Source organism: Ranitomeya imitator, chromosome 1, assembly GCF_032444005.1.
Source record: "Ranitomeya imitator isolate aRanImi1 chromosome 1, aRanImi1.pri, whole genome shotgun sequence".
NCBI classification, from domain to species: Eukaryota; Metazoa; Chordata; class Amphibia; order Anura; family Dendrobatidae; genus Ranitomeya; species Ranitomeya imitator.
This window is the reverse complement of record NC_091282.1, coordinates 259637612-259925969: the sequence shown is the minus strand read 5'-3', so window position 1 is coordinate 259925969 and position 288358 is coordinate 259637612. Positions and strand designations below refer to the sequence as shown.

General features: G+C 44.3%; 1 protein-coding gene across 3 annotated transcripts; it reads left to right on the top strand.

Annotated features, from left to right (window-relative positions):
• Nucleotides 1-85355: 85355 nt before the first annotated feature.
• Nucleotides 85356-237017, top strand: SCARB1 (scavenger receptor class B member 1). 3 transcript variants are annotated; one of them, XM_069756024.1, is made up of 13 exons: nucleotides 85356-85801; nucleotides 180128-180288; nucleotides 182466-182607; nucleotides 182928-183131; nucleotides 186858-186953; nucleotides 187209-187324; nucleotides 188885-189051; nucleotides 189718-189836; nucleotides 206749-206822; nucleotides 217592-217643; nucleotides 217735-217881; nucleotides 227572-227694; nucleotides 234962-237017. In XM_069756024.1, exons 1-12 carry the CDS (start codon nucleotides 85685-85687, stop codon nucleotides 227692-227694), a joined length of 1518 nt encoding a protein of 505 aa, XP_069612125.1. In that variant the 5' UTR covers nucleotides 85356-85684; the 3' UTR covers nucleotides 234962-237017. The 3 variants fall into 3 exon arrangements, with proteins under 3 accessions (XP_069612125.1, XP_069612126.1, XP_069612124.1); XM_069756025.1 differs by having other exon boundaries at nucleotides 227572-227705; XM_069756023.1 differs by lacking the exon at nucleotides 227572-227694.
• The last annotated feature ends 51341 nt before the right edge of the window (nucleotides 237018-288358 follow it).

Genomic DNA, 288358 nt, shown 5'->3' with positions numbered 1-288358 from the left:
CATTTGTACCATCTGGAGGAGCAGAAGGAGGAAAACAATTTCCAGCCTTGTATCCCAATCTTGGTGGGGTAGGAGGATGGGTATGTTCACACTGTGGACAACAAAATCCAGATTGGAGAAATGATTGCCTAGTCTGTGGTACACCTAGACATGGCGCTGTACTTGCCCCTGTTAGGGTAGTACCAAGACCCTTTAGGGAACCTGGTGCTGACGGGGTAATGGGAACTAGATATCACCAGACCCGACAGTATTTTCCTTGGTCCCCTGCTGAAGGTATGTCCCTCCTGCATAATGCGCCTGATCCCACTCAATATCCCATCCGATTTGCACAATAGATACAACAAATCATGCAGACTCATGCTGGGGTCTGGGCGGACGGGGAAGAATTATGTAGAATGAAAATGTCCCCCGGACTTTTTCAGGAATTATTGACACACCTACAGCCCAATAGACCAGTGGCAGAAGGGGGTGCCTTACAGACAGAAGCATCAGGTACCCAGTTCACAGAGGCATTAATAATTTTCATGAGAGAAAAACAGAGGGAAAGGGGATCTACGGGTGTGATTATGCAGAAATTTGGGCAAAGTATTGAAGAATATAGTCAAGAATTAGAAAATAGCTTTAGGGATGAAGGATTGGATTTGACTGATGCTTCAGTAAGGAGACTTTTTACAAAACAATTAATAGAGGGGCTAGATCTGAAAATCAGAGAAAAATTTAAATCCTCTACTCCAGATTGGAGAACAATTGAACAACCAAATATTGTGAAACAACGATGTTTAGGAATAGTCATGGATATGAGAGAGAATCGTAAGCCTGTTAGAATAGCACAAGCTAATACAGGAGGAAGAGTGAAACACAACTTTCCTTGCCACTACTGTAAAAAGCCAGGTCATTTCCAAAGAGAGTGCAGGAAGAAGTTGGCAGATATAAAGTCAGGCAAATTTGTTCCCAGAAATAACCCTCCCCAAACGGACAACCAGCAGAAATCTACCATCATAGATGGTCCCATACCAGATTCAGATTGACTCGATGTGTTACAAACTTCCCTACCAGCTAGAAGACCTATGATACAGGTGAATGTGGGGGGGAGAGAGATTCCATTTTTGATAGATACAGGTGCAACTTCCTCAATTTTGAATCAAGATTTTCTTCCGAATCCGGAAGATATTTCAGAACAAACAACTTTTGCTGAGGGTTATGATGGGGTAATTCGAACACTGCCATATACTGTGCCCCTAGAGGTCTCATTAGGACCTAAATGTTTTGCATCCAGATTTTTGTATGCCAGAGGTGCCCCAACATGTTTGTTAGGAACTGATGTCCTAAAGAAATTAGAAGCTAACATCAATTTTAGGGAAGATGGCACAGTTATACTGACTATCCCTGATGATGCAGAAACATTAGAACAATATGTTAGAATTCAGGCTTTTGAGGATTATGCTGAAGAAAAAGAGTACACCACAGATCTAGACCTCTCAATGGTCCCAGAAACACTGTGGGCACAGGGTGACACCGATGTGGGACTATTGCATATCTCTCCTGTAAAACTATCTGTGCAACCAGGAACTGTTCTCCCACAGCTCAGACAATACCCTGTGAGTGCCCAGCAGGAACTAGCGATTACAAAACAGATAGAGGGATATAAAGAGAAAGGAGTTTTGGTAGAGATACAATCACCTGCTAAAACTCCTCTGTATCCAGTCAAAAAGAGAACTCTTGATAAGAGTTCTATGCCCAAATATCGTATGGTACATGATTTAAGAGAAATAAACAAAGTTCTAGATCCAATCACCCCAGTTGTACCCAATCCTCATACGTTACTATCACAGATACCAGCCAGTTCTCAAGAATCCAACCAGAGGAGCAGCACTTTTAGACCTAATACTATCTAATAGACCTGACAGAATAACAAATCTGCAGGTGGTTGGGCATTTAGGAAATAGCGACCACAATATTGTGCAGTTTCACCTGTCTTTCACTAGGGGGACTTGTCAGGGAGTCACAAAAACATTGAACTTTAGGAAGGCAAAGTTTGAACAGCTTAGAGATGCCCTTAATCTGGTAGACTGGGACAATATCCTCAGAAATGAGAATACAGATAATAAATGGGAAATGTTTAAGAACATCCTAAATAGGCAGTGTAAGCGGTTTATACCTTGTGGGAATAAAAGGACTAGAAATAGGAAAAACCCAATGTGGCTAAACAAAGAAGTAAGACAGGCAATTAACAGTAAAAAGAAAGCATTTGCACTACTAAAGCAGGATGGCACCATTGAAGCTCTAAAAAACTATAGGGAGAAAAATACTTTATCTAAAAAACTAATTAAAGCTGCCAAAAAGGAAACAGAGAAGCACATTGCTAAGGAGAGTAAAACTAATCCCAAACTGTTCTTCAACTATATCAATAGTAAAAGAATAAAAACTGAAAATGTAGGCCCCTTAAAAAATAGTGAGGAAAGAATGGTTGTAGATGACGAGGAAAAAGCTAACATATTAAACACCTTCTTCTCCACGGTATTCACGGTGGAAAATGAAATGCTAGGTGAAATCCCAAGAAACAATGAAAACCCTATATTAAGGGTCACCAATCTAACCCAAGAAGAGGTGCGAAACCGGCTAAATAAGATTAAAATAGATAAATCTCCGGGTCCGGATGGCATACACCCACGAGTACTAAGAGAACTAAGTAATGTAATAGATAAACCATTATTTCTTATTTTTAGGGACTCTATAGCGACAGGGTCTGTTCCGCAGGACTGGCGCATAGCAAATGTGGTGCCAATATTCAAAAAGGGCTCTAAAAGTGAACCTGGAAATTATAGGCCAGTAAGTCTAACCTCTATTGTTGGTAAAATATTTGAAGGGTTTCTGAGGGATGTTATTCTGGATTATCTCAATGAGAATAACTGTTTAACTCCATATCAGCATGGGTTTATGAGAAATCGCTCCTGTCAAACCAATCTAATCAGTTTTTATGAAGAGGTAAGCTATAGGCTGGACCACGGTGAGTCATTGGACGTGGTATATCTCGATTTTTCCAAAGCGTTTGATACCGTGCCGCACAAGAGGTTGGTACACAAAATGAGAATGCTTGGTCTGGGGGAAAATGTGTGTAAATGGGTTAGTAACTGGCTTAGTGATAGAAAGCAGAGGGTGGTTATAAATGGTATAGTCTCTAACTGGGTCGCTGTGACCAGTGGGGTACCGCAGGGGTCAGTATTGGGACCTGTTCTCTTCAACATATTCATTAATGATCTGGTAGAAGGTTTACACAGTAAAATATCGATATTTGCAGATGATACAAAACTATGTAAAGCAGTTAATACAAGAGAAGATAGTATTCTGCTACAGATGGATCTGGATAAGTTGGAAACTTGGGCTGAAAGGTGGCAGATGAGGTTTAACAATGATAAATGTAAGGTTATACACATGGGAAGAGGGAATCAATATCACCATTACACACTGAACGGGAAACCACTGGGTAAATCTGACAGGGAGAAGGACTTGGGGATCCTAGTTAATGATAAACTTACCTGGAGCAGCCAGTGCCAGGCAGCAGCTGCCAAGGCAAACAGGATCATGGGGTGCATTAAAAGAGGTCTGGATACACATGATGAGAGCATTATACTGCCTCTGTACAAATCCCTAGTTAGACCGCACATGGAGTACTGTGTCCAGTTTTGGGCACCGGTGCTCAGGAAGGATATAATGGAACTAGAGAGAGTACAAAGGAGGGCAACAAAATTAATAAAGGGGATGGGAGAACTACAATACCCAGATAGATTAGCGAAATTAGGATTATTTAGTCTAGAAAAAAGACGACTGAGGGGCGATCTAATAACCATGTATAAGTATATAAGGGGACAATACAAATATCTCGCTGAGGATCTGTTTATACCAAGGAAGGTGACGGGCACAAGGGGGCATTCTTTGCGTCTGGAGGAGAGAAGGTTTTTCCACCAACATAGAAGAGGATTCTTTACTGTTAGGGCAGTGAGAATCTGGAATTGCTTGCCTGAGGAGGTGGTGATGGCGAACTCAGTCGAGGGGTTCAAGAGAGGCCTGGATGTCTTCCTGGAGCAGAACAATACTGTATCATACAATTATTAGGTTCTGTAAAAGGACGTAGATCTGGGTATTTATTATGATGGAATATAGGCTGAACTGGATGGACAAATGTCTTTTTTCGGCCTTACTAACTATGTTACTATGTTACTATGTTACTGTAATAGATCTTTCAAATGCATTTTTCTCGGTTCCTTTACACCAAGATAGTTGGCATTTGTTTGCATTTACATTTAAGGGCAAACAGTTGGCGTGGACACGCCTTCCACAGGGAATGATACACTCCCCTACTCTTTATTCAAATGCCCTACAAACAGTCCTTCAGAGGTTTGAACCCGAACCACAGGTAGTAATTTTGCAGTATGTGGATGACCTACTACTTTGCTGCCCAGATCTAGAAACTGCAGAAAGGTCCACTGTGAGTTTACTATGTTTTTTAGAAAAAGAAGGGTGTAAAGTGAATAGACAAAAGCTACAAGTTTGTCAGACCAAAGTGGTCTTTCTAGGTCATTGCATTTCTCAAGGTAAAAAGCATCTTACACCACAAAGAACTGAAGCAATAAGACAGATGAATGAGCCTAGAAATCATAAACAGCTACGAGCATTTTTAGGAATAGTGTCTCATTGTAGACAATGGATTATACATGCCAGTCAACTAATGCAACCACTGTATGACTGTGTAAAAAGTGAACCTTATTTGTTGACAAAAGAAGGTCAGATTTCGTTCCAACAATTAAAAGATGCCCTTGTTTCAGCTCCAGCGTTAGGGCTACCAGACTACACCAAACCGTTTCAGCTTATGGCTGCAGAAGTTGATTCCCATGCTACAGGAGTTCTTACCCAGAAGCATGCAGGGAAACAAAGACCAATTGCATATCTTTCAGCAAGGTTAGATCCCGTAGCTAGAGCAGCGCCAACCTGTGTACGTGTAGTTGTTGCTGTCTCACTATTGTTGGACAAAGCATCAGAAATTGTTCTAGAGTATCCACTCACAGTTCAAACTACACATGATGTTTATGGGATATTAAACCAGGTCCAACCAAAACACATTTCCATGGCCAGACATTTGCGGCTTCAGTGTTCTTTGTTGCTCCCCTCTACTATCACATTTGCTAGGCTTCAGACTCTCAATATAGCTACACTGCTACCTCTCGAGTCTGAAGGGGGGAATAAGGACACTGATCCACACGCAAATTTTTTCCCTACAGACACACATGATTGTACAGAGCTCATTTTACAAGAAACGGTAGGCTTACCCAATGTATCCGAAACACCACTTCAAAATCCAGATTTAGAGCTGTTTATAGATGGTAGTAGGTTTGCAGATGACACAGGTAACTTCCATACAGGGTATGCAGTTGTGTCAGAATCTGAAACTCTCAAAGCAGAACCACTTCCACCGAAACAGTCTGCACAAGAAGCAGAACTAACAGCATTGATTGAAGCTCTTAAAATAGCTGAGAACCAGACAGCTAATATATACACTGATTCTAGGTATGCACATGGTATTGTGTTTGATTTTGGAGTAATCTGGAGAGCTAGAGGTTACATGACAGCGTCAGGACAACCTGTAAAACATGCTTCTCTGATCAAACAGATCTTAGAGGCTGCACAAGAAACAAAAGAAGTAGCAGTAATCAAGGTAGCTGCACATGTGAGACTCGACACTAGGGAATCTAGGGGAAATGATAGGGCTGATAAAGCAGCCAAAGCAGCAGCTGTCAAACCCTTACAACAGGTTCATACTGTAAACCCCACAGAAAATACTGAAGATAGACTGAGACAAGCACAGGAAGATGCAGGAGAAGAGGAGAGGGACAGGTGGAAAAAGGAAGGGGCAGAAGAACAAGCGGGAATTTGGAAGAAAGATGGACTAATATGTCTACCTAGAGCCTGGTATCCGATTGTAGTTGGTGGACTGCACCACCCTACTCATGTGTCTGCAAATGCAATGACACTACTGGCAAAGCAAGTCTGGTTGGCTCCAGGTTTTGGCAACTATGCAAGAGACTATTGTGCTGCATGCGCTATATGCCTGGCACATAATCCCGGACAGACAACAAAGACCCCTATGAAGCACCACGTCCGACCTCTCTACCCGTTTCAGCGATTACAAATAGACTTTATCCAGCTGCCAAAAAGTAATGGGTAGGAGTATGTGTTGGTATGTGTGGACATGTTCTCGGGGTGGCCAGAGGCCTATCCAGTTCGGAAGGCTTCAGCTAAAAACACTGCTGTAAAGCTAGTTGCCGAACTGATACCCCGTTACGGTCTCCCTGAAGTGATCGAGTCAGATAGGGGTACTCATTTCACTGGAGAAATATTTCAAAATGTACTGAAAATGTTGGGTGTTGAAAGTCAGTTACACACTCCGTACCATCCTCAAAGTTCTGGTAAGGTGGAACGCATGAATGGAACTTTAAAATTAAAAATACAGAAAGCCATGGCTGAAACAGGAAAGCCTTGGACAGAATGCCTTCCACTGGCCCTTTACTCAATACGCAATACCCCAAGGGGTAAGACTAAACTGTCTCCATATGAAATTTTGTTTGGCAGGACTGCCAATTTAGGATGTTATTTTCCACAGCAACTTGTGTTAAATATTGAGTCATTGACTTCTTATGTGCAAAATCTTCAGAAACAATTAACTAAGGTGCATGCACAAGTTTTTGCTTCCCTTCCAGATCCTGACAACACAGAAGGAAGTCACAAGTTGGAACCAGGTGATCAAGTCTATGTAAAAAGACACACCAGAAAGGCTCTAGAACCAAGGTTTGACGGACCCTTCCAAGTCCTGTTGACAACACCTACATCAGTCAAGCTTGAAGGAAAGGCATCATGGATACATGCAAGCCATTGCAAGAAAAGCAGTATAAACTCATGATATTGATGTTAATAATGATAACCTCAACGGAGGCGTGGGATAGACTGAATTCTCTAGCCCCTTTGAACAATAGATTCGTACAACATCATAGAAAATTAGTGCATGACTTGTTAAACAATACACAAACCCTGACAGATTGTTGGATCTGTACCCATTCGCCGGTATCAGCCACAAGTATACCTTTTCTAGCAGTTCCCGTATTAGCAGAAGAAATATTCGCTTGGCCTAATTGTTCAGACAACCTGGCCAACAACCAAATTGGTAATGCTAGGCTGTGGAATACTACAATCGCCATACCAATTGTGGGATGGGTAGAATTTCCTTGGTGGCAGGGTAATCTCTCAGGGAGTAACACACATCTACAATATTTAGCATTTAGGGGAGGAAAATGGGTACCTAGAAATAAGACTGGATTAACTAATTTAGGACAGGTCCCCACAGAAAATCTACAGCTTAGTTTCAGTACAACCGTCCCCCCCTCTGATGCTTTCAAACCTGTAGTATTGGAAAGATACATACATAATAGAAAATGGAAACATTCTAAATTGTTCCCCCAAGGTGATGCAAACAGTTGTACAAGTAAGCTGGGGAACCTGGTTTGTAATGAATCCAATGAGTATATCAAAGGAATGCCTGTATGTGGGAATCCCGCAGCCGGGTACTGTAGCCCCTTGGGACAAAAACCCTCTTGGTGTATGCTTCAGAATGTATCTAGATTTGTGGACTTGGCTCACAGATTGGTATTGCAGCACTCAGCTCTATGGGATCTGCCTGAAGGTACATTTTGGATATGCGGAGAAGGAGCATATAAATGGCTTCCCGTAGGTATAAAGGGTACTTGTACATTAGGACGCCTAACCCCGGCTACATTCATAATTTCAAATAAACAAGTGAATATGCAAGCCGTGCCCAAGCACACACTGTATAAAAGAGCTGCAGATAACTCACCACGTCCCTCGGGGAGGCCACATATAGTACAAATGGGAATTCCTAACAAAATTGCTAGTACCATTTTTATTTATCCTATGTTAACACAGATGTGGGATAAATTAGTTAGAGCCACGGATTATCTAGATGATCAGATCTGGGATATATTGGATATACTAAACACTAGTATAGCTGTACAGAATCAGCTTATAATAGTCACTAACCAACATACCCTGGTATTGGATTACCTAACTGCCTCACAAGGGGGTATGTGTCAAATCATCGGACCCACCTGCTGTCATTATATAGACCCGAATAGTACTATGAGTATGACATTTAAATTAAAGGACGTACAACGACTCAGAGATCAGTATGACAAAGACAATGACCAGAATAAGGATAGCTGGTGGTCAGATACCTTTTCTTTTCTTAACCCAGCCAACTGGTTCAGAGGAATCGGTGGGTGGATTGCTGGGATTATGCAGAGCATAATACATATAGTTATGATTATTGTAGTCATATACGTACTATTCCAGATTGTGCTCAAGAGTATCTCAGTATGCACAGATAAACTTTGTGTAATAGATGCAAGAGTATAAAGTTTTTTTCCTTCTTCTCTTATGTTATCCTTTGCTAATACTGATTATTGCGCTTATTTTGCTATCCCTTTGTAATATCTGTACTTATTGCAAAACAAAGAAAAGGTTGTGAGAGTTAAACGGAAGAATTAATACTAGATTTGATTCTCTTATTGAATACAAGCATGTACATGTGTAATACCAAATAAAGGCTTTGTCTTTGGCCCTGTGGTAATAAAATAAATAAAAGAAAATGTCAAAGGGGGGAATTGTGGAGATCAGACTGAACTAAAGGAATCCATCTTGTCTTCTTCCTGAGAAATCTCGCTTACAACAAGATACATTTCTGCTGACTTGACATTTCCTTTTATGGAAGTAATCATGTGTGCATTCCTTCTTTCAATAGCAGCCTTTCATTCACCTTCCAGATGATGTAACTTTCTACTGATAAAGACTGGTATAGATTGTTTATGTAAGAGATAGTGAAATATGAGCGCTTGTGCGCATGTCTGTAAAAGAATAATTCTTTTCTATATAAAGGAAGGGCAAAGCCCAGAGAGAGAGATGTGCTCCTGGGCTTCCCCTGTATATGATCACACAATACCTTGTTTGCGTGTCATTTACTCAGGATCCCTACCTCTAGTAAGCCAGGGACTGAGAAGGACTTAACACAGCTATCAGCACAAAGTTCTCTCTGCAGCAGCCTCAGCTCACACACACAGTTCAGGCTCCACCCCTGCCATCTGCACAGTCCAGTCCATTCATACAGTCTATTGCAGGGGAGAAGCAGAACATTCCATCACGCCAGACAAGGGGATGCAGTCTCTTAAAGTAACAGCGTGTTCCTTATTGTTCATAACAGCACCACCCTCCTACACTTGCTCAGATGAAAAGAGTTAATACAAGAACTAAACACATTGTTGTGAAGTATCACTTCTTGAGAGATCCCTAGGAACAAGGAATCCTAAATTTAGAGCACTGCCCAACTGAAGATATGACAGCAGATATTTTCATGAAGGCATTGAATGCTGAAGGACTTCAGAGACTGATTAAGAAATTAGGCTTAACTGAATAAGTCCTCAGTGATGAGAAAGGGTGTTGGCAGATATGCAACAGATACAGACTTATCTGTGTGCAGGAGGAGTTTACATTTTTCTGACAGTAGATGGCGACGTTGTTACTGAAATATGCTTACTTGAATGTAATGCATATATTTGTTGTCTCTCTGGTAAAAGGTTCTTCAGACTTCCTTTTATGCTGTATTAAGAAGCTGATGCATTTACCTCTTGTTCTTTGAAGATAAAAGTTGAATTACTGAAAATTCTAATGATAAAAAGGGGAAACACTGGCGCTACAGGCAGTTGCTGGTGAAGAGACAATTGCTTACTGTAGAATGCTGCTGGTGAATACAACAGGTTCTGTGTGGACCTGTTAGATAAGTAGTATAGATACTTGGTTAAAAAAAAATATATATAGCATTCACCTGCGCTGTCTACATTACATAAGCAAAAAATAAATGTGTGTAGTAAAGTGGATATAAGTTCAAAAAGCACTTACTCATTAGAGCATCATTGATGATTAGGTAGATTTTTTGATAAACCCTTATAGGTGCTGGTAGAACCTTTTTAAAGGATAAGAGAGAGAAAAAAAGCAGATCCTTTTATGTTAATCAAATTCATAAATATAGTAGAATAGTGAGATATAGAATTTCTACTCACTTAGGTACTGAATGGCAATATGCGGTTGGGGACCGTGATTCTTTTGTGTCCACAATTATTACTGGTGTCGTGATGGCTAAAAGTGCTTTTTCCAAGGCTGAATGGTTCCTCCTGCTTAGAAGGATATACACCCTTTTACAAGTGTGATTCTAAATGTCTGTGATCCAGTTCTCACAACGTTAAGTGTACTTACTACCGATAACGTGAAGCAAGGTTTCGTTGGTGGTGAGTATGTAAGTTGCCGTCAGGTTACTTTAAATAGAGACAGCTACCCGTGCATAAAAAATGAGTGGTAATCTTCCTCCAGTGAGACAGTTAATAGTACTGATATATCATGGCTTTTGCATGCATATGTAATTGGGCTGTACTCACTGTCTCGCTGGTATAGAGAGGAATCTGTGTTGCCGCTGTACCACCGCCGTAGCAGGACGGTTTGTTAGGACGATAGATGCGGCAAGAGCCACAAGACCGCGAAACCTCGCGTGCCCCGGCAGGCAGCAACGCTGAGGTAGCGGTCAGAGAGGTGGGCGGAGCTACAGGTGACGTCACCAAGCTACGAGGCCAGAGAGAGCGGGTGTGCTAGAGTAGCTAACCAACCAATGCATTTCAAGGGCTCTAGCCCTCTTCGTCAAGGTTATTACTGCTCCCAAGTTTGTCTGCTCTTATGTAGCAGAGTGCCCTCCCCACCTGTGTATAATTATTGGCGGCACTTGTTCAATTAAAGAATCGCACCTGCATAAAATAATTGGTTTGCACCTTTAAAGTAAAGTTGCTGGTGTGTGTTTATGTGCTTGAATATGGATCTTAATGGAATTGCCTACTAATTGAAGCTTAGATACATAATAATCTAAAACTTGAAATTGCTAAAAGGTCAATACTTTATTACTTTTAAATAGATAAACGCTTGAAAAATATTAAAATAGGGTTCTGTGTCTCAACCAGGCCAACTAAATGCAGCCGAGAGACAAAAAAAAAAGGATATACCAAATTAGTATAAATAGACAAATAAAATGCACAAACATTAAAAGATACATAAAATATGTTTTCAAAAGTTAGATCCCTCTGATACTTGTTAGACGTCTGTCTCTATATGTAGTTACCAAATTATGGTGTTAACATGGGATGCTCACCTGTTGACTAGATTATACTTTGCTGTATTGAAAGCTATTACAGTTAGTATCCTGAGGGATGGAATTTAGTTTGATATCGTGTCTAAAAAAATGCTTGGAAAAAGCACTTTTAGCCATCACGACACCAGTAATAACTGTGGACACAAAAGAATCATGGTCCCCAACCGCATATTGCCATTCAGTACCTAAGTGAGTAGAAATTCTATATCTCACTATCTACTATATAGTTGTCTAAGGGTCACTTCCGTCTGTCTGTCTTTCTGTCTGTCTGTCACGGATATTCATTGGTCGCGGCCTCTGTCGGTCATGGAAATCCAAGTTGCTGATTGGTCGTGGCAAAACGCCCACAACCATTGCCACGACCAATCTGCGACAGGCACAGTCCGGCAGCAAAATGGCCGCTCCTTCCTCCCCGCAGTCAGTGCCTGCTCAATACTCCCCTCCAGTCAGCCCTCACACAGGGTTAATGGCAGCGTTAATGGACGGCATTATGCTGCGGTGTAACGCACTCCATTAACGCTGCTATTAACCCTGTGTGAGGGCCTACTGGAGGGGAGTATGGAGCAGGCACTGACCAACTTTTTACTATTGATGCTGTGTATGCAGCATCAATAGTAAAAAGATCAAATGTTACAAATAATAATAATAATAAAAAAGGTTATTCTCACTCTCCAACGTGGCGCTGTCCTTGGCAGTGCAAGCGGCAGGTTCCGGTGCCAAGGAAGCTATGCGAGAAGGACCTGCCATGACGTCATGGTCATGTGACCACGACGTCGTCACAGGTCCTGCGCTCATACCAACCCTGGGACCGGAAGCTGCCGCACACAAGCGCCAGGACTTCAAGAAGCCTTCGGAAGGTGAGTATGTTTATTTTTTATTTTAAGTCTTTTTTAACCACGCAAATAGTGCCCACATTGCTATATACTACGTGGGCTGTGTTACATACTGCGTGGGCAATGTTATATACTGCGTGGGCTACGTTATATACTACATTTCTGCTATATACTACATGGCTGCTATATACTATGTGGGCAGTGTTATATACTATGTGGGCAATGTTATATACTGTGTGGGCTGCGTTATATACTACATGGCTACTATATACTACGTGGGCAGTGTTATATACTGTGTAGGCTGCGTTTTATACTACGTGGCCAGTGTTATATACTATGTGGGCAATGTTATATAGTGCGTGGGCTATGTTATATACTGTTTGGGCTGTGTTATATACTGCGTGGCCACTGTTATATACTGCGTGGCATGTATTAACGCATCGGGTATTCAAGAATATGTCGTGGCCTGTGCTAAATACTATGTGGCTGCTATATACATACATATTCTAGAATACCCGATGCGTTAGAATTGGGCCACCATTTAGTTCTACTATATTTATGAATTTGATTAACATAAAAGCATCTGCTTTTTTTTTTCTTCTCTCTTATCCTTTAAAAAGATTTTACCAGCATCTATAAGGGTTAATCAAAAAATCTACCTCATCATCATCAATGATGATCTAATGAGTAAGTGCTTTTTGAACTTATATCCACTTTACTACACACATTTATTTTTTGCTTATGTAATGTAGACAGCGCAGGTGAATGCCATATATATAAAATTTGAATTACCCCATATAATCTACTCTCACAAGTTTCTTCTGCTACCAGAACAGCTGATTCTCGGCTGTTTTAAGCTGCCATACGCAGCATGCTGCAAATTTTTCCTCACCCCAGTTCCAGGTGAGGAAAAACTCGCAGATGAACACTGCCTTATTGAATAACATTGTTGGGAGTGAAATTGTGAATGCAGCTTTAGGAGTCTGGTCTGGTGTCTGAAAATTTCAAAGGCCAGTCTGGGATCTGATAATTTAGTATATGACACAAATTAGAATTACTGTATATTTACAAAGAAATGTTCATGATCTTCTATATGTGATCAATTAAAAGAGCAGAAAAATTCTCCTGAGCCTTGGAGTTTTCTTGCCTGACTTTCCATACAGCTCATCAAGTATAATCTGGTAATCCTGTATAAATTCTTATTGCAGGATATTAGAGTCTTATCGCTGTTTTTCTATTCACCTTAATCTCTTCTCCATTCAGCATCAGATAAATGTCGCTGATACTTTATAGTTCCCAACTGATAATGCTGAAAACACAAAGTCCATTGCATACAGTATATTCCATTCAATGTTGCACGGAACATAATTATATTAACATGACCATACATGAAGAAATATCCACTAATATTGCTAAAATGGGTAGATTTGAATAATGTAGTAATAATCAATCCAGTTCTGACAGATCGGCAGCCACATAACAGTATTTGTTGTGTGGCAGGAGTGGATATTAAACGATTAAAAACTTTAAAATTTGAACCTCTTTTCTATTTTGGTTTAGGGCTCGTTCAGACAAATGTATTATGCGGATGTGTGCTGTCCATGTGCTCCACAGAGAGAACAAACAGACCCTTTATAGTTAATATGTCAGTGCACCAATGGTCTGCATGGAAAAAAAAAGTACACAGCATTGCACACGGAGCCAGTCACGTATGCAGTTGGCGTCCTTGAATGGCACAAGTTTTATTGCAGCTGTCTGAGCCCAGATTTAGAATTAGTGGCCTGATTGTTTAGTTTCTGGGGCACTTGGATATTTTAGATCAGTCAAGTACTTATAGTATTGTGCTTATAGTATCTGTAAGGTCAGGCCCCCAATTTGACACGGATTATAAACCCCTCTCCCTACTATTATATTTGTATGAGAAAACTGATTTAGAATACTACAGTAGATAATGTCACCTCAACAGTGGGAAAAATATGTATTTGATACACTGGCGAATTTGCAAATTTTCCCGCCTATAAAGAATGAAGAGGTCTGTAATTTTTATTGTAGGTACATGTCAACTCTGAGAGACAAGATCTAAAAAAAAAACCAGAAAATTACATTGTGTGATTTTTATATAATTAAATTGCATTTTATTGCATGAAAAAAATATTTGATCACCTACCAATCAGCAAGAATTATGGGTCTCACAGACCTGTTAGTTTTTCTTTAATAAGCCCTCCTACTCTGCACTCATTACCCATATTATTTACACCTGTTTAAATTCGTTATCTGTTTAAAGGGACACTGTCACCTGAATTTGGAGGGAACAATCTTCAGCCATGGAGGCGGGGTTTTTGTGTTTTTGATTCACCCTTTCCTTACCCGCTGGCTGCATGCTGGCTGCAATATTGGATTGAAGTTCATTCTCTGTCCTCCGTAGTAGCCGCGACATCATTCGCAGGTCCTTAATTCCTAGAATTAGGAGTTTTGTGAATGAGAATGACGTCGCGGCTTCTGATTGGTCGCGTGCCGGTCACATGGGCGGCACGCGACCAATCAGAAGCCGCGACGTCATTCGCAGGTCCTAAAGGCGCTCATTTTAAACAAAGAAGCTGGCCGGTTACCAGCGTGATGTCCAGGGGCCGCCGGAGAGGTGAGCATATCAATATTTTTTATTTTAATTCTTTATTTTACACATCCCTATTGATCTGATACCGATACCCGATACCACAAAAGTATCGGATCTCGGTATCGGAATTCCGATACCGCAAGTATCGGCCGATACCCGATACTTGCGGTATCGGAATGCTCAACACTAGTTGTGACTTCAGAGCTTCCAGGTCCGACTACCCCACCTGTGGTATGCACAGAGAGGAAGTATCGACAAGCTTAGAAAGATTACAATCCATTGAGGTACAAGATCAGGTGACCAGAGGGTCACAACATGGCTTCTCTGCACATCTTCATGGAGCCAGGCGACCGGAAGATCCCATTCTTGGCTTTCACAAAGGTATCGATGGGGTCCAGGCAACCGGCGGGTCCAAATCTTGACTACCCCAAATTTATCCATGGTTTGGGGATGATCAAAGGAGCAGATCTGAATTATTCCAGCTGGGGCCGTAGAATGACAAATCTATGCCCCCTTGATGGAGCCATGATGCCTTGGCTGCTGTCCTGTATGGAGTCTCTGTTCAATGATTGTTCAGTGACCCTGCATGACTGTCTTGCAAAGTTAGCAGACAAGAAGTTAAGGAGCTGATATGCAAAACATTAGCCATTGTAATCTACAAGAAGTCAACAGTTTCAGATTCTTGACTAACAAGAAAGAAACACATAAATTCAAAAGTCAACATATAGATAACAGTCTATTCCTCATGGTTTGCTGAAAATAGACGTCTGGTTAATTATGATAAAATGCTGTGTTGTCAGAAATTTCCTTGCCTCAGTAAGAGGACTGAAGTTGGGTCCTGGCTGGGTCTTCCAACATAATGACCTGAAACACACAGCCAAGGCAAATAAGGAGTGGCTCCATAAGAAGCATTTCAAGGTCCTGGAGTGGCCTACCAGACTCCAGACCTGAACCCAACAGAAAATCTTTAGAGGAAGCGAAAACTCAACGTTGCCCATCGACAGCCCCAAAACCTGAGCAATTGGAAGAAGATCTATATGGAGGAGTGGGCCAAAATCTCTGCTGCAGTGTGTGCAAGAACTACAGAATACGTCTGACCTCTTCAATTGCAAACAAAGGTTTCTGTACTGAATATTAAGTTTTGTTTTTCTATTACATCAAATCCTTATTTCATAGAATGAAATGCAAATTAACGATATAAAAATTATTCTTGCAAATTCAGCAGTGTATCAAATATTTATTTTCCCCACTGCATACCATTCAGTATTAACACAATGGTCCAGATTCATGAAAGCTGTGCACTAAAGTAAGATGTGCTAAATCCATTGAAGGGAATCTGTCACCAACATTTTACCACATAATCTGAGAGTATCATAATGTAGAGAAAGAACAGGAGCAGACACGCCTCCTCCCTGTGTGCAATGCACAAATCTAATGCCCTGCAATGCAAAAGCATTGTAGAGTATTAGATCAGTGATCGGAGCAGGGAAAGTTGATGTCCTATACTGGGACAAGGTTAAAAAAAAAGAGTTTTAAAAAACTGTAAAAATATTTAAAAAAATAATCACAAAATAAATAACAAAAAAAGAAAAAATATTAACCCAATAAATACATATATTCAGGGGATGGCTGGCACTTTTCAGTCTGGGGGTCAATCACAAGACAGTGGCCTTCAAGTTGCGGTGCCCTACCTTTGGCTTGCATATCTCTGTCCACTGCATTAATACAGAAGAGATAACAGGTCTTAAAAACAGGATGGTACATAGATATGGGAACAGTATGGAGCTTACTGCAAAGATATGGTAGCAGAACCAAGTTTGCTACCTACATAAATAGTGCAACCGAATCAAGCTGATAAACATAGCAACTGAATTGACTACATATACATGAGAACGGTACCAATATTACTTCATAGATATAGGGCAGTGAGAATCTGGAATTGCTTGCCTGAGGAGTTGGTGATGGCGAACTCAGGGGTTCAAGAGAGGCCTGGATGTCTTCCTGGAGCAGAACAATATTGTAACATACAATTATTAGGTTCTGTAGAAGGACGTAAATCTGGGGATTTATTATGATGGAATATAGGCTGAACTGGATGGACAAATGTCTTTTTTCGGCCTTACTAACTATGTTACTATGTTACTATGCAGGAACTTAAAGGAGCTTACTAAAAAGATATGGGAGCAGAACCAAGCTTACTTCAGAGATATGGGAGCAGAACTGAGCTTACTACAGAGCTATGAGGGTATGTGCACACGTCAGGATTTTCTAGCAGAAATTTCCTGACAAAAAACGGACATTTCTGCCAGAAATCCACATGCGTTTTTTTTTAGTTTTTGACGCGTTTTTTGCGCGTTTTTTCCCAATGCATAGAATAGCGGGAAAAACACAAAAAAACGCAAAATTAATGAACATGCTGCTTTTTTTACCGCGATGCATTTTTTTCCCGGAAAAAAAACAGATCATGTGCACAAAAATTGCAGAATGCATTCTAAATGATAGGATGCATATGTCTGCGGTTTCTAATGCGGTTTTATCTCGCTTTTATCGCGAAAAAACCTGAACGTGTGCACATACCCTGAGTGTAGAACCAAGCCTACTACAGAGATATGGTGTCACGGCCACTCCTTCCGCTCATTCTTACCCGCTGCAGCGCACGCCTCCTGCAGGCGCGCGTCCTCTCCTTCATTCTTCTCCGCTCCCTGGTTCTTGTCAGGTGCGCGTGCCCACACCAGCACCTCTTCTTTCTGATTTACAGGCACTCTATATCTCCTCTCTGTGATCCTGGAGGACCGTGACCCGGAAGTTCTCCAGCACTCCATATATATACAGTAAGGCGATTCCTTCCTCTGCTCCTTGCTTGTCTGTCATTTGTGCTTTTGTGACTCAGGTTCACCTTTGTCTTTGCACTGCCTGTTTTGAGTCTCCACTCTGTCCAGCCAGTTCAGCTTCTCTGTCTCTCCCAGGCTTCCTTGTCTCCTCGTCCAGTCCAGTCCAGTCCTCCCAGTGTCCTCTCCGTACTCTGTTAGTCTGGTGTCTCTGTCCTGTCCTGCTTCCTTTGTGTCTTCCCCTTCGCAGTGCTGTACCCAGCTCTTACCTAACTGTACTTCATCTTACCCCGCTCTGTCCATCCTACGCCTAGCTTCTCTATTTTGTACCTCCTACTACCTGTCTCCGGGTTCCAGCTTCTGCGGCAATAGTCTCCCTTGGGTCTGCCCCTAACGCTCCCTGTATAGGGGGTGGTCTACCTGGTCAGCTCACCCTTGGGAGGTTCGTTGTCGTGGATCTGCGGGTCCACCCCAGATATTCCAATAGGACTGCACTCGGATGACATCTGAGTGCAGTTTGATTCTCACATATGGGAGCAAAACTGAGCAACCTACAGAGATAAGGGAGCAGAACCGAGCTTACCACAGAGCTATGGGAGAACAATCAAGCTCACTACAGAGGCAAGGAAGCAGAACCGAGTTTACTACAGAGATAAGGGAGGAGAACCGAGCTTACTACAGAGATAAAGGAGCAGAGCAGAGCTTACTACAGAGATAAGAGAGCAGAACCAAGCTTACTACAATGATAAGGGAGCAGAACAGTGCTTACGAGGCCCGTTACATAGATACAGAACAAAGCGTCCTACATAGACTTCGGAATAGAACCAAGCTTACTACTTACATATGGTACCAGAATCTAGATTACTACATCGATACATTACCAGAACCAAGCTTGCTGCTTAGATATGGTACCATACTCCATATATACAGTAAAATGGCTATATATAATATGAGGCTTTACATTTTCCTATATATACACTATGATGGTGCCAACAGCTCTCCACAAACAGTATGATGTCTGCAAAACCCCTATATATAATATGATGGTCCCCTACAGCTCTCCATTTGTGATATGTACCCCACAGCTTCCTAGTATGATATAGTATACAACCCCCTTATGATAGACTCCACAGGTCCTCATATACTGTATATATAGTATGAATGTCCCCATGCTCTCTCTCTCTCTATCTCAATATACAGTTAGGTCCATATATATTTGGACAACGACAACATTTTTCTAATTTTGGTTATAGACATTACCACAATGAATTTTAAACAAAACAATTCAGATGCAGTTGAAGTTCAGACTTTCAGCTTTCATTTGAGGGTATCCACATTAAAATTGGATGAAGGTTTTAGGAGTTTCAGCTCCTTAACATGTGCCACCCTGTTTTTTAAAGGGACCAAAAGTAATTGGACAGATTCAATAATTTTAAATAAAATGTTCATTTCTAGTACTTGGTTGAAAACCCTTTGTTGGCAATGACTGCCTGAAGTCTTGAACTCATTGACCTCACCAGACGCTGTGTTTCCTCCTTTTTGATGCTCTGCCAGGCCTTCACTGCGGTGGTTTTCAGTTGCTGTTTGTTTGTGGGCCTTTCTGTCTGAAGTTTAATCTTTAACAAGTGAAATGCTGCTCAATTGGGTTGAGATCAGGTGACTGACTTGGCCATTCAAGAATATTCCACTTCTTTGCTTTAATAAACTCCTGGGTTGCTTTGGCTTTATGTTTTGGGTCATTGTCCATCTGTAGTTTGAAACGACGAACAATCCATTTTGCTGCATTTGGCTGGATCTGAGCACACAGTATGGCTCTGAATACCTCAGAATTCATTCGGCTGCTTCTGTCGTGTGTCACATCATCAATAAACACTAGTGACCCAGTGCCACTGGCAGCCATGCATGCCCAAGCCATCACACTGCTTCCGCCGTGTTTTACAGATGATGTGGTATGCTTTGGATCATGAGCTGTACCACGCCTTCGCCATACTTTTCTCTTTCCATCACTCTTGTAGAGGTTGATCTTGGTTTCATCTGTCCAAAGAATGATCTTTCAGAACTGTGCTGGCTTTTTTAGATGGTTTTTAGCAAAGTCCAGTCTAACCTTTTTATTCTTGATGCTTATGAGTGGCTTGCACCGTGCAGTGAATCCTCTGTATTTACTTTCATGCAGTCTTCTCTTTATGGTAGATTTGGATATTGATACGCCTACCTCCTGGAGAGTGTTCTTCACTTGGTTGGCTGTTGTGAAGGGGTTTCTCTTCACCATGGAGATTTTTCTGCGATCATCCACCACTGTTGTCTTCCGTGGGCGCCAAGGTCTTTTTGCATTGATGAGTTCACCAGTGCTTTCTTTCTTTCTCAGGATGCACCAAACTGTAGATTTTGCCACTCCAAATATTGTAGCAGTTTCTCGGATGGGTTTTTTCTGTTTTCGCAGTTTAAGGATGGCTTGTTTCACCTGCATGAAAAGCTCCTTTGACCGCATGTTTACTTCACAGCAAAACCTTCCAAATGAAAGCACCACACCTCAAATCAACTCCAGACCTTTTATTTGCTTAATTGAGAATGACATAACGAAGGGATTGCCCACACCTGTCCATGAAATAGCCTTGGAGTCTATTGTCCAATTACTTTTGGTCCCTTTAAAAACAGGGTGGCACATGTTAAGGAGCTGAAACTCCTAAACCCTTCATCCAATTTTAATGTGGATACCCTCAAATGAAAGCTGAAAGTCTGAACTTCAACTGCATCTGAATTGTTTTGTTTAAAATTCATTGTGGTAATGTCTATAACCAAAATTAGAAAAATGTTGTCTCTGTCCAAATATATATGGACCTAACTGTATATATATACTAGATGGTGGCCCGATTCTAATGCATTGGGTATTCTAGAATATGCATGGCCATGTAGTAGATTGCCCAGCCACATAGTATATTGCCCAGTCACGTAGTATATTGCCCAGTCACATAGTATATTGGCCAGTCACGTAGTATGCACCATATCCCTGTTACATACTCACCTTCCGGAGCGGATCGAAGCGACTGGTTACCGATGCTACTCGCGCGCTCCGGTCTGAAGAGTGCATTGCGGTCTCGCAAGATCATGATGTAGTGGTCTCCCGAGACCGCACGTCATCATCTCGTGAGACCGCAATGCATGGAGTGGTCACCGGGGCGTCGTGAGGAGCATCGGTAACCGGCCGCTTCGATCCGGGGGCTCCGGAAGGTGAGTATGTAACTATTTTTTATTTTTTTTTATTATTTCTAACATTAGATCTTTTTACTATTCATGCTGCATAGGCAGCATGAATAGTAAAAAGTTAGTGCAGCGCCCCAGAGACCTGGTCGTTGCAGTAGTGTCGCTCTGCCAATAAGGGGAGTGATGGTACGTCTGATGGCACTAAAGGAGTTCATCTGACCAGGTATCACCAGCACACATTACACTTCACACTCCGGCCACTAGGGGGAGTAAAAGGTTTTATTTATTAGGCCACTCCTCACACTGGTAAAACTGGGGGTTGGATAGGAAGTTAGATCAGAAGCTGACTGGGTTTTGTCCAGGCAACATCCTGTGGCAGGGGGTGTTGTGGGGGAAGATTCAGGGGGGTCCCTGTCAGGCGTGGGAACCTGGCAGGTACCTAGCGACAAGAACAGAACGAAAGGAACCGCGCCTGCACTACCTTGCGGTGGTATCCTCAGAAAGGACACGAAGCGAAGGATATTGTGGACAGTGAGAAACGAGATCAAGCACAAAGGAGAGCCAGTAGGAGTCATGCCCGGAGAACGGCAACATCCTACTGAGGCGCGTAGCCGGTGCCCGGAACACCGAGGAAGTAACTGACTTTATGCCTTACTTCAAATAACGCAGGACAGTTAATTATAGGTTGGCTGTCTACCTTACATCACCTAAGCAGACATAGGGTGCAACGCATGGAGAGGAGCATCTCTAGGGTCCCGGAAGAGCTCCGAGCCTACCCGTCAAATGGGTGCGTCCTAGCCATAATAAACCTGGGGGACAGAGAATAGAAAGAACTAGAAAGAACTGGAACGAACGAGAATAGAAGTTGTGAGGACTATCCCGAATGCTCAGCAGGGAAGCACTACAACACACAGGCGCTAGTGGTAGGCAACGATTTCCACCTGCAAAGGGAACTCTGGATGTGCCTTCGGACCGGCCGGTCTCAGACAGCCCTGTTAACTGTGCTCTGGATTGAGGATCCTGAAGTCACCAGTAAAGAGGTAAAGAGACTGCAACCCTGTGTCCTCGTTATTGTCTGCACCTCACACATCACCATCCACCTTACTGGGAAGCCCTGGGGACAGGGCCCTGTGGGAAGGTTTACCATCTAGCTGCCATCACATCACCCCAGTGGGCCCCAAGCAGCGTCGGTCACCCTGACCGAATACCACAGGTGGCGTCACAAAACCTTGACAGACTCGTATCACCTTTTATTGGACGCCCCTTGGCAGGGTCAAGGACTGGGTCCAGCCACCGTGACATCCCTAGAACTGAGCCAGCAGAGGACCGGTACCGAGTGACCCGCGGCCCTCCGTCTGGGGGCGCTCCAACTTGGCGTGACAAACAGGATAGTACTTAGGCCTGGGGAATTGGGTCATGTGTGCCTTGGAACTGTGTTAGAATTGTGCTTGAACTGTGATTTGTTGCAAAGACTGTACATTGCTGATTGCTGCAAAGATCACACAACAAAAGATCAGCCACATACTGAAGCAGCGTGACATAGGGGTGATTTAACTGGCAGGGTAAAGGAAAATGGCCCATATTTTTTGCAAACTGATAGGGACTGTTTTGGGCCCCTTGTGGCATAACTGTCCACGTCAATTGTCGTCCCTGATAAATGAATGCAAACAGAAACTGGCAAACTAGGCTATGGTTTATAATTGGTATAAAGACCTTGAGTGTTCTAACTCGAGCCAGGGAGGGGACTCGGGATTGTATCGCTAGATAAGACTTTGAGGCACCTGTTAATACATTTTTTATGCCAAAAAGACACGACCATATATGTAGTTTCCGTTTTTTCCTGTATCTTTATGGGTTAAGTTTTTCCTGCAGTTAAGAACTGTGAGCGTGTTCTTATGCTGATTGGTGGAAGTAGAATTTGCTAATATGATAAAACTGCAACACAATAAACGGGGGCCCAGAGATTTGCTCGATCCCCCACACAGAGGCACGCGTCTCCGTCTGGTCATTTTCAGTTGCCGGCAACGCCCTGTAGATTAATTTGGAAATCACTGAGTCAACCGTGAAGGATCAATTTAGATCCTCCCTCAACATCGCCGATCACCATGCCAGGCGAAGTCTATGTGGAGCGCACAGTGTGCTGCTGGGTGAACCCGGGATCCGACTTCATGGGGTTCCCCGGGGTGAAGACACAGGGAGGGGAGATGGTGGAGGCCCTCAGCTGGGAAGAATACCAGGCCCAGCTAGACCGACAGTGGGAGAAGGAGAGGGAGTACCAGGCCCAGCGAGAGGCCCACTACCAGCGGGACCTCGCGGTGAAGGACTGGGCCCGCAAAGATCGTACCACCCACCAGGCCCCGCGCAGGCAGGGCACCGTCGTCGACTTCAAGCTCCATGGGGGATGGGGCTTTATTAAAGAGCCGGACCTGTATGCGGAGGTCTTTGTGAACCAGAGAGATGTGGAGTCCCATCTCAGATAGGGCCACCCGGACCGGGATCTCTACCCGGGGGACGAGGTCACCTACACCCGGCACTTTGGAGAAAGGGGGTGGTTCGCCCTGAACGTCCACAAGCGGCGAGGCCCCGTGACATACCCGACTAAAGCGTCGGAGAAGCCGTCCCCCGTAGCAAAGGCGCCCACTTGTGACCGGTCTACCACTATCACCAAGACTACGGTGGTTACCCCGTCGTGCACCATCGTCAAGAACACCACATGCACCGTGGATACCACTACCACAATGGTAGCTAAAGGATCGGCCTCAGTGGTGGCTAGTACCCAGGCCGTTTCGGGGTCCAGAACTGTAGCCACCCAGACCCCTGCCTGGAGCGAAGGAGCTCCTGGGACCACACCTGGTGGCCGCAGATATCCGGGTGGATGGCCCCGCCCACTGCTGCCTGCGGAGCTACAACCACCAAAATCGAAATAAACCTCAAAGACCTGAACTTGTATATAGTTATTTAACTGTTTGTCTTCCTGCTATTTTACTACTTGAACCCGTAGGGGTTAGAGAGTCCTCCTGAGAACCATAGAAAGATAGTTGATTGCAACAATGACAGTAGGCCCAGCCAAGGAGCTAGGCGGTCCTGCATTTGTGAAGTTAGAAAAATAAAGAAAAGTTGAGTTTGCATTAAAGTACTTTATAGTAAGCCTTTATTGGGTTCAGCCTAAACGCCCTTAAAGGAAAAGTTAAATTATTGTTCAGAATTTGCACTTAGTAGAATACCCAGCAGGGTACCAGAAGTTATTTATAGTCAGAGTGTAATTTAAAATATTTAACCTTGTTTCTGTTTGTAACGTTCAAGTGTCCTCACCTCCCGTAAAGGGAAGCATTGTTATATTTATTTGTTTCAAGCATTCCAAAATTTTGTATGTCTTTTGCTAACATGTATTGTTGTTCTTCTTCCCAGTCCAGGAGTACTGGATTTAACCGGGGGGGGAGTGCAGCGCCCCAGAGACCTGGTCGTTGCAGTAGTGTCGCCCTGCCACTAAGGGGAGTGATGGTACGTCTGATGGCACTAAAGGAGTTCATCTGACCAGGTATCACCAGCACAGGTTCTGTCCTATGGTCCCTGCTCTTTTCCACCTAGGAAGGCTCATAGAATCTCACGGCTTTCAGTATCACCTCTATGCTAATGACACACAGATCTACCACTCTGGGCCCGATTTCACCTCCCTACTAGAGAACCAGAATCCCACAATGTATGTCCGCTATTTCATCCTTCTCTGCTAGAGTCTTAAAACATAATATAGACAAAACAGAATTCAAAATCTTTCCATATCTCACTCAACCACCTCCATTAAAGTAAATGGCTGCTCACTCTCCCCAGTCCTACAAGCTCACTGCCTTGGGGTAATCATTGACTCTGATCTCTCTCGATCAAGCCACATGTCCAAGCCCTTTCCACTTCCTGATGACTTCAACTCAAAAATATTTCCAGGATCTGTACATTACTCAACCAAGAATCTGCAAAAACCCTAGTTCATGAACTCACCATCTCCCGCCTTGAATACTGCAACTTCCTGTTTTGTGGCCTCCCTTCCAGCACTTCTCAAATCCATTCTAAACTCGGCTGCCTGACTAATCCACTTATCCCACAGTTATTCCTCGGCCTCTCCCCTCTGTCAATCCCTTCACTGGTTATCCATTAGCCAGAGACCCCAGTTCCAAACCTTAACCATGGCATACCTAGCATCCCGGTACTTACTTGCACACAACCTCCGTGTCACAATGTGACCGCAGCAGTGTGACACGACCTAACAATTAGTCAGTCACCAGACAGAAAGACACACAAGGGAACACAAGGGAAACTTTAATGGGAAGAGAGTGGCCAAGTGCCAGAATAGGCGCATCTTCCAGATGTGCCTTTTCTGGGGTGGCTGGGGGCAGATGTTTTTAGCCGGGGGGGGGGACCAATAATCATGGACCCTCTCCAGGCAATTAATATCTGCCCTCAGTCACTGGCTTTACTACTCTGGCGGAGAAAATTGTGCGGGAGCCCACGCCAATTTTTTCCGCTATTTAACCCTTTAATTTAATAGCTAGAACGGCCAAATTTTGCATATGTATGTAAACCATGTCTCATATCATGTCGGGTTTAGGAAGGAGATAGCAAAAGCCGGCAATTGAATTACCGGCTTTAAAGCTATCTAGCACTGTATGAAATATTAATATATATACATATATGTGTCTACTGACATATATATATATATATATATATATATATATATATAGACAGTATATATGTTTTTGTTTTTTTTTACACATGGATCCCTTGTATAGCTGTATGTCGGTTTTGCAAGCCTGCGAGAAAAACACGCAGTACGGATGCCATACGGATTACATACGGAGGATGCCATGCGCAAAATACGCTGACACACCCTGCCTACGGAGGAGCTACGGACCACTATTTTGGGGACTTTTCAGCGTATTACGGCCGTAATATACGGACCGTATTGTCTTACGCTGAGTGTGACTCCAGCCTAAGAGTTCTGGTCCTATAGACCAGTTAGATGCTCCAAATCAACTTGTTACCTGCATTAAAGACAGCTGTCTTACATAGTCACTTTTATAAAAGACTCCTGTCCACAGACTCAATTAATCGGTCAGACTATAACCTCTACAACATGGGAAAGACCAAAGAGCTTTATAAGGATATCAGAGACAAGATCATAGACCTGCACAAAGCTGGAATGGGCTACAAAACCATACGGAAGACACTGGGGGAGAAGGAGACAACTGTTGGTGCAATAGTAAGAAAATGGAAGAAATAAAAAATGACTGTCAATTGACATCAGTCTGGGGCACCATGCAAAATCTCACCTCGTGGGGTATCCGTGATCATGATGAAGGTGAAAGATCAGCCTAAAACTTCATGGGGGGACTTGTTAATCATCTCAAGGCAGCTGTGGCCGCAGTCACCAAGAAAACCATTGCTAACACATTACACTGTAAAGGTTTAAAATCCTGCAGTGCCCGCAAGATCCCCCTGCTCAAGAAGGCACATGTGCAGGCCTGTCTGAAGTTTGCCAATGAACACCTGGATGATTCTGTGAGTGATTGGGAGAAGGTGCTGTGGTCAGATGAGAAAAAAAATGAGGTCTTTGGCATTAACTCAACTCTCCGTGTTTGGAGGAAGAGAAATGCTGCCTATGGCCCAAAAAACAAAGTCCCCACTGTCAAGCATGGAGGTGGAAACATTATGTTTTGAGGGTGTTTCTCTGCTAAGGACACAGGACTACTTCACTGCATCAATGGGAATATGGATGGAGCCATGTACCGTAAAATCCTGAGTGACAACCTCCTTCCGTTCGCCAGGACATTAAAAATGGGTCGTGGCCAGGTTTTCTAGCAAGAGAATGACCCAAAACATACAGTCAAGGCAACAAAAGAGTGGCTCAAAAAGAAGCACATTAAGGTCATGGAGAGGCCTAGCCAGTCTCCAGACCTTAATCCCATAGAAAACTTATGGAGGGAGTTGAAGCTCCGAGTTGCCAAGCGACAGCCTTAAAATATTAATGATTTAGATATGACTTGCAAAGAGGAGTGGACCAAAATTCCTCCTGACATGTGCGCAAAACTCATCATCAACTACAAAAAAACGTCTGACTGCTGTGCTTTCCAACAAGGGTTTTGCCACCAAGTATTAAGTCTTGTTTGCCAGAGGAATCAAATACTTATTTCTCACTGCAAAAAGCAAATTAATTTATATAATTTATACAATGTGATTTCTGGATTTTATTTTTGACATTCTACAGTATCTCCTAATGTTAAAATTAACGTACCTTTAAAATTATAGACTGTTCATGTCTTTGCCAGTGAGCAAACTTACAAAATCAGCAAGGGATCAAATACTTATTTCCCCCAATGTATAGTATGATGCCTCCAGTTCTACCCAAATATATAGTATGATGGCCCCAGTTCTCCCCATATATATAGCTTGATGGTTCTGATCCCCACATCTACATATGGTATGATGGCTCCAGTTACCCCACATACATAGTAGGACTCCAGTTCCCCCCTATATAGAGTATGATGGCCCCAGTTCCCTCAAATATATAGCATGATGGCTCCAGTTCCCCCATATATATAGTATGATGGCCCCAGTTCCCCCATATATATAGTATGATGGCTCCAGTTCCCCCATATACAGTCATGGCCAAAAGTATTAACACCCCTGCAATTCTGTCAGATAATACTCAGTTTCTTCCTGAAAATGATTGCAATCACAAATTCTTTGGTATTATTATCTTCATTTAATTTGCCTTAAATGAAAAAAACACAAAAGAGAGTGAAGCAAAAAGCAAAACATTGATCATTTCAAACAAAACTCCAAAAACGGGCCAGACAAAAGTATTGGCACCCTCAGCCTAATACTTGGTTGCACAACCTTTAGCCAAAATAACTGCGACCAACCGCTTCCGGTAACCATCAATGAGTTTCTTACAATGCTCTGCTGGAATTTTAGACCATTCTTCTTTGGCAAACTGCTCCAGGTCCCTGATATTTGAAGAGTGCCTTCTCCAATCTGCCATTTTTAGATCTCTCCACAGGTGTTCTATGGGATTCAGGTCTGGACTCATTGCTGGCCACCTTAGAAGTCTTCAGTGCTTTCTCTCAAACCATTTTCTAGTGCTTTTTGAAGTGTGTTTTGGGTCATTGTCCTGCTGGAAGACCCATGACCTCTGAGGGAGACCCAGCTTTCTCACACTGGGCCCTACATTATGCTGCAAAATTTGTTGGTAGTCTTCAGACTTCATAATGCCATGCACACGGTCAAGCAGTCCAGTGCCAGAGGCAGCAAAGCAACCCCAAAACATCAGGGAACCTCCGCCATGTTTGACTGTAGGGACTGTGTTCTTTTCTTTGAATGCCTCTTTTTTTCTCCTGTAAACTCTATGTTGATGCCTTTGCCCAAAAAGCTCTACTTTTGTTTCATCTGACCAGAGAACATTCTTCCAAAACGTTTTAGGCTTTTTCAGGTTAGTTTTGGCAAACTCCAGCCTGGCTTTTTTATGTCTCGGGGTAAGAAGTGGGGTCTTGCTGGGTCTCCTACCATACAGTCCCTTTTCATTCAGGCGCCGACGGATAGTACGGGTTGACACTGTTGTACCCTCGGACTGCAGGGCAGCTTGAACTTGTTTGGATGTTAGTCTAGTTTCTTTATCCAACATCCGCATAATCTTGCGTTGAAATCTCTTGTCAATTTTTCTTTTCCGTCCACATCTAGGGAGGTTAGCCACAGTGCCATGGGCTTTAAACTTCTTGATGACACTGCGCACGGTAGACACAGGAACATTCAGGTCTTTGGAGATGGACTTGTAGCCTTGAGATTGCTCATGCTTCCTCACAATTTGGTTTCTCAAGTCCTCAGACAGTTCTTTGTTCTTCTTTCTTTTCTCCATGCTCAATGTGGTACACACAAGGACACAGGACAGAGGTTGAGTCAACTTTAATCCATGTCAACTGGCTGCAAGTGTGATTTAGTTATTGCCAACACCTGTTAGGTGCCACAGGTAAGTTACAGGTGCTTTTAATTACACAAATTAGGGAAGCATCACATGATTTTTCGAAAGGTGCCAATACTTTTGTCCACCCCCTTTTTTATGTTTGGTGTGGAATTATATCCAATTTGGCTTTAGGACAATTATTTTTGTTTTTTTTTCATTTAAGACAAATTAAATGAAGATAATAATACCAAAGATTTTGTGATTGCAATCATTTTCAGGAAGAAACTGAGTATTATCTGACACAATTGCAGGGGTGTTAATACTTTTGGCCATGACTGTATATAGTATGATGGCCCCAGTTCCCTCATATATATAGTATGATGGCCCCAGTTCCCCCATATACAAATAGTATGATGGCTCCAGTTCCCCACATATATATTATAATGGCCACAGCCCCCCCCCACATATATATAACATGATGGCCCCAGTCCTCCCCATATATATATTTATATAGCATGATTGGTCCTGTCCTCCCAATATATATAGTATGATGGCCTTAGTTCTCCACACATACATATAGTATGATGGTTCCAGGTTCCCCATACATATAGTATGATGGACCCACTTCTATCCATATATATAGTATGATGGCCCCAGTTCTCCCTATATATATAGAATGATGGCCCCAGTTTTTCCCATATATATAGTATCATGTCCCCAGTTCCCAATCTAATAGAATCCAAGCTGCTTGAGGTCTAGTGTGAAGTTTCCACAATCAGTGAGGCTTGGGGAGCCATGTCACCTGCTGGTGTAGGAGCACTATTTTTTTTATCAAAGCCAAAGTCAGTGCAACCGTTTACCAGGAAATTTTAGAGCACCTCATGTTTTCCTCTGCCAACAAGTTTTTTGGAGATGTATATTTCATTCTCCAGCAGGACTTATCACCTGTCAACACTTCCAAAAGTACCGATACTTAGTTTAAAACAACGGTATCACTGTGCTTGATTGGCCAGCAAACTCGCCTGACCTTAACCTCATAGAGATGGGGTATTGTCAAGAGAATTCTCAGACCCAACAATGCAGAAGAGCTGAAGGCTTCTATCAAAGCCATCTGGGCTTCCATAACACCATAGCAGTGCCACAGGCTGATCGCCTCCATGCCACGCCGCATTGATGCAGTGGTTGATGCAAAAGAAGCCCCGACAAGTATTGAGTGCATTTACTGAGCATACATTTCAGTAGGCCAACATTTTGGATTTTAAAATGATTTTTCAAGCTGGTGTTATAAAGTACTGTTGTCATGCCGTTCTGTCTGTATCTGGTTTTTGGTGTGACAATGCATGTCTTTGCTTTAACCCTTTGCTCCTTTCCCCCTAATTGAGCTGGGATACTGTTGGCTATTACCTGTATGGAGCCTGCTTAGTTCTCTGCTCTGCTATGTAGCCGTACATGGGTGGTTAGGTCTTTGCTCTGCTGCAAGACCATCCGCATGTGCAGTCCCCGGTTGCCGCTGTGGAAGCTGTCTGCGGGTTGTGAGGTATTTGCAGCTGGTGCATGACTTTCCACGTTTGTCTGGGCGTGCAGCCACTGCCAGGTGCCCTGAGCCACAGTTCCTGCACTGATTGTGCTGTAATGGTTTCTGTTTGTGCTAAGGGCGTGCGCGGCCACACCTCCCCTGCTTTTATCGGGGTTAGTGTGTGTACATGAAATGCTGTGCCCAGCAAATTGCTGAGGGGCAGCTCCTATATATAAAGCTCCCCTGCCCTATGGGCGGGGCCTGAGCCACTCACAAAGTTCCTGAACTTTGCTATGTGTGTTTTGTGTTCCTGCACTTCTACTGTCTATGTTTTGGTATCAAAGTCCTTGCCTTGTTTCCTGTTATGTCCTATTCTGGCGCCTGTCCTGGAGGCGGTATATCCAGGCCTGAATCTTTGATCCTGAACCTGTCCTGTACCTGACCCTGTCCTGTCTGCATTGTGTCTGCTGTGTTATGTTCCTGGAATCTCTCTGAGCCTGAAGCCTCGCACCCAGTGACTTTGAGTCTCTTGTAACCGGTGTTTCTGCTGAGCATCTACTACTCTGTGCTCTGACTACCATGTGGTGCTAGCTCCTGGCAGGCCCAGCAATCCTGCGGTTCTAGCACCATCCGGCTTGAGTTCCTTCCTAGGTCCGATGCCCGGAGCCTGACAGCAATAGCTAGGAACCTGATGACCGCTGCTGCCTGGTCCCGTGCCATCCGTGTTCCAGCCAATGACCAGGACTGCCACGCCAGTGTCCCAGATGTCCAGCCTAAGTCCTGTCTGTGTCCTAATGTCATGCCTGCATCCTGTTGACCTCGTGTACCCTGATGTCTTGACGTCCTCGTGTACCCTGATGACCTGATGTCCTCGAGTACCTTGATGTTTTGCCTGCGTCCTGATGACATTGTGTACCCTGATGTCCTGCCAGTGTCCTGATTTCTCGATGTCCCGCCTATGTGTGCCTCGGTGATCCGTTGGTGCCTTGGGGTCCACTGGATGGTACCCTTCTGAGAGGTGTGGAATCGGGAGCTTGGCATAGTCATGTTTGGTTTATGTACTGTGTGACTTTACTTTGGTAAACTTTACTTTCTCTGTACCTTAAGTTGTGCGGTGAAATCAAGTCCTACGTGTCTTTTCCTTGTCCATATGCTCAGCTGCCACAGAACCCCGGGCTCTACCCTCCCCTAGTTTGGGTAGGCCCGGGTCCCCTCTGCAGTATAAAGGGTCCATATTGTGTCCCCGGGGGACGCGCGCCCCACGCAATCGTGGTCAGTCGGCGTGGGGGCGTCTATGGGCTGGGCCGCATCAGCGTGACAACGGTATTCTAATTTTGGGTTTTCATTGACTGTAAGCCATAATCATCAAAATTAACCACTTGAAATAGATCACTCTGTTTGTAATGACTCACTCAGAAGGTATAGTGAGTAACATAGGAGTTTAGTAGTGAGTGAAAAGTATTTAACATCAATTACAATATAACAGAAGTTATGGCTCCAATGGCAGATGGTATAACAATTCTATTGCAGGGTAGAGTAGCACACAAGTGTTGGAGCCTGGTAAAGGTGTTCCAACTCACCCAATGCAGGGGAAAGTAGAGAATAAGAGGGTTAGCCACTGTATATCCTGTAGTCAGTGTATATAATGATTTCTATAGATAAAAAGTACATGAAAAGCATTATAGAAAACAAACAATAGAATAAAAACATTGAAGCTCTGCAAAATAGAGATGGAAGTAGGAATAGGATTGCAGAAGTACCGTTAATTGGTTAAAGGAAGGAAGAGAAACTCAAACACTCATTCAGGCCTTTTGGGGTCAAAATGCCAAGAATAACAATCCATTTAGACTTGCGCTGATACTCATTGGGTGTCTGAAAGTGCCAGGGGATGTTTTTTTTTTAACTCAGATACAGTTATATAAAAATGTTTGGGCACCCATATTAATCTTAAGCATAATGTTTTATAAAAATAGTTTTTTTTTGCAACAGCTATTTCAGTTTCATATATCTAATAACTGTTGGACACAGTAATGTTTCTGCCTTCAAATGAAGTGTATTGTACTAACAGAAAATGTGCAATCTGCATTCAAACAAAATTTGACAGGTGCATAAGTATGGGCACCCCACCAGAAAAGTTGCATTAATATTTAGTAGATCCTCCTTTTGCAAAAATAGCAGCCTCTAGTCGCTTCCTGTAGCTTTTAATGAGTTTCTGGATCCTGGATGAAGGTATTTTTGACCATTACTCTTTACAAAACAATTCCAGTTCAGTTAAGTTTGATGGTCGCCGAGCATGGACAGCCCTCTTCAAATAATCCCACAGATGTTCAATGATATTCAGGTTTGGGGACTGGGATGGCCATTCCAGAACAGTGTAATTGTTCCTCTGCATGAATGCCTGAGTAGATTTGGAGCTGTGTTTTGGATCATTGTCTTGCTAACATAGTAACATAGTAACATAGTTAGTAAGGCCGAAAAAAGACATTTGTCCATCCAGTTCAGCCTATATTCCATCATAATAAATCCCCAGATTTACGTCCTTCTACAGAACCTAATAATTGTATGATACAATATTGTTCTGCTCCAGGAAGACATCCAGGCCTCTCTTGAACCCCTCGACTGAGTTCGCCATCACCACCTCCTCAGGCAAGCAATTCCAGATTCTCACTGCCCTAACAGTAAAGAATCCTCTTCTATGTTGGTGGAAAAACCTTCTCTCCTCCAGACGCAAAGAATGCCTCCTTGTGCCCGTCACCTTCCTTGGTATAAACAAATCCTCAGCGAGATATTTGTATTGTCCCCTTATATACTTATACATGGTTATTAGATCGCCCCTCAGTCGTCTTTTTTCTAGACTAAATAATCCTAATTTCGCTAATCTATCTAGGTATTGTAGTTCTCCCATCCCCTTTATTAATTTTGTTGCCCTCCTTTGTACTCTCTCTAGTTCCATTATATCCTTCCTGAGCACCGATGCCCAAAACTGGACACAGTACTCCATGTGCGGTCTAACTAGGGATTTGTACAGAGGCAGTATAATGCTCTCATCATGTGTATCCAGACCTCTTTTAATGCACCCCATGATCCTGTTTGCCTTGGCAGCTGCTGCCTGGCACTGTCTGCTCCAGGTAAGTTTATCATTAACTAGGATCCCCAAGTCCTTCTCCCTGTCAGATTTACCCAGTGGTTTCCCGTTCAGTGTGTAATGGTGATATTGATTCCTTCTTCCCATGTGTATAATCTTTACATTTATCATTGTTAAACCTCATCTGCCACCTTTCAGCCCAAGTTTCCAACCTATCCAGATCCATCTGTAGCAGAATACTATCTTCTCTTGTATTAACTGCTTTACATAGTTTTGTATCATCTGCAAATATCGATATTTTACTGTGTAAACCTTCTACCAGATCATTAATGAATATGTTGAAGAGAACAGGTCCCAATACCGACCCCTGCGGTACCCCACTGGTCACAGCGACCCAGTTAGAGACTATACCATTTATAACCACCCTCTGCTTTCTATCACTAAGCCAGTTACTAACCCATTTACACACATTTTCCCCCAGACCAAGCATTCTCATTTTGTGTACCAACCTCTTGTGCGGCACGGTATCAAACGCTTTGGAAAAATCGAGATATACCACGTCCAATGACTCACCGTTGTCCAGCCTATAGCTTACCTCTTCATAAAAACTGATTAGATTGGTTTGACAGGAGCGATTTCTCATAAACCCATGCTGATATGGAGTTAAACAGTTATTCTCATTGAGATAATCCAGAATAACATCCCTCAGAAACCCTTCAAATATTTTACCAACAATAGAGGTTAGACTTACTGGCCTATAATTTCCGGGTTCACTTTTAGAGTCCTTTTTGAATATTGGCACATTTGCTATGCGCCAGTCCTGCGGAACAGACCCCGTCGCTATAGAGTCCCTAAAAATAAGAAATAATGGTTTATCTATTACATTACTTAGTTCTCTTAGTACTCGTGGGTGTATGCCATCCGGACCCGGAGATTTATCTATTTTGATCTTATTTAGCCGGTTTCGCACCTCTTCTTGGGTTAGATTGGTGACCCTTAATATAGGGTTTTCATTGTTTCTTGGGATTTCACCTAGCATTTCATTTTCCGCCGTGAATACCGTGGAGAAGAAGGTGTTTATGTTAGCTTTTTCCTCGTCATCTACAACCATTCTTTCCTCACTATTTTTTAAGGGGCCTACATTTTCAGTTTTTATTCTTTTACTATTGATATAGTTAAAGAACAGTTTGGGATTAGTTTTACTCTCCTTAGCAATGTGCTTCTCTGTTTCCTTTTTGGCAGCTTTAATTAGTTTTTTAGATAAAGTATTTTTCTCCCTATAGATTTTTAGAGCTTCAATGGTGCCATCCTGCTTTAGTAGTGCAAATGCTTTCTTTTTACTGTTAATTGCCTGTCTTACTTCTTTGTTTAGCCACATTGGGTTTTTCCTATTTCTAGTCCTTTTATTCCCACAAGGTGTAAACCGCTTACAGTGCCTATTTAGGATGTTCTTAAACATTTTCCATTTAATATCTGTATTCTTATTTCTGAGGATATTGTCCCAGTCTACCAGATTAAGGGCATCTGTAAGCTGGTCAAACTTTGCCTTCCTAAAGTTCAGTGTTTTTGTGACTCCCTGACAAGTCCCCCTAGTGAAAGACAGGTGAAACTGTACAATATTGTGGTCGCTATTTCCTAGATGCCCGACCACCTGCAGATATGTTATTCAGTCAGGTCTATTAGATAGTATTAGGTCTAAAAGTGCTGTTCCCCTGGTTGGATTCTGCACCAATTGTGAAAGATAATTTTTCTTGGTTATTAGCAGAAACCTGTTGCCTTTATGGGTTTCACAGGTTTCTGTTTCCCAGTTAATATCCGGGTAGTTAAAGTCCCCCATAACCAGGACCTCATTATGGGTTGCAGCTTCATCTATCTGCTTTAGAAGTAGACTTTCCATGATTTCTGTTATATTTGGGGGTTTGTAACAGACCCCAATGAGAATTTTGTTACCATTTTTCACTCCATGAATTTCAACCCATATGGACTCGACATCCTCATTCCCTTCGCTAATATCCTCCCTTAAAGTGGACTTTAGACAAGACATAGAGACAAACCCCTCCTCCTCTCCGATTTTTACGATCCTTTCTAAACAGACTGTAACCCTGTAAGTTAACTGCCCAGTCATAGCTTTCATCTAACCATGTCTCGGTTATTCCCATTATGTCAAAGTTACCTGTAGATATTTCTGCTTCTAGTTCTTCCATCTTGTTTGTCAGGCTTCTGGCGTTTGCGAGCATGCAGTTTAGAGGATTTTGTTTTGTTCCAATCTCCTCGCTGTGGATTGTTTTAGAAATGTTCTTACCTCCCTTCTGAGTATGTTTTCCTGGGTCTTCTTTGTTCGAGTCTAATGTTTTTCTTCCCGTCCTCTCTTCTTCTAGTTTAACGCCCTCCTGATGAGTGTAGCAAGTCTTCTGGCGAATGTGTGTTTCCCAGGTTTGTTGAGGTGTAGTCCGTCTCTGGCGAGGAGTCCATCGTACAAGTAATTCACACCGTGGTCCAGGAATCCGAATCCTTGTTGTCTGCACCATCGTCTTAGCCAGTTGTTCACATCAAGGATCCTGTTCCATCTCCTGGTGCCATGCCCGTCTACTGGAAGGATAGAAGAAAAAACTACCTGTGCATCCAGTTCCTTTACTTTCTTCCCCAACTCTTCAAAGTCCTTGCAGATTGTCGGTAGGTCCTTCCTTGCCGTGTCATTGGTGCCAACATGTATCAGAAGAAATGGGTGGACGTCCTTGGAGCTGAAGAGCTTTGGTATCCTATCGGTCACATCCTTGATCATCGCACCTGGAAGGCAGCATACTTCTCTTGCGGTTATGTCCGGTCTGCAGATGGCTGCTTCTGTGCCTCTCAGTAGTGAGTCTCCCACCACCACCACTCTTTGTTGCTTCTTGGCTGTACTTTTTGCTGTCACTTGTTGCTGTGTGCCCTTTTCTTTTTTGCTTGCTGGTATTGCTTCATCCTTAGGTGTGCCATCTTCATCCTCTACAAAGATTTGATATCGGTTCTTCAGTTGTGTGGTTGGTGATTTCTCCATGGTCTTCTTGCTTCTTTTGGTCACATGCTTCCACTCATCTGCTTTTGGAGGTTCTCTGATACTTTTTTCACCTTCTGTGACCATTAGAGATGCTTCTGTTCTGTCTAGGAAGTCTTCATTCTCTTTGATGAGTTTCAAAGTTGCTATTCTTTCTTCCAGACCCCGCAACTTTTCTTCTCTTCTTGCTGAAAGATTCATCCCCTGTGTAACTTCAACTTTGTCACTAATTCATGAACATTATTGTCAAGAATCTGCTGATGCTGAGAGGAATCCATGCATCCCTCAAATTTATCAAGATTCCCGATGCCGGCATTGGCCACACAGCCCCAAAGCATGATGGAACCTCCACCAAATTTTACTGTGGGTAGCAAGTGTTTTTCTTGGAATGCTGTGTTTTTTTGGCCGCCATGCATAACACCTTTTTGTATGACCAAACAACTCAATCTTGGTTTCATCAGTCTACAGGACCTTCTTCTAAAAATAAATTGGCTTCTCCAAATGTGCTTTTGCATACCTCAGCCGACTCTTGTTTGTGGCGTGCTTGCAGAAACTGCTTCTTTCGCAGCACTCTCCCATACAGCTTCTCCTTGTGCAAAGTGCGTTGTATAGTTGACCGATGCACAGTGACACCATCTGCAGCAAGTTGATGCTGCAGCTCTCTGGAGGTGGTCTGAGGATTGTCCTTGACTGATCTCACCATTCTTCTTCTCTGCCTTTATGATGTTTTTCTTGGCCTGCCACTTCTGGCCTTAACAAGAACTGTACCTGTGTTCTTCCATTTCCTTACTATGTTCCTCACAGTGGAAATTGACAGGTTAAATCTCGGAGACAGCTTTTTGTATCCTTCCCCTGAACAACTATGTTGAATAATCTTTGGTTTTAGATCATTAGACAGTTGTTTTGTGGAGCCCATGATACCACTCTTCAGAGGAGATTCAAACAGGAGAACAACTTGCAAGCGGCCACTTTAAGTAGCTTTTCTCATGATTGCATACACCTGGCTATGAAGTTCAAAGCTCAATGATGTTAGAAAACCAAAAAAAGTGCTTTAGTAAGTCAGTAAAAAGTAGGTAGTAGTATTTAAAACAAGAAAATGATAAGGGTGCCCATACTTATGCACCTGTCAAATTTTGTTTGAATGCAGAGTGCACATTTTCTGTTAATACAATAAACCTCATTTCAAGGCAGAAACATTACTGTGTCCAACAGTTATTAGATATATGAAACTGAAATAGCTGTAGCAAAACAAAAATTTTTTATAAAACATTATGCTTAAGATTAATAGAGGTGCCCAAACTTTTTCATATAACTGTAAGTCTGCCACTATCTTGGCAGCGCCAAAATCCCATACGTGCTCACGAACACGCACCCTATGTTCTCTTGATGTAAGGGGGGCAGCTACAAGTGGCAAAATAGATAATATTTGTTCTGCCACAAGAAATACGATGTCTGCTCTGATACTCTTTATGGCCATCTGCAGGGTGAAATGTGGAGCTGCGAAGGCTATTGGCACACACAAGAGAGTGGCTGCACGGAAAACATGTGAGGGTTGGTCCCCTTGACCCAAACATATTATTTTTGGCTGGTACATAATGGCTTTTAAACAGAAGGTCTTTCAGATCCTTTGACCTCCTGGAGGTTATTAGTAGAAAGGCACCCTGTGAAGGTCCCAGGGAGGGCTCCATATGTAGAATTGTCGAGTGTTTAGACTTGATATACCGCATGCCTGTGTACTCATGGTTGTACGTCGAAATAAAGCAAATTTCTCTATTGTCCAAAGTAGGGGATTTCTTTTGGTATTTATTTACTCATTTATATAGCACCATAAATTCCACAGTGCTTTCCAAACATTATTGGCACTGTCCACATTGGGGCTCACAATCTAGAATCCCTATCAGTATGTCTTTGGAATGTGGGAGGAAACTGGAGTACCCGGAGGAAACCCATGCAAACACAGGAAGAACATAAAAATTCCTTGCAGATGTTGTCCTTGGTGGGATTTCAACCCATGTACAGTATAAGAGGCTATCATGTGAAGCATGGCATGCCCTATCACAGCCATGCTTAACACATCTCTGACTATAGCCAGGTTGAGCGAAACTGTTTTTAAATTCAGAAGTATAGTGCTCAAAACCTGAATTGATCGAGCAGATGCACCTCATTCTTGGGAACTGTCTCATCAGGACTGCCCTAATGGTGGCTTAACTGTGATTTGAATCAGCGTGTATCAACGCATTAACTGATGTTGGCTTCCTGTAGACATCACTCTGTATGGACAGATTGTCATCTATCCCCAGAGTGATGTCCAGGTCATTTTGTTTTAATTATTTAAATAAGTAACTTTAAAAAACGGTATGGGTCCGCCCATTTTAACCCCTTCATGACCCAGCCTATTTTGACCTTAAAGACATTGCCGTTTTTTGCAATTCTGACCAGTGTCCCTTTATGAGGTAATAACTCAGGAACGCTTCAACGGATCCTAGCGGTTCTGAGATTGTTTTTTCGTGACATATTGGGCTTCATGTTAGTGGTAAATTTAGGTCAATAAATTCTGCGTTTATTTGTGATAAAAACGGAAATTTGGCGAAAATTTTGAAAATTTCGCAATTTTCACATTTTGAATTTTTATTCTGTTAAACCAGAGAGATATGTGACACAAAATAGTTAATAAATAACATTTCCCACATGTTTACTTTACATCAGCACAATTTTGGAAACAAAATTTTTTTTTGTTAGGAAGTTATAAGGGTTAAAATTTGACCAGCGATTTGTCATTTTTACAACGAAATTTACAAAACCATTTTTTTTAGGGACCACCTCACATTTGAAGTCAGTTTGAGGGGTCTATATGGCTGAAAATACCCAAAAGTGACACCATTCTAAAAACTGCACCCCTCAAGGTACTCAAAACCACATTCAAGAAGTTTATTAACCCTTCAGGTGCTTCACAGCAGCAGAAGCAACATGGAAGGAAAAAATGAACATTTAACTTTTTAGTCACAAAAATTATCTTTTAGCAACAATTTTTTTATTTTCCCAATGGTAAAAGGAGAAACTGAACCACGAAAGTTGTTGTCCAATTTGTCCTGAGTACGCTGATACCTCATATGTGGGGGTAAACCACTGTTTGGGCGCACGGCAGGGCTTGGAAGGGAAGGAGCGCCATTTGACTTTTTGAATCAAAAATTGGCTCCACTCTTTAGCGGACACCATGTCACGTTTGGAGAGCCCCCGTGTGCCTAAAAATTGGAGCTCCCCCACAAGTGACACCATTTTGGAAACTAGACATCCCAAGGAACTTATTTAGATGCATAGTGAGCACTTTGAACCCCCAGGTGCTTCACAAATTGATCCGTAAAAATGAAAAAGTACTTTTTTTTCACAAAAAAATCCTTTTGCCTCAATTTTTTCATTTTCACATGGGCAACAGGATAAAACGGATCCTAAAATGTGTTGGGCAATTTCTCCTGAGTACACCAATACCTCACATGTGGGGGAAAACCACTGTTTGGGCACATGGTAAGGCTCGGAAGGGAAGGAGCGCCATTTGACTTTTTGAATGAAAAATTATTTCCATCGTTAGCGGACACCATGTCGCGTTTGGATAGCTCCTGTGTGCCTAAACATTGGCGCTCCCCCACAAGTGACCCCATTTTGGAAACTAGACCCCCCAAGGAACTTATTTAGATGCCTAGTGAGCACTTTAAACCCTCAGGTGCTTCACAAATTGATCTGTAAAAATGAAAAAGTACTTTTTTTTCACAAAAAACTTATTTTCGCCTCAATTTTTTCATTTTCACATGGGCAGTAGGATAAAATGGATCATAAAATTTGTTGGGCAATTTCTCCCGAGTACGTCGATACCTCATATGTGGGGGTAAACCACTGTTTGGGCACTCGGCAGGGCTCGGAAGGGAAGGCGCGCCATTTGACTTTTTGAATGGAAAATTAGCTCCAATTGTTAGCGGACACCATGTCGCGTTTGGAGAGCCCCTGTGTGCCTAAACATTGGAGCTCCCCCACAAGTGACCCCATTTTGGAAACTAGACCCCCCAAGGAACTTATCTAGATGCATATTGAGCACTTTAAACCCCCAGGTGCTTCACAGAAGTTTATAACGCAGAGCCATGAAAATAAAAAATAATTTTTCTTTCCTCAAAAATGATTTTTTTAGCCTGGAATTTCCTATTTTGCCAAGGATAATAGGAGAAATTGGACCCCAAAAGTTGTTGTCCAGTTTCTCCTGAGTACGCTGATACCCCATATGTGGGGGTAAATCACTGTTTGGGCACATGCCGGGGCTCGGAAGTGAAGTAGTGACGTTTTGAAATGCAGACTTTGATGGAATGCTCTGTGGGCGTCACGTTGCGTTTGCAGAGCCCCTGATGTGGCTTAACAGTAGAAACCCCCCACAAGTGACCCCATTTTGGAAACTAGACCCCCAAAGGAACTTATCTAGATGTGTGGTGAGCACTTTGAACCCCCAAATGCTTCATAGAAGTTTATAATGCAGAGCCGTGAAAATAATAAATACGTTTTCTTTCCTCAAAAATAATTATTTAGCCCAGAATTTTTTATTTTCCCAAGGGTTACAGAAGAAATTGGACCCCAAAAGTTGTTGTCCAGTTTCTCCTGAGTACGCTGATACCCCATATATGGGGGTAAACCACTGTTTGGGCACATGCCGAGGCTCGGAAGTGAAGTAGTGACGTTTGGAAAAGCAGACTTTGATGGAATGCTCTGTGGGCATCACGTTGCGTTTGCAGAGCCCCTGATGTGGCTTAACAGTAGAAACCCCCCACAAGTGACCCCATTTTGGAAACTAGACCCCGAAAGGAACTTATCTAGATGTGTGGTGAGCACTTTGAACCCCCAAGCGCTTCATAGAAGTTTATAATGCAGAGCCGTGAAAATAATAAATACGTTTTCTTTCCTCAAAAATAATTATTTAGCCCAGAATTTTTTAATTTTCCCAAGGGTAACACGAGAAATTTGATCCCAATATTTGTTGTCCAGTTTCTCCTGAGTACGGTGATACCCCATATGTGGGGGTAAACTACTGTTTGGGCACATGCCGGGGTTTGGAATTGAAGTAGTGACGTTTTGAAATGCAGACTTTGATGGAATGCTCTGCGGGCGTCACGTTGCGTTTGCAGAGCCCCTGATGTGCCTAAACAGTAGAAACCCCCCACAAGTGACCCCATTTTGGAAACTAGACCCCGAAAGGAACTTATCTAGATGTGTGGTGAGCACTTTGAACCCCCAAGTGCTTCATAGAAGTTTATAATGCAGAGCCGTGAAAATAATAAATACGTTTTCTTTCTCCAAAAATAATTATTTAGCCCAGAATTTTTTATTTTCCAAGGGTTACAGGAGAAATTGGACCCCAAAAGTTGTTGTCCAGTTTCTCCTGAGTACGCTGATACCCCATGAGTGGGGGTAAACCACTGTTTGGGCACACGTCGGGGCTCAGAAGGGAAGTAGTGACTTTTGAAATGCAGACTTTGATGGAATGGTCTACGGGTGTCACGTTGCGTTTGCAGAGCCCCTGGTGTGCCTAAACAGTAGAAACCCCCAGAAATGACACCATTTTAGAAACTAGACCCCCCAAGGAACTTATCTAGATATGTGTTGAGCACTTTGAACCCCCAAGTGCTTCACAGACGTTTACAACGCAGAGCCGTGAAAATAAAAAATAATTGTTCTTTCCTCAAAAATTATGTTTTAGCAAGCATTTTTTTAGATTCACAAGGGTAACAGGAGAAATTGGACCCCAGTAATTGTTGCGCAGTTTGTCTTGAGTATGCTGGTACCCCATATGTGGGGGTAAACCACTGTTTGAGCACACTTCAGGGCTCGGAAGTGAGGGAGCACCATTTGACTTTATGAATACGAGATTGGCTGGAATCAATGGTGGCGCCATGTTGCGTTTGGAGACCCCTGATGTGCCTAAACAGTGGTAACCCCTCAATTCTACCTCCAACACTAACCCCAACACACCCCTAACCCTAATCCCAACTGTAGCCATAACCCTAATCACAACCCTAATTCCAACACACCCCTAACCCCAATACACCCCTAACCCTAACCACAACCCTAATTCCAACCCTAACCCTAAGGCTATGTGCCAACGTTGCGGATTCGTGTGAGATATTTCCGCACCATTTTTGAAAAATCCGCGGGTAAAAGGCACTGCGTTTTACCTGCGGATTTTCAGCGGATTTCCAGTGTTTTTTGTGCGGATTTCACCTGCGGATTCATATTGAGGAACAGGTGTAAAACGCTGCGGAATCTGCACAAAGAATTGACATGCTGCGGAAAATACAACGCAGCGTTCCCGCGCGGTATTTTCCGCACCATGGGCACAGCGGATTTGGCTTTCCATATGTTTACATGGTACTGTAAACCTGATGGAACACTGCTGCGAATCCGCAGCCAAATCTGCACCGTGTGCACATAGCCTAATTCTAAAGGTATGTGGACACGCTGCGGAAAACGCTGCGGATCCGCAGCAGTTTCCCATGAGTTTACAGTTCAATGTAAACCTATGGGAAACAAAAATCGCTGTACACATGCTGCGGAAAAACTGCACGGAAACGCAGCGGTTTACATTCCGCAGCATGTCACTTCTTTGAGCGGATTCCGCAGCGGTTTTACAACTGCTCCAATATAAAATCGCAGTTGTAAAACCGCAGTGAAATGCGCAGAAAAAAACGCGGTAAATCCGCCATAAATCCGCAGCGGTTTAGCACTGCAGATTTATCAAATCCGCAGCGGAAAAATCCGCAGAGGACCAGAATACGTGTGCACATACCGAAACCCTAACCCTACCCCTAACCCTACCCCTAACCCTACCCCTAACCCTAGCCCTAACCCTAGCCCTAACCCTAACCCTAACCCTACCCCTAACCCTAACCCTATTCTAACATTAGTGGAAAAAAAAATTTATTTATTTTTTATTGTCCCTACCTATGGGGGTGACAAAGGGGGGGGGTCATTTATTATTTTTTTTATTTTGATCACTGAGATAGATTATATCTCAGTGATCAAAATGCACTTTGGAATGAATCTGCCGGCCGGCAGATTCGGCGGGCGCACTGCGCATGCGCCCGCCATTTTGGAAGATGGCGGCGCCCAGGGAGAAGACGGACGGGACCCCGGCTGGATCGGTAAGTATGATGGGGTGGGGGGGGACCACGGGGGGGGGATCGGAGCACGGGGGGGGGAATCGGAGCGCGGGAGGGGTGGAACGGAGCACGGGGGGCGTGGAACGGAGCACGGGGGGGCTGGAATGGAGCACGGGGGGGTGGAACGGAGCACCGGGGGGGTGGATCGGAGTGCAGGGGGGGTGATTGGAGCACGGGGTGGTGATTGGAGCACGGGGGGAGCGGACAAGAGCACGGGGGGGAGCGGAGCACAGGACGGAGGGGAGCCGGAGCAGTGTACCGGCCAGATCGGGGGGCTGGGGGGGCGATCGGTGGGGTGGGGGCACATTAGTATTTCCAGCCATGGCCGATGATATTTCAGCATCGGCCATGGCTGGATTGTAATATTTCACCCGTTATAATAGGTGAAATATTACAAATCGCTCTGATTGGCAGTTTCACTTTCAACAGCCAATCAGAGCGATCGTAGCCACGAGGGGGTGAAGCCACCCCCCCTGGGCTAAACTACCACTCCCCCTGTCCCTGCAGATCGGGTGAAATGGGAGTTAACCCTTTCACCCGATCTGCAGGGACGCGATCTTTCCATGAACATAGGCGTCATGGGTCGGATTGGCACCGACTTTCATGATGCCTACGTGGCGTCATGGGTCGGGAAGGGGTTAATAACCTGCCAAGTTAAAGCAGAGGGGGCTCGGGGATGGTATTCTAAGGAGCCATGGATATTGCTCCCCCTGTCTAAAAATAGCAGCCCACAGCTGCTCAGAAAAGGTGCATCTATTATATGCGCCAATTCTGGCGCTTTGCCCGGCTCTTCCCACTTGCCTTGAGGTGGTAAGTTGGGTTAATATTTGTGGGATTGAGGTCAGCTGTTTTATGTCTACTGACATCAAGCCCGCAGGTCAGTATTGCTAACCCCATAGTCAGAATGTAAATAAACACACAGACAGAATAAAGTCCTTTATTTGAAATAAAAATATACACCATTTTACTTTTTTATTTAAAAATAAAAAACAGTTATATTCACCTTACACACATTCAATTGAAGCCCTTGTCCCCTGTAAAAACATTAAAAAAATGAACAACAAAAATACTCACCTAACTGTTATGATCTGGTGGTTTAGGAGCAACATGGGACGAGCTCTGAAGGAGGTGGTACCTGTACTGACCGCAGTCCCTAAGCTCAACACAACACTAGAAGTAGCCTTGGGATGCTCCTGTCACTCCCTAGGCACCTCGTCACAGCCTAAGAACTAACTACCCCTAAAGATAGAAACAGGAAAACTATCTTGCCTCAGAGAAAATCCCCAAAGGATAGATAGCCCCCCACAAGTAATGACTGTGAGTGGAGAGGGAAAAGACATACACAGAATGAAACCAGGATGTAGCACAGGAGGCCAGTCTAGCTAGATAGATTGGACAGGATAGAATACTGTGCGGTCAGTATTAAAAACTACAAAAATCCACACAGAGTTTACAAAAATCTCCACACCTGACTAAAGGTGTGGAGGGTACATCTGCTTCCCAGAGCTTCCAGCTTAACTGAATTAATCCATACTGACAAGCTGGACAAAACATAGAATGCACAGAACGAATAAGTCCACAACATGTGGACAGAAAAGAGCAAAGCAAGGACTTATCTTTGCTGAACTGGTCAGGATATCAGGGAAATCCAAGAGAGATGTGAATCCAACCAGGAACCATTGACAAGTGGCACTGGCTGAAGGGAAAAGCCAGGCATAAATAGCCGAGCAGAAAGACAATCAGTGGAAGCAGCTGCAGACTGCTAAATCCAAGGAGCAGCCATACCACTTAAAACCACCGGAGGGAGCCCAAGAGCAGAACTCACAAAAGTGCCACTTACAACCAACGGAGGGAGCCCAAGAGCGGAATTCACAACACCTAACACCCATTCCATTGAAGACCTGGTCTCCTGTAAAAAAAATAATAATAAAAAGCAACTATATCCCTCACCTGTCTTACGTTCTGTCCCACTCCGTAATTCAAGTTTGCGATAAGTGTTATTCAACCTGGACGGTGCCAAGATCTGACCATCCAGGCTGAAGACAACGGGAGAATGACTACAGTGAAATGCAGTGAACTCACTAAGCTCAGCGCTACAACATGAGACTTTTTCTCACAGTGATACCGGTGATCTCACCGAGTTCACTGCAGCTCAATGGGCCCACCTCACAGCGACGTGACCTGGGAATGCAGCTTCAGTGACCTGCGGTAACCTCAATGACATTAGTGCCAGTCACTGACGCTTTGCTTGCAACAGTTCATTTGCCTGTGGTCTTCAGCCTGGACCGTCACATCTTGACACTGTCCAGGTTGAAAACCACTTATCGCAGACATGGATTACCATGTGGGACTGTATTTCGGATATGTGAGGGATATGGTCATCTCTCATGAAGTCCTATTTGGCTCAAACAACGACGGATGGTGCGATCTGACACAGATGTTCCTTGAGCTTGAAGTTCACCTTTAATCTGTTTAAAAGTTTTCTGGGCTCTTTTGTTACCATTCGTATTATCCGTCCAAGGAGGTTGGCTACAGTCCCATGGATCTTAAATTTCTGAATATTATGTGCAACTGTAGTCACAGGAACATCAAGCTGTTTGGAGATGGTCTTAAAACTTTTACCTTTAACATGTTTGTCTATAATTTTCTTTCTAATCTCCTGAGACAACTCCTTCACTTCCTCTGGTCCATGTTGAGTGTGATACACACCATGTCACCAACACAGCACAGTCAGTATATGTAGCCCTATATACAGGCGCACTCACTGATTCCAAGATTGTAGACACCTGTGATGCTAGTTAGTGGACACACCTTGATTTAACATGTCCCTTTTGTCACAATATTTTCAGGGGTACCATCATTTCTGTCCAGGCCATTTTCATAAGTTTTATTTTTTTTTTAATTCTATGGAAGCATGGCTGAAAAGCAATGTCTGACTACACTGGCGGGTGCAGCTGGCTCTGCTGCCGTTGAGGTGAGCACTGGCGGGTGCAACTGGCTCTGCTGAAGCTAAGGTGAGCACTGGCGGGCAGGGCTGACACTAGGAATTTTGGTGCCCCATACTGACATTTTTGGGGTCCCCTTGAGACTTTGCCCAGGCTCCACCCTAGCTCCGCCTCCACCCCTCGAACCTTCCACAGTCCCACCGCCCTCTCTTGGAAATACTCCACTTCTGTACCACGTTCTCACCAATCACACATTAACAGTTCCCATCACTAGATCACATACATAGCCAGCAGCTTTAGTAGACTCTTTTGGCTGGTCTCTACTCTTCTGTAACTTATTAAACATTTGTTGAAATATCCAATACAATTTAGATATATTTTTATTAATTTTTCAATTTTTAAAATGACCAATAATATTATTATTACTATTATTTATTTATATGGCTCCATTGTGCTGTACATGAGAAAGGGGTTGCGTACAGAGTTATATCGTTTACAGTAAACAAATTTACAATGACATACTGGTACAGAGGGGAGAGAACTAATGATGAGCGAGTATACTCGTGGTTCGGGATTTCCCGAGCACGCTCGGGTGACCTCCGAGTATTTGTTAGTGCTCTGAGATTTAGTTTTCATCACCGCAGCTAAATGATTTACAGCTAATTGCCAGCCAGAGTACATGTGGGGGTTGCCTGGTTGCTAGGGAATCCTCACATGTAATCAAGCTGGCTTTTAGATGTAAATCATTTAGCTGAGGTGATGAAAACTAAATCTCCGAACACTAACACTAACAAATGCTCGGAGGTCACCCGAGCGTGCTTGGAAAATCTCGAGCGAGGAGTACACTCGCTCATCACTAGAGAGGACCCCGTCCTTGTGGAATTACATTCTATGGGATAATGGGGAAGAGACAGAAGGTCAGGGGTGCGGCAGCTCTGGAGGTGGTGAGGCGGCAGCTCTAGTGGTGGTGAGGCAGCAGCTCGGGTGGTGGTGAGGCGGCAGCTCTGGTGTTGGTGAGGTGGTGGAATGGTTATTGCAGGCTGTAGGCTTTTCTCAAGAGATGGGTTTTCAGGTTCCATCTGAAGGATCCGAGGGTGGTGGATAATTGGACGTGTTGAAGCGTGGAATTTCAGAGGATGGGGGATATTCCAGAGAAATCTTGGAGGCGGTTGTGTGAGGAACAAATAAGTGTGGAGGAGAGTAGGAGGTCTTGGGAGGATCACATGCAAGGGACAAATACTACCACACCATGACCAAATCACATATGACTACCACATGTTGACCAATAATACCACATACAAGTAACAAATACCATTACGCCATGACCGTATCACATATTGCCACACCACATAATGACCGAATACTACAATACTGATCACTATAAAAAAAAAAACGATACTAATATCACCATAAGTGCCATTATACACAGGAGATCTGTACTTAGAATACAGTGTTCATGTACAGATAATACTGTGATCACCAGTGACATTATACACAGGAGCTCTGTATATAGTGTCAGTGTACAAGCAATTCAGTGATCACCAGCGACATTATACACAGGAGCTCTGTATATAGTGTTAGCGTACAGGTAATAAAGTAATCATAACACACATAATATAGTGGTCGGAAGCCGCAAGATGAATGGAAGAAAGGTATTTCTGCGCTCTCTTCCACTTAAGGGGGAGGAGGTTCTGGGCATTTTGGCTGATCTCCCCTTGGCAAGTTTCCTGGTCCTGACATACCTGTATTACAAAACTTTTGCAGAGGAGCTTTCCCCTCACATGGTTAATCTCTTTAACTCTTTCCTGGAGGGTTCCCCCATGTCAGATACTATGGCTCATTCCTACTTGGTCCTTATTCCAAAAACTGGGAAAGATCCTCTGGACTGTTCGAACTATCATCCAGTAGCGTTGGTGAATTCTGATTTTAAGGTTTTCACTTGCTTGTTGGCTAATAGACTGAACTATATCAAAGCAAAAAACACTGTCTAGATCAGTGGCAAAACTTCCAATATTATTAGAAAACATCAAAAATAGAGCGAGGAAGCAAAAAGCCATAAAATTACATAATTTTTATTGAAACAAATATTTAAAAACATGGGGATACGGATATGCAAAAACCACCAAAACATAGGTAATGGATTAATAATAGACTAATAAAAAGTAGAAAGGTTGTCTTTGAGTGTTATTATTAGCAAAGAGGCATTGAGGATCCGTTATGTAAAAGGTAAAGAGGAGCCAAATCCAAAACCTAGCAATAAGCGAATTTTTAAGCCCAAGGAAAGAGTGAAAAATGTTGTATATGCCTATGTGCCTCTAACATATGCCATAATTGAACATTTTTGCCTGAAAGTGCATGTATTTATAAATTTATAAGTAGGTACCACAAAAAAAAATGGCAAAAGGATTCTCACGAGCAGGTTTGTAAACTTTGCCTTTAAGAGGGTTGTTAGCTCTGAAAAAATTCAAGTGAATAAAGCCAAGTGGACTGGTAACATGTGGTAAATCAGGCAATGTATTGCCCAGATCATTAAAATATGAATATCAGACTTAAGGAAACATGTTAAAGCATTACCTTTAAGAGGTGCGGCACCCTGACGCGCGTTTTGCGTGTAGCTTCGTTTCAGGGAACAAATTACTGTCCCTGATACTGAGTCTAGATGCTTTAAAGGCATTTGACCTTCTTAACTGGTCCTTCATGTTCGAGACTTTACAGGCCTTTGGCTTTTCTGGCCTTTTTTTGGCAGCTATAAGGCTGGAGTCACACACAACGTATAAAAATAAGGTACAGAAATCTTCCCTGAACAGTGATCTGTATGTCATCCGTTGGCAAGGTGTTGCTGCGTACTTTTGCGTATGTAAACCTCCATATGGCATCCCTATGGCATCCGTACGGTGAGATTTTCTTGCCGGCTTGCAAAATGGACATATTGTATAATGGATCCATAGGCTCAAATATTCATGAAAACATATATACAGTCTCTCTCTCTCTATATATATATACTGTATATATTGTAGCGTGGCTAAAGGTTGTATAGTCGACGGGAGATATGTGTCACATAGGTGGCTTGTCGCTGTAACATAACCCTGCCTATCTATGTGTGTTTCAGGACCTGTGGTGATGTCAAACTCACCTGACTGGCCATGTGATAGGTCCTGGGTGTGGTTACACCTATTTAAAGGAGGTGTGTTTAGCACATGGAGTGAGTGTTTTGGGTGTGTCTACCAGTGTGGACAGACTTCCATGTGTCCAGGCTGGACACTACAGAGTGGTCTGTGGCTTCAGATAGAGCCTGAGTGCTGGACATTGCACAGCCTGTGTGCCTTCAGGCCTGAGAGAGCAGAGCTCTTCTATGGGCATTAATGCTGTGTCGGCCAGATGTATAGACTGTTTATCTTTTTGTTGCTGCGTTGGTGGTTTATGGAGCAAAAAAACCCATATGGACATTGAAGAGAATGTGCCTCCTGTTTCCTCCTACGCATCTGAGTGAGTACAATCCTTAATATACATATTTATATTTCATACTAAGTAATTCATTTTATGATTTTTATGATGTAAGTTGTGCTGCTGTGATACCATAATTTCCCACGGGATCAATAAAGTGTATCGTATCGTATCATATACAGAGCTAGATAGCAGAAAAGCCGGTAATTCAATTGGCGGCTTTTGCTATCTCTTTATCAAACCCGACAGGATATGAGACATGGTTTACATACAGTAAACCATTTCATATCCCTTATATTTTTACATGTTCCTCACTAATAATGTTAGTAGTGTGTGCGTGTGCAAAGTTTGGGAGCTCTAGGTGTTAAAATAAAGGGTTAAATCACGGAAAAAAACTGGCATGGGCTCCCGCACAATTTTCTCAGCGAGTGGGAAAGCCAGAGTCTGAGGGCAGATATTAATAGCCTAGAGAGGGACCATGGTTATTGACCCCCTCCTTGGCTAAAAACATCTGCCCCCCAGCCACCCCAGAAAAGACGCATCTGTAAGATGCGCCTATTCCGGCACTTAGCCACTCTCTTCCCACTGCCCTGTAGCATTGGCATATGGGGTAGTAAGGGGTTAATGTCACTTTGCTAATGTAAGGTGACATTAAGCCTGGTTAATAATGGAGAGATGTCAATAAGACATCTATCCATTATTAATCCAATAGTAATAAAGGGTTAAATAAACATACACACATTATGAATAAAGTATTTTAGTGAAATAAATGCACATGGGGTTTTAATATCTTTATTGTACTCTCAATCCAACTGACGACCCTCGATCTTCTGAAAAAAAATGGAAAAATAAAAAAACACCACCATCCCATACCTGTCCACCGCACAGTCATGTCCCACAATGTAACTCCATCTGAAGGGGTTAAATAATTTTATAACCAGGAGCCTGCTAATGCAGCTGCCCCTGGCTGTAAAATCTGGGGAATGATTGGAATGCAGCTTCGTTGACTTGCGGTGCTGCGCCCCCTGCTGGCATAAACTCATATGAACTCTAGTGTGAGAAAATATTCAGAAAAATTCCCACGCTAGAGTACATATGAGTTTATGCCATCAGGGGGCGCATCACTGCAAGCTTACGAAGCTACATTCCCCTGCATTCCATTCATTCCCCAGTCTTTACAGCCAGGGGCAGCTGCATTAACAGGCTCCTGGTTGTAAAATTATATAACCACGTCAGATGGATTTACAGCGTGGGACATGACTGTACGGCGGACAGGTGTGGGATATTGTTGCTTTTTTATTTTCCCTTTTTTTAGATTACAAGGGTCGTCAGTTGGATTGAGAGTACAATAAAGATGTTAAAACCCCATGTGTTTATTTATTTCATTAAAATACTTTATTCATAACACAGGTCTGAGACTAAAAAGTTGTTTGATTATTTTCATCTAATTTCCATGTATTTTTGTGTGCTGAAAGCGAAAAAAAAATTGAAAAAAATCCTGGATTTTAGTATATTTTTCTCAATTTTTAGTATTTTTTTTTATCTTAGGGTTTTGAAAGTCAAAATTACTATTAATTAATTCACATCAATGCATTGAAGATATACAAGACCCTGACTACAAAAAAATCGTCGGACGAATGCTGAAAGCATTTCAAGCCTTAGGTTTCCTGATGAGTTTGAAAGTGCATTTCCTCCATTCCCACCATGACAACTTTCCTGAAAATTTGGGAGCTGTGAGTGAAGAGCAAGGAGAACGATTCCACCAGGACATTAAAGAGATGGAAAGAAGATACCAGGGAAGATGAAGCATCACAATGATGGCAGACTACTGTTGGACACTTCAGAGAGACATTCCAGATGCTACTCAGAAGCGTAAATGTACCAAGAGAAGCCTCACAGGGAAGAAGAATCGATTTTAGGGTGTGTTAGTGAGCTCATTGCAGTTAAAAAATGATTTTCATGAAACATTTGTAATAAAAAATTATTTTTTTTAGTCTATTTTCATTTGTTTTGCGGTATTGTCTTATTTAACATAGGTACTTAAATTGTCAGAAAACGTAATGTCCTATGACAAAACGGAGGTCATTTTCGGATTCAGCGCACTTAAAAACATAAAGATTATGTGGAATAACCAGAACGGCTCTTGAAAAATTTTTTGATTGCAGACCTGTGTAATGTGTGTGTGTGTGTGTGTGTTTTAACCCTTTATTACTATTGGATTAATAATGGATAGGTGTCTTATTGACATCTCTCCATTATTAACCAGGCTTAATGTCATCTTACATTAGCAAGGTGACATTAACCCTTTATTACCCCATATCCCACAGCTGTTTGGGAGTGGGAAGAGAGTGGCTAAGTGCCAGAATAGGCGCATCTTACAGATGTGCCTCTTCTGGGGTGGCTGGGGGAAGATGTTTTTAGCCAGGGGGGCCAATAACCATGTTCCCTCTCTAGGCTATTAATATCTGCCCTCAGTCACTGGCTTTCCCACTCTGGCGGAGAAAATTGCGCGGGAGCCCATGCCAGTTTTTCCGTGATTTAACTCTTTATTTTAACACCTAGAGCTCCCAAATTTTACACACAGACACTTCTAACATTATTAGTAAGGAATAAGTAAAAATATTAGGGATATGAAATGGTTTACTGTACATAAACCATGTCTCATATCCTGTTGGGTTTGATAAGGAGATGGCAAAAGCCGGCAATTGAATTACCGGCTTTTAACCCCTTTCTGACATGTCACATACTATCCCGTTGAGGTGGGGAGGGCCCGTATGCCCACCGACGGGATAGTACGTCATAGTGATCGGCCGCGCTCACGACTATCGCAGCTGACATCCGGCACTATGTGCCAGGAGCGGTCACAGCACATTAATCCCTGGCACACTGCAATCAAACATGTTCACAGCATTCCGGGGGCATAGGGAAGCATCGCGCAGGGAGGGGGCTCCCTGCGGGCTTCCCTGAGACCCTCGGTACAAGGCGATGCGCTCACCTTGTACCGAGCGTCTCCTCCCTGCAGGCCCCGGATCCAAAATGGCCGCGGGGCTGCATCCGGGTCCTGCAGAGGTGGCTTACCAGGGTCTGCTCAGAGCAAGCGCTGGTAAGCCAGCAGCCCTGCATGTCAGATCACTGATCTGACACAGTGCTCTGCAAAGTGTCAGATCAGCGATCTGACCTTACAACATGATGCCCCCTCCTGGGGCAATGTTATAAAGTAAAAAAAAAAAAATTTAAATGTGTACAAAAAAATATATATATATTGTTCCCATAAATACATTTCTTTATCTAATTAAAAAAAATAAAAAAATAATAAAAGTACACATATTTAGTATCGCTGCGTCTGTAATGACCCGACCTATAAAACTGTCCCACTAGTTAACCCCTTCAGTGAACACCATAAAAAAAAATGAGACAAAAAACTACGCTTATTATCATACCACTGAACAAAAAGTGGAATAGCACGCGATAAAAAAGATGGATATAAATAACCATGGTACCACTGAACACATCAGCGAAAAAATAAAAAAGATATAGTCCTCAGAATAAAGCGATCCAAAAATAATAATTTTTTCTATAATATAGTTTTTATCGTATAAAAGCGCCAAAACATAAAAAAATTATATACATGAGGTATCGCTGTAATCGTACTGACCCGAAGAATAAAACTTTTACCAAACGCGGAACAGTATAAACGCCCCCCCTAAAGCAATTCATGAATAGCTGTTTTTTGGTCATACTGGCTCACAAAAATTGGAATAGAAAGCGATCAAAAATGTCACGTGCCCGAAAATGTTACCAATAAAAACTTCTACTCGTCCCGCAAAAAACAAGACCTCACATGACTCTGTGGACCAAAATATGGAAAAATTATAGCTCTCAAAATGTGGTAACACCAAAAAATATTTTTTGCAGTAAAAAGCGTCTTTTAGTGTGTGACGGCTGCCAGTCATAAAAATCTGCTAAAAAACCCGCTATAAAAGTAAATCAAACCCCCCTTCATCACCCCCTTAGTTAGGGAAAAATAAAAAAAACTACAAAAATGTATTTATTTCCATTTTTCCATTAGGGTTAGGGATAGGGATAGGGCTAGGTTTAGGGCTAGGGTTAGGGTTGGGGCTAGGGTTGGGGTTAGGGTTTGGATTACATTTACGGTTGGGATTAGGGATAGGGATCTCTGAGGGTTAGGGGTGTGGTTAGGGTTATGATTTGGATTAGGGTTAGGGGTGTGTTGGAGTTGGGCTTAGGGGTGTGGTGGGATTAAGGTTAGGGGTGTGTTTGGGTTAGGGTTTCAGTTAGAATTGGGGGGTTTCACTGTTTAGGCACATCAGGGCTCTCCAAACGCGACATGGCGTCCGATCTCAATTCCAGCCAATTCTGCGTTGAAAAAGTAAAACAGTGCTCCTTCCCTTCCGAGCTCACCCATGCGCGCCAAACAGGGGTTTACCCCAACATATGGGGTATCAGCGTACTCAGGACAAATTGGACAACAACTTCTGGGGTCCAATTTCTCTTGTTACCCTTGGGAAAATAAAAATTTGGGGGGCTAAAAAAACATTTTTGTAGGAAAAAAATGATTTTTATTTTCACGACTCTGCGTTATAAACTGTAGAGAAATACTTGGGGGTTCAAACTTCTCACAACACATCTAGATAAGTTCCTTGGGGGGTCTAGGTTCCAATATGGAGTCACTTGTGGGGGGTTTCTACTGTTTAGGTACATCAGGGGCTCTACAAATGCAACGTGACGCCTGCAGACCAATCCATCTAAGTTTGCATTCCAAATGGTGCTCCTTCCCTTCCGAGTTCTGCCATGCACCCAAACAGTGGTTTACCCCCACATATGGGGTATCAGCGTACTCAGGACAAATTGCACAACAACTTTCGGGGTACAATTTCTTCTGGTACCCTTAGGAAAATAAAAAATTGAGAGCAAAAAATTCATTTTTGTGAAAAAATAATATATTTTATTTTTACGGCTCTACATTATAAACTTCTGTGAAACACTTGGTGGGCCAAAGTGCTCACCACACATCTAGATAAGTTCCTTGGCGGGTCTACTTTCCAAAATGGTGTCACTTGTGGGAGGTTTCAATGTTTAGGTACATTAGTGTTTCTCCAAACGCAACATGGCTTCCCATCTCAATTCCAGTCAATTTTGCATTGAAAAGTCAAACGGCGCTCCTTCCCTTCCGAGTTATGCCATGCACCCAAACAGTGGTTTACCCCCACATATGGGGTATCAGCGTACTCAGGACAAATTGCACAACAAAGTTTGGGGTCCATTTTCTCCTGTTACCCTTGGTAAAATAAAACAAATAGGAGCTGAAGTAAATTTTTTGTGAAAAAAAATTAAATGTTCATTTTTTTTTTTTAATTATTCCAAAAATTCCTGTGAAGCACCAGAAGGGTTAATAAACTTCTTGAATGTGTTTTTTTTTTTTTAACCAATCAAATTTTTATTGTAGAAAAGCTTTACAATTATAACATAGAGAAAAACAGGGGAAGGGGGAAATACGAGGGGAATACCACCATTGATAATTTACAGAAGTGTGGTAACAATAGTAATACCTGAGATACGCATGAGTACATTATTATAAACAGCATTAAACATAAGGCAATACTTCTAACTTGAAGGCCTAGGCAGGAGAACGCTGGGTAATGACATCAGAGGAGAGGTAATCCAAGGATCCCACCAGGTGAGGACCTTATTCTTTTTGGAAAGGGAGCCAGCAGTGATCAGTTCATAGCTTAAGTGTAGGTTAACTCTCGCAATTAGTTCAGTTTTGGAGGGAACTATAAGGGATTTCCAATATTTTGTGATACAGTATCTCGCTGCAATAAGGATGTTAGAGATTATAGGTCGGAGGGGTTTGGGGAAGGACAAAAGCGAAATCCCTAAAATAGCTAATGGGCCAGTTAAGTCGAGAGGAAGATGGGTGACCTCCGATAAAGTGGATTCGACCTGACGCCAAAACACTTGAAGATGCGGACAATCCCACCAGACGTGAGCTAGGGAACCATTGGAGTTACAACCTTTCCAACACTGGGGGGAGGAAGAGAGGTAAAATTTGGCCAATTTGATAGGAGTAAGGTGCCACTGGAGGTGTATTTTTTTAATTTGTTCTAGGTGTCCAATACAAGAGGAGAATTTGGATGTGTGTATCATAGCAAAATGCCAGTCATCCGGGGAAGCTGAAAATGAAAGAGCAGTCTCCCAAGAGGACATAAAAGGGAGTTTATCCGCTATGTCGTGAGACAGAAGAGCTTTGTAAATAATTGAGATACCATGGGGCACCAGGGTATTTGGCCTGAAAAATCTTTGGATTGGAGTTTCTTCTGCCGGGATGGAGGTGAGCGCCCCGAATAGACTGGAGCTTTTCAAGAAGCTGCGCAGTTGAAAATACTGGAAGAAGCGCCTACCAGATAGGGAGTATCGGGTAGCTAGCTCCGGAAATGGGATCAAGCCATTGGAATCGTATAGCTCCCGGATCCAGAGAATCCCACACTCCCTCCAGGCAGATAAAGACAGACCATCAATAGCAGATTCAAGGGCATGGAGGGATAGATAATGGGACAGAATTGAGAGGTGAGTGGGACAAGATTCCAACCAAATTTTTGTAGCGGAGTGCATTGATTTAAGGAAGGAGCCACGAGGAATAGAACGGAGCAAACCGAGTTCCAGCAAATTTTTAAGGGACCGGCCAGGAGCAAAATTTGATTCAATGCTAAACCACCTAAGCGAAGAGCTTCCCTCCCACCAAATTTTGAGGGGTTCTAGGAGTGCGGCTTTATGGTACGATTGAATTTGGGGGGCTCCAAGACCCGCTAGCGAGTATGGGAGTGACATTAGTGAACGCTTAATTCTATGGGGTTTACCGTTCCAAATGAATCGATCAATCAGTGATTGGAATGTTGAGATATATTTAGATGGGATAATGAGGGGGAGACATCTGAAAAGGTAAATGAGTTTAGGAAGGATTAGCATTTTACAGGTTTGAATTCTAGCCATCCAAGACAAATGAGAGTTAGAAAGTTGGTCTATCTCTTTTTTAACCTCTGAGAGGGACGTGTCACAATTAACACGTACGATATTGTTGGTGTGCGTTATTTGAATACCTAAATAGGTAAACCCGAGGGGAAAAGGAAATTTAGATTGGATGTGCCGTTGGAGAGAAAGTGAGAGGAACAGAGGGAAGATTGTAGACTTGAATAAATTTAGCTTATAATATGAGGCCGCAGCGAATTGGGTAAGGATATTGGAGATCGCGTTAAGGGAGCCAAGGGGGGCAGAGCAGGTCAGGACCACGTCATCTGCATATAGACCGATTTTATGTTCATGGTCTCCCACCCTTATTCCCCGCACTTCCGGACATTGTCTCACAATAGCGGCGAGAGGTTCCATGATGAGAGCAAAGATGATGGGGGAGAGAGGACAGCCCTGACGAGTGCCATTAGAGATAGGAAAGGTTCTAGATTTAAAACCAGCTGATCGAACAGAGGCACAAGGATTAGAATAAAGGGCCATAATGGCTCTAATAATTTGGCCCGATAGACCGAATTTTTGAAGGGTAAGTTCAATATACCCCCAGTGCACTCTGTTGAACGCTTTTTCTGCGTCAAGGGATAAGAACACACAAGGAAGACTCCCCCTCTCCACCACATCCAGCAGATCAATCAAGCGCCTCGTGCCGTCTCTAGTCTGTCTTCCCGGAACAAACCCAACCTGGTCTGGGTGGACCAGGGAGGGAAGGATCGACATTAGCCTATTAGCCCATATCTTGGCGTAGATTTTGACGTCGCAATTTAAAAGAGCTATAGGGCGGAAATTCCCTGGAGAGGTCAAAGGTTTCCCCGGTTTAGGAAGGGTAGCAATAGAGGCTTCTAGGCCTTCGCTTTTGATTAAAAAGGCGTAGGAGGTAAGGGGACAGAGTTGGGAGGAATTGAGCGTAATAGGGAAGGGAGAAACCATCCGGACCAGGGGCCGAACGTTTCTTTGCCTCCTTAATGATTTGAACTATTTCAGAGGGCACAATCGGGGCATTAAGGAAGGATAGTTGATCTGAAGTAACTGAGGGAAGGTTTGCTTGGTCCAAAAAGGAGGCTATGGAGGACTGGGAAGGTTGAGGAATATTGGGATCTGATTTAAGATTATACAGAGAGGAGTAGTATGTTGCGAATTCCTCTGCTATATGGATAGGATTATAGATACGGGAACCATCTGTTCTCTGTATGTAATGTATCTTAGACTGAACCTCCTTCTTTTTAACACGCCTGGCTAGCAACGCACCCGCCCGATCACCCATTGAGTAGAATTTGGCATTAGATTTCCTGAGTGCATGTTCCGTTTTACTGAGAAGCAGTTGGCGGAGGTGAAGACGGGCCGTAGAGAGGTCTGAGAACAATTGTGGAGATGGTAGTAGCTTATGCTGGGCCTCTAGGAGGCCTATCTTATTCAGGGCCGCATGTAGACTTGCATTATATTTCCGTTTAGCAAGAGCAGCCATTGTAATAAAGTGGCCACGGATCACCGCCTTGTGAGCAAACCAGAGAGAGTCATCGCGTATTTCCGCAGAGTCATTTAAGGAGAAAAACTCCTTTAAGGATGCCTCTATTACTTGTGAATTTGATTGATCGTTTAGGAGAAGCTCATTGAGCCGCCACTGTGAGGGTGCTCTAATTGCCATGGAGTCACTCAGGGAGATCGAGACAGGCGCGTGGTCGGACCAAGTGATATTGCCTATTTCCGCAGAGATACATTGGGGAAGGGCTACATCGTCTACCAAAATGTAATCAATTCTGCTACTTGAATGTGGTTTTGAGCACCTTGAGGGGTGCAGTTTTTAGAATGGTGTCACACTTGGTTATTTTCTATCATATAGACCTCTCAAAATGACTTCAAATGTGATGTGGTCCCTAAAAAAGAATGGTGTAGTAAAATGAGAAATTGTTGGTCAACTTTTAACCCTTATAACTCCCTAACAAAAAAAAATGTTGGTTCCAAAATTGAGCTGATGTAAAGTAGACATGTGGGAAATGTTACTTATTAAGTATTTTTTGTGACATATCTCTGTGATTTAAGGGCTTAAAAATTGGAAAAGTGCAAAATTTTCAAAATTTTTGCCAAATTTCCATTTTTTTTTCACAAATAAATGCAGGTAATATCAAAGAAATGTTACCACTATCATGAAGTACAATATGTCTCGAGAAAGCAATGTCAGAATCGCTGGGATTCGTTGAAGCGTTCCAGAGTTATAACCTCATAAAGGGACAGTGGTCAGAATTGTAAAAATTGGCCTGGTCATTAACGTGCAAACCACCTTTGGGGGTAAAGGGGTTAAGCTATCTAGCTCTGTATGAAATATAAATATATATATATATATATATATATATATATATATATATATATATATATATATATATATATATATATATATATATATATATATATGCAAAAAAGTATTTAGTCAGTCAGCAATAGTGCAAGTTCCACCACTTAAAAAGATGAGAGGCGTCTGTAATTTACATCATAGGTAGACCTCAACTATGGGAGACATTGTCTGTTGGAGCCGAAATGTTGCATGGAGATGTGGGCTCAATAAACACCTGCATATTATCTCTTGAATATGGAGTGCTGCCTATTTTTGTGATCTATCTGGATGGGCATACAACCATTGGACGGGTTGTGTGGGCTGTGCACCCGAAGATAAGTATAGGATTTGTGCTGTTCCATTTTTTGTCTACTATATATATATATATATATATATATATATATATATATATATATATATATATATATATATATATATATATATATATATATAAAAAATCTACCTATACTATGTGTAGACATTTATTCTATTCTTTTCTAACCTGTCAGTGTAATTTTACTGTACACCGCCCTGAATTACCGGCTTTTCTTTAGAACACCGCTGCGTATTTCTCGCAAGTCACACACATGGTCCGTGTGTAATCTGTATTTTTCTCGCCCACATAGACTTTCATTGGCGGATTTTATGCGCAATACGCTGACAAACGCAGCATGCTGCGATTTTCTCAGCCCGTAAAATACGGCCGAGAAATATATGGCTCTTGGGAGCTGCCCCACAGAGAAACATTGGTACGTGTGAAATGCGTTGTTTTTGCGCCTCTCGCTCGTCCGTATTCCTCTCTAGTGTGACTCCAGCCTAAGAGTACTGTAGAGCACCCTTTCTGCCTCAATTAGCCTCCCTTTCCTCACCTCCTCTTCATTTAAAATATTCAGTGGGACCCGACAGGGTTGCCCTCTATCGCCCCAATTATACGTTTTATGCATCAAGCCGTTAGCAGCGATGATTAGGCAAAACCCGAATATCTCGGGGATAGTAGTTCGCGATAAGATGTTTAAGATTTCCTTATTTGCGGATGATGTCCTTTTAACCTTGACCAATCTTCATGCTGCGTTACCCAACCTGATGGATGTTCTTAAAAAATATGGCGATTTCTCGCGGTATTAATTGAACACTTCAAAAACAGAAGCTCTTCCATTGAACATTCCCCCAGATGTTCTAGATCATCTATAGTTTAATTTCAAATTCAGATGGAAAGTAGAGGATATTAAATATCTGGGGGTTAAACTGCCCTCCTCCTATGGTAACCTACAGTTAGGTCCATATATTTTTGGACAGAGACAACATTTTTCTAATTTTGGTTATAAACATTGCCACAATGAATTTTAAACAAAACAATTCAGATGCAGTTGAATTTCAGACTTTCAGCTTTCATTTGGGGGCATCCACATTAAAATTGGATGAAGGGTTTAGGAATTTCAGCTCTTTAACATGTACCACCCTGTTTTTAAATGGACCAAAAGTAATTGGACAGATTCAATAATTTTAAATAAAATGTTCATTTTTAGTACTTCGTTGAAAACCCTTTTTTGGCAATGACTGCCTGAAGTCTTGAACTCATGGACATCACCAGACGCTGTGTTTCCTCCTTTTTGATGCTCTGCCAGGCCTTCACTGTGGTGGTTTTCAGTTGCTGTTTGTTTGTGGGCATCTCTGTCTGAAGTTTAGTCTTTAACAAGTGAAATGCTTCTCAATTGGGTTGAGATCATGTGACTGACTTGGCCATTCAATATTATTCCACTTCTTTGCTTTAATAAACTCCTGGGTTGCTTTGGCATTATGTTTTGGGTCATTGGTCGTCGTTTCATGCTACAGATGGACAATCAGTTTGGCTGCATTTGGCTGGATCTGAGCACTCAGTATGGCTCTGAATACCTCAGAATTCATTTGGCTGCTTCTGTCCTGTGTCACATCATCAATAAACACTAGTGACCCAGTGCCACTGGCAGCCATGCATGCCCAAGCCATCACACTGCCTCCACCGTGTTTTACAGATGATGTGGTATGCTTTGGATCATGAGCTGTACCACGACTTCGCCATACTTTTCTCTTTCCATCATTCTGGTAGAGGTTGAGCTTGGTTTCATCTGTCCAAAGAATGTTCTTCCAGAACTGTGTTGGCTTTTTTAGATTTTTTTTTTATCAAAGTCCAGTCTAACCTTTTTATTCTTGATGCTTATGAGTGGCTTGCACCGTGCAGTGAACCCTCTGTATTTACTTTCATGCAGTCTTCTCTTTATGGTAGATTTGGATATTGATACGCCTACCTCCTGGAGAGTGTTGTTCACTTAGTTGGCTGTTGTGAAGGGGTTTCTCTTCACCATGGAGATTATTCTGCGATCATCCACCACTGTTGTCTTCTGTGGGCGCCCAGGTGTTTTTGCATTGATGAGTTCACCAGTGCTTTCTTTATTTCTCAGGATGTACCAAACTATAGATTTTGCCACTCCTAATATTGTAGCAATTTCTTGGATGGGTTTTTTCTGTTTTCTCAGCTTAGGGATGGCTTGTTTCTACCCGCATAGAGAGCTCCTTTGACCGCATGTTCACTTCACAGCAAAACCTTCCAAATACAAGCACCACACCTCAAATCAACTCCAGACCTTTTATCTGCTTAATTGAGAATGACATAACGAAGGGATTGCCCACACCTGTCCATGAAATAGAATTGGAGTCAATTGTCCAATTACTTTTGGTCCTTTTAAAAACAGGGTGGCACATGTTAAGGAGCTGAAACTCCTAAACCCTTCATCCATTTTTAATGTGGATACCCTCAAATTAAAGCTGAACTTCAACTGCATCTGAGTTGTTTTGTTTAAAATTCATTGTGGTAATGTCTATAACCAAAATTAGAAAAATGTTGTCTCTGTCCAAATATATATGGACCTAACTGTATATAGCTCACCGACACAGCAGAAAAAAAGGTAGATTCTCTGCATCACCTGATGTGAAAAACTCTGGTATATTAGTGCACAAAAAATGATAAAAATCTGTATGCAAACAGCCACATACTAGATTGAAAGTGGTTGTTTAATCGGTATTGCTGCACCTGTGTTACTGCCATCTTTATTGGGTCAACTGCACCCTAAGAGTGCATTTGTTTAGAGGCCTGGGCAGGTAAGCATCTCTGCCTTTTTTCTGGTGTTTTTGGAAAAATAACCTATATACAGTGCCTACAAGTAGTATTCAACCCCCTGCAGATTTAGCAGGTTTAATAAGATGCAAATAAGTTAGAGCCTTCAAACTTCAAACAAGAGCAGCATTTATTAACAGATGCATAAATCTTACAAACCAAAAAGTTTTGTTGCTCAGTTAAATTTTTATAAATTTTAAACATAAAAGTGTGGGTCAATTATTATTCAACCCCTAGGTTTAATATTTTGTGGAATAGCCTTTGTTTGCAATTACAGCTAATAATCGTCTTTTATAAGACCTGATCAGGCCGGCACAGGTCTCTGGAGTTATCTTGGCCCACTCCTCCATGCAGATCTTCTCCAAGTTAGCTAGCTTCTTTGGGTGTCTCATGTGGACTTTAATCTTGAGCTCCTTCCACAAGTTTTCAATTGGGTTAAGGTCAGGAGACTGACTAGGCCACTGCAACACCTTGATGTTTTGCCTCTTGAACCAGGCCTTGGTTTTCTTGGCTGTGTGCTTTGGGTCGTTGTCTTGTTGGAAGATGAAATGACGACCCATCTTAAGATCCTTGATGGAGGAGTGGAGGTTCTTGGCCAAAATCTCCAGGTAGGCCGTGCTATCCATCTTCCCATGGATGCGGACAAGATGGCCAGGCCCCTTGGCTGAGAAACAGCCCCACAGCATGATGCTGCCACCACCATGCTTGACTGTAGGGATGGTATTCTTGGGGTCGTATGCAGTGCCATCCAGTCTCCAAACGTCACGTGTGTGGTTGGCACCAAAGATCTCGATCTTGGTCTCATCAGACCAGAGAACCTTGAACCAGTCAGTCTCAGAGTCCTCCAAGTGATCATGAGCAAACTGTAGACGAGCCTTGACATGACGTTTTGAAAGTAAAGGTACCTTACGGGCTCGTCTGGAACGGAGACCATTGCGGTGGAGTACGTTACTTATGGTATTGACTGAAACCAATGTCCCCACTGCCATGAGATCTTCCCGGAGCTCCTTCCTTGTTGTCCTTGGGTTAGCCTTGACTCTTCGGACAAGCCTGGCCTCGGCACGGGAGGAAACTTTCAAAGGCTGTCCAGGCCGTGGAAGGCTAACAGTAGTTCCATAAGCCTTCCACTTCCGGATGATGCTCCCAACAGTGGAGACAGGTAGGCCCAACTCCTTGGAAAGGGTTTTGTACCCCTTGCCAGCCTTGTGACCCTCCACGATCTTGTCTCTGATGGCCTTGGAATGCTCCTTTGTCTTTCCCATGTTGACCATGTATGAGTGCTGTTCACAAGTTTGGGGAGGGTCTTAAATAGTCAGAAAAGGCTGGAAAAAGAGATAATTAATCCAAACATGTGAAGCTCATTGTTCTTTGTGCCTGAACTACTTCTTACTACTTTAGGGGAACCAAACAGAATTCTGGTGGGTTGAGGGGTTGAATAATAAATGACCCTCTGAAAAAACTTTTCCCAATTTAAAAAAAAAATAAACAAAGAAATAACATTCTTTTTTGCTGCAGTGCATTTCACACTTCCAGGCTGATCTACAGTCCAAATGTCACAATGCCAAGTTAATTCCAAATGTGTAAACCTGCTAAATCTGCAGGGGGTTGAATACTACTTGTAGGCACTGTAGCTCCAATTTTCCCCCACTCCTGAATGAGTTAAAGAGATTGTTAGAAATGGAAGCTGCTTCCGCTTTCATTGCTAGGTAGGATTTCTTCGATTAAGATGTGCCTCCTTCCTAAACTGCTCTGTTTTTTTTGGGGGTCATGCCAGTCAGGGTTCCTATGAGTGAGCTTAAAGGGACTCTGTCACCTGAATTTGGAGGGAACAATTTTCAGCCATAGAGGCGGGGTTTTCGGGTGTTTGATTCACCCTTTCCTTACCCGCTGGCTGAATGCTGGCTGCAATATTGGATTGAAGTTCATTCTCTGATGGATTGCCTTGTGCAGGCGTGTACTACAGAGGACAGAGAATGAACTTCAATCCAATATTGCAGCCAGCATGCAGCCAGTGGGTAAGGAAAGGGTGAATCAAACACCTGAAAACCCCACCCCTATGGCTGAAGATTGTTCCCTCCAAATTCAGGTGACAGAGTCCCTTTAAGTCTCTTCAGGCAGCCATGATGAGGTTCCTCTGGAGGGATGGTTGTCAGCGGATGTGACAGGAAGGATTAACGGTCCCAGATATTCCTGTGACAGGAAGGATTAACGGTCCCAGATATTACTAAATACTATTGGGCGGCTCACCTCCGTAGAATCCCTTCATGGCCCTCGTTTTGGGCATACAATAAATGGACTGAGACAGAGAAACTATGGCTGGTGCCAATCCATCCAAATTCCTTATTATGGGTTGAAAAGGAACGCAATGATCCCATAGCCCCTTTTGAGTCCTATTGGATTCACAAGGGAAGTCTGGCTCTCATGTATGAAGAAGTTTGGCTTGGCTTCTCAAAACTTGCCTATGATTTCTTTTAAATTTCAACCCCTGCTGCCAAGGTGTCTAGAACATGCAATGGCCCATCCTTGGTCCTCTGTGGGCCTGTTTAGATTTGCGGTTGTGGTGGACGTGGACACGCTTGGGCTTCTTTCCTTTGACAAGGTCAAATTTAGATTCTCCTAATAAAAAATTCTATCAGTACTTACAGATCAAATACTTTGCCTTCTCCCTTTTGGCTCTTCAGGAATCTCCCCGCCAATAGACTTCGAGAGGATTTGCAGGGGAAGGTTGTCGACTAAAGGTTTAATTTTGGATATTTATAAGATTATCTGTTCCCCCTCGAGATGGTCGTCAACCAAAACACCCCTATATGAGCAGATGGGAATCTATCCTGGGAAAAGAACTCTTGCCCCAAAATTGGCATACCATGTGGGAAAAAGCGGCTGAGTCATCTATTTGCACCCTTTATAAAGAGAACCAGTATAAGATTTTAATGTTCTGGCATCACACTCCTGATCTCCTACACAGACTGAATCCTGCAATCCCAGACGTGTGTTGGCATTGTAGCCTTGATGTGGGTAGGCTGTTTCTCATTTTCTGGACGTGTTCAAGGATTCAGAGTTTCTGGAGGGAGGTGGCTTTGTTGATATCTAAGGTGCTGTTTGCCGAGGTGGGATTAGATCCGACGATATATCTGCTAAATCTTACCCCTAAAGGGATGGGCAAAAGGTCAGCTAAACTGCTCTTACGCATTCTTACTGCGGCAAGATGTCTGATCGCTCTTAACTGGAAGGAGGTTGCCCCACCGCCCTTCCTCCATCTGCTACACAGAATTAATGATATTAGTAGGATGGAGTATATGACCGCGATCCTAAATGCAAGTGTGGAAAACTTTGACTTGGTCTGGGCTCCCTGGGACTACTTCTGGGCACAAAGATCAGATTAGATCAATTCTTGAACCTTGATTCTCCCCCCCCTTGGTATTTGCGCTCTTCCTTTCCCTTTCCTTTCCACTGGTGTGTGTCTTGTCTTTTTGGTTGTCCATAATAGGGTTACACGCTTGTTAAGGTACCGTCACACTGAACGATATCGCTAGCGATCCGTAACGTTGCAGCGTCCTGGATAGCGATATCGTTGAGTTTGACACGCAGCAGCGATCAGGATCCTGCTGTGACATCGTTGGTCGGAGCTAGTCCAGCAGTTTATTTCGTCGCTGGACCTCCCGCAGACTTCGCTGAATCGGCGTGTGTGACGCCGATTCAGCGATGTCTTCACTGGTAGCCAGGGTAAATATCAGGTTACTAAGCGCAGGGCCGCGCTTAGTAACCCGATGTTTACCCTGGTTACCAGCGTAAACGTAAAAAAAACAAACACTACATACTTACATTCCGTGTCTGTCTCCCGGCACTGTGCTTCTCTGCACTGGCTGTGAGCGCCGGCCAGCCGGAAAGAACAGCGGTGACGTCACCGCTCTGCTTTCCGGCTGGCCGGCGCCGACAGTGCAGAGGAAAGCATAGCGCCGGAGGACAGACACCGGAATGTAAGTATGTAGTGTTTGGTTTTTTTACGTTTACGCTGGTAACCAGGGTAAACATCGGGTTACTAAGCGCGGCCCTGCGCTTAGTAACCCGATGTTTACCCTGGTTACTAGGGGACTTCGGGATCGTTGGTCGCTGGAGAGCTGTCTGTGTGACAGCTCTCCAGTGACCAAACAGCGACGCTGCAGCGATCGACATCGTTGTCGGTATCGTTGCAGCGTCGCTTAGTGTGACGGTACCCTTAAATTGCTACAGGTCTTTCCAATAGATGTATTGAAGAGATATTGTTGTTCTCTCCATTCCCTTTGTTATGTATTGTAAAAGATGCTTTTGACTTTTCTATAATTGTCAATAATAATTGATAAAACGTTAATAAAAATGTACAGTTAAAAAAAAAAAGAAATGGGGTATGTGAACTTTTGATCAGGGTCAGTTGGATGTTTTGGGTGGTCATTATGATTTAAAAAGAGAAAGCACAGTAGTTAGACAAAGAATCTAGATATGTTTGGCATCTATGAGCTCGTAATGATCTGGAGAATCATAATGGCAGGTCAGTTTTAGCATTTAGTGAAAATAGCAAAAAAGCAAAATAAAAAAAAAAGTGTTGTATTGCACTTTTTTTGCAATTTCACCACACTCAGAATTTTTTTTCCCGTTTTTTCAGTACATTATATGTTAAAACTAACTGTCCTTAAAAGGTACAACTGTCCAGCAAAAAACAAGCCCTCACATGACTGTATTGACCAAAAAATAAAAAATATATGGCTCTGGGAAGAAGGGGAGCAAAAAAAATGAAGCAGCAAAAACAAAAATACCTACCTCATGAAGGGGTTAATATAATACATCTTTTGCAAGTATTTTTTTTAAATTTGGGGGCTACAATCAGTAACCTGGTGGGCACAGAGCACATCACCCATTCCTACTTTGAAATCATAGCAGTTTATATTTATATTTATTATTGGTTTTTAATCTTAAACTATACGTGCTTTGAGAATTTCACCCACCCGTGATTTTCCATTAGCATTCATTTGTATCCAGACCAATGTGCAATTTACTATAGGAATTAGTGTGACAGACTTTTTCATATATATTCAGATAATTATTTTCTGCTTTTTTTTTTTTTTTTTTTTTTTTTTTTTTCAAAGGACGAAGGTTTCAATGGAATGGGCGTAAGGTGAGTATAACTTTTTCTTTTCGTTTTAACTATAAAAGTAAAAAGATGTGCATTTTTATTTCAAATAAAGGACTTTATTCTGGCTGTGCATTTATTTACGGTATGATTATGGGGTTAGTAATGGATAGGTGTCATATACGTTTCCTGCAGCTGAGAGATGTGCCAAATTCATAACACATACCACTTAACCCCTTCATCCCTGAGCCTGTTTCCTCCTTCCTGACCAAGCCAAATTATAGCCAGTCTTACTTTATGTGGTAATAACTCTGGAATGCTTTAATGAATCCCAGTGTTTCTAAGATTATTTTTTCAGGACACATTGGACTTTATGTTAGTGATATATTTAGGTTAAATTTGTATGTTTGATATTTTGCATTACCCCTGTTTGTAATACCTTGTTAGTCTGGTTGGTGTACTACAGTTCACTACTACTCCCCTCTTCCCTGGGTTGGGGAAGGGTAAAGAGTGAGGGCAGATTCTGAAGCTAAGGCACGTACCCCAACACAAACCTAACCCTAGCCCCAACCCTAGCCCTAACCCTAGCCCCAACCCTAACCCAAGCCCAACCCTAGCCCCAACCCTAACCATAGCCCAACCCTCACCCTTGCCCAACCCTAACCCTTGCCCAACCCTAACCCTAGCCCAACCCTAACCCTAGCCCCAACCCTATCACTAGCCAAACCCTAACCCTTGCCCGACCCTAGCTCTAGCTCTAACCCTAGCCCCAACCCTAATGGAAAAATGGAAATAAATACATTTTTTTAATTTTATTATTCTTATCTAACTAAGGGGGTGATAAAGGGGTTTTATTTACTTTTTTTTTTAAATTTTGATCACTGTGATATGGTCTATCACAGTGATCAAAATGAACCAATAGGGAAAATTTCCTATTGTTGCTGGGTGCTGGCAGGCAGATTTTGGAAGAAGACGCCAACAGCCCAGGGAGAGGACTGGGCTCCTCTGATGTGCTAGATCATATCAGAAGAGAGATGTCACGCTGCAGCTATACAGGTTGATGAACGCTCCACTAGATGGCAGTAGAGTGGAGGGAAGACTGCAACACTTGCCAGAGCAGACCTGCAGCGAGGCCAACACCAAAGTCAAACAAGCCGCTTCAAAAACCAGGAGAGTAACGTAGTACAAAGGGGAAATCAACTTAGAGTCAGAGACGCGCCAGAGGGTCAATACCAGACGGAAGCAGAAGTACCAGAAGCAAAAGACAGAGACAGGTATGAGACAAAGCCGAGTCAAGTACCAGAGAGTCCAAATACAAAGGGAAAACACTGAGTCGGAACGAGGGAAGGGGCTGTAGGCAGAAGCTATAGCTGACACCACCTGCAAGATGCAACAAAGCTAAATAGCAAACCTGAACCCAGAATGAAGCAGAGCAAAGTTAACCCTTGACATGATCAGCCCGGGAAAAGGGCAGACAGGACTAAAACCCGGATCGGGTCATGACAAGAGAGAAATTAAATGGGAAATTGGAATTTTTTTTTGCAGTCGCTGCTATTCCGTTTTCTTTTGGGTAGCAAGTAATCATAGTGCTTTTCCAGACCCTTGGAGTTATCAGTAATATGGATGCCTCCTATATTTCCATTGACGGAAGACAGAGCTGACTTGCTTTTTTTATGTATCGAGTTGAAGCTTTTATTGGGAACATTTTACATAACATTTTGAATCACATTTATCTTGTGCTCTACACTGTGCACTTACATCACAAAAAAATATTGCTTGTGCATTGCTATATTCTGAGAGCTATAACTTTTTTACTTCTCTGCTGATGTAGCTGTATGGTGGCTTGATTTTTGCAGAACAAGATGATGTTTGTAGCTTACCATTTTTATTTACATTCGACTCTTCAATCATGTTTTATTCCACTTTTTGTTCGGTGGTATGATGAAAAAGCATAGGTTTTTGCCACGGTGTTCTGGGAATCAGGGTGAGGTGAGCATAAACTTCATTTTTTATATATATGAATGGACTGTGGAGCCATCATACTATACATATGGAGTAGAACTGGGGCCATCATATCATATACATTTGGGGACCGTCATACTATATATATGGGGAACTGGGGCCATTATACCATATATATGTGGGTACCATTATACTATATATATGGGGAAGACTGGGGCCATCATACTATATATGTGGGGGGAACTAGGGTCATCATACGATATCTATGGGGGAACTGGGGCCATCATACTATATATATGGAAAACTTGGGCCGTCATGCCCATTTAGCGATTGGTTTGCTCTCCGCACATTTTATGCTGGAGAAAACACTTATAGCTTTCACATCATGCAGGAAAGCAACCTTTGTGACACATATCTCCCTCATGTACGGCACCGGTGAACCTGTCACAGGGGGAACTGGATCCATCATACTACAGTATATGGAGGGAACTGGATATTTAGGGAACTGGGGCCATCATTCTGTATATATAGGGAAATCTTGGGCCATCATACTATATATATGGGGATAACTGGGGCCATCATACTATATTTATAGGGGAACTGGAGCCATCATACTATATGTATATGGGGGAACTTGGGCCATTATATTATATATATGCGGAGAGAACTTGGGTAATCATACTATATATATGCGGGGAACTGGAGCCATCATACTATATAGGTGGGGGGAACTGGGGCCATCATACCATATATATGTGGAGACCATCATACTATATATGGGGGGAATTGGGGCTATCATACTATATATATGGGGGGACTGGAGCCATCATGCTATATGGATTGAACTGGGGCCATCATGCTATATATATGGGGAGAACTGGGGCCATCATATTATATATATTGGCGAACTGGAGCCAGCATACTATATGTATATGGGGGGAACTGGGGCCATCATACTATATATATATGGGGAACAAGAGCCATCACACTATATGGATTGAACTGGGGCCATCATGCTATATATACGGAGAGACCTCAGGCATCATACTATATATATGGGGGAACTCTCGTAATCTTTCCTTCTTGGGCCTCACCGAAACATGGCTGACACCCTCTCCCCTGCTGCGCTATGTTATGGCGGCCTCCACTTCACCCACACTCCTCGTCCTGGCAACAGACATGGTGGAGGAGTGGGCCTTCTCCTTTCTTCTAACTGTACCTTTAACACTAGGACTACTGGTATAGTCATTTTAACTACTTACTTGCATTAGTTCTAGTCAGGGTTCACGAGTCCAGTAGTCCTAGTGTTAACCCAATTCCACCTCTACCCTCCCTTATCCTCCCCTCTTTTGAAGTCCAGTCTGTCCGCATCTACTCTCCCTCCAGCCTCCAAATGGCCGTCATATACTGACCTTCGGGCCCGACCACTGCCTTTATTGACCAATTCTCCACCTGGCTCCTTCACTTTCTGTCTGCTGACATTCCCACCATCATCATGGGTGACTTCAACATCCCCATTGACACCCACCAGTCAGCAGCCTCCATACTCCTGTACCTTACTTCATCTTTTGGACTTACTCAGTGGTCCTCCTCAGCCACCCACACGACAGACACACATTAGACCTGGTCTTCACCCGTTTCTGCTCCCTATCTAACTTCACAACCTCCCCTCTCCCTCTATCTGACCACCATCTACTCACTTTCTCATCACTGTCCTTCACACCTGTCACCCATGTCCAGCAACATGTGCACCCCCGCAGAAACCTCACACATCTAGACCCTCGCACACTCTGACTCTATTCAGCCACTGTCCTCCATAGCTTCACTCCACGACACAGACACTGCTGCTAGTTTCTACACTGCCACTCAGGCATCAGCCATCGACTCGGTCGCCCCTGTCATGCATAGCAGACTGTGACGAATCAGTAGACAACCCTGGCACAATAACATCACTAAAAAGTTTTGGCAAGTATCCAGAATTACAGAACGGCATTGGAAGAAAACATATTCGCAAGATGATTTCAATGCACTCAAACAAGCAACACTCACTTTCAAATCAGCTCTCACCTCTGCTAAACAGGCCTATTTCACATCCCTCGTATCTTCTTTATCCCACAACCCCAAACAGTTGTTCAACACCTTTAACTCCCTCCTCCACCCACCACTGTCCCCTCTGACTTCCTTAATCTCTGCTGAGGACTTTGCCACACGCTTCAAAAATAAGATAGACCAAACAAGGCAAGTCTTTGTTGTCCGACCACCACAACCCCTTGTATGCCAAACCAATGCCCTAACCCCATAACTTCCCTCTCCAAAATCACTGAAGGACAGCTTGCTCATCTTCTCTCCAAATCACACCTCACCACTTCTGCACTTGACCCCATCCCATCCCACCTACTCCCCAAGCTCACCACTACACTAATCCCACCCCTAACCCATCTCTTCAATCTATCACTAACTTCTGGGACCTTCCCCTCTGCTTTCAAACATGCCACAATCACACCTATCCTCAAAAAGCCTTCCCTTGACCTGAGCGCTATGTCCAGCTACCGCCCCATATCTTTGCTCCCATTTGCTTCCAAACTCCTTGAGCAGCACGTCCACGCTGAACTTTCCTCTCACTTTGCATCTAACTCTCTCTTCGACAGCTTACAATCTGGCTTCTGTCCCCACCATTCCACTGAGACTGCCCTGACCAAACTTATGAACGACTTAGGCCGGTGTCACACTTGCGAGTTTTACGGACGTAAGAGCGCAGAAACTACGTCCGTAAAACTCGCAAAAAATACGGCACAATTATTCTCTATGCCCCTGCTCCTATCTGCCGTATTAAACTGATCAGTATTATACGGCTTTCTACGGCCGTAGAAAATCGCAGCATGCTGCGTTTGTCACCGTATTGCGCAAATAAAACGTCAATGAAAGTCTATGGAAGCCCCAAAAATACGGATCACACACGGACCAGCAGTGTGACTTGCGAGGAATACGCAGCGCTGTTAGAGAGAAAAGCCGGCAATTCAGTGCGGTGTACAATAAAATCACACTGACAGCTTACAGTAGAATAGGTAGAATAAATGTCTACACATAGAATAGGTATATATATATATATATATATATATATATATATATATATATATATATATATATATATATATACAGTTAGGGACAGAAATATTTGGACAGTGACACAATTTTCGCGAGTTGGGCTCTGCATGCCACCACATTGGATTTGAAATGAAACCTCTACAACAGAATTCAAGTGCAGATTGTAACGTTTAATTTGAAGGGTTGAACAAAAATATCTGATAGAAAATGTAGGAATTGTACACATTTCTTTACAAACACTCCACATTTTAGGCGGTCAAAAGTAATTGGACAAATAAACATAACCCAAACAAAATATTTTTATTTTCAATATTTTGTTGCAAATCCTTTGGAGGCAATCACTGCCTTAAGTCTGGAACCCATGGACATCACCAAACGCTGGGTTTCCTCCTTCTTAATGCTTTGCCAGGCCTTTACAGCCGCAGCCTTCAGGTCTTGCTTGTTTGTGGGTCTTTCCGTCTTAAGTCTGGATTTGAGCAAGTGAAATGCATGCTCAATTGGGTTTAGATCTGGAGATTGACTTGGCCATTGCAGAATGTGCCACTTTTTGGCACTCATGAACTCCTGGGTAGCTTTGGCTGTATGCTTGGGGTCATTGTCCATCTGTACTATGAAGCGCCGTCCAATCAACTTTGCAGCATTTGGCTGAATCTGGGCTGAAAGTATATCCCGGTACACTTCAGAATTCATCCGGCTACTCTTGTCTGCTCTTATGTCATCAATAAACACAAGTGACCCAGTGCCATTGAAAGCCATGCATGCCCATGCCATCACGTTGCCTCCACCATGTTTTACAGAGGATGTGGTGTGCCTTGGATCATGTGCCGTTCCCTTTCTTCTCCAAACTTTTTTCTTCCCATCATTCTGGTACAGGTTGATCTTTGTCTCATCTGTCCATAGAATACTTTTCCAGAACTGAGCTGGCTTCTTGAGGTGTTTTTCTGCAAATTTAACTCTGGCCTGTCTATTTTTGGTATTGATGAATGGTTTGCATCTAGATGTGAACCCTTTGTATTTACTGTCATGGAGTCTTCTCTTTACTGTTGACTTAGAGACAGATACACCTACTTCACTGAAAGTGTTCTGGACTTCAGTTGATGTTGTGAACGGGTTCTTCTTCACCAAATTAAGTATGCGGCGATCATCCACCACTGTTGTCATCCGTGGACGCCCAGGCCTTTTTGAGTTCCCAAGCTCACCAGTCAATTCCTTTTTTCTCAGAATGTACCCAACTGTTGATTTTGCTACTCCAAGCATGTCTGCTATCTCTCTGATGGATTTTTTCTTTTTTTTCAGCCTCAGGATGTTCTGCTTCACCTCAATTGAGAGTTCCTTTGACCGCATGTTGTCTGCTCACAGCAACAGCTTCCAAATGCAAAACCATACACCTGGAATCCACCCCTGACCTTTTAACTACTTCATTGATTACAGGTTAACGAGGGAGACGCCTTCAGAGTTAATTGCAGCCCTTAGAGTCCATTGTCCAATTACTTTTGGTCCCTTGAAAAAGAGGACGCTATGCATTACAGAGCTATGATTCCTAAACCCTTTCTCCGATTTGGATGTGGAAACTATCATATTGCAGCTGGGAGTGTGCACTTTCAGCCCATATTATATATATAATTGTATTTCTGAACATGTTTTTGTAAACAGCTAAAATAACAAAACTTGTGTCACTGTCCAAATATTTCTGGCCCTAACTGTATGTCATTGAGAGACATATATGTATATATATTAATATTTCATCCAGCGCGATATAGCAGAAAGCCGGTAATTCAATTACCGGCTTTTGCTTTCTCCTTCCTAAAACCCGACATGATATGAGACCTGGTTTACATACAGTAAACCATCTCATATCCCCATTTTTTTGGCATATTCCACACTACTAATGTCAGTAGTGTGTATATGCAAAATTTGGCCGTTCTAGCTAGTAAATTAAAGGGTTAAATGGCGGAAAAAATTGGCGTGGGCTCCCGCACAATTTTCTCCGCCAGAATGGTAAAGCCAGTGACTGAGGGCAGATATTAATAGCCTGGAGAGGGTCCACGGTTATTGCCCCCCCCCCCCCCGGCTAAAAACATCTGCCCCCAGCCACCCCAGAAAAGGCACATCTGGAAGATGCACCTATTCTGGCACTTGGCCACTCTCTTCCCATTCCCGTGTAGCGGTGGGATATGGGGTAATGAAGTGTTAATGCCACCTTGCTATTGTAAGGTGACATTAAGCCAAATTAATAATGGAGAGGCGTCAATTATGACACCTATCCATTATTAATCCTAAACTAGTAAAGGGTTAAAAAAACCACACACACATTATTAAAAATTAATTTAATGAAAAAAACACAAAGGTTGTTGTATTAATTTATTCTACTCTCAATCCACTCACTGAAGACCCTCGATCTGTAAATTAAAAAAAAATAATAAACCAAGAATATACATACCTTCCGAGGATCTGTCAAGTCCAACGATGTAAATCCATCTGAAGGGGTTAAAATATTTTGCAGGCAGGAGTTCTGCTAATGCAACACTACTCCTGCCTGCAAAACCCCGGGGAAAGAAGGTAAAGTAGGTCAATGACCTATATTTACCTGCATTTGCGGTGAGGCGCCCTCTGCTGGCTGTTCCTAGATCGTGGGAACTTTCCTAGAAAGCTCCCTGGCTCGAGTTCATAAGAGGGCGCCCTCTGCTGGTTGTCCTCATATGAACTGGAGCCAGGGAGCTTTCTAGGAAAGTTCCCACGATCTAGGAACAGCCAGAAGAGGGCGTCTCACCGCAAATGCAGGTAAATATAGGTCAATGACCTACTTTACCTTCATTCGCTGGGTTTTGCAGGCAGGAGTAGCGTTGCATTAGCAGAACTCCTGCCTGCAAAATATTTTAACCCCTTCAGATGGATTTACATCGTTGGACGTGACAGATCCTCGGAAGGTATGTATATTCTTGGTTTATTTTTTTTAATTTACAGATCGAGGGTCTTCAGTGAGTGGATTGAGAGTAGAATAAATTAATACAACAACCTTTGTGTTTTTTTTCATTAAATTAATTTTTAATAATATGTGTGTGGTTTTTTTTTTAACCCTTTACTAGTTTAGGATTAATAATGGATAGGTGTCATAATTGATGCCTCTCCATTATTAATTTGGCTTAATGTCACCTTACAATAGCAAGGTGGCATTAACCCTTCATTACCCCATATCCCACCGCTACACGGGAATGGGAAGAGAGTGGCCAAGTGCCAGAATAGGCGCATCTTCCAGATGTGCCTTTTCTGGGGTGGCTGGGGACAGATGTTTTTAGCCAGGGGGGGGGGCAATAACCGTGGACCCTCTCCAGGCTATTAATATCTGCCCTCAGTCACTGGCTTTACCATTCTGGCGGAGAAAATTGTGCGGGAGCCCACGCCAATTTTTTCCGCCATTTAACCCTTTAATTTACTAGCTAGAACGGCCAAATTTTGCATATACACACTACTGACATTAGTAGTGTGGAATATGCAAAAAAAATGGGGATATGAGATGGTTTACTGTATGTAAACCATGTCTCATATCATGTCGGGTTTTAAAAAGGAGAAAGCAAAAGCTGGTAATTGAATTACCGGCTTTCTGCTATCTAGCGCTGGATGAAATATTAATATATATACATATATGTGTCTACTGACATACATATACATATATATATATATATATATGTAACAGTATATATGGTTTTTTTTTTTACACATGGATCCCTTGTATAGCCGTATGCCGGTTTTGCAAGCCTGCGATAAAAACACGCATTACGGCTGCCATACGGATTACATACGGAGGATGCCATGCGCAAAAAACGGTGACACACCCTGCCTACGGAGGAGCTACGGACCACTATTTTCGGGACTTTTCAGCATACTACGGCCGTAATATACGGACCGTATTTTCATACGCTGTGTGTGACGCCGGTCTGACTTACAGCCAAAGCTAACAGACAATTCTCTATACTCCTCCTTCTAGACCTGTCCTCTGCCTTCGACACAGTTGACCACTGCCTCCTAATACAGATCCTTTCTTCCTTTGGTGTCAAAGACCTCGCCCTATCTTGGATCTCCTCATACCTCACCAATCGCACATTTAGTGTTTCCTACTCCCATACTACCTCTTCATCTCACTCCCTCTCTGCTGGTGACCCTCAAGGCTCTGTCCTAGGACCTCTTCTCTTCTCAATCTATACCCTTGGCCTGGGACAACTCAAAGTCCTGTGGCTTCCAGTACCATCTATATGCCAATGACACTCAGATCTACCTCTCTGGCCCAGATGTCACCTCTCTGCTCTCCGGAATCCCAGAATGTCTATCAGCCATATCCTCCTTCTTCTCCTCTCGCTTCCTCAAACTCAATGTGGACAAAACCGAACTAATTATCTTTCCTCTATCTCGCACATCTTCCCTGCCTGATCTATCTATCACAATAAATGAAATCACACTTTCCCCCGTCACAGTAATCTGCTGCCTCGGAGTAACCCTTGACTCTGCCCAGTCCTTTAAACCGCACATCCAAGATCTCGCCACCTCCTGTCACCTCCAGCTCAAAAATATTTCCAGAATCCGTCCTTTCCTCAACCCTCACTCTACCAAAATGCTTGTGCATGTCCTAATCATCTCTCGCCTCGACTACTGCAACATTCTCCTTTGTGGTCTACCCTCTAACACTCTTGCACCCCTCCAGTCCGTCCTTAAAGGGAACCTGTCACTTGAATTTGGCGGGACTGGTTTTGGGTCATATGGGTGGAGTTTTCGGGTGTTTGATTCACCCTTTCCTTACCTGCTGGCTGCATGCTGGCTGCAATATTGGATTGAAGTTCATTCTCTGTCCTCCATAGTACACGCCTGCACAAGGCAAGATTGCTTTGCGCAGGCGTGTACTACGGAGGACAGAGAATGAACTTCAATCCAATATTGCAGCCAGCATGCAGCCAGCGGGTAAGGAAAGGGTGAATCAAACACCCGAAAACTCCGCCCATATGACCCAAAACCAGTCCCGCCAAATTCAGGTGACAGAGTCCCTTTAACTCTGCAGTCCGACTAATTAATCTCTCTCCTCGCTACACTCCTGCTTCCCCTCTTTGAAAATCCCTTAAGTGGCTCCCAATTTCCCAGTGTATCCAGTTTGAACTACTAATACTGACCTACAAAGCCATCCATAACCTTTCTCCTCCATATACTTCCATACTAATCTCTCAATATCTTCACTTACGTAATCTCCGGTCCTCCCAAGACCTCCTTCTCTCCTCCACACTTATTCGGTCCTCACCCGATCGCCTCCAAGACTTCTCCCGAATATTCCCCATCATCTGGAATTCTATGCCCCAACACGTCCGGTTATCCACCACATTTGGATCCTTCAAACGGAATCCATCTCTTCAAAGAAGCTTACAACTTGTAATGACCACACGACCACCTCAACACCATCGGAACTACCGCAACCCCCGACCTACTGTTTCCTTTCCCACAATCCTGTAGAATGTAAGCCCGCAAGGGCAGGGTCATCTCCCCTCTGTATCAGTCTGTCATTGTTAGTTTTGTTTACTGTAAGTGATATATGTATTTTGATGTAACCCCGTCTCATGTACAGCACCATGGAATTAATGGTGCTATATAAATAAATAAATAATAATAATAACTGGAGCTATCATACTATATATATCGGGGAACTTGGGCCATCATACTATATATATATGTGAGAATTGTCATCATACTATATATATGGGGGAAATGGGGCCATCATACTATATATACAGTATATGTGGGGAGGAGGGACTGGGGCCATCATACCATTGTGAGGGGTTGACTTACTCAGCTGCTTTGAAAGCTAAACACAGGAACGCTTCTTGTGGTAAAACAACTGCTGGTTTATTATGGAACAGTATAAACCTTAGCAGGGTTCAGCCAGTATATCTGAGGGGTTCGCCCGCTCAGACTACCTCAACCTGGAGCAACGTCTGGAGTCTCTCATCTCCACACCACAACACAGAGAAAAAAAGTGGCTGTACATTTAACATCCCAGCCACACCCTTGAAGTGGAGATATGGTGAGTAGGCAACCTTCCCATCCCTTACCTATTCACCTACAAACCCGTCCCATAACATGGCTGATTAACTCCTTCAACACACAGCATGCTGAAGACAAACTTATGGGTTTCCAGATCACAGAAGAAAGCAATCTTTGTGATACATATCTCCCCTCATATTCAAGATTCAAGATTCAAAGAAGCTTTATTGGCAGGACCAAATACACATCAGTTTTGCCAAAGCAAGTGTATAAAGGCAATAGGGACAGGGACTGTGGGGATGTTGGGTAGGAGCTGTAGGGAAGGTGGATGGGGGCAGATCCATTGTGGGGGTTATAGTCCATGGCATAGGGGAGGTGGATGGGGCAGATCCATTGTGGGGGCTATAGTCCATGGCATAGGGGAGGTGGATGGGGCAGATCCATTGTGGGGGCTATAGTTCATGGCATAGGGGAGGTGGATGGAGCAGATCCATTGTGGGGGCTATAGTCCATGGCATAGGGGAGGTGGATGGGGGCAGATCCAGGGTGGGGGCTATAGTCCATGGCATAGGGGAGGTGGATGGGGCAGATCCATTGCCCCATCCACCTTTGTGACCCTGTCACATATTCCCACCCTCTGCCCAAAGCCATGGGTTTTGGCACCTTCAGACACCAAACAGGGAACTCAAGAGAGAGCATCCGCGTTACCATGAAACTTTCCTGGCCTATGTTCTACGTGGAAACTGAAATCTTGAAGGGCTGAGAACCACCTAGTCACCCAGCATTCTTACACTTCTTTAAATTTAACCCCTTAATGACAGCCAATACGTCTTTTAACTGACCTGACATATAAGAGAATAGCCTCCCCATACAGGTAACAATCCAGCATCTGTCGGTTGTGCACTATAGCTGACAACTTTCTGCATCAGCCACGATAAGTGTTTGCACCGTCCAAATCTGTTTAACCCCTTAGATGTTGCTGTAAATAGTGACTACATCATGATATATGGTTAACAGAGCGTGGGCGCTTCCTCTTTATCCCTATTGGTGCCCTCAGATCATGATTGTGTGGTCCTGATGTTTTCCGTGGCAATTCATGACCAAATAGCGGCCTTAGAGTCTGACGGCTGTAGTAATCTGTTCAGAAGTTAGAGGCATTTAGGTGGTAAAAATACACATTTTCATTTCTGTCATACCACTTTGCATTAATTCTTGTATAGCACCTGAAGGGTTAATAAACTACCTGACAGCAGTTTTCGATATGTCAGGGGGTGCGGTTTTTAAAATGGTATCACGTTTGGCGGTTTCCCAATATATGGGACCCCTAAAGTCACTTCAAACATGGATAGATCCCTAAAAAAAATAAATTTTGTAAATTTCCGTGAAAAAATGAAAAATTGCTGCTACATTTTCAAACCTCCTAAAATGCTAACAATATAAAATAACATTTTACAAATGATGCTGATGTAAAGCCGACATGTGGGAAATGTTATTTATTAATGTTTTCCTGTGGTATGACCATCTGGATTAAAGGGATAATCATTCAAATTTTAAAAATTGCTAATTTTTTTTACATTTTTCTCATATTTTTTATATTTTTTATAAATAAACACAAAACATATTGACCTAAATTTACCATTATCACAAAGTATATTGTGTCACAAAAAAAACAGTCTCAAAATCACTGGGATTTGTTGAAGCGTTGCAGAGTTATTACCACATTATTATTATTATTATTATTCATTTTTATAGCGCAATTTATTCCATGGCGCTTTACATGTGAACGGGGCAAATATAGACAAGTACAATAAACATGAGTAAAACAAGGCACACACAAGTACAGGAGGAGAGAGGACCCTGCCCGCGAGGGCTCACAGTGACACTGGTCAGATTTCAAAAATTTGGCTCCGTCACACTTCTCATAGGGGCATGGTCTAACAATAGTTTGAATTTTCGGCCTAGCAGGTAATATTTCAGTGTATCCATGGCCCACTTTATGACTAAGCACTCCTTCTCAACAATAACATAGATTTTTCTCACAGGAAGACAGTTTTCGGCTCAGATACAGGATGGGATGCTGTTCTCCATTTATTTCCTGAGACTGCACAGCTCCCAACCCGACTTCTGAAGCATCCGTCTGGACCACAAATTCTTTGCTAAAGTCCGTGCGACCAGAACCGGATGCTTGACAGAGCCCGCTTAGGCTACTTTCACACTTGCGTTTTTAGCAATCCGTCGCAATACGTCGTTTTGGGCAAAAAACGGATCCTGCAAATGTGCCCGCAGGATCCATATTTTGCCCATAGACTTGTATTAGCGACGGATCGCGACGGATGGCCACACGTTGCATTCGTCGTGCAATGGATCTGTCATGTTTTGGCGGACCGTCGGCATGAAAAAACGTTCAAGTGAACGTTTTTTTGTCCATCGCATCCGCCATTTTCGACCGCGCATGCGCTGCCGAAACTCCGCCCCCTCCTCCCCGGACTTCAGAATGGGCAGCGGATGCGTTGAAAAACTGCATCCGCTGCCCACGTCGGGCACAAATTTCACAACGTGCGTCGGTACGTCGGCCCAACGCATAGCGACGGACCCGTACCGACACAAGTGTGAAAGTACCCTTAAGCTCCTGAAATGCCACCTCTGTGTCAGTAGTCCATTTCACCATCGTCAACTTGGTGACCTTAAGGAGATCTGTTAATGGTGCGGCAATTATGGCAAAATTTGGGATAAACAGCTGGTAATACCCCACAATTCCAAGAAACATCTTCACTTGCTTTTTTGAGAGCAGTTGAGGCCACTTCTAAATTGCCTCAATCTTATTTAACTGTGACTTGATTTCGCCTCTCCTGATGATGTAACCTAAGTACTTGGCCTCTTCTTCCCCTATGGCACACTTTTTTTGATTTACAGTGAACCCAGCTTTTCTTAATGCATCCAGGATCGCCTGTACCTTTGGTAGATGACTACTTCAGTCAAGGCTGAAGACGACAATGTCATCCAGGTAGGCTGCGGCATACTTCTTATGTGGAGCCAAGATCCGATCCATCACCCTCTGGAAGGTAGCTGAGGCCCCCTGCAGTCTGAAAGGCATTCTGGTGTACTGGAACCACCCATCAGGCGTCGAGAACTTCGTCTTCTCCTTGGCAATCTGGGACATGGGGATCTGCCAGTACCCCTTCGTCAGGTCAGGGTTGTGATGTACCTGGTGATCCCAAGTCGCTCAATGAGTTCATCTACGCAGGGCATCGGATACACATCAAAACTGGACACCTCAGTCAGCCTCTTGGGGATTACTCTATTCTTGATAACCAGCCATGATAAAGCTGACAGCCTAGGCTGGTCAGAGTAGCAGTCCCATCAGCAGACTCCTGTGAGTGGAGGTAAACTTTTTACCTTCAATCACAGCTACTGGCTCACACTGTCATCAGAGAGCGTGGGAGCTGCTGCGCACTAAGGCCACATGCACACGTTGCGGAAAGTGATGCGGATTTTTCCGGACTGATTTTGGTAAATCTGCAGGTAAACCGCACTGCGGATTACCTGCGGAATTACCGCGGATTTACCACTATTTTTTTGCGGATTCCACCTGCGGTTTTATACCTGCGGATTCCTATTATGGAGCAGATGTAAACCGCTGCGGAAGCCGCACAAAGAATTGATATGCTGCGGAATAAACAACGCTACGTTTCCGCGCGTTTTTCTCCGCAGCATGTGCACTGCGGATTTTGTTTTCCATAGGTTTGCATGGTACTGTAAACTCAGGGAAAACTGCTGTGAATCCGCTGTGGATTCGCAATAAAATCCGCAACGTGTGCACATACCCTGACAGGTTGTAATTGTCTTACTGCCTATCAGAGCCGCTGGTGCTTCATGCAGATGACAGTGTGGAAAAAACCTGATGTTCGAGGTGCCAAATCCAAACAGTAAGGCCGGTTTCACACGTCCAGATAATTCCGGTACTGGAGAAATCGGTACCGGAGTTATCCGTGTCCATGTGCTCACGTGGCATATCAGTGTGGCACACGTGCGGCAGCCGTGTGCCGCCCGTGTGCCGACTGAGGACTACACAGACTGTGCAGGAGACAGCACTACAGTTAAGCGCTGTCCCCTGCTTTTGGTGCTGAAGCCGGCATTCATTCCTTCTCCCCAGCAGCGTTCGCTGGAGAGAAGGAATGAAAAATCAAGGTTTTTTTTTTTCCTTAAAAATAAAGTTTGTGAGTCACCTCCCGCCTCCCATCCCCTGTGCGCCCCCCCGCTTGCCGAGAAATACTCACCCAGCTCCTGCGATGTATGCTCTCAGCGCCGGCTGCAGGTCCTGTGTAAGCGGTCACATGGTACCGCTCATTACAGTGATGAATATGCGCATATTCATCACTGTAATGAGCGGTACCATGTGACCGCTCACACAGGACCTGCTGCCGGCGCTGAGAGCATACATCGCAGGAGCTGGGTGACTATTTCTTGGCAAGCGGGGGGGCGCACAGGGGATGGGGGGCGGGAGGTGACTCACAAACTTTATTTTTAAGGAAAAAAACAAAAAAAAACCTTGATTTTTCATTCCTTCTCTCCAGCGAATGCTGCTGGGGAGAGGGAATGAATGCCGGCTTCAGCACCACACGCAGGGGACAGCGCTTACTGTAGCGCTGTCTCTCCTGTGGGCGGTACATGCACACGGAGGAGGGAGCACACTGTTCTCCGTGTGCACGTGTGCGGGACATATTGCGGTACGTGCTGCCGGAGAAAAGCGGACATGTCTCCATGTTTTGCACACAGACACATGGTCCATGACAACACGGAGACATGTGCATAGACCCATTCATTTGAATGAGTCTACGTGTGTCAGTGTCTCCGATACGTGGAAAACTGTCAGTACACCTACCGGAGACACTGACGTGTGAAAGAGGCCTAAAACGGACTTTCTGGAGAAGTCTGTGTTCAGGGTCCATGTGCGAACAGTAGGTGTTCGGTACGGACCCTGAACTTTACTGTTCGTGTTTGCCCATCTCTAGTCAGGAGCTGAGTCTAGCTGCTGTAATTGGAGCTAGGTCTGATTGCAGCAGTTTAAAATTTATGGCAGAATTTAGATGTCATGGTATCACAGGGTATCCAAGTACAGACCTTGATGCATGGACTAGTTGCGGAACTTCTCACCTGAATCTTTGAGGCTGCCAAGTTCAGGTCATTAGCCTACAGCCTGCAGTGATCCTGAAGTTACTGAACAGCCGCGCAACCTGCCCTACCCTCTCCTAGTGTTTCATCACCCATCCCCTGCAGACTGTGAGCCCTCGTGGGCACGGTCCTCCCTCCTTATGTACCCGTGTGCCTGTTATCTGCTCATGTTTAATGTATTTGTCTATATTTGCCTCGTATTCACATGTAAAGCGCCATGGAATAAATGGCGCTATAAAAATGTATAATAATAATAATAATTAGACCCATGGCTGGACTGTGCATCGCTATCCGTACTCACACTATAATACATGAATGTTTGAATTTGGCCTTAGATGCCATTGTCAATCACAACAGCATTTAAGAATTTGGAAATGGGGGAAGGGGTCCCTTCCGACGCCCATCGCCCTCTCCCCAATATGATTGTGAGGTGCGGATGGCACTGTTATGGCAGCTGTAGGGGCCTACTGAAGCCCCCCAACCACATTTCTGCCATGTAGCGTTCGTAGGTTCTAGTCCCCTAGTACAACCTACAAATTTGTAAGAGAAAATGAAGAGTTATGAAATTAAGTTATGTATCACTCTTAGCAGGTACGGACTGGGGATGAAATTCAGCCCTGCCATGTGAAATCACACAGGCCCATGTTGTCCCCGTCCCCAAGAACCAGATAGGATATATTACTAATATTACCCTGGATGCAGGAAAGGGAGATTTACTACAATACCAATATTTCTAATTATACCCACGGCATGCTGAGGTAAGTAATGGAGTGACTGGCTTTGTGCACTGTCTCAATGGTTAACAGTATGGGTGTCTTGAGAACATTGATTCTGTTAACAGCGTAGCACACAAGGCATCCCACAACCAGACCGGCCCTTCTGGCATTTGCCAGAATTGCCAAATGGCCAGTCCGGTCCTCTTAGCAACTGAGAAGGAAAAATCGAAAACAAAGTGGGACTTTGTCACCCAAGGGCCATATAAACCTGGCGCAGCGTTGCCACAAGCAGTATGCCCGTCGAACACATTGGGTGGCTCGGCCTGTCAGTAGGCCGGCAGCCATCTCGGCAGGCCGGCTCTCTCATATTAGGAGTGCTCGCTCGGCCGATTGCTCCTGTGTACGCCACGAGAGATAATGTCTGGTGGTAGCTGATCTTCGGGAGCACAAAATTGTTGTCATTCTGAAATTGGAGAACTACCCAGATAATTAGTTGTCTGAGCAGGTCTTCATACACATTAACTGTAGGTTAAATGGCCCAAACTCGTCGATAACCGACATTAGCCTAATGTGTACAGGGTATTAGTGTAATGATGGTTTTATCTTTTTTTTTAGAAAGAAAAATGACAAGAAAATAAACCCCTGAAACAACGTCAGTGAGGAGCGCAGAGCAGATTGCAGGGCTGTTCCTATAACAACCACTATGCGGCGCTGTTCTAGAGAGGCGTATTGGTAATAGCGGGAAAGCGAGGGCATCCCGCAGTGTGTAGGAGCAGAGCGGAGGCTCCGCCCCGTGCGCCGCCCTCACCTGTGTGTACACGCCTCTATCCTCCTCACAGACACGGCGTGGGCTCTTATGTCACCTAATTATTCTAGAGACGTGGAGGCGCTGTGCTCGGGAAGCTCACACTTCGGGTTTGTTTACTAGGGCAGGACCGCGGCTCCCGCCCCTCCTCCGGGTGGAGTCCTCCACACACCATGACAGGCTGGAGCATGGGGTGAGCTTGGGTAAGCGGACACAGGGCGGGCCCGCACCTGCCCCTCGGAATAAAACGGGCTGAGAGGATGTCTGCCGTGCCGGAGGAGCACGGACCGGGGACACGCAGAGCCGACACTTCTCGTCCACGGTGCGCCTGAGGAGCCATGGCTAGTCTGGGCAAGAAGTCCATCATTTTCGGGGTGGTCGGCCTGCTGCTGGTGGCGATCGGGGCAGTGCTGGTGTTTGTAGTCCCTGTTATCATGAAGCAACAAGTAGAGAAGGTATGTGAGGGGGACACGCTGGCGTGTGGGGGCCGCCGGGGGTCTCCTGGCATCCTCTGCAGCTGCTGACAGGATACACGTCCCCGGGCGGCTCACAATGGCGCTCCTGTGCAGTAGGGTAGAACTTGGTGCTCAATTCACTGTTACATTTGTACATGGGGATTTGGTGTTTTTCACTTTTTTTTTTCTTCCCCAGTCCCTATCTGCCAGTTTGTCACTGCTGTAAGGCTACTTTCACACATCAGGCACAATCTGGCGAATGTTGGAACAAAATGGATCCAGCGCAGATTGTGAAAAATTGAATGGAATCCGGTGCTGGAATCTGTCATTTTCTGGATCCAGCTTCCATTCTAGCAAACAGCCTGAAGCGCCGGATCCGGTGCTTCCGACTTTTCCGCCGGAGACAAAAAAACGTTGCTATGGACGTTTTTTCCAGAAACTGGAAATGGCAGATTTGCTATATCTGGTGAAAACCGGACGAAATTGCAAGTCTATGGGGAAAAACAAAACGGATCTGGTGGCAACATTTGCGTGATCCAGTTTTGTGAAAATTAGCCGGATTTAGCCTGACGGTCAAAACCGGATGTGTGAACGTAGCCTAAAACACTGAAAGGTTGCCAAATATGTGCACAAACTGCAGTTGCATAAAATTATTGTAAACTTAAGGCTATGTTCCCACTATCCAGAAGTAGCAGTGGAGTGCCCCTAGACGCAGGGCCGCGGGTTACTCGGTACCGGTCCTCTCTGTCTCGGTTCTACGGTTGTCACAGTGGCTGGACCCGGTCTGTGACCCTGCTAAGGGGCGTCCAATGAAAGGGGTGATGAAAGTCGGCTAAGGTTTTGTGACGCCACCTGTGGTATTCGGTCAGGGTGACCGACGCTGCTTGGGGTCCACTGGGGTGATGTGATGGCAGCTAGATGGTATACCTTCCCACAGGTGAAGTATGTCCCCAGGGCTTCCCAGTAGTGTAGGTGGCGATGGTGTGAGGTGCAGTCAATAACGAGGACACAGGGTTGCAGTCTCTTTACCTTTTACTGAATACTCCGGGATCCGCAATCCAGAGCACAGTTAAGGCTACGTTCACATTAGCGTTGCGCCGCCGTGCGTCGGCGACGCACGCTAAAACGCGCGCGTTTTGCGACGCGTGCGTCGTTTTCCGACGAAAATCGGACACACAGAAAATGCTACATGTAGCGTTTTCTTGCGTCCGACGCTAGCGTCGGAAACGACGCACGTGGCGAAAAACGCCACCAAAACGACGCACGCGTCCCCTATGTTAAACATAGGGGCGCGTCGCCGCTGCGTCGCCGCTGCGTCGCCGGCGCAACAGCGACGCACATTGGCGGAACGCCAATGTGAACGTAGCCTAACAGGGCTGGCTGAGACCGGCCGGTCCGAAGGCATCTCCAGATTTCCCTTTGCAGGTGGAAATCGTTGCCTACCACTAGCGCCTGTGTGTTGTAGTTCCTCCCTGCCGAGCATTCGGGATAGTCCTCACAACTTACCGTTTGACGGGAAGGCTCGGAGCTATTCTGGGACCCTAGAGATGCCCTTCTCCACGCTTGCCCCCTATGTCTGCTTAGTAGTGTTGAGCTATACCTTCCGATATGTATCGGCCGATATCTGAAAAATATCGGATATCACCGATACCAATACAAGTCAATGGGGCACAAATATCGGAAGGTATCCTGGATGGTTCCCAGGCTCGGAAGGAGAGAAAACTCTCCTTCAGGCCCTGGGATCCATATTCATGTAAAAAATAAAGAATAAAAAATATCGATATACTCACCCCTCCGGCGGACCCTGGACCTTAGCAGTGTAACCGGCAGCCTCTGTTCCTAAGAATGCAGGGTGAAGGACCTTCGATGACGTTGCGGCTTGTGATTGGTCACGTGACCGCTCATGTGACCGCTCACGCGACCAATCACAAGCCGCGACGTCATCGCAGGTCCTTCACTCGCTCATTCTTAGGAAGGGAGGCTGCCGGTTGCAGCGGTTACAACCAGGGCGCGTCCGAGGGTGAGTATATCAATATTTTTTATTCTTTATTTTACACATGAATTTTCATCCCGATTCCCGATATCGGAACTCGGTAGCGGATTACCGATACCGCAAATATCGGCCTATACCCGATACTTGCGGTATCGGAATGCTCAACACTACTGCTTAGGTGATATATGGTAGACAGCCAACCTATAATTAACTGTCCTGCGGTATTTGAAGTAAGGCTGCCGTCGCACTAGCAGTATTTGGTCAGTATTTTACATCAGTATTTCTCAGCCAAAACCAGGAGTGGGTGATAAATGCAGAAGTGGTGCATATGTTTCTATTATACTTTTCCTCTAATTGTTCCACTCCTGGTTTTGGCTTACAAATACTGATGTAAAATACTGACCAAATACTGATAGAGTGACAGCAGCCTTAGGCATAGTCAGTTACTTCCTCGGTGTTCCGGTCACCGGCTACGCGCCTCAGTAGGAAGTTGCCGTTCTCGGGGCATGACTCCTACTGGCTCTCCTTTATGCGTGATCTCATTTTTCACTTTCCACAATATCCTTCTCTTCGTGTCCTTTCTAAGGATACTGCCGCAAGGTAGTGCAGGCGCGGTTCCGTTGCGTTCTGTTCGTTCTGCTAGGCCCCTCTCAGGAACCCACCCCTGACAGGTCCTCCCCGGAGCTCTCCCAGCTTGTGTTCTGTTCTAACTTCCTATCCTACCCCTAGTTTTACCAGTGTGAGGAGTGGCCTAATACATAGTGCCTTTTGGTCCCCCTAGTGGCCGGAGTGTCAAGTGTAATGTGTGCTGTGATACCTGGTCAGATGAACTCCTTTAGTGCAATCAGACATAACATCACCCTCCTTAGCGGCAGAGCGACATTAGGGTATGTTCACACGTTCAGGATTTCCATCCTTTTTTTTTCCTGACTGTTTTTTAAAAAACTGCAGCTCTTGGCAGAAAACGCAGGTCCTTTTTTTGGTCCTTTTTTGGTCCGTTTTTGATGCGTTTTTTGATGCGTTTTTTTGATGCAGTTTTCTAGCCAGAGTCTGTGTGTTTTCTAGGAATTTTTTTAGCGTTAAAATGGCTGAAAATACCCTAACCCTACCCCTAACCCTACCCCTAACCCTAACCCTACCCCTAACCCTACCCCTAACCCTACCCCTACCCCTACCCCTAACCCTACCCCTACCCCTAACCCTACCCCTACCCCTAACCCTACCCCTACCCCTAACCCTACCCCTACCCCTAACCCTACCCCTAACCCTACCCCTAACCCTACCCCTACCCCTATTCTAACCTTAGTGAAAAAAAAAAAAAAATTCTTTATTTTTTTTATTGTCCCTACCTATGGGGGTGACAAAGGGGGGGGGGTGTCATTTACTATTTTTTTATTTTGATCACTGAGATAGGTTATATCTCAGTGATCAAAATGCACTTTGGAACGAATCTGCCGGCCGGCAGATTCGGCGGGCGCACTGCGCATGCGCCCGCCATTTTGCAAGATGGCGGCGCCCAGGGAGAAGACGGCCGGACGGACACCGGGACGCCGGGTGAGTATAAGGGGGGGAGATTAGGGCACGGGGGGGGCATCAGAGCACTGGGGGGGGGCATCGGAGCACTGGGGGGGGGCATCGGAGCACGGGGGGGCGGGATCGGAACACGGGGGGGGCAGCCACACTCTGCCCACGCACTTCCGCCCGCTCCCCGCACTTCCTGCTGCAGCGGTTCTGCACATCAAACCGCAGTAAAACCCGCAGATATATTTTTGATCTGCGGGTTTTACTGCGGTTTGGACCTCACAATGGAGGTCTATGGGTGCAGAACCGCTGCGGCTCCGGAAAAAGAATTGACATGCTCCTTCTTTTTTCCGGGAGCTATTCAGCGCGTCTTTTTTTTTACAATTTCCGGACCATGTGCACAGTGTGTCCTGTTTTCCATAGGGTACAGTGTACTGTACCCTGCATGGAAAACAGCTGCGGAACCGCAGCGGCAAAACCGCCGCGGTTCCGCGGTAAAAAACGCACTGTGTGAACATGGCCTCACTGCAACGACCAGGTCTCTGGGGCGCTGCAGCAGCACTTTGGATGCTGTGTGTTTTTGGTGCGTCCAAAACTGTGTTCTATGAATGCCGTTAGATCTGTGTTCACTGACCCATGTGGATTTACCACATCAATACATTCCACTGATTAAGGTTTTGTTGCGGACACTCTAGGATATTGATATGCTGTGGTCCTGAAAGATGCACTGCATCTCGGTGTATCGGCAGGTGCACATACATATGTTGCAAGCATGATTAGCAATTTCTGTGGGTTTGACGCTGCGTCAGACCTGCAGTGGCCAGATGTTACAGCATCGTGGATGGGATTTCTTGAAACCCCCACATACACTGACATACAGTGTGTTTTTCAGGATCGCAGCATATTAATATCTCTAGTGTCTCTGCAACAGAAATCTAATCAATGGAATGTATTGAATGCGGTAAATACCCCCCCCCCCCACGGTTCAGTGAACACATGAGGATTTACCTGCGTTCATGGAACACAGCAAAAATATGCTGTGTCCAAAGCGCTGCTACTTCCGGGTCATGGGAAAGTAGCCTTGGTGTTTTCATGCTGTGGTCCCAGCAAGGTCTGCCAAAGAAAGTAAGTGAAGCGTGGGCAAGATGAGGCTTGGCATTGCCTGCTTGTCTGATTCCTGACACAATGTGGCGTAGCTTCCTCCACCGCATCCCTATATTAAGACTGACATCTATAACGCCTATCTCAATGAACCGGTCCCTATCATTGTGGTTTTTTAGTTTGCCAGAGTGGGCAGGGTTGGGGTGTTTCCGGGTGTTTTGTCTGATTCATCCATTTGCAATCTGCCTCCCCAACTCATGAGTGATTTTATCTTTTCCGTGTGCCTAAAATTTTAAAGCAAATTTTACGACACTTCAGTAGAACATGTGATCGAAATGATGCATTTATTTTTTTTGCTTAAGATTTATGGTCTGCTTGCTAGACGTTGATTTGACACAAAGTGAATACCGCAATACAAAAACAAACTTATATAAATGGACACTCAGTTAAGTGGTTTAAAGGAAGAGTACGCTCTTGGGCCTTGTGGTCTGTGAATTTTCCTCTTACTTTGTACATTGATCAGTGAGTATAAATGCTTATTGCAGGATATCAGACACTTATCGCTGTTCTTCTATTACCATTAATGTGTTCACCATCAGATAAATGTTGCTGTGACTTTATAATTCCTGACTGATTATAGTGAAAAAAAAAAAACCAAAGTCCATCAAACTTCTGTACACCTAAAATATTCCGCACCATGCAGCACAGAACATAATGGCATCCAGACAGTAACATCAATCCACTGACCTGTCTTGTGGGTGGGGGTAAATGATGGGTTGGTAGATGGATGTGTGTGTATGATCACGCTTGTGACTCACACAGCAGGAAAACCTACATGGATAAAGTTCTAAGACTTTTGTCACTTCCACGTCTCCTTTGAGACTTGGTGGTCCAAATGTTTAAATTTGGTGTGTTCATCATGTATGTATTTATATTTTTTTTTGTGTAACACAAATCTAGCTTCGAGCACTGTCCCTGCCAGTGCTTTCCGGCTGGCCGGCGCTGACACAGGATGCAGGAAGAGTGCAGAAAAGCAGAGCGCCGGGGACAGACAGCTGAAGGTAAGTATGTAGTGTTTGTTTTTTTTAACGTTTACGCTGGTAACCAGGGTAAACATCGGGTTACTAAGCGCGGCCCTGTGCTTAGTAACCCGATGTTTACCCTGGTTACCAGTGAAGACATCCCTGGATCGGCGTCACACACGCCGATCCAGCGATGTCAGCGGGAGATCCAGCGACGAAATAAAGTGCTGGACTTTCCTCAGCGACCAACGATCTCCCAGCAGGGGCCTGATCGTTGGTCGCTGTCACACATAACGATTTCCTTAACGATATCGTTGCTACGTCACAAAAAGCAACGATATCGTTAACGATATCGTTATGTGTGACGGTACCTTTAATCCAGTGGACGCCGGGGGACGTGACAGACATCAGAATGTATGTACTGTTTTTTTTTTTTTTTTTTTTTTTACTTTTAGTAACCCGATATTTACCCTGGTTACAAGTGAACACATTGCTGGATCAGCGTAACACACGCCGATCCAGCGATGACAGCGGGTGATCAGCGACCAAAAAATGGTCCTGATCATTCCCCAACGATCTCCCAGCAGGGGCCTGATTGTTGGTTGCTGTCACACATAACGAGATTGTTAGCGGGATCGTTGCTACGTCACCAAAAGCATGACGTTGCAACGATATCGTTAACGATATCGTTGTGTGACTCCCCCTTTAGGCCTCATTCAGACGTACAAGAAACTGTCTGACCACAGACTATCCTCGGGTGAGTCTGTCAGGAGACCTGCGGCTAATCCATGGATTGTGTTCTGTGATTCAACCAATTTTCTTGGACATCTGGGCTATTTGAGCGCTGGCTGCTCTCAAGTATGGCTGGTGGCAAGCCGGAATTCGGTTTTGTTACCACCTCTTTGGGCCATCCACACCACCTAATTGGGTGGTCTTCTTGCTTACCCATATGGCTTGCTATAGGAACTTCTTCTTGCAGAGCTAGAAGCTGTACAGATAATGCTTGGATGGGTTGATGACCGTTCCTGTTTTTCTTCTTGAATATTTATGAAGAATAAAAAAAAAAAAACTTTTCTGCTATTCACTGTGAATGAACATTTGTCCCTACAGCCTGGTAGTGTTGATACAGATGGGACAGTCTTTTCTAGTATATTTACACCAACTGATTTTTGTAAATCTCTTCCCATCATTATCCGTTTAATAGACTGAACTTCAGATGTGCACTGACTGACCTGTAATGGATCATTCATTGTGCATAGGCTGCCATTTTTCTCGGTAGCATAGGTCCTGTTTACACAAGTCGTTGCATTGCTGAAAACTATTAACTTTTGTACAAACCAAAAGATCATTTCGCCCAACAGGGTAGTGATGGGCAGCCTTCAGACTGCACTGTTATTGTGATATGAGCATTTGTTTGAATGCTCGTTCACGGTAATCAGTGCAGTGTAAAAATGATCTTGACACCCAGTAGCCACTGTATTCTTACATCTCTAGGAAGAATAACCGGGATCGTACATGGCAAAGCTGTACTGCACAAATAATTTTGGGTCATAATATATCATTATGAAAGGGGGGGGGGAAGAGTAGTGTGACTAAAATAACTTTTATTAATGTATTGGCTAAATATTTATATAAAATAACGGTTTCACTTGCCCAGTAAATTGAGTATATATTGAATCACTGCTGCATACTGTGAGCCACTAAAGTCCTAAATGCAGTATACAGGGTATTAATATATTAGACTCTAGGCAACACCCGTCAGTTTATTAAATTGGTTAGTGGTATGGGGATGTTTATATCTACAGTCCTGCTCTACAGATGAGGGTAAGTAATATGAGGGTCAGTCAACACAAGTAAACTGTAGTAGTGGAGAGAGGGACTCCATATTTAGGGTACCGTCACACAGTGGCACTTTTGTCGGTACGATTCATGACGTTCCAGCGATATCCATACGATATCGCTGTGTCTGACACGCAGCAGCGATCAGGGATCCTGCTGAGAATCGTACGTCGTAGCAGATCGTTTGGAACATTCTGTCATCGCTGGATCGGTGTGTGTGACACCAATCTAGCGATGCGTTCGCTTGTAACCAGGGTAAACATCGGGTTACTAAGCGCAGGGCCGCGCTTAGTAACCCGATGTTTACCCTGGTTACCAACGTAAATGTAAAAAAAACCAAACAGTACCTACTTACATTCCGGTGTCCGTCAGGTCCCTTGCCGTCTGCTTCCCGCACTCACTGACTGCCGGCCGTAAAGTGAAAGCAGAGCACAGCGGTGACGTCACCGCTGTGCTGTGCTTTCCACTTTACGGCTGGCAGTCAGTGAGTGTGGTAAGCAGACGGCAAGGGACAGACACCGGAATGTAAGTATGTACTGTTTGTCTTTTTTTACGCTGGTAACCAGGGTAAACATCGGGTTACTAAGCGCAGTCCTGCGCTTAGTAACCCGATGTTTACCCCGGTTACCCGGGGACCTCGGCATCGTTGGTCGCTGGAGAGCTGTCTGTGTGACAGCTCTCCAGCGACCACACTACGACTTACCAACGATCAAGGCCAGGTCGTATCGCTGGTCGTGATCGTTGGTAAATCGTATAGTGTGACGGTACCCTTACTTGTGTGCCTGACACAGCAGGACACCTTATCCTTGGGGGCAGTCAGTGTTGGCAAGCAATCTATTAGCAGTGATAAGATCAGCCCTTGTGAGGGACTCCCTCTGCCTACCACACCTGACCCAGCAGAACACCTTAAGGTACCGTCACATTTAGCGACGCTGCATCGATCTAGACAACGATCCCGATCGCTGCAGCATCGCTGTGTGGTCGCTGGAGAGCTGTCACACAGACAGCTCTCCAGTCACCAACGATCCCGAAGTCCCCTGGTAACCAGGGTAAACATCGGGTTACTAAGTGCAGGGCCGAGCTTAGTAACCCGATGTTTACCCAGGTTACCAACGAAAACGTAAACAAAAAACACTACATACTTACATTCCGGTGTATGTCCCCTGGCGCTGTGCTTCTCTGCACTGACAGTGAGCGCCAGCCGGAAAGCACAGCGGTGACGTCACCGCTGTGCTCTGCTTTCCAGCCGGCGCTTACACAGTGCAGAGAAGCACAGAGCTGGGGGACAGACACGGAATGTAAGTATGTAGTGGTTTTTTTTTTTGTTTTTTTTTTACGCTGGTAACCAGGGTAAACATCGAGTTACTAAGCACGGCCCTGCGCTTAGTAACCCGATATTTACCCTGGTTACCAGTGAAGACATTGCTGAATCGGCATGTGATCGGCGTCACACACGCCGATTCAGCGATGTCTGCGGGATTCCAGCGACGAAATAAAGTTCTGGACTTTCTGCGCCGACCAACGATGGCACAGGAGGATCCTGATCGCTGCTGCCTGTCAAACTCAACGATATCGCTAGCCAGGACGCTGCAACGTCACGGATCGCTAGCGATATCGTTCAGTGTGACGGTACCTTATTCATTTGGAATACTGAAGCATTGTGTACACAACTAAGGCTAGGTTCACACTTGCGTTGTGCAGTCCGTTCAACAAATCCATTACTCTTATCTTGCCACTACATATACTGTCACTACTAGTGATGAGCGAGTATACTCGTTACTCGAAATTTCCTGAGCATGCTCGGGTGACCTCCGAGTATTTTTTTTTTTTTTTTTTTTTTTTTTGTGTGCTTGGAGATTTAGTTTTCATCGCCGCAGCTGAATGATTTACATGTGGGAATTCCATAGCAACCAGGCAACCCCCACATGTACTTATGCTGGCTAGTAGCTGTAAATCATTCAGCTGCGGTGATTAAAACTAAATCTCCGAGCAGTCATAAATACTCGGAGGTCACTCGAGAGCTGAGACCATTCTCCCTCCCCCACCACCCCATTAGATGCAGTTCCACTCCTGGACTAGTATCCTGTCAGGTGGATGTCATCACTTCCATGTTATCACCAGTGCGCTAGAAAAGAGGCGGAAGGGCTCCCTTGCAGCTGCACAGCAGTTTTGACGGCCATAGAGCTTCAAGAAGGCTCCCTGCGCAAAAAAAAGTGCCGTCAATGCATGATACTTTCATACCTTGGGGCCCGATTAACAGAAGCAGGGGCACCCCCTTCACTCACGAACTGGTTTCATCAACTGCATAGTTGTATAGACTATCCCTCATTAATACCTAGCACACAGCATATTTATTAATGCAAACGACCAAATATCGTATGATTAAGGATGCATGACTACATCAGTGCTAATGTAGACAGAGAACCCTGAATATCTGTTATCCCACACAGGGCCCAGGTAGGTACTGGACATTGATGGAAAGGTTGCATATTCTTTTAGGTATGTGCACACGTAGAATGGTCGTCTGCGGATTTTTCCGCAGTGGAATTGATAAATCTTCAGGGAAAAAGCGCTGCGTTTTTGCTGCAGATTTCTCACGGTTCTTCTGCGGATTTCACTGTGGTTTTACACCTGCAGTTTTCTATTGGAGCAGGTGCAAAACCGCTGCAGAATCCACAGAAAGAATTGACATGCTGCGGAATGTAAAAAGGACCTGCGTTTTCTGCCAAGAGCTGCAGTTTTTTAAAAAAACAGTCCTGAAAAAAAAAGGATGGAAATCCTGAACGTGTGAACATACCCTAAGGCTGGGTTCACACTGTGTTGTGTGAACCCGTTTAACGGACTACGTTACACCGTGTTATGCCGTGGTGTAACGTAGTCAGTTAACGCCGCCATTACTGGCAATGGCGAACGCATCGCTAAAGCACGCCCACAATGGGCGTGCGCTAGCGATGTACCGTCATTGAGTGACGGACCCGAGACGCGGGCTGCAGCGTTTCCAGGTCAGTCACTAGTAGCGCACTGCTAGCGCAGATGGAGCTAGCAGATGTTCCATGTCCATGTTATGAAAACATAAGTATGGGGTGTTGACATTCCACCTGACTGACCCTCTGATTTGTCAATTGCCGTAAGTCAGGAGCCCCTCATACATACAGATGGTTGGTCAGTAACACATAAATGTGCACATTAAACTACTGTGAATAGAAACCTGGAGGGGATTGTGCACCATTTACGCTAATATAAACTAGTAACTGATGTTCAGATCCATGAGAGAACTGAGGAGAACAAACAGAATTGATTATATAAACACTATTATCTAAGGCCACCATGCTTAGGTACAGGAGTGTGATATTGTATTATGAAAATGTGGGTGGTTGTACATCCTATTCCATCGTATGATATGGTAATGTATACAGATATTGCACACCCTTGGGTGATCACACCATAATGGTACGATGCAGCGTCACTGAGCTATTTACATAATCTGAGAATAAAACAGGTTTGTGATGGTGTAATAACTTTACACCTTGTCGTGATACATTACAAACTCTTGGGAAAATCTCAGACTAATACTTGGATATTAGCTTAATCACATAAGTCTTGTAGTAATAAAACCTTCTGAAATTGCTGTTAATGTCCAACCTGCAGTGGAGGCATGTACAGCAGTTTTGGTAGTTTTTAGGTAAGTCTGCCAATAATGAGGTCGAAATCCAAATCATCAGTGTGAAATTTTAGTCACTAAGGTGTGGTGATGCGTTTTGAGAGAAAACAAATGTAAAACCTCCTACTTCGTATGAGTAAGTCTCTTGTATGTCACGTATGTGAGATGCACCCTGTCGTGCATATATAGAAATGGAGGGTGAGGAAAAATTGTTATGGGTCTTTCTTCCATTGCTGTGACGGAGTGTTCCCATTACTTTAAAAGGTTAAATGCTCTTCGGTGTGTCAGCCTTTTTTTTTTTTTTTTTTGTCTTTTGTTAGAAATTGAGGACTCCTTTCTTGCTACTTCTGAAGGTTTGTGTGATGTGGGGGCTGGTTTCAATGGAAAAACTTTTCTAAAACATCCAAAGTGATGTCAAGGACCTTAAATAAGGTTAAAGGGAACCTGTCACCCTGAAAATCGCGGGTGAGGTAAGCCCACCGGCATCAGGGGCTTATCTACAGCATTCTGTAATGCTGTAGATAAGCCCCCGATGTTACCTGAAAAAGGAGAAAAAGACGTTAGATTATACTTGCCCAGGGGGGGTCCCGCTGCTGGTCAGGTCGGATGGGTGTCTCCGGTCCGCTGCGGCGCCTCCTATCTTCTATCCATGACATCCTCTTCTGATCTTCAGCCACGGCTCCGGCGCAGGCGTACTTTGCTCTGCCCTCTTGAGGGCAGAGGATAGTACTGCAGTGCGCAGGCGCCGGAAAGGTCAGAGGCCCGGCGCCTGCGCACTGCAGTACTTTGTCTGCCCTCAACAGGGCAGAGCAAAGTACGCCTGCGCCGGAGCCGTGGCTGAAGATCAGAAGAGGACGTCATGGAAAGAAGATAGGAGGCGCCGCAGCGGACCGGAGACGCCCATCCGACCTGACCAGCAGCGGGACCGCCCCTGGGTAAGTATAATCTAACGTCTTTTTCTCCTTTTTCAGGTAACATCGGGGGCTTATCTACAGCATTACAGAATGCTGTAGATAAGCCCCTGATGCCGGTGGGCTTACCTCACCCGCGATTTTCGGGGTGACAGGTGCCCTTTAAAGCAAGAAGAGTAATGGATAACTCTGAACTTTGCAGAAAAAAAAATGATGGCGCTACAGATAGGAATTTGGTAACATTCATACTTCTTGCAGGCCGACTACAGAAAATGTTCCAACTTGCCCTATCTGTTTGCAAAATTTGCCTTTGGCAAAGTAAAAAGTATTCCATTTCACCCTGTAAATGTGTGCATCTTGAACACATACAGCCTTGTATTCCATTGTCCTGGAAACTGAGGTCTGCAACCTCTGGTCCAGTTTGTTCACCATTCTATGTGCCAAAGTTTAAATAAACATCTGACCTAAATGCTTTTGACCTTGTTTTTCGAAACTTCCAAAAGGCATGTGATGTATGTTTTACAAGCTACTAATTAGTATAATGTGTCCTGTGAATCTGTTTTATCATATTGATAAATTGTGACTTTGTCAACTCTTGGTGTTCCTCTAGGCCTATATTTCCATGAGTGTTGCAGATATTGGGCCAGTTGCGTATGTGTGGTGTGCGTTGTTGTTGTGTGTTTTTTTTTTTTTTTTTTCTCTGCGTAATACAGCATTTTTATTTGCGCATGGGGAAAGGGTGCAAATAACCAATGAAGGCTAGTGGGAGCCTGCTAAATATTGAACGGTAGTAAGCCAGAGATGCACAATACTTTTGTATTCATTATCACTCAATTTTCATTGAATGAGGAATGTCACGCTGGAAGCTAAAATTCTCTTGCTGTTTCAGCAGGTACAGAATAGTTCAATTCAACCCTATCCCTCCAAGTGCTGAACATTTCTTACCTTTACTAGCCTTCAGCATTAAGATTTTAGTGTCTAGGGTATAATACTTCCTATCTCTCTCTTCCTGTATAGGTGCAAAAAATAATTTTTATTAAAATCAACTTTAAATAAACATACAGATGCACTATGAAATTCTAATCTGGATTCTGTAACTACCGTAATTGATAGTTTGGTGTTTGGCAGCTGTAAATTTCTGCTTCCATTTGCCAGTTTATAAGCTTAAATATCCGTTAAATGTGTTCACAATCACAAGTCCACTACAGTGACCTAGTTTGGGCTGGTTTATATTAGGCATTTAATTACAGAAATGGTCTGTTAATCATTTCACAGGTGTATACCATAATTTTATTACCGTAAATATTTTTCCAGTGGTAGAATTAATGGCTTGACGTTGTACTTGTCAAGATGGAGAAAGACCTGCCCACAGACCACCCCAAAGCATGCACCTGTTCCTCATCATAGACAGACTGTTTGTGGGCAGGTCTTCTTTTTTTTTTTTTTTTTTTTTCCTGGCTTAAAGCAGAAAGATAAGACTCTGCCTACAGTCCTGCTCCATAGCAGGAGAATGTCGTTAACTGAAAACTTCTTGTAAACACAGAGTACACAAGAACCACAAGACTGACTTCTTCATCCCAGGTATCATTTTAATCAATTTAGCACTGCCATACTGACCGTGTCTGTAATTTTACTTTGCAAAATCCTGCTCAGTTTGCTTTAACCCCTTAATGACCGCCAATACGTCTTTTTACTGACCTGAGATATGAGAATAGCATCCCCATACAGGTGACAGCTGTCAGCTGTGCACTATAGCTGACAATTTGCTGCATCAGCCACAATCAGTGTTGTCACCATCCATATCTGTTTAACCCTTTAAATGCTGCTGTCAATAGTGACTGCATCATGTAAATGGTTAACAGTGTGTGGGGGTTTCCTCTTTATCCCCCATCGGGGAGGCCAGACAAGGTGCGGGAGCGCCGCCAGTAATGTGATTTAAAGCATAGTGCCATATTTTTCTCATCTTGGGGACTATACAGCTCACTTTGCACACTACCCTGATAAGGGAAATGGCCTCATACAAACTGCATCGATCTCAATGACAAAAGAATTATCAACGACTTGTTGAATAAGACCTGGGACAGGTTGAAACGTCACTCAAATATAGTTGCTTTAGAATTTTTTCCTGCGCTTTACCTGTTTCTATCTTTTTTTTTTTTTTTTTTTTTCTGTTCCCACAAACTGTAAATATTATTTCCAGGTCATCACCTGACAGCACACTGCAGGACGTCCTTCTTATCCACCATGGGACAGGAAACACGAGAGGTTAAAAGGACCCTCCCCATACCACCCTTCAGTGTTTTTCCTGTCCCATTGTGGATAGGAACGGACGAGAGGACTGACCGTTCCGTGCAGGAGGTGTGGATCGGGGGGCTTTGCCTCACCCTTCCCACCATGAGGCACCCGCTGTCCGACACCTGCCTGAGGGTCCCCCTGCCTACCAGTGTAGCGCTGTTCCTGGTATGAGGATCGCTTCTCCCTGCCGGGGGCTCTCGATCCTTCTGTCGCGCCCCCTGGTGCATGTGATCCCGGCGTCAGCCTCTGATGACGGCGTTTCCATGCGGCCATCTGGGAAGCCAAACCACGCTGCACCGCGCTCAGTTTCCGGCCGCATGCCACTTCCGGTTTGCGTCCAAGGCGGGCGGCATCTCTGCAGCTGCAGGAAGTTCGGAGCGGTCAGCGGGCGCGAAAGAAGTAGCGCTGCACCAAGAAGAACAGAATAAAAAGGTATGTGCTTAGGCATTAGGCGATCTCCAGAGGAACATGGAGGACGCAGCTGGATCAGAGGGGCAGGAGACCATAGCGCCAGTAAGTGGGGAAGGAGCCCTGTATTATATGGATCCTAAAAATAAAAAAAATAAAAAGCACTATACTAGCGATTGCTATGTATTTCTTATAGGTGGCCTCCATGCTTGAGAAATCCTTAAAGAAGCACAGCAGGAATAAAGTGTCCCATCTGTGCGGTTAAGATGAAGGATACCTGGCAGAAACCTCTGTGTTAAGCATGCACCTGCAGGATCGTAGGAGAGGAGCAGGCTTCTCTTATGACAAATATGAGAGCCATTATAATGAGAGGTTCATGCTTCCGTATCAGGCCTGGTACTTCCTCAGGCCTCACTTCCAGAAAAATCTAGGAAAAGGCCGAGGGAAGAGTATTTGTCAGGAGACTCATCTTCCGTGTCAGATCTAGAGGAGGAGGAAGAAGAAGGTAGAGAACCTCTGGAGAAAGGGAGAAGATATTTATTTTCCCGCTGTGGACACGGGAGAACTGTTAGAGGCTGTACGGCATACAGATTGAGGAGCCTCAGCCATCCTGTGTTCAGGATGAGATGTTTGGTGGCTTACGCTCTCAGACCTCTAAGGTTTTTCCAGTAAATTCCCATATCCGATCCATGATTCTGGAGGAATGGGAGGAAGCGGAGAAAAGACTAACTATTCCTAAAGACTTCAGACTCCGCTTGCCGTTTGATCCAGACTAAGTTAAAGAATAGGTCGACATTCCTAAAATCCTAAAATACATACTGTTGGCTAAAGTGTCCAAAAGGACTGCAATCCCTTTTGAGTACTTTTCCAACCTAACAGAGCCCATGGATAGAAAGGCAGACGGCCTTTTAAAAAGGGCCTGGGAGAGTTAATCAGCAGTTATTGGAGCAAATTTAGCAGCGACATCGGTTTCTTGTTCCATGCACCTCAGGATCAATTAACAGCTAAGACGCCTAGGGAAACTATTCTGAAATCCCTGCCTCTGTTAAAATTGGCAACCACCTTTTTGGAAGATGCATCCGCAGAATCCGTTAGGTTCGCAGCTAGGGGAAAATCCCTATCTAATGTAGCCCGAAGAGCTATCTGGCTCAAGAGCTGGTCGGGAGATATGCATTCTAAGAATAAGCTGTGTTCGATACCCTTTTCCGGGGCAGGGTCTACGGACCGGTTCTCGATGATATCTTAGAGCGAGCCTCAGATGTAAAGAAAGGGTTCCCTGAAGAAAAGCCTAAAAAATTCCAGTCCTTTCATAGACCCCCGCTATAATCAAAAACCAGGGGTAAAGGGAAACTGGGTAGATGGAGTTACCAAAAAGTAGGGGATAGCAGACTTAAAATCAAAGACTCAAGCTACTCTGGTTCGGGTTCTGGCTACCGGAGAAAATGACGCCATCAGAGTGGGGGGTCGTCTAGCTGAATTCCTAGAGGTATGGCGGGAAATAACGACGAGTCCTTGTGCCTTACAGATCGTGTCCCAGGGATACAAAATAGTTTATATATTTCCCTCCCGAAAGGTTCCTAGTTTTCAGCTCCCATCTAAAATTGTCATCCCCCATGTGGTCAGATATACAGGACCTCCTAGAAATGGCGGCAATTGTTCCGGTACCCCCGCAGGAAGAGTACAGAAGTCATTACTCGAATATCTTCTCAATAATAAAACCATCTGGAGAATCGATAACAATAAGTCTAAGACACCTAAACAATTGGTGGTTATACAAAAGATTCAAAATGGAGTCAATTCGGTCAACCATCCCTCTGTTAGGAAGGGGTATGGTGATGTGCACTCTAGATCTAAAGAGTGCATATTACCATGTACCCATTTTTCTAAATCACTAGAAGTTTCTGCAGTTTGCGGTAAATATGGAAGGAAAAATCTACCATTTTCAATTTCTCTGTCTCCCCTTCGGCCTGACATCTGCTCCCAGAGTTTTTACAAAACTTATGGTAGAGGTGGTTGCCTATGTGAGAAATCAGGATATAATGGTAATTCCTTATTTAGACGACTTTTTAATAGCGGCAGACTCCGTAGGCCAGCTCGGGATCAACTGTCAATCCCTCCTTTCCACACTGGAGAGTCTAGGATGGATTATAAATTGGAAAAAAATCGGATCTGGTACCAAAGTCCAGAATAAAATTCTTAGGAGTCATGCTAGATTCAGAGTTAAGAATGTCCTACCTACCAGAAGACAGGCTAAGGCCATGTTCACACTATGCGGTTTTTACTGCGGAACCGCGGCGATTTTGCCACTGCGGGTCCGCAGCTGTTTTCCATGCAGGGTACAGTACAATGTTATCCTATGGAAAACAGAAACCGCAGTGCACATGATGCGGAAAAACCCGAAAAAAAAAAAAACGCGCAGAATTGCTGTGGAAAAAAAGGACCATGTCACTTCTTTGTGCAGAATCGCAGCGATTCTGCACCCATAGAAATGCATTGATCCGCTTACTTCCCGCATGGGGCTGTGCCCACCATGCGGGAAGTAATGCGGATAATGTGCCGGTTATACCCGGGGTGGAGGAGAGGAGACTCTCCTCCAGGCCCCGGGAACCATATTTGTATTAAAAAAAAAAAAATATATTAAAATAAAAAAATCATTATACTCAGCGCTGCACGCGGCCGTCCGGTCTCAGGTTTGCTATGCGACCAGGACCTTCGGTGACGTCGCGGTCACATGACCGTGACGTCACCGAAGGTCCTGGTCGCACAGCATCTTTGGAACCGGACCGCCGCCTGCAGCGCCGAGGAGATCGGGACGTCAGAGGGTGAGTATATCATCATGATTTTATTATTTTTAACATTACTATTGATGCTGCATATGCAGCATCAATAGTAGGGGTAAATCCCGCAGCGGAACCCGCAGGACAAACCGCGATAAATCTGCAGGGATAACCGTAGCGGGTTTGCCCTGCAGATTTATCAAATCCGCTGCGGGAGAACCCGCAGGATAAAAAGGAGCGTGTGAATGTGGCATAAAGGGCATAATAGAAAAAGTCCATCACTTTTCCAAAGGCCGGAATTCTATCAGAGATGGGATGAAAATCTTGGGATTAATGACGGCCTGCATCCCTTGCGTGCCCTGGAGCCAGTTTCATTCTCGGCAGCTTCAGCAGGGAGTTCTGATGAGCTGGAACAGAAAACAAAGCTCACTAAATCCGAGGCTGAATCTTTCTTTTTAGATCAAAAGATCCCTGAAATGGTGGACTCTCTCCAGGAACCTTCGGCTAGGGGGTACCATGGCTTCAAACCCCGAGTGTCAGTCACAACAGATGCAAGTCAGCAAGGTTGGGGAGGTCATTATTGAGGAAGATATTTCCAAGGTCGTTGGAAAAGGAAGGACAGCAAGAAATCATCGAACTACAGAGAGCTACATGCAGTTTGGAAGGTCTTAAAGGCTGCGCAACACCTACTGAGAAACAAACATGTAAAAGTCTTTTCAGACAATACAACAACTGTAGCCTTCCTTCGGCATCAAGGGGGCCCAAGACATATGGCATTGTAGGGTCTGGCGGAACAAATCTTCAAATGGGCAGAAAAGTCGGTACTGTCAATCTCTGCGCTGCATTTGGAGGGGTCCAAGAACCAGTTGGCGGATTTCCTCAGCGGGAAAAGGGTATCCCCTACAGAGTGGGAACTGAACAACGAGGTCTTCAAAAGTCTGTCACCGTTGGGGGAAGCCGATGGTGGATCTGTTTGCTGCCAAAAAAAAATGCAAAGGTCAAAACCTTTTACTCACTAAATCCCTGGGAAAGTCCAGCTGCGATCGATGCCTTCTCACAACCCTGGAACAACGGTCTTCTGTATGCATTTCCTCCTCTGGCAATGATTCCAAGAACACTCAGGAAAATCTGCGAGGCCAAGGCCAATGTCATTCTCATAGCTCCTCACTGGCCGAAACAGAGTTGGTTTACGTTGTTAAGAAGGCTATCAGTAGAGGAACCCCTCCTGTTACCAGAAAGAGGATCTTCTTCTCTAGGGTCCAGTTCTACACCAGAATCCTGGAGCTCTTCAATTGTCAGCTTGGATCCTGAACAGAAGGTCTTGAAGGTAAAAGGTCTTTCAGATGACGTCATCTCTACCCTCCAAGCCAGCAGAAAACCAGTGACATCAGCTATCTATACAAAAATATGGAAACTATTTTGTGGGTTTTGCGGGGAGATGACAGTTGATACTGACCATCCAAATATCCCAATGATCCTTGACTTCTGCAGTCAGGATTCCAAAAAGGCCTTAGACCTAGTACATTGAGTGTCCAAATAGCGGCCCTGAGTGTTTTTCGATTTTCCTCTATCTACCCACCCCTGGATTAATTGGTTCTCTAAACCGTTAATTAGGAGATCGGTCCCGCTGTGGGATCTTAATCTGGTCCTGAATTTTCTGTGAACAATCGTGGGACATAACGGGACATGGAGATTAACAAACTCTCCCTTAAAACCGCGTTTTTAGTAGCAAACACGTTGGCAAAAAGGTTGGGGGAACTACAGGCTCTATCAGTGCAGAACCCGTATTTACAAATCTTTGAGGATAAACTAGTGCTAAGACTCGATCCGGCTTTTCTCCCAAAAGCCGTCTCGGATACTAATATGAATCAGGAGATTGTCTTACCGTCATTTTGCCAGTTCCCTAAAAACCAAAAAGAGAGATTTTACCATAATCTGGACGTGAGAGACACGGTACTCAAGTACCTCGATTTATCTAGGTCCTGGAGACAGGATAACAACTTGTTCGTTTAGTTCAGGGGTCCGAATAAAGGGGAAAAAAGCGTCTAAAGCAGCTATTGCACAGTGGATTAAATCCACAATCAGTTTAGCTTATAAAGCTAGAGGGCAGAGTTCCCCGGTTAACCTTAAAGCCCATTCATCTAGGGCCATGGCCACGTCATGGGCAGAGAAAGAGGGGGGCTTTGGCAGCTCAAATCTGCAGGGCTGCATCATGGTCTAATCTTAGTACCTTTACTAAACCTTATAAGTTAGATGTGGTATCGCCTCAGTTAGCTTTTGGTAGAAAGGTACTTCAAGCAGTGGTCCCACCCTAAATACCATTCTCCTTTGGTATTTCTCCAGTGTGCTGTCAGGTGGTGACCTGGAAAACTGTAATTAGACCTACTGGTAATTGTATTTCCAGGAATCCATCCGGACAGCACTATTAGTTCCCTCCCTATTGTATGATCTTTATACTCATGTGATGTAACATTTGTATTATTTTGTTGGGATAAACCTTGTTTTTTGCATCCATCCAGATGTTACTTTGAAAAGCACTGAAGGGAGGTAGGGGGAGGGTCCTTTTAACCTCTCGTGTTTCCTGTCCTATGATGGATAAGAAGGACGTCCTCCAGTGTGCTGTCAGGATGGATTCCTGGAAATACAATTACCGGTAGGTCTAATTACCGTTTTTTTGGCATCATCACAAAAATAGTTTGCGGTGAATTTTCATCGAATGCACCCAAACAGTGGCTTTCCCCCACATATGGGGTACTGGTGTACTTGGGAGAAATTGCGCAACAAATTTTGTGGTCCATCTTTTCCTGATACCCTTGTAATAATAATAAAAAAAAGTTCCAAATTAAATTTTTTTTGGGGGGGGGGGGGGAAGTAAAATGTTCATTTTATTCCCCCACCCCCCCCTTCCCCACTTTCATGAAGCACCTAAAGGGTTAATATGCTTCTTGAATGTGGTTTTGTGGACTCCCTGTAGACATCGCTGAATCGGCGTGTGTGACGCCGATTCAGCGATGTCTTCGCTGGTAAACATCGGGTTACTAAGCGCAGGGCCGCTGTCTGTCCCCCGCTGTGCTTCTCTGCACTGTGTAAGCACAGCGGCCGGAAAGCAGAGCACAGCGGTGACGTCACCGCTGTGCTTCCCGGCCGCTGTGCTTACACAGGGCAGAGAAGCAGAACGCCGGGGGACAGACAGCGGAAGGTAAGTGTGTAGTGGTTTTTTTTTTTTTTTTAAACTTTTACGCTGGTAACCAGGGTAAACATCGGGTTACTAAGCTCGGCCCTGCGCTTAGTAACCCGATGTCTACCCTGGTTACCGGCATCGTTGGTCGCTGGAGAGCTGTCTGTGTGACAGCTCTCCAGCGACCAAACAGCGATGCTGCAGCGATCCGGATCGCTGCAGCGTCGCTTAATGTGAAGGTACCTTAACTCAGACTTGGGCGAACTCTGTACCTCGGGTTCGGAGGACATTTGGGAGAATGTGGATTCCACTTCCACCCCAAGTCAGATAATAAAAAAAATATTACTTTTCTTCCGAAAATATGGAATAACTGGTTAGTGTGTTCAGAAGCACCATGGGGGTTGAGGAGGAGGAAGTGAGATACTCCTTACAGGACAAAATGTTTGGGGGTCGGAAACCCAAAGATCTTAAAGGGTTTACCATACACGAGCATGTACAAAACCTTCCTTCACAATGGGGCTTCACTGAAAACTGTCTTGGCGTTCCGTCAGAGTTAAAAAAAAAAAAAAAAAAAAAAAATTTTTTCCAGTGGACAGAGATAGTTCCCTATGGGAAATCCCTAAAGTGGATGTGCAGGTGTCTAGGGCAGCCAAAAAAAGGCTCTTCCCTTTGAAGATTCTTCCCAGCTCAAAGATCCTATGGATCGGAAAATCGAGAGCTTGCTAAGGAAATCCTGTGACAGCTCCACCAAATTGCTCAAAACGAACGTGGCCTCAACGTGCGTCACCAGATCTCTATTCCTCTGGCTGCACCCATTGGAAGATCACCTTACTCAAGGTACTTCCAGAGAGGAAATACTTGACTCCCTTCCCCTCCACCAGAAGGCAACAGGGTTCCTGGCTGATGCTTCTGCTGAGTCTGTCCATGTAGCGGCAAGATCGTCTGTCCTCTCCACTTCATCTAGGAGAGCACTATCCCAAAGGTGGCAAGGGCAAAAACATTCTTGTTCCCCGCCACCAACAAACCCCGGACAAACAATGACTGCTCTCCTGTCGGGGGTCGACTCTTGCATTTCCTCGCCCTATGGCAATCCATCTCCACAAATCAGTGGGTTCTCCGTTCCATACCAGACGGTCTGAGGTTAGAATTCAAGAGTCCTCCCCCCTCATTGCCTGAGAATTACCTACCTGCAGCCTCCACATCTCCAAAAATCCCTGCTGTCAGATCTGCAGGGTCTTCTTCAAACCAAGGTAGGTTCTCAAGTACCACAACAGGAGATGGGCAGAGGCCACTATTCTCATCTGTTTTTGATAATGAAGCCTTCGGGAAAACACAGGGTTATCATAAATCTGAAACCCCTGAACCAAGTGGTCAGATACAGACGATTCAAAATTGAATCGATCAGGTCAGCAATTCTGCTCATTGGACGGAATTGGGTAATGGCTACAGTAGATCTGAAGGATGCATATTATCATATACCGATCCATCCGGACTACAGGAAGTTGCTCAGATTATCAGTTTCCCACGGTCAGCCATTTGTAGTTCAATGTCCTGCCCTTCGGCATCTTGTCAGCACTGCGGGTGTTTACCAAGATCATGGTGGAGGCAGTAATCTTCATCTGACGCCAGGGAGTGTGCATTATACCATATCTTAACAACTTTATTGTTGCACCATCTATCCCTCATCTGTACCTAGATGTGGCAAAAACGCTGGAGATCCTGAAGTCCCTAGGTTGAATCCCAAATTTGGGGAAAATCTGATCTTCATCCTTCCACAAGGAAGTTCCACAAGGAGAATTCTTTTGGATTCCGAGAAGAGAACATCCTTCTTACCCAGGGATCGTTGACTCTACCTCGTCCAGAAGATCTCCAGGTTCAGGGACCAGTGGTCACCAACCTTAAGAGATTCATTGCCCTGGGATCCCTGACTGCGTGCATCCAGGCTGTCTCCTGGGCTCAAGCCCATACACAAGTCCTGCAGTCTCGTGTACTCCTGTAGTCAAGAAGACCTCAAAATACACTTACCAAGAGAATTCCACCTCCCGGTCATTTAAAATCGGCTGTTGTGGTTGCTGGACTACTAATTTTTTTTATTTTTTTATTTCCCCCCCCCCCCCCCCCCTTATCTAAGTGTATATATCCTTGGAGCTTCAGCCTGGCATATGCCTTTCCAACAATACCAATGCTGGCGAGAACACTGCAGAAGATCCGGATAGATCGAGTCACCACGATCCTAATTGCTCCCATGTGGCCAGGAATAGGCTGGTACGGTGCCCTGCTGGACACTGCTCAGGAAGGTCCTTTGCTTCTGCCCCAGAAGGTCGACCTCCTTCAGCAGGGTCCCCTACTATATCCAGACCTAAGCAGATTGAACCTTGCGGCCTGGCTACTGAAGCCAAAATCTTAAAAGCTAAAGGGCTGACGGATGGAGTAATCCAAACCCTAGAGTAGAAAGCCAGTGAATTACGCTATCTATAGCAAAGTTTGGAAGAGATTCTCATCTTGGTGTTTTACCAAATACTCCTGATCCCTTCCATCCCAATATCGTGCAAATTTTAGACTTTCTACAAAAGGGGTTGGAGCTAGGGCTTACACCCAGTACACTGAAGGTACAGGTATCAGCTCTTTGTTCGTTGTTTTTTTGTTGTAACTGCAGAGGTCATAAAGCGGTTAACCAAGCCACCGCTTGGTTAACCGCTTTATGACCTCTGCAGTTAGAATTTGTCCTAGGCTTTGTAGTCAGGTTTCCCCTTGGGACTTGAATCTAGTCCTTAACAGTCTAACCCAAGATCCATTCGAACCTCTATTATCCATGAGCTTAAAGAATCAGACCCTCAAAACCATCTTTTTAGTTGCAATATATTACCGCCAGGTTCATAGGGGAATCACAGGCCCTGTCAGTACAGGCACCCTATCTGACTATCACTACAGACAGCATTATCCTTCGGTTATATCCCTCCTTTATGAAAGTCTGAGACTACTTTAGGCATAAAGTCAGGATATTGTCCTACCCTCATTCTGCCCAAATCCTTCCAACACGAAGGAAGGAATATTTCTCCTTCGCCTCATTGGGGGACACAGGACTGTGACTGTGGGTGTATGCTTCTGCCGCCAGGAGGCTGACACTAAGTAAATGTGAAAAAGTTAGCTCCTCCTCCATCGTATACACCCTGACACTGGCTACCAGAGACTCCAGTTTATGCTGAGTGTCTCAAGGAGGCACACCTCTGAGTCCTGTTCCTTTGGACTCCATTTTCAACGCTATGAATTGAAGGGGCGACGGAACCTTTTGAGGGTCCGATCTCCCCAAACCATCAACTGGCAAGCACGTGTGATTCCATATCCACGTATCCTTTCCCGCTTCGTGGGATTCTTCACCGGACTTGGCCCTGACCACCCTAAGGTATTGAGACCCTGGGCTGTACAGGTGCCCTTAGACGTCCATGTTTCCCCCCCCGGTTTTCTACACCCCGGCTCTGCTGCGGTGATAGATGGGGTGGCGGACGGTCCCTCTCCTTATCCTAGATAAGGGAAATAGGGCTCCTGCACCGTCTTTTCTTTTTTGCTTCCCCCCCCCCTCCTCGCTCTGCTGGCATCTAACTGGGGGGGCTCCTGACAGGGCGCTATAGGTTGTTTTGTCTTTACCTGATGCTGCTGGCATCTTGCGACGGCAGGGGCTCTCCAGTATTGGGGGGGGGGGGAGGGGGGTCCGTCGCCTGCACCGTGTCCGGTGGTTGTGCTGTAGCGCTGCTTTGCCGCCGACGCCATTTTTCTCTTTCGGCGGCCGTTTCTGCGGCGCTGTGGTGTGGTCTCTGTATGCGGCCGGCGCTGCGGCGCTATGGTGCGACTGGTGCTGCACTGTCATCTCCAGGTGCGCCAGGTCTCCAGAAAGCATGGAGACATCTTCCGGGCAGCACAGGGCCCGGGCTTCCGCCCAGCAGACCATGCCGTTAGGCTCCTCCCTTCCAGAGCGTCCACTTCCGATTCCGCCTTTCCTCTCTCAGGGGGAAAAAAAATTGAGGTCCCGGCTTTAGGCCTACTACAGGCCGCAGCGCCGTATGGTGGTCCCGCCCCCTGGTATCGGCTCAAGGGGCTCTGAAGAAGATAAAGGCAGCATCCTTTTGCTCCGCAGCGTGCGTCTGGATCTGTCACTACATTCTTGGACACAGGACTGGGGTAAATGCTTCTCCCTCCAGCTGGCTTAAGCAGTATTTTTTTTTTTTTGTCCCAGTCCCAGTCTCTGGCCCTGGGTATAGCGATTACGGATCACTATGTCTAGAAGAGTTAAGTCTCACACGGTTCTATTTACTGGTTGTGTAGATTGTCGTGCCCCATTCCCGCACGCCCAGAGTAATCGCCGCTGCGAGGCCTGTGACTCTGAACGCGCCCAGGAGCCCCCCCCCCTGCCAGCTCCCCAGCAATCCCTCCGGCTCCTGCCCCTCAGGATTCTGGGGCAGCTCCGCCGGAATGGGTCATGTCCTTGTCGCAGTCTATGGCGTCCCTTACTGAAGCAATCAAATCCCTTCAGACCCCGGCAGTTAGGGCCAGCAGTCCATCTGTCTCGGAGAGGGCCTCGGGGTCTCAGGAGCCTTCGGCCTGCAGTGGCCGCGCTCGCACTAGACAGACGTGTGGAAAGCGGATTCGCACTGCGTCACCCAGGCCCTCGGGTGCTTCCGCATCCTGGAGCTCTGTATCTCGTTCTCCTTCCCCTGCAGAGAGCGGGGAAGTTGAGACAGACTGAGTCTGAAGGGTCCCTTAATTTTGAGAGTCCTGGATTTCAGGAGTCGGTAGATAGCCTCATTGAGGCTGTCAATCAGTCCCTGGGGATAGAGGACGAGCTCGCCTCGTCCTCAGATCATAAGGTCTCATTTAAGCGGGCAAAACGGGCCCATAGGGTATTTTCCTCTCCGGAACTTGAGGACCTGATTCGCCGTAACCGGGAGCACCCGGACAAACGCTTTTCAGGGCCTGGGGCTCTGAAAGCTAGGTATCCCTTTGCTACTGAACTTTGTAGTAATTGGGCGGAAAATCCTGCTGTGGATCCTCCGATGTCCCGTTTAGCCTCTAACACATTGCTATCTCTCCCTAATGGCTCGGCAATTAAGGATCCTACGGATCGTCTTATTGAGAGCTTGGCTCGCTCCGTTTTCGAGGCTTCAAGTTCAGCGCTTTTCCCTTCTTTCGCGGCAACCTGGGTTACTAAGGCTATGATGTCTTGGTCAGAGTCTTTAACAAAGGCTCTTCAAGAAAGTGATTTGTCAGTAGACTTGGTGGAAATGTCATCTCAGATGGCTCTGGCTGGTAGTTATCTGATTAATGCGTCTTTAGATGCTGCAGATTGTGCCTCTGCAGCGGCGGCTAATGCTATTGCTATTAGAAGGGCTCTCTGGCTAAGATCATGGCGGGCTGACTCTACCTCTAAAAAATCGCTTACAACTCTACCGTATCAGGGTGGTCGCTTGTTCGGTGAAAAACTGGATCAGCTGATTTCGGATTCCACAGGAGGGAAGAGTAAGTTTCTTCCTCAGCTGAGGATCAGACAGCCTTTTTGCCGCCAATTTCAAGCTCGTTTCAGACCCTTTCGCAATGCTAGATGGGCTCAGCATAGAGTTCTGCTGCACAGGGTCGACCCAATCAGGACCGATACGTTCGGATCCCCTATTCGGCCAACCAGGGGGGAAGAATGCGTTCCCAGTCAACTAGATCCAGAGGATCTAGGACTCAAAGGTTTTCGGCCAAGTGACTGGAGGCCTCCTCGGGGTTCCTCCAACAGAATAGGCGGACGTCTACTTTTGTTTCACCAGGTCTGGCTTCAGGTAATCCACGACCGTTGGGTGGGGGAGCTCGTATCTTCAGGTTACAAGATGGAGCTGGTCCGTCTACCTCCTCCCCGGTTCTTCCCATCCCGTATTCCCAAGTCTGAGTCCCTCCGACAAGACCTGTACAACTCCATAGAGACCCTTCGTCTCAGCGGAGTAATTTCTCCTGTTCCAAGGGAGGAAAGGTTTCAGGGCTTTTATTCCAATCTTTTTGTAGTCCCCAAAAAGGACGGAACGGTAAGGCCTATTCTAGATCTAAAACTTTTAAACAGGTTTGTCCACATTCGTCACTTTTGGATGGAATCACTCAGGTCTGTCATCGCCTCACTAGAAAAGGGAGAGTTTTTGGCCTCGATAGACATTCAGGACGCCTATCTACATATTCCCATCTTTCCACCTCATCACAGATTTCTCCGGTTTGCCTTAAACGATCTGCACTTCCAGTTCACGGCTTTACCCTTCGGGCTGGCCTCCGCCCCCAGGGTGTTCACAAGTCATGGAAACTGTAGTGTCCATTCTGCACTCCCGGAGCATAGTTGTCTTGCCTTATCTAGACGATCTACTGATCAAAGGGGCGACTTTTCAATCTTGCAGGGAAAATGTCGGCATCACTCTGGACACCCTTTCTCGTCTAGGTTGGCTAATAAATTTAAGGAAGTCATCCCTTCAACCATCTCGGAGAATCTCATTTCTAGGCATGATCTTCGACACCTCTCAAGCCCTTTCAATTCTCCCCCAGGACAAGGTCCTCGCCCTTCGGCAGGAAGTGAGGAAGCTTCAACAACCGTACTCTCATACGATCCGGTCTTGCATGAGGGTGTTAGTAAAGATGGTTGCAACTATAGAGGCAGTTCCTTTTGCGCAGCTTCATCTTCGTCCTCTCCAACAAGCAATCCTAGCAGTGTGGAACAGAAATCCACTCTCCCTCAACCGCAGATTTCGGTTGTCTCTCCAGGTCAGGCAGTCCCTCTCTTGGTGGCTAAACGGCTCATCACTACTCAGGGGGAAGCCCTTTCCCCCAACCAATTGGCTAGTGGTCACAACAGATGCCAGTCTCCTGGGTTGGGGAGCAGTGTTCTTCCATCACACAGCTCAGGGGCTCTGGTCCCCTCAGGAATCAGCCCTCCCCATCAATCTCTTAGAGATTCGAGCAGTTCGGCTAGTCTTGCAACATTTCCACCATCTTCTGGCGGGTCGCCCTGTCCGAATTCAATCGGACAAGGCCACAGCTGTGGCCTACATAAATCACCGGGGGGGCACCTGCAGCAAGGCAGCCATGCAGGAAGTAAAACAGATTCTGTTCTGGGTGGAGAGAAATCACTCTGATTTCGGCAGTCCACATTCCGGGCGAAGAAAACTGGGCGGCAGATTTCCTAAGCCGTCAGGGTCTAGCTTCCGGGGAATGGTCTCTCCATCCCAAGGTATTTCTGCAGATATGCCATCATTGGAGGACTCCAGACGTGGATCTAATGGCGTCCAAGGGCAATGCCAAGGTACCCAGATTTGTCTCTCGGTACCGAGATCCTCAGGCTATCGCGGTAGATGCGCTAGTACTGTCTTGGAACCAATTTCACTTCCCTTATCTGTTCCCGCCTCTGGCTCTGCTCCCGAGAGTAATCAAGAAAATCAAGTCAGAGAGAGTACCGGCTATTCTGATCGCTCCGGATTGGCCACGTCGGACCTGGTATGCAGACCTGGTGCAGCTTCTCGCCGGGGTTCCATGGCGGCTCCCCGATCGGCCAGATCTTCTTTCGCAAGGGCCGATCTACCACCAGAGCTCAGGGGTCCTACGTTTGACGGCCTGGCCGTTGAATCTTGGGTTTTAACTCGGGCAGGGTTCTCCCAAGAGGTAGCTAATACCATGATCAGTGCGCGTAAGACTGTTTCGGCCAGAATCTACCATCACACTTGGAAAGTTTTCCTTTCTTGGTGTAGAGAGCGTGGGCTGCCTCCTCTGCGTTTTTCCGTCCCAAACATTCTAGCCTTTCTTCCAACAGGCCTGGATTCCGGGCTTGCGCCAAGTACTCTTAAAAGGCAGATCTCGGCCTTATCAGTCTCTTTTCAGCGCAGGATTGCTACTAATCAACAGGTCAAAACTTTTTTCCAGGGTGTCGCTCATAAGGTCCCTCCTTATAAGACTCCTTTGGATGCTTGGGACCTTAATTTGGTCTTAAGGGCTTTACAGGACTCTCCTTTCTTGGAAAGTTGTATTTTTAGTGGCCATAACCTCCATAAGGCGGGTATCAGAGCTGGGAGCCCTCTCCTGTCGTTCTCCCTTTCTTCGTTTTCATCAGGACAAGGTAGTGCTCAGACCAGCACCGTCTATTTTGCCGAAGGTGGTTTCCTCATTCCACATTAATGAGGATATTGTTCTACCCTCTTTTTGTCCTGCGCCTACACACCGTGTAGAAAAAGCTCTCCATATGTTGGATCTGGTGAGGGCACTGAGGAGGTACGTTTCCCGAACGACTCCTTTTCGCCAGACAGATGCTCTGTTTGTCCTTCCGGAAGGTCGCAGGAAGGGTTGTGCAGCTTCAAAATCCACCCTGGCCAGGTGGATACGGGCGACCATTCAGGAGGCCTATCGCACCAAGGGCATGATGGTTCCGGCTGGAATCAAGGCTCATTCCACTAGAGCAGTGGGGGCTTCCTGGGCCATTCGGCACCAGGCCTCAGCAGAACAGGTTTGCAGGGCTGCGACCTGGTCTAGTCTGCATACTTTTGTCAAACATTATAATGTCCACTCCCAGATCTCTGCGGATGCAAGTTTGGGTAGAAGGATTCTTCAAGCGGCGGTGGCGCACTTATAGAGAATCATTATCCGAATAATTATTACTGGTGAGTTAATTTCCCTCCCTGGGACTGCTTTAGGACATCCCACAGTCATGTGTCCCCCAATGAGGCGAAGGAGAAATAGGGATTTTTGTGTTACTCACCGTAAAATCCTTTTCTCCGAGACGCTCATTGGGGGACATAGCTCCCTCCCTGGTAGCCTGTTGGCTGCTTTGGCGGTATGTTTTTGTTAGTCAGTAGGATCTTTTCTAGACATAAGTTTTCTGTATTTATGCTGTTATATCATTTTTTGTGTTTTGTTCAACTACTGCTTTTGCACCAAACTGGAGTCTCTGGTAGCCAGTGTCAGGGTGTATACGATGGAGGAGGAGCTAACTTTTTTTTCACGTTTACTTAGTGTCAGCCTCCTGGCGGCAGAAGCATACACCCACAGTCCTGTGAGCGTCTCGGAGAAAAGGATTTTACGGTGAGTAACACAAAAATCCCTATTTCACACCCTTGACAACCACAGGGTGGTTCTCCATTACCTCCAACTAACTGAAGATTGGAGGATTGACCAAAACCTATTCGTTCAGTTCACGGGACAGAATAAAGGCAAGAAGGCAGCAAAGAATACAATTGCTAATTGGATCAAGCAAGCTATCTGGCATATTCATCGCAGAAATCCTTCTCCTCCTTTACTGAAGGCTCATTCTACTCATGCAGTTTCTACATCCTGGGCAGAGGGGGAACGCATCTTCTGAGCAGATATGCAGAGCTGCCACCTGGTCGTCTGTCCGCACGTTCACCAGACACTGCAGACTAAATTTCTCCAGTCACCTTCCACGACAGCAGTATTGGAAGATGTCTCCCCGCCCTAATAGGGGACAGGAAACAACAAAGGGGTTAAATACCCCTCCCCTTCCTGCAACCACCCATGTTTTTCCTGTCCCCTATGAGGCATGATGAGGTTCTCGGATAATGCTGCTGTGGCCAGCGATCGGAGCACTGTTACCTTCATTTGCCGGGCGGTCGGGGGCTCCGCTCTCCTCCTGTGACTGCTCCGATCTCCGCGTCCACCGTGCGACTTGGGACCCATCCCGCCCTTCCTGCGCCTCCTCGTGGGGCAAAGCAGGGTGGTGAAGTGCATCGGGGTCCTCCTGTAGCTTCTCGGCTCTCTCCTCACTGCTGCCGGAGGCCGCGTGCGCACACCGGAAGTGACACATCCGAACTTCCGGTTTCGTCTCCATGCGCTGGAGCTCACGCGCATCAGCCGGCGTCCTGATCCTGCGGCAGACATGACGGGCGATTACTGACATCACCCCCTATGGACCCTGGGGTGGAGGAGGAGCACTAAATTTGCTGGCGACCTTGATGCACATATATTCCTGGTCGGGGGAAGCCTCCAGGTAAGGCCTCTGTCCCTTTGTGACTGGTCACTGACTGACCCTATGGACGGCAACAAACCCTTGCTCTCTGCTTCTGCAGAGCCCAGCGTTCACCCTCCTACTGTAAGTAGAGGATAAGGTCCCTTGCTGTCCAGTTATTTATGAAGTGACTTAGTCCACCTTTCTCTCCTTTTGGGGAGACCAGGTCCCTGCCCCTAGGAAAATTAAGATGCCCAGCTGCAAGTGTGGTGTATGTGCGTCCAAGCTTCCCTCCGCTTATAAGAAAAAGCTTTGCCAACCATGCACGGATGAAGTGCTGCTTAGTGAACAGCCCTCCCTCCTGGACAGCATCAGAACCCTCATCAAACAGGAGGTCCAGTCCTCTATTGTGGCCCTACAGGCCCAGACACCACAGCACCCTCCTCCTAAGAAAAGGAAGATGGCTCCTATTGAATCTGACTCGGGCGAGATCCATACCTTGGGTTCAGAGGACATTTGGGAGAATTGGGGTTCTACTTCCACCCCCAAATCTGATAATAAAAAAAATAAATCATAATCCCGTATTTTTCGCTTTGTAAGACGCTCCGGATTATAAGAGGATTATAAAACGCACCCCAAATTTTGAGGAGGAAAAATAGGAAAAAACTTTTTTTTAATAAATTGGTGGGGCGTCTTATAATCCATGCGTCTTATTACTTACCAGGGGTTGTGGCTGTGGTGGATCAGGGTCCCAGGATCATTGCTGGAGGCAGGAGTGGAACATTGCTGCAGGCTGGGATGAGGGGGTCTGCAGGGGGCTCCTGTGCTGCAAGCTGGGATGAGGGGTCTGCAGGGGGCTCCTGTGCTGCAGGGCTGTCTCCGGTGCTGCGGGGGGCTCTGGCGACATTTTGTGAAAGGCCAGAGCCCCCGGCAGTTCGTCCATGCGTTCCTGTATGACTGACTCCGGGAAAATGGCCGCCGGAATCTCGAGAAATGAGATCTCAGCGCTGAAATCTCATCTCCCGAGATTCCGGCGGCCATTTTCCTGGAATTAGTCATACTGGAACGCATGGACAAACTGCCGGGGGGGGGGGGGGAGGCTCTGGCCTTTCACAAAATGTCGCCAGAGCCCCCGCAGCACCGGTGCCTCCAGCATCACCCGGGGCAGCAGCGGACAACAGCGGCGGCGGACACCCCCTCATCCCAGCCTGTAATGGTAAGCGGTATATCCGCTTTGTTAGATGCACCCACATTTCCCCCCCAAATATATGTATGTATGTATGTGTGTGTGTGTGTGTGTGTGTATATATATATATCTAATATATAAAGCTGAATGTGTGTATGTCCGGGATTGGCATCTGCACCGTCGCAGCTACAGCCACAAAATTTTGCACAGTCACACGTCTGGACCCCGAGAGTGTCATAGGCTATGTTGTGAGGTGAAATTTTAACCCTGCGCGTTCCAATTCACCAAACAATTTTGCCCCTATCTACATAATGGGGATAAAAGTGAAAGGAAAAGTGTTGGAGGCGTCGCAGCTACAGCTACAAAATTTTGCACAGTCACACGTCTGGACCCCCGAGAGCGTCATAGGCTATGTTGTGAGGTGAAATTTTAACCCCGCGCTTTCCAATTCACCAAACAATTTTGCTCCTATCTACACAATGCGAAAATTTGAAAGGAAAAGTGTAGGAGGCAAATTGACAGCGGCCAGATGTGAACAAGGGGGACTTAAAGAATGAGAGCGATGGCGCCAAAGAGTATATACCGTACAGTTGCTAAGGTGGGGCCCCGACATGGGATACTCACCACACACGGGGATATAAACACACACACAAAATGCGCCACACACTACCACATGCTTGAACACATATTACCCTCAGCACACATTTCACCACAAATACACCAACCTCGCCACATAAAAGTCGAAACACAAAAGTCGCCACTCAAAACTCGCCACGCGCAGAACTCGCCACATGCAAAAACTAGGCTCTTGCAAAACTCGCCACAAGTGCAAAACTCACCTCATGGAAAACTCGCCACACGCAAAACTTGCACACGCGGAAAAATTGCCACATGCACAAAAGTTGCAACACATGCAAAAGTTGCCTCACACAAAACTTGCACATACTCAAAAGGCACCACACATAAAACTCGCCACGCGCAAAACTCGCCATGCGCAAAACTTGCTGCACACAACTTGCTACACTAACCTGTCACATGCAACTCGACACACAAAAAGTTGCTACACGCATGTTGCCACACAACTCATCTCACAAAAGTCGCTACATGCATGTCGCCACACGCAACTCAACACACAACTTGACAAACTAAACTCGCCCTAAAACACACACAAGTCTGGTATTATCCTTCAAAAATAAAAATCTGATTAATAAGCAGACAAACTACAACAAATGTACCATATAGGAAATACGGCAGCTGTCAGTCACGTGACCTGTCTATTATGTGTATGTGTGAGCTAATATATACTGCCAGGGGCAGGGCTTCCTGTTGGCTGGGGATTTATCAGGCTGCCAATTTAGCTTACAAATACTGAGGTAAAAATACTGAGCAAATAACGTGTGAACGAGGTCTAATACAGGAGATGACACACAGGTATATACTATATACAGGAGGAGATGACACACAGGTATATATTATATACAGGAGGAGATGACATACAGGTATATACTATATACAGGAGGAGATGACACACAGGTATATATTATATACAGGAGGAGATGACATACAGGTATATGCTATATATAGGAGGAGATGACATACAGGTATATACTATATACAGGAGGAGATGACACAGGTATATACTATATACAGAGGAGATGACATACAGGTATATACTATATACAGGGGAGATGACACACAGCAGGTATATACTATATACAGGGGAGATGACATACAGGTATATACTATATACAGGAGATGACATACAGGTGTATACTATATATAAGGGAGATGACACGTATATACTGAGGTAAAAATGAGAGGTGTGAGGTGAAAATGAAAAGGTGTGAGTGCAAAATGAGGAGTGAGGGAAAATAGTGGAGTGATCGGAAAATGATAGATGTGAGGTCGAAATGACAAGTGTTAGGGGGGAATGAGAGGAGTGAGGGGGAAAATGAGAGGCGTGATGGGAAAATAAGAGAAGTGAGGTGCTATAACTAACCACAGATATTTACTATGCCCAGGCAACGCCGGGCTCTTCAGCTAGTGTATGTATATATATATATATATATATATATATATATATATAATATAATTTTTTTTTTTAAAACCTAGGAGCCTGAAGGGGTTCCCTCAGAGGCGTAGCTAGAGCTTTTGCCGCCCGGGGCTGTTCCCGAGCTTGGCGCGCCCCCCCCCCCCCCCCCCAGCAGGAATAAGACCTCAGATGGAGAAGTTAAATTGTTTCGCCGGTGAATGTTACCATCACATGATCGGGACTGCAAAAAAAAAAACAAGTTCTGCTTACCTGACCGCGCTCCTGCTCTTTCCACGCAGCTGAAACGTGCACTCGCCGGCGACTGACCATGATGTCAGACGCCGGCAACATGCATACTGGGACTGACATCAGCTGCCAGCCTCAGATTGGCTGGCGGCTGTTAACTATTGACGCGCGGGCCCGCACGCCAATAGCGTTAAACAGCTGCAGCACCGGCCCAGTGACCCACCCCCAGCTCCAGGTTTTTGAGGGCCCCGGGCAAAAGTCTCAGTGGGTCCCCCCTTTACCACATACCACGATTCATGATGCCCAGATACAGCAGAGAAATCTAGGTATAGTACAATGCCATAATTCACTTCTAACATGAGTGACAGCTATTGCAAATTCTACAGTGTATATATACAGGACAGGAGGAGAGGTACTGTGCAGTATATATATACAGGAGGAGTGGTACTGTGCAGTGTATATATACAGGACAGGAGGAGTGGTACTGTGCAGTGTATATATACAGGAGGAGTGGTACTGTGCAGTGTATATATACAGGAGGAGCGGTACTGTGCAGTGTATATATACAGGATAGGAGGAGTGGTACTGTGCAGTGTATATATACAGGATAGGAGGAGTGGTACTGTGCAGTGTATATATACAGGAGGAGTGGTACTGTGCAGTGTGTGTGTGTGTATATATGTATATGTATATATATATATATATATATATATATATATATATATATATATATATATATATATATATACATATATACAGGAGGAGTGGTACTGTGCAGTGTATATATACAGGACAGGAGGAGTGGTACTGTGCAGTGTATATATACAGGATAGGAGGAGTGGTACTGTGCAGTGTATATATATACAGGAGGAGTGGTACTGTGCAGTGTGTGTGTGTGTGTATATATATGTATGTGTATATATATATATATATATATATATATATATATATATATATATATATACACACACATATATACAGGAGGAGTGGTACTGTGCAGTGTATATATACAGGACAGGAGGAGTGGTACTGTGCAGTGTATATATACAGGACAGGAGGAGTGGTACTGTGCAGTGTATATATACAGGACAGGAGGAGTGGTACTGTGCAGTGTATATATACAGGACAGGAGGAGTGGTACTGTGCAGTGTATATATACAGGAGGAGTGGTACTGTGCAGTGTATATATACAGGAGGAGTGGTACTGTGCAGTGTGTGTGTGTGTATATATATGTATGTGTATATATATATATATATATATATATATATATATATATACACACATATACAGGAGGAGTGGTACTGTGCAGTGTATATATACAGGACAGGAGGAGTGGTACTGTGCAGTGTATATATACAGGACAGGAGGAGTGGTACTGTGCAGTGTATATATACAGGACAGGAGGAGTGGTACTGTGCAGTGTATATATACAGGACAGGAGGAGTGGTACTGTGCAGTGTATATATACAGGACAGGAGGAGTGGTACTGTGCAGTGTATATATACAGGACAGGAGGAGTGGTACTGTGCAGTGTATATATACAGGAGGAGTGGTACTGTGCAGTGTATATATACAGGAGGAGTGGTACTGTGCAGTGTATATATACAGGAGGAGTGGTACTGTGCAGTGTATATATACAGGAGGAGTGGTACTGTGCAGTGTATATATACAAGGAGTGGTACTGTGCAGTGTATATATACAGGAGGAGTGGTACTGTGCAGTGTATATATACAGGAGGAGTGGTACTGTGCAGTGTATATATACAGGAGGAGTGGTCCTGTGCAGTGTATATATACAGGGCAGTGGTACTGTGCAGTGTATATATACAGGGCAGTGGTACTGTGCAGTGTATATATACAGGGCAGTGGTACTGTGCAGTGTATATATACAGGGCAGTGGTACTGTGCAGTGTATATATACAGGGCAGTGGTACTGTGCAGTGTATATATACAGGGCAGTGGTACTGTGCAGTGTATATATACAGGGGAGTGATGGTACTGTGCAGTGTATATATTTCAGCAGCCGCCCAGGCCCCCAGCACCTGTCCTGTATATATATTATATATACTGTCATGCAGGCTGTACAGAAAGTATATACAGGACAGGTGCTGGGGGCCTGGGCGGCTGCTGAAGTATATATATATATATCAGCTGTGGCCGTCCCAGGTCACCCAGACTGTCAGAATACAAAGATACATCGCACTCACTCAGGGCGGCAAGGAAGGAGCTCCTCCAGAATCTGCCTGTCCTAATAAGTGTTCACTTCACAGCAGCCAGCGAGGGGCGGGCGGGAGAGCAGAGCAGGAGAATGTGCTCTCTCCGCCCACAAACAAAGTCACGCTGCATTCTTAACCCCGATGTGCCTGCACTGCCTGGCCCTGCACTGAATGAAAAGATGCTTGTGCCAGCACTGCTAGATGCCCGCCCCCCGCATTGTGCCGCCCGGGGCGGACCGCCCCCCCCCCCCCCCCGCACCCTCTCCTTCCTACGCCACTGGGTTCCCTATACATGAGAAAATTGAAAATCTTGTCCTTCATGAGTGGGGCCTACCTGAGAGGTTTGAGTGTCCCATCAGAATTAAAGAATAGTTTCCCTCTTGATGGGGACTGTTCTTTATGGGAAATGCCTAAAGTAGATGTCCAGGGTAACCAAAAAAAAAACGGCTCTACCCTTTTGGGGATTCCGCTCAGCTCAAAGATCCTATGGATCGACAAATTGAGAGCTTACTAAGGAAATCCTGGGACACCTCTACTAACCTACTGGAGACAAATGTGGCCTCTACATGTGTTGCCAGATCCCTATTTCTCTGGTTACGTACCTAGAAAATCACCTTTCTCAGGGGACATCAAGGGAGGAGATTCTAAATTCCCTACCACTCCTTCAGAAGGCAACAGGGTTCCTTGCGGATGCTTCTGCTGAATCTGTACGGGTAGCCGCAAGGTTAGGGGGAAGTCCCAACGTGGATCTGTTTGCCAACAGTCAGAACACAAAGTTGAGCACTTTGTTCTCCCTCAACCCCTCAAGCGAAGCACAGGGACTGGATGCCTTCTCCCATCCTTGGAAGTTTTCTCTGGCATACGCCATCCCACCAATTCCTGTGTTACCAAGAACGTTACAAAAGATCCAGGCAGACCGAGTCACGATTCTGGTAGCACCGATGTGGCCAGGAAGAAGCTGGCGCATTAACAGACATGTCTCTGGAAGGCCCGATACTTCTACCTCAGATAGTCGACCTTATTCAGCAGGGACTCCTGCTACACCCAGACTTACACAGACTGAAACTGGCGGCCTGGTTACTGAGGCTGAGATTCTGAGCCAGAGGTCTCTCGGATGATGTTATTCGAACCCTACAAAAAAGTAGGAAACCAATAATGCCATCTATAGCAAAGTTTTGAAAACATTTTCATCCTGGTGTTTCCCAAACAAACCTGATCCATTCCATCCCAATATCGCACAAATATTAGAATTTCTCCAGAAAGGGACTGGAGTTAGGACTCTCGCCTAGGACCCTAAAAGTTCAGGTTTTGGCATTGTTTTTTTTTTTTTTTTTTTGATCAGGATTTAGCAGGTCACCGTCGGGTTAGCCGTTTCATGAAATCTGCAACTAGTATTCGCCCTAGGCTCCATGTCCAGACCCTTCCTTGGGATTTGAACCTTGTGCTAAAAAGTCTGACTGGGGACCCCTTTGAGCCCTTATCAGCCATCAGCTTAAAAATCCTGACCCTCAAGACCAGTGGTCCCCAACTCCAGGCCTCGAGGGCCGCCAACAGTGCAGGTTTTCAGGATTTCCTTAGTATTGCACAGGGGTTGGAATCATCACCTGTGCAGATGATCACATTACCACCGATGCAATACTAAAGAAATCCTGAAAACCTGCACTGTTGGCGGCCCTCAAGGCCTGGAGTTGGAGACCCCTGCTCAAGACTGTCTTCCTAGTAGCAATCACTACCGCTAGGCGTATAGGAGAGCTACAGGCTGTCAGTACAGGAGCCATATTTAACCATAACCAGGGATACCATAATCCTGAACCCCTTCACCCCCAAGGGTGGTTTGCACGTTAATGACCGGGCCAATTTTTACAATTCTGACCACTGTCCCTTTATGAGGTTATAACTCTGGAACGCTTCAACGGATCCTGGTGATTCTGACACTGTGTTCTAGTGACATATTGTCCTTCATGCTAGTGGTAAAATTTCTTTGATAATGCCTGCGTTTTATTTGTGAAAAAAATGGAAATTTGGCGAAAATTTTGAAAATTTCGCAATTTTCCAACTTTGAATTTCTATGCAATTAAATCCGAGATATGTCAGAGAAAATACTTAAGTAACATTTCCCACATGTCTACTTTACATCAGCACAATTTTGGAACCAACTTTTTTTGTTTTGTTAGGGAGTTATAAGGGTTAAAAGTTGACCAGCAATTTCTCATTTTTACAACACCCTTTTTTTTTTTTTTTTTTTGGACCACATCTCATTTGAAGTCATTTTGAGGGGTCTATATGATAGAAAATACCCAAGAGTGACACCATTCTAAAAACTGCACCCCTCAAGGTGCTCAAAACCACATTCAAGAAGTTTATTAACCCTTCAGGTGTTTCACAGGAATTTTTGAAATGTTTAAATAAAAATGAACATTTAACTTTTTTACAAAAAATTTACTTCAGCTCCAATTTGTTTTATTTTACCAAGGGTAACAAGAGAAAATAGACCACAAAAGTTGTTGTAGAATTTGTCCTGAGTACGCCGATACCCCATATGTGGGGGTAAACCACTGTTTCGGCGCATGACAGAGCTTGTCAGCAAAGGAGCACCATTTGACTTATCAATGCAAAATTGACTGGAATTGAGATGGGATGCCATGTTGCGTTTGCAGACCCCCTGATGTGCCTAAACATTGAAACCCCCCACAAGTGTCACCATTTTGGAAAGTAGACCCCTTAAGGAACTTATCTAGAGGTGTGGGGACAATGGAAATAAATACATTTTCTTAATTTTTCCCTAACTAAGGGGGTGATGAAGGGGGGTTTGATTTACTTTTATAGCGTTTTTTTTTTAGCGGATTTTTATGATTGGCAGCAGTCACACACTGAAAGACGCTTTTTATTGCAAAAATTTTTTTGCGTTACCACATTTTGAGAGCTATAACTTTTCCATTTTTGAGTCCAGAGTCATGTGAGGTCTTGTTTTTTGCGGGACGAGTTGACGTTTTTATTGGTAACATGTTCGGGCATGTGAGATTTTTTTGATCGCTTTTTATTCCGATTTTTGTGACCAAAAACCAGCTATTCATGAATTTCTTTTGGGGAAAGCGTTTATACCGTTCCGCGTTTTGGTAAAATTGATAAAGCAGTTTTATTCTTCGGGTCAGAACGATTACTACGATTACTACGATCACAGCGATACCTCATTTATATCATTTTTTTTTTTTTTTTTATGTTTTGGCGCTTTTATACGATAAAAACTATTTTATAGAAAAAAATTTTTTTCATTGCTTTATTCTGAGGACTGTAACTTTTTTATTTTTTGCTGATGATGCTGTATGGCGGCTTGTTTTTTGCAGGACAAGATGATGTTTTCAGCGGTACCTTGGTTATTTATATCCATCTTTTTAATCGCGTGTTATTCCACTTTTTGTTTGGCAGTATGAGAATAAAGCGTTGTTTTTTTGCCTTGTGTTTTTTTTTTTTTTTTTACGGTGTTCACTGAAAAGGTTAACAAGTGATATAGTTTTATAGGTGGGGTCGTTACGGACTCGGCGATGCTAAATGTGTACTTTTATTTTTTTTTATTTAGATAAAGAAATGTATTTATAGGAACAATAAATATATATATATATATTTTTTTTTTTTTTACACTAGAACATTGCCCGGGGGGGATTGGGGGCGCATCTGTTATGAGAGGCAATTCAGAATCACAATGGACATGGAGGTCAGAGCACATACAGTGAACTGACAATAACCCAAAATAATAGAACGAGCTCTGAGACGTGGGAACTCTGCAGACCGCAATCCCTAAGCCTATCAAACCACACTAAAGGTAGCCGTGGAGCGCTCCTGACCAGAACCTAGGCGCCTCGTCACAGCCTGAGAAACTAGCTATTCCTGAAGATAGAAAAATAAGCCTTCCTTGCCTCAGAGAAATTCCCCAAAGGAAAAGGCAGCCCCCCACATATAATGACTGTGAGTAAGATGAAAACACAAACATAGAGATGAAACAGATTTAGCAAAGTGAGGCCCGACTAGCTGAACAGAACGAGGATAGGGAAGATAACTTTGCGGTCAGCACAAAAACCTATAAAAAACCACGCAGAGGGAACCAAAAAGACCCTCCGCACCGACTAACGGTACGGAGGTGGTCCCTCTGCGTCTCAGAGCTTCCAGCAGGCGAGAAAAACCAATAAAGCAAGCTGGACAGAAAAATGGCAACAAAATAACATAAGCAAAACTTAGCTTTGCAGAGCAGCAGGCCACAGGAATGATCCAGGGAAAAAACAAGAACCACACTGAAACATTTACAGGAAGCATAGATCAAAGCATCAGGTGGAGTTAAGTAGAGAAGAAGCTAACGAGCTCACCAGATCACCTGAAGGAGGAAACTCAGAAGCTGCAGTACCACTTTCCTCCACAAACGGAAGATCCCAGAGAGAATCAGCCGAAGTACCACTTGTGACCACAGGAGTAAACTCTGCCACAGAATTCACAACAGTACCCCCCCCTTGAGGAGGGGTCACCGAACCCTCACCAGAGCCCCCAGGCCGACCAGGATGAGCCACATGAAAGGCACGAACAAGATTGGGAGCATGGACATCAGAGGCAAAAACCCAGGAATTATCCTCCTGAGCATAACCCTTCCATTTAACCAGATACTGGAGTTTCCGTCTTGAAACACGAGAATCCAAAATCTTCTCCACAATATACTCCAATTCCCCCTCCACCAAAACCGGGGCAGGAGGCTCAACAGATGGAACCATAGGTGCCACGTATCTCCGCAACAATGACCTATGGAATACGTTATGTATGGAAAAAGAATCTGGAAGGGTCAGACGAAAAGACACAGGATTAAGAACTTCAGAAATCCTATACGGACCAATAAAACGAGGTTTAAACTTAGGAGAGGAAACCTTCATAGGAATATGACGAGAAGATAACCAAACCAGATCCCCAACACGAAGTCGGGGACCCACACGACGTCTGCGATTAGCGAAACGTTGAGCCTTCTCCTGGGACAAGGTCAAATTGTCCACTACCTGAGTCCAAATCTGCTGCAACCTGTCCACCACAGTATCCACACCAGGACAGTCCGAAGACTCAACCTGTCCAGAAGAGAAACGAGGATGGAACCCAGAATTGCAGAAAAACAGAATTCACAACACGCATCATGTTATAGTGTAAGATCGCTGATCTGACACTTTGCTGTGCACGGTGTCAGATCAGCGATCTGACATGCACAGCTTTAGGCTTCACAGTGCCTGTTCTGAGCAGGCACTGTGAAGCCACCTCCCTCCCTGCAGGACGCAGATGCCGTGGCCATCTTGGATCCGGGCCTGCGAGGAGGAGGTAAGAGACCCTCGCAGCAACGCGATCACATCGCGTTGCTGCGGGTGTCTCAGGGAAGCCCGCAGGGAGCCCCCTCCCTGCGCGATGCTTCCCTGTACCGCCGGCACACTGCGATCATGTTTGATCGCGATGTGTCGTGGAAGGTTCCTAGAAACCGAATTACCGTTTTACTGGGAAAACTTAATGACTCGCATAAGCCTAGGGTGGAAAATGCAGCAGCTATCGGTAAATGTAAAAAATAAATATAGATACTAATAAAAGTAAAATTGAGACATCAGTAGGTTGTGTTTTTGAATATCCATATTGATTCAGGAGCCCCATATAATGCTCCATACAAAATATGCCCCATAACGTTTATGATGGGCCCCATAAGATGCTTAAAATAAAAATATCCCCCATAAGATGCTTAATACAAAAATAGGCTCCATAGAATATTATGCCCCATATGCTGCTGCTAAAAAGAAAAAAAACAAACAAAAAAAAACCCACTGACCTCGTGTCTTTTTTGCAGGCGGGGACATCGGCACTTTCGATATTCACCTGTTCCTGTTCAACCGCCCCACGCGATTCCGTCTTCCGGCTTTCTGCAGTGACTGTTCAGGCAGAGGGCGCGCACTAAACACGTCATTTCGCCCTCTGACCTGAACGTCACAGCCAGAGGACGCGGAAGATAGAGCCCGTTGGTGGAACTGGGACAGGTGAATATCACAATGCTCATCCTGCCCCGTCATACTCACCCTCCCAGCACGGTCCCTGGCAGCTGCTCCGATGCGCCGGCAGCTTGTTCCGATGTTCAGTGGTGACTGGTACCGCTCATTAAAGTAATGAATATGCGCTCCACCCCTATGGGAGCGGTGATGCGTCCATATTCATTACTTTAATGAGCGGTACCATGTGATCGCTGAACACAGGAACAAGCTGCCGGAGAGACCATCGCATAGGAGAAGCTGCCAGGGTCCGCGCCTATGTGACAGCTGCACCCCCCCGGGACAATGACTCGAGTATAAGCTGAGGGGGGACACTTTCAGCTTGTACTAGTGTATACTGTATGTGTTTGCACTTGCACCTTGTGTAATAGTGTGTGTGTGTGTGATATCTGATTGAGGTGCTTTTTGTTTGGTACTGTAAAAAGCAGCTGACAATTGGCTTAAACAAAACAAGCGCCTAGTGTGAACTTGGCCTTATTGCAACAAAGTGACATATGTCAGATTTGAGAATGTGGCCTGGTCACTAAGGGGTTTATGATGCAACCCGTATTAATTTTCATCGCTGATGACTACGAATAACCTTACAAAAGAATTGAAGCACCACTTTCTTCAAACTAAATGTGTGAGCAAGGAATCTATTTTTATCCACATGCAGTGTATTTCCTGATACCTATTGAAGTGTCCAGCGAGTTCACATCGGTGCAGATCTTGATTTGTGGGTCTTTTAAGGCTGACATTAAAATGCCCATGCAGACTGCTGTGCCATGTGGGGTGTTCCCCCCCCCCCCCCCCCCTTTCCTTCCCTTTCCTTCTCTCCCCTACCCCTCCGAGGTGCTGATGAACACAAATGTATATGGTGCAAATAAAATCTTTAGCATAAGGCTGGTTTACAGCTTATCAAATCCATATCTGCTATGCTGGGCTATGCTCTTCCTTTTTTGATGTGTATCCTTAAATGTACCTTTATTAAAACTGTTAGTGTGTGTGTGTGTGTGTAATATATAATATAATATATATATATATATATATATATATATATATATATATATATATATATATATATATATATATATTCCTACTCCTACCACGTGGCTTTATTCTTTGTAAGAAGCTGTGAATGCAGGTTATTGTTCGATTTGACGCTAGGTCCCCTGTTCTTATCCATGGGTTTTTCTACAGGTAAATGGGGTCTGCCTAGGTCCATAAAATCGTGGGCTAGAGGATAGGCTAAAACATGGACTTGCTTTAGTACATAGACATAGACTTCAGACAGAGGGAGATGTATTGGTAGGCAGTAAGGATGGAGAAAATTTAGAACAATGCCCACTGAAGTTACGTTGTGACTGAGGCTGTGATCCAGATTTCCTTTGCACTTCCTCATAAATGTTAAGAAATCCAAGCAGTTTTCAAAAATCTATAAAAATGAAACATTTTAAAGTTCTATAACAAAACTTTAGCTAATCCCTCTATGCTCTGTCTGATACTTCTGTAACTGTCATTCTACTCCAAAGATGACCTGTTTTATGGACATAATCCCGCTTCAGCTAATTACTGTCTGCAATGGTGTTATCACAACAGTACTGCGAGTGATTGGAGCAGAAACTGAGCCTGTGGACTACTGTAGCTAGAGGGGACATGTCAATCTGGGAAGAGTCAGATCGAGAGTGGAGGGTAATTGTCAGGGTATTACTGCTAGTTCCTGTTAATTGAGCAGCCTTTTTGACTGGCTTAAAATTCATTGTCGTGTGTGTGTTTAGTTTGTAATATGCTCTTCCTGTCAGTTTCTGCACTATTGCCCAGATGCCACACTTGGGGATGTTACAGCTCTCTCCTGATTTTGATCTGATTCCCCTGACATTCAGGAGGAACAAAAAGTAGAAACAAGCAACAAAATGTGTAGTATATTGCAATACAGCACAGATTGTCCGACCCAGTAATCAAATTTCTTTTTAAGGCTACACTTCTACATCCGTAACTTATTATTTTTTTTTTTTATGAAGGTGCTAGACTAAGTTTTTCTCTGATCCATTGCAAAGAGTCAGGCAAATTAAAGGTCAAAGTTTGGCCCCTATTCATTTAAAAATGAAAATTTTACAGGAAGTCCCTCATGACAGCACGACAGGAGGGTGGTCCCGTATATCCTCTAGGGACAGGAAACGCACAAGAGGTCAAGTCTTTACCCCCTCCCCTCCTTTCGCCTCAACCCCAGTGTTTTTCCTGTCCCTAGCAGGATAGAGCGCACAAGAGGATTGAAGGAGCATGATACTTACTGGGGCTCAGTGGGATTGGAAGGGACTGGATCTCTTCCCTTCCTTCTGTCGAAGAGGCTCCATCGTTGATACCTCACTGGGCAGGGGGTCACTCAGCGTGTCGGTGGAGCAGGGGAGCTCCTGATTGTTGCTGATTCCTTCTCTGGAGGGTTCTCTGCTCCACGTCGCTGCCGGCCACTTGCTTTTAGTTGCATGGTGAACATGCGTTCCACCGGGGAATGTGTTTCCGTCCAGACACCTTTCGAGGATGCACACTTCCGGTTTCCAGGGACACTACCGATCGGGACGCCGCAGTGTGGGTTCCAATCAGAAACACATGAAAGCTATGGGGGTAATCTGGAGGCCATCTGGATAAGGTAAGACCCTTTAAAAAGGTACTCACAGAATGGGTGATGTGCAGTCTGAACCACAGAGGTTAATCCATCTCGCTCAGAAGCACCAGCCAAGTAGTCCTTGGCCAGTGTAAGTGCCCCCATAGCACTTGCTTTACCTCATGTTAGTAGTCACTTAGTAAAATGGGAAATGTTCCGTTTTGTGTTAGGATAAAGGGACCTCCTTAAGGTCCAACTCTTCTTCGCAGAAAATATGCGGAGATGCCAAACTTGCAACACTAAACTAGCAGATTCATATACAAAAAAATTATGTCCGAGTGTGTTGCAAAATTCCCAAGAGAGGAACAGGTGTCCTTCCTGACTGATAGGCGGACTATTATCAGGATAGAAGTCCAGACCACCGTAGCTAATCTTGTGCTGCCACAGCCAGATCTGAGCACCTCCCATCACAAGAGAGCCTGATGGGGAGATGGAGGAATCCTCAGAGTAAGGCCGGCTTCACACTTGCGAGTTTTACGGACGTAAGAGCGCAGAAACTACGTCCGTAAAACTCGCAAAGAATACGGCACAATTATTCTCTATGCCCCTGCTCCTATCTGCCGTATTTTACTGATCAGTATTATACGGCTTTCTACGGCCGTACAAAATCGCAGCATGCTGCGTTTGTCACCGTACTGCGCAAGAAATACGCCAATGAAAGCCTATGGAAGCGTGAAAAATACGGATTACACACGGACAAGCAGTGTGACTTGCGAGAAATACGCAGCGCTGTTAGAGAGAAAAGCCGGTAATTCAGTGCGGTGTACAGTAAAATCACACTGACAGCTTACAGTCCAATAGGTAGAATAAATGTGTACACATAGAATAGGTATATATATATATATATATATATATCAGTGAGACGCATATATGTATATATATTAATATTTATTCCAGCGCTATACAGCTTGAAAGCCGGTAATTCAATTACCGGCTTTTTCTTTCTCCTTCCTAAACCCGACATGATTTGAGACCTGGTTTACATACAGTAAACCATGTCTTCTCTCCATTTTTTTTGCAGATTCCACACTACTAATGTCAGTAGTGTGTATCTGCAAAATTTGGCCGTTCTAGCTCTTAAAATAAAGGGTTAAATGGCGGAAAAAATTGGCGTGGGCACCCGCGCAATTTTCTCTGCCAGAGTAGTAAAGCCAGTGACTGAGGGCAGATATTAATAGCCTGGAGAGGGTCCACGGTTATTGGCCCCCCCTGGCTAAAAACATCTGCCCCCAGCCACCCCAGAAAAGGCACATCTGTAAGATGCGCCTATTCTGGCACTTGGCCACTCTCTTCCCATTCCCGTGTAGCGGTGGGATATGGGGTAATGAAGGGTTAATGCCACCTTGCTATTGTAAGGTGACATTAAGCCTAATTAATAATGGAGAGGCGTCAATTATGACACCTGTCCATTATTAATCCAATTGTAGTAAAGGGTTAAATAAAACACAAACACATTATTTAAAATTATTTTAATGAAATAAAAACAATGGTTGTTGGAGTATTTTATTCTATGCCCAATCCAGTCACTGAAGACCCTCATTCTGTAAGTAAAAAAACATAATAAACCAACAATATACTTAGCCTCCGCAGATCTGTAACGTCCAATGATGTAAATCCTTCTGAAGGGGTTAAAACTTTTTGCAGCAAGGAGTTCCGCTAATGCAGGCTGCTCCTTGCTGCAAAACCCCGGGGAATGAGGCTAAAGGAGGAGCCCACGCCAATTTTTTCCGCCATTTAACCCTTTATTTTAAGAGCTAGAACGGCCAAATTTTGCAGATACACACTACTGACATTAGTAGTGTGGAATCTGCAAAAAAAATGGAGAGAAGACATGGTTTACTGTATGTAAACCATGTCTTAAATCATGTCGGGTTTTAGGAAGGAGAAAGAAAAAGCCGGTAATTGAATTACCGGCTTTCAAGCTGTATATCGCAGTACGGATGCCATACGGATTACATACGGAGGATGCCATGCGCAAAAAACGCTGACACACCCTGCCTACGGAGGAGCTACGGACCACTATTTTCGGGACTTTTCAGCGTATTACGGCCGTAATATACGGACCGTATTTTCATACGCTGAGTGTGAAGCCGGCCTAAGCATAACCTTACTTGTCCTACTCGGAGGAAGAGGCTCAAGTCGAGGAAGAGGGGTTTTTTTTTTTGTCCAGGGGCCATCCGAGGAGAGGAAAATATTTTATATATATATATATTTTTTTTTTTTTTCACATCTGAAAATAGATGACCTATTGAAAGCGGTGAGGGCAACCATGAAGATTGAAGAAACAGTACAGTTCAGGATGAGATGTTTGGCGGTCTCAGAACACAAAGGAATAGTGTTCCCAATCAACCAGCATATTAGAGCCATGATCCTGGAAGATACAGAGAAGCGCCTGGTCATCCCTCGAGACTTTAAAGCCAGTCTTCCTTTTTGATCCTTCAGAAATCGAATAAAGGGAGGAAATCCCTAAAGTGGACATTCCTATCGCCAGAATGGCAAAGATTGCTATGCCCTTTGAGGACTCTTCCTTCCTGCGGGACACCATGGACAGGAAGGCAGAGGGTCTGTTGAGAAAAAGCTGGGAGTCTACGGCAGCGATTATTAACACCAACCTAGCAGCCACATCGGTAGCTAGGTACATATGTGTCTGGATTGATGAACTGTACACCAGGGGTGTCAAACTGCATTCCTCGAGGGCCTCAGACCATGCGTGTTTTCAAGATTTCCTTTGCATTACACAAGGTGCTGGAATCATTCTGTGCAGGTGATTAAATTATCACCTGTGCAATACAAGGAAATCCTGAAAACATGACCTGTTTGCGGCCCTCGAGGAATGCAGTTTGACACCCCTGCTGTACACCCAGATAAAATCTAACACCCCTAGAGAGGTTATATCCGAATCTACCCCCATGTTAAAAATGGGGACACAGTTTATGGCAGACGCTTCAGAAGAGTCTAAGATTTGCAATTAGAAGTGACGTACTTTCTAACACGGCGTGGTGGGCCATATGGCTTAAAACGTGGTCGGGGAATAGCCAATCCAAAAGCAAGCTCTGCTCATCCTTTTCTCAGGAACACATGTCTTCGGTCCTGTACTAGATGACGTTTTAGAGAGGGTTGCTACTGACAAAAGGGGATTTCCGGAGGAAAACACCCGTGAGACTTTGTTCGTAGGCCCCGTCAGTCCTCTAGGCAGGACTATAAGGGAAAGACAGGCAGGTGGAGTTACCCCAAGGGAGGTAAAGGCAGTCGCCCAATCGTCCTCCACCGCACATAGGTCTTGACGCCTGGAAAGTAGGAAGGAGACTGCATTTTTTTTTTTTTCAAAGTTGAAGGGGGGGTGGGTGGAGCATAACCAGGCACAAATGGATCCTGCGAACCATAGGAGTAGGTTACAGGATAGATTTTGCCCATCTCCCTCCCTTTTGCATCACCAAACCCCAATCCCTTTCTGCCAAAGCAGGCTCTGGACAGATGTCAGAAACCTCTTAGAATTGGGGGTGGTCGAGCCAGTACCTGTTGTAGAAATAGGTCAGGGCCCCTACTCCCTGTTCTCCATAAAAAAGCCTTTGGGCAAATATCGCACCATCCTAAATCTAAAACCCCTGAATCAGTGGGTAAGATACAAAAGATTCAAAATAGAGACAATAAAATCTGCCATCCAACTGATAGGAAGAGACAACACCATGTGCACCTTAGATCTAAGAGATGCGTATTATGTGCTGATTCACCTAGACCACCGCCAATATCTGAGGTTTCCTTTTATACCATCACGGTTCAAACCATAACTTCCAGTTGACATGCCTCCCATTCGGCCTATCATCAGCCTCACGCAGCTGTACGAAAATGACGAGGTGGCAGCTTTTCTGAGGAAACAAGGGATTATAGTGGTACCCTACCTGGACGACATCCTGCTGGTAGCAAACTCGGCTATACACCTCAAACAGCTATCCTGCACTATCAAAGTTCTGGAGGACCTAGGGTGGCAAACTGAGGGAAAAACCCGATTTGCATCCAGGGACCCAGAAAGTGGTGTTAGGGGTCGTCCTCGATTCCCATCGCAGGATGTCCTACCTACCCCATGTGAAGCAGGCAGAGATCAGAAATTGGATCTGTGCGTTACAGAGGAAGAAGATAACCTCCATCAGATACGCCATGAGGATCCTAGGACTGATGACCTCCTGCATCCCAAGTGTTGGTCAGGCCCATTCAAGACTCCTTCAAAGTGCAGTCTTTGCATCCTAGAACAGGCATCACTTGGGCCTAAACAGGAAAATGGCGGTCCCCACTGGTCTAAAACGTTCCCTGTCATGGTGGACATCCAGGGACAATCTCGGAAGAGTAGTGTCTTGGATCCTCTCCCCCTGCATCAGAGTTACCACTGATGCAAGTTTAAGCAGATAGGGTGCAGAGGTTGAGGGTCATCTTCTACAGGGCACATGGGGCCCGGAAGACCAGAGAGCTAAAAGCTGTATGGGAGACTCTGCAACACTGTCAGAACACGGTTAGAGATCGTCCTGTTGGACAATATCACAGCAGTTTCCTTCCTGCCATGCCAGGAAGGTCCAAGAGGCCAATTCCTGCACACCTTAGCAGAAAATATTTTTCAGTGGGCGGAAAGAAACGTCTGGTCCACCTCCGCCATACACTTGAAAGGTTCCGAGAACATAACAGCAGATTTTCTCAGCAGGGAGAAACTTTGGGAACTGAACCCAGAAGTATTCGACCAGCTGACCCAGAGATGGGGGAACAACACATATAGACCTGTTTGCAACCCGGAAGAATGCGAAGGTGGCAAGATTCTTCTCCTTAACTCCAGCCGACAGCCCAGAAGGCATAAATGCAGTATCTGAGTTGGGAAGAAGGTCTTCTGTATGCATTTCCTTTTTCTCCTCATACTGAGAATACTGAGGAAAATACAAGATCAGGCGGTGATATCGGTAGCTCCCTTCAGCGATCTATTCCAAGATATGGAAGAGGTTCTGTTCTTACGTGAGGGAATCTACTAAGACCACAGCCCACCCAGACTTTCCCAGAATATTGGAATTTCTCCTAGAAGGATGTGAGATGGGCCTAAAGCCTAGCATGCTGAAGGTGCAGATCTCTGCCCTTAGTGCCTTCATGGACTTTCCTTTAGCAGACTTGGGTAGCAAGGTTTTCTCGTGCCATTACCAGATTAAGACCCACAGTCAGAGACTGTTCCTCCTTGGGACCTAAACTTTGTGTTTAAATACACTGTGCAGATCCTCCTAATGAGCCCCAAGAAGAATCCGGTATCCACTTCCTTTCTATGAAGACTGCAGTCCTGGTGGCAGTTACCTTGGCAAAACGTTGGGGTGAATTAGTCCCTGTCAGTCAGGGATCCCTACTTTACAGATCCTGGAGGATCGGTTAATATTTAGGCTTGACACATCCATTTTACCGAAGGTGGTGTCAGTCCAATTTGAGCCAAAAGAATATTCTTCCATCTTTTTGTCATCTTCCAAAAAATGAGGAGGAAAGGATTTTTAACACACTAGACATGAGAAGGGCAGTGATTGCCTATGTAGAGGTCACAGCTTCTTGGAGGAGGATTCGAATCTCTTCTTACAATATGCTGTGAAAAATAAGGGTAAAAGCCTCTAAATTAACTTTTGTCTAGGTGGATCACGTCTAATATAGCACTAGCATAGGAGTCGGAGAAAAAAGATCCCCCCCGCTTAAAATTAAAGCCCACTCCACAAGAGCAATTTGTTTCCTGAGCCGAAAGAGCAGGGGCTTCCATAGACCAGATTTGCAGGGCGGCAACTTGGTCCAATATAACAACCTTCTGTAAACATTGTAAGTTAGATGTGATGTCAACAATTGTCCTATGTACAAAAAGTCCTACAGGCAGTGGTCACACCCTAGAAAGCCAATTATTTGGTATTTCTCATGTCGTGATGTCATGAGGGACGTCCTGGGAAAATAAAAAAAATTATATTTCCAGGAGTCAATCATGACAGCACCATTACATTCCCTCCCCTGAACTTTGAAACTAATGTAAATTAACATTTTGTATGTAAGCGTTCAATAAAATAGAGTTGCATCCAACCTGGTGTAGACACTGGGGCTGAGAGGGGTGGGGGGGTGCTTTTAACCTTTTGTGTTTCCTGTCCCTAGAGGATATATGGGACTACCCTCCCTTCGTGTTGTCATGATGGACTCTTGGAAATATGATTACCGGTAGGTCTAATTTGTATTTTTCATGCAGAGGTGGCGTGTGTGAGCCTTCTGATTCATTAAAATACTCGGGCAAGGAGCAAAGTGGTATGTGCACAAATCTTACTTTTTATTTCCATTTGTCACAAATTTGAGCAGTGATTGCCATTCTTAGCCATGTCCAAGCTCCGACCACTTTGGCGGAGCTGGCTGAAAAAAAAAAAATGGTGTGGGGAAATATATATATATATATATATATATATATATATATATATATATATATATATATATATATATATATATATATATATATATATATATATATATATATATATATATATATACACATTTTTTTTCTCTAGTCACCTTCCATGACAGTATAGGAGGTTGTCTCCATTCCCTAATTGGGAACAGGCAGCATAATGAGGTGAAAGCACCTCCTACTCACCAGTGTCTTTCCTGTCCCCCATGGGGCATGGAGAGGTTTTCATATGCTGCATGGCCGGCGACACCAGTGTACCTGGTTTTTCCTGTTGGGCAGTGGTGGTCGTGGGCTCTGCCTTCCTCCTCCCTTGCTTCTCCCGTCCCTGCTCATGGTCGATTCGGGACTTCTTGGCACACCTGCGCCCTCGCCGGAGGGGGGGGGGGGGGGGGTAAAGCAGGCCAGTGATCCCCAGCTGTTGGCCTCTCTGAGCTCCCCAGATTTCCTCCTCGGCGCACGCGGTTCGGCGTACCGGAAGTGACGTCATCAAAGGCGCTCGTGTCACTGCCGGGCCTTGCATTCCACGCTGGAGCACATATACTTCCGGCGGTCTCCAGAATGGTGCATGGAGCACACAGATGCACGTGGAGGCCTGCTCTCGGACCCGAGAAGGAGGAGGGAAATAATTTTAAATCGAGCTGAGGGCAGAGTTTGGCTATATAAACCTGCTTGAAGACACCTCCAGGTAGGACTGATCGCCTCAGTATGGATGGTGCTTCCTGCCCTGCATCTGCAAAGCCTAGCGCTGCCTCAGCTCCCATAAGTCTGATGCAGGGTGGGTCCTAGGCTAGAGGCAGTGGTAGGGGGTCCACTACTTACACTACTCTCCCTCTCTTGCAGGGAGACAAGTCTGCCCATAATGTGCCATCTGCAGTTTGAAACTTCCTTCTATCTGTGCATAATTGACAAAGCTTCGTCTCCCAAATAAAGTGGTGAGAGCAGACCAACCCTCTCTCCTTGAAGAAATCCATACCCTGGTTAAACAAGAGGTTCGGTCCTCTTTAGCCACCTTTAACCCTCCCCCTCCGCCACCTCCAGTGCCAGGACCTTCTTCTAAAAAAAGGAAAATTCAGATAGAGGACTCCGGCTCGGAGTCTGAGCACTTATTCCTCATCTTTAGAAAGATGGGAAGAATCTGCATCCTCTAAATCTTTGGAGGTGATGAAATATATATAAATTTTTTTTGGGGGTATATAGAAGAGCTAGTGAGGGCTGTACTGGTACATAAAAAACATCCTGGATCTGATATCTCAGGAGTGGAAGCTTCAAGAGAAACGCCCCCCCCCCCCCACCTCAGAATTGAAGCATAGGTTTCCCTTAGAGTGACTCTCCTACATGGGATGTACCTAAGGCTAAGTTCAGACTTGCATTGTGCAGTCCGTTCAACACATCCGTTAAACGGACTGCACTAACGCAAGTGCCGATTTTGGCACTGCGCTAGTGCAGATGCTAGCTCCATCTGCGCTAGCAGTGCGCTAGCAGTGACTGACCCAGAAACTCTGCAGCTCGGGTCCGTCACTCAATGACGGCACATCACTAGCGTGGACATACAGGTGGCGAGAGTAGCGAAAAAACAAAATGCGCTCCCCTTTGAGGATTCTTTGCAGTTAAAAGATCCAATGGATAGGAAGATGGAGAGCTTGCTGAAGAAACCTTGGGAAACATCCATCTGTGTGGCTAGAGCCCTCTTCCGATGGATGGATGGATGGATGAGTTAGAAAACCATATATCCCAGGGTACCTCTAGAGGGGAGTTACTTGACTCTCTGCTTATTCTCCAAAAAGCCACTGCCTTTTTAGCTAATGCGTCTATGGAGTCAATTACAATTGCTGCCAGATCTTCGGTTCGATCTAACTTCGCCAGAAGAGCCCCCTGGCTCAAGATATGGAGTGGGGATGTTGCCTCAAAAGTTAAGTCATGCTCCATCCCCTTTAAAGGCGATTACGTCTTCGGGTCTGCTCTTGACAAAATTTTGGAGAGCCACAGATGGGGGGTGGGGGGAAAGGTGGTGGGGAAAGGCCCTTCCTGAACCAAAAGCACCCAGGAAGCAATTTTTTTTTCATTCCTCCCAGTCTCAAACCTCCCAGACAAAGGGAAAAAGAAAAACTGGGAGATGGAGTTATGATAAAGGCAAGGGAAAGAATATCCTCATTCCTCAACAACAGCAGCCCCAGTCCCCCCTCCCCGGTCTGAGTCATCTCCCTAACATCTCAGGGAGCCCAGACAATGATGGCAGGCCTCCAGGATCTCTTCAGATCAAATGCAATCTCCCCAGTACCTCCGGAGGAGTGGGATTCAGGCCACTACTCCCAACTCTTCCTGGTTGGAAAAAAACCTTCAGGGGAGGTACGGGTCATAATAAATCTAAAAGACCTCAATCATCACATTGTCTATCACAAATTCAAAATGGAATCAGTAAAATCAGCCATTTCCCTGATAGGTCCGCACTTCATGGCAACTATCGACTTGAAAGATGCGTACTTCCATGTGCCGATTCATCCTCGACATAGAAAAGATCTCAGATTTGCGATACAGCAGAATCGGCAGGTGCGACACATCAGTTCAACGTGCTCCCTTTCGGCACTTCTTCAACACCGAGAGTCTTTTTCCAGGATAATGGCAGAGGCGGTATCATATCGTATATCCGGAGACAAGGCATCTGCATCATACCTTACCTGGACGATCTGCTAGTCGTAGCCTCCTCCGCTCAGACTCTCGGATCATGTATCAACGATTCTCGATATTCTGCGTTCTCTGGTGGCTTCTAAATTTGAAAGTCCCAGCTTCAGCCCTCCTAAACAAGGAAATTTCTTGGGATTCTTTTAGACTCTGTGAAACAGACCTCTTTTCTCCCAAAGGATCATCACCTAGCTATAATGGCAAAAATCAAAAACTTCAGAAAACAAAGGTCCCCTACCCTCTGGAAAGCCATGTAAATCTGGGCCTCCATAGCGGCCTGTATTCAATCAGTATCCTGGGCGCAGGCCCACTCCAGAATCCTTCAGGTTCACATCCTCAAGAACTGGAATGGGAATCCCACCTCTGAACAAAAGGGTGCACACTCCGGGGTGTGTGAACCTCCCTGGTGTGGTTGTTAAAATTTTTTTTTTTTAACCTATCCTATATATTGGAAAACCCTCGAGTGATGCCATTTTAAAAACCGCACCCCTGGACATACTGAAAACTACTGTCAGGTAGTTTATTAACCTTTTTCAGGTGCTTTTCAGGAATTAATACAAAGTGGCATGATGGGAATGGAAAATTGTATTTTTACCACCTAAATGTCGCTAACTTCTGAACAGGCTGCTATAGCCCGGAGACTCTAAGGGTATGTGCACACGTCAGGATTTCTTGCAGAAATTTTCCTGACAAAAAACGGACATTTCTGCCAGAAATCCGCATGCGTTTTTACTGCGTTTTTGATGCGTTTTTTTGTGCGTTTTTTTCCCAAATGCATAGAATTGCAGGAAAAACGCAGAAAATCCGCAAAAATAATGAACATGCATTTTTTTCGTGGAAAAAAACTCATCCATGTGCACAAAACATGCAGAATGCATTCTAAATGATAGAATGCATAATGTATGCGTTTTTTAATGAGTTTTTATAGCGTTTTTAGCGCAAAAACCTGAACGTGTGCACATAGCCTTTGGCCGCTATTTGGTCGTGAATTGCCATGGCAAACATCAAGACCACACAATCATGATCTCAGGGTGCCGATGGGGATAAAGAGGGAGCCTCCACACTTTGTGAAACATTTGATTATAGTCCTTATTGACAGCAGTATCTAAGGGGTTAAACAGATATGGACCTGTGCCAACACTGATCGTGGCAGCTGCAGCAAGTTGTTAGCTGTAGTTTACAGCAGACAGCTGATGGATTGCCACCTATATGGGGATGCTATTCTCAGCTCAGGTTGGTAAAGACATATTGATGGTCATTAAGGGGGTAATATACTGGGTGGGACATTGACATGGACTTGTGGACTCCTGTTCTTATGATGCAACTTCTTGTCTTTATGGCGGTTCCCCTGATATACAGTACAGACCAAAAGTTTGGACACACCTTCTCATTTAAAGATTTTTCTGTATTTTCATGACTCTGAAAATTGTACATTCACACTAAAGGCATCAAAACTATGAATTAACACATGTGGAATTATATACTTGGCAAAAAAGTGTGAAACAACTGAAAATATGTCTTATATTCTAGGTTGTCCAAAGTAGCCACCTTTTGCTTTGATGACTGCTTTGCACATTCTTGGCATTCTCTTGATGAGCTTCAAGAGGTAGTCACCAGAAATGGTCTTCCAACAATCTTGAAGGAGTTCCCAGAGATGCTTAGCACGTGTTGGCCCTTTTGCCTTCACTCTGCGGTCCAGCCCACCCCAAACCATCAGGTCATCTGGCGTAGCACCCAATCACTCTCCTCCTTGGTCAAATAGCCCTTACACAGCCTGGAGGTGTATTTGTGGTCATTGCCATGTTGAAAAATAAATGATGGTCCAACTAAGTGCAAACCGGATGGAATAGCAAGCCTTTGCAAGATGCTGTGGTAGCCATGCTGGTTCAGTATGCCTTCAATTTTGAATAAATCCCCAACAGTGTCACCAGCAAAGCACCCCCACCCTATCACACCTCCATGCTTCCCAGTGGGAACCAGGCATGTAGAGTCCATCCGTTCACCTTTTCTGCGTCACACAAAGACACAGTGGTTGGAACCAAAGATCTCAAATTTGGACTCCTCAGACCAAAGCACAGATTTCCACAGGTCTATTGTCCATTCCTTGTATTCTTTAGCCCAAACAAGTCTCTTCTGTTTGTTGCCTGTCCTTATCATTGTTTTCCTAGCAGCTATTTTACCAAGAAGGCCTGCAGCACAAAAGTCTTCTCTTAACAGTTGTAGAGATGTATCTGCTGCTAGAACTCTGTGTGGCATTGACCTGGTCTCTAATCTGAGCTGCTGTTAACCTGCGATATCTGAGGCTGGTGACTTGGATAAACTTATCCTCAGAAGCAGAGGTGATTCTTGGTCTTCCTTTCCTGGGGCGGTCCTCATGTGAGCCAGGTTCTTTGGAGCGCTTGATGGTTTTTGCAACTGCATTTGGGGACACTTTCAAAGTTTTCCCAATTTTTTTGGACTGACTGACCTTCATTTCTTAAAGTAATGATGGCCACTCGTTTTTCTTTACTTAGCTGCTTTTTTCTTGCCATAATACAAATTCTAACAGTCTATTCAGTAGGACTATCAGCTGTGTATCCACCAGACTTCTGCTCAACACAACTGATGGTCCCAGCCCCATTTATAAGGCAAGAAATCCCACTTATTAAACCTGACAGGGCACACCTGTGAAGTGAAAACCATTTCCGGGGACTACCCCTTGAAGCTCATCAAGAGAATGCCAAGAGTGTGCAAAGCAAAAGGTGGCTATTTTGAAGAACCTAGAAAATGACATTTTCAGTTGTTTCACACACTTTTGTTAAGTATATAATTCCACATGTGTTAATTCATAGTTTTGATGCCTTCAGTGTGAATTTACAGTTTTCATAGTCATGGAAATACGGAAAAATCTTTAAATGAGAAGGTGTGTCCAAACTTTTGGTATGTACTGTATGTGATTGTTCTACTTTTGTGTACACTTTATTTACACCCCCATCCCCCCGTGCTGTATGACTGGAGTTAAGGTACCTTCACACCAAACGACGCTGCAGCGATCCAGACAACGATCGGATCGCTGCAGCGTCGCTGTTTGGTTGCTGGAGAGCTGTCACACAGACCGCTCTCCAGCGACCAACGATGCCGGTAACCAGGGTAAACATCGGGTTACTAAGCGCAGGGCCGCGCTTAGTAACCCGATGTTTACCCTGGTTACCATCGTTAAAGTAAAAAAAACAACCACTACATACTTGCCTACTGCTGTCTGTCCTCGGCGCTCTGCTTCTCTGCTCTGGCTGTGAGCGCCGGGCAGCCGGAAAGCAGAGCGGTGACGTCACCGCTCTGCTTTCCGGCCGCTGTGCTCACAGCCAGAGCAGGAGGAGTGCAGAGAAGCTGAGCGCCGGGGACAGACAGCGGTAGGTAAGTATGTAGCGTTTGTTTTTTTTTTTTACTTTTAGGATGGTAACCAGGGTAAACATCGGGTTACTAAGCGCAGCCCTGCGCTTAGTAACCCGATGTTTACCCTGGTTACCAGCGAAGACATCGCTGAATCGGTGTCACACACGCCGATTCAGCGATGTCAGCGGGAGAGCCAGCGACCAAAGAAAGGTCTGGCCTTCTAGCCCCGACCAACGACATCACAGCAGGATTCTGATCGCTTCTGCGTGTCAAACTAAACGATATCGCTAGCGAGGACGCTGCAACGTCACGGATTGCTAGCAATATCGTTTAGTGTGAAGGTACCTTTACACTGCAATTTCTGTAGACCTGTAATCCAGCTCATGTAGCCAAGAGATTTACACATGATTGTGTTTTATGAAAATAATGTACGATAGGTGTAACCATCCTTTGCATGATAGAACTGACCAAGTTGAAGTGTTACTACGGTAGTATCCAGGATGCCTCAAAGCTTGCTGGCACATTTGGTTACTTTCCAATGATTTATTACTGTATGGGCAGAATTTAAATAGGTCTTCGATTTACTCGTATTTGCAAACTTTTTTGACCCATCGACTATTGCAAAACTACATCCCTGGGAATTCCATAGTTGCATGTGGCTGTTCTAGCATTGAAAGTTGTAGTTTTCCAACAGCAGGACAGTCTGTTGATAATGTATAACTTATGTAATAAAACATAAATGCTCCCCTACCCAGGCTTTAGTACAATGTTTAGGAGTACTAGTCATCAGGCTATTATATTGGGTGCATCTCTTCAGAACACGGCCTTCACCTTGCCTCGGGTACAATGGTTTGGAAAGTCTGCTGGTGGTTTGTGTGGCATTACACCATATAGTGGGGTGTTTTGTGTTCTGGTGTGTTTTCCCCTCATCACATGTTTCAGCAGCATAAAGGTTGGCTCTTTTATTAAAAATGACTTTTCTTTTATCTATCCTTATCGCTACATTGTCTCTTAATGTGTTAGGAGTATGAGCTAGTGCAGATGCGTCCTTGTAAAGACTTCAGTTACCAGAAGATAAAGATTAACAACATCAAAGCGATATTTATATTCACTAGGTTGGAAACTGTAACATATGGCCAGAGGCTTTTGTAAAGGGCATGTACAGCCTAGTGATGGGGTGATTACAGATGTATGTGCACAGTGTTACTTGGAGACCGTTTTTAAGCTTGGCATTCGAGGATTATGTAGTGAGATCTATCAAATCTATATACAGGTGTACACGATATAGGTTTGACAGATGCTTACAGAAACCTCATTGGTAACAGTAACTTTTTTTTTTTTCTTGCATAAAGGTCGGTCAACACTGATCTTGGAGGGACCCTACTGATCATTAGAGGCTGATACCTCTTTAGTATATACTGACCTATAGGCTAAATCTAGCCTAAAGTGATGTTTTGGCCCAATCATTCACTCTATACACATGATGCGTTTTTGATGCGCTTTTTAAAAAAAAAAAAATTTCCTGTGCGGATCTGGCCCAAAAATGCTATGGCATCCTTATGCCAGCAAAGTCAATGAGAATCCTGAAGTGCTGTGCACATGATCAGTGTTTTTCCTTTCACGATTTGCAGTGTTTAATCTGCAGCATGTCAATTCTTGAATTGCCTGTTTTTTTTGTTTTTGTTTTTTTTTAAACAATACATTTTTATTGAAATTTGCAAATATGGTACAGGAAAAGAAGGAACAATATTTTGTCAAATACATTGCATCATAAAGGGGTAACTGTCCTTCAAATATGTTCCGGTAAACTGACAGTAAACTAACACAGTAACAATAAAAAAAACAAACAACCAGGTGGGGGTCGGGGGGAAGGTAAGAAATGGGAGACCCGAGGAGAGATTATGTTAGATCCTCTCCCAATTGGGTAAGCTAACCAGAAGCCTGAGGACTAGAGTTGGACAGCCGAGATACCGGAATAGCGAAGGGGGTATGGCTTGCATAGTCCGCCCATGGGAGCCAGATAAGTTCAAATCTGTCCACTTTGTCGGTAAGCATGGCGGATAGTTTTTCGTTTACCATGTACCACGATAGACGAGATTTAACTCCCGAGAGATCCAAGTTTGGTTTTTTTCCAAGCCGAAGCTATAGTTTGCTTAGCTGCTAAAAATATAAATGCAATAAGGGCTTGGGAATGTCTAGGCAAATTGGGGATACGCTTATTTAGTAGAGCTTCCCAGGGGTTTTTCTTAAGGTTGATATTCGTTATAGAGAGAATCAAGAAGTATACCCTGGTCCAAAACCTTCGTACAGTTGGGCATAGCCACCAGATATGAAGCATATCCCCCATGGAGCTGCATCCTCGAAAACAGTTTGGGGAGTAGTTAGCAACTGCCTTTGCCACCCTGGCAGGGGTCAGGTACCATCTGGTTAGTACTTTATAATTAGTTTCCAACATGAGGGTGTTTAGAATACCTCCAGTGGAGGAAGACCAGATCTGGGCCCACTCCGAGTCTGTCAGGGCTGAGCCAATATCGGACTCCCAGCGAGAGGTGTAGCCTAGGCACCGCCTGTGGGTTGGTGAATTAATATGTGAATAGAGGAGAGAAATGATGCCTGGAGCATGTGGGTTTTGGCGACCTCTCTGTTCAAAAGGGGTGAAGGAGTAAGGGGGGGTGGAATTTCTTAGCAGAGATGGAACAAAATTTTTAAGTTGCAAGTAACGAAATATTTCTCTAGGTGGGAGATGGTGTTTTTCGCTCAAAACAGAGAATGGGATTATCCCATCCACGTTGAAGAGATGGTGGACTCTTGTTATTCCTGCTGCCACCCATAGACGGAATTCCACGCCCGGGAGGAACTGGGTATTACCTCACAGGGGGGCCAAGGGCAGGAATGGTGATATTAAGTGTGAGGAATATTTTATTGAGTCCCAAACTCTAAGAGAATGAACCATGATAGGGTTATTGATTTCTTTACGCTGTGTAGGGAGAATCCAGAGTGTTGTATCAAGGGTAGTCGAGTGGAGTTCAGAGGCCTCTAGAGCTAGCCACAGGGGGGACTCAGAATAGGCATGGTACAACATCAGTTGACCCAGTTGGGCTGCTTGATAGTATTTTGAGAGGTTTGGGACCCCCAACCCACCCTTTAGGCGGTGACGATGAAGAGTGGTTCTATTAACCCTGGGGAGACCGCCCCTCCAAACAAGGGTATTAATCGCTCGCTGGGCTATCTTAAGATATTGAGTAGGAACCGAGACTGGCAGAACCCGAAAAAGGTAAAGTAGTTTAGGGAGGATAGTCATTTTTAATGCACGCACTCGGCCGAGCCAGGAAAGATGAAGTTTGCTTTATGACTGGAGCATTAATCTAATTTTACGGAGCATATGAGGGTAATTAGCTGCGTATAATGCATTGTACTCTGGAGTGAGTTTCACTCCCAAGTAGTCCAAGTGGGAGGTGGTCCACTGGAACGGGAAATCTTGTTTTAGTATTGCAATAGCGGTGGGAGGGAGCGTTATATTCATGGCATAGGATTTAGAGGGATTAAGTTGCAGACCTGAAATGTACTCAAAACTGTTAAGAGTTTGAAGCAGGGCTGGGAGGGATGACCGAGGAGACGTTAGGAGGAGCAGCATATCGTCAGCGAATAATAAACTTTTTTTTTTTTTTTTATGGGGAACTGATGCTATGGTAACTCCCTGGATGGATGAGTTGAGTCGAAGCTGTATCGCCAAAGGCTCTAAAGCTAAAAGGAATAATAAGGGTGATAAAAGACAGCCTTGGTGAGTGCCTCTATGACTTGGGAAGCGTGTGGAGGAGAAGCCGTTGTATCGTACATATGCTAAAGGGGAGCTATAGAGGGCATGAATCCATGTAAAGAAGTGATTAGGGAAACCCCATTTCCGCAAACAGGTATGACCACGAAATGGAGTCAAAGGCTTTTTTAATGTCAAGCGACAGTAACATGCTTGGTATATTGCGCTGTTTGCAGTGATGTAGCAAATGAGAAACCCTTCTCATATTATTGAAAGCTTGTCTTCTAGGGACAAAACCCACCTGATCTTTATGTATTAAGGTTCCCAGACCTGAATTTGGGTGTTGAGATAAAATTTTGGCTAATATTTTAAGATCTACGTTGATTAGGGATATTGGCCTATAATTGGACCATACTAACTGGTCAGAGTTAGGCTTTGGTATCATAGACACAGCTGCTATCAGTGATGCCTCTCCAGGTTTATTTCCGTCTCTCAAGGAATTAAAGTAATTGGTAAGATGGGGTATCAGGAGTGGGGCATATTTTTTTTTTTATAGTATAAGGCTGTAAATCCATCCGGGCCAGGCTTCTTATTGACTTTCAATTGTTGGATAGCCAACTCTATATCTTCAGAGGAAATAGGTTGGTTCAGTGATTCAATCAGATTTGGACCCAGAGCCGGGAGAGGAACCGAGTCTAAAAAAAAAAGCATCCAGCTCCTTTGAATTTACAGATGTAGTACCGCTATATAGTTGTTTTAATTTCTGTTGAAACAGTTTAGTAATTTTTTGCGGGTTGGACGTGATTCCTGTAGGAGTATGTAATCTTACTGGGGGGTGGGGTTGGGGTAAACATTTTAACCGTCGTGCTAAGTTAGCATTGTTTTTATTGTTAAGGGCATAGAACCGTTGCTGGGACCAGCGTATGGCTCGGTCTGCATCTTCAGATAAGCAAAGATCGAGCTCCGTTCGAGCGTGAGTAAGGTCTCTGTATGTATCTGGGGATGGCGAATTCTTCAACTGAGTCTCGAGCGCTGATACCCTGTCCTCCAACTCTGCCACTCTCGCACGTCTTTCTTTTTTCTTGCGGGAGGCCACTTGAATAGAAAGACCTCTCAGAACTGCCTCATGAGCTTCCCATAAGGAGATTGGAGAAGAAGCAGATTGAAGGTTTAAAGAAAAATATTCTTCGAGGTGGTTTTTTAATTTTTGAGGGATATCAGGGTAGGAGAGGAGTCGTTCAAGATCCAATTGTATGAGTGAGGTTTAAAATGTAGCGTGGAGCACATAAGTATGATTGGGGAGTGATCAGACCACGGGGTGGAAAGGATGGAAATATTAGAAACGTTGGGAATAAAGGATGGGTGGGCAAATATATGGTCTATTCTAGTATGGACTAAATGTCGTGGAGAAAAATACGTGTAGTCTCTATTCGAAGGGTGTAAGTCCCTCCACAGGTCTACCCAGTGATATTGGGAAAGAAGTTTATTAAGGGAGGTCGAGTCCGCTGACGGGGGTGACGATGGAGTAGCAGAGGATTGTACATTGATTGACCTATCCAGGTTGGGTTTGAGTGTACAGTTAGAATCGCCACAAAGTATCGTGGTTCCCTGGGCGTGTTCAGTGATTAATTCACACAACTGGGAGAAAATGGCGGTTTGATGGGTGTTAGGGGCATAACATGAGACAATAGTTATCAGTTTGTCCGAAATGAAGCCCGTAACTATTAAGTAACGGCCCTCTTTATCGGCGACTAAGGATTTAAAGACAAAGGGGACGGACCTCTTAAAACAGATGGCCACGCCTTTAGTTTTATTTGGGGCATTAGCGAAATAATATAACTGGTAAGAAGTGGATAGAAACTTCAGATAGGAGCTAGCCGAGAAGTGCGTTTCCTGAAGGTAGACCACATCGGCCCGTTGGGCCCTATAATAGCGAAAGGCCTTGGTACGTTTGTGTGGAGAGTTAAAGCCCCGTACATTGTGTGAAATGATCGTTAGAGGCATGGTAAAATGGTATAAGGATCGCTTATGGTACCAATCAATCGTGGCATGGGGCGGGAAGTGGAAGAGACCCTTTTGCTCAGGCGAGATGGACAGTATTTACTCGGGTGGTGGATGGGGGAGAAGAATTGGGTGATCGGGACAACACAAGTAGAGTGGGTCGGGCACAACTGGGACGTGAGGGAGACAGGGAAAATTACAACATAGGCTAAGCACAACATGCTGAGCAGCAGTGTATAGAGACACTGTAGGGACATAAGGACTAGTCAGGGACAACGCGTTTTAAAACATGACTAGTAATGTTAGGCAGATAGGAAAGGTAGGGTAGGTGGGGGAAAGCTAGTTATATGGAACTCAAATAGGGCTGAACAATACACTGGGTCATCATATAAACTGCACAGTAAGCTAGCCCCGTAAGGGTGGCTAATGAGAGAGAACATTCAGCCACAGTAAAGTACAGAAAACACTACTTGACATGTAGATGGTAACGATAACCTGAGGATAAAAGTAAAACAACGATGCAGAATAGGAGAGATGAACCTTATCGGGCACCCGTGGCCGAAAGATAACGTTTCGGATCTGTATTCCGAGAAGATGTCCCGTTAAGGCCATAAACACCAAAGAATCGTAGAGAAAAAAAACCCAAAAACTGAAAGACCATCAAAAAACCATTGAATAGAAAAAAACATTGATATGCATTAGTAATTCTGACACGAACGCTCTGTCAGCTATAAAATAATTAAGAGTAATGGGTTAGTAATGTTACCAAGGGACTTTAAGGCAGCATTCAAAATTGCCCAGTTGTGGGTTAGTGCTCGCGATAGAGCTATATAAATTGTAGGGTCTCAAGGGGGGCCCGATGAAGCTTGCTTTTCAGGTCATCTGTCTCCCGACCGCGACAATGACGAAGAAGGCAGTGAGGAGGGCGAAGGGGGATTCATAAGCTGCAGCTCGGTGAGGCAGCGGCTTGCGCCCTCTGGGGAAAGGACCGTGTGGACCCTCTCGCCATGGGTAAACATCAGCTTAAAGGGGAATCCCCAGCGATACTTAATATTTTTGGAACGTAGAACTTCTAAATATGGCTTCATTGCCTGCCTTTTCGCAATAGTAGTGGGGGCCAGGTCTGGAAACAGTTCGTAAGGGTGCCCCTGGAAGACCAGTGACGCTGATTTTCGCGCAGCGTGAAGGAGTTGATCTTTGGTTTTATAATAATAAAGCTTTAATATTATGTCTCTCGGAGGGCCATTGGGGTTTTTTCTGGTTAAGGCTCTGTGAATACGGTTCATCTCAAGGCGTTCAATAGAAATGCCGGGTAGGAGTTCTTGGAACAGAGCAGTGGCCGTAGACTGGAGGTCTGTAATGGATTCTGGCAGACCTCTAATTCTGATATTACCCCTGCGGGCTCAATTCTCGAAATCCTCTAGCCTGTTGTTGAGGGTATATATCTCTTCATGAAGCGACTCCATATCTTTTTCATGGGTAGCGAGACTGGCTAGAGTAGAGTCCATTTTATCTTCTAGGTCAGAGGTACGAGATTCCAGCTCCCTAATCTCTTTCGTTAAGTCTTTAGTCAGTTTATCGGACATTTTGGATAATTCCGTATTTAATATAGACTGAAATTGTGAGAGTAGGGCATTATGATCCGGAGTTGGAGTACTTAGGATCCTAGTGGTAGAGGCTGGAATTGAATCAGGCTCTGCTCCATCCATTATGAAGGAATTGGAAGATTCAGACTGGGAGTGTGGCCCCGGAGACAGTGTCCTCTAAACTAGTCAGCACCTGGAACCTATTGCTAGCGTACCTGGAGTTAGTTCTGCGCTGCTTAGTCATGGGAGCGGTGAGATTGGATAGAGGACCGCAGTATTATACGACCAGCTTAAAGAGAGAGTCAAGGGAAATGCATGCTGTACGTTGTCCCTTTCAGGGATTGGGGGGATGCTGGATTTATGCCATTAAATCAGCTTCAGTAAACTTCCAGGGCTGGGGCCCAACAGGCCTGATCTCATGGGATCAAAGCTGTAATAGTGACCAGAGAGCTTGCGGTTCTAGATTCACTGGGCCCGTGGAGGTATTTTATGTATAAAGGCAGTCTGCTGTTCTTGCTTCAATTTATTTTACAGAGACCCACAGCCAGACAGCCTAGCACCCAGGGCCCGTCGCAGTCTCTCTGGAGGGGCACGATCCCTCTGTCCTGCAAGTGAGCAGTCAATGGGAGGAGAGAGCAGCCGAGCTACAAGCCGGGTAGTCAGGTGGGGGAGCCTCAGCACCAGCGGCGCCGTACTCACCAGGGATGTGGCACCACCGAGTCGTCCCCCGCGGCCGTCCCGGAATCGCACTGCGAGGCGTGCCTGAAGACCATAGCCGGAGGTATGCCCCCTTCCCGGAACGCCGCCGCTGTGTATGTGGCTGCAGCTTCAGGCCGCACGCAGGATGCACAGCGCTCCTGCACCGTCAGGCGCTCCCACCACCACGCACAGCTTCCCGCCGTGGAGCTCTGCAGGAACTGGGCCTCCAAGGGTGCTGCAGATATGTGAGTGGCCCGCAGGGGGATGGTATCGGAGTCCCCGTTATGGCGGCGGATGCAGCTGATTACCTCCTCTCCCATTGTCTTCTTACCGGCAGCTGTGCCTGTAGCCGGGGACCGGCGCCGGAATGGAGGAGGGGGAGGGCGGGAAGTTCTCCGCCAGCGCGCCAAGCACCGCTCGTCCACCGTCAGTCTCTGCCCCCTCCTGTTGACCTTGGATCGCCGCCGACGGGTCCCAAGGGACTGGGGTAAACCTCGCCGCTGCAATGCGAATATAGCAGGGGACCGCCACAGGGATGGAGGACAGGGAAGGCGGGAAAGATGCCGTCCACGCGCCCGGGCACCGGTCTTCCCCCGGCGGACTCCCTCTCCTCCTGCTGGCACCAGATTGTCGGGGTCTTGAGGAGCGGGGGTAAGCCTCACCGAAGCCCCGCTGTGTGGGTTCTTCTATCCGGAGGTCCGTGAGAAGCGGGAGACCACACGCCGTCCGCGGGCCTCAGGCCTGTGTGTAGGCCTCCAGGGTTCCTGGCGTCTGCAACTCACAGGTGCCGCCAATATGGCAAAGATCAATGTCCAAGGCTTATGGGCAGTTGGATTAAGCCTTTTAATCTGAAAAATTGCGTCCCTGGATGGGCAGATTAGGCAGATTATATCTGCTATCAGTGGAGCTCAGGGAATATATGTCCTGCTCCTTCTGCAGCTAGCCACGCCCCCCCAATTGCCTGTGTTTTTTGACCCATTGGCTGCAGAGGGGGGAAAAAAGCATGCAAAAAATGCACTGGAATTTTCCGTAGCGTTTTTGCTGCCAAGAGATGCACAAACCTTGCAGAAATGTTTGCAAGAAATTTCCGTACTCAACGTGCGCACATAGCTTAAATATAAAGCCTCCTAATTCCTGCCATAGATGTATGTAGATCAGTAAACAAACGTACAGAAAATATTACCTTGTATACCGATGATCACACATCCATCTGCAGTCCAGATTTGCGTGCGTTTGGTCCTGCGAAGAAACAAAAATAATGGACCAGATTAAAGCATGCAATTAATTTTCTCATATTAGGCATGTGTCAATTTTTTTTTTTTTTGCAAGTCACATACAGTTGAGAAGCTTCCATAAATTAAATAGCTTAAAGTCAGCTTAAGAAGGGTTATTCTAAAAAATGTTTAGGTTGAGTTCCCCATCAAATGAAGTGCGCGCAACCATGCACTTACTAGTTTGCTTAAACCCACTAGCCTTCATATCTTAAAACCACAAATTATTGTGTGGACAAACAAAAAAAGAAACGCACTGTGCACTGTTCTTGCTTCTGAAAAGCCACGTAACTGTTCTGCTTGTTACATGTAACTTGACTAACTTCAGGACTGGATCAGAACCTTCTTGCACTCCTCCTGAGTGTTCCTTCAGAAGGGTAATTTTAGTAAGGCCTCTATACTAGAGAATGCGCTTGGACACCAGTGTCTGTATATACTTTATACACCTACACCACTTGTCGTAATTTGGCAGTGACTTTTGTTGCATCCACTAGCATCAAAGTAAACCATTGTAATTCTGTAATTCTTGGTGCACTCCATTAGGGTCATACATTTTTCACATGTGTATGTGTCACATCACTTGAAAAAAAAAATAAAAAAAAATAATTATATATATATATATATATATATATATATATATATATATATATATATATATATATATATATATATATATCTATATCTATATCTATATCTATATCTCAAATTTGTATTTCTTTATTTTTCTGTACTGTGTAGTGGTGCTTAAGCTGGTATAAAGTCTCCCCCACCCCCAGCTGCTGTGTTGCTAGGTGCTACTAATCGAAGTCCCTTGTTCTTATATTGAACCGTCAGTCTTCTGCCCTTCCAGAACCGCTCCTGTCCCACGCAGCTATTGTTTGACTTTAAGGCCATGTTCACACCATCCTTTTTTTAATGCGGAATCGCCGCGATTTTCCCGCTGCGGGTCCGCAGCTGTTTTCCATGCAGGGTACATTACAATGTACCCTATGGAAAACAGGAACTGCTGTGCCCACATTGCGGAAAATCGCGAAAAAAGCCGCGCTGAATAGCCGCGGTAAAAAAGAAGTACCATGTCACTTCTTTTTGCGGAACTGCAGCGGTTCTGCACCCATAGACCTCCATTGTGAGGTCAAACCCGCAGTAAAACCCGCAGATGAAAAAAATATCTGCGGGTTTTCTGCGGTTTGTGGTGCAGAACCGCTGCAGTGTGGCTGCCCCCCCCGTGCCCCAATCCCATCCCCCCCATGCTCCGATGCCACCCCCCCCGTGCTCCGACGCCCCCCCCGTGCCCTCATCTCCCCCCCCTCCCCCCCCTTATACTTACCTGGCCTCCCGGTGTCCGTCCGGCCGTCTTCTCCCTGGGCGCCGCCATCTTGCAAAATGGCGGGCGCATGCGCAGTGCGCCCGCCGAATCTGCCGGCCGGCAGATTCGTTCCAAAGTGCATTTTGATCACTGAGAGGTTATCTCAGTGATCAAAATAAAAAAAATAGTAAATGACCCCCCCCCCCCCTTGTCACCCCCATAGGTAGGGACAATAAAAAATTAAGAATTTTTTTTTTTTCCACTAAGGTTAGAATAGGGTTAGGGGTAGGGTTAGGGTATTTTCAGCCATTTTAACCCTAAAAAACTTCCTAGAAAACACAGACTCTGCATAGAAAACTGCATAAAAAAGCATTAAAAAACGCACCAAAAAAGCACCAAAAGAGCACCAAAAAAGGACCTGCGTTTTCTGCCAAGAGCTGCGGTTTCTAGTCCTGAAAAAAGAGGGAAATCAGGAACGTGTGAACATAGCCTAAGTTCTGACAACTTGGTTGTCAGAGGTAATGGTCACAAGCTCTTAATGCAGGTCTGAGAGCCTTGCTCTGGCTCCCATAGACTTCAATCGAGTTGTAACTTACAGATCACCTAGCAAACAATGAAATGATCTGGCAGGTACTAAAACTGGTAGAGACCGATCTAGCGATGCTGATAAAACATGACACTGGCTGGTAAGTGGAAGACCAAGTGCAGTGACCTTGCTTTAGTAGCCCCACTCCAGTACTGCAATATATATATAAAAAAAAAAAGACTCTGAAGTGGTGCTTTAAGAGGGACCTGTCACAAGGGGGAGGGAGGGGAAATATTAACCTTCATATATGAGGTGATAGCATTACTAACCTGCCCATACTTAGCCGGACGCTGCTGCGAGAAAATGAACTTTATTATTCCTTGGCAGTGTTCAGGCTTCAGTAATGGGGGACTGCACTCTCAGAGCGGTGCCTGAGCCCAGTGACACCCCCAATCCCGTGACTGAAACACAAACACTACTTGGGGAGAATAAAGCTCATTTTCTCTCCACAACGTTCAGCTAAGTGCGGGTGCCAGGCAGGTTAGTAACTCTATTAACCGTGTGTCCTGGTTCCCTTTAAAGGGACTCTGTCACCTGAATTTGGCGGGACTGGTTTTGGGTCATATGGGCGGAGTTTTTGGGTGTTTGATTCACCCTTTCTTTACCCGCTGGCTGCATGCTGGCTGCAATATTGGATTGAAGTTCATTCTCTGTCCTCCATAGTACACGCCTGTGCAAGGCAATCTTGCCTTGTGCAGGTGTGTACTATGGAGGACAGAGAATGAACTTCAATCCAATATTGCAGCCAGCATGCAGCCAGCGGGTAAGGAAAGGGTGAATCAAACACCCGAAAACTCCGCCCATATGACCCAAAACCAGTCCCGCCAAATTCAGGTGACAGGTTCCCTTTAAGTAAATCTCCCCAGTTTCCATAGTCTGACTTGAACTACTACCTTGCTATATCAGAGCCATCTAATGTAAAGTTGCAACATTACATTTTGCAACTGGATGAAATCTATCTTTTGTGGTTTGCGTAAACATCTGTTCTTGACAACTTAGAGTTCTTTCACACTTCAGTTGTGTGGCGTCAGTTAGGTCCGACATCGTGGCGGATCGACGGATCCGTCAAATTTGGTGGAAAAACGGTTCTAACGGATCCGTTTTTTTGACGGATCAGCTGCCCCGATCCGTTTTAAAAACGGATCCGTTAGAACCGTTGCGACCGTTTTTACATCCGTTGTAACCGTTTTTTGACGGATCCGTTTTTTAAAAGGGGAGGATTTCAATGTGATTGGCTACTGGATACTACTGCAAAACTATATATAGCGTGTATTTACACCACATCTTTGAAAGGTTGTAGAGAAAGTGGCAGAAATGGAAGGAGTCCTGGCGAACATTGCAAAGATCTATGCGGATTTTACTTTTGAGGCAAATCAGTTGGCAGTCAGCGTTCGAGAGAGGGAGGAACAAAGACTGCGCATCCTACGGCAGCGGCGGAAGAGAAGGCTGTGGATCCATCCCATCACAGCACAACGTATGACCCGTGGTGTTTATTCCACGCTTTACATGGAACTAAGGGAAAACCCTCAAAAGTTCTTCAATTATGTGAGGATGAGAGCTGAAAATTTCGAGTTTTTATTAGGCTATGTGGAAGACTGTATACGTAGACGAGACACCCAGATGCGATTCTCAATATCACCAGCAGAGCGTCTCATGGTGACTATTCGGTAAGTAATTTTTTTTTTTAAATGATTCTCATTCATCAGACTTATAACTGTAATGTTGTTTTTTGAATTTTTTTATTAATTATTGTCTTTTCGTTTTGTTAACAGATTCCTTGCAACTGGAGAGTCGTTCTCATCCCTCCATTTTCAGTATCGACTTGGGATATCCACCATCTCGGGGATCATCAGAGATACCTGCCGGGCATTGTGGGAGTGCCTACAAGTGGAATACATCCCAGAGCCATCACAGGAGAGGTGGCTGGAGATCGCCCAAAATTTTCATCAAATTTGCCAGTTTCCAAATTGTGTTGGAGCAGTTGATGGAAAGCACATACGGATCGTCAAACCTTCAGGCTCTGGATCACAGTTTTATAACTATAAGAAGTACTTCTCTATTGTGTTGATGGCCATAGCCGATGCACAATGCAAGTTCATCGCTGTTGATATCGGTGCGTATGGACGCGCAAATGATTCACAAATCTTTAAAAATTCACCAATGGGGCGCCGTTTATATGGAGAGACATTTGATTTTCCGCCCCCTAGACCTCTCCCTGGAACCACTAGTCCACCATTACCATTTGTGTTGGAGATGATGCCTTCCAGCTTTCCCCACACTTGCTGAAACCCTTTGGAAGTAGTGGACTGACCCAGAGGAAAAAAATTTACAATTACCGCTTAACCAGAGCACGAAGAGTAGTGGAATGTGCTTTTGGCATCTTAACTGCCAAATGGAGAGTCCTGCTAACTGCTATTAAACTGCAGACTGAAACTGTCGATGATGTGGTCAAAGCGTGCGTTGTCCTGCACAATTTTGTTTTATCAAAAGAACAAGTTTCCCTGGAGGATAATGTTTCTGAAAGCACCTTACGGGATTACCAAAACCCCACTTTTCGCAGTCCAGTAGCAGTCTCCAGAATGCGGGACAGTTTTGCAGACTACTTCATGTCTCCTGCAGGATCAGTTGACTGGCAGTATGAAATGGTGTAAAAAATTTTTTCTTTTTACACTTGTAAAAATACCATTTTTTGTTTGCTTACAAAATCTTTGTACTTTAATGCAGCATTGTATGTTTTGCAACGGTACCCTTTAAACACTGTTATTGTTACTATTGCCATAACCTTGGTGATTTAAAAACTTTACAAAAAAAAAAGAGAGAGACAATAAAATTGTTTTTAACCCCTTAATGACCGCCAATACGTCTTTTAACTGACCTGAGATATAAGAGAATAGTATCCCCATACAGATGACAATCTAGCATCTGTCGGTTGTACACTATAGCTGACAACTTTCTGTATCAGCCAGGATCAGTATTTGCACCATCTAAATCTGTTTAACCCCTTAGATGCTGCTGTCAATAGTGACTACATCATTATAAATGGTTAACAGAGTGTGGGGGCTTCTTCTTTGTCCCAATTGGTGCCCTCAGATCATGATTTTGTTGTCCTGATGTTTGCCATGGCAATTCATGACCAAATAGTGGCCTTAGAGTCTGATGGCTGTAGTAATCTGTTTAGAAGTTAGCAACATTTAGGTGGTAAAAATACACATTTTCATTTCTGTCATACCACTTTGCATTAATTCCTGTAAAGCACCTGAAGGGTTAATAAACTACCTGACAGCAGTTTTCAATATGTTTAGGGGTGCTGTTTTTAAAATGGTATCACGTTTGTGGGTTTCCCAATATATGGGACCCCTAAAGTCACTTCAAACATGGATAAGTCCCTAAAAAAATAAATTTTGTAAATTTCTTTGAAAAAATGAAAAATTGCTGCTACATTTTTAAACCTCCTAAAATGCTAACAAAATAAAATAACATTTTACAAATGGTCCTGATGTAAAGCCGACATGTGGGAAATGTTATTTATTAATGGTTTGCTGTTGTATGATTTTCTGGATTAAAGGGATAATCAGTCAAATTTAGAAAATTGCTAATTTTTTAACATTTTTCTCAAATTTTTGATATTTTTTATAAATAAACACAAAAAATGTTGAACTAAATTTACCATTATCATAAAGCATAATGTGTCACGAAAAAACAATCTCAAAATCACTGGTATTTGTTGAAGCGTTGCAGAGTTATTACCACATAAAGTGACACTGGTCAGATTTCAAAAATTTGGCTCGGTCACTAAGGGGTTAAACCAAAAAACTGTTTATTTACAGATTCTCATAGTTTGGGGTGGAGATAGTAGCGGAGGGGCTGACAGGGCGGACCACGTCGAGAGTGGGGGACAGGACATCACGGGGAGGAACAGAAGTAGAATGGGTGGTGAAAACATGAGGTTGTGTAGAGAGTTGAGGTGCTGATGTGGTGTGTGGGAGGTATGAAGGTGTTGGTGGGATTGGGAACGGAGAAGTTAAAGGGGAAGAATGGAAGGGGGACGGTAAAAACTGGGAAAGACTAAGGGGGGAAGGAACAAATGACGAAGGAGTAGAATGGACGGGAGGAGGACGGACAGGAGGAGGACGGACGGGAGGATAGACGGTGGATTGAGAGGGGAAAGGTGTTGACACATGAAGGGTAGGTGGAGGGGCATGGGACATCGCCTGCGCTAGAGCAGTGTGGCAGCCTTGCATCACATGCATCTGCAGGTCAGGAGTTAGATTTTCCATGTGCCTGAGGACCGACTGAAAAAAACAGTGCCTTGGTGACTGATTTGCATCTGATTGCATCCTATCAAGACGACTGCTGAGTTCAAGTATGCTTTTGTTAAGCATATTGTACCCAGCAGACGTTTGCTCACTCAAAAGCTTGATGGCACTGTGAAAGGATGCATTCAGCTGCAAAAAGTCAGGCGCATAGCTCCTTTCCTGACCTCTCTGGCGCTGCCGTCCTGACCACAACGTTGGTCTAGATGTTGCGGCAGTGGCAGAGGGGTGGGGTAAAGGGAACTCTAACTCATCACCTGCAGCTTCAAGTGACGAAGTCCGCCCTGCTGCTCCAGCGCTGGTGGATGAGGCTGAGGGATCAAACGAAAGGGAAGGTGCAGAAACAGAGGGGTTGACGTGGTCCCCGGTGGCGGACTCTTGAGGGATCGCTCCAGAGGGGTGCAACTCTGATGCAGGCTCCCGAGTGCTGCAGAAAGTGCTGTTAAAGAAGAAAAAAAAAATTAGTATCTGGATATTACAATTGCCCTTGCTGCAAAAAAAATTGAAGGTTACACATTTTTACAGTTTGACTGAAAATATGTGGTGTTGAATATTTACCTTCTGCTCAGCAGCGTCGACCGGAGGAACGACAGGGCTCTGGCATGTTTGTATCTGCTCCTGCGTCCTCTAGATCCACTCGGGGCCTGCATCTCCTTATTAAACTCCCTCTTGAAGCGATCCCTGAGTGACCGCCACCGCACGATAATCCTGTTACCTGGAAAGAAAAAGCAAAAATTGGTTACTATACACCACATTAAATCATGCCTAACATAAGGTTATGAAGTGTGAATACTTACGCGCTAGATCCTGGGCCCCAGCATCGAGTTCCTCCCAGTTATCCATAACAGCACTGCACACTTCCTACCATAGCCGTCGGGTGATTAACTGGTCAGCATGGCGGCGGTCCGACATGTTCCACAGCGGCTCCCGACTTTGTACTGCTTCGATGAGGGTGTTCACATCGATGCCCTCCTCTTCATCATCTTGTTCGGGAGCACGCTGTGAAGCCTAACAAAAAGATAAGAATAAAAAGGGAAAGATTACAACACATGAATTTTACATTTTACTAAACACCAAACCAAAAAGGAACTTACTCTTCGGCGACCGCCGCGATTATCATTCCGACGACTATGGGAGGTGCTTTGAGGAACTCTACGTCGAGCCCCGGATTGTGAAGACTAATTTAAAAAAAAAAATAAAATTAATAATGTTCTTTGATCGAGGCATATGTATTGTGTGCTGTGCTGAATGTTTGTGTTGGGTGTAGTGCATTGTATGTGAGGATCGGTCTGTTCAAAACTTACACTATGCGCTCCCGCTCCTTGTATTTCTCCACCCTGTCCGTCTCCTTCTGTTAGCCCCTCTGCTTCATATTCCTGTGAATACAGAATAAACACATAAAGGCTTAAAATACAATTGCCATTGTTGCACCAAAATAAAAAATTTATGAAGAAAAAAAATTAACACCTCAGTTTGCTGATGATGTGCTGGGGGGCTCTCAGAAGAAGACATTATGATCTTGCGTCTATCTTGGGTTGGTCGGTCCCTTGCTTGGGTCCTCTTGGTCCCTAGAATCTGTAAGCATAAAGGGAGTTCTAAGCTACTATACAAAAGGATAGATAGATAGATGCAGCTTTCAGGACTTTACACTTACATCTGTTTCCAAAACTTGGGGCTTGCGTATAGCTTGGGTCGGTCGGTCCCTTGCTTGGGTCCTCTTGGTCCCTAGAATCTGCAAGCATAAAGAGAGTTCTAAGCTACTATACAAAAGGATAGATGCAGCTGTAGGGACTTTACACTTACAACTTTAAAAAAAAAATGGGGAGCCTGCTTGTGTACGTCTTGGCTCAGTACCTACTACAGTACCTACAGTGCCAACTTATTTTTGATTTCCCCCACCACAAAAGAAAATTCTACCGTCAAACTTGATGCACAAGCTGCCAAACCCTCTACCTCCTGTTTCCCCACAAAAAAAACCCCCAAAAAATCCCTTTAAAACAACACCAAAACTACTTAGAACTTGATATGCGCAATGCGCATGCTGGTAAAACCCACCTAAACAAAGTTTAACCTTATAAAAAATGTTCCTCATTCGAAATTAAAATACCAATCCCCAAAATTGTTAATTATGATTACCCTACAGTTTGTATTTTCTAAAACCAGATAACATATTCTATAGCAAAGATTTGCATTACACATTTGTATATATAACCTTTACTGCATGTTTACCCAATATTACATTTATCTTGAAATGAGACTACTGACAGTTTTGTGAAATTTTTATTACTATATTTTTTTAAATTTTCTTTTTTTTAGGGTACAGTAGGAGCTACACTGCTCTTTATTTGAAATACAAGTATATTATGGAAAACAACAAAGATGCAGAACACATCACACATCATTTATACACACACACAAAACAAATTTTACACCACAGCTATTCAAAATACCAGCATAGTATGAAAAACATATAAACAGGGCAGGCAGGCACACGCACGCACGCACGCACGCACACACACACAGCCACCTTCTGTCTGTCCCTCGGCACTCTGCTTCTCTGCCCTGTGTAAGCACAGCGGCCGGAAAGCAGAGTGGTGACGTCACCGCTGTGCTCTGCTTTACGGCTGGCTGGCGCTCACAATGCAGAGAAGCACAGCATGGGGACAGACAGCGGAATTTACCTTTTTTTTTTTTACTTTTACACTGGTAACCAGGGTAAACATCGGGTTACTAAGCGCGGCTCTGCAGTTAGTAACCCGATGTTTACTCTGGTTACCGGCATCGTTGGTCGCTGGAGAGCTGTCTGTGTGACAGCTCTCCAGCAACCAAACAGCGACGCTGCAGCGATCCGGATCGTTGTCGGTATCGCTGCAGCGTGTGACGGTACCTTTAGTAAATACATCAAAAATCAACATTAACCAATATGGCATTGACAAATGCACATGCAACCAACAAGATGCACACAAACATACCTGCAAGCAGAGTCATAACGCAAGCATAACACATGAACAGGCGTAATATTGACGAAGGCATAATAAGGTGCAGGCACATGAACACATACATACAAAAGCACACAGCAGTACAAAAATACACACACACACGGCCATCAGTCCTCCAGCTGGAGCTTGATATATTCACAGTGGCAGGCCTCGGGGTGGATCTGGACTGTAGCAGGGCACTGGCTGTTGCAGGACGACGGCAGGCCTCAGGTTGGATTCAGGTTTTAAAAGCTCTTGCTGTACTCAGTACGTCACACACAAATGCGCACACACACACACACACACACACACACACACACACACACACACACACACACACACACACACACATGCACGCTGGATGTCAGTACTCACATGGCTGTCTCAGGCAGGGTCTGGCTGGCACGGCCTCTCTGGCTGGCTGGCAGGGCCTCTCTGGCTGGCTGGCAGGGCCTGGCTGGCAAGGTCTTGCTTGCAGGGTCTGGCAGTGTGTCTCTGGCTGGCAGGGCCTCTCTGGCTGGCAGGGCCTCTCTGGCTGGCAGGGCCTCTCTGGCTAGCTGGCAGGGCCTCTCTGGCTGGCTGGCAAGGTCTTGCTGGCAGGGTCTGGCTGGGTCTCTCTTGCATTGAAGGGTCTGTCTTGCTGGCTGGTACATTTGGGAATGACCTGTCCTCTTTATATAGTTTTTGGGTTGTCTGGGCAAAGTATCCACTTTTTGGAGCATGCTCAATCAAAAAAAGCGGATTGAGGCGACGGATCCGCCAAAAAGCGGATCGCGACGGATCCGTCGCCCATAGGCGCCCATTCTAAAAAAAGGCGGACACGACGGATCCGCCGCGGTCCGCCTTTTCGGCGGCGCCAAAAAACGTTACAAAGTCCGTCAATGTCTAGACAACGTCCGCCAAATATCGACGGATCCGTCGCATGGCGGATGGAACGGACGGCCATCCGCCACAATCCGTCTCTAATGCAAGTCAATGGGAAAATAGCGGATCCGCCAAAAAAAAATGGCGGATCCGCCATTTCACGAAAATGGCGGTTTTTGACTGACGCCGAAAGACTGAAGTGTGAAAGAGGCCTTACTTGCTGGTGTGGATAGAACACCACTCCCTCCCTCAAAATCCTTTTGTTTTCAAGAAGAGTTGGGTAATAATGCTTTACCATGCTGGATGTATCCAGACACAAACTGCCAAGGATTGAAAGAACTATTCGTTTGCCCGAATATTCCCCTTACATCTTAGATGGTAGTTATAGATCACAAACCACATTAATTTACACACATATATGCTTAGCTCGTGAAGGGGGGGGGAGAGCTGTTCTGAACAACTGAAAAAACTCTGGGGAATTCATAATGAGTGTTTAGGATAGTGTAGAAATGAACAAGTGATGCTTTGTCACAGGACCATACTGCATGTAAGAAGGTACCTTGTTCAACCTGTCTGCAGAGCCCTATATTGCGATCAGTATGCCAGGTATTCTCAGTTTAACAGCTATGTAGTCAGCTTTAATATGAAGACCTTTACTGGATCAAAATATTCTGAGCAAGATCTACTGAACTAAGATGGTCCTCCTGTTGTGTCCCAAGAGTGGGAACAACAATTAGGCTGTGTGCACACATTCTGGATTTTTTTATTTTTTTTCCCCGCTATAAAAATGCGATAAAACTGCGAAAAAACACTGAGATTGTTTTCATCCCGGCAGCTGAATGATTTACAGCTACTAGCCTGCTTGATTACATGTGGGGATTCCCTAGCAACCAGGCAACCCCCACATGTGCTCAGCCTGGCTAGTAGCTGTAAATCATTCAGCTGAGGCGATAAACTTAATCTCCGAACACTCACAAATACTCGGTCACCCGAGTGTGCTCGGGAAAACCTGAGCAACGAATACTCGCTCATCACTACTCTCTAAGAATTTTGAGGGCCGCCTCATGGCCCTATAAAAATAAGCTTTGTGACGGAGTCCCTCCTTCATAAATGAAACCGTGTCTGTACCACACACCACATGGCCAGCTAAGGTTGTAAAATGTTAAAATGACATTTCTCAGTGAATGCATTTGTGTTTGTTGAAAGCAATGCTAAAGTTAAAAAACGCATCCAAAACACTACATGTCAACATAGCCCGAGGTGTATATGTGTGTAATCTAAAGATAGATGGATATTTTTTTTCTCCTTTTGGGTTATTTATTTTGTCTTTATGCAAGATATTACCCTGGAAAGGATGTTCTTTAACATATTTACCAGGAAAATCCATTTTGGTTGTTTTTGTATGTTTTATTGAGACTGTAAAAGTGGCGTAAGACACAACATTGTTCACAGCAGTGACCTGGGAGTCAGAAATGCTTCCTGGGGGTCTTCCCCATTCTGTTCCCATGTCACTTGAGCACTGTTCCCATCATGGGTTTTTTTTTTTTTTTCTTCGCTATTTCTAGTCCCTCTGCAGACCACCGGAATAATGCTTGAGTTTCCCATAGACTTACATTGGGCTCGTTGCTCTGATCGAGCACCCGAGCATTCCAATTTGCTCGACCCAAGCAACAAGCACCCGAGCATTTTAGTGTTCGCCCATCACTAATGATGACAATCACGCCACTTTATCAATTGTTCTTTTACACATTGTATTTTTAGGCTCGAGATCAATTATTCACTTGTATTTAGCATCTTCATACTAAAAAAATCTTGATGTGAAAATGCTAATGACGAGCAATCCATTCATGCATGCTTCCAGACAATCAGGTGTTCACCTCATGAAATGCCTTACATAAATTCCCCATGTTATAAGGCTTTCATAATTCAAAGCACAGTACTTCTTTAGTGGTAATTTCTGCAGAACTATTTACCCCACTTAAAAAAAAAAAAGAAAAAAAAAAGGAACTTCTTGGTGAAGCAGATGACTGATTTTAAATCTGCATGCTAACAATACTTTGCTCTAAAAAAAAAAAAAAAAAAAATGAGCAAAAAACAATTTTGATCATAGAGGTCACAAAATACTGATGAGCCTGTGTGACTAGCCATTAAGGCTAGGGTCACATTGCGTTAGTGCAATCCGTTTAGCGCAAGCGCTAGCGGATTGCGCTAACGCAATGTTTTCTATGGGGCTGCGGTCGGGGTCGCGGTAACATCCCCGCTCTTGCAGATCCCCGATCTGCGAGAGCGGGGAACGGACCGCGGGCGCGCCTCGGACGCTGCTTGCAGCGTCCGAGGCGCGCCAGGAATCACCGGCGCGTCGCTAGCGCGTGCCGAACATGGCACGCGCTAGTGAAGCGCGTTCCCATTGCCTTCAATGGGCGCGTTAACGGACGCGTTGCACGGCGTTAATTTCGCCGTGCAACGCTGTCCGTTAAACGCGGTCCCATAACGCAATGGGAACCCAGCCATGCTAACTTCCTCTTCTAATGATTAAATCCTGGTTTCATAATGCTAGCAAAAGCAAAATGGCAAATGCATAAAGGGTTCAATTATTCAAAATATTTAAACAAAAAATCAATTAGAAATGTGACCAAGGCAATAGTGCATCAAAATCCAGAAACTTCCTGTCTGTTCAAATAGTTTTTTTTTTGTATATTAAGTATTGCACACCAGTGTTTGCCTGGGATCTGTCCCTGTGTTTGTTTTTAGATTTATCCCCTCCCCCCCACACACAACCCACAAGCTCCTCAGTTTGGTGCTATTCATCCTTTCAGATTTGGTGAACCTGTCACGACATGTTTAACCCCTTCCTGACCTCCACTGTACTATTACTGCAGAGGTCGGGTCCCCTGCTTTGATGTGGGCTCCGGCTCTGAGCCCACCTCAAAGCCGGGACATGTCAGCTGTTTTGAACAACTGACATGTGTCCGCAATAGCAGCGGGTGAAATCTCCATTCACCTGCCACTATTAACCAGTTAAATGCCGCTGTCAAATTCTGACAGCGGCATTTAACCGACGCTTCCGGCCGGAAATGATCGCATCGCCGTCCCCCGTCACGTGATCGGGGGTCAGCGATGTGTCAGGATGGTAACCATAGAGGTCCTTGAGACCTCTATGGTTACTGATGCCGGCCTGCTGTGAGCGCCACCCTGTGGTCGGCGTTCATAGCAAGCCTGCAATACAGCTACATAGCAGCGATCTGATGATGTAGCAGAGCCGATCCAGTCATGCCAGCTTCTAGCATCCCATGGAGGCTATTGAAGCATGGCAAAAGTGAAAAAAAAAAGTTTTTAAAATTAAAAAAATAAGTTTAAATCACCCCCCTTTCGCCCCATTCAAAAAACAATAAAAAAATCAAACCTATACATATTTGGTTTTGTCGCATTCAGAATCGCCCGATCTATCAATAAAGATTAACCTGATCGCTAAATGGCGTAGCGAGAAATCTCGAAACGCCAGAATTTTTTTTTTTTTGGGTCGCCGCGACATTGCATTAAAATGTAATAGTGAGAGATCAAAAGAACATATCTGCACAAAAGTGTTATCATTAAAAACGCCAGCTCGGCACACAAAATAAGCCCTCACCTGACCCCAGGTCACGAAAAATGGAGACACTACGGGTAACAGAAAATTGGGCAATTATTATTATTTTTTTTAAATCAAAGTTTGGAATTTTCTCTTACCACTTAAATAAAACGTAACCTAGACATGTTTGGTGTCTATGAACTTGTAATGACCTGGAGAATCAAAGTGGCAGGTCAGTTTTAGCATTTAGTGAACCTAGCAAAAAAGCCAAACAAAAATGTGTGGGATTGCACTTTTTTGCAACTTCACCGCACTTGGAATTTTTTTCCCGTTTTCTGGTACACGACATGCTAAAACCAATGATGTCGTTGAAAAGTGCAACTTGTCCTGCAAAAAACAAGTCCTCACATGGCTATATTGACAGAAAAATAAAAAAGTTATGGCTCTGGAAAGGAGGGGAGTGAAAAACGAGAACGCAAAACCAGAAAAGGGCAAGGTTGTGAAGGGGTTAAAGGCATGGCTATAGTAGTGCTATTTATACAGATTCAATAAATGTAGAAATCCGCTTCCTGGTTGCTCTTTAATCCGTATTGAAAGTTTTTGGCCACATATGGGTGGGACTGAGACTAGGGTCTTTGGTTTTCCCTCGCCAGTCCGCCTGCCTCTAGTCTGTGCCTGCCTCTTTAAAGTTTCTGCCACAGGTGCACATTCATTTTCTGGCAGTCTTTATTACAATGGCAGTGCATGCATAGGCTGGCAGTGCATGCATAGGCTGGCCTGACTATCTTCAGTAAAATGGTTGCAGCAGTTCAGCTATGACTAGCTGAGATCTCAGTCTGTGCAAATGCTGCTGCCATTTAACTGTAGTCTTCTGGCGGTCTTGTCTGCAGCAAGGACAATACTAACAAAGGACACACATACAAACATCAGAGACTGAGCCAAAGACCCTACCCACAGTCCCGCCCTTATGCACCAAAAGGTTTTTAAACTTCACTTTAGTGAAGATATCCAACTCCTGGTTGTTCTTTGATCCACATTTATCTATTGAATGGATATATATATATATATATATATATATATATATATATATATATATATATATATATATATATATATATATATATATATATATATATATATATATATATATATATAATATATATATAATCTATCCACTTCATTATGACCATGGTTTTTTGACATTCAAAATCTTGATGACCGGTTCTCTTTAAGCCTCTACAGCATCTTGTATCCCTTTGAGAGCATGCTTTTCCTAACCACATCAGTGGCGGAGTCGGGTCATTCTCATACACATGATATGGTTGACTAGTCCCACTAAAAATGGTTGGTTTAATCAACTCCTCTTTTGGTAAAGATTCCCCATGGTTGTTAATATTTTATGCCATTTATTACATGGCGCTTTACATGTGAAAAGGGGTATACATAATGAAAACAATAATCCTAATCAATACAACTCACGACTGGTACAGGAGGAGAGGACCCTGCCCGAGAGAGCTCACAATCTACAATTGCTGGGTGAGGATACAATAGGTGAGGCAGTGCTGGTCATGCAGCTGTTTGGTGGATCGGTGGTTACTGCAGGTTGTAGGCCTGGCGGAAGAGGTAGGTCTTCAGGTTCCTTTTGAAGGTTTTTGCTGTAGGCAAGAGTCTGGGTGGAGAGTACCAGAGGAGTGGGGATGCGCGGGAGAAATCTTGTATGCGATTGTGGGAAGAGGAAATAAGAGGAGAGTAGATAAGGAGATCTTGTGAGGATCGGAGGTTGCGTGCTGGTAGGTACCAGGAGGCGAGGTCACAGATGTATGGAGGAGACAGGGTTGTGGATGGCTTTGTATGCCATGTTTAGGGTTTTGAACTGGAGTTTCTGGGTAATGGGGAGCCAGTGAAGGGATTGACAGAGGAGAGGCTGGGAAATAGCAGCAGGGATAGGTGGAATAGTCAGGCAGCAGACTTTAGGATGGATTGGAGGGGCACGAAAGTGTAAGGCCGGGATCACACATACAAGAAATACGTCTGAGTCTCGCATTGTAATACCCGGCATTGCCGCCCTCACTCAGGAGCGGAGCGTGCGGCCGCATGTATTGCTATGCGGCCGCACGCGTCGCTCCTGAGTGACGGTGGCAATGCCGGGTATTACTATGCGAGACTCGGATTTTTTTTTTCGCATGTGTGATCCCGGCCTTAGAGGGGAGGCCACAGAGCAGGAGTTTGCAGTAGTCAAGGCGAGAGATGATGGCATGTGCTAGTTTTTGCAGATTCTAGGTTGAGGAATGTACAGATCGGAAAATATTTGTGAGTTGAAGTGGAAAGGGCTTGGAAACTGGTTTGAAGGAGAGCTCAGTCAAGGATTACCCTGAGGCAGTGAGCTTGTGGGACTGGGGAGAGTGAGCAGTCATTTACTGTAATGGATATGTTTGTTGGGAGAGTAGATGTTTTATAGGGGAATGATGATGAATTCTGTTTTGTCCATGTTAAGTTTTAGAAATCTAGCAGAGAAGGATGAAATAGCGGTCAGGCATTGTGTGGATGTTGGTTAATAGGGAGGTGATATCTATTCCAGAGAGGTAGAGCTGTGAGCATAGAGGCGATACTGCTCTGTGAGATTGTACAGGGTGGAGCGCGGTAATTTGCTGATTTGGGAATGAAATAAAAAAATTATGATCATTAGAAAAATTTATTTTATATTTTAATTATACTGAACAGTAATGGAATTTTTAAAATACATGGTTTTAAATAGTGTATCTGGCAAATGTCGACCTTCGCTATCCACACACTGCTGCATACGTTTTCTGAAGTTTTCATGAACTCTAACAAGCATGTCCACTGGTATTCTGCCAATTTCAGCTTCAATATTGTTCCTTAGGTCTTCCAAGGTGTTGGGACGGTTGATATACACCTTAGACTTCAGGTAACCCCAAAGGAAAAAATCGCATGGGGCTAAATCTGGTGAGCGTGCTGGCCAGTTCACATCTCCCCTCAAAGAGATAAGCCGTCCAGGAAACATTTGCCTCAAACAATTCATGGTAACCCTCGCTGTGTGTGCAGTGGCACCATCCTGTTGGAACCATGTATCCTCTAGTTCCATTGCCTCAAGAGCCGGCTGAAAATAATCCTGTATCATAGACAAGTACCGTTCGGAGTTCACAGTTATGGCACGACCATTATCCTGAAAAAAGTAAGGACCAATGATGCCTACTCGTGATATGGCGCACCACACAGTGACGCGGTCCGAATGCAGAGGTCTCTCGTGAACTTCTCTGGGGTTTGTTTCACTCCAGTAACGCATATTTTGTTTGTTTACACACCCACTGAGGTGAAAATGTGCCTCATCAGAAAAAAAACACAATTGCGTCACGGGGTATCGTTGCTAACATGTCTTCACAAGAGGTCCGCCGTGTCAAATAGTCCCATGCTGACAAATGTTGGACCACGCACATTTTATACGGGTGAAAATTCAGTTCATCATGAAGAATCCGGTGGAGAGAACGTCTTGAAATGCCAAGAGCAAATGATTGCTTCCGAGCAGAGCGTTTCGGAGATTGCAGTACTGCTGCTCTAACTCTCTCGATGTTTTGTGGTGTTGTAATCCTTCTCTCAGGTCCCCTTCATACACATGACACATTCCCTGCTGTTCTGAATGCATTCACCCAATTTACAATTGATTGCCATCCAGGAACACGTCCGCGTGGAGGAACAGCGAATTGTAAACGAAAAGCACGCTGCACTGCAATGATCGAGTGGGCATTTGAAAAATACGCTTCAACACAAAATGACCTCTCCTCACGTGTCCACTGCATGATGGCAACTGAAAGGCAGAGGAATACAAATCTCCCATCAGCCACTGTAAGCCACACCCACTCTCCCCTCTCTTCGACTGATAGTGCCGCCACAGCATGCAGTGCAAAAAAGCAAATTACCGCGCTCCACCCTGTATAAGCTGTCCTAGTCCGAAGGTGTAAATGGAGAAGAGCAGGGGCTCTAGGACTGAACCTTGTGTGACTCCGAGAGATAGGGGGTGAAGTGTGTGAGAGACTGAATGTCCGGTCTGTTAGGTATGACAAGATCCAAGATGGGGCCAAGTCTGTGATCCCAAGAGATGAGGGTTTGTAGTAATAGGGAGTGGTCCACTGTGTCAAAGGCAGAGGACAGGTCCAGAAGGACAGAGTACAGTCACTTGGCTTTGACAGTCAGCAGGTCATTGGTGACTTTAGTTAAGCAGTTTCAGTGGAGTGGTGCAGTCAGAAGCCAGATTGTAAGCGGTCAAAGAGGGAGCAGGACGAGGTGGGAGGACAGTTCAAAATGGGACATGTTGTCCCAGTTTTGAGGCATGGGGGAGAAGTGATATGGGCGATGGCTATATACAGAGGATGGGTCAAGAGAGGGCTTTTTGAGGATGGGTGTGATTGAGGCATGAGGGGAAAACACCAGTTATTGATTAGTTGAAGAGATGGGTTAGAGTTGGGATGAAGACTAGTGTAGTTTGGGATGATGTGGGATGGGATCGGGTCAGCTGCACAGGCGGTGAAATGTGATCTCGAGAGTAGGGCGGAAGTTTGATCTATTGTAATGATGGAGAAGCTGGTTTTGGAGGAGGAGGGCTGAGTAGTTAGGAAGAAGGGTTGTGGGGGTGGTAGGCCAAAGCTTTCTATCCCTAAAATAGAGGATAACTTGCTTATTGCTGGGCTCTGACTGCTCAGACCTCCAGAGATTGAGGCTCACAAATCCAAGTGTTTTCAGACCGTCCCCATAGACTATGAATGGAGCTGAAATGCACATTCAAGACTGGATTAGGCAGAACAAGGTTCCAGAGCCCCAATCCTAAAATTGCTTGTGGGTGAGGGAGTAAGGTAGTGAGAATTATTAACCACTAGCGATCAAGTATAAGGGATAACTTTATATTCTGGAAATAAATATTCAGCCAATTCTAAGCAAGAAAGCTAGAGCACATCCCACTTCTGTTGGGAGTGAACATATTGTCTAATAAACGCTACTAGGCACAAGGAAAGCTGTGCCACCCTCATGCTTCAGGTCCACTGGAGGAGTGTGGGTGTGTGACCCCTCCCGCCCTGGTTGTATCAGTTGTCTTTGACCTGAAAAATTCAGCATTCAGCTGTAATGTTTCAGGGTCTTGTTTGCTACTCTTGGCTGGTGCTCATACTTGTGCAATCTCTGCATGTTGACATTTCAAGAAAATGGTTAGAGGGGGAGGGTGACTTTTTTTATTTATTTTTTTTATTTTGTTTTTTTCCATGTCTTTTCTGACTGAATTGGTTTGCAGATTGATGTATTAATCCACCCAGAAGCCCGAACGAAAAATGTAACTGCAGCAAAATTTGCAAGTGGCACTACTGTGCTGTTCCTTGCAGATTTTGGTATGAAATTTCACATGGCATTGAAGAAAGCTTTGAAACGTCACATCATTGCAGCAGAAATGTAACCGACCTGCTTTCTACAGAAATTACATTTGACAGGATTCTGCTCTGTATTTGCATATTTTAAAACTTGCATTGCAAGTACTCCACATGTTAAGCATAATGTGAATGCATACTGTAAAGTGTACTTGGTGATTGGGGTTCTCTTACCTTGGCTTTAGTTAATGTGAAGTATTAAATGTATACATCTGGTTTGCGAGAAGGGGCAATGTTCCTACTCTTCACGAATCCTGGTAACAGGTGCTTTGACTTCATTCCTGGCAAATGTACTCTTGACAATTTGTAATTAAGAACCACCTCTCGTACACGATCTGTGGAATCACTTGATCTTCTAATCTGTATTGGAGGGCCTATGAGCTCTTGGGCAGTTTAAATTCACATGAATAATATATTTCTATAGCGCCAACATTCTGAAGCACTTTACATGCAATTCAGAGTGGACATGGCTGTTCTGAAAATACTCACCCGGCTCCCTCGTTGGCTGTCGCTGCTTCCTGTCCTGGCCGCATCATCTCCTGTATGCGGTCACGTGGGGCCGCCGATTACAATCATGAATATGCGGCTCCACCTCCCATAGGAGTGGAGCCGCATATTCATTACTGTAAATGAGCGGTCCCACGTGACCGCATACAGGAGAAGATGCAGCCAGGACAGGAAGCGGCGACCGCCAACGAGGGAGCCGGGTGAGTATTTTCAGAACAGGGGGGGGGGGGGGCGCACAGGAGGTGGGGACCTGGAGCTTTATTTTAAACAAGAAAAAACACTACAAAAAATGGATTATTCATATCTTCTGTACAGCAAACGCTGCAGCACAGAAAATATGAATGGGGCTTCAGCACGATGCCGGGGACAGCGCTAAACTTTAGCGCGGTCTCTGGCACGGTGCGTGTGGTACCCAGTGGGCACATGGGCGGCACACATGTGCCGCACTGATGTACCACAGAAACGCACGGATAATTCCGGTACCGATTTTTCCGGTACCGGAATTATCTGGACGTGTGAGACTGGCCTAAACCTCACAGTTCTTGTGCTGGGGATTCAAAGCTTTTCATTTTAGACGAGTATAGTTCTCCATATGCAGTGTCCTCTATATACAGTACAATGGGCCCCATATAATGCGCCATACATCTACGGTATTTTTTTTATTTTTTTATAATCAAATACTACTCCTGGTTCCTTGCCGGTTTTCTACCACACTTTTTCCTTCCACTCAATTTTCCATTAATATGCTTGGATACAGCACTCTGCGGTCACGTGGGGCCGCCGATTACAGTACTGAATATGCGGCTCCGCCCCTTTGGGAGGCGGAGCCGCATATTCATGACTGGATCTGCATTTTAAACACTAATCATATGTTCCCTGCAGCAAACGCTGCTGCAGGGAACATATGAATCGCGGCTTCAGCACCAGTGGGGGGGGACAGCGCTTAATGTAGCGCTGTCTCCTGCACGGCACACGGACAATGTCCGTGTGCGGTACGTGTTTTACACGGACCCATTGACTTTAATGGGTCCGTGTAATCCGTGCGCTCCCACGAACACTGACACTGACATGTCTCCGTGTTTGGCACACGGAGACACGGTCCGCAAAAAATCAATGACATCTGAAAAGATGCATTGATTTTTATGTGTCTACGTGTGTCAGTGGCTCCGGTGCGTGAGGAAACTGTCACCTCACGTACCGGAGCCACTGACGTGTGAAACTGGCCTAAGGGGCCTTTTTTAAACGCTTAGGAAGCCTTTGCAGGTGTTTTTTGTTAATTATTCTAATTTGCTAATCATCAACATTAAAGGGAACTTGTCACCACCAAAATGGAAGATGAGCTAATCCCACCAGCATCAGGGGCTTATCTACAGCATTTTGAAATTCTGTAGATAAGCCCCCGATGTATCCTGAAAGATAGGAATGAGGTTATATTCTACTCACCCAGGGGCGGTCCCAGTACGATGGGCTTTGCGGTCCGATCCGGGGCGTCACATCTTCTTACGATGACGTCCTCTTCTTGTTTTCACGCTTCGGCTCCGGCGCAGGCGTACTTTGTCTGCCCCGTTGAGGGCAGAGCAAAGTACTGCAGTGCGCAGGTGCCGGGAAAGTCAGAGAGGCCCAGCGCCTGCGCACTGCAGTACTTTGTCTGCCGTGTTGAGAGCAGAGCAAAGTACGCCTGCGCCGGAGCCGCAGCATGAATACAAGAGGACGTCCTCCTGAGAAGATGGGAGACCCTGGACTGCAACGCCCATCGTACCGGGACCACCCCTGGGTGAGTATAATCTAATCTCTTTTTGTAATACTTTAATTTTAAGAAGTACCTGTATTTAGGCATTTGTATAGCTTTAGGAAATGGCTATAGTAGGTTCTTTTTTACAAGAAAAATTTTAGGTTACGTTTTTCTACACTTCACATAAAGTAAAAAAGAAAGAAACGTGGCTGCTGAAATGCAAACTACCCCCACCCCTAAAATGTAATTGTCATTTAGGGGTTAAGGTTCCAGCTATGGCATGTGAGCTGAGGGCGCAGCGCTACTGCTGGGGAGTCTGGTCACAGAATACCATTAAATGACAACTGGCTTCTCTAATTGGTCCATATGACTGTGGCATGACACAGAAATGTATCTCTCGCCAATAACGTTTTGTGTACCCAGCAGATCAGCTGGTTGCTGGCACACTACTAATGAAAACTATAGTTCCATTGTCCATTTCTAAAGGGCAAAGTGCTGCTACACCTTTTCAGAATAAATCTTTGCCTTATTAGCTGTTAATAAATGTTTGAAAAACCAACACCTATATTCTTTACAATATTCCAATATTCGCTACAGAAGTGACTTGATGTCCTTACACAGTCTCTTCTCCAATGCAGTATTCATTCTACTGTAGTCTATACTGTTGCTAGGTATATATATATATATATATATATATATATATATATATATATATATATATATATATATATATAATTTATTTTCTATTCCCCTCTCCTTTAATCCCGTAACGACCGATACGCCTTTTTAAAGGTGGCAGTTAAGGGTACCTAAGCCACAGCGCCGCTTTTTAACGGCGCTGAGGAAAAAGGATATGGTGCCCCCCAGAGTTGGAATTTCTCTGCCTCTGGGCGGGGTTAGGAGGGGGTGGGGGGGTGGGTGGATCGACAGCACTGGTGGAGTGGAGTCACATGGGGTGTTTAGTGGTCTGGTCTGGCGATATGTCCCAGACTGGTGCGCAGGTTTGGCGGTGCGGGGGCTACGGTGACCTTTTTTTGACAGCCCGGAGCCCCGGCACATCCATTGCTGCAATGCAGTGGTCTCCGGGAAATCTCATCCCAGTCTGGTGCTGCAGGTTTGTTGGTACACAGTGGTGTGGGGGCTCTGGCAACCTTTTGTGAAAGCCCAATGCCCCTGCACTTCTATTGCCTCAATGCTGTGGCCTCTGGGAAAATGGCCACCGAAGGCGGCGCACGCCCAGATTGAGAACTCGGCTCAGATCTCAATCTATGCATGTGCTGCCTCCGGAGGCCATTTTCACGGAGGCCACAGAATTGAGGCGATATAAGGTCGGGGGCTTCGGGCTTTCACAAAGTGTCACTGGAGCCCCCCCGGACCGCTGATCCTGCCGCACCAGGCTGGGATGGGAACGAGATCATTGCCCTGCAGCGTCGGACCACCGGAAGAATCGCCAGACTCTGCTGCCACCACGCTAACTGTAAGTACATTCCGACTAGAAGACAAAAATTTTGGGGAAAAACGCTTAATAGTCCGAAAAAAATATTTGTAATATCTCTTGGGTTACTATAAGAGCAAACCAGCAGTGGAACATAAAGAGAAACTATAGGGTTATGTGCAACACTTAAATCACATGATATCTATAATATAACGCTGGGAGCGTCACTCTGTCCGAAGCCTTTATAGACTGCGCAAGCGCCGGCGCAGTCTGGGCCTCAGAGTGACGCTCCCAGGAGATCGCGGTATGCGTAAACACTGAACGCACACCGCAATCTCCAACAGAGAAGCAGGGACCGCCAGGAGGGTGAGTATCGGCTATATTCACCTGTCCTCCGTTCCACCGCTGCGCGCCGCCATCTTCCCGGTCCTCGGCCTGTGACGTTCAGTTCAGAGGGCGCGATGACGTGCTTAATGCGCGCCGGCGCCGCCCTCTGACTGACCAGTCACAGCCAGAGGACCCGGAAAATGGCGGCGCGCAGCGGTGGAACGGAGGACAAGTGAATATAGTAAGTGCTGGGGGGCCTGAGCTGGCGGCGATACCGGCACCTGACCCCCACAGCGCGCTGGTGTCCCCGCCTGCTCAGGCCCCCCAGCACTCGGCGCCCAGCGACGATAGGTGAGTATGTGGTTTTTTTTTTTGTTTTTTTTATATATATTGCAGCAGCATACGGGGCATATACAGTTAGGTCCATATATATTTGGACAGAGACAACATTTTTAAAATTTTGGTTATAGACTTTGCCACAATGAATTGTAAACAAAACATTTCAGATGCAGTTGAAGTTTAGACTTTCAGCTTTCATTTGAGGGTATCCACATTAAAATTGGATGAAGGGTTTAGGAGTTTCAGCTTCTTAACATGTGCCACCCTGTTTTTAAAGGGACCAAAAGTAATTGGACAGATTCAATAATTTTAAATAAAATGTTCATTTCTAGTACTTGGTTGAAAACCCTTTGTTGGCAATGACTGCCTGGAGTCTTGAACTCATGGACATCACCAGACACTGTGTTTCCTCCTTTTTGATGCTCTGCCAGGCCTTCACTGCGGTGGTTTTCAGTTGCTGTTTGTTTGTGGGCCTTTCTGTCTGAAGTTTAGTCTTTAACAAGTGAAATGCTGCTCAATTGGGTTGAGATCAGGTGACTGACTTGGCCATTCAAGAATATTCCACTTCTTTGCTTTAATAAACTCCTGGGTTGCTTTGGCTTTATGCTTTGAGTTATTGTCCATCTGTAGTATGAAACAACGATCAGTTTGGCTGCATTTGGCTAGATCTGAGCACAGTATGGCGGCTCTGAATACCTCAGAATTCATTCGGCTGCTTCTGTCCTGTGTCACATCATCAATAAACACTAGTGACCCAGTGCCACTGGCTGCCATGCATGCCCAAGCCATCATACTGCCTCCGCCGTGTTTTACAGATGATGTGGTATGCTTTGGATCATGAGCTGTACCACGCCTTCACCATACTTTTCTCTTTCCATCATTCTGGTAGAGGTTGATCTTGGTTTCATCTGTCCAAAGAATGTTCTTCCAGAACTGTGCTGGCTTTTTTAGATGTTTTTTATCAAAGTCCAGTCTAGCCTTTTTATTCTTGATGCTTATGAGTGGCTTGCACCGTGCAGTGAACCCTCTGTATTTACTTTCATGCAGTCTTCTCTTTATGGTAGATTTGGATATTAATACGCCGACCTCCTGCAGAGTGTTGGTCACTTGGTTGGCTGTTGTGAAGGGGTTTCTCTTCCCCATGGAGATTATTCTGCGATCATCCACCACTGTTGTCTTTCGTGGGCGCCCAGGTCTTTTTGCATTGAGTTCACCAGTGCTTTCTTTCTTTCTCAGGATGTACCAAACTGTAGATTTTGCCACTCCTAATATTGTAGCAATTTCTCGGATGGGTTTTTTCTGTTTTCGCAGCCTAAGGATGGCTTGTTTCACCTGCATGGAGAGCTCCTTTGACCGCATGTTTACTTCACAGCAAAACCTTCCAAATGCAAGCACCACAACTCAAATCAACTCCAGGCATTTTATCTGCTTAATTGAGAATGACATAACGAAGGGATTGCCCACACCTGTCCATGAAATAGCCTTGGAGTCACTTGTCCAATTACTTTTGGTCTCTTTAAAAACAGGGTGGCACATGTTAAGGAGCGTAAACTCCTAAACCCTTCATCCAGTTTTAATCTGGATACCCTCAAATGAAAGCTGAAAGTCTGAACTTCAACTGCATCTGAATTTTTTTGTTTAAAATTCATTGTGGTAATGTCTATAACCAAAATTAGAAAAATGTTGTCTCTGTCCAAATATATATATGGACCTAACTGTACAATGGAGCATCTTATGGGGGCCATAAACCATAATGGAGCAGCATACGGGGGCATATAGTATGGAGCATCTTATGGGGCCATAAACCATAATGGGGCATATAGTATGGAGCATCTTATGGGGCCATAAACCATAATGGAGCAGTGTACGGGGGCATATACTATGGAGCATCTTATGGGGGCCATAAACCTTTATGGAGCAGCGTATGGGGCATATGGATGGGAGCAGCACATGACAGAACGGGGGCGCAGGATGGGAGCAGCACATGACAGAACGGGGGCGCAGGATGGGAGCAGCACATGACAGAACGGGGGCGCAGGATGGGAGCAGCACATGACAGGATGGGGCGCAGGATGAGAGCAGCATATGTCAGAATGGAGGCGCAGGATGGGTGCAGCGCATGTCAGAATGGAGGCGCAGGATGGGTGCAGCGCATGTCAGAATGGGGGCGCAGGATGGGAGCAGCACATGACAGAACGGGGGCGCAGGATGGGAGCAGCACATGACAGAACGGGGGCGCAGGATGGGAGCAGTACATGTCAGAATGGAGGCGCAGGATGGGTGCAGCGCATGTCAGAATGGGGGCGCAGGATGGGTGCAGCACATGTCAGAATGGGGGCGCAGGATGGGAGCAGCACATGACAGAACGGGGGCGCAGGATGGCAGCAGCACATGACAGGATGGGGGCGCAGGATGAGAGCAGCAAATGACAGAATGGAGGCGCAGGGTGGGTGCAGCACATGTCAGAATGGGGGCGCAGGATGGGAGCAGCATATGTCAGAATGGGGGCGCAGGATGGGGACGCAGGATGGGTGCAGCACATGTCAGAATGGTGGCGCAGGATGGGTGCAGCACATGACAGGATGGGGACGCAGGATGGGTGCAGCACATGACAGGATGGGAGCAGCACATGACAGGATGGAGACCATATACCAATATAAATGCTCGCCACCCGGGCGTAGAACGGGTTCAATAGCTAGTTTACATATGTTTTCCTATGGTGTCACCCTGCAACAATTGAAAAGGTTTCAAAATCTGTTTGATTTTTAAATTTACAAGTAGCACGCATAGTACATCCAGATGCCTGTTAGCTCTCATAGACCATTAAATATTACAATTTGTCATTTAATACATTAATACGATAAGCATTTAAAGGGAACCTGACTTCTAATACATGCTGCTCAATCTGCAGGCAGCATATGTCGCATGCTGGCTTTATTACCGCTATAACTCTGGAACGCTGCAGCATTTCAGACAAAAAACATATTTTATTTATTATGCTCTGCTTATATTATGCTCTGCTTATATAGTGCGATCTTATTCCACAGCCCTTTACACACATTATCATCGCTGTCCCTGATGGGGCTCACCATCTAAATTCCCGATCAGTATGTTTTTGGAGTGTGGGCTGAAACCGGAGTACCCGGAGGAAACCCACGCAAACATGGGGAGAACATGCAGACTCCTTGCAGATATTTCCAGGATTTCAGCGCTGCAGTGCTAACCACTGAGCCTCTGTGCCCATACCTTTTTAAAATCCGCCGAGGATTGAGCCGCATTGGAGACTAGTCTGACAAGTGGATCCCAATGGCTTCTGTCCAGGATTCACTTGTTTGATTAGTCTCGTGAGGTTTCCTTATTTTTGTTTTAAAATGCTGCAGCTTTTCAGAGGAAGAGAACAGTTAGTTTAATACATGGTACCTGATCCATCAGCAAAAAAGGGGGGTCCGTGGCAATGCTGCTATTGCTAAAGTGAAAAGCAAAACAAACCACCCTCACCTGATGATGGTGCGCTTCCAAATTACTACTAATCCCTTCTATCACGCCATCACTTGACCCATCTGGAAGAGTGGGACAGGACAGTAGGACTGTGTTACGGTCAGGTCAGCAGCAAAGCTCTGCACTAACTGTCTCTCTCTGGGCTTCCTATACATAAAATAAACTAGTGGTCATACAGACTTCCGCTACATTCTTTAACTTGGTCTTGCTTGTTTTAAAAACTACCGTACATTGTGGCAGAAATTGTAAGACTTTTTATTATGCTGAAAACCTTCATGAACCGAATGGAAAGTATTCTGAAGGAATATAGCTGTACACGGCGTTGGAACAAATGAAGTTTTGAGAATCCTGATTTTAATGGCATTATTCCTCTTTGGGTGGTTAACGTCACATCCACATGTATTGTAATTTAGTCTGTGGCAGATTTGTTTCCCAAATCTAATCTGTCTCCGCTACATCCCACTGAATGGGGAGCAAATTGCAGGTGTGAAACTATATTTGGAAGAAGGCTGCCATGTTTTTTTGAACTTTGTTATCCCTTTTAATTAACATTAGAACAAATGTGATTGTTCTCATTTATTTATTTATTTATTTATTTTTTTTCTTTGCAGAATGTCCGTATAGATCCCAGCAGTGGCTTTGCTTATGAAATGTGGAGGGATCTCCCAGTGCCCTTCTTCTTTTCTATCTACTTTTTTGAAGTGATGAATCCTAAGGAAATTCTCTTGGGAGAGAAGCCAAGGGTTCAAGAACGTGGACCTTATGTTTATAGGTACAGAAGTTTTTTTTTTGTTTTTTTTTAAGAAGGATGTAATGAACGTACAATAGATCTATACACTAATCGGCAAAGATATATTACCAAACTTGCATCTGCCCAAGACATAACATTGCCTCTTATTTACAACTGCTATCTGGAGGGGAAAAAAAAAAAAAAAAAATATATATATATATATATATATATATATATACATACATACATACATACATACATACATACATACATACATACATACATACATACAGATATAGATATATTTTATTTTTTTTAAATATAAATTTCCCGACATTCGTGATCAGTATCAGTAATATTTAAGCAAGGCAGCTGGGAATACTTCAGATCTAGTCTGTATCCCTGCCCTGCACGCAGTATCTTTCAGTCTGTAGCTGGGTACAGTGGGCCTTTATGTGGAACTTGTAATAATATTGGCTGCTCTGATGTATCCGCAGCTTGTCCTGGTGTTAGTCAGGTCTGCTGGCCTTAATTAGCTTCATTCCAAGGGTAAGTACTTCACAGTACCAGCCTAGGAGGCTGGTAAGGGCTTCTCCCCTACAAGCCTAAATAGGCTTGAATACATGCTTTGAAAATTGATTAGGGGGGAACTAGTCCTATATCTGAGTATTTGGGTGGCTGACTATACGGTTTGGCCTCTGTGACCATCCGTTTGTACTGACATCCTTTGAGTGATGAGCTACCTCCACTCCCTCCCCACACGCATGAAGTTACCCTTTCTTAAGGAGTCATGTGGTTAGAAAGGAGGGGGGGATGACTACACTGCCTTAGAAGGTCAGTATGTACTGCCTCCTATGAGATCTGATGATGGACACAAGGAACAGCAGGGCTCGCATTACATCTAGCAGTAGAAGCCATTATTTATAGAATTTTTTTTTTTTTGTTCTTGATTGGTCAAAATCATGCTGCGGAAAAATATAAACATCAGGTAGCACTTTTGAACTTCATCTTTGCAAGGTGTGTGTCTCTATTTATTTGCGCTCTGAATTTTGGTAGGGTTCGGTAGCAGAGATAGTTGGGTTTATGTTGCAGAAGACATGTGGTGGAGAACTACACAATCCTACAATTGAAAGGAAACAATTGAATATTTTTGGGGGAATATATTGGTTGGTATATAGTGTTTAATCTGTCAGAAGAAATTGACCCATAGTGTCGAGTATTAAAGATAAGACTCCATAATGCAAGGGTCACATAAAAATTGATGGGTGAACAGGGCGTTCTAGGGGATATATAAGCTGGCTAATAAAGCCTAGTTATCTCTAATTCTGTTGACAACAGACCCCCCCCCCCCCCCCTCACAAAGAAGTGAACACAAAATGCACGTTGGGGCGCTGGGCTGCATCCATAGATGTAATTTGTCTGAGTTTTTCTCCTTTACCTACCTGCTGCTTATATGCTTTCACCACTTACCACTACTTGCTGCTTGTATGCTTGTACTGCAGATCATTACTTCGTGTCTAACTATTGTATTTTATTCACATTAAGCACTTTGCATTTTATCGTATCTGGGAAAATTGATAAGTCACATAATTGACAGAATGATCATGTAAACATTAACCCCTTATAGGGAGGTAAACTGCTATGTCCAGAGACTACTATGGGATTTACTTTAAGAATTGAGAGAACTCTGCTTTAATAGCCAGCTTATATCTCTCCTAGAACTCAGTGTTCACCCATTACGGTAATTTTTATGTGACTCTTACATTATGAAGTCTTATTATCATCTTCGTACCTGACGCTATTGGTCAATTTCCTCTGACAGAGTAAAGCCGCTATATTCCAACCATGTGGTAGGAGATAATTTTTTGTTTACACTTGTGTATGTAGTTATTTTTTGTATTTGGATTTTTTATATTCGTTTGTACTCTATGTTTAAAAGTATGTAAAGAAATGTTTTTTTTTTCCGGAATATATTTGGCATTTGATTCCTTTCATTTGTAGGATTGTTTATATTTTTGGGAGTGCCATGAATCTAGGCCAGTAATTTGTTCTTGGTGAACTAGTTGGCATGGGGTTACAGGTAAGAGCTAGTCAGTACAATGTGATCCTAATCTAACCATACCTGCAAATTCAGTCTTTAGGATGCATTTATTTTAGCATGCTGTTGGTGAGTACAGATATACATTTCATTGTGTAAAGGCTAATGTCTTTCTTTACAGTGAGCGCAAACAGAAGACCAACATAACCTTTCACGAAAATGGAACAGTGTCCTTTGTGGAACTGAGAACACTTCAGTTTAATCCTGAAAAATCTGTTGGAAGTGAAGACGAATATGTTGTGGTTCCAAATATTCTCGTTATGGTAACTTTTTTAATTCAGAGCTGTTAATTCAGTAAACTTTACACACTATAAACTTGTGACTATGAAGTATACTACAGTACACCCTTTGGGGTTTTGTGTGTATTCGGAGGGGGGTGGTGGTAAAAGAACCTTCTCCCCGCCCCAACCCCCTCCCCCCCCTTTTCTTATTGTATTTCTGTTAGAAGAGGCCTTTGAAGTGTTAACTGCACGTTGCATAATATTCAAGTATTGTAGACTTTATCAAGTCATGAATTTGAAAAAGCTATGGGGTCATCCTTTATTTACAGAATTTTTTTTATATATTTTTTTTTCTTCTGTAGGTATCTTCATTGATGACGAGAGATATGTCCTTTGCAATTAAGTTTATGCTCAACACTGCATTTGTAATATACAGCCAAGAGCCATTCATGAACCGTACTGTGAAGGAAATATTGTGGGGATATAGTGACCCGTTTCTGGATTTTATAAATACAATCATGCCTAATGCCTTGCCATTTAAAGGGAAATTTGGCTTGTTTGCAGATGTAAGAAAATGTTGTTGTGTGTTTTTATTTATTTTTGTTTGTTTGTTTTTCTTCTTCTATAAACTAGTGTATTCAAATTGGTCTGAGAGGTTCCTGTGACTAACGCGGACACAGCAGACTTCCTAATTACTGAACGAACTCTCTCCCCTCCTACCTGATGCTGATCTAAGTGATTATGGCAGGGAAGGAGGCTACTGAAACATCTTTCAGTTGTGCAAACTCTCTGAAAGACCTTCCACCTCATTGATCACATTACCTGAAAGATCCTTGAGTTGGCCACTTGTCTGGAAGGAACTACAAAATGTAATGTTGCAGTTTTGTGAATATATAATTGTACATGCGGCAGTATTGGTTATGTGTGCGCTACAGAGCCTATATGCTGTAAAGTTTCTCTGCAACATGTACCGTATATACTAGAGTATAAGCCGACCCTCTTAATTGTGCCACAAAAAAAATGGGAAAACTTAATGACTTGAGTATAAGCCTAGGGTGGGAAATGCAGCAGCTACTGGTAAATGTCAAAAGTAAAAATAGATACCAATAAAAGTAAAATTAATTTAGACATCAGTAGGTTAAGTGTTTTTGAATATCCATATTGAATCAGGAGCCCCATATAATGATCCCTAAAGTTTATGATGAGCCCCATAAGATGCTCCATATTAAAATATGCCCCATATAGTGCTGCACAAACCTTGATTATGGCCCTATAAAGACACTTGCCCCATATAGTGCTGAACAAACGTTATGGCCCCATAAGAGGCTCTATATAGACATTTGCCCCATATAATGCTGCACAAACGTTATGGCCCCATAAGATGCTCCATACAGACACTTGCCCCATTATAGTGCTGCACAAACTTTGTGGCTCCATAAGATGCTCTATACAGACACTTGCCCCATTTGCTGTTGCTGCGATTTAAAAAAAAAACAAAAAAAAGAAACACTCACCTCCTCCGTCGCTCAGGCCCTTGGCACTTTCAATATTCACCTGACTTCGTTCCGGCGCCGCTCCATCTTCAGCACTGACGTTCAGGCAGAGGGCGCGCACTAACTACGTCACCGTGCCCTCTAACCTGAGCATCACTGCTGAAGATAGAGCGGCGGCTGGAACGAGGAGCAGATGAATATCGCGCAGCGCAGCACTCCCCTCCCCGTTATACTCACCTGCTTCCCGGCGCTGCTGCTTCTTCCTCTATTGAGCGGTCACCGTTACCGCTCATTACAGTAATGAATATGCTGCTCCACCCTTATGGGAGGTGGAGCCGCATATTCATTACTCTAATGAGCGGTACCATGTGACCGCTCACTACAGGAAGAAGCTGCTGGCTCCGGGGAAAAGACGTGCAGGGACCGCGCCAGGAGTAGGTGAGTATAATTAGACAGCCCCAGCTTCCCCTCCCCTGCCCGACCCCTGGGTATGACTCGAGTATAAGCCGAGAGGAGGACTTTCAGCCCCCAAAAATGGGCTGAAAATCTCGGCTTATACTCGAGTATACAGTTGTATGAAAAAGTTTGGGCACCCCTATTAATCTTAAACTTAATGTTTTATCAAAATTGTTTTTTTTTGCAACAGCTATTTCAGTTTCATATATCTAATAACCGTTGGACACAGTAATGTTTCTGCCTTGAAATGAGGTTTAATTTACTAATAGAAAATGTGCAATCTGCATTCAAAGAAAATTTTACAGGTGCATAAGTATGGGCACCTCACCAGAAAAGTGACATTAATATTTAGTAGATCCTCCTTTTGCAAAAATAACAGCCTCTAGTCGCTTCCTGTAGCTTTTAATGAGTTCCTGGATGAAGGTATTTTTTGACCATTCCTCTTTACAAAACAATTCCAGTTCAGTTAAGTTTGATGGTCGCCGAGCATGGACAGCCCTCTTCAAATGATCCCACAGATGTTCAATGATATTCAGGTCTGGGGACTGGGATGGCCATTCCAGAACAGTGTAATTGTTCCTCTGAATGAATGCCTGAGTAGATTTGAAGCAGTGTTTTGGATCATTGTCTTGCTGAAAGATCCATCCCCTGCGTAACTTCAACTGTCACCGATTCATGAACATTGTCAAGAATCTGCTGATACTGAGAGGAATCCATGCATCCCTCAACTTTAACAAGATTCCCGTTGCTGGCATTGGCCACACAGCCCCAAAGCATGATGGAACCTCCACCAAATTTTACTGTGGGTAGCAAGTGTTTTTCTTGGAATGCTCTGTTTTTTTTGGCCGCCATGCATAACGCCTTTTTGTATGACCAAACAACTCAATCTTGGTTTCATCAGTCAACAGGACCTTCTTCCAAAAAGAAATTGGCTTCTCCAAATGTGCTTTTGCATACCTCAGCTGACTGTTTGTGGCGTTCTTGCAGAAACGGCTTCTTTCGCATCACTCTCCCATACAGCTTCTCCTTGTGCAAAGTGCATTGTATAGTTGACCGATGCACAGTGACACCATCTGCAGCAAGTTGATGCTGCAGTTCTCTGGAGGTGGTCTGAGGATTGTCCTTGACTGATCTCACCATTCTTCTTCTCTGCCTTTCTGATGGTTTTCTTGGCCTGCCACTTCTGGCCTTAACAAGAACTGTACCTGTGTTCTTCCATTTGCTTACTATGTTCCTCACAGTGGAAATTAACAGGTTAAATCTCTGAGACCGCTTTTTGTATCCTTCCCCTGAACAACTATGTTGAATAATCTTTCAGATCATTAGACAGTTGTTTTGAGGAGCCCATGATGCCACTCTTCAGAGGAGATTCAAACAGGAGAACAACTTGCAAGTGGCCACTTTAAGTAGCTTTTCTCATGATTGCATACACCTGGCTATGAAGTTCAAAGCTCAATGAGGTTAGAAAACAAAAAAAGTGCTTTAGTAAGTCAGTAAGGGTATGTGTCCACGTTCAGGCTTGCTTCAGGATTTGGTCAGGATTTTATGCAGGTAAAATCCTGACCAAATCTGCACCTGAGGTCACTGGCAGGTCACCTGCGCTGTCCTTGCGTGTTTTGCTCATTGTAACATGCTGCGTTCTGAAAAAACGGGCCACATGTGCTTTTTTGCGGCTATGCCGCATGCATTTTTTCTTGCATAGTGGAGACGGGATTTCATTAAATCCCCTCCACTATGCTGTAACATCTGGACGCTGTGTTTTTGACGCTGTGGCAAAACGCAGCGTCAAAAACGCAGCAATTCCTGAACGTGGAAACATACCCTAAAAAGTAGGTAGGAGTATTTAAAACAAGAAGATAAGGGTGCCCATACTTATGCACCTGTCAAATTTTGTTTGAATGCAGATTGCACATTTTCTGTTAGTACAATAAACCTCATTTCAAGGCAGAAACGTTACTGTGTCCAACAGTTATTAGATACATGAAACTGAAATAGCTGTTGCAAAAAAACAATTTTTATAAAACATTAAGCTTAAGATTAATAGGGGTGCCCAAACATTATGCACCTCTAAACGCCCAACTATATTAGTCAAAGGTTTTTTGTCTGTCCTGGAAATCCCGCGTCTGATTGGTCGAGGCCTGGCGGCCTCGACCAATCAGCGACGATGATGTCATAAAGGACGTAGAAATCCCACGTTTCTGATTCAGCGACGGGCACCGTATAGACGTAGATGTCATAATGGTTGCCTCGACCAATCAGCGACGGGCACAATCTGCTGCGAATTCTGGAATTATCATTGTAAATATATAAATTTTTTATTTTTTTTTGTTCTCCCTCTTCTAGTTCAATAACTCGGACACTGGGGTTTTTACAGTTAACACTGGGGAAGAAGATATCAGCAAAGTCCAAATGGTGGATACGTGGAATGGACTCAAAGAGGTAATGCAGTATGTTCTAATCTGTACTGCACATACTATGGCATTATCAGTTTTTCATATTGTGCGGCATCGTGTAGCGCTTTTCATTTGCATCGCCGCAGTCCCAAATGATTTTCAATCTAACTTCCTTTTATGTGCACAGTAAAATATATTGTAAGTTGTTTAAATCCAATATCTAGTAGCATCCAATCCTGTTTTTAAACGTTCTTGCTTTTGTGATCTTACATCAATGTTTACATGATTGTGTGATTTTTAGGTTGCCTACTGGCATTCTGAACAGGCAAATATGATCAATGGAACTGCGGGTCAGATGTGGCCCCCATTTCGGACCCCTTCCCAACCATTAGAATTTTACAGTCCAGATGCTTGTCGGTGAGTGTGGCTTGTATATAGAGGGAAATGCTCTGCAGCTTCTTCTGTATTTTTCACTTGATGGTGTAGTTCTGAGAATGAGGACATCTGGCCTTGAGGTGGCTAGTGTATTAACTGCGACCTCTAAATAGACATCTCAATGTTGCTGTGAAGGCTCTTTTTGTGCGTAAAGTGCGAAAGTATTGAGAACACTTTCAAAAGTGGAAGATTTGAGTTGTGACAATCTTTAGTGCTTAATAAAAGGCCACAAAATGAATTTAAAAAAATTTTTTTTTTCAGTGTTTGTGTTAATCAACTAACATTAGTAGGGTTGAGCGACCTTTACTTTTATAGGGTCGGGTTTCACGAAACCCGACTTTTTCAAAAATCGGTCGAGTGAAATCAGCCGATCCTATAAAAAAGTCGGGGTCGGCCAAAACTCGAAACCCAATGCAGTGCATTGGGTTTCCAATGGTTCCCAGGGTCTGAAGGAGCGGAAACTCTCCTTCAGGCCCTGGGATCCATATTTAAGTGTAAAATAAAGAATTAAAATAAAAAATATCGCTATACTTACCCTCTGACGCGCCCTGGTACTAACCGGGAACCTTCCTTCCATCGAATCAGCGCTTCCAGGACCTTGCGGTGACGTCGCGGCTTGTGATTGGTCGCGCGGCCGCCCATGTGACCGCTCGCGCGACCAATCACAAGCCGCGACGTCACCGCGACGTCATGCAAGGTCCTGCAAGCGCTGATTCTTAGGAAGGAAGGCTGCCGGAAAGAAGCAGGGCGCGTCCGAGGGGGAGTATATTCCTATTAGGTATATACTCCCCCTCGGACGCGCCCTGCTTCTTTCCGGCAGCCTTCCTTCCTAAGAATCAGCGCTTGCAGGACCTTGCGTGACGTCGCGGCTTGTGATTGGTCGCGCGAGCGGTCATATGGGCGGCCGCGCGACCAATCACAAGTTGCGACGTCACCGCAAGGTCCTGGAAGCGCTGATTCGAAGGAAGGAAGGTTCCCGGTTAGTACCAGGGCACATCAGAGGGTAAGTATAGCGATATTTTTTATTTTAATTCTTTATTTTACATTAAATATGGATTCCGATACCGATTTCCGATATTGCAAACATATCGGAAATCGGGATCGGAATTCCGATACCACATTCAGAAGATCGCCGACTTCATGGCCGACCCCACACAGGGGTCGGGTTTCATGAAACCCGACTTTGCCAAAAGTCGGCGACTTCTGAAAGTGGCCGACCCCGTTTCGCTCAACCCTAAACATTAGACTTAATGTTTCCCAGAAGTGGCTCCTAGACTGGAATATCAGATTTCACAACTTTCTGTCAAAATCTAGATTTGGGTTCACCAGCCTGTAACGTTCAGTGTCTTCATGGTTTGTCTGTGTTTCACATTGCTGCTGAAAGGGCAGACTGTTTAGTTGCATCAGCCGCTGAGACACGACGCTCGCTGTTGGCTGGATACGCAATTGTGAAAGCTGATTTCTGCGAGTAGTGGTTATGTTGTGCTGTAAGAGTTATTTATGAGCTGTAAACATTTTTTCAATATTTTGTATAAATAACAGATCCATGAAACTGGTGTACGAAAAAGAAGAATCCTTTCGAGGTATTCCGACCTATCGATACACTGCTCCGGACTATTTATTTGCAAATGGAACAGACTATCCACCAAATGAAGGGTTCTGCCCGTGTCTTGCATCTGGAGTGATGAACGTTAGTTCCTGTCGGTTTAGTATGTATACATCAATTTTTATTTTATTTTTTTGTTTTACTTGTTACAAATCATTGCTGATCACTTTTTCCTTTTAGCAGTTTGAAACCTCTGGAGTTTCTGACTCCAGTAATCTTTAAATGCAATTTCAGTAAAGCTCCAACTTCACATGAAGACATGCAAAGCTTGTTCGCTTTCAGGTTTTTTATGAAACTGCCTATAGAAACCCTGTAAAATTGCCACCGAATATCCTATTCCTGCTCTGGCTCTGCTGCTAGGGAAGATTATTCCTGTAGGTAGCCCCATATGTCAGCATGGGCAGTGCTTGCTGCTACACAACTTTCTGAAACTTAAAAATGTTATGAACTGGGTGACAGGTCGGCCTCCAGGCATAATCCACTAGATTAGAAACCGTTGCTGGACATCTGGACCTTGACAGCACACAAACCAGGTATCATCATCACTCCCCCACCCCTCAGAAAAAAGTTAATGTTTACCATGTCAGCACGCTCTTTTTGCATCGCTTTATTGTTACTCTAGTAATCATTTTTCCACTTGGGGCATGTGTGTGGCAGTAAGTAACTTTATTTTATTTTTATTTTTTTATAATTGTGTATGAGGATGGGTATATTTTCTTTTGAATATAACAATTGGCTTCCTTACTATATTGCTTATTTTCTCCCCTAGATGCTCCGCTCTTCATGTCGTTTCCCCATTTTTACAAGGCTGATCCAGGATTTTCAGACGCTGTGAGCGGTTTACATCCTAGTGAACAGTTGCACTCCATGTTCTTAGACCTTCATCCTGTAAGTGTGTTTGCCTAGAAATGTCATCATAATAGCCCAGTTCGTTTGGATAATAATAATAATAATAATTTTTATTTATATAGCGCCAACATATTCCGCAGCGCTTTACAAATTATAGAGGGGACTTGTACAGACAATAGACATTACAGCATAACAGAAATAGAGTTCAAAACAGATACCAGGAGGAATGAGGGCCCTGCTCGCAAGCTTACAAACTATGGGGAAAAGGGGAGACACGAGAGGTGGATGGTAACAAATGCTTTAGTTATTCGGACCAGCCATAATGTAAGGCTCAGGTGTTCATGTAAAGCTGCATGAACCAGTTAACTGCCTAAGTATGTAGCAGTACAGACACAGAGGGCTAACTGCATAAAGTGAATGAGAACATAATGCGAGGAACCTGTGGTTTTTTTTTTTTTTTTTTTTTATAATAGGCCACACAGGGATCGTTAGGTTAATGCATTGAGGCGGTAGGCCAGTCTGAACAAATGAGTTTTTAGGGCACACTTAAAACTGTGGGGATTAGGGATTAATCGTATTAACCTAGGTAGTGCATTCCACAGAATCGGCGCAGCACGTGTAAATTCTTGGAGACGGGAGTGGGAGGTTCTGATTATTGAGGATGCTAACCTGAGGTCATCAGCGGAGCGGAGGGCACGGGTAGGGTGGTAGACTGAGACCAGAGAGGAGATGTAGGGTGGTGCTGAGCCATGGAGAGCTTTGTGGATGAGGGTAGTAGTTTTGTACTGGATTCTGGAGTGGATGGGTAGCCAGTGTAATGACTGGCACAAGGTAGTGGCATCGGTGTAACGGTTGGTGAGGAATATGATCCTGGCTGCAGCATTCAGGACAGATTGGAGCGGGGAGAGTTTTGCAAGAGGGAGACCGATTAGTAGAGAGTTACAATAGTCCAGACGAGAATGAATAAGTGAAACAGTCAGTGTTTTTGCAGAGTCGAAATTAAGAAAAGGGCGAATTCTAGAAATGTTTTTGAGATGCAGGTAAGAAGAGCGAGCCAGTGATCGGATGTAGGGGGTGAATGAAAGGTCAGAATCAAGGATGACCCCAAGGCAGCGGGCATGTTGCTTTGGAGTAATGGTGGAACCGCACACGGAGATGGCAATGTCAGGCAAAGGTAGGTTAGTAGAGGGAGAGAACACGAGGAGTTCAGTTTTTGACAGGTTTAGTTTCAGATAGAGGGAGGACATGATGTTAGAGACAGCGGTAAGACAATCACTAGTGTTTTCTAATAAGGCAGGCGTGAGATCAGGAGAAGAAGTGTATAATGTTTGGATGAACCATCTCGAGAGAACATTCCCCCCATAAGAATACATGTCTACATCTGTCAGGCTGCCCAGTTTATACTAGATTGGTGGCCAATTCTACTTTGTTCATCAGATCCACCTGGCATTTATCTCGTGCATATGACCAGCTATCATCCTGCCTTATTTAAGCTAATGCTGTGCTGCAGCTTCATATGTTGCTTTCCAAGTTAAAGGAAACCTGACTTCTGATACATGCTGCCTGTTCTACAGGCAGCATGTACAGTATCAAACCCTGGTTGCATGATTTAAGCCAGCCAGGTAGGTTTTACTTTGGAAAGCTGTGGCATTTAAAAAAAAAAAAAAATTTAAAAGTCGCCAGGAGACTGGTGGTTTCCTATCAGATTACCCCCATCCCTGGAGTGACAGGACTCTCCCCGTTCATGCACTGCATGCATGTGCGGAGAGGCAGCCAGGAACCCGTCTTTCCAACTATTCTCCTGTGCAGCTTGGTCCCTGTTGGCTTTTAAAGTATATTTTTCCTCTAAAATGCAGCTTTTTGGAGAAAATTCTACTTGGCTGAAGTTGTCTAGTCAACATCTGATACACACTATCCAGGGTTCAGGTAGTGTGTATCAGCTGTCAGGTTCCCTTTAATCTTTAACATTCACACACCATATAGTATAAAGTTATGGCTAAGACCTGCACAAAATGAGTAGAATGCACCTACTGCTAAACCAGGATGAGAAGACTAGAACAAATCCTTACATTAACATGCTGGATTTTATAATCCCTTCTTCCTGGAGACATTTGCTGTAAGCAGCTTGTGAGTTTAAGACTTTCTGTGGCAGGGAAGTGGTGTAATCTCCAGGCACCACATTATTCTGCTGTTCCTTTGAGGGCTGGTTATATTAGACAATAGAAACATTCTATTGAATGCAGTTTGGCATTGAGAACTGCAGCCTCTGTTGGCAAAGGGGATTCCATAGTAGTAAATAGGATCCATTCAGAACATCTGGAAATGCTCTCTGAGAACGCAGTGGCACAAGCAAAGTTTTCTAGGTGGAGTAAATCTCGTGGGACAACTGAGAGTCTCTGTGGCTCTGTCAAAGAACTGTTTCTTCTAATTCTGAATGGCGAGGCGGTCTGGGCGAAAATGTCGTAGGATGGGTTTGCATAAGGCATTGCTTTCGTTAATGGTTTCTTGGGCTGCAGTCAGCAGAGCATAGAGGTTTCAAACGGGGTTGAAAGAAGAAAATAAGATTCTTGGAATGTTTAATAGTCCACTTAAGAGCTTGTTCAAAGGCTGTTTTTTTTTTTTTTTTCCCCCTGCCAAAGAAATGCGTTTTACAATAAATACCATTCAAATACTTGCATTTTCAGTGTCGAAAGTGCATGTTTTACGCAGTGATTTTGCTGCTGATAATGCTCAATGTGTCTAAATATCCAAACAGGTTAATCCTGATTAACCTTTATTTTAACCCCTTCATGACCCAGCCTATTTTGACCTTAATCAAAGATAAAGCCGTGTGCACTACTACTAGTGGTGCCCAGGTAGGTTCCCACACCATGTGATACTAAAAGAAAGAACCTGGCACTCAACTTAATGCTCGTGAGATTTTAATGGTAGTAGCCAAAAAACGTTTCGGTCCTATATCTGGACCTTCATCAGTTACGTACTATGATGAAAAAGTGAATGACTGTATTAATTTTTATTTTGACCTTAATGACCTGGCCGTTTTTTGCAATTCTGACCAGTGTCCCTTTATGAGGTAATAACTCAGGAACGCTTCAACGGATCCGAGCGATTCTGAGATTGTTTTTTTCGTGACATATTGGGCTTCATGTTAGTGGTAAATTTAGGTCGATAACTTTTGCGTTTATTTGTGAAAAAAATGGAAATTTGGCTAAAATTTTGAATTTTTATTCTGATAAGCGAGAGTTATGTGACAAAAAATAGTTAATAAATAACATAACCCACATATCTACTTTACATCAGCACTATTTTGGATACCAAATTTTTTTTTTGCTAGGAAGTTATAAGGGTTAAAATTTGACCAGCGATTTCTCATTTTTACAGAAAAATTTACAAAACCATTTTTTTAAGGGACCACCTCACATTTGAAGTCAGTTTGAGGGGTCTATATGGCTGAAAATGCCCAAAAGTGATACCATTCTCAAAACTGCACCCCTCAAGGTGCTCAAAACCACATTCAAGAAGTTTATTAACCCTTCAGGTGCTTCACAGCAGCAGAAGCAACATGGAAGGAAAAATGAACATTTAACTTTTTAGTCACAAAAATGATGTTTTAGCAACAATTTTTTTTCATTTACTATTTTTTTTTTTTTTATCACTGTGACGGGTTTTATCACATTGATCAAAATGTACCTGGAACGAATCTGCCAGCCGGCAGATTCGGCGGGCGCACTGTGTATGCGCCCGCCATTTTGGAAGTTGGCGGCGCCCATGGAGAAGGACGGACGGACATCGGGAGGCTCGGTAAGTATGAGGAGGTGGATCGGAGCACGGGGGGGTGTGGGGGGGGGTTTATGGGTGGTGGTGGTATCGGAGCACGGGGGGAGCGGGCAGGAGGAGGGGGGTGGTATCGGAGCACGGGGGAGCGGGCAGGAGGATGGGGGAGAGCGGACAGGAGGATGGAGGGGAGCGGACCATAGAACGGAGAACTGGGGAGGAGATCAGTGGCGGTGTGGGGGGGGGGGGGGGGGGAACAGATCAGTGTTTCCAGCCATGGCCGATATTGCAGCATCAGCCATGGCTGGATTGTAATATTTCACCACTTTTCATGGGTGAAATATTACAAATTGCTCTGATTGGCTGTTGCACTTTCAACAGCCAATCAGAGCGATCGTAGTCACGTGGGGGCAAAGCCACCCCCTCTAGGCTAAAGTACCACTCCCCCTGACCCTGCAGATCGGGTGAAATTAGAGTTAACCCTTTCACCCAATCTTCAGGGACGCGATCATTCTGTGACACAGCATATGCGTCACAGGTCGGATTGGCACAGACTTTCATGACGCATATGCTGTCACAGGTCGGGAAGGGGTTAATACTTGCCAGACTTGCATAGCATAGCTTATAAAGAAGTTCTAAAATAAATCCTGCTGCTCCTTGTACTATACAGTGATGGCATAACTTCTACAGAGTGTCAACTGTGTGTGACAAGTACATCCAGTTGTAGGTTCAGTGACTTGGTGTACACGAGCGGTGATCCCTGTGATTGACTGCAGTCGTCCCTTGCTGTAGTGCTTGACGCTTCCACTTCAGGCATGTCCTCAAAGTCAAGAGATGGAGGCAGCGATTAGTAAAACTGATTTTGCTTTAAAGCATAGGGTTTATTTTATTTTTTAAAAGCACTGAGGAGGTGCCACTGATCTCTAAACTAAGTTTTCTGAACCTAGTACTAAACTCACCAGCTACCATCTTCAGCTCTTCTTGGCGCTGCTCTGGTCCCAATCTGCCATCTTGTGACTGCACCTTCTGACTGATCAGAAGTTAGAGGTAACAATCACAATTTCTCAATAGAAATCTCAATAGAAATCAAATTGCCTTGGTCTGACTCTCATAGAGATGCATTGATAAGTGACTTCTCGCTTGCCCTGCAAACACTGGAACACAGAAGAGAACCAGAGTTGTGCAGATGACAGAAGACGTTAACTGGTAAATATGTAACTAGGGGCAGGGAACTTTGGTTAGTGGCACCACTCTAACGGTTAAATAAAACCTGCTGAAGTGGTATTTTATTCCTGGAAAATCCATTTATTTTCCAGTTTTGTCCAGCTTAAACTCCAAGAATAAGTTATCTGCATGTGAAGATATATAATTTTACACATGCCATGTAATATTGTAGCACACAAGGAATATTTACCTCTGTTTTTCCTTGTTGTGTTCCCTAAATGAATAGTCTGGAAAAAAACTCTGGTCCTGGTAATTCTGCCGAATTGCTGATGCTCTTTCGGCATCTATTTTGTGTTGGGTAAGATTAAATTGTATTTATCAACTTGATTTATTTTGAAACGTAAACCGATGTGATATCTTTAAGTAAATGACCAAATGTCTAAACCTGCAAACGGAATACTTTCCAAGTCCTATATATAACAAAGTCTGAGCAGGCATTTGCGTGTTTTAAGAATCTTCTATTCCATAGTACAAGGATTTCATAATGTTGAAACATGAGAAGTCATTTAGATAAGAGGCGCATAAAGCCATAAATTCATTAGGCTTTGCTATCATATAGTGATAAATGGCTAACCTAGACTATATACATGTTTTGCTAATCTGTGTCAAATATAACCTTCTGTTTTTATTTGTTCATGTTTTTTCTGGCTTTTACTATGCCATTAAACTTTGGTACTGCACGTAATGCGTAAATCATAGTGCATTATAAAAGTCTAAGATTTGAAAATTAATTTGCAATAAAGAAATTTCTTCTATTTAGTATAGAATCGCGCTATGCCTTTTTTTTTTTTTTTAAATTAAAATAAGGAATCTACACTTTCACCCTTGCTAAAGTGGATGTGGAATTGAGCTGGAGTGAGAGGCTTCAGATCTACACTGTGCACAATTAGCAATTTGTATTTTTTGATTCATTTTATTATTGAACAACTACATTGCTGTTGATCAATTTAAAGGTAAATAAACCTGAATATTTAAAAATGTAAAAGTGAGGAGTTGTCTCTTAGGAGGGCAGCGATTAGTGTGCATAATTATTATGCAACTAAATGAAAGATGTAAATTTTTCTCCATTTTAACATGAGCATAATCAAACAACTCAATTTTCAAAAATGTTTGACATTTAAAAAGAATATCTGTGACCAATATACCCCCTCCCCGCTTTCTTTTTCTCTTGCCATAATGGTCATGAATGGAAGACTTATGACCATTATGGGGAGTCTGTAAGTTTCTTAGTCATTAGGTTATCTTGAGAGAACCAACCACAGCCTCCCAGACTCTGTTCAGACTTGTACATTTTTCCGTCACTGTAAATCTTCTATTTTAGAAGGACTGTCAAGTTCTCAATAGGGTTTAGGTCAGATGAGGAAGGGGCAATGTCGTCGTCATCTTTTAAGGCCTTTACTTGCAGCCAAGCAAATATCCTCATGGTTTTCTTGAAAGAAGCAGACTTTTCCTGCTTGTATAGGGGGTCTTCTAAAAATTATCAGTTGGTTTGAGCTGATTTTGTGTCCATTTTCATCCTAAAAAGTTCACACTGGCCCACTTTTATTAACAGCCCATAGCAGTCCTCCACCTTGCTGGCATCATCCATCTGGTCTGTCGAGTCACTGGCCTCATCAGGCCATAAATCCTTTGTGCCAAGAAATATCTGAAGACACATTTTTCAGTCTTAATGTTTCTTCTGTGTCTTGTACAGTGGTGGTCTGGTTTGTCTTCCTTACCTCGGCAATGTCTCTGAGCACTGATCACCTTGTACTTCTGGGCTCTCCAGGAAGGCTGCAATTTTGGAATATGACCGCACTGGAGGATAATCCTAGTCACTTTACATTTTTATACTTCCCAAACCTTCATCAGTTAATGTGCATCTTTTTTTAGTTACCGTATATACTCGAGTATAAATCGACCCCCCCCCTCCTAATTTTGCCACAAAAAACTGGGAAAACTTAATGACTCGAGCCTAGGGTGGGAAATGGAGCAGCCACTGGTAAATTTCAAAAATAAAAATAGATACCAATAAAAGTAAAATTAATTGAGACATCAGTAGGTTAAGTGTTTTTGAATATCCATATTGAATCAGGAGCCCCATATAATGATCCCTAAAGTTTATGATGAGCCCCATAAGATGCTCCATATTAAAAAATGCCCCATATAATGCTGCACAAAGGTTAATAATGGCCCCATAAGATGCTCCATAGATTATGCCCCATAAGATGCATAAAAGGGTGCCTTCTCCAAACTGCCATTTTTTAGATCTCTCCACAGGTGTTCTATGGGATTCAGGTCTGGACTCATTGCTGGCCACCTTAGAAGTTTCCAGTGCTTTCTCTCAAACCATTTTCTAGTGAAGACTACCAACAAATTTTTCAGCATAATGCAGGGCCCTGTGTGAGAAAGCTGGGTCTCCCTCAGAGGTCATGTGTCTTCCAGCAGGATAATGACCCAAAACACACTTCAAAAAGCACTAGAAATGGTTTGAGAGAAAGCACTGGATACTTCTAAGGTGGCCAGACCTGAATCCCATAGAACACCTGTGGAGAGATCTAAAAATGGCAGTTTTGAGAAGGCACCCTTCAAATATCAGGGACCTGGAGCAGTTTGCCAAAGAAGAATGGTCTAAAATTCCAGCAGAACATTGTAAGAAACTCATTGATGGTTACCGGAAGCGGTTGGTTGCAGTTATTTTGGCTAAAGGTTGTGCAACCAAGTATTAGGCTGAAAGTGCCAATACTTTTGTCTGGCCCATTTTTGGAGTTTTGTGTGAAATGATCAATGTTTTGCTTCATTCTCTTTTGTGTTTTTTCATTTAAGACAAATTAAATGAAGATAATACCACATTTGTGTTTGCAAACATTTTCAGGAAGAAAATGAGTATTATCTGACAGAATTGCAGGGGTGTCAATACTTTTTGGCCATGACTGTATGCCCCATACAATGCTGTATAAAGGTTTATGGCCCAATAGAATGCTCCATAGATTATGCCCCATAGAATGCTCCATAGATTATGCCCCATAGAATGCTCCATAGATTATGCCCCATAAGATGCTTCATAGACTATGCCCCATATGCTGTTGCTGCGATTAAAAAAAAAAAAATCACATACTCCCCTCTCGTCTGAGGCCCCCGGCACTTGCGATATTCACCTTCCCCATTCCACCGCTGCACTCTGTCTTCTGGCTTTCTGACTGTTCAGGCAGAGGGAGGCACGCACTAACTACGTCATCGCGCCCTCTGACCTAAGCAGTCACAGGCAGAGGACGCGGAAGAGTGAGAGGCGCCCGGCGGTGGAAGGGGGTCAGGTGAATATCTCGCAATGCTCACCCTCCCCGTTATTCTCTCCTGCTCCCGGCGCGGTCCCTGGCAGCTTCTCACTGTCAGATGATCTCTGGGAGACTGCAGCTTCTTCCTGTGTTCAGCGGTCATGTACCACTCATTAAAGTAATGAATATGCATCCATATTCATTACTTTAATGAGCGGTACCACGTGACCGCTGAACACAGCAAGAAGCTGCCGACTCCCGTTGAGCATCGTACATGCAGGGACCGCGCCAAGAGCAGGTGAGTATGTGACAGCCGCTGCTCCTCATCCCCCGCCGACCACCTGGGACAACGACTCGAGTATAAGCCGAGAGGGGCACTTTCAGCCTAAAAAAATGGGCTGAAAATCTCAGCTTATACTCGAGTATATGCGGTATTTATTTATTTATTTTTTTTGTCTTGTCTCAATTTACATGAGGGAAACGCTGCCCTTTAGAATTCTGCACACCTTGATAAAGGGTGTTGCATGCTCAGGCCTCACCCCCTCATTACACAAATACACATCATCTGACATTTTTGTTATCCAATAAGCATTCAGGTTTATACAGCTTTGAGTAGGAAAATATATGTATAAAATATTATGGTCAAAATGCACACTCGCTTACCCAGTTGAACAGTGCATAGCCTCAATCAAACGCTGATTTCTCATTAACTGAAGAACAGATTTGCCATGTAAGGGCATGTGCACATGTTGTGGATTTGGCCCTGCGGATCCACAGCAGTTTTCCATGCGTTGTACAGTACCATGTAAACCTATAGAAAACAAAGTCCGCTGTGCATATGCTGTGGAAAATTCCGTGCGGAAACACCTATTCCATAGTAGGAATCTGCAGGTGTAAAAACACAGGTAAAATCCGCAAGGAATCTGCACGTAAAACGCAGGGCGTTTTACCTGCGGATTCTGCAGAAATCCGCAATGGAATCCACAGCGTGTGCACATACCCTAATGGTAGTATTGCTGAACCTGTTCTTGAAAGGGTTATGTGCGCATATAAATAGTTTGAAATACTGCTGGCTGATTCCCTTAAAGGGAACCTGTCACCCCCAAAATCGATGGTGAGGTAAGCTCACCGACATCAGGGGCTTATCTACAGCATTCTGTAATGCTGTAGATAAGCCCCCGATGTATCCTGAAAGAGGAGAAAAAGAGGTTAGATTCTACTCACCCAGGGGCGGTCCCGCTGCATTCTGGTCAAATGGGTGTCTCAGGTCCGCTCCGGCGCCTCCTATCTTCATTCCTTGACGTCCTCTTCTGGTCTTCACACCGCGGCTCTGGCGCAGGCGTACTTTGTCTGCCCTCAACAGGGCAGAGCAAAGAACCGCAGTGCGCAGGTGCCAGGCCTCTCTGACCTTTCCGGCGCCTGCGCACTGCAGTACTTTGCTCTGCCCTCAACAGTGCTAATGTAACATGATATCTGGTATCAGATTTTCTGAAGCCTTGCTGCCATACTTGACTGTGTGCTGAGATAGTTACCATGAGCTCTCCATGTATGGAGATATGGAGAACCTAGGGAATTACCGTAACTACTCCGATCTGTTGCCTTTTTTAGATGAAGTGGAGATGTTGTTTCCTAAGGGCATGAAGTGGTTACAGGTTGATTTACATTTGTATAATTTTAAAGCAATTATACAGCTAGTTTCCGACTGGTTAATACAGCACTATCCCAATGCCATGTGTGCAGTCTTTTTTTTTTTCACATTGGCAGTTGTGTCCTCAGCGTCTTGTCCGTGACCACATGCAAAAATGCTTGCCAACGCAGCGTTTTTTATCCGCATCAGCTTACGCATGACTGCAAAAAAAAGCTGCGTTTGCACTTTTTATGATCATGCGTTTGATATTTCAAGGAGGGAGTGTCTCAGTGGGCGTGTCTAAATCAGTTCCTTGACATGCGCAGTCCGAAGTGCGCAAGCACATTGAATGCATGCATATGCAAAGACATGCGTACGCATGCATTCCCATAGACAGTAATGCGTTTTGTTTTTTTAATGCACCCATCCGCATGCCTGTGCATATTTGAAGGAAACTTAATGCGTCAAAAATTGCAACATGGTGCGTTTGCCTCACACCGCAAAAAGACGCATGTGTAAGCAAACGCATGAACCTGCGTCCACAATGTAAAAGATATGAAATCAAGACGTATGTGTCAAACGCTGCGGACACAACCGCAAATGTAAAACCGGCCTAGGAAATATGGGGTTTCACCTCTGCAGTCCTACCACCAGAGTGCACTTCCAGGCATATCTAAATTGATATCCACGTGCTGAATATGGCATGTAGTCATACCATACCTGTGTGAAGGGGGACACTAGTGCTTTGCTGTCAAATTTTTGAAGTTCCTATTGAGTAAACTTCAAAGTAGGTGAAAAACTGGCCTCTTTACAGTATGTGAAAATAGCAGCTTCAGAAGGACACTGGCCAATCTACTCCAAAGTCTTTAAGCCTTTTTCTATGTCCCCCTTCCATAATGAAGATGTGATTTGCTGATCTACAATAAACTGCACCTACATCTGACTTGGTAAGTAAATTGGAAAGTCTGTCTCCAATAGCCAGTAGCGTGATGGGACTCTAAAGCTTTTGAGACTTGCAGGAATCTGAATGAAATGTACTGCGGTAGAAGCATAATTCCCATATACAGCATTATAGACCTGCCTGATTGTAACCAGCAGGCCTTAGTGACAACGCGTTGCCTTTAAAGGGGATTTCCCACGAACAAAAGTTCATTTTAATAAATAGATCTTGGAATAGTCATTTCCACAATTGGATGTGTTTTAAATAAAATGTTCCTGTGCTGCGAGAATCTTTTATAAATGTTCCCCTGCTGTGTACTGTGTAATGGCTGTGTCTGTGTACAGGAACATGGTCTGATCATAGCACAGCTCCTGGGTAGAAGAGGAAGCGGAATAGTATACAGACATTACAGCATGGGGATGATCTGTTTGTTGTACCACACAAATGTGGTAACTGTCTGAAATCTTTGTATGGCCATATAGCGTAGATATATGGACTAACAGAATTACTCAACAAATGTGGCTCTCTGCATCCAGCAGTGTGAAGTAAGGACTGATCAAAGTAGGGACATGCAGTGCCTTTACTTTCCATAAAAAAGAAAAAAACATCTATGTCATCTTTTTCATGTCAGTGCAGTCACAATAAATTTCTCTGGGGTTGTAAATGATAAGTGCTGATGGTAATCAGTGAGAGCTATTTTGTCTTGCTGTAATTACTCATATTCACCTGTACTTTATCAGCTGCTGATACCTGCTCAGGTTAGGATATTTCCCAAGTATGTAAACCACCCATCAAGTCTAGAGCTTCATGGTGGTTTATCGGTTTCCTAATTGCTAAGTCAGTTGGGCAAACTTGCTAAATAAGCCTCCAAATGGGAAATTGTGACAGTACTTCTGTAGAATTCGCAATGGATTCTTGTTGCTTTGGCTCCCTCTGCAGGCACTTAAGGGGTTCTACAGGTCACATCCCATTAAAAAAAAATAAGGAAATGACTAATGATGCTTCAAGACACATGTATCTTTTATAACTGTAAGTCTTTGCATTGAAATCTCCCCATTGCTTGTTCATATAGGTGTTCTGAACAGTCGGGGTATATTTAGGGTAACCTAGAGTAAACATTGAGCAAATCCATCTCCACACCACCCCCATATTCCTAGGTGTGTATTTATGCGGGAGACTAAGACTTTAGATTCAAAGAGAAATTTGGATCTTCTGTCATTAAGTGCAGTCTTTATCATGCTCTCTCAGTTCACTGTCCAAACGTAGACATGTCTAAAAAAAAAAAAAAAAAAATATGTATACCATATATACTCGAGTATAAGCTGAGATTTTCAGCCCATACTAGTCATTGTCCCAGGGGTCGGTGGGGGAGGGGGAGTGGCGGCTGTCAAATCATACCTGCTCCCAGCGCGTCTCTGCATGTTCCTACTACTTCGGCGCCCGCAGCTTCTTCCTGTGTTCAATGGTCATGTGGTACCGCGCATTAGAGTAATGAATATGGAAGCATATTTATTACTTTAATGAGCAGTACGAAGTGACAGCTGAACACAGGAAGAAGCTGCGGGTGCTGAAGATCACCGGTCAGTGAGAAGCTGCCAGAGACTGCGCCGGGAGCAGGTGAGTATAATGGGGACTGGAGGGTGAGTATTGTGCAATATTCACCTTTCCACGTTCCACCACTGGGCGCCGCTGTGTCTTCTGCGTCCTCTGTCTGTGACATTCAGGTCAGAGGGTGCAATGACGCGATTAGTGTGAGTGCCGCCCTCTGCCTGCGGAGGACGTGGAAGACACAGCGGCACCCAGCGGTGGAACGCGGACAGGTGAATATTGCAAGTGCCGGGGGCCTGCTCAGGACAAGAGGTGAGTATGTTTTTTTTTTTATTTGTTTTTTTTTGTCGCAGCAGTCGGCTATGGAGCACCTTATGGGGCCTTAATCAACCTGTGCAGCATTATATGTGGCATATTTTCTATGAAGCATCTTATGGGGCCATCATGAACTTTATGGAGCATTATATGGGGTTCCTGATTCAATATGGATATTCAAAAACACTTAACCTACTGACGTCTCAATTAATTTTACTTTTTATTGGTGTCTATTTTTATTTTTGACGTTTACCGGTAGCTGCTGCATTTTCCACCCTAGGCTTATACTCGCGTCATTAAGTTTTCCCAGTTTTTTGTGGCAAAGTTATGGGTCCCGGCTTATACTCGGGTCGGCTTATACTCTAATATGGTATGTATTTATATTTGCTGTGGTCCGTTTGTGCTTTACTTATCTGAATCTGGTTCTTTTGTACCATATATAATTTTATTTATAATGGTTCTTCTACATTCGGTGCAGCTATGCAGTATAACTGAGGGGGCAATTGCAGAAAAATCTAAAAAATTCAAAATTGACCTTTTTCATATACAGCAGACATATTATTCATTAATTTTTATATAATGAACCTTCAAAAATATTCAATGTCTGGTTTACTAAAGTAAATGTTAATAGATGGTTATGGCAGCTGGCACATCTTCATAAGAAATTAAGGCTGGTGTTTATGAAATGGTCTACTCTATTCAGTTGTCATAATGAATGTATTCTGTAAAATAGAATGAGTCCATTGATTTTGTTAATCAACCTACAAACTGGCTCATGCTGGCTTAGTTTTCTGGACAAAACCCAGGCCCTTAAGATAATCTCATTTCTGTTACATGAAAACATTTTCGGGGAACTTGTTCAGCATGTTCTTGTAGGGAATTATCTGTAACCTCCTCACTGTCAGGCAGGATATGGAGAGACTGATTGTAATCCTGTAAGCCTATATATGTACTACTGATAAAATGGTGCCAAATCATCAATGTCACATAGTTATTCTTTAATTGTTCTAGTTGAAAGATATTCATCACATTATGGTTTCTAACTAGATTGTCACTTTAAAAGGCAGATTTTTACTTTCCTGAGTCTTAATTTTAGCCAAATTCAATTATCCATCACAGAAGTTTCCGATCTCTCTATACTGGAATTATTTCTTTTTTCCTGTTCCAAAGCTCGAAGTCCTCTGCTCAGAAACACTGCCTTTTTAATTGATATTTGTTCAGTGTGTATGTATACAGTGAAGGTATTATGCTTTATGGATACATTCACAATATAAAACGCAGTGTATCACTGAGCTTCCATGAGAGCGTTCACCGGAATTAATCAGCTGATCAGCTCCGGTGATCTCCATTACTGCACCACCACTGCATGAGAGTTCTCACGCAGTGGTGGTGCCGTAAGTGAGAGCATTGGAGCTAATCAGCTGATGAACTCCAGTGAACTCTCTCACGGAAGCTCAGTGATACACTGACAGGAGGTAATCAGTCTCCCAGTGTTTCGCCGGTCTCCGGTTAGAGCAGCCACATCTCCCGATGTGACTGTTCTACACATGAGATCGCCGTGGGACACTTGGGATTATATTGACTACCATGGACAGGAAAATATATGGTGGTTTTATTTTTTTTAATAGGTGACTTGGGCGTTAAGTTGAGTATATGTTTCTAATAGGTTTAATTATTTTATGTGTGTATATGTGTGTATATATATATATATATATATATATATATATATATATATATATATATATATATATATATATATATATATATATATATATATATTAGTCTAAGGGGTACTTCCGTTTTTCTGTCCTCAACTTCTGTAACGGATTGGTTGAGGCAGCTGCCTGTCATGGCTGCCTCGACCAATCAGCGACTGGCACAGTCCGATTAGTCCCTCCCCTACAGTCAGTGCCCGCCGCCCAATCCATACTCCCCGCAGTCAGTGTCCCCGGCGCTCCGCTCCATACTCCCCGCTCCATACTCCCCGCAGTCAGTGTCCCCGGTGCCCGCTCCATACTCCTCGCAGTAAGTGTCCCCGGCGCTCCGCTCCATACTCCCCGCTCCATACTCCCCGCAGTCAGTGTCCCCGGTGCCCGCTCCATACTCCTCGCAGTAAGTGTCCCCGGCGCTCCGCTCCATACTCCCCGCAGTCGGTGTCCCCGGCGCCCGCTCCCTACTCCCCGCAGTCGGTGCCCGCTCCATAATCCTCCTCCAGTAACCGCTCACACAGGGTTAATGCCAGCGGTAACGGACCGCATTATGCCGCGGGTAGCGCACTACGTTACCGCCGCTATTAACCCTGTGTGACCAAGTTTTTACTATTGATGCTGCCTATGCAGCGTCAATAGTAAAAACATCTAATGTTAAAAATAATAAAAAAACAAAAAACCTGCTATTGTCACCTTCCGTCGTCGGACGATGCGCTCGCGCCGGCCGCCATCTTCCGTTCCCAGAGATGCATTGCGAACTTACCCAGAAGACTTAGCGGTCTCGCAAGACCACTAAGTCATCTGGGTAATTTCGCAATGCATCTTGGGAACGGAAGATGGCGGCCGCATCACACAGCTTTGCTGGATCCCAGGGGTGAGTATATAACTATCTTTTATTTTAATTATTTTTTTTAACAGGGATATTGTGCACACACTGCTAAATACTGCGTGGGCAGTGATATACAACTACGTGGCTGGGCAATATACTACGTGGCTGGGCAATTTACTACGTGACTGGGTAATATACTACGTGGACATGCATATTCTAGATTACCCGATGTGTTAGTCGGGCCACCATCTAGTATAATATATCTAGGGTTTTGCTGCAGACTTGACTGATTCAATTGACGTTAATGGGTGAAAGATGCTAATAATCCGCACAAAGACTTGACATGCTGAAGAAAAAAAATGCACTGCAAATACTCAAAGGAAAATTACTGATCATGTCCGCAACACTTCAGGATTCCATAGTGTTTTTGGCCCATTTTCGTGAGGAAAAAACACACCATGTACAAGTGTACAAGGCTATGTTCCCATGATAAGCGACTTGAATTTGCGATTTTTAGATGTTAGATTTTCTGCACCTATTGGGGTGTGATGTTTTGTTTCTTTCTGCAGCCAAGAGCCATTAAAACTCTTTTTTTTTATTTTTTGGCAACTGTAAGAATGCTGTGAAAGTGCACAACGACCAAATTCATTGAGGAAACTTAGCCCAAGAATACAGTGGAATTATAAACAAATATGTATCCAGTGTATTCTTAGTGTTTATATTACGTGAATTTATTTTTTAACACAAAAACCCGATTGTAAACAATATTCTGGAAAGAACCATTACATCCTTCCTGGCATATGATGCATGTGTTGTCAGAAAGAGGCCAATTAAGTGATCTCCTATCCATAAAGTGGCAGATAATTTGCTTCTCCAATCTATCCCAAGACTGGAACTCTGCAGAGTCACACCTTGCATACTGTAGAAGTGGGGTTAGCATGCTCAATAGTGATGAGCGAGTGTGCTCGTTACTCTAGTTTTCAGAGCATGCTCAGGTGATCTCCGAGTATTTTGGGAATGCTCGTAGATTGTTCGTCTCCGCAGTTGCATGATTTGCGGCTGCTAGACAGTCTGAACACATGCAAGGATTTCCTGTTTGTTAGGGAATCTCCACATGTATTCAGACTGCCTAGCAGCTGCGGAGAGAAAAAACATAATCTACAAGCATGCCTAAAATACTGTGAGAACACCAGAGCATGCTCAGATAACTCGAGCGACAAGAACACTCGCTCATCACTAATGCTCAACCTTTGCCATTTTCCTGTAGTCCTACAGCTAATGAATGAAGAAGAGCATTTGCACCTCATCCCCCTCTTCAGATTGGGCTTTGCAGAGCTCTGTTGTAGAGCCCTGATCTCTGGAATGTGTGGAGTAACAATGGATGGTCTCTCCTCAGTGATCTGTAATTTCTGGGAATAAACCTTTTTACTATATTTTACATGGGTCAATGCAAACTTTGAGAACCATCAAATGTCTCCATATTGTTTGCAATACAACCCTGTTGCATGTATGGATGTGCTGCCAACAATTTTTTTTAATTTTTTTTTCCAGACCTGATTTGGGTTTTCTTCCTTCTATGTATTTTTCTTAAGGTCCTTTTTAGCAAAGACTGTAATTATGTGGATGTATTATCAGGTCCTGCTGGCTTAGGCCACACAAGCTGGAACACTTGAGCATTGTTGGCACACAATGCCTAAAAAAAAATATTTTTTTTTTCTTGTCTCCTTGTAGCTCACTGGAATTCCCATGAATTGTTCAATCAAGATGCAGATCAGCTTATTAACGATGGGTGTCAGTGGTATTTCGTAAGTATTCATTTTTTTTTTGCCCATGTCAGCGAGAATCGTAAATGTTCTGGACATGTACAGTGAAATTAAACTCCAACCATTTAAATTGTATGTCTCTCCTGAGACCCTTTTAATGTTATATTAGACATGGACCCTACTGCTTGACAGAAGGGAGGCGTTGAGTGGACTGTCTGTACACATGTGTACAGAGTTTTGCCACTATGGCAGGGCTTTTACTTTCCACCTGACTTCTAAGCCTGCCTCCCCTTCCCATGTTAAAATGATTAAATCAGGTGGTACTCCCCTCCCCAAGTCCAGCACCAGCTTGTCACTGCTTGTTGTGAAAAAGTCCAGCACCAAAAGGTTGCGCTCCAACAAACTTTATTCCAAAATCTTTATATAAAAACAGAGTAGGAAAAATGGCAAAAATAGCAGAGGTCCTAGACAACGGTTTACGTTTTTCAGGGCCAAATATTCCCCTTAGTCATAACCTAGTGCTATACCAGTGAGTCAGGACTTTATAGTGGCCAAGGATTCAAAGAAACCCTGCCCCATCACATCACATTTTTCACACCCACAAACATTAAAAATCTTTTACCAGTACAAAAATACAAACTTAAAACCAACAAATATGAGGCTGTCATTATGCACATTCAAAAGGTCAGTGGACAATATTAATAGAACAATATTATATCTGTGCGCTTGTTTAAACTGGTGAATGGGCGGTCTCCATCAGAATCCAACAGGTTTCCCGGCTGAAGTTTGTCGCCAAACTCCGCCCCTTCTGGGCTTACTGACCCTTTCCATTACGAAAAACCGTTTTGTCAGGGGCTCTCACAGTTAAAACATTTTTTTTCAAGGAACCATTGGAAGCTAATGATGTGCATTCAGCTGTGACACCAAGTGAAAATATGCTTGTTTCTATGGAATTGGATGACCAATTTGTTCTCTCCTCGGCTCAGTCCTGCTGTATCAGTCTTATGCACAATCTACTACCTCAGCTGCTGAATATTTTCGGACAAAAAATCCGTCTTTCTATCCAGTTCAGTCAAGGGTGTCGGTATTGGACTGATTTCAGGAATTCGTGCAGAACTAATTAAAAAAAATTGTATTTGAGTTCCTCATATAGTAAGCAGAATAATAGTGGTACAGTCTTTACAGGATAATCCTGAATTGGTAATAAGAAAAGCGGATGGGGGTGGAGGCCAATAAAGTTTGTTGGCGTGCAACCTTTTGGTGCTGGACTCTTTCACTACGTATCAGATTTTCCTGGGATGGCAGCAATGCACAAAGTGGACAGGTGAGCTGAAAGACTTTTCATTTACTTGTCACTGCTAAGGCTGTCTCTGACCTGACTGCAGCGGTGATGTGATGACTACAGTGCACGTCACCACTTCAGCCAATGACTAAGTGACTAAGCTCGGCGGCTCTGATGTACACTGCATTTAAGTGATGCAGCACCAGTGGGACATTGCTTGCCATTTTTTTTCCCACTGCACCATCCTCCAAGGACTCAATAGAAAGCTGTCAAGACTATGTGTGGTGATAGGAGTGAGCACCCTGCTTCCTCTCAAGCTTGCTATCTGTAAAGAAATGGGGGAGGAGGACACAATGGGTAGGCAGTGCTTGTCATATAAGGTTCAACCATTATTATAATGGGGCTTTAGAAATGAGCTACATGATCCAGTCACCAGCCAGTATCAATGTACAGTTACCAAGTGCTATTACAGTAAGTTCAGGGAGCGAGTTGACACAAATGAATAGGAGGGACCGGGTTTTGAGTAAAATTTAGAAAGCGGGAACAGGGGAGAGTTGGGTTGGTGAATTTAGATATGTCTTTAGATAGGCCAATCATCTAAATTCAGTTTTTAAAAGCGTGGGGACTTGGCATTACTTGCATCGTCCGGGATAGTGCAATCCAAGAAACTGGGGCAGCATGAGAAAAGTATTGGAGGTGGGAGGTTCGGATTATGGAGGATGTTGGTCTTCGATCAGTTGCGGAGCATAGAGCTCTGGTAGGTTGATGGACTGAGATACAGGGTGGTGCAGAACTGTGGACAGCTTTGTACACAAGTGTGAAGATTGTATTCTGTAGTGAATGGGCAACTGTGCAATGACTGGCACAGGGTAGAGGCATCTGTGTAGTGTTTAGTGAGAAATACAACCCTGGCTTCCTTTATTCAGGATATATTGTAGAGGAGAAAGTTTTGGTTAGACTGGGACCAATCAGGGAGTTGTAGTAGTCCAGACAAAAGTGAATACGAGCGACAGTAAATGTTTTTGCAGTTTCAAAGGCAAAAAAACTTGTATTCTGGAGAGGGTTAAGAAGCAGGTAACATGAGCGATTTGGCTATAGAGAATAAAGGCAAGTTTGTGTCTAATAGAACGCCAAGACAGCGAGTGTGCTGCTTGGGAGTTATGATTGAACCGTACAAGGCAATTGCGTTAACTGGTAGAAGTCTGTTACTAGACAGAGGAAAGACGAGATGTTCAGTTTCAGCTAGTGAGAACATGTTACAATGGACAGACAATCCCTGGTATTTTGTATTCAAGTAGGAGTAATGTCAGAAGAGGTGCATCATTGGGTGTCATCAGCATATAGATGATACTGGAAACCAAATCTGAAGGTTTGTCCAATATGGGCAGTATATCAGAAGAGGATAGGCTTAGGACTGGGCCTTAAGGAACCCCAACAGGAATTGAAAAGATTAGAGGATTAAGAACCAACAAGATACTGTGAAGGAGCGTCTTATAGGTAGGACGAGAACCAAGAGTGAACAGTGTCCTTGAGGCCGATAAAGCAGAACATAGTGAGGAGGAGCTGGTGGTCCACAGTGTTGAATGCTGCAGAGATCCAGGAGAATCCGCAGAGACTAGTGGCCATTAAATTTAGACTTTAGTGAGGGCAGTTTCAGTAGAGCAAAGCGCATAAATAGATCAAACTCTTCTTGACTGTTTACAATCTGAGAGATGGTAGATTAGCCAAGAGTGGAGCAAGCGTTGCAGGAGTTTAACATCCTATTCATTCCTAGAGAAGTCTGTAGTTAGCAGTGCAGTTCTGGTCGAGGAATGTGTGTGGTGTTTTTTTTTTTTTTTTTAAGCATGGGGTTTGACACCATGAAGAGGAAATGAAACTGGAAGGAACGTTACTGGGGAAAGACTAAAGGGAATATGGTCACTAGTGCAGGTTATAAGGTGAGAAGAAGCAAGACACTTGGTATCTTCTGTATCCGAACACTGTGGTGGAAAGTGATGGTGATATGCAGGAGGGACTGGGTTCCAGACTCTGAGGGGATTGTGCAAAAATGTCCTGATGGATATGATTGCTTTTTGTCTAGGAAAGAAGTGGCTAGATTATGAGATTGATGACCGGGGCCTGTACTTTAAGGCTCAGGAGGGAGTGGAAAGTTTGGAGAGTCGTTTTATATTGTCGAGTGGTGAAGTGTACTTTTGACCAGATGGAGAGTAAGAATAAGTTGTGAGCACAAAGTTTTGGTAGATGCAGTCTTCTACTGAAGATGAGAAAAAAATGTACCTTTCTGATCAATAGGAAGATCCAGGCACTCATTAGCAGAGCATAGAGGAGACTGGAGAGAACTGGTGCCTTGCCCTCAAAAAGGAGATATCCTTTAGAGGAAAAAGATTCCGAGTTATGGGACAAGGTCCCTAGGATTGATGGCGCCTTATCTAGGTCATCATAGGTCAGCACTAACCTTTGAAGATTCAGGGGTACTTTGGGACCTATTGGATAAGAAGACAGACTCTTATCTAAAACCCTTATGGGAAGCAAAAATGGGAGGGCTGAAGCCAGCAATCGCCGGAATTTGTATCTCACAGGCCCTCATGTTTTGGCTACAATCGCTGGAAGATCAGCTTAAAAGCAAGATCTCCATAGAGAAGATCTTGTCCAAACTGCCCTGTTGCAAGGAGCCACAGCATTCTTAACGGACTCATCCGCTGGCTCTGTGGCTAGGTCTGCCGGTCTGTCTAATGTGGCAAGATGGGCCTTGTGGCTAAAGGGCTGTCCAGGAGATTTACAATGGAAGATTACGCTGTGCTCCATACCCTGTGATGGCCCATTTTTGTATGGGGAAAAAAAGTTGGATGACCTTCTAAATTAAATAAAAAAAAAAAGGCTGGTGATGAGAGAGAAAAAAAGCTTTCCAGGTTTGAGTCAAGGAAGACTTCCTTTCGGAGGAGGAAATTTAGTAGGGGATGTCCTCTGGGAGAAAGAAGGAAGTGGGGAAAGTAAGAAGAACAAAAGTAGTCTGGATTCATGTTCAGAGGTCCTTCTTCCCTTCCAGACAGTCCCTGCAATGATGCCAAACCAACAGTAGGGAGAAGGCTTTCCCTCTTCATGCAGGCCTGGGAGAACCTCTTCCAGCATTTGGGTTCTGGATATAGTAAGAGCATGCCATCTTCAGGCCTTCCATCAGCTGCTCCGTCAGTAGTTCATAACCCCCTGCAGAAGAACAACTTGCCCTAGAGTTGTAGATCTTGGGCCTAGTAGAGAAGCAGGTCATAGGTGAGATTTCAGGCAAACAAAAAGGAAGGGGATTTTCTTCCCTCCTCTTTTTCATAAATAAAAGCCAGATGGCTGATTCAGGACCATCATCAATCTGAAGGGTCTCAATCGCTGGATACAAAAAAAATCACACTTTCAAGATGATGTCTGTAAATATGGCCATAAAACATCTTTACAATTGTTTTGTGGTGGTGGTCGACTTAAATGATGCTTACTATTGCATCCCAATCCATCCAGACCATCAAAAATACTTGAGTGGCCCTATACATACAAGGAAGGGTCAGACAATTCCAATTCAAAGCCCTCCCCTTTTGGGTTGTCAGTATCTGAGGGTGTTCACCAAATTCATTGCTGAGATGACAGCCTTCCTACTGTTCGGAACAGTAATAGTTCCTTATCTCGACTACTTCCTCTTAAGGCACCGTCACACTAAGCGACGCTGCAGCGATCCAGACAACGATCTGGATCGCTGCAGCGTCGCTGTTTGGTCGCTGGAGAGCTGTCACACAGACAGCTCTCCAGCGACCAACGATGCCGGTAACCAGGGTAAACATCGGGTTACTAAGCGCAGGGCCGCGCTTAGTAACCCGATGTTTACCCTGGTTACCATCGTTAAAGTAAAAAAAACAACCACTACATACTTATCTACCGCTGTCTGTCCCCGGCGCTGTGCTTCTCTGCTCTGGCTGTGAGCGCCAGTCAGCCGGAAAGCAGAGCGGTGACGTCACCGCTCTGCTTTCCGGCCGCTGTGCTCACAGCCAGTGCAGGAGGAGTGCAGAGAAGCAGAGCGCCAGGGACAGACAGCGGAAGGTAAGTATGTAGTGTTTGTTTTTTTTACTGTAATGATGGTAACCAGGGTAAACATCGGGTTACTAAGCGTTTACCCTGGTTACCAGCGAAGACATCGCTGAATCGGTGTCACACACACCGATTCAGCGATGTCAGCGGGAGATCCAGCGACGAAACAAAGTTCTGGACTTTCTTCCCCGACCAGCGACATCACAGCAGGGGCCTGATCGCTGCTGCCTGTCACACTGGACGATATCGCTAGCCAGGACGCTGCAACGTCACGGATCGCTAGCGATATCGTCTAGTGTGACGGTACCTTTAGTAGGAAGATTGGAGGACAACTGTGCTACTATAGTTGAAAGCAGTTACAGCCGTCTTGCAAAATCTTGGCTGGGATAATCAAGACTAAGGGTACCGTCACACTATACGATTTACCTACGATCACGACCAGCGATACGACCTGGCCGTGATCGTAGGTAAGTCGTAGTGTGGTCGCTGGGGAGCTGTCACACAGTCAGCTCTCCAGCGACCAACGATGCCGAGGTCCCCGGGTAACCAGGGTAAACATCGGGTTACTAAGCGCAGGACCGCGCTTAGTAACCCGATGTTTACCCTGGTTACCAGCGTAAAAAAAACAAACAGCACATACTTACATTCCGGTGTCTGTCCCTTGCCGTCTGCTTCCCGCACTCAGTGACTGCCGGCCGTAAAGTGAAAGCACAGCACAGCGGTGACGTCACCGCTGTGCTGTGCTTTCACTTTACGGCCGGCAGTCAGTGAGTGCGGGAAGCAGACGGCAAGGGACCTGACGGACACCGGAATGTAAGTGTGTGCCGTTTTTTTTTTTTTTTACATTTACGCTTGTAACCAGGGTAAACATCGGGTTACTAAGCGCGGTCCTGCACTTAGTAACCCGATGTTTACCCTGGTTACAAGCGAACGCATCGCTAGATCGGTGTCACACACACCGATCTAGCGATGACAGCGGGAGATCCAGCGACGAAAGAAAGTTCCAAACGATCTGCTACGACGTACGATTCGCAGCAGGATCCCTGATCGCTGCTTCGTGTCAGACACAGCAATATCGTATGGATATCGCTGGAACGTCATGAATCGTACCGTCGTAGCGATCGAAATGGCACTGTGTGACGGTACCCTAAGGCTGCCGTCACACTAGCAGTATTTGGTCAGTTTTTTAAATCCGTATTTGTAAGCCAAAACCAGGAGTGGGTGATAAATGCAGAAGGGGTGCATATGTTTCTATTATACTTTTCCTCTATCTGTTTCACTCCTGGTTTTGACTTACAAATACCGATGTAAAATACTGACCAAATACTGCTAGTGTGACTGCAGCCTAAGACCCTTAAATGTACAGAGCTTCCTGAGCTTTGTTCTGAATGCCAAAGTAGAGGCCTGTTTCTTATTAGAAGACAAAATTGTGAACCTGGCCTCGGCAGCCATAGTTTCCAAAGATGTCCCTGTTGGGAACCCCAATATCCTGCACCCCAGCAGTCAGATGGGCCCAATTTTTTAGAAGGGAGGGGGGATCTTTCTTTAAGGCCTGAGTCTGACACACAGCGAGATACGGCCGAGTATTGCAGGTTAAAAACCAGCTCTGGCACCGGCACTCCAGAGCGGAGCGTGCGGCTCCATGTATTGCTGTGCGGCCGCACGCTCCGCTCTGGAGTGCCAGAGCTTGTTTTTAACCTGCGAGACTCTGCTGTATCTCGCTGTGTGTGATCCCGGTATAAAGGTCAAACTCCCTCATGTGGTGGACACATGGGAAATTTAACATCGGGGGTCCAGTGGGTAAAGCCAGTAAATGACATAACTGACGCAAGCCTCTCAGGTTGTAGGCACACCTGAGTCATGCAATTCAGGAGTTGCGGGCACTCCCTGAGAAAGGATGGTCATCAAATCTAAAAATTGTGGGAAGGGTTCTTGAAGGCTTTCTTCTCCTTCTGGGTTGCCACGTTCGCATCATGTCTGACAATCTGGCTATGGAAGCATATATCAACCACTGGGGGGGACAAGGTCCCACTCCCTAATGAAAACAGCATAATGCTGCATAAAATGTTAATGATGGCCCCATAAGATGCTCCATAGAATATTATTCCCCATATAATGCTGCATAAAGGTTGATGGGCCCCATGAGATGCTTAATAGTATATATATATATATATATAACGCATCGGGTATTCTAGAATGTGCATGTCCACGTAGTATATTGCCCGGTGACGTAGTATATTGCCCAATCAGGTTTGTCACAGGTGAAAAAATAAACATATACTCACCTTTCCGAGGGCCACTTGTAGTTCACGGCAGCTTCCGGTCCCAAGGTTGGTATGAGCGCAGGATATGTGATGACGTCGCGGTCACATGATTGTGACGTCATGGCAGGTCTTTCTAGCGCAGGGCCTGTGATGATGTCGCGGTCACATGACCGTGACATCATGGCAGGTCCTTCTCCCATTCTATCTTTGCCACCGGAACCTGCAACGGAAGATGGCGGCTGGCGCGAGCGACTACGGAGGGTGAGTATAGCAGGGTTTTTTTTTTTTAACATTACATTTTTTACTATTGATGCCGCATAGGCAGCGTCAATAGTAAAAAGTCGGGGACATACAGGGTTAATGGCGGTAACGGAGTGCGTTACCTGCAGCATAACGCGGTCCGTTACCACCGGCATTAACCCTGTGTTAGCGGTGACCGGAGGGGAGTATGTGGGCGACAGGCACTGACTGCGGGGAGTAAGGAGCGGCCATTTTCTTCTGGACTGTGCCCGTCGCTGATTCGTCGCGGCAGCCATGACAGGCAGCTGGCGAGACGAATCAGCGAATGAATAACTGTGACAGAAGGACAGACAGACGGAAGTAATATATATTATTATTATATATTATTATTATTTCTTCTGGACGCCTGAGCAGGCGAGGATACCGGTGCGCTATGAGTGCCAGGTGCCTGAGTAGCCGCTGGCTCAGGACACCCGCACTTGCGATATTCACCTGTCTCCGTTCCACCGCCGCACGCAGCTTTGTCTTCCGGGTCTCTGCAGTGACTGTTCAGGCAGAGGGCGCGCACTTAACACGTCATCGCACCCTCTGACCTGAACTTCACAGCCAAAGGACGCAGACAACACAGCATGGCGGTGGAATGGGGACCGGTGATTCACATGGCTCTCCCTCCCCGTCATTCACCCCTCCTGGCGCGGTCTCTCTGTCCCTGCTTCTCGGATGGTCTCCGGCGCGCGCCGGCAGTTTGTTCCTGTGTTCAGCGGTCACATGGTACCACTCATTAAAGTAATGAATATGTGCTCCATGCCTATGGGAGTGGTCTCATCCATATTCATTACTTTAATGAGCGGTACCACGTGATCGCTGAACACAGGAAGAGCTGCCAGCACCAGAGACCATCTGAGAAGCAGGGTCGTGCAGAGACTGCATCAGGAGGGGGGCGAGTATGATGACAGCCGCCGCTCCCCCGCCGACCCCTTGGGACAGGGACTCGAGTATAAGCCGAGAGGGGCACTTTAGCCTAAAAATGGGCTGAAAATCTTGGCTTATACTTGAGTATATACGGTAATCTATGGGGGTTGCTGGAAATAGATTTGTTTGGCGACAGACACAACAGAAAGGAAGAAAACTGTTCACTGCACCCAAAGGAAAACCCGTATGCGGTAGATGCCCTCCCGACTCCCTGGATTTTCAGGATTGCTTATGCCTTTCCTCCGATAGCGATGTTTCCAGCAGTCATGAAAAATCAGTGAGGATTGGACGAGAGTGATTTTGACTGCCACTTTCTGGCCAAAAAGGCCATGGTTTTCCCTAAGATTTATATCCTTGTCAGATCAATGGATTCGGCCAGAGATCCCAGACCTTTTTGCGCAGGGGCCAATATTCCATATGAACGGCTTCCATCTAGCAGCGTGGAAATTGAAAGAAGCGTACTGAGCAATTTAGCCACTGGGTAGTTTCCACCTTGCTAAGTAGAGAACCCATAACTATGAGAATTTATGGCAGGACTTGAAAAAAAAATTTCTGGCATTTAGAGGTTTTTGACCTAATGGCTTCCCTAATCTGTCCCATCGTAGAGTTCCTAGAGATGCATAAAATCCTGTGATAGGTCTAGGCCAGTCTCAATCCCTATGGCCCCCAATGGGAACTGAACCTGGTACTAGAGGCACTGATCTAAGCACCGTTTGAGCCTGTGCAGGAGTTGTCAGCCAAATATCTTGCCCTCAAAGCAATCATTTATTAGTAGCATTGACATCCGCCCTTAGGGTTAGTTACTTACAGGCTCTTTCTAAAAACCCACCTTATCCACAGAAGGGAGAATAGTTGTGTTAAGACCTGATCCAGTTTATCTTCCTAAGATAGCTTTCACACATTCAGGAAAGTGTGCAGAATTTCACAGGAAATCCGCACTCTTATTTTTCATTTCCACACCCCCCCCCCCCCCCCCCACGCAGCTTCCCAATGCAATAAGATAGCGGCAAATCTGCAAAATTAATGAACATGTTGCGTTTTTTTCCACGATGCGCAGCGTGCACAAAAATTGCTGAATGGATTAAAAATGATAGGATGCTTTAATGTAAGCGTTTTTGGAGCGATAAAACGCGAAAAATCCGGAACGTGTGCACATAGCCTTAAAATTTCATCTGGGTCGAGATCATTCTGCCTTCCTTCTGTAATAAAGCAAAGAATTCGGGGGAGAAGAAATTTCATAATCTTGATGTCTGAAGGGCACTGTTGCAGTTTATATGTATGAATAGCCAGTGGAGAAAAGCCCAGTCCCTGTTTGCCTTCCAAAGTAATGGGAAGGGTTAGGGGGTAACAAAAGGTACCATTGCCAGATGAATTAGGGAGGCCATTTGTTTAGCTTACTCTGCTAGTGGTGCTCCGTTCCCTGATGGTATCAAGGCTCCTTCCACGAGAGCCATGGCGACGTCCTGGTAAGAGAAAATGGAGGTATCGATTCACCAAATTTGCAAAGGCCGCTACCTGGTCATTATACACCACCTTTAGGTACACCTAGCGTTTTTCAATTCACCAATGACAGCACACCAGAGATTTCTGGAGAAGGGAACACACCAAGGTCGCGTGCCGGTAGCCGTTTTTTCCGGAACCCAAGAACCCATGACAGGACCTGTGTATGCCCAAAGCCCATCACTATATGGGTGTGCACTATAGATTGGGTGGGTTTTGTTTGTTTGTTTGTTTTTCTTTGTGGCTTTTTGTTTGTTTTTATAATTTGGTGTTTGGTTATGTATGTAGATTAACCTTGGGGCCCTCTCGTGAGCTGTAACTCAACTGGACTGGGAGAGTTGTACCACCCTTTATTTCAGTAGGTTTCCTGTCCTTGCTGGGCAGATCCTTTTCTCACGTGTGCTTTCATGGATTCTGGAAAAACCGGTAACCTTGGTGTTTTTATTTAGCAAGAGGATGGAATAATCTTGTAATCTGCTTTATTGTAGGATAACTGGGAAGATTAAGCCTGTAATATTTCCAATCCTGTGGTTTTCTGAGGTAGGATGTGTTTTTGGTTTTGTTTTGTTTTTTTGAAGTCCGAGAGTGTGATGATGATCCATCTTGTATAATTTTGGTTTGTTTCCTACAGAGTGGCTATCTTGATGGTCCAGTGTATAATACCTATTATAATACCCTGATTGTCCTCCCAATAGTACTTGATTATCTACAATACATCTTCATTGCCTTGGGCCTATGTTTTATACTGGTTGCAGCGGTTCTTCCATTTGTTAACCAGGTAAGAAACTGTAATGCAAAGGGGGGTCTTTTTACAATGATATTTTACTTGCATTGTAGTACACTTTTTGGGGTAGGTAGGCCAAATGGAAAAACAAAACTGCAATTCTGTTATATCTCCGTGAAAGGGTAAAATCTTGTAACTGTACATCCCTGGGGGGCCTTGTGAAGTGGTTTTTGTTTTGTTTTTTCAAGCGCTGGAGTGGTGCTACTAATCTAACTTCCCTGCGCTTGGTCTCTTGCTTGGCAACTGCCATTTTCATCTTTTATTGTCACTCTGGTCGGTGTTCTGCAGATTGTGATTTGCCGGATCGCCCAGTGTTAGCTGGGCTCTGATCTGAATGTTCCCATTCAATGTAAGTCTATGCAAGCCAGAACAAGGCATCTTGTAGACTTTAACCACAAGATAGTGGCACGGAACCACAACGGCACCAGGATGAACTGAAAATGCATCTAGTAAGTATGCTACTAGAGTCGGGGATCTTTGATTAGTTGGCACTAGTGATGAGCGAGTATACTTGTTGCTCGGGTCTCCCCAAGCATGCTCGGGTGGTCTGAGTATTTTGGCGTGCTTGGAAATTTAGTTTTTTGAAGCATCAGCTGCATTATTTGCGACTGCTAGACAGCTTGAGTACATGTGATGGTTGCCTGTTTGTTAGGGAATTTCCATATGTATTCAGCCTGTCTGCAAGTCGCAAATCATGTAGCTGAGATGACGAAAACTAAATCTCCGAGCACTCCAAAATACTCAGAGATCACCCGAGCGTGCTCGGGGAGACCCGAGCAACAATGCTACTCACCCATCACTACACCGTTAACACCGCTCAGCACTGAGGTGAAATAGAAACAAAATGCTGGAGTGGTGCTTTAACCCCTTCCCGACCTGTGACACAGCGTATGCGTCATGAAAGTCGGTGCCAATCCGACCTGTGACGCATATGCTGTGTCACAGAATGATCGCGTCCCTGCAGATCGGGTGAAAGGGTTAACTCCCATTTCACCCAATCTGCAGGGACAGGGGGAGTGGTAGTTTAGCCCAGGGGGGGTGGCTTCACCCCCCCCGTGGCTATCATCGCTCTGATTGGCAGTTTCACTTTCAACAGCCAATCAGAGCGATTTGTAATATTTCACCTAAAAAACTGGTGAAATATTACAATCCAGCCATGGCCGATGCTGCAATATCATCGGCCATGGCTGGAAATACTAATGTGCACCCACCCCACCCCACCGATCACCCCCCCCCAGCCCTCCGATCTGTGCAGCGCTCCCCTCCGTCCTGTGCTCGGCTCCCCCGTCCTCCTGTCCGCTCCCCCCGTGCTCCAATCACACCCCCCGTGCTCCAATGAAACCCCCCCCCGTGCTCCGATCCACCCCCCTGCACAGCGATCCCCCACCCCGTGCTCCAATCCACCCGCACGCACACCGATCCTCATCCATGCTCCGACGCCCCCCCCTTCCCCCATGCTCCGACGCCTCCCCCCCGTGCTCCGACGCCCCCCCCCCCTCCCCCCGTGCCCTGATCTCCCCCCCCCCCCCCCCCCCCCCCATATACTTACCGAGCCTGCCGGTGTCCGTCTTCTTTCCCGGGCGCCGCCATCTTCCAAAATGGCGGGCGCATGTGCAGTGCGCCCGCCGAATCTGCCGGCCGGCAGATTCGTTCCAGAGTGAATTTTGATCACTGAGATAGGTTATACAGTGGGGCAAAAAAGTATTTAGTCAGTCAGCAATAGTGCAAGTTCCACCACTTAAAAAGATGAGAGGCGTCTGTAATTTACATCATAGGTAGACCTCAACTATGGGAGACAAACTGAGAACAAAAAATCCAGAAAATCACATTGTCTGTTTTTTTAACATTTTATTTGCATATTATGGTGGAAAATAAGTATTTGGTCAGAAACAAACAATCAAGATTTCTGGCTCTCACAGACCTGTAACTTCTTCTTTAAGAGTCTCCTCTTTCCTCCACTCATTACCTGTAGTAATGGCACCTGTTTAAACTTGTTATCAGTATAAAAAGACACCTGTGCACACCCTCAAACAGTCTGACTCCAAACTCCACTATGATGAAGACCAAAGAGCTGTCAAAGGACACCAGAAACAAAATTGTAGCCCTGCACCAGGCTGGGAAGACTGAATCTGCAATAGCCAACCAGCTTGGAGTGAAGAAATCAACAGTAGGAGCAATAATTAGAAAATGGAAGACATACAAGCCCACTGATAATCTCCCTCGATCTGGGGCTCCACGCAAAATCCCACCCCGTGGGGTCAGAATGATCACAAGAACGGTGAGCAAAAATCCCAGAACCACGCGGGGGGACCTAGTGAATGAACTGCAGAGAGCTGGGACCAATGTAACAAGGCCTACCATAAGTAACACACTACGCCACCATGGACTCAGATCCTGCAGTGCCAGACGTGTCCCACTGCTTAAGCCAGTACATGTCCGGGCCCGTCTGAAGTTTGCTAGAGAGCATTTGGATGATCCAGAGGAGTTTTGGGAGAATGTCCTATGGTCTGATGAAACCAAACTGGAACTGTTTGGTAGAAACACAACTTGTCGTGTTTGGAGGAAAAAGAATACTGAGTTGCATCCATCAAACACCATACCTACTGTAAAGCATGGTGGTGGAAACATCATGCTTTGGGGCTGTTTCTCTGCAAAGGGGCCAGGATGACTGATCCGGGTACATGAAAGAATGAATGGGGCCATGTATCGTGAGATTTTGAGTACAAACCTCCTTCCATCAGCAAGGGCATTGAAGATGAAACGTGGCTGGGTCTTTCAACATGACAATGATCCAAAGCACACCGCCAGGGCAACGAAGGAGTGGCTTCGTAAGAAGCATTTCAAGGTCCTGGAGTGGCCTAGCCAGTCTCCAGATCTCAACCCTATAGAAAACCTTTGGAGGGAGTTGAAAGTCCGTGTTGCCAAGTGAAAAGCCAAAAACATCACTGCTCTAGAGGAGATCTGCATGGAGGAATGGGCCAACATACCAACAACAGTGTGTGGCAACCTTGTGAAGACTTACAGAAAACGTTTGACCTCTGTCATTGCCAACAAAGGATATATTACAAAGTATTGAGATGAAATTTTGTTTCTGACCAAATACTTATTTTCCACCATAATATGCAAATAAAATGATAAAAAAACAGACAATGTGATTTTCTGGATTTTTTTTTCTCAGTTTGTCTCCCATAGTTGAGGTCTACCTATGATGTAAATTACAGACGCCTCTCATCTTTTTAAGTGGTGGAACTTGCACTATTGCTGACTGACTAAATACTTTTTTGCCCCACTGTATCTCAGTGATCAAAATAAAAAAAATAGTAAATGACCCCCCCCCCCCCCTTTGTCACCCCCATAGGTAGGGACAATAAAAAAAATAAATAATTTTTTTTTCCACTAAGGTTGGGGTAAGAACTAGGGTTAGGGGTAGGGTTAGGGGTAGGGTTAGGGGTAGGGTTAGGGGTAGGGGTAGGGTTAGGGTTTGGGATGTGCACACGTATTCTGGTCCTCTGCGGATTTTTCCGCAGAGGATTTGATAAATCCGCAGTGCTAAACCGCTGTGGATTTACCGCGGTTTTTCTGCGCATTTCACTGCGGTTTTACAACTGCGATTTTCTATTAAAGCAGTTGTAAAACCGCTGCGGAATCCGCAGAAAGAAGCGACATGCTGCGGAATGTAAACCGCTGCGTTTCCGTGCAGTTTTTCCGCAGCATGTGTACAGCGATTTTTGTTTCCCATAGGTTTACATTGAACTGTAAACTCATGGGAAACTGCTGCGGATCCGCAGCGTTTTCCGCAGCGTGTGCACATACCTTTAGAATTAGGCTATGTGCACACGGTGCGGATTTGGCTGCGGATTCGCAGCAGTGTTCCATCAGGTTTACAGTACCATGTAAACATATGGAAAACCTAATCCGCTGTGCCCATGGTGCGGAAAATACCGCGCGGAAACGCTGTGTTGTATTTTCCGCAGCATGTCAATTCTTTGTGCGGATTCCGCAGCGTTTTACACCTGTTCCTCAATAGGAATCCACAGGTGAAATCCGCACAAAAAACACTGGAAATCCGCGGTAAATCCGCAGGTAAAACGCAGTGCCTTTTACCCGCGGATTTTTCAAAAATGGTGCTGAAAAATCTCATACGAATCCGCAACGTTGGCACATAGCCTTAGGGTTAGGGTTGGGTTGGAATTAGGGTTGTGGTTAGGGGTGTGTTGGGGTTAGGGTTGTGATTAGGGTTATGGCTACAGTTGGGATAAGGTTTAGGGGTGTGTTGGAGTTAAAATTGAGGGGTTTCCACTGTTTAGGCACATCAGGGGGTCTCCAAACGCAACATAGCGCCACCATTGATTCCAGCCAATCTTGTATTCAAAAAGTCAAATGGTGCTCCCTCACTTCCGAGCCCCGACGTGTGCCCAAACAGTGGTTTACCCCCACACATGGGGTATCTGCGTACTCAGGAGAAACTGGACAACAACTTTTGGGGTCCAATTTCTCCTGTAACCCTTGGGAAAATAAAAAATTCTGGGCTAAAAAATTATTTTTGAGGAAAGAAAACGTATTTATTATTTTCACGGCTCTGCGTTATAAGCTTCTGTAAAGCACTTGGGGGTTCAAAGTGCTCACCACATATCTAGATAAGTTCCTTTGGGGGTCTAGTTTCCAAAATGGGGTCACTTGTGGGGGGTTTCTACTGTTTAGGCACACCAGGGGCTCTGCAAACGCAACGTGACGCCCGCAGACCATTCCATCAAAGTCTGCATTTCAAAACGTCACTACTTCACTTCCGAGCCCCAGCATGTGCCTAAACAGTGGTTTACCCCCACATATGGGGTATCAGCGTACTCAGGAGAAACTGGACAACAACTTTTGGGGTCAAATTTCTCCTGTTACCCTTGGGAAAATAAAAAATTGCGGGCTAAAAAATCATTTTTGAGAAAAGAAATTTTTTATTTTATTTTCATGGCTCTGCGTTATAAACTTCTGTGAAGCACTTGAGGGTTCAAAGTGCTCACCACACATCTAGATTAGTTCCTTTGGGGGTCTAGTTTCCAAAATGGGGTCATTTGTGGGGGATCTCCAATGTTTAGGCACACAGGGGCTCTCCAAACGCAACATGGTGTCCGCTAATGATTGGAGCTAATTTTCCATTTAAAAAGCCAAATGGCGTGCCTTCCCTTCTGAGCCCTGCCGTGCGACAAACAGTGGTTTACCCCCACATATGGGGTATCTGCGTACTCAGGACAAACTGGACAACAACATTTGTGGTCCAATTTCTCCTATTACCATTGGCAAAATAGGAAATTCCAGGCTAAAAAATCATTTTTGAGAAAAGAAAAATTATTTTTTATTTTCATGGCTCTGCATTATAAACTTCTGTGAAGCACCTGGGGGTTTAAAGTGCTCAGTAAGCATCTAGATAAGTTCCTTGGGGGGTCTAGTTTCCAAAATGGGGTCACTTGTGGGGGAGCTCCATTGCATAGGCACACAGGGGCGCTCCAAATGCGACATGGTGTCCGCTAACAATTGGAGCTAATTTTCCATTCAAAAAGTCAAAAGGTGCGCCTTCCCTTCCGAGCCCTGCCTTGTGCCCAAACAGTGGTTTAGCCCCACATATGAGGTATCGGCGTACTCGGGAGAAATTGCTCAACAAATTTTAGGATCCATTTTATCCTATTGCCCATGTGAAAATGAAAAAATTGAGGCGAAAAGAATTTTTTTGTGAAAAAAAAAAAAGTACTTTTTCATTTTTACGGATCAATTTGTGAAGCACCTGAGGGTTTAAAGTGCTCACTAGGCATCTAGATAAGTTCCTTGGGGGGTCCAGTTTCCAAAATGGGGTCACTTGTGGGGGAGCTCCAATGTTTAAGCACACAGGGTCTCTCCAAACGCGACATGGTGTCAGCTAACGATGGAGATAATTTTTCATTCAAAAAGTCAAATGGCGCTCCTTCCCTCCCGAGCCTTACCATGTGCCCAAACGGTGGTTTACACCCACATGTGAGGTATCGGTGTACTCAGGAGAAATTGACAAACAAATTTTAGGATCCATTTTATCCTGTTGTCCATGTGAAAATGAAAAAATTGAGGCTAAAATAATTTTTTTGTGAAAAAAAAGTACTTTTTCATTTTTACGGATCAATTTGTGAAGCACCTGGGGGTTTAAAGTGCTCACTATGCATCTAGATAAGTTCCTTGGGGCGTCTAGTTTCCAAAATGGGGTCACTTGTGGGGGAGCTCCAATTTTTAGGCACACGGGGGCTCTTCAAACGTGACATGGTGTCCGCTAAAGAATGGAGCCAATTTTTCATTCAAAAAGTCAAATGGCGCTCCTTCCCTTCCAAGCCCTGCCGTGCGCCCAAACAGTGGTTTACCCCGACATATGAGGTATCGGCGTACTCAGGACAAATTGGACAACAACTTTCGTCGTTCAGTTTCTCTTTTTACCATTCGGAAAATAAAAAAATTGTTGCTGAAAGATCATTTTTGTGACTAAAAAGTTAAATGTTCATTTTTTCCTTTCATGTTGCTTCTGCTGCTGTGAAGCACCTGAAGGGTTAATAAACTTCTGGAATGTGGTTTTGTGCACCTTGAGGGGTGCAGTTTTTAGAATGGTGTCACTTTTGGGTATTTTCAGTCATATAGACCCCTCAAACTGACTTCAAATGTGAGGTGTTCTCTAAAAAAAATGGTTTTGTAAATTTCGTTGTAAAAATGAGAAATCGCTGGTCAAATTTTAACCCTTATAACTTCCTAGCAAAAAAAAATTTTGTTTCCAAAATTGTGCTGATGTAAAGTATACATGTGGGAAATGTTATTTATTAACTATTTTGTGTCACATAACTCTCTGGTTTAACAGAATAAAAATTAAAAATGTGAAAATTGTGAAATTTTCAACATTTTCGCCAAATTTCCGTTTTTATCACAAATAAACACAGAATGTATTGCCCTAAATTTACCACTAACATGAAGCCCAATATGTCACAAAAAAACAATCTCAGAACCGCTAGGATCCGTTGAAGCGTTCCCGAGTTATTACCTCATAAAGGGACACTGGTCAGAATTGCAAAAAACGGCAAGGTCTTTAAGGTCAAAATAGGCTGGGTCATGAAGGGGTTAAGTTGTTAATGGCATCGATCGGAGCTTGTCACCATACAATGCTGTTAACATGCAGATGAGAACTGCATAAAAGAGCAAGTATCTGCTATGCACGTCAAGAAGGGGTTATCACACCCATAGTGAAAAGTTGATGACCAATTTGCAGAAAGACTACATGACATACCGGATTGATGGACCATATCTCGAGCAGAGAGTTGCAGAATCCAAAAAACAGATGGGTGTAAATCTAAAATGACTGATTTTGGTATTGAAGGCTGTTGAAGTCATTTTCATCAGATCATTGGTCTATATAACACACAAATCCTGGGATAGGTGGCAGAATAGTCAAGAAACCAGAGTACAAATTGAGGGGAAATGTAAGGTGAGAAACCTTATCAATGTAAGCTGTTAAAACTTTAAAGCTGTATGCTCTGCATAGAACTTGGCTTATATACTTTTTTTTTTTTCCTGAATAACAGCCACACGGCATGCAGGGTCCAATGGCCAATTTGAAATATAAAACCCCTTTCAACAAATGCTCTGGAAAAAAGTCTCCTCTGACAAGTGCAAAAGTAAACTGAGCCTATGGTTGACAAATTAAATATATAGCAACTGTACAGAATAATGGTTGTCTATGTAATATAGTCAGCGCAAAAGCTTCTGTTTACAGGTCCATGGGCCGCACCATGTCTGCCCACTCGCTGTCTCCATCTGCGCTGACTTTTTTGGCGTAATTTCGTCGCGTCAGCTGTGTACTGTGGAGAGGCAGGGAAAGAAGCAGAGTGCCGGGGAACGGGACCGAGGTGAGAATGTGTTTTTGTTTTTTTCATGTGTATGCGATCTTTGGGTGGGCATGGGGGAGGCTATGGGGGCGACGTGCTGCACATGATGCTGCATATGGGGGCAACGTGCTGCATATGGGGGTAACGTGCTGCATATGGGGGTGAGGTGCTGCACATGATGCCGCATTTGGGGGCGACGTGCCACATATAATTGGTTGTTGGGGGGGACTCATACGATAAATAGGGGGATGTCTGCATACTTAATCCTGCTCAATATTAAGTGATACTATTAATATTTATCAATAATATAATCATTCTAATATATCAATATTAATATTGAGTAGAATTAAATTTGGCCTAGTGGTTCGGCCCTCCACAACAGTCGCTGTCTCATGTTGCCCCTCAGAAAAAAAAAATGAATTGCCCTCCTCTGTTGTGATGAGCGAATATACTCGTTACTCGAGATTTCCCGAGCACGCTCAGGTGTCCTCCGAGTATTTTTTTTTAGTGCTCAGAGATTTAGTTTTCATCGCCGCAGCTGAATGATTTACATCTGTTAGTTAGCATAAGGACATGTGGGGGTTGCCTGGTTGCTAGGGAATCCCCACATGTAATCAAGCTGGCTAAGATGGAAATCATTCAGCTGAGGTGAGGAAAACAAAATCTCCGAGCACTAAAAAATACTCTGAGGACACCTGAGCGTGCTTGGGAAATAACGAGTATATTCGATCATCACTACTCCTCTGCTTTTAACCTGTGTTTTTTTTTTTGTTTTATTAAATCTTAACTGGACATTCTCACCCTTAAGCAGTGATTTTTATGTAGCTTTTCTTTAAAAGCATCCAAAGAACAAGATCCAAGTCGTTCTTTATTAGTGTAGGGCTATGATCTTTTAGCGGTTTTGCAACTGAGTCTCTTCCTCTGTTCAGGTTGTTTCCCTCTTTCACCTACAGCTCAGACATGGCTTTATACAATGCAATCACTGGTTCATCAGGAAGTCCATGCATGAAGATATGATTTCTATTATAGCAAGGGCAGAATGATTCTAGAATGAACAATTCTACCATTACATTGATAGATGAACTGCCACACATCTGCTTATGAGGTCTTATTTGTATCAGTATGAGTCTCAAAAGTAGCTAAGTTGGAAAGGAGCTAATTACAAAAGCGTGCAAAACAGAAGCTTAAAATTTGGCTAAAAATTTCATAGCTTTCATGCAGTCATATCATTGTCTTTCATTCCTTTGCTTGTTGTGTTTTACCATTGAAATGTATGCCTTTTAATGTATCTGTAATGACTTCTGCTGCACAGAATCATGTATGTGTTGCATATTTCCTTGCCACAATACTAAATGTACCAAATGAGTGAAAATTAATTACCGTATTCAAAAAATTTTTAACGTTTAATCTGTTTGGCATGACCAAATTTCCAAAGATCTTGCAAGAATGATAGAAATGCATCTTCTTTATTAAAGGGTGAATTCTGCTTTCTCCACCAGTAAACAACTTGTCCTAAAATGTCTCCCAGTACAAAATCACTTTATGCAATTTTAAATTACAAACATGTTCACTCATGCTTTTTAAAGTTTTAAAACTTTAGCTCGTCTGAACACTAAGTATTCGATTTGAATTTTTTAATTTAAAGCAGAGTTTGCTAATTTTAATATACCGTAATGATTCTAATTATGTAGTAAATCCCCTTTGCAGAAAAGCATTTGGGAATTTCTACTTTTAACATTTTAAAACTAACCTGTGTCACCTGCCCAAAATTGTATGTTACAAACTAGCCTAATTATTTTTTTAGGAAAAATTCTGCTTATTTTGGAGTAGTAATAAAAAGTATGATGAAAATTATGATATCACTAAAGCTCAAAAAGAAAAGTTGACTGCTTCTAATGGAACTGTGCTACTGGAAGCCAAATTATAGGTGCGTACAAGGTAAAGTGTGTGGAGGTTTTTCTTTTGTTTTTTCTATTTTTAATTTTGTGTAGTTTAAAAGAAGGAAATAGAAAAGTTCTCTGTATTGTAATTTATCTTTTTGGTAAAACATGTACGATTCTCTAAAACAGGGCATCTGCCACTAATATTTAACTCTAATATAGTTTAGTATATTGCATGCCTCATAGCTGGTGAATATTTACACTTTGCTATGGAATTTATGTATCATCCTTGCACACTGTTTATGTGAACAGTATTGTTCATTGCTAACCATGAAGATGAGCTATAACTAAGCCAGGGACGGCGTCCCCAAACTGCACACCCGGGCAAGTGCCAGGGCCCTGGACGAATGGGGAACCCACTTGTCGTCGGGAACACTGGCGCGCTATGGGGTCCGTGAGTCAGGGGAGCCCGGTTCCTGCTTCAAATACTTTCCTCTCCACGTTCCACGCTGCTCCGGTCTCCGGTCTCTTTCGCGTCTTCTGACTCTGACGTCTCAGGCCAGAGGGCGTAATTGCATAAATACCCACTGATGAATAGTGCAGAAAGTCAGAAGATGCTGAGGCAACCGCTGCTGTGGGGAACAGGAAGAGGTGTGTTTGCAGACTTATGACTCCCGACCCACCACCTTAGCGCACACTGTGCCCTGCGAGGTTTTGCTTTTTCTGAGCTTTTGGAAAATTTACAATAGATGGCACTCATGGAAGGTAAGAAGTGAAATATTTGGCATTGTACTATACCTAAATTTAACGGTGCGTCATGAATTGTGGTATGTAGTAAAAGGGCCCACAAAAACCTGGAGCCATCCCTCGAATCTAAGCAATATATGCATGTACAATGCAGGCCTCTCCTTGTCAGTCTCCTGGAGCAGTGCAAGTAGAAGCCAACCTGGGGTGGTGCTGGGTTTCTTATCTCTTCCTATGGTCCTGGCTGGGTCATCTAACTAGATTTTCTCTGAAACAATGAAGTGTTGTTGAGAAAAATAAAAATATACTGGGCTGCAATCGTACTGTCATCCAATTCATGCTGCCCGCAGTTTGGTCAGTATGAATCTGGTGCCGGGTTTCCTTTTTAAAACCTTTAAAAATACTGTTTAACATTTATTGAAATTGGGTGTGAAGGAAAATAAATCTTTCTTCTGATCACTTTTAATCCCTTACTGACATTGATGTATGTCATGTGCTGGTGTATGGAGTAGGCTTACGACCTGAGCCTGCTCCAATGGGGGCTGCATTACAAATTGGGTACCTGCCTGTGGCAAGTTTGAACTCTGCTCACAGCAGCTAAAGATGAGCTAATATGTTCGGAAACTATCGTCGAATCAGAATTTGCCATATTGGTACCCTATTCACCCAGTGGTCGGCGCTCATTGCAAGCGAGCATTTCTGCTACATTCAGGCGATCTGATCATCACCTGTATGTAGCAGAGCCGATCAAAGTAGTGCAGCTTCTAGTCTCCTATGGAGACTATTGAAGCATGCCAAAAATATTCAAATCGCCACCCTTTTGCCCCATTGAAAATAATACAATGAAAAAATTAAATATACACATATTTGGTATTCCTGCGTTCAGAATTGCCCGATCTATGAATATAAAAAAAAATTAACCCGATCGTTAAATAGCGTAATGAGAGTTAAAATGCCAAAATAACGTCTTTTGGTCGTCGCAACATCGCATTAAAATGCAAGAATTTTGGAATCTTTTTTTGCCACCTAAATGAAAAAGAACCTAGACATGTTTGATGTCTATGAACTCATAATGACCTGTAGAATCGTAAAGGCAGGTTCATTTTGGCATTTAATGAACATGGTAAAAAAAAAATGCACTTTTTTTTTTTTTTTTGCAATTTTACCATACTTGGAATTTTTCCCGTTTTCCAGTACACGATATGTTAAAACCAATGGTGTTGTTCAAAAGTACAACTTGTCCCGCTAAAAACAAGCCCTCAGATGGCCATTTTGACCATAAAATAAAAATGTTATAACTCTGGGAAGGAGGGGAGCAATAAACAAAAATGCAAAAACAATACCTCTGGTCGTTAAGGGGTTAATTGATGGAAGACATGTGAGGGTTTCTCTTCCATCGGTATTGTGACCAAAGATATATTTGAGATGCCTTGTCCACTAATCAAAGTCCCTTAGGAGTTCAAATCGAACTCCTTTTATTAATCAGATTACAAAATATAGACCAATATCTGCATTTACTATATTTTTATTTAAGAAAATCAGGTTTTAACAGTATTTATCCCATATGGTGAACTCGACATGAATGCCATAATTTTGTTTCGGTCACGTCAATACCCCCAAATGAGATGGCATAAAATGTTAAAAAAATAATCATATGCACTTCAAAATGGTACCAATAAAAACTACAACTCGCTACCCAAAATAAAGCCCTTTCTCAAAAAAAATGGTGTCATAACTTTAGGTTTCCATCATTTGAGATAACTTTTATTTGCTATACCAAAATGTAGTGTTTGTATTAAACAAAAAAACAAAAATCACCCAGGAAAGTTACACAGGTTATTTTTATTTCACAATGAAAGCCGTAAACAAAACCTGAGCAATGGTTGCAGAAGAGCAGATATACCGTTGAGGTTTTTTTGTTTTTGTTTTTTTTCCCCCAGTACATTGGCTTTGGGAAGATTGAGAGGAAAAAAATTGGATTTTAATTTTTCTTCTGCATAAAACAAGACCTTTTTTTTCTTTGTTTTTTTTGACAAAGTGCTAAAATGTAAAGTGACTCGGAGAGGCTAAAATCAAATCAAATTAATTTACTGTGCCCTTTGCTAAAGATAAACCCTTTCCATATGCCATTTAGAACATATTGCCATATGGTTTTCCATGTTTGGGACCTCCCCTCAATGGCTTTGATATTCTTTGAACTGCATGAAGACGACCAAAGTCGCAGATGAATCTGCAGCTGTCACTGGGTTACTTCATTTTAAAAAGGGGTGGCTTTCATAAAACTCCATTTATACCAAGGCAGAAAGAATAACATTTTTGATGTGAATGAATTTTGTGCTTGCTTGAAATTAATTATACTAACATACTAAAACTAATAGTTTTATTTTCACATTTGTTCTTGTCTGTATTGCATGATCAAAGTTTTGTGTTGTGCATTTCCCCATAGTGTTTTTGTACCATACTTCATAATTGTCATCCTCCTATACAGTAATAAATTGCACAAAATTGTGGAGAAAGTCACGCATTTTTAGTTTACAGACATTCATTTAGTGATGTTTATGTTGGTAGACCTAAGTTACATTAACCCCTCAACGACCGCCGATATGCCTTTTAACGGCGGCAGTTGAGGGTACTTAAACCACAGCACCGTTAATTAATAGCGCGTGAATAGCGCCCCCTAGAGTCAGAACATGATTCGGGGGCTTTTTAACGACCCCCGGGTTGCGATCGCCGGTAATTAACTGTTTACCGGCGGTCGCAAAAAAAACACACACCACGATTTCACAATTAATTTCTCTGTCGTCCGATGTGATCGCACATCAGAGGACAGAAAAATGGTGTCCCCGATCGCCCCCCGATACTCACCTGTTTCCCCCGGTGCTCCTCGTGGCTCCCGATGGGCGCCGCCATCTTGTTCCGGCAAAAAAATTGTGGGCGCAGTGCGCCCGCCGGCCGGCACCTGGGAGATCTTTGGGGTCTCGGCTGCTGGGAGTAGCCGAAACCCCAAAGAACATGATCGGGGTTGGTTTTTACCGACCCCTGTTTTGCGATCGCCGGTAATAAACTATTTTCCGGAGGCCGAAAAAAAAAAAAAAAAAAAAAAAAGCGATGTGTCATTCTCTGTCCTCTAATGTGATCGCCCATCAGAGGACAGAAGAATAGGGGGATTCGGGGACCCTGTTATACTTACCGGTGTCCCTGAGTCCTCCTTCGTCCCCTCCTGCCCGCCGGCTTCTTCATCCGGTAAGAAAATGGCGGGGGCACTGCGCCCGCCATGCTCTGCCGGCCGGCAGCTAGGGGAGTTGGGGCTAAATTTAGGGTTAGGGTTGGGGCTAGGGATAGGCTTTTTTCACACTTGCGTCGGTACGGGGCCATCGCAATGCGTCGGCCCGATGTACCGACGCACGTTGTGAAAATTGTGCACAACGTGGGCAGCGGATGCAGTTTTTCAACGCATCCGCTGCCCAGTCTTTGTCCTGGGGAGGAGGGGGTGGAGTTACGGCCGCGACGTACAAAAAAAAGTTACTTTTTTTTTTTTGTGACGACGGTCCGCCAAAACACAACGGATCCAGTGCGCGACGTGTGGCCATCCGTCACAATCCGTCGGCAATTCAAGTCTATGGGCAAAAAACGCATCCTGGGGCACATTTGCAGGATCTGTTTTTTCCAAAACAATGGATTGCGAAGGATGCCACACGACGAGAGTGTGAAAGTAGCCTTAGGGTTGGGGCTAAAGTTAGGGCTAGGGTTGGACTAGGGTTAGGGTTGGGGCTAAAATTAGGGCTAGGGTTAGGACTGGGGCTAAAGTTGGGGCTAGGGTTGCGGCTAAAGTTGGGGCTAGAGTTGGGATTAGGGTTGGGGTTTGGATTGGGGTTACATTTGGGATTAGGGTTAAGGTTAGGGTTGGGATTAGGGGTGTATTGGGAATAGGGTTAGGTTTGAGGTTGGGGTTGAGATTAGGATTAGGGGTGTGTTGGATTTAGGGTTAGGGTTGAGATTTGGGTTGTTATGGGTTAGGGTTATGATTAGGATTATGGATCGGGTTGGGATTAGGGTTAGGGGTGTGTTGGGGTTAGGGTTGGAGTTAGAATTGGGGGGTTTCCACTGTTTAGGTACATCAGGGGGTCTCCAAACACGACAGCCAATTTTGCGCTCAAAAAGTCAAATGGTGCTCCCTCCTTTCTGAGCTCTGCCGTGCGCCCAAACAGTGGTTTACCCCCACATATGGGGCATCAGCGTACTCAGGACAAATTGGACAAAAACTTTTGGGGTCCAATTTCTCCTTTTACCCTTGTGAAAATAAAAACTTGGGGGCTAAAAAATCTTTGTGGAAAAAAAAATATTTTTTATTTTCACGACTCTGCATTATAAACTTCTGTGAAGCACTTGGGCATTGAAAGTTCTCACCACACATCTAGATAAGTTCCTTGGGGGTCTAATTTCCAAAATGAGGTCATTTGTTGGGGGTTTCTACTGTTTAGGTACATCAGAGGCTCTGCAAACGCAACATAAAGCCCGCAGACCATTCTATCAAAGTCTGCATTCCAAAACGGCGTTTCTTCCCTTCCGAGCTCTGCCATGCGCCAAAACAGTGGTCCCCCCACATATGGAGTATCAGCCTACTCAGCATAAATTGCACAATACATTTTAGGGTTCAACTTCTCCTGTTACCCTTATGAAAGTAAAAATTTGGGGATGAAAAGATCATTTTTGTGGAAAAAATACTATTTTATATTTTTATTTTCATGGCTCTACGAGTCTACATTATAAACTTCTGTGAAGCAGTTGGGGGTTCATAGTGCTCACCACACATCTAGATAAGCTCTTTGGGGCGTCTAGTTTCGAAAATGGGGTCACTTATGGGGGTTTCTACTGTTTAGGTACATCAGGAGCTCTGCAAATGCAACATGACGCCCGCAGACCATCCCATCAAAGTCTGCGTCCCTTCCACATATGGCGGTATCAGCATACTCAGGACAAACTGGTCAACAGATTTTGGGGTCCAATGCCTCCTGTTACCCTTGAGAAAATAAAAAATTGCAGGCTAAAAAAAAAATCATTTTTGAGGGAAAAAAAGGATTTTTTATTTTCACAGCTCTACTTTATAAATTTCTGTGAAGCACTTGGGGGTTTAAAGTGCTCACCACAAATCTAGAGAAGTTCCTTAAGGGGTCTAGTTTCCAAAATGGTGTCACTTTTGTGGAGTGTTTCCACTGTTTAGGCACATCCTGGGGCTCTCTAAACGTGACCTGGCATCCGATCTCCAGCTAATTCCAGCTAATTCTGCATTGAAAAAGTCAAACGGCGCTCCTTCTCTTCCAAGTTCTGCGGTGCGCCCAAACAGTGGTTTACCCCCACATATGGGGTATCCACATATTCAGGAGAAATTGCACAACAAAATATATGGTTAAATTTCTGTTTTTACTCTTGTGAAAATAAAAAAATAGTTCTGAAGTAAAATGTTTGCAAAAAAAAGTTAATGTTCATTTTTTTTCCCTTCCACTGTTTCAGTTCCTGAGGGGTACAGTTTTTAGAATGGTATCACACTTGGTTATTTTCTATCATACAGACCCCTCAAAATGACTTCAAATGTGATGTGGTCCCTAAAAAAAAAAAAAAAAAAAAAAAATGTTGTAAAAATTAGAAATTGCTGGTCAACTTTTAACCCTTAACTCCCTAAGAAAAAAAATGTTTCCAAAATTGTGCTGATGTAGACATGTGGGAAATGTTATTTATTAAAGGGACTCTGTCACTCGAATTTGGCGAGCTCTGTTTACGGTCTGATGGGCGGTGTCTGATGGGCGGTCGGTTCTGTCATGCACCCCTTCATTTCCCGCTGGCCTCAATATTATCTTGAATTTGATTAGGTTTCCCCCGTAGTACACGCGTGCGCAATGCAATCTCGCCTTGCGCATGGAGGAAACCTAATCAAATTCAAGACAATATTGTGGCCAGCGGGAAAGGAAGGGGTGCATGACCAAACCAAAAACACCGCCCATCGGACCGTAAACAGAGCCCGCCAAATTCAGGTGACAGGTTCCCTTTAACTTTTTTTTTTTTTTTGTGACATATCTCTCTGATTTAAAGGCATAAAAATACAAAGTTTGAAAATTGCAAAATTTTAAAAATTTTCACCATATTTCCATTTTTTTTCATAAATAATCACAAGTGATATTGAAGAAATGTTACCACTAACATGAAGTACAATATGTCACGAAAAAACAGTCTCTGAATCAGTGGGATCTGTTAAAGCGTTCCAGAGTTATAACCTCATAAAGTGACACTGGTCAGAATTGTAAAAATTGGCTCGGTCATCAAGTACCACATTGGCTGTCACTAAGGGGTTAATCCTAGAGCCACCTTAATACAGAGCAAATACTGCCAATTAGTGTTGTGGAAAGCCTTGATACAACTTGATTTAGATCAACCTTGGAGAGAAATATTTTATTTTTGCTATATTTTTAATTTCGGTTTGTTCAGTACTCAAACTTGCTGTAGAATTGAGACTGAAGTGGTGCAGACCAGATCTATAGCTTTAGAAAGAACTAATCTTTGTTTTATGTCTCACAGAAACGGGAGGAGATCTTGCAAGACACAGGTGAAATAACTCGAGCAGATCAATGTTCTGATGATGCAAAGCTTCTTGAAGACCCAGATTATGACTTGCCTCAAACCTCTACAATGGACCACTCAAACATCTGTTTTTTTAAGGGATAGTTCTGTGATTGATACCCAATTATATAAACAGACATGACTTACAAACTGTGGTGAAATATCCACAGAAGACTAGCGGAAACTCACACCATCTCTACAGTCTGCCAGAATGAACTCATATGGTGGTGAGGGGGTTTCCACACATTCCATAGCAAAATATTAGAGGGTTATAAGGTCAAATATAATTACACTGACTATTTTATAGCCTACAGGCACTCGCAGCCACTACATAAATCCAAATGTATTGCCACATCTCATTCACCTATTTGCTGAAGAACCATTGTAGTTTTTACTGACACAAATCCTGGATGCCAATTATATTTTCAGGAGAAAACGGTTTACACACAATAATGAAGGTGTCCTTCTAAATGACCTGGTATATGAAATGCAGTTGCAGCTCATGTCTTGCAGAAATTGTGCATTCCATTCAGATCTATGAAAATTAATGCACTGGGAACTGCACAATGTTTTCTTCTGCTCATTAAGACATGGCTCATCTGTCTGTGCCTTGTGATCATTGGGTCACCTCACTGATTCGTAGTTGCACTTATTAATGCTGCTATAGCTTAAGCCATAACAAGTGCCAGTATAGTAGCTGTATACTAAAGCTTGAACCTCACCCCCCAGAACGTTTCATGTTTTCAGTATTAAGAGAATCTGTTTAGTTGTCTTGTGGTGTTGCCAGCCTTCATGTGGGAGCAGTCGTCCCTAAATAAACCCCTTGAGGAAAAGGTGACATTATGCAACACTTGATGTCCAAGTTGCAGAATAATATCAAAGCTTTGTGTCTCAGTTGACTGTCCTTTAATCATCCAAGTTGCCCTGTGTTGTTTACTAAGCACTTATCTCTCTTTCTTAGGATAATCTGCGCTTATCTCACAGTATTTGTTTGAGGTGTCACGTTTGATACAAGGCCACGAAAATAGTTTTATTAAATCCATTTTTTGCGTTACCGCTTTGCTCCTCAGTATTGCACTGAACCTCTCAAGCAATAATTACTACAAACATTTCGGGATCATGTTTGCCCTATAGGGCTACATTCACACCTCTACATTAGTCCAGGTTCATATCCTGTTCAGGCAACACGCTTGTAACTGTAGTGACTTCCCTCTGTTCACGTGGAACTCCCTCCAAAACCAGCTATAATGAGGCAGTCACTATGTACTGTGTGTGTGTTGCATGGGTACAAATGAATGTGAAACTGATGTTGTGGTTGCTTGAAAAGACAGATGCTGCTGGAATGGAGGTAAGCAAGTGCCAGGTGGCCAGTCGAAATCCCATTTTTCAGGGAAACAGAATAACTGAGCTACAGCTGCATGGCCAGATTGTGATAGGAACACACTGCCTTATGGTTCATTAAAGGGAATCTGAGGTAAGCAAAATAAAAAAACTTATTTTTTCATGGGTTTCCTGCTTTTTTCTGATGTTGTCTGATCCTGCAATATGGCATGTGACTGATAATACAGAGGTGTGAATGCAGCCCACCTAATCCTCATAGTATAATTTTACTCTGTCCAAAATTCTACAAGAATGCTTTATTCCTATGACCTCAGGATCAGCTTAGGGTGTTGCTCACTCTAGAGAATTTCAACCACCCTATTTCCATAGTGTTCTGGAATTCTTTATAACCGAAGTGTGTTTGCACAGAAAAGTCTTAAAATACACCAAAAAAAGAAATCCATTAACTTTTTTGTTTTTTTTTTAATTAAATGGAACCATGGTGCCTTTTTTATATATCATTGTGAAAAGTAATTTATAAAATGACTGAAATGTAAATTATATTGATGTAATTCATACATGTGTATATGTGACTGAATATAAATATGTAAAAAAAAAATTCTATTTTACGGCACAAAACCGATCGTGCTTTTATGTATGAAATGTATGCTTTACAAAACAGTTTCTTCCCTCACATCAACTGTATCATGTAATGATTTTAGGTTAGGTTAAAGGTGTTGTCTAAGTTTCTTAAATGGGTAAAATTGCAAAGTGCGTGAAAAAAACAAGCAATTTTGCAAATTACTACGTGAACACTTTTAATTTGATATTTTACCGCTTGTAGCAGACGAAATGGGACACCACGGCAGCCTATGCATAGTGGTCAGTCCCCCAGCAACTGATCACAACACTTAAAAGCTTCTTTACTACAGAGCTGGTAAATGGCCCTGTGACGCTGAACGGATTGCTGGAATCTGCCAGTTTCAGCATCTCCGCGTTCTACTCCTTCCGAGGCAAAGCTGCTTTTCCTTTCATCTTCAGAGCGCTTAGTTTTCATACACCGATGCAACCATGTCTTTGAGCCAACATGTGAATTATCAGAAGTGATCTGCTTACCCCAGCAAGCAGGAAAAGCAGCCAGGAGACTGGGAATCAATTGTTTGAAGATTGAAACTTGGGAAAAAGGCTTTTCAGATTGAATGTGCAGGTTCTGACACCATTGCTTTTGGGACACTGATTCGGGAAGTAATTGATCACCATATGTTGGGCTGGTGCTCTACTATAGATATCTTTCAGAGTAATCCATTTATTATATTCTCTGGTCTATTACCTGTACTTATGTCTGTTCACTGATAACACTGCCCATCCTTTTCATGTATTCCTATTAACCCCTTAATGACCGCCGATATGTCTTTTTATTGACCTGACATATAGGAGAATAGCCTCCCCATACAGGTGACAATCCAGCAGTTGTCTGCTGTACACTATAGCTGACAACATGCTGCATCAGCCATGATCAGTGTTGGCACCAACCTTATCTATTTAACCCCTTATATGATGTAGTCACTATTGACAGCAGCATCTAAGTGGTTGAGTGAGTGGGCTTCCTCTTTAATCCAATTGGCACCCTGAGATCATGATCTCGTGGTCCTGATGTTTGCCATGGCAATTCATGGACAAATAACTTCCTTAAGGCCCCTTCACATTAAGCGACGCTGCAGCGATACCGACAATGATCCGGATCGCTGCAGCGTCGCTGTTTGGTCGCTGGAGAGCTGTCACACAGACCGCTCTCCAGCGACCAACGATGCCGGTAACCAGGGTAAACATCGGGTAACTAAGCGCAGGGCCGCGCTTAGTAACCCGATGTTTACCCTGGTTACCATCCTAAAAGTAAAAAAAACAAACACTACATACTTACCTACAGCCGTCTGTCCTCCAGCGCTGTGCTCTGCACTCCTCCTGTCCTGGCTGTGAGCACAGCCGCCGGAAAGCAGAGCGGTGACGTCACCGCTCTGCTTTCCGGCTGACCGACGCTCACAGCCAGTACAGGAGGAGAGCAGAGCACAGCGCTGGAGGACAGACGGCTGTAGGTAAGTATGTAGTGTTTGTTTTTTTTACTTTTAGGATGGTAACCAGGGTAAACATCGGGTTACTAAGCGTGGCCCTGCGCTTAGTAACCCGATGTTTACCCTGGTTACCAGTGAAGACATCGCTGGATTGGTGTCACACACGCCGATCCAGCGATGTCCACGGGAGATCCAGCGACGAAATAAAGTTCTGGACTTTCTTCAGCGACCAACGATCTCCCAGCAGGGGCCTGATCGTTGGTCGCTGTCACACATAACGATTTTATTAACGATATCGTTGCTACGTCACAAAAAGCAACGATATCGTTAACAATATCGTTATGTGTGAAGGTACCTTTAGTCTGCCCACTATAGCGGCCCGTTAAGAAGTTACCGACATTTAGGTGGTAAAAATACACTTTACATTAATCCCTGTCACTTTACATTAATCCCTGTCACTTTACATTAATCCCTGAATATCACCAGAAGGGTTAATAAACTACCCGATAGCAGTTTTCAATATGTTGGGGGGGGGGCTGCTGTTTTTAATGGTATCACTTTTGGGGGTTTTCCAATATGTATGACCCAACACTTCAAACCTGGATAGGGCCCTCAAAAAAAAATAAATTTTGGTACATTTCCTTGACAAATTACTGATACATTTTTAAACCCCCTTAAAGGCTAACAAAATAAAATAACATTTTACAAAGCAGACATGAGTGAAATGTTTATTAATGTATTTCTGTGGTATGACTATCTAGATTAAAGGGAGAATCATTCAAATTTTGAAAATAGAAATTTTACAAAGATGTAAAAAAAAATTAGCAGATATGTTTTGTGTTTGTTTATAAAAAAAAAATCAACCTAAATTTACCATTATCATAAGTTGTAATGTGCCACGAAAAAACAATTTCAAAATCACTGGGATTTCTTGAAGCGTTCCAGAGTTGTTAACAGTGACCCTAGTCAGATGAATAATAATTAGGCCCGGTCACTAAGGATTATTCCCTTATCGAAGGTCCTACTCCCATGTGTAGTAATAATATTAACAAAGATCTCCAATCAGGAAAGTAGTAGTTTTTCTGATTTTGCCATGTCTGTCCTTATGTGCAGGCATTGCAGGACCCTGGGTATCCATGGTTACAACCACTACCAGCTAGCTGTCACTATATCAGTGGTCATAGCCATAGATACATAAGATCCTGCAATACCTGCACATGAGGACAGACCTAGCGAATCAGAAGCGCTATACTACATTTCTAATTGGAGGTATTTACAAATATTACACCTACTACATATTGGTGTATCTTGGAGATGGGAATATCCCTTTAACATTAGCTGCCTGGGCAAAAACTGGATTACGGAAATACATTCTTTTATAGTTGTTGTTGTGTTTTTGTTTTTTTGTGTTTTTTTTTTCTCCCTGGTACTTTAAGGTCCAGTTCATAGTTTGATAATAAAAAGTTTGTGACAGCATAAAGAAAAACTGTTCATATTGACTGAAATAATCACTTTTGGAATGGGCCATGTTCATAGAACACATTAAAACCTGCACAAGCTGTACCGTTGTTCTTTTTAGCACTACATTCTTGTTGCAAGTTTCTCTGTAGTTTTACGTTTTGTCTCACTGTTCTGCAGGAGGTGCTACATGTACTTTTTGTACTGCAGTTCCATACTGTATTCTTTGTTCTGTATTCCTATCACTGTATAAATGGAAGTTTCAATAAACAAAAGGACCACAAGAAAGTAATGACTTTAAAGTATGTTAATCTAATGCACTTAAATTTACAGATTTTCATGCCTGAGAAATAACATTGTCCAGATGCAAATAATTCAAGGTGGTGCTTGGGAAATGGCTGAGAGCTTCTATGTGTTTCCATAAGTCTAGGGTCTTATCTGATCGATTATGCAAATCTCGCTCTAATCAAACTCTTATCAGAGCGTGAACATGGTGTGGTAATTTTTGAGTTAAGGCTTTTTCACATGTCAGTGATAATCCTTATGATGTTGGATCCCAATACACTGGTTGGCCGCACATCTGACTAGAGCGTGATGGCTTTTTTTTTTTTTTCTATGAAGCTGTCATGGTCAGGAGATGTGCAGCCAGCCCCTGCATTGCCATCCAACATTAAACTGATTATCACAGACATCTGAAACGACCTTCCCAAAGACTGTGTGGCTCATCTATGCTTGTATGTTTCTATAGCTAAACTTCCTGTGGAGCATCTGAGATGACAATGACATTTAAATCAACCTGAAGGTTGTACTAAACCTTGGATGTCTTGAAAGACTGGAAACAACCTTTTTAAGATGTTACATTCATGTCTCCATTTGCCTCTCACATTCTTAAAGAGTTGGTAAGAGAGGGGGAAATGTGCTTTTCCGGATTCTAGTTTATAGAGCTGTTCTTCCCTATAAAGATTTGTACGTTAATCCATTTTGTTATGCAAAAGAACAAAGTTAAACCCTGGTCAGTCAGTAGCACCATGCACATATTGTTTACCAACCTTTTATTCACTGCCAGATAACAATATCTGACTTATGACATGCTTCATATATTATAGATGTAAATTACTAAGGCTATGGATCTCTTGTCTCCTGGTGAAAAGAATATGTATTGATGTAATTTTTACAATTAATGTAGATTTAGATATTTTAGCTATCAATTTCTGCTTTAGACTGGCAAATTAGTGACGCTGGCCAAAAAGTCACTTATTGATTATTTGACCCTTGATGACTTTTATTTATGCCATTTTAAAATTTCTAGAGTTTGGTTAACATTACCTGCCGCTTTTCCTAGGAACTGGGAATCCTCCTTTAACCCCTATCTGACATTAGACGTACTATCCCGTCTAGGTGGTCTGGGCCCCTGTGACCACCGACTGGATAGTACGTCGTCACCAATCTGATTATCACAGCAGACATCCTGGCACATTAACCCCTGGAACACTGCGATCAAACATGATCGCAGCACTCCGGCGGCAATGGGAAGCATCGCGCAGGAAGGGGGCTCCCTGCGTGCTTCCCTGAGACCCCCGGAACAACTTGATGTGATCATTTTGTTCCAAGCGTCTCTGTCCTCCCTGCAGGCACCGGATCCAAGATGGCTACGGGGGGCCTTCCGGGTCCTGCAGGGAGGTGGCTTGCAAGCACCTGCAGCACTGCCTGTCAAATCACTGATCTGACACAGTGCTGTGCAAAGTGTCAAATCAGCGGGAAAAAAAAATTCCATGTGTAAAGGAAAAAAAAATCCTAAATAAAAAAAAATATTGTTCCAATAAATGCATTTCTTTATGTAAATGAAAAAAACAAAAGTACACTTTTAGTATCGCCGCGTCCATAACGACCCGACCTATAAAACTGTCCCACTAGTTAAACCCTTCAGTGAACACAAAAAAAAAAATGAGGCAAAAAACAATGCTTTATCATCATACCGCGGATATAAATAATCATGGTACAGCCGAAAACGTAATTTTGTCCCGCAAAAAACAAGTCGCCATACAGCGTCATCAGCAAAAAAAAGTTATAGCCCTCAGAATAAAGCGATGCAAAAATAATTATTTTTTCTATAAAATAGTTTTTATTGTATAAAAGCACTAAAACATAAAAAATGATATAAATGAGGCATCGCTGTAATCGTACTGACCCGCAGAATAAAACTGCTTTATCACTTTTACCAAACGCAGAATGGTATAAACGCGCCCCCCCCCCCAAAAGAAATTCATGAATAGCGTTTTTTTGTTCATTATGCCTAACAAAAATCGGAATAAGAAGCGATCAAAAAATGTCACGTGCCCGAAAATGGTACCAATAAAAACGTAAACTCGTCCCGCAGAAAACAAGACCTCATATGACTCTGGACCAAAATATGGAAAAATTATAGCTCTCAGAATGTGGTAATGCAAAAAATATTTTTTGTAATAAAAAGCGTCTTTTAGTGTGTGACAGCTGCCAAACCTAAAAACCCACTATAAATGGTAAATCAAACCCTCCTTTATCACCGCCTTAGTTAGGGAAAAATAATAAAAAAAAAAAAAAAATGTATTTCCATTTTTCGGTTAGGGTTGGAGTTAGTGTTTGGATTACGTTTATGGTTGGGTTAGGGGTGTGTCAGGGTTAGGAGTTTGGTTAGGGGTGTGGTTAGGGTTGGAGTTAGAATTGGGAGGTTTCCACTGTTTAGGCACACCAGGGGCTCTGCAAACGCAACATGATGTCCTATCTCCATTCCATACAATTCTGCGTTGAAAAAGTAAAATGGTGCTCTGAGCTCTGCCATGCGCCCAAACGGTGGTTTACCCCCCACGTATGGAGTATCGGCATACTCAGGAGAAATTTGACCCCAAAAGTTGTCCAATTTGTCCTGTTACCCTTCGGAAAATACAAAACTGGGGGCTAAAAGATCATTTTTGTGGAAAAAATGATTTTTTTTAATTTTCACGGCTCTACATTATAAACTTCTGTGAAGCACTTGGGGGTTCAAAGTGCTCACCACACATCTAGATAAGTTCCTTAGGGGGGTCTACTTTCCCAAATGGTGTCACTTGTGGGGGGTTTCAATGTTTAGGCACATCGGGCTCTCCAAGCGAGACATGGCGTCCTATCTCAATTCCAGCCAATTCTGTATTGAAAAGTCAAATGGCGCTCCTTCCCTTCTGAGCTCTGCCATGCACCCAAACAGTGGTTTACCCCCACATATGGAGTATCGGCGTACTCAGGACAAACTACACAACAACTTTTGGGGTCCAATTTCTCCTGTTACCCTTGGAAAAATAAAACAAATTGGATCTGAAGTAAATTTTTTGTGAAAAAAAAGTTAAATGTTCATTTTATTTATTTTTTTTAAAACCTTCCAAAAATTCCTGTGAAACACCTGAAGGGTTAATAAACTTTTTGATTGTGGTTTTGAGCACCTTGAGGGGTGCAGTTTTTTGAATGGTGTCACAATTGGGTATTTTCTATCATATAGACCCCTCCAAGTGACTTCAAATGTGATGTGACGTCCCTAAAAAAAAAAAAAAAAAAAGTGTTGTAAAAATGAAATTGCTGGTCAACTTTTAACCCTTATGATTCCCTAACAAAAACAAATTTTACTTATTAAGTATTTTGGTGACATATCTGTGATTTAAGGGCATGAAAATTCAAAGTTGGAAAATTGCGAAACTTTCAAAATTTTTGCCAATTTTTAATTTTTTTCACAAATAAACTCAAGTAATATCAAGGAAATTTTACCACGATCATAAAATATTTCATGAGAAAACTGTCAGAATCACGGGGATCCATGCAAGCGTTCCAGAGTTATAACTTCATAAAGGGACAGTGGTCAAAATTGTAAAAATTGACCAGGTGATTAACGTGCAAACCACCCTTGAGGGTAAAGGGGTTAAATGTTTTCTTAAAGTATCAGATCCTATCTCAATATTAATATTATCCACATGAGGAAAGCGACATGGCAAATCTGAAAGACTATACTACACTTCTAATTGGAGGTATTTGCTGGTATTTATTATTATTATTATTGTACCTATTACTTCTTGGGATAGGATTTTGGAGGTGGGAATACTGCTTTTTAATAGTTCTACTCATGTTACTGATCAAGAGGTGCCAAAATGTTACATCTAAAAGGCTGATTTTGCATGAAAAATTATTGGCATAAGCATAAAAAGGACACCAATAATTTTAGTAACATGGATTTTAACAGGGGTTTCATATGCATTTGGGTTTTCTTTCAAGTGCTTGAATTAAAAACATGAACCATGTAAAATCTTTATTTTGTAGCGTATACTGCAACAAATTGTTCTGGAACATCTTGTTTAGAATTTGTTCTTTGAAATCCCTGTACTCCTTGATCCCATTATGTTACTGGTAAATAATGTTTATAAACTCAAAAGCCAAAGTTCTCAATACAAATAATCTTCTAAAGAGAACCATTATCTCTTTTCTCTCCCCCCATGATGGCATCACGGAGAGAGGGGATCCGCCATGTCGGGACAGGAAACCTACAGATAAAAAGGCGGTGCCCCTCTTCTGCATCAGTTGGTTTCCTGTCCTGGGGGATCCATACAGTTACTTGGCGTACCTCTGATCACCGTGGGATTTCGGGGCCTAGGGCGGCTTTCTGAAGTGCCACCGCCAGGGTCAGCGGGCCCTTGAGGGTGTGCGGGGAGAGGTAGCGGAAGAAAGAACTAAGACCACCTCTCCCGCTGCTGGTGCGGCGTCCCTAATGGCTGCAGTTTCCAGAGCTCCAGAATGAAAAGGTCCATGTGCGGAAGATGTGGCCGCTATGGCTTGCTGGGTAATCCAGTACTGCGCATGTGCGAGGTCCTGATGATGTCAGGTGCGCAATGCATTACTGGGAAAGCTGTAATTGAGGCATGCTGCGTTCCCTTAACGAAACGGAGGCTGGGGGAAGTCCGGGAGCGACTTATTAGGCATTCTCAGAAGCCAAGCTGGTGCTTCTCAGTGAGTCGACATCCCCACCTGTATGAGCGACCAGGAGCTCCCAAAAGAGCAGGGCCCTCTGCCTCGTTCACCCAGTCAGGGTGCTTTCTCCCAGCCAAGCCTTTAGCAGCAGCAACAGCCATGGCAGCAGAGAAAACGGACGGGGAAGGATCCTTCCCACAGACGCAGCAACCGCTCAGGCTCGCAACACAGTAAGAGCCCCAGCACGGTCATCAGCGGGAAAGAAAATCCATCTTCGGATAAAGGGTTCCCCGCATCCGGTATCCCGTTTTCTATTGGGATGGTAAGTGAACTTCGTGAAAGTCACTTTATAGTTAGGGCCAATTCCTCTTGTCTTGTAGGGGAAGAAGTGTACTACCAAGGCTAAACATAACGTGCAGAGGATCTACTCGCTACTTGGGGCAAGAGGCTTTGTAGCTCTTGTATTGAGCAAACAATTTGTAAAGAGTCTCCGAACTTTGCCTCAGATCTCTAATTAAAAGTCAAGTGGAGGACTCCCTTAAATCCCTACAGAGGTCGGGGAAAAAACGTCAGAAAACTAAGCATATTTCCCCTGATTCTGAGTCCAGTAGTTCAGGGAATATAAGCGAGTCTGATTCTGATAGCTCACCCTCATCTTCCGAGGATGGTCAGTGCTATTTTCCTATAGGGGAAACAAATACAGTATTTTCTGGCATATAAGATGACTGGGCATATAAGACTACCCCCCCCCCCCCCAACTTTTCCAGTTAAAATATAAAATCTTATGGGGGTCGTCTTATGTGCCATGTTACAGGGCGGGTGCGGACCAATCTGCATATGGTGGAGGAAGTGGTCCCGATGACAAAGGGAGGGGGTGTCTCCGGGAAGGTGGAAGTGGAGTATCCCCCTATTACCTCATTGTGGCAGCGATGCTCTCTGCGGGTCTCCGTGCTGAGGGGCGGTGGCTCCTCTTTCAGCAGTGTGGGGGCTCTGTGCTGGGGGGCGGCGGTGGCTCTTTGTGCAGTGTTGGGGCTCCGCCGGCATTTCCGCAAAGCCCGGAGGCCCCGGCTGCTCCATTTTTGTGATGCGATGGCCTCTGGGAAAATGGCCGCTGGGGGCACGGCACATGCTCAGTTTCAGATCTTGTCTCCCGAGATCTGAATCTGAGCATGCGCTGCCCCCAGCGGCCATTTTCCCTGAGGCCACCGCATTGCAGCAATAGAGCTGTCGGGGCCTCTTGGCTTTGAGGAAATGCCGGCGGAGCCCCGACACTGCACAAAACCGCCACCCCCAGCACAGAGACCCGCATTGTGAAGTGAATTTCGCTTCTAAGTGGGTTGGCTCCGGACCTGTTATTAAGAAATCTGAGCTGGTGGCAGCAGATTTGTTCTGCACCTTTGGGAAACTTTGTAGCGATGGACGGCATTGATAATTATTGTCCCACCTGAGTGGGTGTAGTTATATATCACCTTTGCTGCAGTGTGCTCATTAGCCAGTACATAGTAAGGCAGCCTTTCTGGCGACTATCCTAGGTGTAGTACCGTCTGACCTGAGGGTAAGGGGGGCGCCAGAGAGCTGCATGTTCCAAACTGGAACTGGGAATTGGGATATAGATAAATCTTCAGAAAAGAACTGGGGCAACCAAACAACCCCAGTTCATGACAATTGGGGGCAGCAAGGTGATGGCCTACTTGAGGTAACAGAATATTTTGATAGTCCCGTACCTGGACAATCTTCTAATCGGCAATTCCCCTCACTTCCAAGACCAACTAGACAGGGTCATGATGGCTTTGACAAACTTAGGCTGGCTGCTAAACCTGCCAAAACCCAAGATCGTGCCATGCCAAGTACAGTAGTATTTGGGCACATTACTGAACTCAAACAATCAGGAATCCCGCCTCCTGGATCGGAAGATCCAAAATATGGTGGAACTGGCATCTCGAGCGATAGCCTTCCCCTCTATTACTCTGCTGAAGGCTATGTCGCTCCTAGGTACAATGACTTCTTGTATCCCGGCTGTCCAGTGGGCTCAAGTCCATTCCCAAAAATTGCAGTGGGAAATATTAGCAGCAGAAAGTTCCCTAAAAGGGAATTTTAGAAGGGAGGTTAAATATATAATCAGAAATAGTCCTGTCGCTTCAATGGTGGATGAACAGACTACTTAATTTGGGGTGTTCCCTGGACATTGCCAATCTCCCAAATTTTGACTACAGACGCAAGTCCCAGGGGGTGGGGGCTCACCTGAATGCCAATTAGCCCAAGGGGTTTTGAAAGGGGAATTAACATCAGTATCCTCAAACATGAAGGAGCTCCTAGCTGTACAGTTCACCCTGATACACTTTTTGAGCTCTCTCCAGTCCCACTATGTGAGAATATTCTGACAATCAAGTAGTAGTGGCCTATCTAAATCATCAGGGGGCACCAGATCCCGCTCTCTGATGGAGGTAATGGAGTAAATTTTTCAGACTGCCGAAAGCAGCTTGAATTCTGTTAGCACTACACATAAAGGGGTCAGAAAATCAAACAGCGGATTTCCTGAGCTGAACCCAGCTAAAACAAGGTGAATGGGAGTTGAAGCAGTCGGTGGTCGATCAAATCGTAAAAGCATGGGGTTATCCAGCCATAGAACTGTTTGCAAACAGCAAAAACCGGAAAGTTGACACCTTCTGTTCAATCGATCCCCTGGGGAACTGTTGCTTTAAACGCCCTCATGATACCTTGGGATTACCACCTAGCATATGCCTTCCCGCCTATGGCCTGGATTCCAGCAGTCCTGAGAGATTTGGGAGGACCGGGCGAGGGTAATCTTGATAGCACCCTTCTGGCCAAAGAGACCATGGTTTTCATGGCTGAGGAAGCTGTCCATCTCAGACCCTTGGGTCCTTCCACATCTTCCGGACCTTCTTTCCCAAGGGCTTGTGATCCATCTGCAAGTAAAGAAACTTACACTTGACAGCATGGAACTTGAAAGGTAACTTTTGAGCAATAGAGCGTTCTCCCCAAACTTAATTGCCACCCTCCAAAAAAGCAGAAAACCGGTAACTTCCAGAACATACGGTAGAATTTGGAAAAAATTATCTGTTAGGCGCTTCCTGGGGCAGGGAAGTTCCAATCATGTCCATATTAGAATTTTTACAGAAGGGCTTAGAACAGAGGTTGGCCACAAGTATCTTAAAAGTTCAGGTTGCAGCACTAGGAGCCCTGTACAACTATGACTTGGCTGGGGATCACTGGATAGCTAGATTTATCAAGGCTGCAAGCAGATCCAGACCCATCTTATCTCAAGGTGTCCCCCCAATCTGAGTATGGTCCTCTCAGCTCTAACTAAGGATCCTTTTGAATCTCTACCAGAAGCCCCGCTGAAAGCTTTGTCCCTAAAAACTTCCTTACTAGTGGCCTTAACTTTGGCGTGCAGGGTCAGCGATATTCAGGCTCTAGCGGCATACCCACCTTTTACTCAGGTTTTAGCGGATAGAGTGGTCCTTAAAACAGACCCTCTTACCTCCCAAAAGTGGTGTCACGTTTTCACAGGGCTCAGGAGATCTCCCTCCCTGCTTTCTGTCCCAATCTCAAAAATAGTAAGGAGGAAGCTTTACACACCCTAGACGTCAGGAGATGCATAGTCCAATATCTAGCAGTGACATGGGAATGTAGGAAGGATAGGTCTCTTTTTGTGTGCTTTCAGGGACCGCGGAAAGGGCAGAAAGCATCCAAAAGTACACTCACAAGGTGGATAAGAGATGCTATCACACACTCCTACTCCTCTCACGGGGCAGCCATTCCAGAGAAAATAAAGGCTCATTCAACAAGATCAGTGGCAACTTCCTGGGCGGAAAGAGCCGGAGCCTATAGAACAGATATGAAGAGCTGCTACTTGGTCCTCTCCCTCTACAGTCTTCAACCACTAGCGGCTGGATCTAGCCTCCTCTTCAGATCTTACTTTCGGCAAAAGAGTTCTGGAGGCAGTGGTCTCACCCTAGTCTGCATGTCTGTGCAATTCCCTCTGCGGTGCCATCATGGGGGAAGAGAGAAAAATATAGTTACTAACTGATAACGGTATTTCTTTGATCCCCATGACTGCACCCGTATATTCCCTGCACGCATGGATGTGCACATTTAGTTATTTAGCAAATTTTGTCACACTGTTTCTGTTCAGTAAGTGCCGTATATACTCGAGTATAAGCTGAGATTTTCAGCCCAAAAAATGGGCTGAAAGTGCCCCTCTCGGCTTATACTCGAGTTATGGTCGGCGGGGGGATCGGCAGGTGAGGGGGAGCGATGACTGTCACATACTCACTTGCTCCTGGCGCAGTCCCTGCATGTCCCATGGTCTGCGGCGCCGACAGCTTCTTCCCCTGTTCGGCGGTCACATGGTACAGCTCATTAAAGTAATGAATATGGACTCCACTCCTATAAGGGTGGAGCCGCATATTCATTCCTGTAATGAGCGGTACCACGTGACCGCTGAACAGAGGAAGAAGCTGCCGGAGACCATCTGTCTGGGAAAAGCTGCCAGGGACCGCGCTGGGAGCAGGTGAGTATTTCATATTCGCCTTCCGCATCCTCTGCAGTGACTGTTCAGGTCAGAGGGCGCGATGACGTATTAGTGTGCGCGCCGCCCCCTGCCTGAACAGCCACTGCGGAGAGACTGGACACTGAGGAGCAGTGAGCAGCAACGAGAGATGAGTGTAATTTATTTATTTTTTTATTGCTGCATTAGCAGCATTACACTGTGTTCCAAATTATTATGCACGAGTTTAGGAGTGATAAGGTTAGAATTTTTTTGTTTGTCATTTAAACTCATTGATGGTGATGTGTGTCAGGGCTCTTTTATATCACTGAAAGCAATTGCAGATACCTGTGCAAATTAGGTTGGCAGGTGTGTCCAAATAAAGGCAAGACTACTTACGAAGGCTGTTCCACATTATTAAGCAGCCTACATTTTTGGCCAAAATGGGAAAGAAAAAGGATGTGTCGGCTACTGAGATGCAACAAATTGTAGAGTATTTAGGTCATAGCATGACTACAATCAACATTGCCAAGACACTTCATCGTGATCATCGCACAATCAAGAAGTATGTAGCTGATTCCCAGCACACACGTGTGCGTGCTGATAAGGAAAAGTTGAGGACTCTTTCCAACAGGCAAAAAAAAAAAGCAATTGCGTAAGGTTAAAAGAGCAGCTGCAAAAATGCCTTGTCATAGCAGCAGACAAGTTTTTGATGCTGCTGGTGCCTCCAACATCCCCAGAACAACAAGATGCAGGGTCCTTCAGAGGTTTGTAGCTGTGCATAAGCCATCCTGTCGACCACCTCTATCCACTGCACACAAGCAGAAACTGCTCCAGTGGGCCAAACGATACATGAAGACTGACTTCCAAACTGTTTTGTTCACCGATAAGTGCCGTGCAACACTCGATGGTCCAGATGGAGTAAAAGATGGCTGGTTGATGGACACCCCATGAAAACACGGCTAAGGCGCCAACAAAGAGGAGGTGGAGTAATGTTTTGGGCTGGAATCATGGGGAGAGAGATTGTTGGCCCCTTTATGACCCCTGAAGGGGTAAAGATGAACTCCATAATCTATGTGGAGTTTCTAAAACCACACTTCCTGCCATGGTTCAAGAGGAAGAACCGTGCTTTCCGCAGCAAGATCATTTTCATGCATGATAATGCACCGTCTCATGCTGCAAAAAACACATCTACATCTCTGGCTGCTATGGGCATAAAAGAGGACAAATTTATGGTGTGGCCACCATCTTCCCCTGACCTCAACCCCATTGAGAACCTCTGGAGCATCATCAAAAGGAGTGTCTATGATGGCAGGAGGCAGTTCACATCTAAGCAACAGCTCTGGGAGGGTATTCTGTCCACATGCAAAACAATTGAAGCAGAAACCATCCAAAAACTGACAAATTCTATAGACGAGAGAGTTCAGAAGCTTCTTTCGAACAAGGGGTCCTATGTGCAAAAGTAACATCACCTAGAATAAAGTTTTCACTTGAAAACTGTTTAATTTCATTTTGTAATAAGCTGATCATGCTTATAACGTCACAATTGACCTTTTTTTTGTTCAAAATTGTTTGGAACTTGCATTTTGAGTGTTTTTTTATTTTTTAAAGATACTGTTTTCATAGGCAGTTTGTTCCAAAACATTGCAATTATATTAGAATAGTAGATGACTGGAAAATAACAATGACTGCAATTCAGATGGGTAATTTAGAGAAAATATGAGGAAATATTATTTGCATAATAATTTGGAACACTGTATATGTTGCACATTGTTATATGGAGCATCTTATGGGGCCATAAAGAACTGCATGGGGCATTATATGTGGCACATTGTTATATGGAGCATCTTATGGGGCCATAAAGAACTGCATGGGGCATTATATGTGGCACATTGTTATATGGAGCATCTTATGGGGCCATAATGAACTGTATGGAGCATTAGATGTGGCACATTTTTATATGGAGCATCTTATGGGGCCATAATCAGCATTTGTGCAGCATAATATGGGGCATAATAGTCTATGGAGCATCTTATGGGGCCATAATCAACCTTTGTGCAGCATTATATGGGGCACATTTTAATATGGAGCATCTTATGGGGCCCATCATGAACTGTATGGAACATTATATGGGGCGTATTTTGTAAGGAGCATCTTATGGGGCCATCATGAACTGTATGGAGCATTATATGGGGCTCCTGATTCAATAAGGAAAAACACTTAAAATTCATTGAGACATCAGTAGGTTACTTTTATTGGTATCTATTTTTATTTTTGACATTTACCGGTAGCTGCTGCATTTTCCACCCTAGGCTTATGCTCGAGTCATTAAGTTTTCCCAGTATTTTTGTTGCAAAGTTAGGGGTCTCGGCTTATACTCGAGTATATATTTTGTGAATGTTTTTCCCAGCAATATGCGCTCCTGAAGGATGATGATGGAACTCGATATTCTGATTCAAGGCTGATTTTTATTTCAAACTAAAATACAACCAGTTTCGACTTCTTAGTCTTCCTCAGGTATAATGTCATGCATATAAACAGATCTATCTGAACACATTTTATAGCAGATATCCCTGCATGTCAATTTGGGTGGGGGCTGACAGATCTATTCGTCAGACACACCCAGGTACTCAGATATGCAGGAATTTGCACTCTGAGGAATCTAACAAAATTCATATAACAAATAAACTTTATACTTTTCTTTTTTCCCCACACAAGGAAGAAAGTGTTAAAGAAATTCCACACTAAAAAATTTTTTACACAAATTTTTCACTAAAATGATTTTTTACTTTCTAAGAGCACTGTAAATATAATTATACTATATATATATATATATATATATATATAATTTCTGTTAAAATGTTATTAAACATACTGAAGTGTGATTTCATACTAAAATGTAAAATCCTACAAATATATACATTATAACAAAAAAAAAAAGCAAAACACTTGCTTTTTTCATATTGGGACTATTTCCAAATGCCAAATACAAATTTTCGAAATTTCATTCATATCAAAACTGAAAAAACTAATATGCAATCTTGTACCTGTCAATTTATTTGCTTTGCACATCATATACCTTCTATAACATCATTTAATCCATCTGGGTATAATGTACCCAGACGGAAGATCCAATATGATTCTTTCCAGTTTAACTTTTGTACCCTATTAGTACAATTCACAGGTATTTGCTCCAACGGGGTTACAGAAATATTGAATGTTTTATTATGCTTCAAACATAAATGCCGGGATAAGCTGTTTTAAAAAGCCATTTTTGTAGTGTCTGTGGCCATTCATACGGGATCGTAAGGACTGAATAGTCCGACCCACATATTGCAGGCCACAGGCACAGGTAATAACATATATCACAAAATCACTATCACACGTTAGTGTTTGTGTGATCGCTATGGTTTCAGCCGTACTATACGACGTGATGAGTCATATGGGTGATAATTTTGCAGGTACAACATTTTTGGGAACCACATCGATAAATACCCGGTTTGGAAGCATCTGTTTTGTTTATCCTAATTTTTTCTTTTCTCTTTATACATTCACATTCCTCATCTTTGGTCATTCTGAGATTACTGGGGGCAATTATACCCTTCACTGTTTGGCCCCTACGAAAAGTAATATTGGGTTTGTCTGGTAAAAGTTTCTTCAAAAATGTATCTTTTTTCAATAAGTAGCAATATTTATTTAAAATGTTTATCTCTGTATTACTACTATTAAAAGCGGTGATAAAATTATACTGCCACCCATCTTTTTTTTCTATCCTTATTATTTTTGTTTTTATTTTTATTATTGTTTTAATTAGTTATCAGCCCAGATTTTTCTCCTCCCTTAGTTATCCCCTTTTCCACTTCCTTATTTTTATTATTCTCTCTGGATAAGCACTCCTGCTGAGTTCTTTCTAGATTGGTTCTATATGCTGCCATAATTAATCGCTTTGGATATTTCTTATCCGTAAACCTATCGATCAAAATTTTCGATTATTCCACATAATCTTTCTTATTTGTATTATTTCTCCTGATTCGACGGAACTGGCTATAAGGAATGTTTTGCTTCCATTTTTGGTGTGCGCTCCGATAATCGAGGCAACCATTGGTGTCAGTTTTCTTGAAGTAAGTTCTAGTGCTAATTTTTTTGTTTTTGTGATGTTTCTAGATCAAGAAAATTTATTTTTTTCTTTATTAACCTCTGCGGAAAAAGTGATACCCCAGTCATTCCTGTTTAATGCCACAATAAATTCTTGAGCTTCAACTGCAATGCCTTTCCAAAATATAATTAAATCGTCAATGAAGCGTCGATAATATAATATATTGTTACAGTAAGGTAGCTGACATAAGGGGAATGAGGACTCAAAGCACCCCATGAAAAGATTCGCGAAACTTGGGGCTACCAGAGTCCTCATCGCGGTGCCAAGCCGCTGTGTATACATTTGCCCCTGGAAAGTAAAAAGATTGTGTTCCAATATGAATTGTAGACCCATTATTAAAAATTGTCTCTGATGTTCTGGCATATCAATTACTTCATTCAAATAATGTGAAACTGAATTTATTCCCAATCTATGATCAATATTAGAGTACAGAGCTTGTACGTCTAAACTTATGAACATGTAATCTTCCCAAACAAAATTTTCACGTTCTTTTATTAATTGGCTGGAGTCTAGGAGAAAAGAAGGTAATTTTCTAACTAGATCCTGCAGGTACAGATCAATGTAATGAGACAACTGACTAGTTAGTGACCCTATCCCCGCTATAATCGGTCTTCCTGGAGGTTTCACAGGATTTTTATGCACCTTGGGCAGATGATAAAATAGGGCTGTACTTGGATTTTTGTTGGTCAGGAACAGTTTTTCCCTTTTAGTTAGGATGTTTTGATTAAAGGCAGTGTCCATCAACCTATGATATTCTTCGATATATCTTTTGGAAGGGTCAACATCTAACTTTTTATAGTATTTTACATCCGATAATAAATTATATGCTTCCTCCAAATAGTCCTCTCGGTCCTGAATGACAATACCCCCTCCTTTATCTGCCCCTCGAATCACAATTTTTTAATTGTTCTTTAGTTTTTCTAAAGCTTCTTTTTCTTCCTTTGAAATATTCATTTTTCCTATCGCCACGACAGCACCCCTGCGAGAGAGGGGATCCGCCCACCATCTGTACAGGAACCTACAGGATTTAAAGGGGTATAGAAAACATATGAAAAAACCAGAGCTTTTAAATTCCAAAACATAACCAAAAATGCTACAAAAAAATAAACTAGTGTAAGGCAAGAAAGGGGTGTATAAAAATGTATAACTTTATTATAGTACAAATATAAAAGCCAAACACACAAGTACAAAACATAAAAACAAAGAAAACAAACAAAACTGGACAGGTCTACAGAATGATGATACAAAATGGCAGGGGCCGGCAATCCAATAGAACAAAGGCGCTCACAAATATATGATAAGTCTACATATCAGAAAATTCACAATAAATATAAAGGCAGAATGTCATATCACATGGCATGTATGGAGGACAGAGCAACCTAATGGAAATCCACTAAGATAAATGGGGATAGAGTACGCCACATATCACAGGCAAAAACAGACCAGGATGTGAGTGGGAAGTAACATGTAATAACCTGGCCACATTATAATAAAGTTGACAGTGCAACGCCAAAAGTACATAGGGATGAAATGATAGGCATATCTTACCCGTGGATGCCGTGACCCACCACACAGATACCCCAACGCGCGTTTCGCTGCTGCTTGTTCAAGGGGCAGTGTGATAATGTGCCAAACCAGAGCCTTATATAGTCCCATGTGCAATCCCAAACCAAGCACCTGTGTGGAGCCGGGAAAAAAAAGCCCCCCCCCCCGTCCCTGGCCGCATCTGACGAGCGCATCAGGCCGGCGTCATGAAGCGGGGAGTGCTGGGAAAGTTCCCATAGAAACTGTAAACACACCGCAACATGCAGACGCCGCCGTGGATGAGAGGGGGAGGAAGCACCAGCGCACATGCGCTACCCGCGCCGGACCACAGGTACCCATGGAGACAGGGGACTCTGTTGTGAATTCCGCTCTTGGGCTCCCTCCGGTGGTTGTAAGTGGCACTTTCGTGAGTTCTGCTCTTGGGCTCCCTCCGGTGGTTTAAAGTGGAGTGGCTGCTCCTTGGATTTAGCTGTCAGCAGCTGCTTCCACTGATTGTCTTTTCTGCTCGGCTATTTAGCCTGGCTCTTTCCTTCAGCTTGTGCCACTTGTCAATGGTTCCTGGTTGGATTCACATCTCTTTGGATTTCCCTGTTATCCTGACCAGTTCAGCTAAGCTAAGTCCTTGCTTGCTCTTTTCTGTTCACAGGTTGTGGACTTATCCGTTCTGTGCTTTCTATGTTTGTCCAGCTTGTCAGTATGAATTAATTCTGTGATGCTGGAAGCTCTGGGAAGCAGATTTACCCTCCACACCTTTAGTCAGGTGTGGAGATTTTTGTAAACTCTGTGTGGATTTTTTGTACTGTTTTATACTGACCGCACAGTATTCCATCCTGTCCTATCTATCTAGCTAGACTGGCCTCCCGTGCTCATCCTGGTTTCATTCTGTGTATGTCTTTTCCCTCTCCACTCAGTCATTACTTGTGGGGGGCTATCTATCCTTTGGGGATTTTCTCTGAGGCAAGATAGTTTTCCTGTTTCTATCTTTAGGGGTAGTTAGTTCTCAGGCTGTGACGAGGTGCCTAGGGAGTGTTAAGAGTATCCCACGGCTACTTCTAGTGTTGTGTTGAGCTTAGGGACTGCGGTCAGTACAGATACCACTTCCTTCAGAGCTCTTTCCATGTTGCTCCCAAACCACCAGATCATAACAGGACTCACCACATAATGAAGACGCCGCCGTAGGTGAAAGGGGGAGGACGCACAAACGCGCATACATTGCCCGCTCCGGATCACAGGTACAAGGGCGGTGACAAAGAGTTTGCTTGTAACATCATAACAATATAAGCTGCAGGGCGCGGCAAAGGAAGGTAAACAAAAAACAGACAGAGGTAAATGGGGACCAGAGGCTATAAAAACACAGACACTGTGCAATGTAGCCGATACATGACTATAAATACATGAAAAGGAAACTCCAGAATGCCAAATATATATATATATAGTAAGTAATAAATCTATATCAAAAATACATGGCACAGGGAAAAAAAAAATCAATACAGCATAATAATACAATAACAATGATCCAAAGTTCAGGATGCAATGTCGACTCCGATGATATATCACCAATGAAAGATATCCAAGCCATCGGGTCCATCAGTCACCTATAGGGCAGCACATGGTATAAAGGCTTATGGTATCCAGTATTAGGAACACGATAAGGCCGGCGTCACACACAGCGTATGAAAATACGGTCCGTATATTACGGCCGTAATACGCTGAAAAGTCCCGAAAATAGTGGTCCGTAGCTCCTCCGTAGGCATGGTGTGTCACCGTTTTTTGCACATGGCATCCTCCGTATGTAATCCGTATGGCAGCCGTAATGCGTGTTTTTATCGCAGGCTTGCAAAACCGACATACGGCTATACAAGGGATCCATGTGTAAAAAAAAAAAACCCCATATATACTGTATATATATATATATATATATATATATATATATATATATATATATATAATGTCAGTAGACACATATATGTATATATATTATTTCATCCAGCGCGATCTAGCAGAAAGCTGGTAATTCAATTACCGGCTTTTGCTTTCTCCTTCCTAAAACCCGACATGATATGAGACCTGGTACAGTAAACCATCTCATATCACCATTTTTTTGCATATTCCACACTACTAATGTTAGTAGTGTGTCTATGCAAAATTTGGCCGTTCTAGCTAGTAAATTAAGGGGTTAAATGGTGGAAAAAATTGGCGTGGGCTCCCGCACAATTTTCTCCGCCAGAGTAGTAAAGCCAGTGACTGAGGGCAGATATTAACAGCCTGGAGAGGGTTATTGCCCCCCCCCCTGGCTAAAAACATCTGCCCCAGCCACCCCAGAAAAGGCACATCTGGAAGATGCGCCTATTCTGGCACTTGGCCACTCTCTTCCCACTCCCGTGTAGCGGCGGGATATGGGGTAATGAAGGGTTAATGTCACCTTGCTATTGTAAGGTGACATTAAGCCAAATTAATAATGGAGAGGCGTCAATTATGACACCTATCCATTATTAATCCAATACTAGTAAAGGGTTAAAAAAAACATACATTATTAAAAAAAATTAATTTAATGAAAAAAACACAAAGGTTGTTGTATTAATTTATTCTACTCTCAATCCACTCACTGAAGACCCTCGATCTGTAAATAAAAAATAAAAAAATAAACCAAGAATATACATACCTTCCGAGGATCTGTAAGGTCCAACGATGTAAATCCATCTGAAGGGGTTAAAATATTTTGCAGGCAGGAGTTCTGTTAATGCAGTGCTACTCCTGCCTGCAAAACCCCAGCGAATGAAGGTAAAGTAGGTCAATGACCTATATTTAGCTTCATTTGCGGTGAGGCGCCCTCTGCTGGCTGTTCCTAGATCGTGGGAACTTTCCTAGAAAGCTCCCTGGCTCGAGTTCATATGAGGACAACCAGCAGAGGGCGCCCTCTTATGATCTCGAGCCAGGGAGCTTTCTAGGAAAGTTCCCACGATCTAGGAACAGCCAGCAGAGGGCGCCTCATCGCAAATGAAGCTAAATATAGGTCATTGACCTACTTTACCTTCAGTCGCTAGGGTTTTCCAGGCAGGAGTAGCGCTGCATTAACAGAACTCCTGCCTGCAAAATATTTTAACCCCTTCAGATGGATTTACATCGTTGGACCTTACAGATCCTCGGAAGGTATGTATATTCTTGGTTTATTTTTTTTTTATTTACAGATCGAGGGTCTTCAGTGAGTGGATTGAGAGTAGAATAAATTAATACAACAACCTTTGTGTTTTTTTCATTAAATTAATTTTTAATAATGTGTGTGTTTTTTTTTAACCCTTTACTAGTATTGGATTAGCAATAGATAGGTGTCATAATTGACGCCTCTCCATTATTAATTTGGCTTAATGTCACCTTACAATAGCAAGGTGACATTAACCCTTCATTACCCCATATCCCACCGCTACACGGGAATGGAAAGAGAGTGGCCAAGTGCCAGAATAGGCGCATCTTCCAGATGTGCCTTTTCTGGGGTGGCTGGGGGCAGATGTTTTTAGCCGGGGGGGGGGGGGGGGGCAATAACCATGGACCCTCTCCAGGCTATTAATATCTGCCCTCAGTCACTGGCTTTACTACTCTGGCGGAGAAAATTGCGCGGGAGCCCACGCCAATTTTTTCCGCCATTTAACCCCTTAATTTACTAGCTAGAACGGCCAAATTTTGCATATACACACTACTGACATTAGTAGTGTGGAATATGCAAAAAAAAATGGGGATATGAGATGGTTTACTGTATGTAAACCATGTCTCATATCATGTCGGGTTTAGGAAGGAGAAAGCAAAAGCCGGCAATTGAATTACCGGCTTTCTGCTATATCGCGCTGGATGAAATATTAATATATATACATATATGTGTCTCAATGACATATATAGAATAGGTATATATATATGTGTACACATTTATTCTACCTATTCTGTAAGCTGTCAGTGTGATTTTACTGTACACCGCACTGAATTACCGGCTTTTCTCTCTAACAGCGCTGCGTATTCCTCGCAAGTCACACTGCTGGTCCGTGTGTAATGTTTTTTTGGGGCTTCCATAGACTTTCATTGACTTTTTATTTGCGCAATACGGTGACAAACGCAGCATGCTGCGATTTTCTACGGCCGTAGAAAGCCGTATAATACTGATCAGTTTAATACGGCAGATAGGAGCAGGGGCATAGAGAATAATTGTGCCGTATTTTTTGCGAGTTTTACGGACGTAGTTTCTGCGCTCTTACGTCCGTAAAACTCGCAAGTGTGACGCCGGCCTAAGAAGAAATAGAAACACAAAAACACACTAAATTAAAATCAAATTAAACCACGAACTCCAAGGGTTAATGAACAACACCGTCACAAAGGGAACTCCCGAAAAGACGCACCAACTATAAAAAAGGCAAGAAACTAATGTTCTCATTTAGCCCATAGGGGGCTATGGTGTCCAAAGTAATGATCCACCGGCATTCAAGCTGTGCCAGCCTGCGCTTAAGGTCACCACCCCTGACCCCACAATGTTTGCGGTCAATACCTCGAATTCTAAGAAGGTCGGGGTCGCAAGCATGGCACAGCCTGAAATGACGGGGAATCGTCTTAAGGGACGCTATGTCAATAACAGAAGGGGCAGCCTTAATATCCCTCACATGCTCCCTAGTTCTTATTCGTAACTCTCTGGACGTAAGACCTATATATATTAGGCCACATGGGCACGTGGCATAATATACAACAAACTTACTGCTGCAGGAGATGTATTCTCTGATTTTAAAGTTCTTGCTCCCATCCGAGGAGCAAAAATCAAATACCCTGTCAATATTACGACAAGCCAAGCATGACCCACATGGAAAACACCCATGTCTTGGCCGCCCAGTGGACAAAAGAAGGGATGGAGTGGACACATAGTGACTCCTGACCAGGAGATCACTTAGGTTGTTACTCCTCCTTGCTGTCATGAGCGGTCTCTCGGGGAGCAACCCACCAATAACTGGTTCGGTCTTTAAGATGGACCAATGTTTACTAAGAATGTTACGGATGGTGTTCCATCTATTATTGTATGTTGAAATAAACCAAATTTGGTGAGTCACCCCTATCCCTCCTCGAGCCCGACAGGAGCTGGCCACGAGCGGATGTTTTAGCTCTCCAATAGCCTTTTTTAATGCAGCGTTTGCTGTAGCCACGTTCCAAGAAGCGATCCCGAAGGTCCTGGGCCTGCGCCTCAAAGCGCTCGTTGGTGGAACACAAGCGCCTGATACGCAGGAATTGGCCTACCGGGATCGCACATACAGTAGAAGGGGTGTGAGCCGATGATGCATGGAGGAGGGCATTAACCGAAGTCTCCTTCCGAAATACATCTGTTTGGACCCTTCCCTCGTCAACAAGAATCTGGATGTCTAAAAAATCAATTTGACATGTATGATGTTTAAACGTAAGGTTGATATTATATTTGTCACTGTTAAGAAAGGCAAAAAAATTAACTAAATCCACCTCAGAACCCTGCCAAATAATCAAAACATCATCGATATAGCGGTACCAGCCAATGACCTGGGAAGCGGCGTATGCGCCGTCCCCGAAAACCTCCCTCTCCCAGTACCTGAGAAAGAGGTTAGCATTGGCCAAACAGATGACAGCAGAAGCCATGACTAAATTTAATGCGGATCTTGATCTCGATTTCCAAAAATGGGAGAAGGACATTGTCCAGACGAAAAGTAAAAAGTACCAAAGGGATCTTGGTGATTATAAAAGTAATTGGGTATATAAATGGTGCAGATCAGCCCCTGCGAACCAGAGAAAGCTGTCCTTTCAGGCTAGATCCAACTCATTTTCCTCCGTCTCTTCTGTGGATGAGGATCCTCCATCGGGTATAGGAAGCGGTTCACAGTGGAATGATAGACTTAGGTCTGGCAAGTCTAGCAATGGGACCCAAAATAGGTTTAAAAACAAACGCAGGACAACCCCTCCACAATCGAAGGATAATAAAAAAGTGGAAACAACCTTGAGGTAATTAATTTGTCCTCTCATAAGTTGTCTGACATTCAATGTGAGGTCCTGCGCTTGGGTTTAACGTTTGTCCCCAATAATAATTATGACTTTTTCACTACAGTGAAGGACCTCTTTATTTTCACAAGGAAACTGATTTTAAAAAAACTGCATTCAAAAATCAATCTCAGATGGATCTTGACACCAGGGCTGAACAGGAAGCTTTACGTATCCTAGAGGAACTTGCAGGTGAAACTTCTGACGTCACTACAGGTAATTTTCCCAGATATATCCTTCCCAGATCCAACACGTTCCCTCCAGTGTCATTATGTCCCCAGGTAGAAATTTTCTGAAAACTGGTGATGCAGGAACTTAAAACCTTCCCTACAGGGAGGGTTAATGACAATTTAACCTATGCTTAGAGGCAGGCATTCTCTGATTTGCGGGCTCTACGCGATGTGGTATTCAAGCCCGCTGACAAGGGAGGGAACGTGGTGGTATGGCCTACCAATTTGTACGAACGGGAAGCGTTCAGACAGTTGAGGGATAGGGAGGCATATTCCACTCTCTCATACAATCCAGTATCCCTCTTTCAAAACAAACTCCCTCGGGTTCTGGAGTCGGCGCTCTCTCTGGGAGTTATCACCAAAAAGGTTTTTGATGGCCTATTTGTTCAGGCCCCAGTCACCCCTACCTTTTACTTATTACCTAAAATCCATAAAGATCCTGTGGTCCCGCCGGGTCGTCCTATTGTCTCTGGCGTGGGAGGGTTATGCGACCCGATCTGTAAATTTATTGATCATTATCTGCAACCTTTGGTGGAGACGCTCCCCTCCTACGTCAGAGACACTAATGACGTCCTGCGGAGACTTGATGGTCTTACCCTCGAGCCCGACATGTTGCTGGTCACGGCGGATGTGGAGTCGTTGTACACCTGTATTGCACATCAACATGGTGTGAGGGCTGTGGAATTCTTCCTTGGCACAAGTAATCTGGATGGTACATTACAACTTTTGATTTTGGAATTATTAAATTTTATTTTGACTCATAACTTTTTTACGTTTAAGGATCGTTTTTTTTCTACAGCAACGCGATACCTGTTGTGAATTCTGCTCTTGGGTTCCCTCCAGTGGTTGTAGGTGGGAATGCAGTTGTCTCTCAGTCACACTCTTGGCCAGGTGTATCTGCTGATTACAATTCTGACTGGGATATTTAGGTGTAGGGTTGAGCGAAACGGGTCGAACATTTTCAAAAGTCGCCGACTTTTGGCGAAGTCGAGTTTCATGAAACCCAATCCGACCCCTGTGCGTGGTCGGCCATGCGGTACGCGACTTTCGCGCCAAAGTCGCGCTTCAATGACGCGAAAAGCGCCATTTCTCAGCCAATGAAGGTAAACGCAGAGTGTGGGCATAGGTCCTGGTCCCCACCATCTTAGAGAAGGGCATTGCAGTGATTGGCTTGCTGTCTGCGGCGTCACAGGGGCTATAAAGGGGAGTTCCCGCCGACCACCATGTTACTGCTGCTGATCTGAGCTTAGGGAGAGGTTGCTGCCGCTTCGTCAGAAGCAGGGATAGCGTTAGGCAGGGTCCATTAACCACAAAACCGCTTGTGCTGTAGCGATTTCCACTGCCCAACACCACCTTCGGTGTGCAGGGACAGTGGAAGCTACATTTTTTTTTTTCCCCCTCAGCGCTGTAGCTCATTGGGCTGCCCTAGAAGGCTCCCTGATAGCTGCATTGCTGTGTGTACGCCGCTGTGCAAACCAACTGCTTTTTTCAAAGCACAAATCCTCTTGTTCCTTCCTTTCTGCACAGCTATCTTGTTTGTTTGTCCACACTTTTTATTTAATTTGTGCATCAGTCCACTCCTTATTGCTGCCTGCCATACCTGGCTGAGATTACTGCAGGGAGATAGTAATTGAAGGACAGTTCCTTTTTTTTTTTTTTTTTTTTTTTGTGGGAGATTAAGATTGACATTTCTGCTAGAGTGCCATCTCTGTCTGTGTCATCTCTCACTCAGTGGGCCATAGAAAGCCTATTTATTTTTTTGCTTGATTTGGGTTCCAAAATCTACCAGAAAAAATCACAACATCAATCAGTGGGAGAAAAATATTGGCCTCAGGGCTTGTGTGCCACTCCTTACTCCTGTGTGTGCCATCTCTCACTCAGTGGGCCATAGAAAGCCTATTAATTTTTTTGCTTGATTTGGGTTCTAAATTCTACCTGAAAAAATCAATCAATCAATCAGTGGGAGATTAATATTGGCCTTTGGGCTTGTGTGCCAGTCCTAAGCGTGCCATCTCTCTCTCTCAGATAGTGGGCCATAGAAAGCCTATTTATTATTATTTTTTTTATTGGGTTTATAAATTTTCCCTGGAAAAAAAAAAAATGGGAGATTAATATTGGCCTCTGGGCTTGTGTGCCAGTCCTGAGCGTGCCATCTCTCTCACAAATAGTGGGCCATAGAAAGCCTATTTATTTTTTTGGTTGATTTGGGTTCATAATTCTACCTGAAAAAATCAATCAATCAATCAGTGGGAGAAAAATATTGGCCTCAGGGCTTGTGTGCCACTCCTTACTCCTGTGTGTGCCATCTCTCACTCAGTGGGCCATAGAAAGCCTATTAATTTTTTTGCTTGATTTGGGTTCTAAATTCTACCTGAAAAAATCACTAAATCAATCAGTGGGAGATTAATATTGGCCTCTGGGCTTGTGTGCCACTCCTGACTCCTGTGTGCGTCATCTGTCACTCAGTGGGCCCTAGAAAGCCTATTTTTTGTTTTATTTGTTTTCTAAATTCTCCCTGAAACAATCATTTTATTTTCTTTGGTTTCTAAATTATTCCTGAAAAATATCATTTTTTTTGTATTTTTTTTTCTCTCAAGTCTCCCTGAAAAAAAAAAAAAAAAAAAAAAATCTGTGGGAGATTCATATTGCCCCTTCTGCTTGTGTGCCAGTCTTGACTCCTGGGTGTGCCATCTCTCTCTCTCTCCCCAATTGTGGGCCATAGAAAGCCTATTAATTTTTTTGCTTGATTTGGGTTCCAAAATCTACCAAAAAAAATAACTAAATCAATCGGTGGGAGATTAATATTGGCCTCTGGGCTTGTGTGCCACTCCTGACTCCTGTGTGCGTCCTCTCTCACTCAGTGGGCCCTACAAAGCCTTTTTTTTTTTTTTTCCTAAATTCTCCCTGAAACAATCATTTCATTTTATTTGTTTTATAAATTCTTCTGTAAAAAATAATTTTTTAAAAATTTTTTTTGCTTCTGAAGTCTCCCTTTTATAAAAAACAAACACAAATCAGTGGGAGATAAATATTTACATTTGCGCTTCAGTGACAGTCTTGCGTGTGTGCCATCTCATTTGTTGCCAACAACAACAGAGTGTGTAACATTGTGGCTGATTTTCGTTGTGGTCTCACCCACCTGTAAAGGGGTAGCTAAATCATACTGAAGTTATAGCTCACCGTGTAAGTTGTGTGACAGCAACAAATACCGTTCGTTTGGTAACGTTTTTAAAACAATGAGGAAGTCTGGTGGAAGAGGTCGTGGCCGGGGGCGTTCATTGTCAGCTGGTAATGAGGGTAGTGGTAGTGGTGGAGCATCAGCTGGTCGTGGGAAAAAAAATATTGCACCTAAGTCTGGAGCTGTGGAGCCAGGTTCGTCGTCTGGCTACACAAGGCCTCGAACGCTCCCTTTTCTGGGAGTAGGAAAACCGCTTTTAAAGCCGGAGCAGCAAGAGCAAGTTTTGGCTTATCTTGCTGACTCAGCCTCTAGCTCTTTTGCCTCCTCTCGTGAAACTGGTAAATGTCAAAGCAGCGCGTCGTTAGTGGATGTTCACGGTCAGGGACAAGTCGCTTCCTTGTCCTCTTCAGCAAAAACAACAACAGAGAAGAATGCAGCAGGCGACACAACGGGTTACTCCATGGAGCTCTTTACACATACCGTCCCTGGCTTAGAAAGTGAAGCAGTTAACAGTCCATGCCCATTACAAGTTGAATCTGACATGGAGTGCACTGATGCACAGCCACAGCCAGACTACTATGCTGGTCCTTTGACTCAGACCACAACATTGCCCTCGCAGGGTGCTGATCAAGAATCAGACCCTGATGAGACTATGTTGCCCCATCACGAACGCTATACCACCGACCGACACGGTGACACAGACGAAGTTGCACACGAGCTACAAGAAGAGGTAATAGATGACCCAGTTCTTGACCCCGATTGGCAGCCATTGGGGGAACAGGGTGCAGGCGGCAGCAGTTCTGAAGCGGAGGAGGAGGGGCCGCAGCAGGCATCAACATCGCAACAGGTTCCATCTGCCGGGCCCGTATCTTGCCCAAAACGCGTAGCAAAGCTAAAACCTGTTGGAGGACAGCGTGGCCATCCGGTTAAAGCTCAGTCTGCAATGCCTGAAAAGGTATCCGATGCTAGAAAGAGTGCAGTCTGGCATTTTTTTAAACAACATCCAATTGATCAGCGCAAAGTCATCTGTCAAAAATGTTCAACTACCTTAAGCAGAGGACAGAATCTGAAAAGTCTCAATACAAGTTGCATGCATAGACATTTAACCACCATGCATTTGCAAGCCTGGACTAACTACCAAACGTCCCTTAAGGTTGTAGCACCCTCGGCCAATGAAGCTAGTCAGCAACGCAACATCCCTTCCGGCAGTGTAGGGCCACCATTTTCCGCACCACCTGCAGTATCTGTGCAGGTTTCTTTGCCAGGCCAAAGCCGTCAGGATCAGGGAATCACCAGTTTCGTAGTAGGAAACACTGCATCTAGGGCACCGGTGGCAACAATACCATCTCCCACCGTCTCTGTCTGCCATGTCCACCGGCACCCCCGCTAGTTCCACGATCTCCAGCTCTCCAGTCCAGCTCACCCTACATGAGACTATGGTTAGAAAAAGGAAGTACTTAGCCTCGCATCCGCGTACACAGGGTTTGAACGCACACATAGCTAGACTAATCTCGTTAGAGATGATGCCCTACCGGTTAGTTGAAAGCAAAGCTTTCAAAGCCCTGATGGACTACGCTGTACCACGCTACGAGCTACCCAGTCGACACTTTTTTTCCAGAAAAGCCATCCCAGCCCTCCACCAGCATGTTAAAGAGCGCATCGTCCATGCACTCAGGCAATCTGTGAGCACAAAGGTGCACCTGACAACAGATGCATGGACCAGTAGGCATGGCCAGGGACGTTACGTGTCCATCACGGCACACTGGGTAAATGTGGTGGATGCAGGGTCCACAGGGGACAGCAAGTTTGGGACAGTTCTGCCTAGCCCACGGTCTAGGAAACAATTGGCTGTAGCCGTTCGCACCCCCTCCTCCTCCTCTTCGTCCTCCTGCAGAAGCGAGAGCTCGTCCACAGACCGCAGTCGCACAACCACTCCATCCGCAGCTGCCACTGTTGCACACCAGGTCTCCCATTATGGGGCAGCTACTGGCAAACGTCAGCAGGCTGTATTGGCTATGAAGTGTTTGGGCGACAACAGACACACCGCGGAAGTTCTGTCCGAGTTCTTGCAGAAAGAAACGCAGTCGTGGCTGGGCACTGTAGATCTTGAGGCAGGCAAGGTAGTGAGTGATAACGGAAGGAATTTCATGGCTGCCATCTCCCTTTCCCAACTGAAACACATTCCTTGCCTGGCTCACACCTTAAACCTGGTGGTGCAGTGCTTCCTGAAAAGTTATCCGGGGTTATCCGACCTGCTCCTCAAAGTGCGTGGACTTTGCTCACATATCCGCCGTTCGCCCGTACACTCCAGCCGTATGCGGACCTATCAGCGTTCTTTGAACCTTCCCCAGCATCGCCTAATCATAGACGTTGCAACAAGGTGGAACTCAACACTGCACATGCTTCAGAGACTGTGTGAACAGAGGCGGGCTGTTATGTTTTTGTGGGAGGATACACATACACGGGCAGGCAGTAGGATGGCAGACATAGAGTTGTCAGGTGTGCAGTGGTCGAAGATTCAAGACATGTGTCAAGTCCTTCAGTGTTTTGAGGAATGCACACGGCTGGTTAGTGCAGACAACGCCATAATAAGCATGAGCATCCCCCTAATGCGTCTGCTGATGCAAAGTTTGACGCACATAAAGGATCAGGCGTCTGCAGCTGAGGAAGAGGAAAGCCTTGATGACAGTCAGCCATTGTCTGGCCAGGGCAGTGTACAGGACGAGGTAGCGGGCGAAGAGGAGGAGGAGGACGAGGAGGATGATGGGGATGATTATATTTTTAATGAGGAAGCTTTTCCGGGGCCACTGGAAATTGGTGGCGCGGCAAGGCCGGGTTCTGGTTTTTTGAGGGACACAAGTGACGTTGATTTGCCTGAAACTGCCCCTCAACCAAGCACAACCGCAGATTTGAGAACTGGAACTTTGGCCCACATGGCGGATTATGCCTTACGTATCCTCAAAAGGGACACACACATAACTAAAATGATGAATGATGACGATTACTGGTTGGCCTGCCTCCTTGATCCTCGCTATAAAGGCAAATTGCAAAATATAATGCCACATGAGAACTTGGAACTAATATTAGCAACCAAACAATCAACTCTTGTTGACCGTTTGCTTCTGGCATTCCCTGCACACAGCGCCCGTGATCGTTCTCACACGAGCTGCAGGGGCCAGCAGACCAGAGGAGTTAGAGGGGCAGAAATCAGAAGTGGCGTTGGCCAGAGGGGTTTTCTGACCAGGTTGTGGAGTGATTTTGCTATGACCGCAGACAGGACAGGTACTGCAGCATCAATTCAAAGTGACAGGAGACAACATTTGTCCAGTATGGTTACAAACTATTTTTCATCCCTTATCGATGTTCTCCCTCAACCGTCATTCCCATTTGATTACTGGGCATCAAAATTAGACACCTGGCCAGAATTGGCAGAATATGCATTGCAGGAGCTTGCTTGCCCGGCAGCTAGTGTCCTATCAGAAAGAGTATTCAGTGCTGCAGGTTCAATACTAACAGAAAAAAGGACTTGTCTGGCTACCCAAAATGTAGATGATCTAACCTTCATTAAAATGAACCACAACTGGATTTCGAAATCTTTTGCCCCACCTTGCCCGGCTGACACCTAGCTTTCCTATGAAAAGGTCTTGCCTGTGGACTATTCTGAATGCCTTTTCCAATCTCGTAATTTTCAGCACCTGATTGTCCAGCATACGACATGTTTACACCTCACTAAATGGCCAAACTCCCCACACGGGGCCGTGGTATCGACACTTGGCGACAGCACCCGTGAGAGTGCAGTTTGTCTGAAGAGGTGGGTGAGCCCGCTTTTGGTCGACGGCACTGCCACTGGGTCCCTCCTAGTACAATAAAGTGTCTCTGGCGGTGGTGGTGCGCACCCAACGTCAGACACACCGTTGTAATATGAGGGGCCCTGGGCCTGTACCGCCGGCCACAAGACAGTTTCCCCCCACCCCAGCTCAAACAGTGCTCTACCACTTGCAAAATTATCTCACAGCTCCACCAATGTTTAGTCTATGCGCTGACATCCTTCAATGCCTGCCACTGACAATACCATTGTATTGACATTTTTGTTACGTTAGGCCTTCGATGCCTGTCTGTGGTCACTCCTTCCACTAGGCCTCCACTGACCACACCACTGCTGCCCGTGTACCCCTGGAACCAATTTAAAATTGCCTACAGCCATGTGTTATTATTTTAGGCCTTCGATGCCTGTCTGCGGTCCATTCTTTCAACTACTACTACACTGACCAGGGCACTGCTGCCCGTGTACCCCTGGAACCAATTTAAAATTGCCTACAGCCATGTGTTATTATTTTAGGCCTTCGATGCCTGTCTGCGGTCACTCCTTCCACTAGGCCTCCACTGACCACACCACTGCTGCCCGTGTACCCCTGGAACCAATTTAAAATTGCCTACAGCCAGCCCAATTTTTTTATTTTAGGCCTTTGATGCCTGTCTGCGGTCCATTCTTTCAACTACTACTACACTGACCAGGGCACTGCTGCCCGTGTACCCCTGGAACCAATTTAAAATTGCCTACAGCCATGTGTTATTATTTTAGGCCTTCGATGCCTGTCTGTGGTCACTCCTTCCACTAGGCCTCCACTGACCACACCACTGCTGCCCGTGTACCCCTGGAACCAACATCAGAAAATATAAAAATAAGTATTTTGCTTATAAAAAAGAAAATACTGGAGAGATATCAAATGCAGACATTTTAACATTAAAAACAAACACACAACTAAAATCTGGTACAGTACTAAAAATGGCCACCAGCTACAATTACTTTCTCCTGCAAGTAGTTAACTGAAAGGTTTTTTAAATTGAAAACACAGATATGGCATCCACCGAGTGTTGTCCTGTCGCGTCTTCTTTATATTATTGCCGAGAAGATGCAAAACAATGAAAATAATAAAATCATTAATTACCAAAATAATAGAGAAAGTCAACACCACATTGCAAATAAACATTCATTCCAAATAAAGAAGCAGGGCGCGTCCGAGGGTGAGTATATACCTAATAAGAATATAATCACCCTCGGACGCGCAATGCTTATTTCCAACAGCCTTCCTTCCTAAGAATCAGCCCTTCCGTGGTGTAGAGAGACGTTGTGTTACACTCCAAGGTGTTCCCCAGGTTGCCTTTCCTGAGCTTCGATCTTCCGGCTCTCGTTTAGTAGTTCTTGGAAACTACACTGCATTAGGCCTTCAAATTGGGTATGGGGTGTAGAGAGAGGGTGTGTTACACACCAAGGTGTTCCCCAGGTTGCCTTTCCTGAGCTTCGATATTCCGGCTCTCGTTTAGTAGTTGTTGGAAACTACACTGCATTAGGCCTACAAATTTGGTATGGGGGAAACATTGGCGCATCTGCGGTCCCTCCTTCCTCTAGGCCTCCACTGACCTGTCTACTGCTGCCCGTGTTCCCCTGGAACCAATTTTAAATTGCCTACAGGCAGCTCAATTTATTATGTTAGGGCTTCGAAGCCTGTCTGCGGTCCCTCCTTCCACTAGGCCTCCACTGACCTGTCTACTGCTGCCCGTGTACCCCTTGAACCAACATCATAAAATAAAAAAAAAAGTATTTTGCTTATAAAAAAGAAAATACTGGTGAGATATCAAATGCAGACATTTTAACATTAAAAACAAACACACAACTAAAATCTGGTACAGTACTAAAAATGGCCACCAGCTACAATTACTTTCTCCTGCAAGTAGTTAACTGAAAGGTTTTTTAAATTGAAAACACAGATATGGCATCCACCGAGTGTTGTCCTGTCGCGTCTTCTTTATATTATTGCCGAGAAGATGCAAAACAATGAAAATAATAAAATCATTAATTACCAAAATAATAGAGAAAGTCAACACCACATTGCAAATAAACATTCATTCCAAATAAAGAAGCAGGGCGCGTCCGAGGGTGAGTATATACCTAATAAGAATATAATCACCCTCGGACGCGCAATGCTTATTTCCAACAGCCTTCCTTCCTAAGAATCAGCCCTTCCGTGGTGTAGAGAGACGTTGTGTTACACTCCAAGGTGTTCCCCAGGTTGCCTTTCCTGAGCTTCGATCTTCATGCTCTCGTTTAGTAGTTGTCGGAAACTACGCTGCATTAGGCCTTCAAATTGGGTATGGGGTGTAGAGAGAGGGTTTGTTACACTCCAAGGTGTTCCCCAGGTTGCCTTTCCTGAGCTTCGATCTTCCGGCTCTCGTTTAGTAGTTGTTGGAAACTACGCTGCATTAGGCCTTCAAATTGGGTATGGGGTGTAGAGAGAGGGTGTGTTACACTCCAAGGTGTTCCCCAGGTTGCCTTTCCTGAGCTTTGATCTTCCGGCTCTCGTTTAGTAGTTCTTGGAAACTACACTGCATTAGGCCTTCAAATTGGGTATGGGGTGTAGAGAGAGGGTGTGTTACACTCCAAGGTGTTCCCCAGGTTGCCTTTCCTGAGCTTCGATCTTCCGGCTCTCGTTTAGTAGTTCTTGGAAACTACACTGCATTAGGCCTACAAATTGGGTATGGGGTGGAGAGAGATGGTGTGTTCCACTCCAAGGTGTTCCCCAGGTTGCCTTTCCTGAGCTTCGATCTTCCGGCTCTCGTTTAGTAGTTCTTGGAAACTACACTGCATTAGGCCTTCAAATTGGGTATGGGGTGTAGAGAGAGGGTGTGTTACACTCCAAGGTGTTCCCCAGGTTGCCTTTCCTGAGCTTCGATCTTCCGGCTCTCGTTTAGTAGTTCTTGGAAACTACACTGCATTAGGCCTACAAATTGGGTATGGGGTGGAGAGAGATGGTGTGTTACACTCCAAGGTGTTCCCCAGGTTTCCTTGCCATTGCTTCGGTCTTCCGACTCTCGTTTAGTAGTTGTAGAAAAGTACACTGCATTAGGCCTACAAAATGGGTATGGGGTGGAGAGAGATGGTGTGTTACACTCCAAGGTGTTCCCCAGGTTGCCTTTCCTGAGCTTCTATCTTCAGGCTCTCATTAAATTGTGGTTAAATGGAACAACTGCATTTGGCGTACTAGTTGGTTTGGGGCCTACTATCGGTGTCTGCCACTCCTTGCTGTTCTCCTGGTTTCCTGTCCTGAAATTCCATTTTCAGGCTCTCGTTAAGTAGTTGTTAATGTTAGACTGCATTTGGCCTACTAGTTGGGTTGGGGCCTACTATCGGTGTCTGCCACTCCTTGCTGTTCTCCTCCACTGAACAAAGCTGTGCCGCCTGTTTACTACGGTTGCCAATTTTGAACTGCATTTCGACTACTTACTGATTTGGCCCTACTCTCTGTGTCAGCCTCTCATTCCAGTTGTCCTCCACTGCAATGCCCCCTGGTTATTCCTGTGTTACCAATTTTGAACTGCATTTAGCCCACTTTATTCTTTGGGCCTATATCTGTGTTTCCACTTCATCGTGCCCATTGCCCAGCCAGTGATAGATGAGTCTGCTGGTACATTGACCCATAACGCAACATTCCCCGTGCATGCTACACAACAACATTGTGACCCTGCTGAAAGTCAGGTTGCTCTTCCCGCATACCATACCACCTTACACGGGGACAAAGAGGAAGGTGCAGATGAAAGTGCAGGTTCCTTCATCAGGTGGGGGGAGGAATACTAGTTGGCGACGTCACTGGCACAGGGCCTCTCATAGTACGCAAAAGTGTTGCTGCCGGTGGGAGGCGCCCCCGCCGTGCAAACACACCGCTGTACTTTGAGGGGCCCTGTGCCAGTGCCAATGCCAACAAGTGGGCCCCCCCTGCTTGCTCAGGATCACAGCACTTGCAAAGTTGAAATACTTACCTCTCCCTGCTCCACTGCCGTGACGTGGTCCAGATTTCCTGGGCCCACTAATTACTTGAACCAGCCCTACCCCACACAACTTTAGCCAAATGACCCCCAATTTCAAATGCCTTCCAATTATTATAAGGTAAATTACGCTTGACAAGCTTCATTAAGAAGAATGGATGGTTTTGACATTAAAATGGGCACTCTAGGTGTTTTCCTGGCCCCCACTCACTGCCGACTATGCTGCCCCATTGACTTGCATTGGGTTTCGTGTTTCGGTCAATCCCGACTTTACATCATAATCGGCCGATTTCACTCGACCCGACTTTTGAGATAGTCGGGTTTCGCGAAACCCGGCTCGACTCTAAAAAGGTCAAGGTCGCTCAACTCTATTTAGGTGTGCAGGATCCATTAGCCCTTTCCAGTTGTCAATGTTCCTTGTGAAGTGTTGGTTCACTTTCTGGCTTCTCCTGCTTGCTGCCAAATTCAGCAAAGATAAGTGTTTGGTTTTTGCGTCTGTGGCACACTGCTGTGTGCTTGTTTCAGTTTTATTCCTGCTCTGAATGTAGGATTCGCTGGAGTTGCAGATATATGCTCCTACGTCTTTAGTTAGATGTAGGAAGTTTTTGTATATTCTGCTGTGGATATTTTTGAAGGGTTTTAATACTGACCGCACAGAACTCTGTCCTATCCTGTCCTATCTAGCTAGAGTGGCCTCCTGTGCTAAATCCTGTTTTTCTGCCTGTTTTTTCCTCTGAGTCACCGCCAATATTTGTGGGGGGCTGTCTATCCTTCGGGGATCTGCTCTGAGGCAAGATAGTATTCCTATTTCCATCTTTAGGGGTATTTAGTCCTCCGGCTGTGATGAGGTGTCTAGGTGTGTTAGGTACACTCCACGGCTACTTCTAGTTGCGGTGTTAAGTTCAGGATTGTGGTCAGTATAGTGGCCACCTTCTCCAGTGAAAGTTCTCATGCTGCTCCAAGGTCACCGGATCACAACAGGTACCGCCATGGGTGCAGCGTGTGCGCCATCCTATGCTAACCTCTTTCTCGGGTACTGGGAGAGGGAGGTTTTAGGGGACGGCGCATACGCCGCTTCCCAGGTCATTGGCTGGTACCGCTATATCGATGATGTTTTGATTATTTGGCAGGGTTCTGAGGTGGATTTAGTTAATTTTTTTGCCTTTCTTAACAGTAACAAATATAATATCAACCTTACGTTTAAACATCATACATGTAAAATTGATTTTTTAGACATCCAGATTCTTGTTGACAAGGAGGGAAGGGTCCAAACAGATGTATTTCGGAAGGAGACTTCGGTTAATGCCCTCCTCCATGCATCATCGGCTCACACCCCTTCTACTGTACGTGCGATCCCGGTAGGCCAGTTCCTGCGTATCAGGCGCTTGTGTTCCACCAACGAGCGCTTTCAGGCGCAGGCCCAGGACCTTCGGGATCGCTTCTTGGAACGTGGCTACAGCAAACGCTGCATTAAAAAAGGCTATTGGAGAGCTAAAACATCCGCTCGTGGCTAGCTCCTGTCGGGCTCGAGGAGGGATAGGGGTGACTCTAACCAAATTCGGTTTATTTCAACATACAATAATAGATGGAACACCATCCGTAACATTCTTAGTAAACATTGGTCCATCTTAAAGACCGAACCAGTTATTGGTGGGTTGCTCCCCGAGAGACCGCTCATGAGGAACAACCTAAGTGATCTCCTGGTTAGGAGTAACTATGTGTCCACTCCATCCCTTCCTTTCTCCACTGGGCGGCCAAGACATGGGTGTTTTCCATGTGGGTCATGCTTGGCCTGTCGTAATATTGACAGGGTATTTGATTTTTGCTCCTCGGATGGGAGCAAGAACTTTAAAATCAGAGAATACATCTCCTGCAGCAGTAAGTTTGTTGTATATTACGCCACGTGCCCATGTGGCCTAATATATGTCTTATGTCCAGAGAGTTACAAATAAGAACTAGGGAGCAGGGGGATATCAAGGCTGCCCCTTCTGTTATTGACATAGCGTCCCTTAAGACGATTCCCCGTCATTTCAGGCTGTGCCATGCTTGCGACCCCAACCTTCTTAGGATTCGAGGTATTGACCGCATACATTGTGGGGTCAGGGGTGGTGACCTTAAGCGCAGGCTGGCACAGCTTGAGTGCCGGTGGATCATTACGTTGGACACCATAGCCCCCTATGGGCTAAATGAGAACATTAGTTTCTCGCCATTTTTATAGTTGGTGCGTCTTTTCGGGAGTTCCTTTTGCGACGGTGTTGTTCATTATCCCTTGGAGTTCGTGTTTTATAATAATAATAATTTTTATTTATATAGCGCCAACATATTCCGCAGCGCTTTACAAATTATAGAGGGGACTTGCACAGACAATAGACATTACAGCATAACAGAAATACAGTTCAAAACAGATACCAGGAGGAATGAGGGCCCTGCTCGCAAGCTTACAAACTATGAGGAAAAGGGGAGACACAAGAGGTGGATGGAGGTGTTTTTAATTTGATTTTAATTTAGTGTGTTTTTGTGTTTCTATTTCTTCTCATAATGTTCCTAATACTGGATACCATAAGCCTTTATACCATGTGCTGCCCTATAGGTGACTGATGGACCCGATGGCTTGGATATCTTTCATCGGTGATATATCATCGGAGTCGACATTGCACCCTGAACTTTGGATCATTGTTATTGTATTATTATGCTGTATTGATTTTTTTTTTTGTCCCTGTGCCATGTATTTTTGATATAGATTTATTACTTACTATATATATTTGGCATTTTGGAGTTTCCTTTTCATGTATTTATATTCGTGTATCGGCTACATTGCACAGTCTGTGTTTTTATAGCCTCTGGTCCCCATTTACCTCTGTTTTTTGTTTACCTTTCTTGGCCGTGCCCTGCGACTTATATTGTTATGATGTTACAAGCAAACTCTTTGTCACCGCCTTTGTACCTGTGATCCGGAGCGGGCAATGTATGCGCGTTTGTGCGTCCTCCCCCTTTCACCTACGGCGGCGTCATTACGTGGTGAGTCCCCTGTCTCCATGGGTACCTGTGATCCGGCGCGGGTAGCGCATGTGCGCTGGCGCTTCCTCCCCCTCTCATCCATGGCGGCGTCTGCATGTTGCGGTGTGTTTACAGTTTCTATGGGATCTTTCCCAGCACTCCCCGCTTCATGACGCCGGCCTGATGCGCTCGTCAGACGCGGCCGGGGGGGGGGGCTTTTTTTTTTTCCGGCTCCACACAGGTGCTTGGTTTGGGATTGCACATGGGACTATATAAGGCTCTGGTTTGGCACATTATCACACTGCCCCTTGAACAAGCAGCAGCGAAACGCGCGTTGGGGTATCTGTGTGGTGGGTCACAGCGTCCACGGGTAAGATATGCCTATCATTTCATCCCTATGTACTTTTGGCGTTGCACTGTCAGCTTTATTATAATGTGGCCGGGTTATTACATGTTACTTACCACTCACATCCTGGTCTGTTTTTGCCTGTGATATGTGGCGTACTCTATCCCCATTTATCTTAGAGGATTTCCATTAGGTTGCTTTGTCCTCCATACATGCCATGTGATATGACATTCTGCCTTTATATTTATTGTGCATTTTCTGGTATGTAGACTTATCATATATTTGTGAGCGCCTTTGTTCTATTGGATTGCCGGCCCCTGCCAGTTTGTATCATCATTCTGTAGACCTATCCAGTTTTGTTTGTTTTCTTTGTTTTTATGTTTTGTACTTGTGTGTTTGGCTTTTATATTTGTACTATAATAAAGTTATTTTTATACACCCCTTTTTTGCCTTACACTAGTTTATTTAATTTTTTGTAGCATTTTTGGTTATGTTTTGGAATTTAAAAGCTCTGGTTTTTTCATGTTTTCTATAGTTCTAGTGGAGTTTTCCTCTAAATATGGTCATACTATATCAGTTCTGGCATGTTATCAGGATTTAAAGGGGCGGTCCCCCTCACCACTCCAGTTTGGGTTCCTGCCCGGATGGCGGGAGCCTGCAGGATGGACTTACCCGGGTCCACAATGCCTCTGTGTGGTATCCATTTGGGAACGGCAGAATCGGGGGCCCGGATGCAGCATCGGGGGTGTCCTGCGTGCAGATCCCCCCTCGTCTGGCCATGTGGAGCGCGTCCCAGCAGTCGGGCAGTGCCGTCCTGGTCCGCAGTTCGAGCGCGCGGTTCAGCGTTCTCACCGGCGCTGGTGAACCCGGAAGTAGTTGTAACACTTCCGGGGTAAGCCGGAGGAGGAGTGCGGCTGCGACTATGAAAGAGCGGCGGCTATGGAATGCAGTGTGCAGCAAAATGTCCTCAGTAGGGGACGCAGAGCACCCTCAGGGAGAGGGACCGGAGCAGCGCAGCAAGAGCGGTAGCGGCTGCTCAAGAAGTAGCAGCAGAGTGGTACGGGGGCAGCAGCATGCGAGCGCCCCAGCGTCACAGAGGGATTCTTCTCCAAAGCCGGTATTCACAGGATCATCCTTATGGTGAGTGTTAACAATACACCTGGTGCTGATATGGTCCGTTATTTTGTGCTTTGTTTTAGGGAAAAAAGACATCTAAATCTAAACATAAGCAATGTGCTTAATGCACGACTCCAATGCCTGACAGTTATACTAAAAGGCTTTGCCAGGCTTGCATCTGTCAGACCTTAGAAGAGGAAGCTCCCCTTCATTCATCAGACATCAGAGCGGTCATAAGGGAGGAAATAAGCTATTCCCTTAGAGGCAGCCGCCATGAAAGGTCGGTCAGGGACATATCTCCTGGATCCAGCCCGTCCCTGCAAGAAGGTGAATGTTCCCGCTCCTCATCACCATCCTCCTCAGATGAAGAGGGAAGGCCATGTTTTTCGGTTGAAAACATGGATTTGTTAGTTAAAGGAGTCCGAGCAACCATGGGCGTTGCAGAGAACAGGGAACCAAGATCTGCGCAAGACATAATGTTTCCGGGCTTGTGCCAGAAGAGTCGTAAGTCATTCCCGGTAGTGGATACAGTTAAGACCCTTATTAAACGGGAATGGGATAAACAGGACAAAGGTTTCCTGCCGTCATCGGCAAAGAGAAGGTATCCCTTTGACGATAATGACTTGGCGGAATGGATGAAAGTCCCAAAAGTGGACGCGGCAGTGGCTTCTACATCTAAAGCTGGTACTTTGCCTCTGGAAGATGTAGGCCTTCTGAAAGATCCGTCATATAGAAAGGCGGATATGTTTTTGAAGAAAGTGTGGGAGTCATCGGCTGGAGCATTCAAACCGGCGATCTCTAGTACTTGTACAGCTAGATCCGTCATGGTCTGGATAACCCAACTGGAGGAACAGCTAAAATCCAAAGTGCCTAGAGACAAGATACTGAACTCTCTATCGCAAATACATGAGGGTGTGGCGTATTTGGTGGATGCATCAGTGGATTCTCTGAAATTAGCAGCTAGATCAGCAGGTCTCTCGAACGCTGCTCGCCGAGCTCTATGGCTTAAGACCTGGAAAGGGGATGCTCAAGCAAGAGCTAAACTGTGTACAATTCCATGTAGGGGTGAGTACCTGTTTGGCCCGGTATTGGATGACATCCTAGCTAAAGCTGAGGATAGGAAAAAGGGTTTTCCTAAAGTATTCAATCCTACCTTTAGGAATACCTTCAGGAGATGCTTCCCATACCGAAGACCTTACCAGAACCGAGACTGGGAGTCAACAGAGCCGAAAAAGAAAGGTTTGGACTTTAATGCCTCATCATCTTCCTCAAGACGCAGAAGAAATTACCGTTAATAAAGATCTCCCAGTAGGGGGCAGGTTAAAGCACTTCTATACTCAGTGGGCCAGAATAACTTCGAGCAATTGGGTTCTGGGTATAGTTAAGTCGGGTTTAAGATTAGAATTCCGGGAAAGACCTTCTAATTTTTATATTTTGACTGCCCCTGATTCCTTAGACCAACAAAAGGCCCTGGAAAAAGAGGTTCAGATTAGGGTTGAGCGAAACGGGTCGGTCATTTTCATAAGTCGCCGACTTTTGGCAAAGTCGGGTTTCATGAAACCCAACCCGATCCCTGTGTGGGGTCGGCCATGCGGTACACGACTTTCGCGCCAAAGTCGCGTTTCAATGACGCGAAAAGCGCCATTTCTCTGCCAATGAAAGTGGACGCAGAGTGTGGGCAGCGTGATGACATAGGTCTCAGTCCCCACCATCTTAGAGAAGGGCATTGCAGTGATTGGCTTGCTTTCTGCGGCATCACAGGGGCTATAAAGGGGCGTTCCCACCGACCGCCATCTTACTGCTGCTGATCTGAGCATAGGGAGATGTTGCTGCCGCTTCGTCAGAAGCAGGGATAGCGTTAGGCAGGGTCCATTAACCCCCAAACCGCTTGTGCTGTAGCGATTTCCACTGTCCAACACCACCTTTTCTTAGCAGGGACAGTGGAGGCTACATTTTTTTTCCTCAGCGCTGTAGCTCATTGGGCTGCCCTAGAAGGCTCCCAGACAGCTGCATTGCTGTTTGTACACCGTTGTGCAAACCAACTGCTTTTTTCAAAGCACAAATCCTGTTGCTCCTTCCATTCTGCACAGCTTTCTTGTTTGTTTGTCCACACTGTTGACTTTTTTTGTGCAGCAGTCCACTCCTTGTTATTGCTGCCTGCCATACATTGCTGAGATTACTGCAGGGAGATAGTAATTGTAGTACAGTCCCCTTTTTTTTGTTTTTTTGTTTCGTTATATCTCTTCAAGCCACTTTCTGCCACAGAAAATATACTCTAATACAGTGGCAGAACAACCAAAGAACATGCAGTCACTAAATCCAATAAAAATATCTTTATTTCAAATCACTAAAATTACATACAAAAAGGCCAAACAAATAGCGAAAATGGGGCCAGCAGATGACAAGACAAGTGCCTCAGGCAACATAAAGAGCAGTCGCCCAAGGTATGGTGACCCCGGCAAAACTCCAGAACCGGCCAGCTGGTGCAGCAAAGCACACGCCGCGCCATATGTCAACCACCCATTCTAACAAAGGTATCAGCAGTGCTGCCACGAAAGGCTACATAGTAACCTAAATAGTGTACTTAAGTGAGGTAGGAGACATGTGGGCGCTAAAATCACTGTGCGTATTACCTGCTGTAGAGGGTCCGGACAGTGCTCCCTGGCTCGAAAACATAAGAGGGCGCCCTCTGCTGGTTGTCCTCATATGAACTCGAGCCAGGGAGCTTTCTAGGAAAGTTCCCATGATCTAGGAACAGCCAGCAGAGGGCGCCTCACCGCAAATGCAGGTAAATATAGGTCAATGACCTACTTTACCTACATTCTCTGGGGTTTTGCAGACATGAGCTGCAGCATTAGCAAAGCTCGTGGCTACAAAATATTTTAACCCCTTCAGATGGATTTACATCGTTGGACTTTACAGATCTGCGGAAGGTAAGGATATTGTTGGTTTATTATGTTTTTTTTGTTCCAGAACGAGGGTCTTCAGTGATTGGATTGGGCGTTAAATAAAATATTACAACAACCTTTGTTTTTATTTCGTTAAAATAATTTTTAATAATGTGTTTGTGTTTTTTTAACCCTTTACTAGTATTGGATTAATAATGGATAGGTGTCATAATTGACACCTCTCCATTATTAATTTGGCTTAATGTCACCTTACAATAGCAAGGTGACATTAACCCTTCATTACCCCATATCCCACCGCTACACGGGAATGGGAAGAGAGTGGCCAAGTGCCAGAATAGGCGCATCTTCCAGATGTGCCTTTTCTGGGGTGGCTGGGGGCAGATGTTTTTAGCCAGGGGGTACGCCAATAACCGTGGACCCTCTCCAGGCTATTAATATCTGCCCTCAGTCACTGGCTTTACTACTCTGGCGGAGAAAATTGTGCGGGAGCCCACGCCAATTTTTTCCGCCATTTAACCCCTTAATTTACTAGCTAGAACGGCCAAATTTTGCATAGACACACTACTAACATTATTAGTGTGGAATATGCAAAAAAAATGGTGATATGACATGGTTTACTGTATGTAAACCATGTCTCATATCATGTCGGGTTTTAGGAAGGAGAAAGCAAAAGCCGGTAATTGAATTACCGGCTTTAAAGCTGTCTAGCGCTGGAAGAAATATTATATATATATATATACATATATATATATATACCTATTCTATGTGTACACATTTATTCTGCCTATTCTACTGGAAGCTGTCAGTGTGATTTTACTGTACACCGCACTGAATTACCGGCTTTTCTCGCTAACACCGCTGCGTATTTCTCGCAAGTCACACTGCTGGTCCGTGTATGATCCGTATTTTTGGGGCTTTCATTGACGTTTAATTTGCGCAATACGGTGACATACGCAGCATGCTGCAATTTTCTACGGCCGTAGAAAGCCGTATAATACTGATCAGTTTAATACGGCAGATAGGAGCAGGGGCATAGAGAATAATTGTGCCGTATGTTTTGCGAGTTTTACGGTCGTAGTTTCTGCGCTCTTACGTCCGTAAAACTCGCAAGTGTGAAGCCGGCCTAACAGTGGGCCTGATTTCTTGCCAATTCTCCCATAAATAAAAATAAATATAGTGGGAGATTAAGATTGGCATTTCTGCTTCAGTGCCACTCCTGTGTGTGCCACATTAAACCTAGTGTGTAATACTGGGTCAGATTTCTTTAAAATTCTCCCTGAAAAAAAAAAATAGTGGGAGATTAACCCCTTTCTGACATCGGACGTACTATCCCGTCGAGGTGGGGTGGGCCCCTATGACCACCGACGGAATAGTACGTCCAGCGCGATCGGCGGCGCTCACGGGTGGAGCGCGGCCGATCGCGGCCGGGTGTTAGCTGCCTATTGCAGCTGACATCCGGCACTATGTGCCAGGAGCGGTCACGGACCGCCCCCGGCACATTAACCCCGGGCACACCGCAATCAAACATGATCGCGATGTGCCGGCGGTGCAGGGAAGCATCGCGCAGGGAGGGGGCTCCCTGCGGGCTTCCCTGAGCCCCCCGCAGCAACGCGATGTGATCGCGTTGCTGCGAGGGTCTTACCTCCCTCCCTGCTCCAGACCCGAATCCAAGATGGCCGCGGAACCGGGTCCTACAATGAGGGAGGTGGCTTCACAGAGCCTGCTCAGAGCAGGCACTGTGAAGCCTGCAGCACTGTAAGTCAGATCGGTGATCTGACAGAGTGCTGTGCAAACTGTCAGATCATCGATCTGTGATCTCCCCCCCTGGGACAAAGGAAAAAAAAAAAATTTCCAAATGTGTAAAAAAAAAAAAAAAATATTCCTAAATAATGAAAAAAATAAATAAATATTATTCCCATAAATACATTTCTTTATCTAAATAAAAAAAAACAATAAAAGTACATATATTTAGTATCGCCGCGTCCGTAACGGCCCGACCTATAAAACTGGCCCACTAGTTAACCCCTTCAGTAAACACCGTAAGGAAAAAAAAAAAGAGGCAAAAAACAACGCTTTATTATCATACCGCCAAACAAAAAGTGGAATAACACGCGATCAAAAAGACAGATATAAATAACCATGGTACCGCTGAAAACGTCATCTTGTCCTGCAAAAAACGAGCCGCCATATAGCATCAGCAAAAAAATTAAAAAGTTATAGTCCTGAGAATAAAGCGATGCAAAAATAATTATTTTTTCTATAAAATAGTTTTTATCGTATAAAAGCGCCAAAACATAAAAAAATTATATAAATGAGGTGTCGCTGTAATCGTACTGACCCGAAGAATAAAACTGCTTTATCAATTTTACCAAACGCGGAACGGTATAAACGCCTCCCCCAAAAGAAATTCATGAATAGCTGGTTTTTGGTCATTCTGCCTCACAAAAATCGGAATAAAAAGCGATCAAAAAATGTCACGTGCCCAAAAATGTTACCAATAAAAACGTCAACTCGTCCCACAAAAAACAAGACCTCACATGACTCTGTGGACTAAAATATGGAAAAATTATAGCTCTCAAAATCTGGTAATGCAAAAAATATTTTTTGCAATAAAAAGCGTCTTTCAGTGTGTGACGGCTGCCAATCATAGAAATCCGCTAAAAAACCCTCTATAAAAGTAAATCAAACCCCCCTTCATCACCCCCTTAGTTAGTGAAAAATTAAAAAAATGTATTTATTTCCATTTTCCCGCTAGGGCTAGGGTTAGGGCTAGGGTTAGGGCTAGGGCTAGGGTTAGGGCTAGGGTTAGGGCTAGGGCTACAGTTTGGGTTGGGGCTAAAGTTAGGGTTAGGGTTGGGGCTAAAGTTACAGTTAGGGTTTAGATTACATTTACAGTTGGGAATAGGGTTGGGATTAGGGTTAGGGGTGTGTCCGGGTTAGAGGTGTGGTTAGGGTTACTGTTGGGATTAGGGTTAGGGTGTGTTTGGATTAGGGTTTCAGTTATAATTGGGGGGGTTTCCACTGTTTAGGCACATCAGGGGCTCTCCAAACACGACATGGCGTCCGATCTCAATTCCAGCCAATTCTGCGTTGAAAAAGTAAAACAGTGCTTCTTCCCTTCCGAGCTCCCCGTGTGCCCAAACAGGGGTTTACCCCAACATATGGGGTATCAGCGTACTCAGGACAAATAGGACAACAACTTTTTGGGTCCAAGTTCTCCTGTTACCCTTGGGAAAATACAAAACTGGGGGCTAAAAAATAATTTTTGTGGGAAAAAAAAATATTTTTTATTTTCACGGCTCTGCGTCATAAACTGTAGTGAAACACTTGGGGGTTCAAAGTTCTCACAACACATCTAGATGAGTTCCCTGGGGGGTCTAGTTTCTAATATGGGGTCACTTGTGGGGGGTTTCTACTGTTTAGGTCCATTAGGGGTTCTGCAAACGCAATGTGACGCCTGCAGACCATTCCATCTAAGTCTGCATTCCAAATGGCACTCCTTCCCTTCCGAGCCCTCCCATGCGCCCAAACAGTGGTTCCCCCCAACATATGGGGTATCAGTGTACTCAGGACAAATTGGATAACAACTTTTGGGGTCGAATTTCTCCTCTTACCCTCGGGAAAATACAAAACTGCGGGCTAAAAAATAATTTTTTGGGGAAAGATTTTTTTTAAATTTTCACGGCTCTGCGTTACAAACTGTAGTGAAACACTTGGGGGTTCAAATCAAAGCTCTCACAACACATCTAGATGAGTTCCTTAGGGGGTCTACTTTCCAAAATGGTGTCACTTGTGGGGGGTTTCTACTGTTTAGGTCCATTAGGGGTTCTGCAAACGCAATGTGACGCCTGCAGACCATTCCATCTAAGTCTGCATTCCAAATGGCACTCCTTCCCTTCCGAGCCCTCCCATGCGCCCAAACAGTGGTTCCCCCCACATATGGTGTATCCTCGCACTCAGGACAAATTGGGCAAGAAATTTTGGGGTCCAATTTCTCCTGTTACCCTCGGGAAAATCCAAAACTGGGGGCTAAAAAAAATAATTTTTGTGGGAAAAAATGTTTGTTTTATTTTTACGGTTCTGCATTATAAACTTCTGTGAAGCACTTGGTGGGTCAAAGTGCTCACCACACCTCTAGATAAGTTCCTTAGGGGGTCTACTTTCCAAAATGTCACTCGTGTGGGGGTTTCAATGTTTAGGCACATCAGTGGCTCTCCAAACGCAACATGGCGTCCCATCTCAATTCCTGTCAATTTTGCATTGAAAAGTCAAACGGTGCTCCTTCCCTTCCGAGCTCTCCCATCCGCCCAAACAGTGGTTTACCCCCACATATGGGCTATCAGCGTACTCAGGACAAATTGTACAACAACTTTTGGGGTCCAATTTCTTCTCTTACACTTGGGAAAATAAAAAATTGGGGGCAAAAATAATTTTTGTGAAAAAATATGATTTTTTATTTTTACGGTTCTACATTATAAACTTCTGTGAAGCACTTGGTGGGTCAAAGTGCTCACCACACCTCTAGATAAGTTCCTTAGGTGGTCTACTTTCCAAAATGGTGTCACTTGTGGGGAGTTTCAATGTTTAGGCACATCAGGGGCTCTCCAAACGAAACATGGCGTCCCATCTCAATTCCAGTCAATTTTGCATTGAAAAGTCAAATGGCGCTCCTTCGCTTCCGAGCTTGCCATGCACCCAAACGGTGGTTTACCCCCACATGTGGGGTATTGGCGTACTCAGGACAAATTGTACAACAATGTTTGGGGTCCATTTTCTCCTGTTACCCTTGGTAAAATAAAACAAATTGGAGCTGAATTAAATTTTTTGTGAAAAAAGTTAAATGTTCATTTTTATTTAAACATTCAAAAAATTCCTGTGAAGCACAAGAAGGGTTAATAAACTTCTTGAATATGGTTTTGAGCACCTTGAGGGGTGTAGTTTTTAGAATGGTGTCACACTTGGGTATTTTCTATCATATAGACCCCTCAAAATGACTTCAAATGAGATGTGGTCCCTAAAAAAAATGGTGTTGTAGAAATGAGAAATTGCTGGTCAACTTTTATCCCTTATAACTCCCTAACAAAAAAAAATTTTGGTTCCAAAATTGTGCTGATGTAAAGTAGACATGTGGGAAATGTTACTTAAGTATTTTGTGTGACATATCTCTGTGATTTAATTGCATAAAAATTCAAAGTTGGAAAATTGCGAAATTTTCATAATTTTCGCCAAATTTCCGTTTTTTTCACAAATAAACGCAGGTACTATCAAAGAATTTTTACCATTGTCATGAAGTACAATATGTCACAAGAAAACAATGTCAGAATCACTGGGATCCGTTGAAGCGTTCCAGAGTTATAACCTCATAAAAGGACAGTGGTCAGAATTGTAAAAATTGGCCCGGTCATTAACGTGCAAACCACCCTTGGGAGTAAAGGGGTTAAGATTGGCATTTCTGCTTCAGTACCACTCCTGTTTGTGCCATCTGTGTCAAACTTTGTGCCACAGAACATATACTGTATAAGAGTGGGCCACATTTCTTCAATATTCTCCCAGAAAAAATAAAAAGGGGGAGATTTGAATTGTTAGTGTCTGCATCAGCGTCAGTCCTGTTAGTGGCATATCTGTCTGCCACTGAAGCTGTGTACTGTTATACATTGGGCCTGATTTTCCCTGCCGTCTGACCCACCTATAAAGGGATATATAAATCCAACAGAAGTTTGAGTTCACCTTGTAACTGGTTTTACAGTAACAAATACCGTTAATTTGGTTACGTTTTTCAAACAATGAGGAAGTCTGGTGGAAGAGGTCGTGGCCGTGGGCGGTCATTGCCAGCTGGTAATGATGGTAGTGGTGGTGGAGCATCAGGTGGTCGTGGGAAAAGCAATATAGCACCTAAGTCTCGAGTTGTTGAGCCAGGTTCGTCATCTGGCTACACAAGGCCTCGAACGCTCCCTTTTCTGGGAGTAGGAAAACCGCTTTTAAAGCCGGAGCAGCAAGAACAAGTTTTGGCTTTCCTTGCTGACTTAGCCTCTAGCTCTTTCGCCTCCTCTTCTGAAACTGCTAAATGTAAAAGCAGCGCATCGTTAATGGATGTTCACGGTCAGGGACAAGTCGCTTCCTTGTCTTCTTCACCAAGAACAACAGAGAAGGATGCGTCAGGCGACACAACGGGTTACTCCATGGAGCTCTTTACACATACCATTCCTGGGTTAGAAAGTGAAACAGTTAACAGGCCATGCCCACTACAAGTTGAATCGGACATGGAGTGCACAGATGCACAGCCACAGCCAGATTACTATGCTGTTCCTTTGACTCAGACCACAACATTGCCCTCGCAGTGTACTGATCCAGAAGCAGACCCTGATGAGACTATGGTGCCCTGTCACGAACGCTATACCACCGGCTTACACGGTGACACAGACGAAGTTGCACACGAGATAGAAGAGGAGGTCATAGATGACCCAGTTGTTGACCCCGATTGGCAGCCATTGGGGGAACAGGGTGCAGGTGGCAGTAGCTCTGAAGCGGAGGAGGAGGAGCCGCAGAAGGCATCAACATCGCAACAGGTTCCATCTGCCAGGCCCGTATCTGGCCAAAAACGCGTGGCAAAACCAGTTGTAAGACAGCGTGGACATCCGGTTAAAGAAGCTCAGTCTGCAATGCCTGAAAAGGTATCCGATAGTAGAAAGAGTGCAGTCTGGCATTTTTTTAAACAACATCCAAATGATCAGCGCAAAGTCATCTGTCAAAAATGTTCAACTACCTTAAGCAGAGGTCAGAATCTTAAAAGTCTAAATACAAGTTGCATGTGTAGACATTTAACCACCATGCATTTGCAAGCCTGGACTCACTACCAAACGTCCCTTAAGGTTGTAGCACCCTCAGCCAATGAAGCTAGTAAGCAACGCTACATCCCTTCCCTCACTATAAGCCCACCATTTCCCGCACCACCTGCAGCAAATGTGCAGATTTCGTAGCCAGGCCAAAGCAGTCAGGGAATCACCAGTTTCGTAGTAGGAAACACTGCATGTAGGGCACCAGCAAGAATACCATCTCCAACCCTCTCTCAGTCTGCCATGTCCACCGGCACCCCCGCTAGTTCCACGATCTGCAGCTCTCCAGTCCAGCTCACGTTACATGAGACTCTCGTTAGGAAAAGGAAGTACTCATCCTCGCATCCGCGTACACAGGGTTTGAACGCCCACATTGCTAGACTAATCTCATTAGAGATGATGCCCTACCGGTTAGTTGAAAGCGAAGCTTTCAAAGCCCTGATGGACTACGCAGAACCACGCTACGAGCTACCCAGTCAACACTTCTTTTCGAGAAAAGCCATCCCAGCCCTCCACCAGCATGTAAAAGACCGCATCGTTCATGCACTCAGGTAATCTGTGAGTACAAAGGTGCACCTGACAACAGATGCATGGACCAGTAGGCATGGCCAGGGACGTTACGTGTCCATCACGGCTCACTGGGTTAATGTGGTGGATGCAGGGTCCACAGGGGACAGCAATATTGGGACAATTCTGCCTAGCCCACGGTCTAGGAAACAGTTGGCTGTAAGCGTTCGCCCCCTCCTCCTCCTCCTCGTCCTCCTGCAGAAGCGAGAGCTCATCCACAGACCGCAGTCGCGCGAGCACTCCATCCGCAGCTGCCACTCTTGCACACGAGGTGTCCCATTATGGGACAGCTAGTGGCAAGCGTCAGCAGGCTGTATTGGCAATGAAGTGTTTGGGCGACAACAGACACACCGCGGAAGTTCTGTCCAAGTTCTTGCAGAAAGAAACTCAGTCATGGCTGGGCACTGTACATCTTGAGGCAGGCAAGGTAGTGAGTGATAACGGAAGGAATTTCATGGCTGCCATAGCCCTTTCACAACTGAAACACATTCCTTGCCTGGCTCACACCTTAAACCTGGTGGTGCAGTGCTTCCTGAAAAGTTATCCGGGGTTACCAGACCTGCTCCTCCAAGTGCGCAGACTTTGCTCGCATATCCGCCGTTCGCCCGTATGCAGAACCATCAGCGGTCTTTGAACCTTCCCCAGCATCGCCTAATCATCGACGTTGCAACAAAGTGGAACTCCACACTGCACATGCTTCAGAGACTGTGCGAACAGAGGCGTGCTGTTGTGTATTTGTGGGAGGATACACATACACAGGCAGGCAGTTGGATGGCAGACATGGAGTTGTCAGGTGTGCAGTGGTCGAAGGTACAAGACCTGTGTCAAGTCCTTCAGTGTTTTGAGGAATGCACACGGCTGGTTAGTGCAGACAACGCCATAATAAGCATGAGCATCCCCCTAATGCGTCTGCTGATGCAAAGTTTGACGCACATAAAGGAGCAGGCGTCTGCAGCCGAGGAAGAGGGAAGCCTTGATGACAGTCAGCCATTATCTGGTCAGGGCAGTCTACAGGACGAGGTAGCGGGCGAAGAGGAGGAGGACGAGGGGGATGATGTTGATGAGTATTTTTTGAATGAGGAAGCTTCTCCGGGGCCAATAGCAACTGGTGGCGTTGCAAGGCCGGGTTCAGGTTTTTTTAGGGAGACAAGTGACGTAGATTTGCCTGAAACTGCCCCTCAACCCAGCACAACCGCAGATTTGACAACTGGAACTTTGGCCCACATGGTGGATTATGCCTTACGTATCCTCAAAAGGGACCCACGCATTATTAAAATGATGACCGATGACGATTACTGGTTGGCCTGCCTC

Bases quoted from the DNA above. Each gene is read 5' to 3' on its own strand.
- SCARB1 (XM_069756023.1), top strand. From the start codon at position 85,685: ATGGCTAGTCTGGGCAAGAAGTCCATCATTTTCGGGGTGGTCGGCCTG. The intron at 182,608-182,927 runs GTAACTTTTTTA...TTTCTTCTGTAG, and splicing joins TTCCAAATATTCTCGTTATG to GTATCTTCATTGATGACGAG. The intron at 189,052-189,717 runs GTATGTATACAT...TTTCTCCCCTAG, and splicing joins CGTTAGTTCCTGTCGGTTTA to ATGCTCCGCTCTTCATGTCG.